The 235,972-nt window shown below is 42.2% G+C and overlaps 3 protein-coding genes and 2 pseudogenes across 9 annotated transcripts; 3 read left to right on the plus strand and 2 right to left on the minus strand.

The window, feature by feature from the left end:
* The first annotated feature begins 2,367 nt into the window (after window positions 1-2,367).
* ANKFY1 (ankyrin repeat and FYVE domain containing 1) lies at window positions 2,368-91,908 on the plus strand. 4 transcript variants are annotated; one of them, XM_069482115.1, is made up of 25 exons: window positions 2,368-2,414; window positions 23,863-24,055; window positions 28,886-29,004; window positions 45,479-45,614; window positions 50,019-50,142; window positions 51,337-51,486; window positions 52,797-52,962; window positions 59,410-59,614; window positions 61,788-61,856; window positions 62,062-62,261; window positions 66,169-66,266; window positions 69,756-69,984; window positions 71,249-71,347; window positions 71,614-71,767; window positions 72,500-72,671; window positions 73,222-73,340; window positions 74,031-74,187; window positions 74,932-75,132; window positions 76,651-76,827; window positions 80,175-80,322; window positions 80,790-80,880; window positions 81,498-81,622; window positions 83,369-83,515; window positions 84,987-85,077; window positions 85,739-91,908. In XM_069482115.1, the coding sequence occupies exons 1-25, from the start codon at window positions 2,405-2,407 to the stop codon at window positions 85,869-85,871; spliced, it is 3,513 nt and encodes a 1,170-aa protein (XP_069338216.1). In that variant the 5' UTR covers window positions 2,368-2,404; the 3' UTR covers window positions 85,872-91,908. The 4 variants fall into 4 exon arrangements, with proteins under 4 accessions (XP_069338216.1, XP_069338218.1, XP_069338219.1 ...); XM_069482117.1 differs by having other exon boundaries at window positions 72,503-72,671; XM_069482114.1 differs by lacking the exon at window positions 2,368-2,414 and adding an exon at window positions 2,497-2,747 and having other exon boundaries at window positions 72,503-72,671.
* On the plus strand, window positions 53,203-58,059 carry LOC138391942 (histone RNA hairpin-binding protein-like; annotated as a pseudogene).
* An 88-nt stretch (window positions 91,909-91,996) lies between the features above and the next one.
* CYB5D2 (cytochrome b5 domain containing 2) lies at window positions 91,997-103,601 on the minus strand. 2 transcript variants are annotated; one of them, XM_069483447.1, is made up of 4 exons: window positions 103,536-103,601; window positions 98,185-98,325; window positions 95,433-95,619; window positions 91,997-93,047 (listed from the first exon to the last, which is right to left on the minus strand). In XM_069483447.1, exons 2-4 carry the CDS (start codon window positions 98,237-98,239, stop codon window positions 92,831-92,833), a joined length of 459 nt encoding a protein of 152 aa, XP_069339548.1. In that variant the 5' UTR covers window positions 98,240-98,325; window positions 103,536-103,601; the 3' UTR covers window positions 91,997-92,830. The 2 variants fall into 2 exon arrangements, with proteins under 2 accessions (XP_069339548.1, XP_069339547.1); XM_069483446.1 differs by lacking the exon at window positions 103,536-103,601 and adding an exon at window positions 103,105-103,361.
* Window positions 103,602-103,879: 278 nt separating this feature from the next.
* On the plus strand, window positions 103,880-218,453 carry ZZEF1 (zinc finger ZZ-type and EF-hand domain containing 1). Of its 3 annotated transcripts, none has more exons than XM_069482120.1 (55): window positions 103,880-104,297; window positions 119,989-120,133; window positions 126,361-126,555; window positions 128,014-128,185; window positions 129,161-129,360; window positions 131,134-131,344; window positions 136,428-136,544; window positions 137,441-137,619; window positions 139,264-139,362; window positions 143,024-143,115; window positions 143,499-143,647; window positions 148,378-148,489; window positions 149,545-149,760; window positions 150,871-150,971; window positions 151,429-151,598; window positions 152,182-152,315; window positions 154,794-154,864; window positions 155,830-155,944; window positions 159,476-159,635; window positions 160,620-160,741; window positions 160,850-160,972; window positions 161,826-161,992; window positions 162,078-162,159; window positions 163,376-163,577; window positions 164,956-165,104; window positions 166,770-167,010; window positions 168,046-168,125; window positions 170,208-170,301; window positions 171,412-171,880; window positions 172,902-173,066; window positions 176,102-176,221; window positions 176,883-177,044; window positions 178,778-178,907; window positions 180,588-180,726; window positions 183,025-183,190; window positions 183,791-184,053; window positions 184,963-185,120; window positions 188,578-188,728; window positions 190,101-190,240; window positions 196,089-196,366; window positions 197,056-197,230; window positions 197,769-197,901; window positions 201,345-201,544; window positions 202,800-202,919; window positions 204,634-204,825; window positions 205,819-205,919; window positions 207,561-207,696; window positions 207,807-208,166; window positions 209,259-209,402; window positions 210,833-211,001; window positions 211,185-211,283; window positions 212,103-212,268; window positions 215,165-215,318; window positions 216,031-216,102; window positions 217,959-218,453. In XM_069482120.1, the coding sequence occupies exons 1-55, from the start codon at window positions 103,944-103,946 to the stop codon at window positions 218,037-218,039; spliced, it is 8,895 nt and encodes a 2,964-aa protein (XP_069338221.1). In that variant the 5' UTR covers window positions 103,880-103,943; the 3' UTR covers window positions 218,040-218,453. The 3 variants fall into 3 exon arrangements, with proteins under 3 accessions (XP_069338221.1, XP_069338220.1, XP_069338222.1); XM_069482119.1 differs by having other exon boundaries at window positions 184,963-185,108; XM_069482121.1 differs by having other exon boundaries at window positions 184,963-185,108; window positions 204,634-204,732.
* LOC138392665 (U4 spliceosomal RNA) lies at window positions 118,064-118,137 on the minus strand (annotated as a pseudogene).
* Window positions 218,454-235,972: the final 17,519 nt, after the last annotated feature.

Consider the following 235,972-nt stretch of genomic DNA (forward strand, 5'->3'; position numbering starts at 1 on the left):
TATCAAATCATTTCCAAGAGGAGTGCTTTCACTTCTCTGAAAAAGGGCTCTTTGAAGCTAGGTTGTGACAAAGAGGTAGTCAAGCCCTGACTTGATTAAATGCCTCAGGTTAATTCTAGTTTGACCACAGGCATCTAGTCCAAGCACATTCTGGAAGGGCACACATTTGTTTATTCCTGCATCTGTGACATCCAAAGGGGAGAGGGTCCCTGGTTTTCATCAGATTCTCAGAGGGGATCATGACCCTCCAAATCATTAGGAACCTTGAATTCTAGTCTAATTTCCTCATGAAACTGATGGGGGAAATTGAGATGCAGCATGAAGTTCGCAGGGACTTGCCCGTGATCCACACAGCAAGGCAGTTGCAGAGCCAAACCTGAACTCAGTTCTCCTGACTCCCAGTATAGCTAACGGTGGTTATACGTCATCGAACATGCTAAGTATCTGTTATACTCCAGAACCTGGGCTGGTGCTGCTGAGGCAAAGATAAATCACCTGATATAAAACCACGCATCAACTATGACAGTACTTCCCAACCACTTCTATGTCTTTTTTATGCTATAACCCAAGAAATATTTCTAGGAAATTCTAAGACAAACAGATGAGGCTGCTCGTGGCCAAAGGAGAATGGCTTGCCTGGCCACTCTGAAGGGCGCATAGGCTCACCATTTTGGCATACCTACACACCATTCTCCACAGACAGGGCAGACAGGGAAGCTTTGAGCTGTGGCACCTCCACTGAGCCTGGCAAGTGCTCTCCTGGCCATCTTTGTCTAAGTGCAGCTTGCTCAGCGGAGCTCCTCTAAGCACCTCCCTGCACATGTCTTCACACTTAGCCTCCCCCCATAACTGGAACCTCAGTTCCTGAGCACACAATTGTTCTTACACATTTCAATATCCTTTTCCTTCCCTCTCCCAGGTGTCTGTCAGCCAGAATCATCCCCTCTTCCTCAAAATTTTAACCCTTGACTCTTATGTTTCAGAGATCTAAAATCCAAATTCCTCCTCCATTCCACCTCACTACTCACTAGTGCTTATCCTTGACAGCACCTAAAACATTTTTGAATGCTCCCTCTTTTCAGTTCTGACACCCCCATCCTGTTCTCAGATCCTTCTTTCAACTGATCATCTCTTACTCCTGGCTGTCTTCCAGAGCCACCACTTCCCCTGCAGTCCTTCACTGTTGATGCATTCTTTTGATTCTCCTTTGAGTAAAAATCTTTTTTGAAGTATCTCATGCAATGCAGCTATGTTACTCTTTAGCCCTCCATTTTTCTATTACCTAACGAATCTTACAGTTTTCCCCACACTCATCAAAGATTTTATGGCTTATGGTGTTCCTTCCTTTCCTACCTTTAAATTCCAACATCTAATTTTCCAGGCTTCCCATTTTTACTTCCACTCTATTCCATAGCTCCATCCTGGACTATATCATCTCCTAGTGCTATTTCACTATGACCCCCAGTTTGCCACTTTGACCACAGCACTCTCACCACCATTGTTTGCATTGCACTGGTCTTTAATTATTACAGAAACCTGCAGTTTCATGACTCCTACATCAGGCCCTGGCCAGTCTGCATCCCATGTTTGATGATCTGAGCTGTAGTCTTTTAACACTCTCAGTTTCTTTCTGGCAATAAAATCCCAAGCCCTGGACAAATGCTGTAATTCAAATTCTCTGCTTCTGCAGCCAGGTGGCTGAGTTCCAGAAAAAAGTAACCCTGCACACATACATAGGACGCTTGAAAGCAGGTCCTCCAACCTCAGAGTCCTCTTCCAAATTTTCTTCACTCTTCTCTGGCCTCTTCTTGTTTAACAACCTCACCCAAAAAGTTGATCAACAAACAATCTCTCCCGTATCTCTTTCCCCTATACATCTATCTGCATGCATGTTCTTGTTTCCTAATGTTTTAGAATAACAGGTGATCTGCCTCTAGTCTAAATTTAATCCCTTCTGAGTTCTGTATCGCATGCAGAGCATCGCACCTCCTCAGGGACTTTGAACCATCCATCTATACCTGTTCCCTTTCCATTGGCTCTTTCCTCTCAGCCTCCCACATCTTTAAAAACCTCAAGACCAACAAAAACCTCACAGGCAAGCTTTTCCATAGAGTAGTCTGCATTCACCCCCTTTTCCGTGCCCTGCAAGGGCGTGGAATATGACCGTACTCAGTCAGTGCTTAATAAATCCTGATCCTTGAAAGTACCTGGTGAAAAGAAACCAGGCTCCCTGCTTTTCCCCGAGTCCAGCTGCCCCCTCCACTTTCATTCACCCCTTTCCTACCCTCGACTCCTCCCTTTGCCGCTCCTCCCATGACTCTCGCGAGACTTGGTGCCTCCGTTCCGCGCGGTCCCTAATGAGCGGCTCACTTCTCGCGAGACTGCAGACAGGGCCGGGCCAGACATGGCGGAAGGTAGGGTTTTTGTGGAGCCGCGCGGGAAGGCGCGGAGCTGTGGGGGCGCTGCTGGCCGGGGGAAGCAGCCTTGGGAGGGGACGGCCGGGCGTTGTCGCATGGGGCACAGCGGGTCTCGCGAGCCTTTCTTTCCAGCCTCTGGGCTCCACGGGCCAGGGTCCGGAGTGCTGTTCCTATGGCAACGCCCCTCCAGCGTCTTCGACCCCAAGGGACCACGGCGGGCTGCGGAGCCGGGTTGGAGGTCCCTTGCCCGGACGGCGTGCAGCCGCTGGGCCCCAGAGGGCGGCAGGGGAGACTCCTTTAATTACCAGTGGGGCCGGGGCCGTGGGGGAAGTAACCCTGTTCTTAGGAAATCGAAACTGCTGTCCTGGCACGTCCTGCATCCGGAAGGGGTACATACCTCGCCTGCGGAAGAGCTTGGGACTCTTTTCGGGATGAGGGATGAGGAAGAGCCAGCGCTGCAACTGGCCCACGCGCCAAATGGGCGCGCACTGTAGTCTCTGGGCTCCCCAGCAGCCCCAGCGTTCGGGTGGGCTGGGATTCTTTCCCCTGGTTTACAAATTAGGAGGGGAGGAAGGGGTTTGCGTGGGAAGGGGGTTGGCCAAGGTCACACTGCTCGCAAGAGGCGTGCTAAAACCAGACCTCTCTGTTCCTTTGCCTTCCAGTCCAGTTTTAACTCTCTTTTCTGGCCTTCTCTTTATGACATTGCAGGTAAAGGCAATTGCAGGTAAAGGAGGCAATCCAGTATCTGCCTCCTTAACGTAGCATTGTTATTTAAAAAGAATCCTTCATTGTCAAAGCCTTATTATTGTACAGGTGGAGGGAAAGAAGCCCCAAAGATGGGGAGTTACCTGCCAGGGACCATACAGTGACACTGCTGGACCTGACCAGTGTGCTTTTCCTTTTTACCCCGTTATTGGAGAAAAATACTCCTTGTTTGGCTTTTGTTTATTGAGTGATTGCAGTGTGCTTGGTCACCACCGGTCTTATTGATTTTGAGCTAAGCTTTGACTGAACCCATCATTTATTGAATCTTAGATGTGAACAGCACATGACAGTTTGTAGGCTTTTCTCATTTGGATTATTATTATTTTTATTTTATGTATTTATTTATTTATCTATTTTTTTTGAGACAGAGTCTCACTCTGTTGCCCCGGCTAGAGTGCCATGGCATCAGCCTAGCTCACAGCAACCTCAAACTCCTGGGCTCAAGCAATCCTCCTGCCCCAGCCTCCCGAGTATCTGGGACTACAGACATGCACCACCATGCCCGGCTAATTTTTTCTACACATTTGTAGTTGTCCAACTAATTTCTTACTATTTTTTTAGTAGAGACGGGGTCTCGCTCTTGCTCAGGCTGGTCTTGAACTCCTGAGCTCAAACAATCTGCCCACCTTGGCCTCCGAGAGTGCTAGGATTACAGACGTGAGCCACCCCGGCCTCTCATTTGGATTAGACTTCAGAATAACCTCGTGAAGGAGGAGGCCTGGCGTTTGTTATTTACCCTTTGTAGATAAAGGAATTAAGCTCAAGGTTATAGAGATAGCTGTGACTGCACCCAGTTTTTGTCTTTGCTTTTTCTACCGTGCATGCCCCTGGAGGGGGAAATTTCAGGTGAATATTGTCTGAAAACAGAAGAGGAAATAAAGGAACTGAAAGAAAGCTAAGGCATCCATCCCCTGCAGCTAGTTTTTGGGTAGATTACAGAACATTGTTTTACACAGTGGGCAGCCAAAGAAATGAAGCTGTTGCTCAGAGCGGAGAGGTGGGGTGGAAAGGTTCAGGGAGGACTCCTGTGAGGTAATGGGTAGTCCAGCACTTTTACACTAGGAGGGGAAGTTGAGGGGGTTTTTGGGAATACATTACCAAGGTTGAAAATGTGGAGGGTGGCTGAGTTTTCATTCAGCAGTTTTACTGAGCACCTGCGGTCAGGATCCAGCCATGAGGCGCTCATACAGGCTTAGGTCAGTATGTTGATAGTTATCCTGCAGGTGCCTTGAGATGTGTGTTAGGGTGGTCTTGAGAGACATCTTGCCAGTGGAGAATACACCTTAAACACAGAAACAAAATATTCTTTTGGGGTTAAATTGGCCAGGGGGGATAGATAGGTAAGAACATTGATGAGGTTCTGACTGTATAGTTTTTCTTTTACCTTTTTTGTGTTCCAATTTCCTGGCCTATGTTTGGACATAAGCTTTTTAGAAACAATGTTACAAAGTTTGAATGGAAGCATTCAGCCAAGTATTCTGGGCCAGTTAGCTTGTTAAACTGAAGGTGCTTGCTATGCAAAAGAAGGCAAGATTAGTTAGAAAATGTTTTGTGGGGTATTACTTGTTTCATGCTGCTTGTGCTTTAATCAGAATTGTCATGGCCGGGTGCAGTGGCTCACGCCTGTAATCCTAGCACTCTGGGAGGCCGAGGCGGGCGGATCGTTTGAGCTTAGGAGTTTGAGACCAGCCTGAGCAAGAGTGAGACCTCGTCTCTACCAGAAATAGAAAGAAATTATCTGGACAACTAAAAATATATAGAAAAAATTAGCCGGACATGGTGGCGCATGCCTGTAGTCCTAGCTACTTGGGAAGCTGAGGCAGTAGGATTGCTTGAGCCCAGGAGTTTGAGGTTGCTGTGAGCTAGGCTGACTCCACGGCACTTTAGCCGGGGCAACAGAGTGAGACTCTGTCTCAAAAAAAAAAAAAAAAAAGAATTGTCAGAGCTGGCTGCACTTGTTCTGAGATACTTATTTAAATATAAAATAGAAGTGTCTCACGCCTGTAATCCCAGCACTTTGGGAGGCTGAGATGGGAGGATCTCTTGAGGCCAGGAGTTTGAGGTTGCGGTGAGCTATAATGACACCATTGCACTCTAGCCTGGGTAACAGAGTGACATCCTATCTCAAAAAAAAAGAAGCCAAACAAAAACAAATAGCAAAAATATGTCATGTAATAATTGAATTATCCGTAAGCGCACTATATGGGACCTCCCTGATAATGGTTATTGTTTGGTGTGAGAGTGTGGGAAATCACGTCTAGGAATAGTAAATAAAACCTTGGGAGACTGAGTATACAGTAGCTTCTTATGTGGTGACTCGTTTAGAAAACAGCCTTCTTTGCTTCCATCAATCCATGGCTGTTGGTTTGGCCATGTATATTTAGTTAAAAGTCTGTCCTAAAATCAGTTTCCATTCTACATCTCTACTAATCCAAACTTCTTTGTAACTCAGGTGAACTGCTTCAAAAGCCTCCTGCATGGTCTTCCTGCTTTTACTTTTCTCTTTGATTTTGTTTTCCCACAGCCTACTTCGCAGTTTCTAGCATTCCCTTTAAAACAGTTGTAAATCAGATCATGTCTCTCCCACTCTTCTTAATACATCTTCTCCTCCATACCCAACTCTCATGGTTCTCCATGACCTTCAGGTCCCAAAAGATCGGTCTTCTGCTTAACACTGACCTTATCTCCTACTTCTCTTCTCATTCACTAGGCCCCTGCCACACTACCTTCCTTGCCTTTCTTTGTACATGCCCAGCCTACTTCTACTTTTGACCTAGAACAGTATTTCACTGTTTCTCCTCATGGCTGACCAACTTTTATTCACTCAGGAGTCTGTCAAGTTGTCACCTTATTAGAGAGTTTCTCTTGTTGGAATATAAACCCCAGGAGAGGAGGGACTTTTTCTGTTTCATTCGCTGCTGTATCTCTCAAACTAGAATCATGCCTAAGGTTGAAGGAATGTATGAATTTATTGAGCACCATTTCCCAGCCATAAAGAAAAGTTGCCTGGATACATCCCTAGCCTTTTGCCAAGTAAACTGGCCAGTCCAACTGTTACTATGCTCTGAATAACACAGTCTGCACAGAGCGACCCAACCTACTTTTCATTCAGCCCATTTTATTGTTTGCGATTAATGTGTAATACTTAAGAGCTCAGACTCTGCAGTTGGACCTGGGTTTGAATCCTAGTTTAAGCAGTGATCACAGGCAAGTCAATTAATTGCCCTCAGTCTCAAGTTTCCTCAACTTTAAAAGGGGGATAATCTGTATTTCACAGGTAGCTGTGAAGCTCAAAAAATGTAGTGCCTGAAGAATATTTTTAGCACAGTGCCTGACATTCTGATCCTGGCATGCAGTCAGTCTCCTCTTAAACTATTATCCCAGTCCCTTCCTCCATAAAATAAAAGTAGAAAAAAATGTAAATGGTTTATTAAACAGAAAATTTATCATAGGCTTTTATTAACTTGGTGGAATTTGGTCAGGAAAATATTTATTTTAATTCCTATTTTTTTAGAGACAGGGTCTTGCTCTGTCACCCAGGTTGGAGTGCACTGGCACCATTGTAGCTCACTATAACCTTGAACTACTGAGCTCAAGCAATCCTTCTACCTCAGACTCCTGAGTAGCTGGGACTACAGGCACGTGCCACCACACCAGGCTGATTTTTAAATTTTTTGTATTGATGAAGTCTCGCTCTTTTGCTCAGGCCAATCTCAAACTCCTGGCCTCAAGTGATCGTCTCTCCTTGGCCTCCCAAAGTGCAGGGATTACAGGCATGAGCCAGTGCACGTGGCCAGGAAAATACTTTTGGCAGTTCAAAGAAGGTGAAAATATTTCATATTCTGGACATTCACTGGCCAATACGGTAGCCACTAGCCACATGTGGCTACTTAAATTTCATTAAAGTTAAATAAAAATTTAGTTCCTAGTGGTGCTAGTCCCATTCAAAGTACTCAATGGCCATGTGGCTTAGTGGTTCCCTTAAGGGACATTACAGATTAATAGGACATTTCCATCATTGCCAAAAGTGTTGTTGGATAGTGTTGTTCCAGAAAATGCTTAATCACTGTAGGCTGATAAAAATAGGGAGAGAAAAAACTTTGCTCTTTCCTGTTTTGAAATTTATCTGTTTAGTGTTTCATTCATTCAACAAATGTCCCAGGCCATTGATAATTACATGTAGTCTGGAGTGTTCTCAAGCACTGTTCCTTTATATTCCTTTGTTTTCTCTACTTTTCCTTTCTTTCACTTCTTTCACCAACTGTAGTTGTTCGCTTTGTCCTTGGGGATTTTTTTTTCACCAAGAAACAGTTAAACCATACTAAAGTAAATGGGGATGTGTCAGTGTAGAGCTACTGGGTTGTACTAAGTTATGCAGAATTCAGTCACTGGCAAGGCAATTTGCTATAGGCGATTTGAGACGTTATTATGATTTACAATCATGCCAAACAAAATGAGAAATACTGTCCCCAAACTCCCTTGTTGAATCTGAGTAGGCCAAGGACCTATGGTATTGAACTCCACCTAGTAAGGCCCTGTAGGGAGGAGGAGGAGATAACCACTGGGTGGAGTGGAGGGAGAAGTAATTGGTGGTTTATCAAGAATAGCCAGCTTATTCATAGGGAGCTCTGAAGTCTAGGAGATTAAAAAAACACATGTGAATGAGATACTGTATTGTTAAGTGAAAGGTGAAAAATGCTTAGGAAGAGATTTTTTAGGGATGTGGTGGGAGTGTGTTTTGGGTGGTCAGGGAAAGTCTTTCTTGTAGGAAAAACTTTAAGCAGGACTTTGAAAAGTAGCCCTCTTTTGGACAAGAGGATATGAGAATAGGTCACTATTCTAGGCGAGAAGAATAGTGGAATATGGCCGGGCATGGTGACTCACGCTGTAATCCTGGCACTCTGGGAGGCTGAGACAGGAGGATTGTTTGAGCTCAGGAGTTCGAGACCTGCCTGAGCAAGAGCGAGAGCCCATCTCTACTAAAAACATAAAAAGAAATTAGCTGGACAACTAAAAATATATAGAAAAAATTAGCCAGGCATGGTGGCGCATACCTGTAGTCCCAGCTACTTGGGAGACTGAAGCAGGAGGATTGCTTGAGTCCAGGAGTTTGAGGTTGCTGTGAGCTAGGCTGACTCCACGGCACTCTAGCCGGGGCAACAGAGTGAGACTCTGTCTCAAAAAAATAAAAAAATAATAGTGGAATATGAGGTTGAGAGAGTATGTTAAATGCTAAATTATGAAGGGCATTGGTTAAACATTAGAATTTTATCGTTTGAGTCATTGGTTGATGCTGCTGAAAGGATATCAGCCAAAGTAGTTACATAACTGGAATTGTCTGAAGCTTGTTGAAATGGCTGCAGTGTAGAGGATGGGCTTGGGAGGAAAGAAGCCAGAGAAGAAGCTGTAGCAATTTATGGGGAGCCATTTGCTAAGGGGCACTGCGGCTGGTGAGGGTTGATGTGCAAGGACTATAGACGGTATAAAAGAGGACTTTTGAAATCTGTTTGAATGTGGGCGAGAGAGAGTGAGACAGAGAGAGAGAGAGAGATGTTAAAGGTGACTCAAGGATTCTAGATCTGGATGACTCAGACAAATGACTAGGTGCTAACAGGAAGAGGAGGAACAGATTTGAGAAGAAATACCTTGACCTCAGTTTTGGACATACTTTGCTATGCCCAATGTGCCTCTATGTGGTGTGTCTAAGTTGGAAGTGTTTCTTCTAGTCAAACAGGAATTTGGAATGGAAATTAGCTAGTTAGCTAATATTTGTTGAGCATCGCCTATGAAGCCAGCCCTATCAGTGCTATCCAGGGTGAAGTTTTGAGAGACATGTAAGTCGCTCAAATGACTCGAACACATATGCAGACAAACTTAACAGAGTTGAATTACATTAAAGAAAAATGTATTTCATCGTAGGTGCAAGCTACTATGCCAGGGTGACAAAATGAGCAAGACACCATCTTAGCCTTAGTGGAACTTGCAGAACAGAGTGGGGAAGGCAAAGTTTTTCAAATAAGCATGCATATCATGCTTTATAGTTTACTGAGTTTTCTCTTCTACATTGATGATTAATGGCACTACTGTCCAGCTAGACTCTTAACTCGATAACCTAGAAGTCTGCTCGGATTTCCCCCTGCTCTGCACTCAGTCATCAAATCCAGTGGATCCTGTACAGCTCGCACATCGGTTCTTTCCTCTCCTCTGTCAGTCCATTAGTTCATACTAGTAGTGTTAACCTAGAGAAACCTGCACAGTAGAATCATCTGGGGAGGTTTTAAAAACCCAAATTTATGTATCTGTCAGCCTCAAGGAAGATCAACATATCCCACAAAACATTTTTTTCAAACTGGATCAGTATTGAATAAAACATGGTTTTACTGAATCAGTTTTCTAAACGAATATGACAGTTATATATATGGGTTGAGTATCTTTAATCTGAAAATCCAAAATCCAAAATATTCCAAAATTTGAAATTTTTTGAGTGCCGACATGATGCTCAAAGGAAATGCTCAGTTGAAGCAATTTAGATTTTGGATTAGGGATGCTCAGTTGGTAAGTATAACGCAAATATTCCAAAATCCAAAAAATCCCGGAATCTGGCCCCAAGCATTTTGGATAAGGGATACACAACCTTTATAATGTTATCTTTCCTGCCATGGAAGTCCTCTGCGGTAAGTTTTGTCTGTGACCAGAGTAAAAGAATTTTTTAAAGGAAACTTTGGTTAAATAATGGCTTTTGCACTTTGTCAGAGCATTCAAGTTATGACAGTTACAATTGCTAGATCTTTTAAAGTATAGAAAGTCAAAATATGAAATATCTCTTAGTGCCATTATATTTTTAATATCTTAAGTTTTTTTGGTGCAAGGGAAGGTACAGAATATCAGGGGTATCTCTGACCCTTCCCTCCTTTGCATTGTCTTCCAGATGGTATAGCTATAGTCTTTTCTTTTCCTTTTCCATCTTGTTTGGAAGAGGGTACGGTGTGCACTTGAGTTCTCAGCCATAAATATATTTACTTTTTTTTCATTCTCCCATGAAACAAGTTTCCTGTGCTTTGTACTCCTGATTAATGAATATTCAGTAATCTCACTGAAAGAAAGATTTCATCTGTACTATCACATATTTAGAATAGTGGTAGTGGTAGTAATTCATCACCAGTGAGGAGCTTTTATAATCTGATGCCAACAAAGAAGATAGTATTTTCTGGGAAGGTGATACTTCGATGAAATATTGTATGTGGAAAATCCTAATATATGCCTGAAACGAAAAATTATTATAGTTCTTAGAGTGTTACCATAGCCTTTATAATCATTTCTCTTTTATCTAATGGACATAGTTAAAGCAGAGTAGGGAGAAAGTCATTTAGTCACTAAAGAATTATACAAAGAAAATTAATTCCCCACTAAAATTCTGGCTAGACTGTAAGAAGAACAGGAGTATAGAGAAAGGAAATGTCAGGGTACCCTGTTAATCTAAAAAGACTTAATACAATGTCAGTTAGAATTGGAGTAGACACACTACTAAATTGCACTTATAGATCAACACTCATGTGCACGCATGGTAGTAAAATTCAACGGAAATCAAGCCGGTGTCGGGGGAGGAGGGGATAGCGAAGTTCACACCTAACGGGTACAATGAACACTATATGGGAGATGGACAAACTTATAACTTTGACTCAAACTGTACAAAGGCAATTCATGTAACCAAAATGATTGTACTCCCGTAATATTCTGAAAATTAAAAAAAAAAAAAATCACATAATGACATATCTTAAAAAAAAAGTAGACAGAGGGGAGTAGAAAGCATTTAAGACACGGCATGGAAAGAACACATGTAATTCCTGGATTAATTAATGATTAGTTAATCTTTTTTGATGTCCTGACATTGGAGCTAAAATCAGGCGGCATAGTATTAATGGGATGGGCTCTGGTTTAAGATCCAAAATCTTGAGTCTTGTCTTTTGCTAATTTTGTGATTTTAGGCAATCCACTTAACCCCAGTGAATTTCAACAGTTAAGTTAATATACTGCTTTTTGGATATGGTTAGAATCTGAGAGAATGAATGTGAAGAACCTAAATGCCACAGGAGACATTAAAAAATATATTAATTCCCCCTTTCTCTCAAGACAGAATCTTGCTCATTTACCCCAGTTGAGGTGCAGTAGTGTGATCATAGCTCACTGCAGCCTCAAACTCCTAGACTCAGGTGATCTTCCTGCCTCAGCCTCCTAAGTAGCTAAGACTATGGGTGGTTACCACCATGCCTAGCCTCCCCTTTCTCTTTTATTGCAAAGTGGTATAGGAAACTGCATTTTATTTTACTCTATAAAATGATGTTTTCGATACTAATTCAACAAGAAGTTACTAGGGCATTAAAATCTTTTACTATACAGAATTTCTTGTTTGTAAGGATGGGTCTTTTAGTTTTGTGTGGCTGCTCTAACAAATTTCCACACGGTGGGTGGCTTAGAATAACAGAAATGTATTCTTATGATTCTGGAGGACAAGTCTGAGATCTGTATCACTGGGCTGAAATCAAGGTGTCAGTCGGGCCGTACTCCCTCTGGAGGCTCTAGGAGAGAATCTTTTTCTTGATTCTTCCAGCTTCTGGTGGCTGCTGACATTCCTTGGCTTGTGGCCATATCACTCGAATCTTCAAGGCCAGTATATTCAAATCTCTCTTTGTTTTGTGGTCACATGGCCTTCTCTGTGTCAAATCTCCCTCTTCTCCTTCTTATAAGGATACATGAACAGCCATGTGCTGCATAACATTTCAGTCAGTGCAGAGACCCCCTTTTTTGGTCATATCAAGTAACATTTCATAGGTTCCAGGGATTAGGATATGGATACCTTAGGCGGGTGGGGCATTTTTCAGCCTACCATGGTAGGCAGTGTCATCTAATTTGACATCTTAAGTTAAAAGATTTCTACATTTCCTTTGTGTGCAGTTTCTGAATGCTTGAAGACTATGCTGCACACTTCCCTTGAATTCCTTTGTGGTCAATCCCATTCCCCTGGCCACTGGCAACCACTACTCTGCAGTTTCCTGTGGAATCATACAATATGTAGTCTTGTGTCTGACTTCTTTCACTTAGCGTATTGCTTTTAAGATACATCCATATTGTTGCATGTATAAGTAGTCCATTCCTTTTTTTTTGTTTCCTGTGAGACAGGGTTTCACTCTGTCACCCAGGCTGGAGTGCAGTGGCATGGATATAGCTCACTGTAACCTTGGACTCCTGGGATCAAGAGATCCTTCTGCCTCAGTCTCCCAAGTACCTGGGACTACAAGCGCCTCACCATGGCTGGCTAAGTGTTTACATTTTTAGTGTAGAGATAGGTTCTTTTTGTGTTGTGCAGACTGGTCTCAAACTCTAGGCCTTGAACAACCCTCCTGCCTTAGCCTCCCAAAGTCCTGTGATTATAAATGTGAGCCACTGCGCCTGGCCTATAAGAAACTGTCAAACTGTTTTCCAGAGTGGCTGTGTTATTTTGCATTCCCACGAGCAATGTATGAGACTTCTATTTCTCCACATCTTTGCCAACCCTTTTTAATTTTAGCAATACTAGTGGGTGTTGTATTTCATTGTGGTTTGTGGTTTTAAGTTGCACCTTTTTAATGACTAATGATGTACATCTTTTCATATTATGTTATTTGCTATGCATTTATCTTCTGTGGTGAAGAATTCAAATTTTTTGTCCTTTTTTTATTGGGTTGTCTTATTGAATTGTAAGTTTTCATTATAATCTGACCACACGTCCTTTGTTGGATATATGTTTTGCAAAGGTTTTCTTCCAGTCTGTGGCTTGCTTTTTCATTTTCTTGTCTTTTTTTTTTATTTTTTTTAAATGAGATGGGGTCTCGCTGTATTACCCAGGCTGGAGTACAATGGTGTGATCATATCTCACTGCAGCCTCAAACTCCTGGGCTCAAATGATCTTCCCGCCTCAGCCTGGAGTAGCTAGAATTATAGGCATGAGCCACTTGCTTGGCTGTCTGTGTCTTTTGAAGAACAATTTTTCAAATTTGATAAAGTCCAGCCTACCCATTTTTTTTCTATAATTCATTCTTTTTTGTCCAGCTTAAGAAATCTTGGCTTAATCTGAGGCACTAAGATTTTTTTGTATGTTTTAGTCTAGAAGTTCTGTAGTTTTTAAAAAAAAAAAAAAAAAAAAAAGACAAGGTCTCGCCATTTTGCCCAGGCTGGAGTGCATTAGCTATTCACAGGTGCAATGATAGCATACCAGAGCTTCAAACTCCTGGGCTCAAGTGATCGTTCCACCTCATCCTCCTGAGTAGCTGGGACTATATGTGTGCAACAGCACCTGGCTCTAGAAGTTCTGTAGTTTTAACCCTTCCGTGTGATTTTGTGTTAATGTTTGTATATAATGAGGTATACTAGTTGGAATTTGCTTTTTCTCATATGAACAGCCAGTTGTGCTAGTGCATGGTCCTTTCCTCATTGAAGTGCCTTGATACCACTGTCAAATCATTTGGTTATATATGTGAAGGTCTATTTCTGGATTCTATTCTATTCCATTGTTTTGAATACCTATCTTGATGCCAGTATGATACTGTGTTAATTACTGTAGTTTTATAATAAGCCTTGAAATTGAATTATGTAAGTGCTATACCTTTCTTTTTCTTTTTTTTCCCCAAAGTTGTTTTGGCTATTTTAGGAACTTTTCATTCCCATATAAATTTTGAAATCATCTTTTCACGTTGTACAAAGAAAGTTTGCTGGGATTTTTATTAGGTTGGTGTTGAATCTATAGACCAATTTGGAGAGACTTGACATCTTAACAATATTGAGCCTTCCAATCCATGAATATAGCTCTCCATTTATTTAGGTTGTCTTTACTTTGTGTCAGCAGTGTATCATAGTTTTCATTGTGCGTGCATTGCACATTTTCTTAAATTTATCTCTCAGTATTTTATGTATTTGCTACACTATTATAAATGGATTACCATAGCCTGTACATTGATAACCTAGAGCTTTCAAGTCTGGATAACAAGTGAAATGGAAGTAAGAAGAGGAGTTTAATTTGAGGAAGATGTTAAGATTGATTTTAGACTTGTTGAGTTTGTAGTACCAGTGGGTCATTCTTTCAGCAGGAGCTGTTGAAGGAGAGATTTGAGGCCATTTACATAGCAGCGACAGTAGAGTATGGGCATGCATGAGACCACAGTCAAGGAAGAAAGTTAAGAGAAAGTTCAGTTCTCGGTCTGAACCTTGGAGGACCGTGTCCTTTTAGAGCTGTGGTCCTCAACCCCCAGAGCATGGTCTGGTAATGGGCCATGGCCTGTTAGGAACCTGGCCGCGGATCACTGCCTGAGCTCCACCTCCATCCCTCTCCTCTCCCCATTCTTTGGAAAAATTCTCTTCCATGAAACCAGTCCCTGGTGGCAAAAAGGTTGGGGACCACTGTTTTAGAGAGTGGGTAGTCAGAGTAGTAGACGAAGGATCCCTAAGAAAATAGGAAGAAAACTAGATTACGAAGTTAGGAAGCCAAAGCAAGACTTTCAGGAAGAATGGGCTGATTGAGAGTTAGATGCTGCAGAGAGGTTCAGGGGCTGGATGAATAAGGAAAATGTCATTGAATGGTGATTTTATCATTGTGACTGAAACCGTTTAGTAGAGTGGTTTGGGTAGAAGCCAAGTTTCAAAAGATTAGAGAGGTAAGGAAGAAAGTAGTAACTAAAGACTCCCTTCAGAAACTGGGGGAGAAGGAAAAGAGTGTGATAGACTAGGCAATCATGAGCGTAACTGGGAAGAGAAGTTTGTCTGGGGGGAAGATATTACTGTGAGCCTGGAGACAGGCATGTCTTAAAGGTGTAAGGGCTGTTTTAGTGGCATGGGGTTTGGTAAGGGGAAGTGAGAGGTTACAGAATTCTAGGCGTGTGGAACAGATTAACTGCCGTCTTCCCATCTCATTTGGTTCTGGGCATCATTTTCATGTCCTAATTCTTTAAAAATCACCTAGAACAAAGGAACAGGGTTAGTAAACTATGGCCTCTCAGTCAGATCTGACCTGAGACTTGTTGACTTGCTTTTGTACGGCTCTTGAGCTAAGAATATTATATATACAAACATTTATTAAAATATATAAATATTAACTATAATGTATATTTTAAATAGTATTTTTAAATGGTAGAAGAAAAATCAAAAGAATATATCATGATGTGAAAACTACATTCAATTCAGTTTTGAGTGTCTATAAATAAAGTTTTTTGGGGGAACACAGCAACACTTACTCATTTATGCCTTGTGTTAACAATGGCAAAGTCGAGTAGTGCCACAGAGACTGCATGGCTCATAAAGCCTAAAATATTTACTGTCTGGCCCTTTGCAGAAATTTTGCCAACTCCTAAAAGAAGGGTGATATAAAAATACATTGTTGGTCCTTTTCTGACCGTCCCATGTAACTGTCGAAGAGATGATTTGCTGATTAACTGTATTTTTTTTGTAGTAGACATTGGAATCTTTATTTTAGGCTATTCATGGTGAATGCAGATTTTTTTGTCTTAAGCGTCTTTGGTTAAGCCAAGACTGATGAACTGTCAGAAAGGATGCTTATTAAAATGTCTGACCTTAGACTGCTGATGAAGAGCAGATGGTTATTATTTGGAAAGAAACATGACAAAATTGTAATGGAAGTTGCTGACATTCTTCACGGATACTTAGCATATAGCTCTTTCATTGAAACTGTAGGTTTTATCTATTATTTGAATTTCTAGGCTTATTTTTCAAAGTTGGGGGGTGTGGGGAGAAGAAACCATACTTGAAAACTAGTCACTTTTTGATGAAGACAAATAAGTAGTAGTATATAGAGTAGCAGCAGCAGTAAACCATATTAAACCAGACACTGTGGTAACTTATTTAACCTATCTTAAGTCAATTTCTTTTTGGATAATACTCTTAAGATACTATTAATATTATTAGTCTCATTTTCCACAATGAGAAAATCGAGGCACAGAAAGGAGTAAGGTCACACTGCTAGTAAATGGGATCAGACCCAGTCAGCGAGGTTCCGGAGTACGTGCTCTGGACTGTCAATCTGCAAGTGGAATCCTGCAACACAGGACTATCCTGTGTTGTCTAAGAATTATAACAATAGCTAACATCTATCGACTGAGAGATGTAGTACTACAGGGCAGGTACTGTTCTAAGGTCATTATATGTATTAGCACTTTTAATGTTTACAACATCCTTACAGATCAAGAGAATGAGGCACGTAAGGTGTATCATAATTAGAAAGCAGTGGGGCCAAGATTTGATCCCAGTCAATCTAGTTCCAGAACCTGTGCAACTGCTATGCTATAGATTCTCTCTTCATTATTGTTCAGAATGCTAATTTTGTCCTTTTTCTTGTAAGAACTCTGCAGCTTGGTGGCACTTCAAGGATGCATTTGCATTGCTGTTTGCAAAGCAGACAGTATTCCCCACAGAATGATAATGTCTCAGTCATGGGCACTCTGTATACTATGAAACGATAAGGCAATCACAGTACCACTGTTATGTGCATATAAGTTGCTTGAGTGCATTTCTAATCCTTTGGGTTTCCCCCTACAAAAGGTACTGGGTGGGGAGGCATCTGTGATTTTGTGAGATCTCCAAATCATCCTAAAACCGCCCTGCTTTTATCTTGCCTCTTCTCTGCTCATTACCTTTGTCATTTATGTCTTGTGTCAGTGTCCAGGCAGCAACTGCAAATTTGTATCAGGAATTCTGTAGAGAGACTAGGGTTATTGCTGTAGATTTTGGAATTATATGTGTATAACTGATATCCAAGGAAACGTATAGGGTTTCCTTGAGAGAGCAGAGAGGGAGAAGACAGCAGAAACAGAACTTTTAGGATCTTCCCCATGTGAAGGGTCAGATAGAGGAATCAGGAACTTTCTATTCTTGAAGGCAAATGTCCTAATAATTGCCCGCCATCTACCTCCCGTTGGTTCTAGCTCACCTTAAGGTTTTCCACTGATCTTCTATTTGAATTTTTACCAGGGTTGCAATATGTTAGCACATAAATGAGTATCCAGACTCTTTATGACTATTAATTTTGTTCTTGCCCCCCCTCTGTTTGTGAGTTCTTTGTGGATACTACTGGATTCTACATTTGATACTGCTTCGATTGCTACATTATTTGTTTGGAAGAGGTGCAAGTTAGCCCTTTTAACTCTAGAAGGGGCATCTCCTAATCTACCAAAATGCTTAGTGCCCTAGTAGGTGCTTCATAAATACTTGCAGATTGATAGTTTAAGTGAAATGGAAATGCAGAGATATTTCCCAGCCAACTATAGGCATGCTGTGTTGTTATTCTTGAGGAGCAAAATACTTAAGTCAGCTAGAATATGATGTGATTGAAACCAAGGTTAGAAGGTTCAGTTTGCTTTGTAGAAGAAAAATCTCCAATCTACAGCTACAGGTTACCACTGTGAAAACTTGGAAGCTGTCCCTTAGCAGGTGGGATGCAATTCTGAAACTAACAGGTTGACCTAGCAAAATGAGGTATCCTTAGGCAATGGCAGGTGAGTAGTAGCAGGCATTTTTGTCAGTGAGCTCTTGGAGGACTGGGCTTGGCTTGGGCTTGTAATTATTTGTACTTCTCATAGGTAAATGTACAGTGCCTGTGTATTGTGTCTATTCAACACATGTGTTGACTGATATTAGTTTAAAAGGAGAATCTGACCTTTTTTTTTTTTTTTTTTTTTTTTACATTTTTGGGATCCAGTATGCTACAAACACTTAAAGGTTTTATTTAAATCTTTTGAAGTAAAACACCACTTTTCTGCTATGTTTTCTCTGTGCTAGCCTAAACCAGGCAGGTGGTCTTGCTTCATGCTCCATTTGCATCCCAGCCGAGTGCTTTCAGGTGTTATTGAATTGGCTTGTTTAATTGCCTGTCTTTTCTATCATCCTGCAACTTTTAAAAACATGTGCCAAGATGGTTTCTATTACCTTGACATTCGCACTTCGTAGGTGCTTAATTTTTTGATGAATGACTAGGTTATGCAGTTATCTTCTTCAGAGATAAAAATCTTTGAAGAACAAATCTATGAATGAACAAAAAAAAAAATGGCAATTCAGTTGGTATTTTATTTAAATGTAGTGTTCCCACAGCCTGTGTGCGACTTGGGGAGGTGTGTGCTGGAGGCTGAACTTCTTTTCCAGGGCAGTAATTCCCATACCTGGAGCTGTTTTAAAAATATGTATTTCCCAGCCCCACCCAGAGCTAGTGAATCTGGGTCCTCTCTCTAGGTAGTTCAAACTGCCTAAGTGATTCTCAGGCAGGCAGCCTGTGAACAGTGTCATAGAGCATGATCTGAGAGGCGAGAGTTGGGTAGGTTGCTGGTCGTGGGCTTGTCCCCTTTCTGGTCCTCTGATTCCTTATCTGGGAGTTGAACTAAAAGAGATGATTTTGAGGCCCCTGCCCATCCTAAAGTTTTGTGACATAACACTTACACTTGGGCATTAGAAAATAATTTTCCCTCATAATTCTAACTATTCACCATAATCTTAAAAATTTGGATAAATTACTTGCTTTATGCATGCACATAGATTTAAAATTCAAAATAATACCACAAGGCTTACAACAAAATAAGTTTTGTGTTACTTGCCCCACCCTTCAGCTCTGCTCCCCAAACTAAGTCTTTTCCACTCTTTTGTTTGTTTCTTCTCTATTTACCTTTAAGTGATCATGCTTATACTGCCATTTCTGATCCATTGTAGACATTAACTGACTTCTTACTGTGGTAGACTAGGAGTTGCCTCTTTGAGAGTTTTTTTTTTTAAGGTCAGCCTAACTTGAACCTCTTCCAAATGAATACTAGTGATGATTTTTACAGCATGTTAGACTTGGGACACACTATTTAAGGTAGCTCATTCAGTATTTTGCAGTTTTCCATTTCTGCTTTTACTTTTATTCATCACCTCATACTTCTGATAATGCCCTATTGATTTTCCATGACTTAATTGATCAATCTCAGTTCTTAGGTCAGTAAAACATTTAAATCCCATTCTGCTTTTCATGACTGAAAAAAAGTTGTGTAATCTGTTATAATAGTTTAAACTGTTTATCCAATAATTACATAACTGTGGAATGCAGAGAGGGTGGAGGAAGAGCTGGCAATTTTGAGTGCATGTGCCAGTCACAATAGTTAGCATTTAATTCTGACAACAGCATTATGAAATAGATTTTTCCCTTATTTTACAGATAAAGAAGGAAAGCTCAGAGAGGTGAACTTGTCCATGGTGCCGTAGCTAGTTACTAAAAGATTTGATTCCCCATCAATTTGACTCCAGAACCTACTACAGGTGTATATCAAATTTAAAAAAACTTTTTAATTAAACATAACATACATACAGAAAAGCACAATGCATTATCAAAGTGAAACATGTATGTAATCACCACTAAGTGAAAATGAAAAAGAAAGTTGCCATTATCAAAGAGGGTATCCTGTGTACTCTCCTGATGACCACTTTCCTGCTATTCCTCTAAAGGAATAATAAATGAAAATAACACTATCATGACTTTTGACACCATAGATTGATTTTGCTACAAGTTTTTGAAAGGAATTTTAGCCTTAATTGTATGTTCTTTTCCATTTTCTATTATCATACCTAGAAATTCACTGCTAGTTTTTTTTCAAAGAGGCTAATCACCTCCATTTCTCTCTATCCAGAAAAAAAGAGAGTGTAAATTTGGTACCATCACATGAATTTATTGCCATGTGTTAAATGCTCCCCCTTCAAGGTAAATAGTTGCAGTTTTTTGTCTCTTTAGTCTGAGTCACTGTGAATAACTCTTTAAGACCAGTGACCTCTGTATTTTTGTCACATCAGAATAAAAGCTTAGAGCTGATTCTACCCAAGGGGTTTGGTGTAATTGTAAATTCTACTTGCTGAGATTTAAAAAATATTACAGTAGGGTCATTGTAAGTACCGTTTTTGTTTAGCCAACACTTTTTAAAGCACCGTTTGATTTAAATATAATATTAGTAGGCCAATAATTAGAGTATTTTTTTTTTAAAGCTGTTATAGGAATTCTCATCTGATTTGTAACTTGTGAGCACAGTGATCACTTTAGCAGCTAAAAGCAAATTTTCATCCTGCAAGTGCTTTTCAAATCTCTCTTCCCAGGAATACTGACTTATATCTGAGACTTATATCCAGTTTTTGACTCCAGGCATTTATTTAATGTGGAGCCTCTAGAAGAAGAGAAAAAAAATTCCCTACTATATGCATGAAGAAGATGGTCTATGAGTATTTAAACAGATTTCTCTTTTTTTTTTGAGACAGTCTTACTCTGTTGCCCTGAGTAGTAGAGTGCCGTGGCATCAGCCTAGCTCACAGCAGCCTCAAACTCCTGGGCTCCAATGATCCTCCTCCCTCAGCCTCCTAAGTAGCTGGGACTACAGGTGCTCACCACCACGCCCAGCTAATTTTTCTATTTTTAGTAGAAACTGGATCTTGCTCTTGCTCAGGCTGGTCTTGAACTCATGAGCTCAAGTGATCCTCCCGCCTTGGCTTCCTAGAGTGCTAGGATTACAGGCATGAGCCACCATACCTGGCCTAAACAGATTTCCCTTTTTTTTTTTTTTTTGAGGCAGAGTCTCTGTTGCCTGGGCTAGAGTGCCGTGGCATCAGCCTCGCTCACAACAACCTCAAACTCCTGGGCTCAAGCAATCCTCCTGCCTCAGCCTCCCGAGTAGTTGGGACTACAGGCATGCGCCACCATGCCTGGCTAATTTTTTCTATATATATATTTTAGCTGTCCATGTAATTTCTTTCTATTTTTAGTTGAGACAGGGTCTCGCTCTTGCTCAGGCTGGTCTCGAACCCCTGACCTTGAGCGATCCACCTGCCTCAGCCTCTCAGAGTGCTAGGATTACAGTGTGAGCCACCGCGCCTGGCCTAAACAGATTTCTCTTAAAACACTTTTTCTCATCATGAAAGCAGGACATACTGGTTATAGATACCTGAAATATACAGAAAAGTACAAAGAAGAAAAGTCCTCTCTCAGTGAGACTTCCTGAAATTTTGTGGTATTCAGTTTGTCTTTTTACTCTTCTTATATGTGGATATTTATGAAATATAATGTTGGAATTATAAAATATATAGTTTTGCAGCTTGCTTTTTTCTGTTAAAAATATTCTTTGAATATGCATATTCAGCATTACATATTTCTTTGAAAAAAATTTATGGTTGCATAAGAACTTCAAGCCCATGTGCTACTTTAACCATTCTTGTGTTGATTTTGAACCAGTTTTTGATTATTTGTATGTTTATAAAGAATCAGCTATTGGGCAGCAGGTGGGGGAGAGATGAAGCTGAGAGGAAGGAAATCTTTTTTTAAAAGCTGGGTTTTACTTGTTTAGCTTAATTGATTAAATAGTGAGTACCTGTGTAACAGGCCCTGTGTCAGGCTCTGAGATGCTGACATGAATCCTTTCACATTGTAGGAGATCCAGTAAGATGAGTGAGAGCCTGAATTAAAGTCATGGTGGAGACTGGGGTACAGAAGATAAGAAGGATTCCCTGAAATGTTTAAGTGGGAAAATCAATAGTTTTTGCTGACAAAGTGTTAGGGTAGGGCCGAAAGTGTGTGAGTCAGTGTGAGATATCACATGTCTTGTTTGGATAACTGAGATGGATGGTAGTGTCATTTATAAGTATAGGAGTCACAGAAGGGAAGAGATTTACTTGAAGTTTTGTTTTGGGCATAGTGAGTCTGAGGTGCCTACGGGCTGCTAGGGAGAGCTGTCTGTTGGGAAGATGGGTAGATGAAGTGAATAAGAAAGATCTGGACTAGAGAGATGAATCTGTGGATCACTGGCACCTAGACTGTGGTATCAAGCACAGACCAGAGACCTTGTCAAATCTGCCTTGGGAGCACATACAGTTGAGAAGAGGGTCAGGATAGAACCCTGGGGAGTGGCAGTGGTCAAGAGTCGGGAGGCAGATGCAAGGAAACATGTGAAAGGGAGAGAGAACCAGAATTAGAGAGAAAGTTGTGGTTGCTGTGGCTGCTGAAATAAGAGAAGAAAAGAGGGATGGACAACAGTGTCATTCTGTGTCATAGAGGACCAGGAGGAGAACCACTGGCAAGAATCTATTGGATTTGGCAATTAGAAGGTCACGTGTGGTAGTTCGAGATGGAAGGGCAGAGGATGTCAGATGTGGTGTGGGCAGGGGGTTTTGCTTTAATAGCTAGAGACTTGAACAGGTTTATGTGCTGGGTACCCAGTTGAAAGACTGAAGTTGCTGGAGGAGGAAGGTTGATGATAAAGCAAAAGTCCTGAGGAGCAGGGGAGAGGGATGGAATTTGGAGCCTAGATGGAGGGATTAAACTTGGGTAGAGGGAGATACTTTCTCTGAGGAAGCATGGGGTAGGTGGGAATAGTTGCTGGCAGTAGCTCATTTTTCTCAGGTTGTTGGCTGGGAATGAAGCAGATTGGGTAGGAGATTGGCTTAAGGGCGATATCAAGATTTGAAATGTCTGTGGTGGGGATTAGGGGGAAAAGGGACCAAGGCCCAGAGGATGACTGGGCCTAGTGGATCACTGGCACCTAGATTGTGGTATCAGCCACAGACCAGAGACCTTGTCAAGTCTGCCTTGGGAGCACATACGGTTGAGAAGAGGGTCAAGGATAGAACCCTGGGGAGTGGCAGTGGTCAACAGTGGGGAGGCTGTGGATCCATAGTCAAACACCTTGATTTATAAAGGTGCCAGTTTGTGTGGTTGCATGAATTCCCCATCTCATTCTCTATCAAGACACCAGCGCCCAGGTAAAGGAGGAGAGAAATTTCATAGCTGGGGAAGCCTTCCCTGACCTCCTAAATTAAATTTCTTTTTCTTTCTTTCTTTTTTTTTGAGATGTGGTCTCACTCTGTCACCTGGGCAAGAGTACAGTGGCATCATAGCTCACTGCAAACTCAAGCTCCTGGGCTCAAGTGATCCCTCCCGCCTTGGCCTCCCAAAGTGCTAGGATTACAGGCATGAGCCACCACATCTGACCAATTAAATTTCCTTATAAGCTCTCAAAGCTCTGTTTTTCCCTTCTAGCACTCTAAAGTGGAATTGTAGTTTTGCATTTAATTGTTGCAATTGTTATAAGAAAAATTATTTGATTTGTGTTCATTTTTCCCAGGGACTAAAAGCTCTGAGGAAGATATGTCTGATTTTGCATTGCTTCTGTTGTACAGTGTGTTACCTAGTCGATACTTGGTAAATGTTTGTTGAATTTAATGAACCAACTATAGCAGTTCTCAACCTTTTTATCTGCCCCAGCACACCTGTGTAGTATGACTTGCTTCCAAAAAATCTTCTAGGTGATTTTGATAGCCTCTTCTCCTTGAAGACTCCTGCCTTTATGGCTAAAGATTTATAGGGCTGGTGCCTGTCAGCATCTTTATGTGTATCTCTTTGTTGTCAAATATTGCATATTGAGCTTCTGGGAGGAGAAATTCCCCCTATACCATGATGGTCTTCTTGGCCCAGTGACCAGCACCCTGAAACAAAGCCATTCTTGATCCTGTAGGACTGTCACTGAGATACAGTAGAAACATGTGGCTCTTCACTTTGGTAACTTTCCCGTCTGTAGGATAAGGGAATAGTGAATGCTGTCTACTCTACACCTACCATGATAATCTTGATTCTTTGTTTCCTTTACAGAGGAGGTGGCCAAGTTGGAGAAGCACTTGATGCTTCTCCGGCAAGAGTATGTCAAGCTGCAGAAGAAATTGGCAGAGACAGAGAAGAGATGCACTCTTTTGGCTGCACAAGCAAACAAGGAGAGCAGCAATGAGTCCTTCATCAGCCGCCTGCTGATGATCGTGGCAGACCTCTATGAGCAGGAGCAGTATAGGTGAGCTCCTGGACACAGGGCTGGTTTGGGGAAGCAAGCCCTTTTGCTTTATTCCTGGGCCATGTTACAACTGCTCTTTCTCGTTGGCTTTCTTCCCAAATTTATTTCCCTTTAATCAGGATATTAGCAAACCTTTATTCCCTAGAATATAAGCTCCTTGCGGCAAGATTTTTGTCTCTCTTGTTTACTGTTTATCTTAAGAGTGTCAGAGTCATGGTGATAGCATTGCTAATGCAGGCTGCAGTTGGCTTACATGTCTAGAATTTAAAGGGGAATGGTCACTTTATCTTGGAATGGTCAAAGGAAGAGTCTTAGAACTAGTGGGCAGTATAGCATGATGGTTGAGGTTGGACTCTGGAGCCTCTGTTAGAAGCTCAGCTGGCCACTTAACTAGCTATGTGGCGTGGATCTCTGTGACATGTCTCAGTTTCCTTATGTATACAGTGGGGCTACTACTACTACTTACCTGAGGGTTGTTTTGAGGATTAAATTAATAAATATTAATACATGTGAAGCCCTTTGAACAGTGCATGGCACATAGTAAGTGCCCAATTGTTAGCTGTTACTGAGTTTTGAGGTAGATGTCAAAGGATGGGATTTTTATTTATTTTTATTTATTTTTTTTTTTGAGACAGAATCTTGCTCTGTTGCCCAGGCTACAGTGCCATGGCATCAGCCTAGCTTACAGCAACCTCAAATTCCTGGGCCCAGTTGATCCTCCTGCCTCAGCCTCCGGGGTAGCTTGGACTATAGGCATGCACTACCATGCCTGGCTAATTTTTTTCTACTCTTAGTTGCCCAAGTACTTTCTTTCTATTTTTAGTAGGATGGGGTTTCTCTCTTGCTGAGGCTAGTCTCAAACTGCTGATCTCAAGCGATCCTCCTGCCTCGGCCTCCCATAGTGCTAGGATTACAGGCATGAGCCATCTATGCCTGGCCAAAGGGTGGGATTTAATAGGTAAAGACAGTGATATTATGAGTAGAGAAAAGTCTCAAAGATGAGAAAATGCAGAGGGCTTAGAGGACAGTGAGGGGGCCAGTTTTGGGTACATGTGCATGTAGGGGAGCAGCGGGAGAGGTGGAAAAGATAGAATGGATTGCCTTGGGATGCTGAGGTGAAGAGTCTGGACTTGATCCTCTAGGAAGTGCAGAGCAGAGTATTTTTGAGTTTTAGGACTCTCATAATCAAAGGGATGCTTTAGGAAGATTAACCTGGTAATGTCATATAGGTTAAATAGAAAAGAACAGAGAGAGTACCTGTGATGTTGTTGCATTTAATTCAGACCAGAAATTATAAGAGACTGAATTGGGATATGGTGGACATGGAAAAGAAACATAAATGTGAATATACACAGAAGGAAGGATTTGGGCTAATAGGGAGATGGATTCTTGGACTAGATAAGACTCAGTGAGATTTCCAAATAAATTATGACATTTAGAATACATCAATTCCTTCTAAAGTTTCAGGTAATTAAAATTTTTAAAAATACAAAAAAAAAAAAATCAAAATTCAGAACTACCATCTACCGTCTTAAGCATTTCTAAAAGAAAGAAACATCTAATACCGAAAGAAAGGAAATAAAGAACAGTAAAGGACAGTTCCATAAATTGAATAGATGTAGTTTCTTGTAAAATATAGTTAATGGTTTTTTTCCCCCCTCTTTTTCCATGGACAAGTGAAAACTTTGTTTCCTCCTGGCCCAGTGAAACCTGACTTATTTCTGTTACAGACACATCTCTCCTCCTCTATGAGGCTCTTCCTTGTTAGAACTCTCATCATTTACTTTCTCAATTACTTATCAATTGATAAGTAATTTTATTTTGCATTCATTTTGTAGTTTTTCTAGGAGACAGTGGGAATGAGACTGGGCAATTTCCTTTTCTGGTCACTTTTTACCAAGTCAGTTGAGGTATGATCTTAGGATACCAGTGGGTCTTTCTCTAGCTTCTAAAACCTGCCCTTTATCTAAAGAAGGTTGAAACCCTAGGTTATCTACAGTTGGGTATCAGGTGGGGAATAGAACCTTCACAGGGGACTGAGCCCTTGAGTTGGGGTACCTGAAATTGGGAAATCAATTTCTAAAGCAGACATCTTTTACTAAGATAGGAAAAAAAAAATATTATCCCGTAGCATGCATTTTGTTAAAGAATTTAAATAGTATTTTTATACACATCTCAGTAACTGGAGTGACTGACATGTAGGTTTTTAAATTTTTAAGTTGAGAAATGTGGAAGGAACTACTACATTTCCTTAAGTTCAGGAGAAGACTTTTGTCCCATAAGGTAGTTAAAAATGTTGGCTATATGTACTTTTTTGCTATATTCATTCTTTTATCAACTAAGCTTATAGTTTTTCTATTGAAGTGTTAAAGAAACTCTAATAAGAAAGTCTTTATTTATCCTCCTCTTCAGTAACAACATCCTGGTTTCCATTTTGAAATGAAGTTAAAAATAATTAGTAGGCCCTTAATTGTTTCTGCATAGAGTCCTCATGGACTTCATTTGTCAGATTTTCCATTTTTGATTTGTGTTTTTAAAAACTATAATTAGAAATTATTAACGAAATATCCTTGTCTCTATTTCTCTCTGGTATGTTGGACTACAAAAGGTAGAAAAAATTTTGACCTGACATTGGTGAATTTTCTAGAAACCCTTATTTTTATAATTTTGTGGTGAAAAGTTGGACATGTGCTGAAACAGTACAGTGAGAATCCATTTATTAGAATCTGATATTTATAAGTGTAGAGTTTAAAATTTATTTTTGCTTTGTAGATAGCTTCCTGTTTTCACTAAATTTTTAAAACTTTATCACAGGATGTGATTCGAGACAGTTTTATGTTCTGTTTTAAATAGAATGTTCTATTATTGATGAATAATCTATGGCAACAGTTGTTAATAATTTGAAATAATAAATAGTCTATTAATCTTGTTATCTAATGTAATTAGTTACAACTTGGTTGTTAATAGAACTGGAATGGTTGATCCTCTTAAGTGATTATTAAATGTGTTCTAGACAATACTTTTATGGGGTAAAATGTATCTGTATCAAGCATTATATAGAAACAGTGTTCTATTTGGGTCTCCTTTTAAGTGGATGGGTTAATTCCTGTAATAGTATTTTTTTCTTTTCTTTTTTTGTATAATAGTTTCTGTGTATTTAGTTTCTAATGGCTTTCCAACCTAATAAATAATTTTAAGGGAAATATGAAAATAAATAACATAAATACAAGCAGGATGATGATAATTAATGACTGGATTGCTGCCAGCATAGCCATATGGCACATGTGTCAGCCCAGTGGGTCATCTTGACGTTTTTGTTAACTGCCCAGATGCTCTCCTCCCTTAGCATTTGACATTTCAGAGTTAAACATAAATATCTTTTCAGGAAGCTCTTTTATATAATGGTATATCATAAATATAGAAACATGTTTTGAAAAGAGAGATTTCTGCCCATCCCATTTCTTTATAAATGGTTGAGTAAAAAAATGGTCAATATTAGGTCTGAATGTTTCTAGTGAAAACTGGAGTCCAGGTTTTGAGTTTCATATTCTTGACTGCTTTGTCAAAGCTAATTTGCTCATAGTTTTTCTGTTTAACCTTGCTTGAGCATTACTGTGGAGTGTAGCAGTACTGTAGTCTCAGAGCTGTCATCATAGTCTTTAAGCTTTCCATCTTTCTTTCCTTGCTGGTTTACCTCGATTTATTCTACATAAAATATTTTGTACTCTTTATATGAATATTAATCATCCTACTTGTAGGTTCACCACCATAAGAATCCCATTAGAAGATGTATTTAAAAGAATCCTATTAGAAGATGTATTTGAAAGCAGAGCAGTCCATGTGAATTAAAGCTAGAAGCTTAGAAATAGAAAAATTTCTAACAACGTATTAGTAATATGACCCATCAGAATTCATTGCTAGCATATAGAAATAATTTTGCCACAAATACTGGTGAAGATGTAGAGAAAGGGGAACCCTCATACACCGTTGGTGGGAATGTAAATTAGCGCAGCTACTCTGGAGAACAGTATAGAGGTTCCTCAGGAAACTAAAAATAGAATTATCATATGACCCAGCAGTCCCACTGCTGGATATACATTCAAAAGAAGGGAATTCAGTATTATCAGAAAGATATCTGCACTCCCATGTTTACTGCAACACTATTCACAATAGCCAAGATTTGGAATCAACCTAAATGTCCATCAACAGATGAATGGATAAAGAAATTGTGGTATATACGCACAATGCGATATAATATAGCCATAAAAAAAGAATGAACTCCTATCATTTACAACAACATGGATGGAACTGGAGAACATTATGTTAGGTAAAATAAGCCAAGCACAGAAAGACAAACCTCACATGTTCTCACTCATATGTGGGAACTAAATATTGAAAGCAATTGATCTTATGGAGTCAGAGAATAGAATGATAGATACTAGAGGCTAGGAAGGGTGGTAGGGAGGTGGGGATAAAGTGGAGATGATTAATGGGTGTGAAAATATAGTTAGATAATTAGATAGAATGAACAATATTTGGTAGCATAATAAAGTGACTATAATCAACAATAAGTTAGGTTATAGTTTAAAATAACTAAAAGAGTCAAATTGGAATGTTCCTAACACAGAGAAATAGTAAATGAACAAGGTGATGGGTACTCCAATTACCCTGATTTGATACAAAAAATGACATAATTTTGCTGTGAATTGTTTTCTTTTGCAGATACATGTTGATCAATCAATACTCATGTATTTATCAGCTTTGAATTCTGACTATACCTAGTATGATGACATTTTTCTTTTTATATGTGTGGCTATTTTTCTTCATCAGTGATCTGAAGATAAAGGTTGGGGGCAGGCACATCAGTGCTCACAAGTTTGTCCTGGCAGCCCGCAGTGACAGCTGGAGTCTGGCCAATTTGTCTTCCACTGAGGAGCTGGACCTGTCAGGTGAGCCTTTGACTGATCAGGGACACAAAACTGCCAGCAAAAGAACTCTTGGCAGAAGGTTATAGTGTGTCATTTTGAAATATTTGTGTTTTCATGAAAGTAGAATACTTTTCTTATCAATAGATGGTGACCATGACTTGTTAAATTATTAATGAATCAGTAGGTTGTACTTTGTGGATGCTTCTGTTTAATATCTGGCTAAAAAATGATAAATATTCAGTGTCTACAATGTTCTTACAACTTATATATAAATATTTTCCCATAAGCTCATTTCATATAACCATATGTTATAAATACAGATTTGTGTGCAGAAAATTTTTTTCCTCCAATCCAAGAAAAGGTCCTGCTGTCAAGTTACTTAAAATGTAATAATACATGTCAAAGTACTTTTTCTGGTCTATGTGAACTGAGAAGTAACAAGTTACTCTGAAGAATAACAATATTCTCTCTGAAACAGCAAAGGATGACCATTAGTCTTCAGAATTTTAATGGGTATGCATCAGTGTGTGATGGTAGATATGTTAATTTGTTTCACTGTGGTAACCATTTTACTACTTATGTATCTCATAACATGTATAATTTAAATATATGCAATAAAATTTAATTTTTAAAAAAATTTTAAGAGGTGCCTTGGGCTATTTAATGTTATTATTTGTTTTATGTTACATTATATTCTGTAGAATTTGGGTAGATATGGTGGTAGGTGGACGTAAGAACAATCATTTTCAAAAGTTGACCCTAAAATTGCATTTTCATTTAGTATGTGCCTAATTGCTGTTGAAAAAAAAAAGAGCAAAAAGCAAAGCTTCATATAATTCTGCCATTAATATTCATGAGAATCATAACATGGTGAGGAGAATAGGTATTAAAATGTGAGGTACAGTCATGTGTCTCTTAACGATGGGGATACACATTCTGACAAATGCATCCTTAGGCAGTTTCTTCAGTGTACAAACATCAGAGTGTACTTACCCAAATCTAGATGGTGTAGCCTACAATACTGCTATACAGTATTAAACATACAGTGAACCTGTACAGCATGTTATTATACTGAATACTATAGGCAATTGTAACATAATGGTAAGTATTTGTATATCTAAACATAGAAAAGGAACAGTAAAAATACGGTGTTGTAATCTTATGGGACCACCATTGTGTATGTGGTCTGTTGTTGACTGAAATGTTGTCATGTGGCTCATGACTGTATTTGCAGAAGTGATTGGCTGTATGAAAATTCTGCTGAATTATATCTTTGTTTAAAAGGTTCAGCACTTCAGAGGGTTCTGTTTTTTATGTGCAGTGCTGGGAACACAGAGATGATTATAACATGGTCCCTGCTATACAGAGCCCACACTCTGCTGGAGAAAACAGGCTATTAACAAATCATTTCAGACCAGGGCTATAAATACAGTCATATAATTGTCTTATATATATATAAGGTAGAGAAGAGACTAAGTTGGACTGATAAGGAAAGTTTCAGAGGTGGCTAACACCTGAGTAGTGTTGTAAAGGATAAGCATTTATCTCATGGATTTAGGAGAACACATGTCTCTCTCTTCGTGATAATTTCTAGGGTTTAACTTGAGGTCCATAACTAAAAGTTGTAAATACAGACACACATGTGCATATGCATGCATGCCTATAACTAAAACATCTGATCAGGTAACAGTCTTTATTGGAAGGGCACCAGTCCACATGATTGAAATCTCAGAGTTTTCTTTTTTTGTTTTGGTTTGATTTTTTTGAGACAGGGTCTTGTTCTGTTGCCCAAGCTAGAGTGCAGTGGTATCATAGTAGCTCACTGCAACCTCAAACTCCTGAGCTCAAGCTATCCTCCTGCCTCACTTCCTGAGTAGCTGGAACTACAGGCACCTGCCACCATGCCTGGCTAATTTTTGTATTGTTTGTAGAGTCAGGGTCTCACCATGTCGCCCAGGCTGGTCTCGAACTCCTGGCCTCAAGTGATCCTCCCGCCTTGCACTCCCAAAGTGCTGAGATTACAGGTGTGAACCACAGGGCCCAGACTTTTTTTTTTTTTTTTTTTAAGTATAATATTTTGAAGCCAAATGTCTTTGACCTCATATATAAAATTATTATGGATAGCTTTTTTTTTCTTTAAGCTCTGTAATCTTCAAGGATAGCTTTTAAAGCCTATTAGATCATGTGGTGTTCTTCCCAAAATGTATGATAAGATCTTGATTACATGAACAGATTGCTTAAAAAAACCAGAAGAAATATTAAATATATGGAAAACATTCAACTTTGTTAGAAAAATGTTAAGAATAAGCTTTAGATAGCTATATAATAAAAAATTAATGAGCCCAGTAGTTGTGAGGCCCTTGAAATTGGTACTCTTGCCCTTTGCCAGTGACATTGTAAGTGGGTATGACAGTTTTAGAAAGCAATTAGGCAGCTGTGAAATATTCTTACTTTTCTTTTTAACCTCATTATCTGACTTCTGGGATAACTGTCATAGGTAATTCAGGCAGCACTGATGTTCATCATAGTTTTATTTGTAACTGTGAAATAAAATGAATAAGAGTGGGGAAAAATAACATATGACTGCTTTCCAGAACAGACAAAAATATGTAACACAGAAAATTGCCTTAAGATATAAAAAGTCTAATTTAAACATTGAATTTAAAAGTTTGCTTTATACTGAACTTTTTTAGTACATCAAAACATTTCAGAGTGGCTTTAACTCAGTGCTATCTGGCCACAAAATTGCTTCACTCTAGTCACGAAGTTTTCTGAGTTTAAGAAATAGTAATGTCTTTAAATGTCCCTAGACCCTCCTCCAGTTGTAAATAATAAGCATGTTTTGATCCTATTGTAAAGTTTGCTTTCAGGAGTGATCCACTTCAAAGCAAATGGTTTTTGTGGCTTTGGTAGATCAGGTACCTACCAAGAAAGCTGATGACAGAACCTGTGGCATTATTACTTTTGTTTATGAAAGTTATTTTTGAAGTGTGTCATGGAGGAGAGGTCTAAGGTGGTGATGGCATATGTGGATCTTTGGTGTTTAATTGCTTGTTTTGCCTAGCAGTCCTGCTCATTGCCTGGGTGTATGTGTGATTGCCTAAATCTGGGGTTGTAGCAGCTGAAGCTGCCTGGGAAACTTATGTTATGTGATACCCGGAAGCACTAACACTGCATGCCTGGCCAACAATGTGAGGGAGATTGGAAATAGGCTCTTGTAAACAAGTGTATAAATAGCATTAAAGCTATGTTTTAAATGGTTGAACTTTTTTCCACACTAACAGACTTGATAAAATCATTTTCTGAATTTACTGGTGTTTTGTTTTTCAAAATTATTCCCTTTATATAACAAATGTTGAGTGGCAGGCACTGTTCAAGGTTCACTGATATAACAGTGAACAAAATTAAATTCTTGCTTGCATGGAACTTACATTCTTAGAAATACTGACTTTCTAAGCTCTATAATTTTCTTTTGAAGTTCTTGTCTAATTGATATTTCTTAAACTTCAAAACAAACACAACTTTAATTATGCTGTTAATTATTATAAGAATTTTAGCACCTGTTGATGAAATACAACAGGTATTATATACCAAGTGTTTAACAAGTATTTGGACATACAACTCTTATGTACCCATAAGAATTTTAAAAAAAATTTAATATTTGGATATATAAAACTTTTGCTAAATCATACCTCATTCAAAAAAGTAAAATGTTTTGTGCCTGATGTGATGCACTGATAAAGACATGATCACTCCTGTAGGATTCTTACCATAAATGCTAAACCTCAGTCTAATCATGAGAACACCTTCAACAAGCCCCAATTGACCACCCAGTGTTATCAAGTATGTCAAGGTCATGAAAGACAAGAGAGACTTAGGAACTATTGCAGATTAGGGAAGACTAAGGAGACAAAACACCTGAATGTAGTGTGGAATCCTTGATTGGATTCTGGACCATAAAAAGAGCAATATTGGTAAAATTGGCAAAATAGGGTCTTTAATTAGTTAATAGTATTGTTAATAGTATTGTATGTATTACCTAATTACCCAGTTTTTCTAATTGTACTATGGTTATGTAAGATGTTAACATTAGGGGAAGATGGGTAAAGAGTGTATGGGAACACTCTTGCAACTTTGCTGTATCTGAAATTATTTTAAACTATAAAGTAAAAGTACAGATTTACTTTTTATTTCTTATTAAGTGTCAGGATACATTTAAGTGTGTGAGGTGATATGTTAATTAGCTTGATTTAACCATTTTATAATGTATGCATATATAAAATATCACATACACTGTAAATATATGCAATTTTTATTTATCAACTATACCTTAATAAAAAAATAAAGAAAAAAGATCTAAGTTTATAAAGATTTGATTGATCAATGGAGAAGAGAAAGAAAATGACTATTAGGTCAACACAGTATAACAAATCTTGAGTCCTAGAGGAGAACACTATATTTACTTCTTTGTAAAGTAAAGCAGTTTGCTTAGGCGAAATGATTTGTTTATATTCTCTCTGTAGCACTTTACCAAAAGCAGCTAACACTATGAGAGGTTCTGGTGCATTAGAATGGCTATTTTGAAGCTAGAGTTTCTTTCATGGTTTCTCATGCAAAGATCTTATGGTTCTTTGGCACAAGAGCTTAGGGTATGAGTCATTCGGCTCTCCTGGAATATGTCCTGGGTAGTGTCAAACCATTCCAAAGAGCAGAAAATATCCTACTTTCCTCCTTAACGTTCTGGTTAGGAAAGCTGTGTACTGAAGCCCCACCTGGAGGGGTTGTGCTGTGTGCAGTGGAAAGAGCATAGTTTCCCAGACTCTGTGCTAAGGCATTCCAAGGTGCTTTAGCAAACTCACAGAAAACTATGTGATACTTCAAATTTTCAAGAGAAGCATGGTGATACTCCACATCTAATGGATACTATATGAACTACTAGCTCAGGGTTGTTCAGTTTCAATATTGGATCACTGTATGATCCCTTTGATGACATCCATGGTAGGTTTAAAATATGCTCACAAATTCTTTGATATTCTTCCCTTCCAGGGTGGATTCATATTACCCTCCTCTTAAGTATAGGCTTGTGGTAGAAGTGACAGCATGTTACTTCAGCATTGGGTTCATCAAAAGTATTGTGGCTTCCTCCTTGTTCTCTCTTGGATTGTTCACTTTGAGGGTATTGCTGCCACGTCGTGAGGACACTCAAACAGCCTTGTGGCCTTCTGCCCAACAGCTGAGTCCTGCTCCCAAAGATTCTCTTAGAAAAAAAAATCTTTTTTTTCTGTGGTTATATCCCTTTACTTAATCCTGATACTGCTTTCGTGTTTTTCTCACCGCTCTTTGGTTATGCTAAGTTTGTCTTTGTGTTGGCTTATTCGAGATTTGGTTTGGGTTGATGAATTGTTCTTTTAATTTTTATGTTTAGCCAATTCAATGATTATCTTTTGTCTCATTTTCTATTAAGTATAAGACAGACTTTTTTGTAGTATGAATCAGGCTGCATCACAGATATTTTGATAACTACTGTTTTCTTTGTGATTAATTTCTAAATAGTCTATTGTAATAATAGCAAATTTTTATATAGCAGTTACTATGTGGTGGTAGTGTTCTGAGTGTTTTACGTGTATTAACTCATTTATCTTTAGAACAACACCTTGAGGTGAGTACTGTTGTTTATTTCCATTTTAGAACAGCACAGCAATTTTAAATAACTTGGCAGGTCTCACAGCTAGTAAATGTCAGAGCTGGGGCTTGAACCCAGGCAGTTTGGCTGCAGAATCTGTGCCATTAACTGTAATGCTGTGCTGCCTGGGTTTCTTTTTCCTCTGTCTTTATTGCAGTATAATGGAAGTACAGTAAACTGTCCTCATTGAAAGTGTACAATTTGATTAGTTTTGACATACGAATACACCTGTGAAACCGTTACCACACTCAAGGTAACAGACATTTCCATCTCCCTGTTTCCTCATGTTACTTTGCAGTTCATCCCTTTTTCCATCTACATCTTCAAGCAATAACTGATCTGCTTTCAGGCATTATAGATTAGTTTGCATTTTCTAGGATTTATAAAAATGGAATCATAAAGCATATAGTGCGTTTCGTCTGGCTTCTTTTCACTTCTTTTACCATAAAGATTTTGAGATTCATCCAAAATCTCAGTATGTTGTGTGTTTTAATTATTCATTCCTTGTTATTGCTGAATAGTGTTCCATTGTATCAAAATATCACATTTTTTTTCATTTACCTATTGATGGACATTTGTGTTCTTTCTGGTTTTTGGCTATTAGAAATAAAATTACTATGTTCCGTTGGGTAAAGTCATTGTGTAGACGTATGTTTTTGTTTCTATTGGGTAAATATTGATATCTAGGAGGGACTGTTTAATGTTAGGAAACTACCAAACCATTTTCCCAAATGGATGTACCATTTTACATTCCCACCAACAGTGTATATGACAGTTTCAGTTGCTCCACATCCTTACTAACACTTAGTATGGTCAGGTTATTTTGTTTTTTCTTTATAATTTTAGCCATTCTAATGGATATAGAGTGTGTTGTGGTTTTATTTGCATTCCCCTGATAATGAATGATAATGAGCATTTTTATTGTGTTACTGATCATTTGTATATCTTTTATGAAGTATTTGTTCACATCTTTTGCCCTTTTAAATTTGGGTTGTGTGTCTTCTTGGTATTTAGTTTTAAGAGTTCTGCATATGATTTGGATACAAGTTATTTGTCTGAAAGCAAGCATCCTTGCCTTGTTCCTGATCTCAGGGAGAAACAATGAGATCTTTTATCATTATGTATATATTGTAGGTTTTTCATATATTAGGTCATTAAGTATGAAATGTCTGATTTCCTTAAGTACTAAGTTTCACAGTTGGTATCTCTGACATTTTCACTTTGACACTCCTTGTTTTATTTTTATTGTGAAGGTACATCCTCATTCTTTCAAATGCATAGCTTTTGGCTTGTGATTATCTTTCAAAAATTTTTTAGAGCAATTTTTGTGAAGCCACGAGTAAGTCAAAAATTCATATTATTTTTGAATATAAGTTCCTTCATGGAACCAGTGCAGCTCAGACAGCTCAAAATGTCAGTGAAGTATTTGGGAAGGATGTGGCTAATGAACGCATAGTATGTCGATGGTTCCAGAGGTTCTGTTCTGATGATTTTAATCTTGAAAATGAGCCATGTGGGTGACCTGAGACCAAGGTGAATAATGATGAGCTGAAAGCTATAGCGGAAGCCCATCCGTCTCAACCTATGCACAAATTAGCAGCAAGGTTTGACATTACTATTCCAACAGTATTGGACCATTTTAAACAAATCAGCAAGGTAAAGAAGCTGGATAGATGGGTATTGCATAAATTAAATGAGCATCAGAAGAGAAATTATCTCGAAGCTTGCCTTTCTTTGCTGTTACGACATAAAGGCAAACCATTTCTACACTCTTTTGTTACATGTGATGAAAAATAGATTCTTTTTGATAATCGCAAGTGTTCAGCACAATAGTTGGATAGAGAGGAAGTGCCGAAACACAGTCCAAAACGAATATTCACCAAAAAAAGCTAATGGTGTCTGTTTGGTGGTCCAGTGTTGGTTTTATCCACTACAGTTTCATGAAACCTGGTCAATCGTTTACAGCCGATGTCTACTGCAACCAATTCGACAAAATGATGAGGATGCTTGTGATTAAGCAGCTAAGATTGGTCAATAGGGACAGGCCAATCTTCTTGCAAGACAATGCTCAACCACATACTGCACAAGCAATGCTGCTCAAACTACAGAGGGTGGACTTGGAAACTCTTTGTCATCTACCGTATTCACCAGACTTTGTACCAACTGACTACCACTTCTTCCAGGCTTTGGACCACTTCTTGCAGGGAAAAATATTCAATTCTCACCAAGCTATGGAAAACGTGTTTTGTGATTTCATTGCCACTCGTTCCTCAGGCTTCTTTGCTGCTGACATAAAGAAGCTACCGATAAGATGGCAAAACTGTGTAGATAGTTTAGGTGCATATTTTGATTAATTGTACTGCTTCTTGTTTGAGATATAATAAACTATACTTTGGATTCAAAATCGGACATTTCATATTTAATGACCTAATATGTGCTTTATCAATTTGAATATTCCTAGTTTTTTCTGAGACAAGTTATATGAATTGGTTTTGAATTTTGCCACTTTCTTTTATATGTACTGAAATTATATAATTTTTCTTTTTTATGCTGTTAATATGATGAATTACAAATGTTAAACTAAGCTTATATTCCTGGGATAAAACTTGATCATTATGGATAATCCTTTTGCATATATATTGTTGGATCCTGTTTGCTAATATTTGGTTAAGGATTTTTATGTCAGTAGTCATGAGGGATATTGATATGTAATTTTCTTTTTTGTTGTAATGTCTCTGTCAGATTTTACTATTATATTAGGGTTATGCAGGCCTCATTTAATGAGTTTGATGGTGACTCCTCATTCTCTATTTTCTGGAAAGGTTTTCTAAGATTGGTGTTATTGTTTATTTCTTGAATGTTTGATAACATTCACCACTGAAATAATCTTGAGATTGGAGTTTGCTTTTTGGAAAGATTTCTGAAAACAAATTTCTTTCATAGATATAAGGCTATTCAGATTTTTTTTCTTCTGTGTCAGTTTTGGCAAGTTATATTTTTCAGAAACTTGTCCATTTCATCTGAGTTGTTGAATTAGTACAAAGTTGTTTGCAGTTTTCTCTTATTATCCTTTTAATATCTGTAGCAGTAACTCCTCTTTCATTTCTGGTATCGGTGATTTATGTTCCCTCTCTTCCCTGATTAGTCTAGTTAGGAGTTTCCCAATTTCATTATCTTTTCAAAGAATCAGCTTTTCCATTTATTTTTTTTAACTTACCTGTGACTTTATTTCTTTTTTATTTTAATAGATTTAGAGGTACAAGTTGAATTCTGATACATGTATGTATTGTGTAGTGATGGAGTCTGGGCTTTTGGTGTATCCATCACTTGAGTAGTGTACATTGTACCCCATAGGTAATTTTTCATCCCTCACCTGCTGTGACTTTATATTTAAAGTGTGTCCCTTCGGAGCTGCATATAGTAGGGTCTTGCTTTTTAATTGAAGTGTTTAAACCATTAATATTTAATGTGATTATTTTTATGATGAAGGCCATCATTTTTTTCACTATTTGTTCTTCCCCCCACCATGTTCTTTTTTTTTTTTTTTTTTTTTTGCCTTCTTTTGGATAATTTGAATATTTAGTATTCCATTTTAATTAATCTATTGACTTTCTGACTCTGTCTCTTTGCATTATTGTTTGGTGTTGATCTAGGGCAAGGTTCCTTAACCTCAGCACTGTTGACATTTTGGGTTTCTGTTTGTCATGGAAGCTTTCCTGTTTACTGTAGGCTATGTAGCAGTATCCCTGGCCTCTACCCACTGGATGCCACTATCCATCCCCCAGTTTTGACAAGGAAAAATATTTTCAAATATTTCCAGATATCTCCTGGGTGGCAAAATCAGCTCTGGTTGAGAACCATTACTGTAGGAATTTCTAACTGTTTATCAATTTATACACACATATCCCTAACCTTTTATAGTATATTTATAATCTGTCATCTGTAGTCTATTGAACTACATCATGTAAGTTGTAAAAACCATGTGCCATACAGGTCCCTTTAAGACCTCCATCACTGACCTTTATGTTATAGTTGTCATACACATTGTATCTACATGCATTGAAAATCTCACCAATGTTTTAGTTTTTGCTTTTTACAGTTGTATATACTTTAGCAGACTTAAGAGAATAAAAAGTCTTTGATATTTACTAAGATATTTCCATTTCTGCTGTTCTTCCATTCTTGAAGATCCAAATTTCCCTCTGGGGAAAATTTTCCTTCAGCCTAAAAAACTTCCTTTAGCATTTCCTATAGAGAAAGTCTACTGCTGACAGATTCTCTTCCTTTATCTGAGGATGTCTCTATTTTACCTTCATTTGTAAAAGATATTGTTGCTGGATGTAGAAACCTAGGTTAACAGTTCTTTCTTTTTTTTTCAGAACTTTAAAGATGTTATTCTACTGTGTCCTGGGTTCCATGGTTTCTGATAAGAAATCTGTGGTTGTTGGAATCTTTCCTCTGTATGTAATGTGTCATTTTTCTCTAGTTGCTTTTAAGATTTTTTCCTTCCTTAAAAAATTTTTTTTTAAATTGTGATAAAATGCACATAACATAAAATTTGCCACCTTAAACATTTTAAGTGTGGAGTTCAGTAGTGTTAAGTATATTCACATTGCTTTGCAATCATTCTGCAGAGCTATTTCATCTTACAAACTGTACCCATTAAACAATTCCCCATTCTCCCTGTCCCCAGCCTCTGACAATCATAGAAATTTCTATTTCTATGATTTTGACTACTTTAGATACCTCGTGTAAGTGGAATCATATGGCTTTGTCTTTTTGTGACTGGCTTATTTCACTTAGCATTATGTCCTCAAGGTTGATTCATATTGTAGCATGTGTTAGAATTTCCTTCCTTTTAAATGCTGAATATTCCATTGTGTCCATATACTACACTCATTTATCCATTAGGATCCATTATTATCCATCTGTCAACATTTGGGTTGCTTCCACATTTTGGCTATTGTGTGAAATGATGCTGCTATAAATATAAACATGGGTGTACAGCTCTCTGAGACTCTGCTTTCAATTCTTTTGGATACATACCCAGAAGTAGAATTGCTGGATCATATGGTAGTTTTATTTTTAAGTTTTTGAGGAACTGCCACACTGTTTTCTGTAGCTACTGCACCATTTTACTTTCCCACCAACAGTGCACAGGGTTCTTACTTCTCCACATCCTCACTGACACTTGTTATTTTCTGTTTTTTTGATAGTAGCCATCCTAACAGATGTGAGCTGATTAAGACTTTTTCTTTATGGCTCGTTTTCAGCAGTTTGATTATGTGTTTAGATACGATTTTCTTGTTTGGAGTTCACTAATCTTGAATCTATAAACTTAGCTCTTCACCAAATGAGAAAGTTCTTGAGCACCATTTTTTCAACTGTTGTTCTTCTCCAATCTCTTTCATCTCTCTTCTGGCACTCAAATGAAACATATGCTAGACCTTTTGTTACTATCCCACAGGTCTCCTTGAGTCAGTTTATCTGTCTCTTCAATCTTTTTTCCCCTCTGTCTTCAGTTTGGGTAACTTCTATTGATCTACAAGTTCACTAACTTTTCTGCTCCCCTTTCTTTCTGCTATTGAGCCCATTGATTGAGTTTTTATTACATATATAGTATTTTCCAGTTCTATAATTTCCATTTGTTCTTTTTTATAGTTTATCTGCTGAAAAAGTTACCTTTTCATTTCAAGTTTATTTTCCTTTAACTACTGGAGCATAGTTATACTTAAAGCTTTCAAGTCTTAGATAAATCCAACATCTGGCTCATCCCAGGGTTGGCATCTGTTGATTGATTGTCTTTTCCCTTGAGAAATGGTCACATTTTCCTGGTTCTTTTCTATGTCAAATAATTTTGGATTTTACCCTGGACATTGTCCTATGTTCTGTTATGCTATGTAGACTATGCGTCCTGTGTAAACTTCTGGAAAATGTTTAGTATCTTTAAATCCAGACTGCAAGTTCTGTTATACCTTCTGTGGGTAGATGTTTAATACTTTTCAGTTCTTAAAGCTGGATTGGGACTGTTCCTTGAGTGTGAGTGGCTTAGAGGTGAGCCTGACACTTGTGTGGGCTCATTTACAGAGTTAGGAGATTTCCTTCTCTCGCTCTCTTACTCAGGAATTCTCTCCTTTACTATTTGGTCCCCTGGGGCTCTTTTTCCTGGTTCATCTGGCCGGAAAGGAGTTTTTGCCATTGCCAGGGTCGCTGAGGCAGTTCTGCATCTTTACTGGAGGTCATCCTCAGGGCGATGCCATCAGAGAAGAAAAATTGGGGAAACTCATTCAGTGTGGTTGCTTCTTCAAGCTTTGCCTCCCTCCGCAGTTTACCTGCTTTTGTTTACTTTTCCAAATCCTCAGGTAGTTGTTTTTTTTGCTTTGTCCAGAGTTTTTGGCCATAATCGATTAAAATGAGATGGGTTGTTATGCTGCCATAACAGAAGTAGAACCACTGTGCTTTTATTTATTTTTGACTCAAGGATTATTTAGAAATGTGGTTTGGGGTTTAATTTTATTTCCAAGAGGTTATATTTTAGGGTACCTTCTTACGCTGATTGAAGAGGATGTTTTTATTAATAAAATATGCAGTCTACCAAGTTTTAATTTTATGAAACTAAAAGAGAGTTTAATTAAACCAGAGTTGTAGGAGGAGATTCAAAACACCTTTCTCAACTTTTGACAGATTAAATAGAGGATTTACAAAGCAAAATTAATTTACTCACTATGTTTCATTTAATGGTTAATTGCATACAGATAAGTTTATTCCTATTCTTTTCAAGTGTCTTTTAAAACTTTTATTTAAAATCAAAACAAATAAAAAAACCAGGCTGGGCGAGGTGGCTCACACCTATAATCCTAGCATTCTGGGAGGCCAAGGCAGGAGGATCGCTTGATCTCAAGAGTTCGAGACCAGCCTGAGCATGAGCGAAACCCCGTCTCTACTGAAAATAGAAAAAATTAGCTGGGTGAAGTGGCCCGCTCCTGTAGTCTCAACTACTGGGGAGGCTGAGGCAGAAGGATCACTTGAGCCCAGAAGTTTGAGATTGCTGTGAGCTAGGCTGACGCCATGGCACACTAGCCTAGGTGACAGAGAAAGACTCTGTCTCAAAACAAACAAACAAACAAACAACAACAAAAAGAACCAGGCCACATGGAAAATCTCAAGTTCTCCAAAGTGTGTTTACATGCATCCTGGACTGCAGTGAAACAAAGTCAGAAATTTGGGTGTTTTTCTTTTCATCCTTGAAGTCATAGATTTTCCTAGCTTGTGTGCTGGGCCTACTGATGAAAATGCCCTTTATAAAATCAATAAAGGGCCACAAAGTGGGAACTGTGGTAGGGGCCTGGACTCTGCAAAGGTATAGGCATAGTTAAAATGTATGTATAACCAGCCATTGTTCCCTAGCTTGCTTTCCTATAGTTGCTTACTACTAAGGAGTCATATAACTGATGGTCATAAAGACTCTTAGCTTTCTTCATTGCTCCCATAGATAACATCACCTTTGTGAAACCTAAGGCTAGTTTTAGAGATATCTTCCGGGCTCTGCATTCCAGTGGAATGACTGACCCACCCAGACCAGTGGCCCATACTGAGGAACTGACTTAACTGGTCTTGTGACCCCACCCAAGAACTGACTCAGCAAGGAAGACAATTTCTACACTCTTATGATTCCATCCTAAACCCAGCCAATCAGCAGACCTAGTTGCCTAGCCTTTTGCCCACCAAACCATCTTTAAAAACCCTTTCTCCCCAAATTCCCAGGGAAACAGATTTGAGAATTTCCTCCCATCTCCTTGCAGGGTTCATATAGTATTAAACTTTCTCTGCTTTAACCCGTGCTGTCTCAGTGTATTGGCTTCCCTTTGAACGGCCAGAAGTGAACCTGGATGGCTGTAACACTGAGGGGATGATTGCCTGTAGCAGCAGATATTCCATGCAGGACATGGAGGCCAACTGCTTTCTCTTCTGCGTCTACTCTTTTTAAAGAGAACTCCTGGTTTATGAGGTCATCTGACTTTTACAGCCACCTGCTTAAGTAGATTGGAAGCAAATAGGCCGGATGATTTGCGTGAAAGTACACAGTTGTAAGCACATACCCTCCCACTGTTCTGTGTCCACCCTTATACCACTGGCTGTTTAGTCTTAGTCTCAAAATGAATTTATTCTCAGTATATTTTGGAGATTAAGGGAAGAGTCAAGGCAGGAGTGGGAAAGCTTAGCAATCACTTGAGCCTTATTTTATTTGAAATATCGAGGCCTCCCAGGAAATCTCTGTGGATGGTGGCTTGAATTTTTTTTTTTTTTTAATTATTTAGGTTTTGGCTTATTACTTGCACAGGTCAAGTTTACTGGTTTGAATAATTGAGGGATAGTTATGAAAGGAAACCAGCTAAATTTTCAAACAGATTAAAGAAACTACTGTAGGGATGGTATTTGAGGGTGGTGGTATTGGGGGTTCTCTCATCAGGTAGACATAAGCTGTCTTTCAAAGATAAGACTGTATGAGAGTAATAGTATATGTTTTGGCACTTTCGGTAACTCTGATCTCGAACTCCTGACCTCAAGTGATCCTCCCACCTCGGCCTCCCAGAGTGCTAGGATTACAGGGGTGAGCCACCACGCCTCATTTTTGGTAACTCTGGACAAATCACATGGTCTACATCTTTTTTCTCATTAAGATGACTACTGAGGTACTAAATCCAATTTATAAAGTTTGCTTACAAATTCAGCCTGCTTCCAAGATCTACTCTCTATACCTTAAACAGCTTTAGTTGAAGTACCTCTCTCCTTAGGTAAACTGTTTAAATAAAACTAATTAGCTTTGTGTCTGATTTTAAAATGTTTTTTTCTCTCTTAAGATGATTTTAAAATGCAATTACTACCTTATCAAGTAAGAGAAAAAAAAAACGTTAACATAGTGACTACAGTACTATGTCTTTTTTTTCCTTTTAATATCTGATTGTTTTAGGAGATGATGGTGAATTAACCTGGTTGCAAGTAAATCATGGGTCTTCAGTTCCACTCAATTGGCATCACTCCCTTCAAACTCCTCTCCACTGTAGTTGAAAGAGGGAAGGTTAATCAGAGCTAATTTGTGTGTCCTAATTACTAAGTTAATATGGTGTTCCTGGTCCTTGTTGCACCTTTCCTAGATAATCAAGAATTGAGTATAATTTCTTAAGTAATAGCAAGCATTGAAGTCACATGGAGGACTTGTTAGGATGCAAATGCTGGGTCCCATTTCCAGAGTTTCTGATTCAGTAGGTCTGGGGTAGGCCTTAGAATCAGATTTTCAAACAAATTCCCAGATGATGCTGATTCTAGTATCACAGGCTCACCCTTTGAGAACCATTTGTGTTGAACATGATTTTAAGTGGTCCTCTGACCATCAGTCCCCTTATTCTGACTAATCAAGAGTTGATTCTAGTTGAAATAATAATTTAGATATTTTATACTATGATTTTCATCCCAAGCATTTCCCTAAGTTGCTCTGCATTCCTTATTTTAACTTAAAAAAATTATACAAGTAATGCATGTTCATTAAATAAACAGGAAAAATGTGCTAAAAGAAAAATGAGTTATGAATTCTACCTGGGTTGTAATTTTAGTGTATATGCTCCCAATTTCTCTATAGACACACAGAACTGTGTGGTATGTATGGGTATATGTATATATACTCACACACATATATATAATCCACAGATATCTTACAAAAATAAAATATTAGTCATGTATTTTTAGCGTGCTATATAGTAATTATATTTTTATGTTGAATATATATCTATATAGTTTTAATTGCTGCACATTTTTCCAGTGTGTTGGTATATTATAATTTATTTAATCACTTCTCCATTTTGACTCTTGTTCCAATTTTTCATTAATAATATTGTGCTGAATATCTTAATACATACCATATTTGCCCAGTTATTTTCTTAGGATGATGATTTACGTGTATAATTGCTATGTAAAATGTTATACACTTTTTAAAAGAAACTTTTGGCCCGGCGCGGTGGCTCATGCCTGTAATCCTAGCTCTCTGGGAGGCCGAGGTGGGCGGATCGTTTGAGCTCAGGAGTTCGAGACCAGCCTGAGCAAGAGCGAGACCCCATCTCTACTAAAAATAGAAAGAAATTATATGGACAGCTAAAAATCTATATAGAAAAAATTAGCTGGGCATGGTGGTGCATGCCTGTAGTCCCAGCTACTCGGGAGGCTGAGATAGGAGAATCGCTTGAGCCCAGGAGTTTGAGGTTGCTGTGAGCTAGGCTGACGCCACGGCACTCACTCTAGCCTGGGCAACAGAGTGAGACTCTGTCTCACAAAAAAAAAATAAATAAATAAAATAAAATAAAATAAACTTTTGCTAGTCTCAAAGACCAAAAAATATACTATAGTTTGGTTATTGGTAAGGTTTATTGGCTATTTTTATCTTTGTGAATTACCTATTTATATCCATTGCTCATTTTTGCATTGAGTGTCCAACTTTTCATTTTTATTTGTAAGATCTTTTTATTAGAATGTTAACTTTTTGTCATATGTTTCAAATATTTTCCCTAATTTATTTGACATATATTTAGTTGATTTCATTTCCCCCACAACTATCTCCTGTAAAACACTTTAACATTTTCTGGAGTCAGATGCTGCCGAGACTGCTTACTCACCATTTTTAGTGTCTGTATAATATTTCTTTGAGTTGAGTGTACGATAATTTACTTTATTAGCCTCAAATTTTTGGGGTCCCTTAAAAAAGCCTAATTATGTTATCTGGTGCTTTTTCAGTTTTTCTCTCTACTTTCTTTCTTTAATCAGATGCTAACCCTGAAGTGACAATGACAATGCTTCGCTGGATCTATACGGATGAGTTGGAGTTCAGAGAGGATGATGTGTTCCTGACTGAATTGATGAAACTAGCAAATCGGTTTCAGCTACAGCTCCTTAGGGAGAGGCAAGTCACAGCAGATATATTCAAGCACCTCAGATGGTGGTGGCTGAGCTTTAATTATGCCAAGCTCTGGGAAAACAGCTTCTTCTGCTAATGTAAATAACTTTTGCAAGGTGTTCTTTTAAAGGCAATGGTGGGGAGAGAATTTATCTCCCTTGCTTTGTGTTATCTTGTAAGCTAAATTTTGCTAAAGCTTTTCAATATTCTCTTTTCTTTCACTGGTCTATTACCTGAGATTACATATTTGTATAAACTGATAAATTGAGTATGAAATAATATGTTCCAGTGTCTAAACTCTCAACTTTCCCTCCCAGTCTGTTTCCTTTGACATTTTATTCTACTTTCTGATCTATCTAATCAAATGAAGTCCTTGGTCATATTCTCTGTGTTGGAAACACATTAATTAATGCCTAAATTAATATATGAGAGTATGGTTCAAATAAGTTTCATAGCTCTAAGTGTTTTGGAGATCTCACTTCATTTAAGTTACTGCTTTTTTAGGTTGCCAAGGAGATAGCATGCTGTGTTTTCTTATTTTGCATTTTCTCTGTTGCTCTTCCACGTTGGCATTTTAGAACAACAAAACGTTCACCAAATGATGTCCTGGAGCATCTTTCGGAGATACAGCTTTTGGTAGTCAGCTTGGTTGACGGAGTGTCTTTTTCAATCACTTAGTGATCTTTTGTATTCTCTTGATTACATAAAGGAATGGCTTTTCTCCCGGGTGAGTGAAGGGATGGTTTCAGCCATCAAACCACCCCTTGCTGTGTTGCCCTCAGAGAGCCAAAAGAGACTTTGCTACCTAGAGCTGCTTGCTGTTTTCACCATGGAGCCAATGGTTTTCCCCTGGGGTGGCTCACTGTACTTCACATGAATCAGTGGATAGGTTTCTCCTGTCTGTAATTGATGTGGGCTTGAGCGTATTTTAATATCTAAATCCAATAACTAAAAAAACTAAAAAACAACAGAAAACCAGGTCCAAGATCTGTAGGCACCTATAATATTAGGTTATTAGCAAAGCTAACTTCACAATTAACTCTTTCATTTGTTTGTTTTGGTGAGTTTTGGTGAGAGTGAAATGAGACTGATTTTAATTAGTTGGTGATTTATGTCTTTATTTTTTTCAGATTTCCTGAGCTTTCTCCAATTGATCTTGTCAAACTTGCTTATAAATTAAATTGCTTTGATAAAAATGCCCTGGAGTTGGTAGTTTAGATAATTGTAATCTGTGTAATGGATTCTTTAATTAAAGTGTTTGTTGTTTACTGACTGAGTAGGCTTCATAACTCTCAACATTACCAGATGCTCAATTTTGTGTTGTTGGATGTATTAAGTTGTTATCTGTCATGGCCTTCTTAAGAGCTGGGATGGAAGAGACCCAGGAGTGGATTCAAATGTTGGCTTTTAAAGGGTCACAGGGTGCCCACTGCTGTCTGCAGAAGAAATTACACATTTGAGATAGTAAGTGAAAGGGCTCTTGCAGATGTGTACAGTTCAGTATGAAGCAGGTGTTGCTCATTTTTGTAATGTAGGGATCTCGGTGTTTTTGGAATGCTATCACCAATTTGATGAAAAGGAAGTTTTTTTGGTAAGTATTATCAGGAAAATACTCTTTTAAAAAAGAATAATAATGTATACTAAAAAATGGCAGTTAAGAATTTTTTTTTTCCTGATTATAAAAGTATAATACATGTTCAGTGTATGGTATTTGGAAAATATAGAATGCTATAAAGAAAAAAATAAGTCATCTGTAATTCAACCACTCTTTACTTTTTGTTGTTTTTCCTTTCAGTAATATTCCATGTTTCTCAGCATATGCTGAAGATTGAGATGAAAACTAGATAGGAGTTTGTGGGACACTTACATAATATGTATGCTTGATTTTGTATTTTAAAAATTAGGTTTGTTGTTTTTATGCATCTGTATCCTTTTTGTACTCTAAGATTAAAAACATACATTAATAACAACAAAAAAAAATTCCCTACAGGGAAAAGTTAGTCTGTCTTGCTACTTTTCAAAGAGAAGATATGAGCCAGGAATCTAAATTTTTAAATAAGATTATATGTTCTTCAGTGGTGTAAATCATGTCAGTTACTATTTACAGGCTATCCAAATGGCAAATGGCACTTTGGGGATCCTAGAATTAGTGACAACGAAGTGTCTGCCAGTTTTAACAAAGATCTATCCTCATAAAACCTATTTGAGTCCCTTAGTGCAATGTCACTTAACAGAGCAAAGGAAAATGGGATTTCCCGATCCTCAGCATTCGTTGCTAAAAGTGCTTTGTAAAGTGCTCTACAAGAGTGAGTCATTATTCCCTGAGATCATACTGTGTATTAGGCTGCTTGGTGTAAGGATGTTAAGAAGGCAAGACCATGAGTATTTATCATTGTAAAAGTGGTCAGAAGAGGATTTTTTGTTCTGGAATGTTCTGATTTCATAGCTGAGTTCAGAGTGACTTTGTCAAACATTGCTGTGGTGTGGTATGAGTTTGAAGAAACCAATGGTTCAGAAAACTGAGGTTTAGAAATATGCTGTTATATGTAACTTACTGTTCTAATTTATTATTATAGTAACTTATTTAGATATTAGAACACCTGACGTAAAAAATGTCCTGGACAGATGCTTCTTTACACTAAGTTAGCTATGTTAGTTAAAAACAAAGCACCAGGTCTTTGTATAAAATAGGTGCCTGCATTTACTGCTAGATGAAGAAGGTGCTAAGATTGTATTCTTGCTCCTAGCCTAAGGTCTTATTTGTGAGGTTTTGAAAGTCTGTTCTTCATCCTTCCCAGCTCTTTCTTAGGACCTCATTCTTTCTTCTCCTGTCACTCACTCCCGTGGACTTTGTCCACTTCTGTTACCTAAAGCTCACCTGTTAAGTCTGGGAATTATCTGCTAGCTAGTTATTCTTATTTATAATAGGACTGAAATCCATTAATATCAGTTATTAAATTGCAATTTCCTTTTACACTTTTTCTGTTTTTCCTTACTAAAGGAATTTCAGGCCTTAGAGAAGGAGACGGCTAGGAGGGTGACTTCAGATCTATGGGCATGCCTATTATGTACGTCATGCTGTGCTAAGTATAACTAGTTTTCCTTCATCTTGAAAAACACACAGATTCCTCAAACCTCTGAAACAGAGCATTATCTTTATTTTCTAGAGATGGAGATGGGGCAGAGAGCTCAAGTAATTTGGTACCTAAAATTTAGTGGGTCTCAACTCAGGTCTTTCTCACCTCATAGTTCATTTTATTCTCGACACTACATTCTGCCTTTGTGATTAGAAAAGAGTTTTTGTGGGGGCTGTGCGACAGGGGAAGCAATGGTGGTTGTCTGGGAATACCCCTGACTCCACACAGGCTTCTGTGGCTGCCCTTGGGGTGAACCTGACATGCGGGGAGATGTGGAGGCAAGAGAGATGAAGGACCATGCTGTGGCCGTCCTTCCCCCATAGGCCTGGTTTTGTGGAAGACTCACTAAGGTCTCCGGGAATTCTGGGGTAGAGGCAGCACGGGTCTTTCCAATGCTGTATCTTCTAGGCTAGGATGTGGTGCCTGTTTTGTGTTACCGGAAGCCTGTATGTCTGCATGCGGCTCTCTCTTCCCTGATGTAGCTGCCGTTCTCTTATTAATGATTCTGAAAGAATCCTGTTGTTGATATAGTTGATATTCTCTTATTAATGATTCTGAAAGAGTCCTATTGTTGTTGTTACCTGGCTTTACGGGGAACATCCATTATAGCCAGTTTTTCTGTTTTGGTGTACTATGGTTTTATTGTTATAGCAGAAATAGGATTTTTGTGTGTGTGTGTATACGACGGTTTGACTCTTAATTGTTTCTGTGCATTGTAGATATTCTGGGTGGACTTTTAAAATACAGATTTATTGAGTTATAATTCACACACCATACAGATTCATCTTTTGGTAGGACTTTTAAAGGAGGTATTAATTTATTGAGGCATAGAGCCTCATATTTGAAACTATTTTTAAGCCACACTTTTTGCATAATAGAGTTGTGCTAGTGGGAACTACAGAGGTGTCTTGTACAATTAAATATCAAAGAACTAAACTGGATCCATTGTGATTCTACAATTACCTGTGTAGAATTCACCTGATCAGTGAATTTTATATCATTACTGTTAAGGCAATTGTGGTATTTTGGTTAGCAAATTTATTTGCAGGTTATTTTGATTCTGACCAGAACTGAGCAGTAAAATATCAGAATGAAATTCTGGTACTTTTAAAATATGGAAGCCCAGCTATATTTATTCATAACTACTTTGCTTAATCTGACGTCATCGTGTTATTGGACATAGCCAGCCAGTACACAGATTATTGCTTTGGTTTGTTCATTTATGAATATATTTGTCCTAATAACACTGCTCATAATTAATATTCTCTTGTAGATGTGAGAAGGGTGTTATGTCTCTGGTGAATGTCAGGAACTGTATTCGCTTCTACCAGACTGCAGAGGAACTGAATGCCAGCACACTGATGAACTACTGTGCAGAAATCATTGCAAGTCACTGGGTGAGTGAGAGGTTGAGGGGGTATGCACAAATCAGTCTCACTGGCAATCAGAAGACTTAGGCTTGGGCGGTGGTTTGATGGAAAGTTACCTCTCTGGCATCTAGTTTTCTCTTGTTACAAAATGTAGGAATAAGTAGTTGGATTAGATGATCTGTGAGACTGTTTTCAGTTCTGAAAGTCCGTTAGTTCTATGATTTCAGAGTGGAGGGGCAGAAGATAGCTCAGGTCCAGAAACAGGTTTGGAAGGAAGGGCACCCGCCTTAGCCCTCCATCTGTGGTGGCTGCAGCTAAGTCACGGGAGTAGGATGCCACTCTGGGGCCAGCAGGTCCTGTGGTCCTCAGTAGCACCATTTCAGAGCTTTCCCTTGCTTTCTCCAACAGGTGAAGATCATTATTAAATTTGAATTTTCCTTTCTTAGGTTGTTTTCCTTATACAGAACAGTTTTTACATTTCTTTGTTACATTGTTCGGCATTTTTGAAAAATCAGGGGTAGCGCTGTTTTATAAATTAGTTTCTGCAAATTATTTGATATTCAACAACATTGTAACAAGAGTCTTAGAGTTTCAGAAAAGGTGGCTAAAAGAACTGGATTTTAAAGAATTCAAACGGGATTGGTAAGCTTTCTGCTAAAGTAGGTAGAAATATAGAGATCTGCAATAATAGTGACCAAGTGTGACTCAATGGAGTGAATTGTTTATGGAAGTTCCAATTAATTCTGTAATTGTAGGGTTAAGGGGAAGAGGATTTTATTCGCACGTGGAGGGCTGCCTCATGGCTCAGCTCTTGTTAGAGGTCAGTGTTGTTTGTGTTTTGCATCTCGCTGAGAGGCGGAGTAGTGCTGTAGTGAAGAGTGCAGGCTTGGGAGGTAGACCTCCTGGTTCCCGATCTGGACTCAGCCGTTTACTCCCTGTCTTAACTTGTGCAAGTTATTTAACCTCTTTATGCTTTACGTTTTTCATTTGTAAAACGAGGTTGATAATAGTACCTCCCTCATAGGGTTTTTGTGAGGATTAAGTAAGTTGGGAAATGTTAGGCCTAAAAAGTAGGGCCTGACACATTCTAAGGGCTTAATAAATGAGTTGTTACTACTTTTTATCTGTTCTGCTTTTTATACTTTCAGGGGGCTTAATAAATGACAGTTGTTGTTATTACTTTGTATTTTTTCTGCTCTTTACTATGTTACTAATTCTTAGGATGATTTGCGAAAGGAGGACTTCAGTAGCATGAGTGCTCAGTTGCTATACAAAATGATCAAATCCAAGACGGAGTACCCGTTACATAAAGCCATCAAAGTGGAAAGAGAAGATGTGGTCTTCCTTTATCTGATTGAAATGGACTCACAGGTACTGTAGCTGCTTTTTCCATTTTCCATATCTTTTCCCAAAACTGTAATGCACTTGTTTTTCCTCTATAATGCTCCTTACTTCCTTAACCATCACTGGCATAGTCTTTATGTACATATTTCCACTAATAGTTTGTTCAAGGCAGTCTGGGGTTTTTTTTGCCATGCTTCTCAAAATTCTTCCAGCCTCAGCCTATTGCCTAATTTCAAAGCCACTTACATGTTTTTAGGCAGTTGTTACAGTAGTACCTACCTTCCAGGTGTCAAAATCTGTATTATTAGTTTTCTTTTACTGCTGTAATAAAGTGCCACAAACTTAGTGGCTTAAAACAACACATATTTGTTACCTGACAGTTTTGTAGGTTGGAAGTCCAGTACAGGCCTCACTGGACTAAAAGTGTTAGCAGGCTGTGCTCCTTTCCAGAAGCTCTCGAGGAGAATCCATTTTTTGCTCATTTGGGTTTTTGGTAGAATTCAATTTCTTGCAGTTATAGGATTGAGGCCCCTGTTTTCTTGCTGGCTGTCAGCTGAGGGCCATTCCCAGCTTCCAGATTCTAGAGGCCACATTCCTTAGCTGGTGGCCCCTGTGTTCATCCTCAGAGCCAGCAGTGGTGGGTCAGGTCCTTCTCATGTCTCTCCTCTCTGACCTACTCTTCTGCTCTCCTCTTTCACTTTTTAAGGACTCATGTGATTAGATAGATTGGGCCCTCCTGGGTAATCCAGGGTACTCTCTCATCTCAAGGTTCTTACCCTTAATCACATCTTCAAAGCGCCTTTTGCCGTGTAAGGTGACATATTCACAGGTTCTGGAGATTAGGACATGGACGTTTTTGGGGGGCTATTACTCTGCCTACCACACTGCCCTAAAAGAAATTCAGTTGCTCTTGACAGATGGGAGTGAAATATGTTTTATCCTCGTTATCCAACATGTGGGGAAACATTAAACTGCTAGGAGGAATTAGATAGTTATGCCATGGCCTTTCATGATAACTGTGAAGCTCTCTGAACCTCTGCTTTGGTACTTGTGCTCTTCAGCACTCTGTCTACGTTTCCCCCGGGGTCTTTACATTGTCTGCCATGTTGTTTACATTTGTTCTGTGCTCCCCATTAATTCTATGCTCCCTGAAAGCATGTGCCCCGAGGAGGCCTGATAGAAGTTTGTGAATGAAGTTGAATTTGTGGAGTAAGCAGTGTCATAGCCCTTAAATTTGACATTTGTATGAGGTGATATTTAAGGGTCAAGGTGGAAGACTTTAAAATAGGTTGTATTCTCTGCTGACTGGGTGCTAATTTACAAACTTATCTGTGTAGCTCCCTGGAAAGCTGAATGAAGTGGATCATAATGGAGATCTTGCATTAGATCTAGCCCTTTCACGACGACTAGAGAGTATTGCCACCACGCTGATTAGTCACAAAGCTGATGTGGACATGGTAGACAAGAATGGCTGGAGCTTGTTACATAAAGGAATCCAAAGAGGTAGGAAGAAGTGTATTTTAAATTTTTCTCTGCAGAAAATTTTATTTTTATCCAAGTAATTTTTGAAGACTCTCTGACTCTGTTCCAAGAATTCCCAAAGGCTTGAGTCTATATTTACAGGCTTCATGATTTAGAATTTGTGATCACTGGGTCAGAGGAAGAACTAAAGAGCTATTGCCTATGCTTTGTTAGTTGACTGTTCATAGTACCAACAGGACCCCAGGAAGAAAGGCTAAAAAGATGGTACTTTGGGCTGGGTGCGGTGGCTCACGCCTGTAATCCTAGCACTCTGAGAGGCTGAGGCGGGAGGATCACTTGAGGTCAGGAGTTGAGACCAGCCTCAGCAAGAGTGAGAGACCCCATCTGTACTACAAATAGAAAGAAATTAGCCAGACAACTAAAAAAATAGAAAAAATTAGCCGGGCATAGTGGCACATGCTTATAGTCCCAGCTACTGGGGAGGCTAAGCCAGGAGAATTGCTTGAGCCCAGGAATTTGAGGTTGCTGTGAGCTAGGCTGATGCCACGGCACTCTAGCCTGGGTGACAGAGGGAGACTCTGTCTCAAAAAAAAAAAAAAAAAAAAAGTTTGCTTGTCCAATAGATTACGCTCTAGGAATTGTGCTAGGAAGACTTTAATTTTGTATCCTAGCATGGATACAAGGAAGGTATGGAAACCACAAATGTTTACAGTATTCTTGGATTCAGGTTCGCAGACTAGACTTCTATCATGGCAAAGTGATAAAGTTTCATTTTGTTCTAGGAAAACTATTTGAAATTGTAGCTATATTTTGAGTATGTTGTTAGTGGTGGGAAAAACATGGAAAGGGTAGAATTGAAATCAAAACATTTTAATCGTAATGAATTAACTTTTCAAGGGGAAAAAACATACTAGTTTTTTGTTTTGTTTTTCCCATGACCTTATTAATTCATAAGTCCCAAATGGATCCTGGCTGACTCTGCTTGGCAATGATCGCTTTTGATGGAGTGAGAGTCTGTGTAGGGGTAGAGTTTCAGTGTGAAATGAAAGCATTCAAAAATGTCAAACCCTTAATTTATTAGAGGGATGGTTAACTTGATTGAACTACTTTGCCATGGCCACTCTTTTGTTGTTTACATTACAAAGACAGAATATACTGGTTTTACCACTTCTTAATCATGTATATTTTCCCTTCTGATTATGCATTCTTATACTGTTATTGCCTATGCTACAATTTTGCCTTTAACAAGTTGCTCGTAGTTGGTGGAATGTAGTTACTTCAAGATGTTGTCCTTTTCCAGCTGTGGCTTTGCCGTTTTTGGGCAGAGGTTTTAATATAAATATCCTTGTAAGCCATGTGTTAGGGTGTTGAGCTTGCTGGCTGGTAGAGAGGAAAATTTTGCTCATCACTGGGTAGGAAATCCTTAGAGTATGTTAGTGTCAACAGCAGACACATTTTTCCCAAGCACCATTCTGCACTGTGCAAAGCCTTCGGGTGCTTAGCCTTCGGGTGTGTGTTCAGTGGGGAAAATTCCACCACATAGGGAATTATTCTTTCCCACATTGTTTAGTGTCTGAGATGTTTATTTTGGAAACATACACTTGTTACCAAAAAAAAAAAAACAATCTGAGAATTATGTTTCTTTCCTCTCAGGGACTTCAGTTCTTATGTTTGATGAAAAAACATCTTTGATGAGTTATTAAATATTTTGGTGATTGCTTAGTTACAGGAATTGCCAAGAATTGGTGATACATTTTTATGCTTATTTTCAGATGATTTAATCTTCCACTCAGTTTATCGGTTGTTTGCAAGCATATGGATTATAGTGTGGATATAATAAACCCGGTTATTGCTGACTTGGAGAGTGTTGCATGATGTGGTGGACAGAGCACTGGCTGTGGAGCTTGGATGTAGCAAGGGTTGAATCCTGCCTCATCCGTTTACTCTGTGGCCTTGGACAGGTCACTTGACCACTCTGCTACTTTTCTTTATCTATAAAGTGGGAACCATTTCTGCTTTACTGGTTTGTTGGAGGAATGTGACACAGTGTTAGTGCATCTAGCGCAGTGTACCAGTTGAGTGGTAGGGTCAACCCAGCGGTTCTTACCTTGCCCTTGCATTGGAGGGTCGTAACCAGACCCAATTCCTGTAGAATTTTTTTTCACTTTTCTTCCTTCAACTTGAGCTGTCAGTGTGTTGACCTGCAGGAATGGTTAAATTGAGTAACGTACTTAAGTTTAATTGTTAACCTTATTTTAAGTTCATTAAAATATGAATGAAAGTCTTTAATAGGGGAGATTTAGGTGTAGGTCTGGGCACATGTTAGAATCTGTAAACAGAATAGTCGGTGATTATCTTAGTAACCAAGTGTACCAGTTAGTTTGTCTAAAGAATGAAATAGCCAGTGTCTGTGGGAAGTCCACAGGAGACACGTGTATGGCCAGAGGGATGCCATCTCCTTTGATTAGCCTGATCTGGGCAAGAATATGAATCCTTGCTTTTTAAAAGATCTAGTTCTTTCTATACTTTTTTACCTTAATAACCAACATCCATCAATGGATCTTTTCAATAGGATGCTCCAGTTCAGTTATTTGTAGTGAATTTGAAAAAGATGCCACCAACTAGAGCAACATGAAATACAGTTTGTATTAATGCAATGATGAAGGTTACTGGCTATTCCGTGAATAGAACTTTTGTCAGGAAGCTGCGTTGAAAGAAAAATTGTGTGTGGATTTTTTTTTTTGTTAACTTTTTTGTTGGTAATATTTTTATATGGACGGATTGTTATAGTAATGTCTCATTTACCTGGCAGCGTCAGTGAATGAAGTGATAAAGTGACTGAAACTTATAAATGCCAGTTTTTATTTTAACTGTTTTTGATGGAAATCTTTCTAAAATGTATTATACATTTTCTTATTGACAGAAACCTTATAAATGGTGCTTTTGACATTTTCTCTTCCTTCCCTTTATTCTGCTCTTTTGATGTAAATTGTTGTCTTTTTTTAGTTTATATACTCTCTGGGCCGACTTTCTTTTAATATGAAACTTAATCAATTTTCAGTTTCCAGTAACTTACAAATGGCTTTTTTGTGTGGGGTGTATTATATTTATGTACATATGTCTGTGTAATTATAAATAAAAATCCTTTATCTTTGGATCTCATTAATAAAGTATATCTAATCTGAAATCTGTAATTTTTTTAAAAGGACTTAAGATATAAAATGTTGTTTTTTTTTTTTATTATGCCTTGCACCTGAATCCAACCATTCATAGGTTTTCTTGTAGCTGTACTCTTATTTCTGTGTGGAGTATTGACCAGTTTATCTTCTGTATGTATAGTGTAATATACTTTTTAAATTAACCTATCTTGTTTTAGTTTTACTATATGTTTATTTCTTACTTTGGAATATATGTCAAGCTTAATGGTAATGAAACTCCCCACACACACACCGAGTATCTTGTATTTTAGACTTTTCATTAATGCTCTTTGTCCTAATAATTGTAAATTCTCTTTCCAATCTCAGAATGTAAGTGGCTTTCTCTAAGATATTTTGTTCTATTGCTAATGTATTTTTTTTAATATATGTATTCTCTCCTAGACTGAATCTATGTGGGGTTTGTTCATGCTACATATTAGGGCCCTGCTTTGTATATGTATTATGTAAATGGAGAGCAAAGGCCTGACTCAGCCTTGTTCCCAGTATGCATCTTACCTGTTGCTTTCAGTACTTTACCGACATCCTATTGTAAAGAAATCTATGCTTTGGCCCTTTGCACCTGATACTGGTACAGATTGTACCCTTCTTCACCTCCCATTTCTCACCCCACTCCCTGCCCCAAAATGGGAGCAAAAGTATGACAATATTTCAGGAGAGGGGGCTGGTTGGAGAAGTCTTAAGTTACCTGCAGTCATAATTGATTTGAATTAGAGCCAGCCTGTTTTGTGTAAGTCAGTGGTGGATACAGGAAAACAAAACAAAACAAAACAGACATGAGCCAGTCGAGCATCTGACAGGCCAGACAGTATCTGAGGCTGTCTAGCTGCTCTAATGCGAGAGCTCACATTCTCTAGCAAGATGGTCCTTTGGGACGTGTTGAAAACCAGATAATTTTGAAATTCCATGTTCACTGAGAACCAGATGAAACCCGTATATTCAATGAAAATAAGTATAGGAATACAGATAACAGATTGAGAGAGCTTTTTGCCACTCCTGAAACCCCATTTTAAGACATTCAGACTGGAATGCAGTTGAAGAAGATGAAATGCTATTGCAAGATATACAAGAAAACTTCTTATAAATAACTTTGTGAGAGAGAAAATCATCATCTAGACGTTGTGATTCAGCTGGGTACCATGCCTCATGCCTGTAATCCCAGCACTTTGGGAGACCAAGGTGGGAAGGATGGCTGAGTCCAGGAGTTAGAGACCAGCCTGAGCAACATAGTGAAACCCCGTCTCTATAGAAATTATTAAAAAAAAGTAGCAAGGCGTGGTGGTATACACCCCTTTCGTACCAGCTGCTTGGGAGGACACTTGAGCCTAGGAGTTGGAAGCTGCAGTAAACTATGATCAAGCCATTGCACTCCAGCGTGAGCGACAGAATGAATGAGACTCCATCTGTTAAATAAAAAAGAGGAAGAAGGTGTGATTCAAAGGTATCTGCATCCACAATTCAAACAGAATTAGAAACAGATCAAAGTGTCCTGATTCAAAGACAAAAGCAGATCAACTATGGAAAGAACACTATTGCCTATAATCAATATATTAATATTAAAGAAGTTCCAAGTCACCTTCAACAACCTGGCATTCATCCTAAGACCACCAACACATTTAAGAAGTACAGACAGTGATCATGGGACCAGCAAATCAAACTCTGGGAGGTTGTTCTGTATCTTGAGGATCCTCCCGCTAAAGAAGGATGTGATTTGCAAGAAATTCATCCTGTAGACCCTGGTGAAGTGGAAACCAAATCTGCAGAAAGTACCTCTGAATCTCAGATGAGCTCTTAGGATAACTTAGATGTGCCACCTGTCAGAGTTACACACATGTGGGCTGTTAAGTTGAGGATGAGGAAGCTGTTAACTGAACCCTTGAAAGACGTTCTGGGTATGAGCTAATTGGTGCCACCTGGAGGCCACTGAGAGAAACAGGTGCTCCCACCAGCTAGGTGCAGTACCTGAAACGTCTGCAGTGGTCCCCAACCTTTTTGGCACCAGGGACTGGTTTCATGGAAGACAGTTTTTCCACGTGGTGGGGGTGGGGGGTTGAAGTGGGAGGATGGTTTCAGGACGATTCAAGCACATTACATTTATTGTGCAGTCAGACCTGTCTGCTAATGATAATCTGTATTTGCAACTGCTCGCCAGTGCCAGCATCACTGCCTCAGCTCCACCTCAGATCACCAGGCATTAGAGTCTCATAAGGAGCAGGCAACCTGGATCTTTCGCATGTGCCCTTTATGGTAGGCTTTGTGGTCCTGTGAGAATCTAATGCCACTGCTGATCCGACAGGAAGGGAGCTCAGGCAGTGATGTGAGCTTTTTCACAAGTATTTTCAACATTAAATGGCCTCTAGTCAGATGTCTTAGTTCTGAATTTAAACATGTATTTGTGGAACCAATCTAGAGTCAGCTTCTCTTTACTGGTATATGAAAAAGTATTTTCACAAATGTATACCTTTAATATCTTAAACTTAATTCTTGGTATGTCAGGGTAATTTTTTTTCCTCATACAGAGCATGAATAGTTAAAGATGGTAAATTGAGCTAAAAGTAATGAATTTTATATAAGCTATTCAGTCTTAGTTTGATATTTGTAAATAGTCCTAGGTTAGACTCTTCTACCTATAATATTCTAAGAGTTAAGGCAATGGAAGAGATTTAGAAAAATATTTTGTGTTTATAACCAGTTTTTTTGCCATGTAAAATTTTGGTAAATACTAATGTGTACAGATTCTCTGTTCAAATATTTACCTATAAACTTCTTGTTAAGATGTTATATTTATACGTGATGAGATTGCAACACTAAAACTTTATAATGAATAAATCAAACATAGGCTTACTCTGAACAGGAAACTGTATACACGTGCAGCAGATTAGGGGTAAGTGTTGCTTAGGTCCAGGCTGTGGGGGAGGGAGATAAATTGTCTTGGGAGGAATCCTGGAAGGCCTTTGAAGGATAGAAGCCTAGTATTCTTAAACTGCAAAGAGATACAGAGGTGCGGGGGTAGGACAGATGATAACAGGCAATCAAAAATTGAACAAAGCCTTGTGAATTAGACCTTGTAACTATGGTCTGGATAATGAGTTTCCACTTACAGATGTCCCAAGAGGTTCCTTCAGCCACATCCGGTTGTCTCTCTTCTTTGTCTGCAGTTACTGACTGCTGCCTTTTGAGGAAGCACTGGCCAGAATAGCTTGCCCTGTGTGTTGTCATATGTTACTTTTTTTTTCTGTTATTTCTTTTCAAGGAGATCTCTTTGCTGCCACTTTCCTCATTAAGAATGGGGCCCTGGTCAATGCTGCTACATTGGGTGCCCAGGAGACACCATTGCACCTTGTGGCATTGTACAGTTCAAAGAAACATTCAGCAGATGTGATGTCTGAGATGGCACAGATTGCAGAGGCCCTCTTGCAGGCTGGTGCCAACCCCAACATGCAGGACAGCAAGGGCAGGTAAGTTGGGGAACAGATAGACTAAGGCACACCTTTGGCACTATTCCCAGAAGATTATTTTATGGTAGCACATACTTGATATACAGAGACTTAATATTCTTTACTTTGGCATTATTCAGTCTGAGTTTTATTGAAGTCACAAATGTTGATTTATAGTCGTAGTGTCACTACTAAGGCCAGAGGGAAAACATTTCCATTCTGGGTAGCTGAAGTGTTTACATTTCTAAGCAATTTCTGTCTTCTTCATATTGGAAGGAAAGAGAGTGGTCATCTAAACCAGCTTCTCCAAGAGAACCTTCTTCCAGCATTTCTTAGAGTTACTTGGACAGTTTGAAGAAGAGGAGCTCACTAACTCCATGCAATCTGTTTTACTAATATTCTGTGGGGTCTAATTGTTAGAAAATTCTCTATATTAAACCAAATTTTACCTTCTTTTATGTATTTGTTTTTTATTGATACATAATAAATGTACATATTTTCAGAGTCAATTATACCTTTTTGTAAATACTTCCACTTTAGATAGCTCTTTATCTGCACAGCTTGCTATCTTTTTTTTTTTTTTTTTTTTTTTTTTTTTGTGAGACAGGGTGTCGCTCTGTCACCTAGGCTAGAGTGCAGTGGCACAATTGTAGCTCACTTTAGTTTGAGCTCCTAGGCTAAAGCAATCCTTCTGCCTCAGCTTCCCAAGTAGCTAGGACTATAGGTGTGCCCAACCCATACCCCACCATGCCCACCTAATTATTTTATTTTTTTGTAGAGACAGTGTCTTGCTATGTTGGCCAGGTCTCAAACTCCTGGCCTCCAATGACCCTCCCACCTCAGCCTTCCAAAGTGCTGAGATTACAGGTGTGAGCCCTGGTGCCTGGCTTTGCTATCTTCTTTCATAGCACAGCCCTTCATACTTGTCAGTATTTATTGTGTTCCTTTTGCCCCTTCTCAGAAATATTTAGTTGAGGACTCCTTGTGGTTTAGAATCTAAGAAAAGGCTGCTTGTCTTTGGGACAGTGGCATGGGAGGCCCTGAAGGGCAGTTAAGCCACCTGAATCACCAACCATAGTTGGAACCCATGTGTCATCATAGCATATGCCTAATATTTTATGTCTTTGAAAACCCTCTCCAAAAACAAAAGATTTCTGGGAAGTTTGATTGTCAGAATAGGAAAATGTATTTGTGTGATAAGATGTATCTCTGTGAACTCTCAAAATCATGTGATAATTACCTTATCTGGCAAAATATTAATAATTGCATTCTTTTTCCCCCTTGTTGATTCTGTGATTTTTTTTTTTTTTCTTTTCTCCAACTTCAGTAAACTTGTGTCTGTCTGAGATAGATGCTGGCCTCAGGGGCCTTGTGCTCTGCAGAGGCAGTCTCGTTTAGGGCACTTCGGTGCTAGATAAACACAGTAAGGAGAGCTAAATGCCACTTTTATCAGTTCTTACTCTGAGTACGTTTAAGCATAACAGAAAATGATGAAGAAGAAGAAAGTTTCTTTTCAGAATTGGTGGAGGATAGGTAAGGGAAAATATGCATACCGATGGTAGAAACTCCTGTTTTCAAAAAAATTAGTATATTCAGTAAGGGATCATTATTGAATTGGAGAATATTTTAGGTCTGTTCCTTTTATTGATTCCTGTTGTTTTGGTCACTAAATAAATGCCAACATATAGGCAAATCCATTTTCATGTTTTGATACTTGGCCATGGTTGTGGAAAACTGTTCATTACAGAAATGTGGAGTTTGCCTGGCATGGTGGCTCATGCCTATAATCCCAGCACTTTGGGAGGCTGAGGCAGGAGGATTGCTTGAAGCCACGAAGGAGTTCAAGACCAGCCTGGGCAACATAGTGAGACCCCATTTCTACAAAAAAACAAAAAAATTAGCCAGGCGTAGTGGTATGCTCTTGTGGTCCCAGTTTCTCAGGAGGCTGAGGCAGGAGGATCACTTGAGCCCAGGAGTCTGAGGTTGCAGTGAGGTATAATGACACCACTGCATTTTAGCCTGGGCCATAGAGTGAGACCCTGTCTCAAAAAAATAAAATAAAAGTAAAAAGAATGAAATGTGGGATTTCTTGTAAATGGTGATTCTGCCTAGGATTCTATTTAATAGTTGCGTCCTGCTGTGAGTAGTCCTGAATTGGGCCCGTCCTGAATTGACACCTCTTTTTATGCTGCAGGACTCCTTTACACTTGTCCATCATGGCCAGGAACGAATATGTGTTCAACCAGCTGCTGCAGTGTAAACAGTACGTAGAAAGACATGGAGAAATGAAAAAGCAGTTGTGAGGGTGGGACTCTTTTAAAATGTCTTTTAATGTTATCAATTTTAATAAGTAAAAGTAAAATAAAAATTTGTAATTCAGAAAGTACAGAGAAAAAGAATGAAACTATTGGCAGTACCGAGTGTCTGAAGAAGATTGTGTTGCTGTTCGTATTACCTCCTTATTTCAGATTAGATTTAGAACTAAAAGACCATGAGGGCAGCACAGCTCTGTGGCTTGCAGTGCAGTATATCACTGTGTCTTCTGACCAGTCTGTGAACCCCTTCGAAGACCTGCCTGTGGTAAACGGGACTTCATTTGATGAAAACAGCTTTGCAGCTCGCCTCATTCAGCGTGGCAGCAACACTGATGCACCTGACACGATGACAGGTAGAGCGTGATAAATCCCTAAGGGGTGATGCTAAGTCTGGAGGCTCCACGAAAGACTATGTAATTGTTTTTGCCAAACATTTAGAAACTGAATGGCATACTGTCTTGTAAGAATTATTTCATACTTAATTTTAAATACAATAAAAACCTGGGTTGTAATTATTTTAAATCCTGTGCTTCAAAAAAAAATGTAGCCAGACATCAAGTTAAGTCCTTTAAGCTGAAACACTTACATTTATTTAATGCATTGATTATCAGATGTTTTGGACTCAGAATTCCTTTTACCCTCTTAACAATTCTATCCCAAAGAGCTTTTGTTTGGGTGGGTTATATCTTTGATATTTACCATATTAGAAATTAAAACTGAGAAATTGTTAGAAGATGTATTAATTTAATAGCAATAAACTATTATATGTTAATATATAACATATTTTATGAAAAATAACTTTCAAAACAAAATTTATTTAGAAGAGTAGCTGGTTTCTTATTTTTGCCTCTGTATTCAATATTTTGAGATATGTTGTTTTCGTTAAAGTATATAAAGAAAATATACCACACTTATGTAGTTGGAAAAGGGAACTATATTTTAGTAGCCTTTTCAGATAACTATGGATATATTTTAGTTGATACTACAGCAAGTAAAATTCATCAAGTGATAGTTTCTTTAAGGTTAGCTGCAATGTGAAACATGTATCAATAAACTTCAGTACTTTGTTATATTAAAATCTGTGGTCCATTTGTGCTTTGAATGGATCTTTTCTCAATGCATGATTTTGTAACATAATGACTCAATCATTTGGAGAATATTGGTTCACTGAGTTATACACATTTTTCACCTGAAAGCTCAAAATTTTATCACTTGGTACAAATTTTATCAATTGTTTTTCTTAAAAAGACAGGCTTGCTTTGTTCATTTTCAAAAACTGTCTACCAAATACATTTGGGTAACAATAGTATGTTAATCATTCTTTCAAGTAAAAATGCTGTTCCATGAGAAAAGCTGCTTAGTTAAGCTTATAGCTTAAACAGTGGCACAAGTGATTTTCCTCTGGTCAACATCATACCTAGGTATGCAGCAGAAGTAGCTTTATGTATACTTCTCATTTTGTCATGCAGAATTTTTTAAAGACATGTACTCCATGTTGAGATTTAACAAAATTACAGTCATGCAATGCTTACTGCCCAGGATGTGTTCTGAGAAATGCATCATTAGGCAATTTTGTCCTTATGCAAACATCATAGATTGTACTCACACAAACCTAGATGGTATAGCTTACTATGCACCTAGCTTATTGGATATAGCCTATTGCTCCTAGGCTGCAAACCTATACAGCATGTTATTATACTGAATATTGTAGGCAGCTGTAACATAATGGTAACTATTTCTATATTTAAACATAGAAAAAGGGCAGTAAAAATACAGTATTATAATCTTATGGGACAACCATCATATATGTGGTCCATTTGTTATGCAGCACATGACTGTAGTAATTTTTACTACTTCATCAAGGACCTTCCTAAGTGAAACTGGCTCTTATTTTTTATTTTAAATTAAAAAAAAAATTTTTTTTTTTGAGACAGGGTGTTGCTCTGTTGCTGGGGCTGGAGTGCAGTGGCATCATGATATTTCACTACAACCTCAAACTCCTGGGCTCACGTGATCCTCCTTCCTCAGCCTCCTGAGTAGCTGGGACTACAGGAGGACACCACTATGCTCAGCTAATTTGTTTTATTATTTTTTTTGTAGAAGTGGGGTCTCTCTTGCTCAGGCTGGTCTTGAACTCCTGGCCTCAAGTGACCCTCCTGTTTTGGCCTCCCAAATTTTTGTTTTTTTAACTGTGAGTGTATGGTGGTTAAGAATACAGTGACTACTAATACATTTTGATGCCACTGCATCGATTTGTGTTAAGGCTCTCCAGTTTGACTCATGATTACTTTTGCACTATCAGTGCAAATGTCAACACAGTGGTGGGAAAAAAATAAGTAGTATTATTATGAAAATAGTTTTGACCTTATAGACCCCCTGAAAGACTCTCAAGAACCCACAGGAATCCATAGACCATACCTTGAGAACACTTTTAATGTATTTCCTTGATCTTACTCAATAATATAAGGATATTTTAAGGAGAGGGATTCCATATAATTCAGTATCGAGTATTAGCAATGTATAAAGCATGGGTAGGTACCACTGACAAGGAGAGTTGACAAAGAAAAAAAAGGATGGATATGAAACAGCCCGTTCCCTAAAAAAGTTAATAATTAACTTTAAAGGTCAAATGAAATCACCAGTCTAAGTGACATAAAAGCTAAAGGTAGTAGTACTATAGGATAAAGGAGTACAGGAAGAACTAAGTATTTTAGAGTGAAGACTTCTGGAAATGAGATTATTACTAAATTGCTTTTAATTTACAAATATATGTTAGTTATTGGCTCTAATTTTATTGATTTCTAATTCAGTCTCAGAGTGTGGCATGCAAGAGATTTGTTCTTTGATATTAAGACTTGAATTTTAGATTCTTACAGAACTAGTTTTTATAAAAGTCTGACATGTACTTGAAAAGAACGTGCATTCTTTAATTGTAGGATGCAGTGTTAGTTTCTCTGTGCATTAAATCAGTCTTGTTTATTTTGCTGTTTAAATTTTACACATCCTTATTAACTTTTGACCTGCTTGATTTGTCAATTTCTGAGGGGTATATTAAAAATTTTCACCGATTATGGATTTGTCCATTTTTCTTGTTAGTTCTGTTAGTTTACATTATATATTTTCAGTTTTAATTGTTAAATACATACAGGCTCAGGATTGTTATTTTTTCCTGTTGTTCTTTTTCATTTTACATCTAATAATCTTAGCCCACTGGTTTTTAACAATTTAGTGATGTTTTAGCAGTCACTGTTTATCTTTGTTCTTGGGAGCTATGTAATGTAAGTCCTGTGTATGCTGGCATGACTGAAGAAGTGAAAATGAGACTCTTATTGGGAGTCTCTCGATTAGAATGGCCATCAACTAGGGGTGGAATCACTTTCTCTGAGGGAAAAGGAAAAAATGGTATGAAAGCAAAGTAGTGCTTTATCCCATTTCTTCACCTTGTTTTTGGTCCTGTTATTTTATTTGGATTTTCAAAAAGCATAGCTGTGGAACATGAGATTTTATGTTCATTTTTGGAAATGGATTCTAAAAGTCTGAGAAATACTATTCTAGGGCTAAAACCATTTTGAGAGAAAAAGAAGAAAAAAATTTTTTTCTTTCCAAAGTTTTATTTAGAAAAGAGTGACAATGCTAAGCAAAATATTTCTAAGCCAAGAACAAACATATTTAGGGCGCTAGGAATAAAACTGAAGTATTTAAGGGGTATTTTCTGGTAGAACTTAAGCTTACGATGTCTTAGAAATGGTCATCTAGCTCAGTGGTTCTCAGCCAGGGACAATTCTCCTCCAACCCCTGGGGCATTTGGGAATATCTATAGACATTTTTGATTGTCACAACAAGTTCAGGGTCCTACTGGCATCTGGTGGATAGAAGCCAGGATACTGCTAAACATTGTACAGTGTGCAGGACAGACCCCCACGACAAAGAATCATCCTGTCCTAAATGTCAGTGGCACCACTGTTGAGAAACCCTTCTCTGACCCAGCCCCAGGAAAGAGACATAACTTACCTCCTGTCCTGTGCAGTGGCTAGTGGGAAACCCAGGAAGAGTGGATATTCCGGCCCAGGGTCTTCTCTCGTCTCTGTGTCCCCATACAGAGAGTACACGTGTGGATATAAATGATACCTAAAAAATATCTAATCTGTGGTGTGGGCTCGCCAGTGGTAAGGTGGTGGGGAAGGGCAGGGTGTTGTGCCCTGTGGAACTTGACCTCATTTTTATGCAAACAGAAGAATGAATATGCCCATTTTCTTCTAGGAAATTGTTTACTACAGCGGGCAGCTGGAGCAGGAAATGAGGCAGCAGCTCTTTTCCTGGCAACCAATGGTGCCCACGTCAACCACAGAAACAAGTGGGTAAGTGTGACAGGGCAGCCAGGGGGAAATGGTTTTGGTCTGTGGGAAAAATGGCAGTGGCAGATGTGCAGGAACAAATGGAATAGACTCTTCCTTTCAACTTTTGTCAAAATAATACATGTACATGATTTAAAAACTAGAGTGAAACATATTCTTTTATGTATGCTTAAATATTGGTTGACTGATTCATTCAGCAACCATTTCCTAAGCATTTGTTGTATATAAAGCTCTGGACTCAGTACTATGGACTTTATAGTCTAATAGAGATTAGCAAACGTGCACATGTACACAAACCTATCATAGTAGCATCTTGATTCTTTATAACACTTCACATTTGCTGAGGTTAGCCGACATGAATGCTCGTTTATGAGTGTATATTGCAAGCTTACAAGGTAGAATGCACAGTGTTCTGGTTAAAAGCGTGGCCTTTGGGGTTGGATGTTGTTACTGGTTTACCAGCTTTCCCATTTCCTCCCTGTGTGGTCTCAGGCACATTACTTAATGGTTCTGAGCTTCAGGGTCCTCTTCTGTAAAATGGGGTTAATACTGATTTCATGAGGTGTGGTTAAGATGAAATGATTTATGTAAGTGTTTATTAGCATAATATCTGGGACATTAGATACTAAATGATAGTTATTTTTACTTTATTATTTTTAAACGAGGATGTGCTTATCTTTAAGATCACATTTATTTTACAACTACTTTGTGCTAGGAGCTTTAAGGACATTATTGTCCCTTTTAATTCTCACAATGGACCTGAAAGCAGCATGTAGTACTAGGATTGAAAAGACCGTCTCCACATCTATAAATTCCTCATTTCAGGGTAAAGGACCTTGAGGTTCAGAGAGGTTAAGTGGCTTATAAATACTGAAGCCAGTATTAAGACGCAGGTACTAGGATGTATAGTTGCACACTCTTTCAACAGCCCTAGGCAGGGAATCTGGTATCTGAGACATACTAATGTATCTTGGAAGCACAGGGGAGAGGGCAGTGCCATCCTTTCCACCGTTAAATCTGTTACTCTGTCTGCACACGGCCTGCTCTCCAGCTAGGATGATGGAATGTCCCTGTACTCACTAGAGGCTAGTTTCTTTTTTTGGGCTCTGCTTCTCATCCCCTCTGACCTTCTCAGTGACTTTCCTTCTACACTCATGTGTCTCTGTCTTTTTCTTTCTCCTGCATCATTAGTTTTGCCTACTGTTCATTTCTAAGAGCATAGAAACATGCTCTGTTATCCCCTAACTTTAAAAAATCCTCCCTTGATCACACGCTGTCTACCAGCTGTGTTTCTTCTCTGATACCCTTCATAGTAAAACTGGGTAAAACCTAAGATGTAGAATGTTGACTTGGAAGCAGGTGAGAGCCGCACTGGAGAAGGGCCTGGAATGCTGGTTTAGGTGTTTGGGCTTTATCCTATGGTAAGAGAAGATCCATAGAGGGGTTTGGGGCAGAAGAAGAAAGTGATCCAGAGTTGAGAAAGCTGCCTGGGATGGCTGGCATGGTAGGTGTGCCATTGAGTCTGGCTGAATCCGGGTCAGCATCATCTAGATAAGCAACAACCTGTCCTGACCTCTCACATTAGATTTGGATCCTTAAGGGACAGGTTTCAGAGGAACTGCAAAGTTACAGTCAACAGGACATGTATGCTTATGGAGCCCAGAAGCGAGGGCAAGGAAAGTATTAAAACTGTTGTCATGTACCCAGGAAAAGAAAGAGGGAACTAACCAGGAGAATGAACTGGTATGGAGGGAGTAAATTCCATTGCAATTGTTGAATTTCTTTCTAAACATTAAGGCAAGGATGTGTAGCAGGCAGTGGGAAAATTGGATGCAAAAACAGGGCTGGAGATGTGGGTTTGAGAGTCTCTTGCTTGTGGATAATGGTAGGAGCCATGGAAGTAGATAAGCACACCCAGTGAGAACGTGTAGGAAGAAGGGCTGGAGCAGTCCATAGCCCCGAGGAGGAGGATGGACTCTGGAGGGCTCTCGCCACAATTATAATCCCGCACTAGGGGGAAGGTGTGGAGTGGTAGGCTGCATCTGTAGGTCAAGGAGGAATAGCACTCAATCCTTTCCTGCTACTGTGGCAGGTCCCACACGTAATGTCTCAAGCTGGAAAATCAAGAGGTGACAGTAACAACATAGTAAAAATATGGAGATTTACACAAACCCAGCTGAAAGAGTTAAAGTAGTTCCCTCTGGGAGAGGAGAATTTTTTGAGGGAAAGGATGAGATTGAATCTTGGTGTTTTTTTGGCCGGGCGCGGTGGCTCACGCCTGTAATCCTAGCTCTCTGGGAGGCCGAGGTGGGCGGATCGTTTGAGCTCAGGAGTTCGAGACCAGCCTGAGCAAGAGCGAGACCCCATCTCTACTAAAAATAGAAAGAAATTATATGGACAGCTAAAAATATATACAGAAAAAATTAGCCGGGCATGGTGGTGCATGCCTGTAGTCCCAGCTATTCGGGAGGCTGAGACAGGAGGATCGCTTGAGCTCAGGAGTTTGAGGTTGCTGTGAGCTAGGCTGACGCCACGGCACTCACTCTAGCCTGGGCAACAGAGTGAGACTCTGTCTCAAAAAAAAAAAAAAAAAGAATCTTGGTGTTTTTCACAAGCCTTGTAGAGTTATTGACTCTTTAAATGATGATGATGTATAACTTTGATAAGAGCAGGGTACAGAGCACTGTTCCATTTGTTTCCATTTGTTTGTGTGAAGAAAATCCAGTGCGTGTATGCACACAAATACACATCTACACGTGAATACATGCATATGTATGTGTTTTCCTATGAATGTTCTGTCTCTGGAGAGACATGTGAAACTGGTAATAATGGTTCCTTTAGGAGAGGGTAATTGGGTGTTTGGGGCCAGGTATGAGAGGAGACTTTTTTTCACTGTATATTTTTGTACCTTTTGAATATTGAATCAAATACCTATAATACCAATTTAAAATGTTTTTAATTTTTAAAAGTGAAGTAAGAAGGTCTTGATCAAGATTTCAAGGTAAGATTGACAGGAGCAGGTCAAAGAAGCAAGGTATGCAAGTGGGGAGTTAAAGAGAAGTGAGGGTCCCACTGTTAATACCGCTTATCTCAGGGGCTGTGACTATTAGGCCCTCCCATTTTCTACAGTGTTTATTTTGGTGACACTTATAAGCTGTTGTCATTGTTTTGTCATTATAAGCGTGTATTGTTTTTATAATTAAAAAATAATTATAAAAACAAAGTGAAGGGTGGTTAAGGAGGTCATAGGAGGTGAAGAAGTTGGGAAACCAGGGTTTTTGGAAGGTGCTTGGGGAAAACATTGAAAAAACTAAGGGTGATGGCTCAGGAGAAAGAGGACAAAGGTCACAGAGTCAGCTGGTGACAGGATGAGCCAAGGGCTGTGACTGGCTCTGGGGACCCGAGTTTCAGCACTTCTGCAGTCATTCTTCCTTTGTGAAGGGAACTCTTACCCTGTAGGTGCTCAGATTTGGGCCATTTATTTCCATGCAGGGAGAAACCCCATTGCACACAGCTTGTCGGCATGGCCTGGCCAACCTCACCGCAGAGCTTCTGCAGCAAGGCGCCAACCCGAATCTGCAGACGGAAGAAGCTCTGCCTTTGCCGAAGGAGCCTGCGTCCCCACCTAGCTCAGCGGACAGTGTCTGGCTGCAGACACCACTGCACATGGCAATTGCCTATAATCACCCAGATGTGGTGTCTGTCATTCTGGAGCAGAAAGGTAGGTAGTTAGGAATACTGCCCATCAATTTGACTTGTGGACAGTAGTTTTGGGTAGTTAATTACAGAGTTGATGTTTCTTCTATTCTTTGCATAGCCAATTTCTTACCAAAAAAAAAATCCTTTCAGGTCAAACTAGATAAGCAATATAGTCTGGCTCTTGACTGTGTGTGTTTCCTTGTGTATGTTTTCAGGATGGGGCCGCCCATTTCACCTGTTAGGTTAAGGTGTTAGAGCCTTTGATTCTGCTGTCTCTTATTCTGGGGTGTATTTCCAGGACATTTCAGTGTAGGTCAAGCAGAGCTTTGCCTTGGCGAGAGCACTGTCTTTGAGAACTCTGCTGTGGCAGGTCCTCCGCGAGCTAGCTGGTCAGTCCTTCATCTCTCTCTGAGCCTCTCTGGCAGGTGACCTATGACAGAGGGGCCAGGGGAAGTCCCTGCAGTGAAGAAGGCCCATTTCCCGTAGAAAGTCCTTCTCAGGTTTACTCTTTCCTATCATGAAATTTGTTTTACTCTGGTCTCAATCCTTATAAGGCCAGCATTTAAAAAAATGTTTTTTTAACATATTTTATTTTATTTTTTTAGAGACAGGGTCTTGCTCTGTCACCCAGGCTGGAGTGCAGTAGCCCAATTCTAGTTCACCATGACCTTGAACTCCTGGGCTCAAGCAATCCTCCTGCCTTGGCCTCCCAAGTAGCTAGAACTACAGGCACGTACCACCATGCCTGGCTAATTTTTTTTTATTTTTTGTGGAGATTAGGTCTTCGTGTGTTGCCCAGGCTGGTCTTGAACTCTTGGCCTCAGCATTTTTCCTCCCTCAGCCTTCCAAAGTTCTAGGATTACAGGCATAAGCCACTGCACCTAGCAAGGCCAGCATTTTTTAGCATTGTGCTTCTGGAGGGAAGTGGGGTTTTAGGTAGACTGTGCCTAGAAGTTTTAAGACTGTAGGAATTGTGTATTAGGAAAACATTGTCAGGGCGTTGTTTTAACCCTCTTTTTAGTAATCAAGTAATTAATGCGTATTTCCATAGTACAGTCTCATTTTCCTTATGTGAAGAGTCATTGTTTTAAGCTTTAAAAAGATTCATTTTACCCATAAGCTTTGCTCTAAAATATATTTCTGGGCTTCCACTCCCCACAAAAAGATTTATCTGTTCTCGTGTAGCCAGTCAGTTTGAAACTGAGTTTTTATTCTCTTGAGTGCTTTAAATGTGATCCACGGGATAGTGAAATCAAGTGTTCTTTTCCTTTTTAAAAAAAAATTAGCCAATGCTCTTCATGCCACCAACAACTTGCAAATTATTCCGGACTTCAGCCTCAAAGATTCCCGAGACCAGACTGTGTTGGGCCTGGCACTGTGGACTGGTAAGGCTAGTTGACATGTGCAGACAAACAGATGTCAGAAAGGAAAGTGGGTGGGGGCTGGGGGGAGGGAGAAAAGTGGGGCTAATCATTTGGTTGTAAAATAAGCTTTCTGTTTGTGTTAAGCCTGTAATATTCAGTGGAAAACTGCTGGCTTTGAGAAGTTGAGGGTATGTTTGAGAAGAAGAGGGTATGTTTATTGTAGTAAGATATTGAGGAAGTGGGAAAAGCTGAGCACGCATTAAAATCAGGGCTTGTCTGTTTTGCAGGCATGCACACAATCGCAGCCCAACTGCTGGGCTCCGGGGCTTCCATCAATGATACCATGTCAGACGGGCAGACCTTGCTGCACATGGCCATACAGCGGCAGGATAGCAAGAGTGCGCTCTTTCTTCTGGAGCATCAGGCCGATATAAATGTCAGGTAGGATGAAACGGCACTCTCCACTGTAACACCAGGTCACACTTAGATATTTCAAAAGCACAGCTTTGCTTTTAGAAAAAAAAGTTTTTTTAATTAAATAAAGGAAGGGAAACAATGGCTCTAAGAAAGTACAAACGCAGTGTTTTAACTGAATGCAATTAGGCGACTCGTGATGGAGAAGGGGAACTGTGCTTTGCTCTTGTTTGAACCGTTCAGGACCAGCGCACAATATTGCACAAAGCTCATTATAAAGGACAATCCAAAATCAATTTTTAACTAGGAATTTCTGCTATAATGAAGACCATGCCAACAAATGAGCTACCAACAAAGCTTCGGGGGGGAAAAGACACAGAGTCAAATTTTTATTATGATTGTATTTTCAAAAGAACTTAACCTTTGTCTCCAAGTGACCGATTGGGGGAAAGAAGTGTTTTGTCAAGCGGGTAGTTGGGGAAGCATTTAATTAAGATGCTTTTAAAAGCAACTGTATTCCTATAAAAGTTCAACACGTTGGAATGTTGGTCAGTTACTGTCCAAGTACAAAAGGGTGACATAGCTATATTTTCTAAAAAGGCAGAGGGACAGACAGTATTGACAGATTTATTTCCCTGAGAAAACACTAGTGAATGTGAATGAAGGAATACAGTTGGTTCTGGGCTCTGGAAGGTCCAGGGGGCACGTTTCATCCTTTAGCTCCAGTTACAAACGTTGGTTCTGGCGTGTGTGTCCTAGCAGGACTCAGGACGGGGAGACAGCCCTTCAGCTGGCCATCAGAAATCAGCTTCCACTGGTGGTTGACGCCATATGCACCCGAGGAGCCGACATGTCCGTGCCAGATGAGAAGGGAAACCCCCCACTGTGGCTGGCATTGGCAAACAATTTGGAGGACATCGCATCCACTCTGGTGAGACAATCACGACTTTCGCCTCTGTTTATAGGTGGGGATATTTTGTGTCAGAGATGGATTTGGTGGCTACATAGCAATCACAGGAACAAGAGATCTGACAAGTAATAAATTGGGTCAAGGACAAGCAGTTGAAAGTCATGTTAAGGAAACTTGCAGTTCAGCATGATCTTGGCCAGCACTTTTGTTTTTAGGCTGACTTTACCAAGAAAACTACCAAGAAGCAAGAGAGTGGAGGCATTTCCTGAGGAGACTTCTCCTGGGGTGGGTTAATTTGATAATGGGCTGCCCTCACCATCACCATAGTGATAAATTCCAAAATTTCAGATTTATCTACAACAGACCCCAAAAGTGTAGGTAAATCTGGAAATTCTCATTTAGGTCTCTGAAGGCCTGCAATGTGACATTAAGGCATTTTGCACCTTGAGGTGCAGTTGTTATTGAGCTTGCCTGTTAATGGATCTAATGATATACATAGAGCTCAGACTTGGTAACAAAAATGTCTGCCTTTGTTCAACAGTGTTGGAGAATAACCTGTGTTTTTCTGCAGGTCAGACACGGTTGCGATGCCACATGCTGGGGCCCAGGACCTAGTGGATGCCTTCAGACACTCCTGCACAGAGCCATTGATGAAAACAATGAGGCTACTGCCTGCTTCCTTATTCGCAGGTCTGAGAAGCCTCAGTATCTCTTGAAATCTTATTCAGCTTATTGCAAACTGGCTTTTTTCTTATTTTAATCCACCTACACTCTTGACATGCCTGTCACTGGCTTGACTTTCATAATTAAAACTATCAGAGGGTCACTGTTCTTGTCATTTCAAGTCAGACAAGGGCCAGGCTCACTTGTGTGGGGAGGAGCTTACATGCCTGGATCAAGGAATCTAAAAGCTGAGCCAGCATCCTGCGTTGGGAGCTGTATGGGCTCCTGTAATCATGTCAGACCAGTTCACACCATGAAGCCAGAGGGCTGCGGTGGAGGAGACCAGATGTCCCCTTCAGGGCCCCACGAAGATGCGTGGGCCATTACAGGCTCCACAGCCTTCTCCGTGTGTGGAATATGTGGAGCCAGGGCTGTTCAGGAAACCTTTAGAGCAGTGATTCTCAAACTTTAAATGTGTGCACATCCCCTGGGGAGCTTTGAAAAATTCTGATGCCCAGGTTGCCCCCAAGACCAATTGCAGAAGAGTCTATAGGAGTGGGACCCAGACTCAATATTTGAGGCTGAGGACCTAGATAGCAGATCCTGGCAGCAGCAGCTTTTTTGTTGGATTGGATGAAGCTGCTGCTATAGATTTATCAGCATGCTTATAGGCCAGGTGGAAGCATGGCCTTCCTTCTATTTCCCCGTTCCTTTCAGTGGCTGTGATGTGAATAGTCCCAGACAACCAGGTGCTAATGGAGAAGGAGAGGAAGAGGCTAGAGACGGGCAGACCCCTTTGCATTTGGCGGCCTCTTGGGGGCTGGAAGAGACAGTACAGTGTCTTCTGGAGTTTGGTGCCAATGTAAACGCACAGGTACGTGGTTTCTCTTTTCCAGGGAAATAGGTGGTCGCCCCAGAATTATGGAAATCTCTTCTTATGTCAAGGGACCTTGGAGATTCCCTGGTCCCAGTTCTCTGCTTTACCATGAATAGGGCTGTGCTAGGCCAGATAAAGTGATTTTCTCTGAGTCATACAGCCTGCCTTGTAATTTTAATGATTTCAGGTTAAGACTTTTCTTTTGTGTGCCTTTGTCTTTACTACAGCATGAGGAAGATTTGTTTTATCTATTTTTCTTTGCTCCTATTCCCCCTTAGTTATAGATGCCCATTGAGAGTTTGGTTTAGTCCCAAACTGAGTACTGTATTTAGGAAAATGTTCCAGTAGCTCAACTGAACACCCCTGAGTTACGTTCCTTCATGCTTTTCAATGTTCTAGCCCATGAAGGCTCACATACCGTGCCCTACAAGATAAGGAGTGGCATAACTTACAGCTGTGGTTGACTGCAGATGTTCTAAAACAAGCATTTGACTGCAGGTGTTCAAAACAAATGTGTTTATTGTGGACCCACTGTCACCACGGGGTCACTGGAGAGTAGTGTAACGGGGAGTGGCTTTCAGCCATGTCTATGTTTGGCCTGTTTAAAAGCTGAGTCAAACACAGGGTGGTAGTACTGATTCTCATAACCAAAATTTGATTTAAAAGTTATCCCCCTTCATATTTTTCTTACGTTTTATTATCTTTCAATTGGACATTGAAATCTGTGCCTTGTCCCCATAGGATGCAGAAGGAAGAACACCCATCCACGTGGCCATCAGCAACCAGCATGGTGTCATCATTCAGTTGTTGATTTCTCACCCTGATATCCACTTGAATGTACGAGACAGACAAGGGCTGACCCCGTTCGCCTGTGCCATGACTTACAAGAACAACAAGGCAGCCGAGGCCATCCTAAAACGAGAGTCCGGGGCTGCCGAACAGGTGGGCGACCCCCACCCAGTGTTCTCCACGTTGCCCTGTGCACAGTAGAGCCTATTACATGGAGACTTAACATCTTCTATATAGAGACATTTGTTTGAAATTATACTCCTTTTCTTAAAATTTGGCTATTCAGATGCCATGCCAGTGCAGGGTTAGCTTTGGCTGCTCTGCTATGTGTCAGCCCTGGTGGTGCCATGCTTATGGGAGTGGAGGTAACTGGGCTGTACAGTGGGAACTGGGCTCACTCTCTGCTTTTGCTTGGTGAATTGCCCTAGTAATGAATGTCTTTAAAAGATTTTAAATGAACTTGAGGAGCTTCTGTTGTGATGTTGGGGCAACTTTCTGAATATTTGAGAGGAGTTAAGTTGTTATTCAGCTTAGCAGGCTTGGTTGTCCTGTTCTTTGTGGTTCTTTACCAGCTGCTAAATCTGCATGGTGAATTGTTGATTGGCAACTGGGTGGGAAACAACAGTAACAAGTGATCCGAGGTGGGAGCAGGGATGGGTAGTCAAGTCAGTCTTGGTGAAACTTGACTCTCCAGCCAGCACTTACAATACTGCTAAGATTTATAAATAGACCTTTATTAAGGTGAAATGGAAAGTTGAGACCTGAGTGAAATGAAATCCTAGCATGATTGAAGATTACTGCTTGGTATTTCAGGCTTCTGCACATAAACTATCTTCAGCATTTTTGTAAGTGTGACTAGATTGTATAGGTTTTAACCTCACACATGTTCAGTTAGTGCAAAATGTTCATGAATGGAGATTGTCATCTCACATTTCCTCTCTAGCTAGTATGAAACTCTTCTGTTGATCAAAGCTCTTTGCAGATACTTTGCTTGTTACACTGGCACATACTGTGGACACGTGTGAGGTAATGTGTGTAGCATTGGCGTCTCCCTTACTTGCACCCAAGCACTCACGCTAATGGCAGCTCTTACAACTACAGTATTTTGCACAGTTTGATTGCAGTGAGCTCTGTCTGCTTTACGTTAGTAAAGAAAAGTCAGTGACTTGCCATTGGCTGCCCGCCCCCTTGTGTATTATCTTGTAGCTTAGTAAAAGAGGAAACTGCACATTTCTGAAACCTTTGTTTGATTGCTTGTTTTAGCCAAAGCAAAGAGATTCCCAAGGCTAATCTCCACCTTGCCTCTCCCTGAGCATCCCAGTATTTTGGTACCTTCCTTTCCCTGCCCTGCAAGTTGTCTCTCTTGGCTTTTCTGCATCCAGTTCCCACTACAGGAGGATGCCAGGGCAGCTTGGATCAGTGTAGGGGTTGCCTTCCCCTGACCACGTGGATGTGACCGTGCATATATGGTCATGGGCACAATCGCAGAGTGGGTCTGTTGCGTGGACAGGTGGGGGGCAGCATTTACTGTTGGTTCTTCGGAAGGAGTTTCCTGGAACCACAGGAAGGTCTACGTCATGACTTCTCCAGTGGTCAGTGCAGCCTGCAGATGCTCAGGGGACACTCTTAAAAGGGTGCCCACTCATATTTTGGTCCCACTTGTTGCTGTAGGTGGATAACAAGGGTCGGAATTTTCTTCACGTGGCAGTTCAGAACTCCGACATTGAAAGTGTCCTGTTCCTGATCAGCGTCCAGGCTAATGTGAACTCCAGAGTCCAGGATGCTTCCAAGTTGACCCCTTTGCACCTCGCTGTCCAAGCGGGCTCAGAGATGATTGTCCGCAATTTGGTAAGTGACCCAGAAACATTATTGCATGTAACATGTGGACACAGCATGTTGTAGAGTATGTGCAGAATCTCTCATCACTAGTGTTTGGCCAGGTATTGTGAAAGGCAGTGTGAATCTGGGGAGCTAGGCCAGTACGCTCAGGAAGACAGGCGAGTCAAGGAGCTGCGTGTCTATGTGCCCAGTAGGCTGTGTGGGCTGCAGGGTCAGGCAGGTGCCAGAGTGGGGCCCTGAAGGAAGGCAGGATTTGGGTTGCAGAGGCAGGGTGGGAGCACAGAGGGAGTGGAGCTCCACGTATGATGCCTCCCTGCTCTCTGTCAGGCATTCAACTGGGACTTTTTTTTATTATTAAAAAAAAAGGGCGGCCGAGAGCATCCTTCAGGAACGCCCCAGGGTGTGCCCATTGGCAGGCTGCCCCTCCCTTCGGACCTGTGCAGGGCGCTGATGGTGGTGACAATTGGGACTTTCAAATGAACTATCTGTTAATTCTCAAAACCACAGAGGGTGTATGAAATTTACATGTTATAAAGGGAGAGATTTAGGCTCAGAAGGGCTTTTTTCTTCCCCCAAGCCTATCAGGTGGTAGTGTGGGATTTCAGTCTTTTCTGTTTGGCTCCAAATCCTGCTTTTTCCAGTACAACATAATGCCACCCAGGGAGGGGAAGGTCTGAGAAAAGATGTGGGGACTGATAAGTGCATGTGGCATGTTTTATGTCGGAAAGTTTGGTTGAAATCTGAGTAGAGAGTTGTAGATGTGGTTGGAGAGGCAGGCAGAGACCAGATAGTGGGGCGTCAAATTTCAAACCAAGAACTGTGGGCAGCCTTTATCTTTTAGGCAATGGAGAAACCACTGCATGTGCTTGAGCTGAGAGAACATGGCCAAGAGCTGAGACAGGGCTCCTTATCACCTGGCCTGCTCCTCCAAGCTGGCCTGCTCCTCCAAGCTGGCTGTCACTGGTGCCTTCCGTCAGCCCTGGGCGCACACTGCAGACCTGGCCACCAGGGTGCTCGACCAGTCCCTGGTGCCCTGGTGATTTTGTTCTTGATAAACACTTTTTTTTAAAAAAGATCTTTTTTACCTTTTTTTGTAGAGACAAGGTCTCAGCTGTGTTGCTCACGCTAGTCTCAAACTCTGGCCTCAAGTGATCCTCCTGCTTCAGCCTCCCAAAGTGTTGGGATTATAGGCACGAGCCACAGTGCCCACCCTGAAAAACACTTTTTAGAAAAACCTTTATGGCTTGGTGTGTGTTTGAGCTGAGAGAGCATTTAAAGAAGATGCCTTCCAGCCTAAGCAAGAGTGAGACCCCATATCTACTAAAAATAGAAAAATTAGCTGGGTGTTGTGGTGTGCACCTGTAGTCCCAGCTACTCGGGAGACTGAGGCAGGAGGATCGCTTGAGCCCAGGAGTCTGAGGTTGTAGTGAGCTACGGTGATGCCACTGCACTCTACCCAGGGTGACATAGTGAGACTCTGTCTTAAAAAAAAAAAAAAGATGCCTTGGGGCTGAGGCATACGGATGTGGGAGCGATCACCAGTGAAGACAGCTAGGGAGGCAGTGGCAATGAGGGATGGCATGGAGAAGGACTGAGGAGGTGGGTCCGATGGTGCCAGGCACAGACTGGTCATGGGACAAGCAGCCAAGGCGGGGAGAAGGGCCTTAGAGTTGCAGAGAATCCAGCCTCATGTTCATCAGTCTTTCTGCTTCCTGAGAGCCTAGGGAGGTTTGAGGTCATTTATCAAGTTCATGCTCCTGCCTTACTAAGGCCTGATCTCACAGGTGATAGAAGTGCCTAGAAACAGCTGGTCTTGCAAACAATGTCCATGTGTTCCTTCCTCTTTGAATTGGTGCAGCATAATGTTAGAATCTGTTCACACTGAAACAGTGCCTTACCCACGTCTCTCCTTCCCCCTAGTTAGCCAGCATGGGGGTTAGCTACGATCCCTAGAACAGCACTAGTGACCATGACTATCCCTCTGTGCTATCTCCTGTCTGGTGTGTCCCATATCCACTCATGACATGTCTTATCTATGAGTAATTTGGCTGGGTGCGCAGAGTTCTGGGGAGGCTGGGACTTGGAAGCTAGGGTCAGAACCAGAGCAGCTCACCAGTGCTTGGATTCCCCCAGAGGCAGCTGCCTGTGCACACAGATGGAGGGACCAGGGGTAGCCTCAAGCCTCAGGAGAGGCAAACCGGCTGTGACTACACTACAGAGTATTTTCTGTTAACAGCAGCTGTCTTTGGAACTATCTGAAAGGGGACAATGAATGAACTTCAAATACTAAATGACTAAACAAGATATTATTTAAAGGTCCTTCCTGCCTTTGATTCTGTATTTCTTTGTGTTTTTTTCTTTTAAAAAATAGTGTAAAAATAGTACGTGCTCATTGTGGAAAAACTTAAAGCACATAAGGATATAAAACAGATAGTATTTCCCTTTCATTCCCAACTCTCCTCTCAGTTTGGTATATATGCTTTTAAACGCCTTCAGAGTGTGTGTGTGTGTTTGTGTGCGTGTGTGTGTATGTGTAACATGGCTCTTTCTCTGTCTCCAAATGGAATCATATTATCTTCTAACTTGCAGGGTTTTTTAAAACTTATCATTGACATCTTTCCATATTAATCCATAAATATTTATCATCTTAAAGGCTACCTGTTCTATTATTTGTATATATCATAATTTTTATACACAAACCCTTTTTGCCATCAGATTTTACTATTACAAGCAGTGGACGTCCTTACATAGTACAGTGAACATCACTACAGTCCTGTGCAGTTTTCAAATGCTAAAATTTTAGAAGGAGAATTTCTGTGTCCCAAGGAATGTCTGTTTAACTTTTTTTTTTCCAAGACAAGGTCTCAATCTGTTGCCTGGGTTAGAGTGCAGTGACATCATCATAGCTCACTGCAACCTTAAACTCCTGGGCTAAAGCGATCCTCCTGCCTTGGCCTCCCAAGTAGCTGGGACTACAGACGCATGCCATGATACCTGGCTGATTTTTGTATTTTTTGTTGAGACAGAGTCTCACCATATTGTGCAGGCTGGTCTCAAATTGCTGACCTCAAGAGGTCCTCCCACCTCAGCTTCCCATAGTGCTAGGATTACAGACACGAGCCACCACACCTGGCCTTGTTTATTTGTTTAACATTTTGATAGATAGTTGCCGGTTTGTCCTTGGCACAGGTTTTGCTGGTTTCTGCTCACCAAGAGTGTGTGTGAGGCCCTCATGCTAGCTTTGTCATTAGGGCAAACTGTCAGTCTCTGTGGATATTGGAAGATAGACAGGTTTGCCCCCATAAGTGGGACCCTGATTGTGGTAGAGAGGCTGCTCATATAACCAACTTCAACAGCTTCTTGCAGGAGCCAAAGTGAATGAATTAACCAAGCATCGCCAGACTGCCCTCCATCTCGCTGCCCAGCAGGACCTGCCCACCATCTGCTCAGTCCTCCTGGAGAATGGAGTGGACTTCGCTGCTGTGGATGAGAATGGAAATAATGGTAATTCCTGGTCATTCCTCTGTGTACAGTGCTGAGTGCCTCGAGCAATCCCCTCATTCTAGGTGGAAGTGCACTGCGTCCTTGGGCCTGTTCCCCCTTGGGGAGCTTGGCTTTTACAGGAGCAGAGCTGTGACAGAAAGTGCTTTAGGCAGGGCGTCCAACCTGCTGCTGATTAGGCCTGGGGTAGCCTCCCCATCTGATTGGTAGTGCTGGAAGCCTAAAGTGGCTTTTTGGGAAATTATTCGATCTCACCTTTGGATAACTACTGAAACAGAAGGCAGAGGCTCATGAGATTGCATTTGTACTCCTTGTTGGGGGGCGGTGAAGACCGGAAAGGGTGGCTTGGTGTGTGGCCAGTCGCCGCTGTGGCTGGGTCCCATTTGCAGAGAGGTTTGCGAGGGTGAGGAGAAGTTGAGATTTTCTGTGCGTGCCCCGGGGCTTGCACAGTAAGAGGATTTACTCCCCAGCTCTTCATCTCGCTGTCATGCATGGTCGGCTCAACAACATCCGGGTTCTCCTGACAGAGTGCACGGTGGACGCGGAAGCTTTTAATCTGAGGTGAGTGTGTGTGGTCCTAAGCAGGGACCAGGGCTCCACGGCACCTGGCCTGCCACTTAGAGCTAGTGGTCACTGGTACCTCCCGTCGTCCCTCAGGTGTACACTGCAGAACTGGCTACCGAGGCACTTGTACAATTTTTTGTCCCCTGGTATTTTTGTTTTTATAAAAACTCCTTTTTAGGTTGGGCATGGTGGCTCACACCTGTAATCCTAGCACATTGGGAGGCCAAGGCAGAAGATTGCTTGAGGCCAGGGGTTTGAGATCAGCCTGAGCAAGAATGAGACCCCGTCTCTCTAAAAAGTAGAAAAATTAGCTGGGCATGGTGGCGCCTGCCTGTAGTCCCAGCTACTCGAGAGGCTGAGGCAGGAGGATCGCTTGAGCCCAGGAGTTTGAGGTTGCTGTGAGCTATGATGACACCACTGCAGTCTAGCCTGGGCAACAGAGTGAGCCCCTGTCTCAAAACAAAAACCCAAAAAACTACTTTTTAGAAAAACTTTTGTGACCTGTTATGTATTATTTAGGTTATGCAGGATTGCAGAGTTTAGAAAATTCCATTTCTTTTGTGTGTGATGGCCGTAGCAGGTACATAGCTAACTTTTCCGATTTGCTTTATCAGAGGTCAGTCACCACTGCATATTTTGGGACAGTATGGCAAAGAGAATGCAGCGGCCATCTTTGATCTCTTCTTAGAGTGCATGCCCGAGTATCCTCTAGATAAACCAGATGCAGAAGGCAACACAGGTATGTAATAAGGCGTTTGTATGTCCTATCTTTCTTACACACCTTGCTTTCTGGAAAAACAAAAGCCCGGGCACGCATGTCATTATCGGAGGGCATTCAGCTCAAGCCATTTTGGCTGGGCTCTCTTGACCATCTGCCACAAATCCCTGTGATGTAATTTGGAGTGTCATTTAGGCATAATCACATCTGAAGTATATCTAGTGCTCTAAAGTCATACCCGTGTCCAAACAGTCTGCCCACTTGTTTTTATTTCCCTTTTATCTGGTCAACTATGGCCCTACCCAAGCTCCTAAATTCCTGCAGAGATATAAAATATAAGCACCTTCAGAAGGAGGAAATGTGCTACAGTATCTGTTGACATGCTTTGAAAAAGTGGCAGATTATATACAGATACATGGGACACCTTCTTATCAAGAGGATTAATAAATAGCCCTCTCTTGTGGTTTGCTGTAGCTACCCACTAACACTGTGTTCATTTGTGTAGCTTTCAGAGCTTTTCGATGTATTTTTGCATTCATTTTCTTGTTGAAGTCTCACAGCAATCCCATAAGGTAAGCAGAGTATATAGATGTAGCCCCATTTTTCAAGTAAGGAAACAAAGACTGAAGAAAAACCAGAACGAAAACCAGATCTCTCATCCCCACCCAGAGCTCTCTGAGCACCTCTGTTGCTGCTGCGTTCCCGTTCATGCGCCCTTATGGCGGGGAGCTTCTGTGGCCTCTGGCAGAAATGCAGTCACCACCGGGGACTCTGAACCTTAGCTTGGGAACATCTATTTTGTCACCGGTTCTTAGCCTTGGGAAGAGGTCTTGGCCTTGATACATGAATGTGTTTTTTAAGCTGGCAGCGATGGGTCTGAGTTTCAGAGGAGTCAGGCCCTGGGGGTGAGCCGCCGGACCTACCGTATACTCACTGGGGGTCACTGCCAGGAGCAGGTGAGCAGGCAGGCACAGAGGGGCTTCATGTCTCGGCTTCTGATTTACAGAGACCTGGGTTCACATGCCTCACTGTGTCCTGTCCTAGCGGTGACTAGGTAAATTTTCTACCCCCTCTACACCTGTTTCCTCATTCAATAATGAAAATAATAACCCTCATCTTATTGGATCATTGTGAGAGTTAAATGAAAGAATTTACATACATTGTCTGGTAATGGTCAGTGAAGAGGAGCTTCTGTTAGCTGTAATTGTTGGTCAGGAAGGCCAGCAGGATGGCCTGCCAGAGCCTGGGTTCCACTGGGTCTGCCCCTGCAGAGAGGAGAGGCTCCATGGGGCAGAAGAACTTTCTAGGGTATATTCCCCACGCTGATTTTTTTTTCTTCATGTGTATACAACTCACAGGTCTTTAGATGCAGTTACATTGTGTGAAAAGATCTTTGTCCTCTGTGGAAAAACCATTGTTTCACGCCAGAGGAAGGCAATTGAGACAACAGTATATTTTCCTTCAGTATCGGATGCCTACCTACCTGTATGACCTCACTTCCCTTGTGCCAAAGCTCTGCATGGGAAAGACTCTGTCTCCGGAACCGTAGCTACTCCAGAACCCTTGGCTTGTGGCCAGATCCTTTATTGGAAGGGGCTGCCAATCCTCCAGAGGTCTTATCTGGGGCCCCTGTGTGTCTGTGGGGACTTTCCAAACAAACGTTCTGTCAGCAGTCTGTCCTGCCCTCGGCCATCCTCTGCCCACCCTTTGGCAGTGCCAGGCTGGGGCCAGGTGGGAAGTAGCCCTACCTGTGTTTCTGTTTTCCAGTGCTGCTCTTAGCATACATGAAAGGGAACGCCAACTTGTGCCGCGCCATCGTCCGCTCTGGGGCTCGCCTTGGGGTGAATAATAACCAAGGCATCAACATTTTCAACTACCAGGTTGCCACCAAGCAACTTCTGTTTAGACTATTAGGTGAGTGGCCTACTCTTTGCTCTTTCCATGTAAGCATTGTTACAGTGTGGATTATCGAGATGTATTTGTGATCTTTAAATCTTACAATGGCTTACCGTACTGTCTGAACCAGTAGCTTCCCAGGCACCATACGGGACCGTTTCTATGAATGGGATGAAGGGCTTTGGACCAGTTTGGGAGGGTCACAGTTAGCAGTCTCTTTTCAAAATGCCCCACCTTGGAGCCCCTGTCAGATTCCTACTTGCCCTGAATCTTCCAGAAATCCACAAGCTCCAGGCAAGTCACCTTCCCCTGTCTCCTGGCTGTTAGGCCGATTCACATTCCCTATAGTCGTCAAAATGGCCTTCCGCACTGACTCTTCCTTCTCTGTGTTCCTTTTCGGAGAGAAGCACTTCACTCTTCCTAATTTCACAGTTGTGAGTCTGTATTCTTCCCCGCTGGGGTGGCAGAAAGAGTGAGAATGCCTCGCGTGCCCGCGTGTGCCTGTGCTGTGGCATCACCCCCGGTGGAGACAGGCAGAGAAACAAGCTCAAAAACACTTGGTAGCTGTGTGATCTCGGTGTAGGTAGCTTGCCCAAGGCCACAGAGCTGGTTTGTGGCGTCTAGTCTAATTTTCCCTATGCCATGCACTTGTTTGGCCTTTCTATTTAATTTTTTTTTCTTTTTTATAATTTTTTCAATACATAATGAGGTCTAAGGTCAGCCTTTTAAGAGCTCAGCACTGGTGAGTCACAGTGCTGGTGTGTAGAAGGTGCTCGGAAGTGACTGATTCGTGTGCTGCTCCCTCCCCGTGAGCTCGGTCTGCTTCTCCATGTGGCGCTGTCAGAACAGTGCCTGGAAGAGTCAGGGTTGAGTAAATAAATCCTGGTGCTTGTTGTTCTCATCTACACTGATAACTCCCAATCTAAATGTGAAGACTGAACTCTATAGAAAAGAGTTTTAGTTCTTTCTTGTAGGTCTGTTCTCTACCGGTGATCTCACCACAGACTCAGGCCCTCCATCGAGAAGCCTTTGTCTCATTCCTGCTCCCTGCCGCCTTCTCATGTCCCACACTTCTGTTCAGTCGCCAGATCTGACAGATTCTGCCTCCTCAACATCCCTTGTCTTGGTCCATCCTCTGTGTTCCCCTGACCATTGGCCCCGGCCAGCATTTCTAGCTGTGTGGTCTCTGCTCCCTCCCCACCATCCCTCACCCTCCCCAGCCCTCCCTGAGTGCCTGGATTTCCCCCCCAGACACTGCACTGGTTCACAACCTTCACACTATTTCCTTTCCCCCCAGTCTGTCTGGCAAATACCGATTCTCCATGGTCTTGTCTGTGAAGCTTTTCCTGAGCCAGTTAGAATATATTGCTCCTTCATCCTCATGTCACGCTGCGGCGTGTTGCTGTATTGACTGGTCTGTTAAGCTCCGAGTTACGCCTGGCACAGTCGCTGTTGGACAGGAACTAGTCTGACCCTGTGTGTGTTACAGATATGCTGTCTAAGGAGCCTCCGTGGTGCGACGGCTCCAACTGCTACGAGTGCACTGCCAAGTTTGGAGTCACAACTCGCAAACATCACTGGTGAGACCCCCATCAGCACTTGCCAGAGGAGGGAGGGCACTTCTGCTCATGATATGGCTTCTCCCCTTTTCCATGATAAGCCATGAGCCTGCCAGGGCCCTGCAGTCTTCCGGGCAAACCTTGACCAAATGGAGGGTGAAAGGGGTGAAGTGACAGGACTGAGCACACCCAAGGGTCCTGCTGAGGAACAGACATGCAGGACGCACACAGACTGGTGGCTGTCCTGGTGGAAGCTGAGGGCGCACGGGTCCGAGGCAGCCCGTTAGGCCTTGTGTCATCTTCCCTGAGTCTCCTGCTTGCAGCAAAGCTGAGACGAGTTACCACTGCCCTCAGTGTGCCCGAGTATAGGCTGCTCTGCCAAGAACCAAGGAGCTGTGCCTGTTAAAGCAAGACAGTTCTTTTGCTAGTGCTGAGCTGCTCCTGATCTTTTAAAAAGAAAAGGCCTTCAGTGTCACTTTAATTATTGGCTAGAATTTTGTTTTAATGGACTAAAAGTTATACGTGAATTATTGTAACTTGGCTGGCAGGCGGCAGAGTTGACCATAGAGTACTAGTCACGGGCTGGCCCTGCAGGCCAAGGGCACTGTTGTGGCTGTACTCACGGCCCGGGAGCACCTGCGCTTTAGTATTCCTCTCATCCTTCCTTTCTTTGCTTCCACAGTCGTCACTGCGGACGTCTTCTTTGCCATAAATGCTCGACCAAGGAGATTCCTATTATAAAGTTTGATCTGAACAAGCCTGTGCGAGTTTGCAACATTTGCTTTGATGTACTGACTCTGGGTGGGGTCTCTTAGTGAGCCCCCAGGAGGGTCCAGGCCACGTCCCCAGTCACCTCCCCAGCAGCTGCTCTGCTCACCAGCCTGCCCCCACCCAGAGCAGGAGCTGGCGGTCGTCTTCCTGCAATAGACTGGAACAGTTAAGGACCATGATGTGATAGATCCCATTTCAAATGATTCCATATGATTGTGTGTGTCAGACTGTGATCGAGTTCACTAGATGTCTCACTGGAACAGGCCATTTAGCCTGAGTGGTAAATGTGATTAGGAATTAGACCCCATTCTGCTAACAACACACAAGGACACTTTGAGAACCATTTTCCCGTCCAGTAGTTGAGTGTCCATCTCAGAGCATTCATGAAGTCTTCCTGCCTGGGCTGACTTACGAAGCAGAGCCTCGCAGTAGGAAGCTGGCTGCGTAACGAGAGCCGGCTTTACTCTAGGGGAAGTGGCTATGTACTTTCCTGCACAGTGTTTTCATAAAGATAATAGGATCCTCTTGCCCTGAAGTCTTTTTTTTTTTTTTTTTTTTTTTAAGCTAAGCTGTATTTTTAGTGAGCTACCCCTTTTAAAAAGGTGAAATCTTTCTAAACAGGGTTCAAAGATGAGAGCTGAAAAATCGTGGCCTTAACAACTGAAAGCTTTACCAGTGTTCATGCTACTGAGGTGTCAGGAGTGCAGTTTGGCAGCTTGACACCTCCTAGCAGCCGTCTCATTCTCTCGTCTTGCTGCGTCCTGTCTGTAGAGTCCTCAGTCACTCTGCCGCTAGAGAGCGGTGGAGAAAATGCACTTTTATTGTGCTGCACTTTTTATATAGCTGCATTATTGGTGATTCCAATTTAAAAATCCATATTCAAAAATACCCTCACACATCCTTGCACCAGTGATTCTAATGATCAGCTATGACTGGACCTCAGCTCACACTAATCTTAAAGGAAAAACTACAGAGTGTCTTTCATAGCAAGCGAGTCGTTCCTGCCATCTGCTAAGAGGGGGAATCAGTAAGGCTGCAGCCCCCGGGGCCTCTCCAGCCTCAGGACGGCAGGTCCTATGTCCTTGACACGAATGCTTCTTGCTGAAACCTTTTCCTAGTCATGCTGTGAGTGCCGTTGGCCCCATTTCTGTGTAGCTTGCCCTACCCCACAGGGGCAGACAGCCGGAGGCCCTGGCCAAGTGAGTGCTGCCCCGTCCTGGAAGGCTCTGGCCTGTGTGCTGAATGAGGCCGCCAGATCTCAGGGGGCCGTAGTCGCTGCTGGGACACATACTAACCTTGAGGTGTTAAACGTCTTTTCTTTTTGAAGGTTTGGCCAGTTTTTTAAAAATGCACATTTAAAGAGAAACTTTTACCACTGCTTTTTAAAAAACAACTCTGAGATGAACAATATGTGTTACACAGTTATACTCAGAGATTAACAATCTCAATCATAACATACTGATTTTTCCAAACATTTTAATAACCACTACATTTTTTGCATTAATGAAGTATGGATATATGTGTAAAAGGGACTAAATATTTTTTTTACAACATCCTGTTTTTTTGTTTGTTTCTTTTTTGGATAGTGGTATGTCCTCTCTGTTGCTGTAGGGTTATACATTCTACTGCCTACATATGTGTAAAATGAGCTGATAAACCGGAGTGCTACTTTTTTTTTTTAAATATTTCTGTGATTTATAAGATATATATGCTTCTATGTTAATATGAGCTTGTGCACAATGTTTAAAAGAAAAACTTAATTAGAAGAGTTCTTCTGTCCCCTAGTCTGTGACATATTTCATATAGAATTTTTATAGAAAAATCCAACTAGTCTTGGCAAACATTTGACCATGTGAGGCATGTGGTCAGTTTCCATTTTCTATTGCCTGAAAAGGGCCACAAGGAAGCAGGGCTTAGTTAGGTAGCTTGGTTCTTTAATTAGAAAGTAAGATAATCATGGTTCAGTATGAATTGAGGTGGTCGGTACATAGATGCTTGTTCTTTTAACGTTCATAGTGGAGAGGGGAGGACGGGAATTCAATCAGGGATGAGGCTGATTGTGCTACCCTTGCCTACCGTACCAATTTCAATCACAGTCTTACCTGTAATTGCTCCTAAAATCTCAAGATCATGCTTAAAATATGTTGATTGAAGCTTCTGTTTCTTCACAGAGTCCAGGGATAACAGTGGTACTGACCAGCCACAGATTGGGGGTACATTTTTTTAGTTCTACATTGGCTTCAGGGTGCATTCGTGTAGATACAGAAAAAGCATCTTTCCAATCTTAGGAAATCTCCCTGACCACGCTGATGTTCCCTGGGCTGCACTCAACAGGTTCTTTGAGTGGTAGCCGCCCTAGCAGGACTCCCACACACACTGCCCTGGCCAGGGCGAGGCATGCTCTGAGTCCCTTTTGCGCTCTCCATGCTGTCAAGACTTGACTACAAAACTGCCTAGCTGTTCTTGTTAAATTTTAATCTATAGTTTAAGTACTAGTAGGAAAAACTTAATTTTATTCATTCAGAAAGTTGCCAATTGTGAATGAGTAGAGCAGGAGGAATAAACTTTACTGAAACATAATTTGCTGCATCAGTCAACCTTGCTATGCTGAATTAGCTTTTTTAACTGCCTCTTACTCATCACCAGATTTATCATTATACAATGTATTCTCAACAGTCTTCTTTTTTGCTTTTAAGATGAAGGTACAAACCATGTGCTATATATATTATAAATTGAATGGCTTAAACTAATTTGCTGTGATCCTCTAACACAGAAATTTCCCACAAACTTAAGTGCCTACACTTAGGACTTTTTAACTTTCAGTTGTCTCTCTAGAGGTGTCTCACTGAATGATGTATTAGAACACGTGTTCCATTTAGAGTTTTGTGCCTGTGCGCTGTCAACCCTAATTACGAATTTAGTCGAGGCTGGATTAGATTGCTCAGTTCACCTGCCACATTCTCTCCAAGGAGTGGGGTCCACGTGACCCGTAGTCCTCTACCTCAGAGCCCCGAGTCATTTCTGACCACCCCGTTCCGCTTCCTCAGTCTTCTCCCTGAATGGAGCGTGGAGCGCAGTGCGCATGTGGTCTCACCACTCTCCCCAGTTCATGCCCCGGCCTGCTGCACTGAACCATTACGGCACTAATCTTGTCTGTAGGCATGGAGAGGAGGGAAGGTCTTGGGAGAGGGGAGAGCCTTGAACTTCATCTAAGTTTCCTTTATCTGGAGAAAAAGAACACTTCTGAGCGGTGTAATACTTAGACCTGAGAGGCAAACTAACTTCCCAAGTGACAGCAGCATGAACAAGCGAATGTAATGCTTTCATGACAGACACGCTTGCTTCCCTCAGGACGAGCCCCCGAAGAACTACCTGCAGCGCCGAGGCTTCCCACTCCCAGGCGGGAGAGGAGGAGGCAGAGGGGAAACAACTTGCCAAAGGGATTTGGAAGCCACATTCTCACTTTGTGGAAGTAACTTAGTGAAGAGCTAACAGTTTGACAAGACATCAACTAAACACTTAAAATTCCCAGAAGTTATAGATGCCTTAAAGACTTTCTTTGGAAGATCATTACCTGTACAGTTCCCTTTTTGTGTGGCATAAATAATATATTAACCTGTTACAACTGATGACATTGGTTTTTTGCAGCTAGGGAGTCGAGTTGGGACTGCTCAACTTAATGACTTGCCCTTGTTTGGCAGATGTGTGAGCTGGCTGTCACCGGGACATTCCTGTGTGATACCAAGGGGAAGGGCAGTAGCTGGGCAGAGACTGCAGGCACACATTTGGGTTGGTCACCTTGGCTTCCAGACCATTTGCGGTGGTGCTCAGTGTGGGGTGATGGCATCATATAGGACCATGGCGCTTATCGGCATTGTTTCTTTGGAGTCCGTGTAATGGAATGTATTTTTCAGATACTGATATTTGCATTTTCTGTAACAGTTCCTTATAATAAAATGAAGTAAAATTGTGCATTTAAAGTGGAAACTTTAATAAGACATTTGTAGTTACTTCTAATGCAGAGGTACTGATAAGCATTAAAAACAAACAGATTAAAAAACTCCTGACGTGTGAATACATTTCTTTAACAGCTACCCTCTAGGAAAGTTTGAATTCCGACATTTTTCAGAAATATACTGTTGACAGCAGCCAAAAAAGTGGCTGTTTTAGGCAAACTGAGTAGCTGCCTGGACTTCCTGTGCTCTTGGCAACATGTGTGATCCCAGGTGCACCAGCTCGGTCACCTGGCCCCACTCAGGTTCTCCAGAGGGGCAGGAATTGCCCCCCGACTCCATTTTTCAGGAGCAACTCAAGGGGATCCACTCGCGAGCTTCCTGCTGGCCGAGGTTTGAAGTGAGGACTGGCACTGTGGGCTTTAGGGAATACTAAAGAAAGTTTAGGGTCTTGCAAATCAAAATCTAATGATCCATAAAGTCCCTGTACAAATCATACAAATCTAGCAGCTCACTTGGCCCTCACGCTTTCTTGAACTAACATACTCTTTTTCTTTACCTGGCTTCCATGTGTGGGGGATGATTGGAGGGAGCGCAGTTAGACTCCTGCAGTGACCCAAGTGCGAAATGACGGCCTAAACCAGGAGTGCTGGGAACAGACGAGAGGGAACAGAGAGGAGAGAATGAAAGAGGTAGAAAGGCCAGGATCTGGAGATGGGCTGGGGGAACAGGAAGGGGTCGTGGATTGCTAGGATTCTCCCTTGGTGCACTCAGTGTAGATGGTCGTGCCATTCACTCGGAGAACTGGAAGAAACACAGGAGGGAAGATGGAGACTGAGTGCCAGAAACGGAGAGCGTGAGGTGCCTACAGAAATGCTCTGGAGAGCCGCTGGCAGTAGAGACGCAGGGGTGGCAGCCAAAGTGGCAGCTGAATGTGGAGTGAGAAGAGCTAATGGGGAGGGGTTCACGGCAGCGAGGGGGCTTTCAAGGAGACTGAGAAGGGGTGGCCGGAGGGAGAAAAGGGAAAGCAGAACGAAGCCCAGTGGAGGTTTCATGAAAGACGTCATGGTCGGCAGGTCAGCGCCACGGAGACAACAAGGTAGGTAAGAATCGAGTGTGGCCGCGGGAGTTGCCGATACAGAATCCGCCCTGCTGTGGAGGAGAGACGGCCGCTGACTGCTGCACAGCGACGGGGGGCCGGAACCCCAGCCGGCGAGCCTAAGCTGTTTTTTCCGAAGGCCTGGTGGGGGGGCAAGTAGACATGGCAGCTACAGACCACTGGGGTGGAGGGAGAGTGTTTTACTGACGATGTGCGAGAAGTGAGCTGCCTACTGCACACTGAGGGGGAAGAGCCAGCACGCAGGGAGAGGTTACAGGTATAGGAGGGACAGGTGAGGAAGATCCTGGTGTGGCAAAAGAAGCTGCCAGCCAGAGCCCGGCTGTCGGGGACAGCGGTGGCCACAGGGCAGGGAGCCGTCAGTCCGCCAGTGAAGGGGAGGCAGCCTCCATGTTCCAGTTGGTGAATCTGGAAAGCTCTTTAGTGAGATTAATGATGGCGAGAGAAAGGAGGAAGGACAGAGAATGTTCAGAGTAAGTGTTGAGGAGAGTGGGAAAGGGAGTTCAGGTGAAGGCTCAAAGGAGAAGCCAAGGCCCTGTGGTCGCACCAGCCTTCGCTTCATTGTGAAGTGGGAACTCTCCTTCCTGTCATCTACTTAACAAGTTAAGAAGTCAAGAGGTAATGAGCTGGGTATTGTGGCTCACACCTGAGGATCCCTTCAGCCCAGGGGTTTAAGACCAGCCTGGGCAACAGCAAGACCTGTTTCAAAAAAACCTTGCTGTTATGCTAACCAGTTACCTCCTTAGAGCTGCGGAACTACCTTGTACTCAAAATGCAGACTTCTCCATTTGAGAACACACCACGGCCGGGCACGGTGCCTCACGCCTGTAATCCATCCTAGCACTCTGGGAGGCCGGGGTGGGCAGATCGTTTGAGCTCAGGAGTTCGAGACCAGCCTGAGCAAGAGCAAGACCCCGTCTCTACTAAAAAAATAGAAAGAAATTAGCTGGACAACTAAAAATATATACAGAAAAAATTAGCCGGGGATGGTGGCGCATGCCTGTAGTCCCAGCTACTTGGGAGGCTGAGGCAGTAGGATCCCTTGAGCCCAGGAGTTTGAGGTTGCTGTGAGCTAGGCTGACGCCACGGCACTCACTCTAGCCTGGGCAACAGAGTGAGACTCTGTCTCACCAAAAAAAAAAAAAAAGGAAAACACACCACACCTGATTTTAAATGTTTAAAGGAAAGAAAGTCTTTGCTTTAAATTGTTGCTTTGCTGAGACACGTGGATTTGCTGCATCCATATAAGCAAAAGCTTTTCATTTCCAGGATGAGCCTATCCTGTTTCATGATCACTTCTCATTGTACCAGACCTGGAAGCAACTCAGTGGGCCTTTGGTTGTAATTTCAAGTTTGCCTTAAGGTGGAGGCCTTACTTACAGGAAAAGTCATAAAAGTCAGGGGTCACAAGTTTAGCTCCAGAGTTATACTGATGCTGCTAATTTATACGGCTTTTAGGGATGAGTCTGCTTGTTTCTGCGAGGAGTAGTGAGGGAAGGATGCAGCGCCTTTGCCCGTGCTCCACATGCCCTGACAGGGTTGGCGTTACGGGCAGGGCCCAGGCTGGCAGCAGATCCAGGCAGCCTGGGAGTCCATGGGAAGGCAGCTGTTGGAGCTCAGAGACTTTTTTCTTGTTGAGCCAGTTATTTTGAGTTGGTCATAGCTGTGCCCGTTAACATCTGAGGGCTCCGAAGGAAGATGGCAAGTAGATACGGGGCAATAGTGGTAAAAACAGGCTGCCCAGCACTGGGCAGGTTGCAAGCTCTCCCTCCATCTCCAGACGGTGAGCCCATGGTGAAGGGGCGTGAGCCACATTCGCAGAGCATGGCTGGAGTCCTTCTAGACCCTCCTGTTTCATGCCAGGAGCCAACCTAGGGCCTATTCGGGTTCTAGGCAGGCCTTTTTGTGTGTCATCAACATGTAGCGCACCAGCTTAGAGTGGGAAGGAGCAGGTGATGGCTAGAGGTGGGCAGCCTGTGTATTCCTCCAAGCTGGGGTGATCCAAGTCCCCTCGATTTCTGTGCGGGGCACTGTCTGGCATGTGGTCACTAGGGGGGCCGGTTGTTCTCACACACACGCAGTGGGGCTCCTTGGCACCCGGCTTATACAGCTTCCTGGGGACACCAATCCAGTCTCTGCTCACACCTCCACTAAGGATAGAAGGAAAGAGGACTTCTTAAAAGCGTGAGCTCATTGAGTCTCTCCCTGAAGGCGGGAGTAGGAAGCAGTGAGCCAGGCCTTACACGAAGTATAAGCATTCTTCTTCCTATTTGGTATTTCCCACGGCAGCGGCCTGCAGCGTTCAGCCCCCGGGCCTTGGTGCTCTGTCCTGCCTTCCTCCAGCTTCCCCCGCACGGCACCAGCACCGCCTTCCTCAGGCCAAGGGAAGAGTCCGTGGTTCCCTTCATTGTGCTCCTGGGCCCTGCCCTGGCCCTTTCTGGGAGCAGCACCACTTCCCTGCATTGTGCTAACGGTTTTGAAGGGCTCCCCCGCTGGCCTGTGAGCTTCTCAGGAGCAGTGTCTGGGTCTGATTCCCTTCTCCCTTCCCCACGACATCCTGGCACAGGGGCATGTCTTGATCTTAGGGTCTGGGGCACTGGAGGGGGGCTGGGCAATTGAGGTAACTACTCCTTTAGGGCCCATCGGGCCTTGGCCAGCTGGGTCGGCCTTCTCTGGGAGGCACAGGGTGTAGCTGCAAGCTGTCCTGTCCCCTACACGGGTCCAATCCTTGATGTCACCAGGCTTTAGAGATACAGGATTTGGCTCTGGCCCAACACAGCCTGAGCAACCTCCTATCCTAGGCAGAGGGACCTAACTCATTCTAGGGTACTGAGTTCAGTCTCTCATGGACTCACAGGCCTTGCAAAAGGAGAATGAGGTTCTTAGAATCGATACCTCGTATACGTTCCGGTGCCTAGGACCAGGATCACCTGGTGTCAGAGAAACTGCCACTCAGTTAGAAACCATCCCACTTCTAGCTGACCAAGGATAAGGCACCAAAATGCCTCCCTCTTCCATCCCACCATCCACCCCATCATCAGAGATCCTTACTCCACCCCTGCCCCTGCCTTTAAAGCTCAGTCCTCCTGTCTAATGGGAGATAGATACACACGCACACACACACACACAAAACAACACACTGGGCTGAGGCAGAGGGACAGGGCCCCTAAGTTCATTGGGGGTGGGTGTGAAAGGGCTTTGTGGGGAAGACAGGGCAACAACTCAGTCGTGCAAGCAAGAGGGTTCATCAGCATGGAGGGCTGCGAGGGAGGGAGGGGGAGGCAGGCTGGCCCAGGGAGCAAAGTTAAGCAACTGCGTGCACACAGGCCGCCTGGTTCCCTCCTGCAGAGCACCAGGCACTAGGGCCGCCTGCACTCGGGCTTGTGTCCCAGGAAGGTTCACCCGTGTCCTAGCTCCTCCCCATGAGGTGGACAGGCCAGGTTCTCACAGCCCTCTTTCTTGAGACACAGTGACACTGCAAAAGCTGTGTCTCCTCAAAACTGGCGGCCAGGAAGGAAGGAGCTTTCCTTCCTGCTATTTTTGCCCCTTCTCCCCTGAATTAAGGCAGAAGAAATGTGTGCGAGATGCGGTAGCTGGGCCTGGAGAAAGCTGGTGTTCTGTTTGCTCTCGTCCACACAACAAATCAGCCTCACGGAGAGCAACGAGGTCAGCCTCTCCCTGTGGAAGAGGGTGGCTGTGTACAGCGCTTAGGGACATGGCCCTTCTCTTAGCGACAGTGGAGACTTCCCTGTCCCTCCTCAGTGAGAGCTGAGCTCTCACCTTGAGGCCCTGGAGGCTGAGAGGTTGGCCCAGCGTTGGGGGGTTTGTCTAGTTTCTGGTTTCCTTTTTCCCCTTACCAGAGCTAAAGGAGGTTCGAGGGACTCAAGCTGAAGTGTGAGTCCAGACTGGCCTGATGATGAAAGCAGGAAAACAGTCTCCAGCTTCCCAAACCAACCTGGAATAATCCCCGTGGCACCATGTCCAAGCTGGCTCACCCTACTTCACTCCGACAGGAAAGGACTTTTCTATCAGCCTGAACTTCCTGGAATTACTCAGAATTTGCGGGGTTTTTAAGACAGCACACGAGGGCAGCATCACTCACTGTGTGTCCCCTCACCCCTCCTCCCCCAGTAGGCAGGGATGGCTTGCGCTGACAAACAGGAAACTGAGGCCACGGACGGCTGAACAGGCCAAAGCAAGCAACAAACGGGACTTGTGCCTTCTCGTTCCCAGGCCAGGGTTTCCTCAGCAGGGTCTCTCGGGAATTTGGGGGAAGGGGGAAAAAGATGCCCAGGACTCAACCCTAATAATTCTCATTCACTTTTCTAGAGTTCTCACCATCACTAAGTTTTAAAATGCCCCAGGAGATTGAACATGCAGCCCAAGTTCAGAATCATTATCTATCACAGAGTATTTTTGAGAAAGTGCCTCTGGGTTACAATCAATTCTTGGCTTCACTGAATAATGCAGATTCAATGAGCTAGAAGTTCGATTTGGGACAGAGGTGGGAAGGAGCAGAAGGGAAGCCTGCTTACCTCTCTTGGGAGCACCAGAACCGGCTGCCCCTGGTTGAGCTCCACTCAGCATTGCACGGTGGAAACTTCTGCTTCTCTTTCAGTTCCTGTTTATTTGCCTCCAAGCCTTTGCTGATCATGGCTTCTACCTGCATCAGTTCTGGGGTAGGCAGTCCATCCGCTCGGTAGAACCTTCCTATCACCCTCCCTGTGGTGACAGGAACATGGATGTCAGAGTGACAGTTGGAGTGAGGCATGAACAGATGCTTAGCTTCTTAAGAAGTTGTAGTAAAGCTCAAGTTCTAGGGCTTCTGACCTCAGGGCCCTACACTAGTCTGCCGGTGCTCATTTATTAAGAATTCGTATTGGAGGGACTTTTGGTGCCTTCGATCCCAACCTCTCTGACCATCTTATAAGACCCCAGGTAGTAGCTGCTATCCCTGTTTTAGCTTAAGGGTCCTCCAGTATGGAAACTTCCAGACAGCGCTTCCCTGAGAATAGAGCCACGTGTGATTCATTTATCAATGCTGCACAGTGCTTAGGGCACACAGTAGGTATTCAATAAATGTATGATGAATGAATGGCTTATTGGCTAACATGTTTATGGCTTAATTCTTCCTAACATCAGATTATTCTGTCTTACATAACTATAAAGAAGTCATTTATTGAGCATTTACTTAGTGTCATGCTAGCACTTTACCATTATTTTTTAATCCTTGTAACAACCTATGAGAGAAAAATCATTGTTGCCATATTCATAGGAAAGAGACTGGGAAGGTAAACAACTTAGGGAAGCCTATTAAGCTTGTAAGTTAACTGGCTCCAAGCCCATCCTCTCCCCTCTACCACTCTCCTCTGGCTCAGTCGTTTGGTGGACACAAGTGAATGGAAACTGCTTTTCCTTTAAAATGCCCGTCAGAATTTTTAAAATTCTAAGCTATGGCAGCAGCCAGCACGTGGTCCATCAGCCTATAGGCCAGAGGCAAAAAGGGATCAGTTCTTAGGTGCAGGGACCTAGTGTACCCAAGTCCTGAGGTACAAAGGGCCTTCACAGGCAGCACCTGCCACAGGGCAAGAGAAGCTGAAGAAAGCTTTTCTGGGAGGTTTGACCAAGTAGGAGGTAGCAGTGTATACCTGCCCCCAGCCGTGTGGGTCCAGCCTCTGCCATCCCTAAGACATTCAGTGTGTCCAACATTCAGTTCATGCTCTTAAGTTCAACTCTCTCCCCAGCTTTCCCGAATCTATGTCACCTCTGGCCTCTGTTATCTAGATTGGGAGTCTGGGAGCTCTCCGACTCCTCCTCCACATCCATGTGCACACCGCCCTTCATTCACGTCTAACCCAACAGCGAATCGCGTCAGCCCTACCTCCAAGAAAGACCTTGATTGTTCATTCCTCTCCATGTCCATGGCTACCACCCCAATCCAAACTACGGACTACAACAGCAGCCCAACTGGTTTCTCTGCTTCAGCTCACACCTTCTTACAGTTTTCTCCACAACGCTGCAGTGATCTTTTTAAGACATGAATTGTATCATGTCACTTCTATGCCTGATTTAAAACCCTCCAATGGCTTCCTAAAGTATCCGGATAAAATGAAAGCTTCTTATCAGGTCCTCTAAGGCCCTATAACCACTTAACTTGTGTTTGCTCTTAACCCCTTATCAAGCCACTTCCTCCCCCATTCGCTATAGGCCCCCGCACATTGGCTTCCTTTCCATTTCTTGACCACGCCTCGCTGCTCCCCACCTTAGCCACTGCTCTTCCCTCTGCCTGGAATACTCTTTCTCGGGTCTCAGTACGGCTACCTCCTTCTCACCTGCCAGGTCTTCACTTAACTGTCATCTCCTCCAGGAAGCTTCCCCTGACCACCTGCCCTAGGCTGCCACGCACCCCCAAGCATGCCTCACGCCACAGTTTCCGTCACAGCCCCGTCTAGAGTTGTCTGATCTGTTCTCTTGTTTATGACGTGTCTCCCTCCACTGTGAGGCCCAGCGTTCACAACAGCTTAGCACAGAGCATTCATTTTAAATACCTGTTAGATGAATAAAGGAAGGGATCCGGGCCCTAGTCACAGGCCTGTGGTAGATGAGCTGGCCTGGCACAGAATTTTCCGCTATAGGAGGGCTCTGCATAAGTCTGCCTTGGTGAGTTTTAGACATGAGACCCAAAGAGAGGACAGTCGTAGTAGAGGCAACAGAGAGAGAGTTCTAGAAGCTGTGTCATGAGGTCATCACTGACTGGTGGTGTCATGTATCACAAGTAGCAAGCACTTGGGCCCTACACAGTGGCTTTAACAAATGTTTGATTAGCGTAACTACCACCTGGGACACTGTTCACTCAGGATGTCTGTCTCCTCAGAAGACAAAATAAAAGGGAATTTTTCAAAATAGCACACAGATTTAGGTTTTCAGCCTGCTGGGCTGAGTGCTGATGCCAGATGCCTGGAACGTGGTGAGACAGTGAAGCTGCCCTCCTGGAGCCGGTTGGTCAAGGATGGTGTAGGCAACCAGTGGCTTTGGTACAACCAAGGCCAAAGCAAGTGGCTTAGCAGTCCTCTCCCAAGATTAAGGGGCAGGGACACAAGTGCCCCATTCATCTCCTTCTGAGGCTCACTGCTACACTAACCACCAGAGTTTAAAAAATCTGAAAAAAATCCATGGCTATTTTTCAGATTTTAACCTTGAGCTGAATGGCTAAAGAATCCCAGCCCCTTAAAAAAAACTGCAAGTCAACCAAATGAAATCTATGGGAACGACCTGTGGACTACCTACCGACAAATACATAATTCTTCTCATAGAATGAAAGCCAGGTGTGAAGTGTCAGCATCTCAGAGAATGACAAGTCAGATACGTCATCCACAAGGCCTGCTTCAGAGTAGTCCCCAGTCACAAACGCTCTGGATGCATCTCGGCCTGCAGGAGAGAAGTTTCCATCAGATTATGCTGTAAATCACCGACACTGTACCAACTCAAGAATCTATTTTCTGAGAAAAATCTCCTAACAACCCCTACTCTCCCATCCCCAGGGAAATGTCATCCCCACTCCTTGGTGGCAGAAGCTCCTGGTCCTTGGACACACATCTCTTCAGCATTTGTCACATTCTTTCATTTACCTTCTACAACAGTTAACACAGCTGACCACTTCCTTTGGCTTCCATGACACTACGTTCCTGGTTTTCCGCCTACCTCTGTAGCTCCTCGTGGTCTACTAGCCTAATGGGTCAATTACTGTCCACACCTCTGCTCCATCCACACCCCCTCACTTGACAATCTTCCTCATCCCTGTGGTTTCAAATCCCACCTACATGCCAAAGACAGTGAAATCTGTATCTTTAGCTCAGACTTCTCCTCAGCATCAGACCTATGTATCCAACTGTCTATTCAACATCACTTAGATCACATCACTTAAACACATCACAAGTTCAAAATGTCTACCCTAAACTAATAATGGTCATTAGCACCCTCATCCCCCAGAAACTTTACTCTACTATTCCCTATCTTAATAAATGTCAACCAGTTGCTCAATCCAGAATTGCAGTTCTTGCCACTTCCTTCATACCTCGCATCCAGTCAGTCTCCAAGTCCTACCTTTCCTTCCTAAATAGCTCTTCTATCAGTCTGCCTGCCTCCACCTACCACTCAGCAAGCCCAGGCTGCCATCCTCTCTCATCTGAACTACTACAGGAGATCTACCCTAGTAGATCTTCCCACATTCATTCTTGCCCCACTAATCTATTCTCCATGTAACACTTAACTGATATCTTAAACACAAATTGATCATGTCATTTCCCTGCCAGAAAGTCCTCAGTGGCTTCCCTTTGCCTTATGGTAATGTTAGAATTCCTTAACATGTCATTCAGTGCCCTGCACCAGCTGCCACCAACCTTGTCTTGCCACTTTCTCCATTGTTCACTACACTGCCTTCCTCTCTCTCCTCCTTCCTGACTAGATTAGGGTCTCTGGTAATACCAGTACTTTTTCCTCTTAGCACTTGTCACAAAAATAATTCATTAATTGTTTGTGTGATATCTATTGAATGTCTACTAGTAAGTTTTATCACGGAAGAGAACACTATTTACTCTTGCTGGAATCATTTACTATTGATTCCCCAGTATCTGGTACAGTGCCTGATCCTTTAGTAAATTCCCAATAAATATCAGCTGAATGAAATGAATACATTTACAGCCAGTTTATTCTAGCCAATTTATTTTTCAACAAGAGTGCCAAGACAATTCAACGATGGAAAGAAAAATCTTTTCAAACAATGGTGCTGGGACAACTGAATAGCTGAATTGGACCCCTACCTCACACCATACACAAAAATTAACTCAAAAATAGATCAATGACCTATTTGGAGTAGACTGTAAGTACCGGTTGAGCATCCCTGATCCGAAAATCCAAAATCCAAAATGCTCCAATAAGCATTTCCTTTGAGCATCATGTTGGCGCTCAAAAAGATTCAGATTTTGGGCCGGGCGCGGTGGCTCACGCCTGTAATCCTAGCACTTTGGGAGGCCGAGGTGGGCGGATCGTTTGAGCTCAGAAGTTCGAGACCAGCCTGAGCAAGAGCGAGACCCCATCTCTACTAAAAATAGAAAGAAATTATATGGACAGCTAAAAATATATATAGAAAAAATTAGCCGGGCATGGTGGTGCATGCCTGTAGTCCCAGCTACTCGGGAGGCTGAGACAGGAGGATCGCTTGAGCTCAGGAGTTTGAGGTTGCTGTGAGCTAGGCTGACGCCACGGCACTCACTCTAGCCTGGGCAACAGAGTGAGCCTCTGTCTCAAAAAAAAAAAAAAAAAAAAAAAAAGATTCAGATTTTGGCACATTTTGGACTTCAAATTTTCAAATTAGGGATACTCAACCTGTATCACTTCAAATACATTAATAAGTTTTGTTGAGGATATGGAGAAATTGGAACTCTAATACATTACTGGTGGGAACGTACAACTTTAGAAAACAATTTGGCACACTGGGCCTGGTGACTCTTGCCTGTAGGCCCAGCACTTTGGGAGACCAAGGCATCGCTTGAGCCCAGAAGTTTAAGGCTGCAGTGAGCTATGATCACACCACTGCACTCCACCCTAGGCAACAGAGTGAGACCTTGTCTCTAAAAAAAGAAAGGAAAAACAAACAAACAAACAATTTGGCAGTTTCCTCAAAAGTTAAACATAATGTTACTGTATGGCCCAGGAATTCCACTCCTAGGTATATACCCAAGAGAACTGAAAACATGTTTACTCAAAAACATATACACAGATATTCATAGCAGCATTATTTATTAAAGACAAAAAGTGGGGAAAAACCCAAAGTCCATCAACCCATAAATAGATAAAATGTGGTGTAGCTATACAATGGAGTATTATTCAGCCATAAAAAGGAATAAAATACTGATACATGCTGATACATCATAGATGAACGTTGAAAACATTATGCTAAGTGAAAGAAGCCAGACACAAAAGGTCGAGTGTATGATTCTGTTTATATGAAATGCCCAGAATAGGCAAATCTACAGAAACAGAAACTAGTGGTTGCCAAGGACTAGAGGGAGGAGAGAATTGGAAGTGATTTGGAGTTTCTTTTTGGAGTTATGAAAATGTTCTGGAACTAGATAGTGGAGACGTTTCCACAAATTTCTGACTGTATTAAAAGCCACTGAAATGTAAAAAAGGACAGATTTTATGTGTATTATACCTCAATAAAAAATAATACTATTGACTGAATTAATGAGTAAATGAACACATCTGCTTCCCTACTAGACTGTGTGGGCAGAGGGGTGTATGTTGTAGACATCTCTGATTCCTTAGCACCTGACACAAGGTAGGACACATGGCAGTGGTCAACAGATGCTCAGTGCAGTAGAGCACACTGCAAAAGATAAACCACCCCAGAAATGGAAGGTATTATGCCCACACTTGTGCAAACATGTGTGACAGCTGCATCAGCATGTGGCAGGACAGTGTACCAAAAAGTGCCGTCAACTGACAGGTACGAAAGTCCTTGCTTTCAGTCCCAGCTCCATTACTAACTCACAGTGTAGCCCTGGGTAAGTCCCTGCCCCTGCTGGACTGTTTCAGGAGCTTGGCAGGACCAACTGGGCTTAATTCCTTTTCTCCGAATGCTTCTATTTCTGAAGTTCTCCCTGGAGAGAGGAAGTGCCTTGTACTGAAGTGCCAGAGGCAGCTTCCCAATTTCCCTAAGAAAATGACAAGTGGAAGAAAATGTTTATTTAATATCAGCCTAGTCACTGGCCTCAGGCCTGCCCTGTATTTTTTTTTTCCTTTTTATATCTGGGAGGTGGTCAGTCTCTGGGGCTAGCAAGGCAACATCTCTAAAAGTACTAGGGTGGTGGTCCTCGTCCATGTCCTCTCAGTACTTAGTTGTGAGGGCTTTAGGCAAATCATACTCTTCTGTACCCTCAGCTATAAAATGGGGACAATAGAACAAGCTTAATTTGACAAATGTTCTTTGAGGCGTAACATACGATAGCTTTGTTCTAAGTACTGAAGGACGGAAAAGGTGACTGGACTCCTTTCCTGTGCTCTAACCTCATCTTTTTTCGGAAAGACAGACAGGTAGGTACATCTGTACTAGAAGCAAGAACAAGTCAAACCAAATGTACTATTTTTTAGGAGTAACTTGGGGGTACAGTGGAGGAAGAAAGGTTACTTCAGATTGGGGCATAATGAAGGGATGGTTGGAATTAGCAGGGTAACTGTGAGGGCAGGGACAGGGTCTCATTCATTTCTGTGCCCTGAGAAACCCACAGGAGTCTGGTACCCCAGGCTTCTGATGGTGGCTAATGGGTAACTAACAACAGGCAGGAGACATGTTTCTCCAAGTTAGTGAAAGGGGCGGCCTTGCAAAAATAACAGGAAAATACCTAATCCCACAATTTCTCCCCTCACAGTTAAAGATCAATCCTGAATTCTCTCACTAACAGATACCCTGCAGGAGTTCTGTTTTGCACAACTGCTGAAAACAGCTGAATGGACAGAAAAGAGATGTAAATCTCTCTCTTTCAAAATTGTTTTTTGAGAACCTGCTTTTAGGGTTCCTGCGTAAACAGCAGGAGAACGAGCTCAAGGCCTCGACCATATCTCGAGGACAGAGTCACATCTCCTGTGATAATCCCTTCTCCCAAGAAAAGGTAGGAAACCAAGTCTTGAACTTTGACATCCTGCTGCCGCTTTTGTTATCAACTGACAGCCATCACTTTTTTCTGTCTTGTTCCCCGCTTAAAATCAGCAAGCCACTTGGCCTGACAGCTGGCATTCCCATCTTTCTTTGGGATGCCAGGCCATCTCCCTGCTCTCCCCCCCCCCTTTCCCTCTTTTTCCTCTAGGAAGATAAAATAAATTTTACTTTTATATATCTTAGTCTCTTAGTGAGAAACCTTTCTCCATCCGCGCCGTGAGCACCTACTAGGTTTTCGACCTTAACAACAGGTTAGGCAGAACTGTGGGGAACGATGGGGAGGGTGGAGGTAGACAACAATTGGCCATAGTCCCGCCCGAGCCACAGAGAACAGAAGGATGGTGCAGCTGAGTCCCACCTGCCGCGCTGGTCTGATGAGTGTGGGGTGGTCTGGGAGAGCAGACGAATGAATGAATGAATGGATGAACGACTCAGAGGCGGTTACCAGCCCGCGCTAGCGGAGGAAAAGGTGAGCGCAACCTCGCTGATACCTGCGAAGCCGCTATAGTGGGCCCCAGGCTCGTAGTGCCTCCGGCCGGAGGACACATCGTAGACGCGGCCGAGCAACGCCAAGTAGAGGCCCGGGTCTCCAGGGCCGCCGCGGTAGCGGGCCAGCTCCTCAGGTACGAAAAGGCGAAAGCCAGCGCGGGGACCCCACCAGCCCATCAGCCGCGCTACCATCACCGCAGCTGCAGCTACAGCCAGCCCCCGCAAGAGCCCCCGGCCGCCCAGCCTCAGCATTTAGACAGCGCCGCCACGCTTCCGAAGTTGCCGCTTCTCTGTCCACAACTAAGATGGGGGAGACGCCGACCGTGACGTCACCAGCATCTCTCTCTCTCTCTCTCTCTCCCTCTATCTTTCTGTCTCTCTCTTTCTCTCTTTGGCGAAAAGCTGACTCTCTGACTCCCACTCTTTCTCTTACTTTTTCAGCATAGCTTGTGAACGCGACGGGATGCCGAGAGCGTGGATAGGCAGCGAAGACCCTCTTGGCTTGTAGGTTGTCTGCCCCCAACAAAGATGGCGATAAAGGAGGCTGCGGGATGACGTAGACGTCGTGGCAGACGCGCCCTCTCGGAAAGCAAAGTTCCTCCTTTTGCTGCCGAGGTCCTCGCCTAGCTGTCGTGAGCTGGGAGAGTCCGCTTGACGGCGCCTTTCCGACAACGGTGCTCACTTGACGGCCAGGAAGCCGGAAGCCGCCGCCGCCGCCGCCGCTGCCGCCGTCGTCTCCTCCCCGTCCCCGCCCGCCGGGTGCTGTCGGAGGTTGACAGGTCGAGGCGGGGAGGCGGCGGCGGCGGCGGCGGCAGAGTCCGGCGCCCAAGACAGAGACCCCATGGGGAACGTAACGAGTCACAGTAGTGAAGACGAAGCGGCAGCCACCGGGGGCGAAGGCTGGGGTCCGCATCAGGACTGGGCCGCGGACTCGGGGACGACCCCCGGCCCGGGCCTCCCGGCCCCGGCGCTACCGCCCGCCGCAGCGTTGCTGGAACCCGCCAGGCTGCGAGAGGCTGCGGCTGCGTTGCGGCCCACACCACCCTGCGAGTCCCTGGTGTCGAGGCACCACGGCGCACTGTTGCGCTGGCTGGAAGAGCGGCTGGGCCGAGGCGAAGAGTCCGTCACCCTGGAGCAGTTCCGGGAGCTGCTGGAGGCTCGCGGCGCCGGCTGCTCGGGCGAGCAGTTCGAGGAGGTCAGGGCCGGCTGGTGTCTGCGGGAGCGGGTCAGGGCGGTGGCCCCCAAGGGCGTGAAGAGATGAACGATTGCTTTGGAGAGGCCAGGCAGAAACCCATAGGATCTGCAGGTTCTTGGGATGGGAGCTTGGGGTTGCTGGACCCATGTGGGGCGCTTCCAGCCTGTTCAGTTCACTCTGGGAGTTTGCTCCGTCTCTTTCTAACCTTTATTACAGCGTGGGAAAGCCCAGACTAGGCCGTCCTTTCTCTGAGGAGCTGGACAAGCCCAAGTATATCTCTTCATGTTGCTGTAGTGCAAACGTTTGTGCAGTTGACTGACGCTGGATCAGCTGCTCTCTGGAACTTCCTCATCAGGCTCCAGAGTAGTTTAAGAGAGAGGAGATGTAAGGATCAAGGGAGTGGCAGTGAAAACCATTGTGTTTTATGGGCCTGTGCAGCTTTTTGCAGAGCACCTTCCAAATCCATTGTGGGAGCCAAATGTGGAAGAACAATAACATATACTGGAAAGACTCACATTCTAAAAGTCATTCTCATCACGCAAAAACTAGCTTTTTCAAAATTCACATTTGTTTTTAGATCTTTAAAGAACCACATATTAGACTCATTTAAACCCTCATAGGACCTAAAACTGTTAGCAAATACCAGATTTCTTGTAAATATTTCTGATTATTCAGTTGGTGCATAATCACCATAATCTCTACTAAGTCATTAACAGAGCAAATTGATTTGACAATGAAGTATTTTCCTTGGAAGGGATCTTAGGAATTATGTGTACTGAACCCTTCTTTTAGAGCTAAGAAGACTGATCCAGGGTCACCCAGTGAATCAGTCTTTGGTAAAACTGAGACTGTCACCCAAATCTCTTGATTTTTCTTTTAGATATCCCACTACTTCCTTCCTGGGATCTTATTTCTTTAACTCCACGATATTATGACATAAAGGTGCTTAATTTGTGAAACTGAGTAAGCCATGTAGAATCTTCAGTGTCAGTGAAGGGCAAGCACATGAAGCAATAGACCAGCAGGTACTTGTAATGCTACTAAAAGGTTTTGTTCACTTTACAACTGGAGGCTTTTAAAATATTTTGAGAATGTTTTCCTGTATGTGGCCAGAATTCAAATAATGTAGTTTGTATGTTTTTTATGGTTTTCTTTAAAAAATACGATTATGGTATCCTGGCCCTTAAAAATATGGGTCATTTTAGTGAAAGGTCTCCATTTTTTTAGATTCCAAGAGTACACATAATACTTTCACTCTAGTACCTACATGTATTGTGAAAATATGAAGTGGTACTAGAAAGAGTCATGGAGAGCCATGTAGAATTTTTCAGGGAATTGACACGTTTCAGATTTGTCCAAAGGCAAATGGAGAGAAACAGTGTTTACATTGTGAGAGTGTCTGACAGGAATAGAACTTTAGGTGGAGTTTATAGTAGTTCCTTAGTATAAGGCCAAGAGATCCTCGAGGTGTGGTCCAGAAATCACTCATGAGCTGTGGCATTATTCATTTGCTCACTGAGCAAATATTCACTGGGCATATACTGAGTGCCAGTCACTTGGATGACAGTAGACAAAGCAGATACTTGCTCTTAAAGAGTATGTAGTATAGTGGAAGAGATGGATATTAACCCATTAGTTATAGGTGTGGTGAGTGTTATCCAAGGAAAAGTATAAAGAATAAATAGAGGCCGGGCGCGGTGGCTCACGCCTGTAATCCTAGCACTCTGGGAGGCCGAGGTGGGAGGATCATTTGAGCTCAGGAGTTCGAGACCAGCCTGAGCAAGAGCGAGACCCCATCTCTACTAAAAATAGAAAGAAATTATATGGACAGCTAAAAATATATATAGAAAAAATTAGCTGGGCATGGTGGTGCATGCCTGTAGTCCCAGCTACTCGGGAGGCTGAGACAGGAGGATCGCTTGAGCTCAGGAGTTTGAGGTTGCTGTGAGCTAGGCTGACGCCACGGCACTCACTCTAGCCTGGGCAACAGAGTGAGACTCTGTCTCAAAAAAAAAAAAAAAAAAAAGAATAAATAGTAAGTGTGTTTAATAGCTAGAGACTCAAGGAAGACCTACCTGAGAAAGTAACATTTCAGCCCAGATTTGAAGGGTGAAGGCAGACAAGGAGCAGAGTTTGTAACAGTGTTTCAGGCAGAGGAAATTGTATCCACAAAAGTCCAAAGTCCTGAAAATGGATAATCTGGAAATATAGTATATTAGGGTTAGACAACACTGTTTCAAGGGACAGAAAATCAGTGTATCAGTGGTTTAAACAAAAAAAAATTGTGAAAAAGTCCAGGTAGGCAGCCCCAGGTTGATAGGCAGTTTCACAATCATCAAGGACCTGGCTTCTTCCATCTTATTCATCATCCTTCACAGGCACCTTCCACTCAGTGATAATTGACTCCTCCTGCTGTCACTTGTCACATTCCAACAAGCAGGAAAAGGGAAGGAGAAGGCATGTCGCTTCTCTAGGGGCATAGCTTCCATCCCATTGGCCCAAATTTGGTCACATGACCACACTTAGCTGCAAGGGAGCCTGAGAAAGATCCTTATTTCATGGCCATATATTCAGCTAAAGATCAGAATTTAATTACAGAGGAGGAGAGCAAATATTGGGTTACATTTAGCAGTCTTTGACTCACATGGCCAGATCAGAGAATGCTGTGAGTGAGGCCAAAGTTTAAAAACCTGATTGTGATAAACTTGCAGTGGTTGCCTTGTCTGTAAGTAAGGGGTAATTGTATTAGGACTATACAAAGAAAATAAGTATTAACCATGGATTTGATTCTGTGCTTTAAAAATAAGTGTGTCCTTAGACTTAAATAAGTACATCTGTGTATATTTACACAGTTCTATATCTAAGCTTCTGAAAATGTATTGTGATACTTTCATACAAGTTTATGGGTTTTTGTGAAATAATAAAATCTCTATGATAGCAGCTAAAATGATAGGTTATTTCCCTTCATTCATTTTTATAAGAGCTAGCATGATAGAGCACATTATCACTGGTGTGTGTGATTTATAATGCTAAGAGTTTCCAAGTATTACATGTTTGTTCTTTGCCTCCTACTTTGCATTGCCATCCATATCCACCCAGCTGTCTTGTTTTTGCATTCCTGTGACCTTAGTTGCTTGAGGAAGTGTTATAAAGAAGTTTTTAGAGTTGGACCATGGACCAAAGTCTGAAACATTATCATTTTATAGTACAACACACCTTTTCTCATAGTAGGTGTGGTCCAGGGAAGACTCCAGTTTGCTGACTGGAAACAATATCTGATTTACTCCTATGTAGAAGAGAAATAGAATCAAAATTAAGTTTTTATTTGACATCAGTGATTAGAGATTAGATATTTATGCTCTTAATATGGTACACTTCTAGAAAATCATGTAGACTCTAGGGTAGAAAACAGTGCTGAGCACAGGATGATAGCAGATGACTTTCAGGTGAGATTTAATATGGGTAGGTCTTATTAATTTGCCATTTTAGCTTTGGTGCGTACTCTATGAAATTCATGGGATTGTAAGCTCTGAGGGAAGGGCTGTTTTGATTCTATTCATCATTTTAGCACAGTCTGGATCGTTGCCAGCGCTCACTGTTTCCCCTTAGTGCCCTTAGTGTGATTTAGCAGATTGAACAGGGTGCAGTCCTCACATTCCAACCTTGTATTTCATATTCAGTCTGTAACCTTTTAACAATAAGGTATTTCTTGACATTAGTGGGAACAGCTAAATATAGTTTTAGTGAAAACTTTCAAAGGTTCTTAGTCACTATTGGGTTTACAGAAAATTTGGAGAAAAGCCCAAATGCTCACATTGGTATCATTATGTCAAAAGTATTAATCAACTAATTTAAAATGGCTTTGAGCCCAAGAACTGTGCAAATAGAAATATGCAGATGTAATTTTCTGCCCTTTTAAGACATAGAGTGTGAGAGATGTGTATGTGCACCATAAAGTCGCAGCAGACTACAAGCATTGCTTACCCTCAGCTCCTAGCTGTCAACTCCGCACTGCCTTGAGGGACCAAATGCGTATTCCCCTGAATGGGTTGTGGCCCACAGGCCAGCCTGTCTCACACTCTTACCTCATCTACCTCTGCCCCCTTGCAGGAGCCCTGTGCTGGCCTTGACCTGTGTGTGGCCCTTGCTTCTCTCAGTTCTTTAGGATTCCCCACGATGGCACCATCACCTGGTCAGCCCTAAGCTTTCCTGTGATTCAGATGGCTTCTCTATAATGGTGTTTTAAGCTGTACACCTGAGGCTCCTGTTTTCTGTTCTGTATAGGTCATTTGGCACTTAGAGCAGACTGTCTAGCCTTGTTCTGCAGGTAGGCTGTGAGGCCCCTCAGCCACCTGCCTGCACCATTACTGCACGCAGGACACCTTTGGAAAGTGGTGGCGGTTGAGAGTGATGAGGCAGTGCAGAAGAGAAAGATCCTGGGGGAATTGGAGGTTATTTTGAACTTGTGTGCTTTGCTGTGGGGGAGAGGATAGTGTTTGCTTCTTTGGAGAAGTTCATGATCCAAGAGAGCTAGGGAGGAAAAACCACAGCTCCATTTAGCCTTTCTGTGATTTCCAAAGTACACTTTGTCATGATACTGCCTTGCTTTAGAAACTTCAGTGGCTCCCCATTTTCTTCAGAATCATATTCAAATACTGGACTAACATTTAGGTCCTTATACCTTTCACCCCTGTTTCCCAGCACTCTTGAGCCAGCTAGGGCGTTTTACCATTCCTCATATATATGGGGATTTTGTCCTTTGCTCCCTTTGTCCCTGCCATTAGCCCTTGCTCTGTCCTAAGCCCTCGCCACTTTCTAGGACCACAGAGAAGCACTTGACAGTAGCATGGAGTTTGAGAAAGGCTCCACCAAACCAAGGCTTGAGAGCCTGGGAGAATTTGCCTGGCAGAGGAAGAAAGGAATATTCCAGTTGAAAAGCACAGCATGTGCAAATATATTGAGGTGAGAAGACAGCTTGACAAATTTTGGGAATGATATTCTTTTGGCACTTGGCCTAGAGTCCTAGCTGGCTAGGACCTTGGTAATTATTATATGAAACCTGCCCCATCCTTTCCCCATAAAGGTATCCCTTCCATAGCATCCTGGACAGATGTGCAGTTAGCCTGTTAATGGTATCAGTGAGTTGGCTGCTTTATGAGTCTGCCCCGTCTTCTTTAGACTGTTCATCTTTAGACCGAGCTTGAGAATTTGGCCTTGGGCCAACCTGTCTGTGGGCAAATTCTGGATCCCCCATTCTCAAGCCAGGTGACCTTTATCACCTTACGTGACTCCATCCTTAGTTGCCTTACCTGTAAAATGAGCATAATAATAGTATCTACCTTATATAATTGGTGTGAGGATTAAATGAGTTAGTTCAGCACCTAGAACAGTGCCTGACACAGGCTAAATGCTCAATAAATGTTGTAATTGGTGGTGGTATTTTTCCCTATTGTTGTAGTTCAGCTCCAGGATCGTTTACTCCAGCGTCTTTGTGACAGCCCTTCAAATAGTTTATTCAGACAAGGAATGTGAGATAAGCTTACAGATGAGTAAACTGAGGCCTGAAATGGCTAGGTGACCCGCCCAGTCGACCAGTGGCAGAACTGGGATCAGATCCAGATTTTTTTTACTTCTGATGGAATGTGTTTCTCTCAAGTTGAACCAGTGTGCAGCCTTCTTATTTAAACCAGTGTGTTGCATTTTTCTGGTCTAAGCCCTGAATTCTGGTCCATGATGATTTGGGTATCCATTTTCATGTGTGCAATGTGGTCTTAATCCCAGTAGTGGTTAAGGAGGTTAAACAGAAATGGATGAGGGGTCGGTCATGGTGGCTCACGCCTGTAATCCTAGCACTCTTGGAGGCCGAGGTGGGAGGATCGCTTGAGCCCGGAGTTTGAGACCAGCCTGAGCAAGAGTGAGACCCTGTCTCTACTAAAAATAGAAAAATTAGTCAGGCATGGTGGTGCATACCTGTAATCCCAGCTACTCAGAAGGCTGAGGCAGGAGGATCACTGGAGCCCAGGAGTTTGAGGTTGCAGTGAGCTATGATGACACCACTGCACTTTAGCCAGGGTGACAGAGCAAGACTCTGTCTCAAAAAAAAAAAAAAAAAAAAAGGATGAAAGTTTGAGCCCTGCCTCATGCTGCCCTCAGGCCAAGGCAGATGGATGGAAATCTGCACTCAGCCAGCCTCCTTTTCTGTCTCTTGTCTGCATGGTAGGTAGATCAATACAGCTTTCTGACTAGGTTGTAATAACATTTCTTTGCAGTTTTCTAGGCAGTGTCTTGTTCGTGATCCTTTGGGTCCTTACAACAAGCTATGGGGAAGGAAGGTTGAGCAGGGTGAGGAATTAAGACGTAGGGAGGCCAAGAGTCTTGTCCAGGTCTCACAGAGAGTTAGTGGCAAATCTGGCACCATACTCTAATCCAGGTTTCCTCTCTTAGTCTGGCACTGTTGTACTTTTTCTCTCCCACGTGGTGCCTAACATAGTGCCTGCACTTGGGGGCTGCCTGAATAGTTATCATGTGGATGACAGGGCTTATAGTAGGAGAGTGTTACAGGAAGAGGCCTGAATCAGGGGAGGAAGTGGAAAGGTATGGCAGATGAGGTTGCCATCTGCATGGAGATGGATGTTGTCTTCATGGAAATAGGGGGTATTGCTCTGTTTTTAGAGAGGCAAAGGGAGACTTACTCTACTTTGCACTATTAGACTGTACCTAGAGTTTCCTCGAGTTTTGGGCCCCACATTCCAAGGCCACTGTGCCTTTACTGGGTTGGAAATCTATTCAGTGAGTCTTAACCTGCTTTTTTAAAAAAATTTTTTTTAAGAGATCTTGCTTTCCTCAAGAAAGCAACTCTTTTTTATTTAGAAAGACTAACCACTTCCATTTGTCAGTATTTTCAGCTTTAAGAAAAATAGTTTAAAAAACATCAAAGTGTACAGTCAATAGTAACTGCTATTCAACAGTTCTGAACAGGCAGAAAATGTAGACTTTCCTTTTACAGAAAATTTAACGTGCAGGTTAAAAAATGAAACATAATAGAATGGGATAGAAAATATCAGAGTACATTGTATCTGATGAGAGAAAGTATTGCATCATTTCATGAAACTTTTATATCAATTATATGTGTACTGAGTCATGCTGCAAAATGTATTCCTTATAGTGGAGCAGCAAATAAAACTTGAGAAGCACTGCTCTGAGGTTTATTGGCAAACTGGAGGGTCCCAATGTGGACAGTCAGGATGGGAATGAGACTAAGACCATACCAAATGGAGAACTGATTGAAGGAATGGAGGAGGGTTTGGGGGAAACTCGGAGGACCTGATCACTGTTATCATTGATCTGCAGACTGTCCTGGGGCAGAGGGAGCAGATGTGTTCTGAGTGGCTCTTTTCCATTCATCATAGGGAAGAGAGTTACTGCTGTCAGAACTGTTCAGAGGAGATTAGCTTCCCCTCACTGAGGTGGCTGACCACTTGCAGAGACACTGCAGAGGGGTTCGGGCAGCCCAGAGGCACATATGGGACGAGATTTGTAGGTCCACTCCAATATGAGAGCTTATATAGATCTGGGATGATCAGTCTCCCTCTGTCGTTAATATTCTCCAGTGATCTCATGGTGCCCTTACTGTAATGTCTGAGCTCCTCAACTTGGTCTGCCAGGCTCTGTCTGTTCTGACCTCTATCCATCTCTTCATCACCCACCCCTGCTTCCTTTCCAGTCATACCAGGCAGGTTCTAGTTCTCACAATCTGCCATGCACTCTTCCTACACTCTGTCTTCTCTACCTGGGATGGCCTCCCCCTCTCTGTATGCTTTCATACTTCTCATTGCCCATTAAAGCTCAGCTGAAGGGTTGGTTCTCTGGGCCATTTTCCCTGTATGTCCCTCCCGCTCCTAGACGTCTGGTCTCTGGAGTGTCTGTTGGCCCGTGGCATAATGGTTGATAGTGTGGGGTCCAGAACCAGACCAGGATTCATATCCAGCCTCCACCACTTGCCAGTACTAGCCCTGTGGCTTTGTACAAAATACTTAACCTCTCTGTTCCTCACTAGTAAAAAGACAATACCTACTGTTAGGGTTGTTGTGGAAAATATGAGTTGATCTGTGTGAATTGCTTAGAACTCTGGTGCTCAATAAATATTAGCTATTATAGTAATTTATGCTGTTGCTTCTATTATCATAATTATTACACCTATTACATTGCTGCTGTCGGTTTACAGGTCTGTCTTCTAGGCTGCGAGGTTTTTGGAGGGCAAGATGAACATATGCCCTGTCTATCTTTATATCCACAGAGCTGAGCACAGGGTCACGTGTCTACATAATGGCCGCTTATCAGTTAGTGTTGAATAAGCGCATGAATGAACTGGCTGCTGTGAAGTCCTGTGAAACAAGCTAGATGGAACGTGTTAGACCGTTAAGCCTGAACATTTTTTAAGGACAGTTTCTGAGTGTTAGGAAATTACATATTTATTTGGTAAAGCTGTTAGCAAAGCTGTTGCGATTGTTTTTTTTCTTAGCCAAAATGTGTTTTTTTCCCCTCTGTTTGAAAATTCCTTTTATCATATTCATTAACTACTGACAGATAACAGAATCCATTAAAAATAACAAAAATGTCACTATTTGTAGTGCCTTTCTTAAATAGACTTTTTATTAACAACACAAGGCAGGAGAGGTGTGGGAAGTTGCAGGCCACATAGCACTTGGAGGTGCAGGTAGCACTTCAAGTGCGGAAGCTTTGGTGGAAGCAGGACTTGAGTGCTGCCTGGAGATTTAGAGAGAATGAGTCTGTCTTCTAGGGTTGATGCGAGTTAACCTAGGCAGAAGGCGCTGAGAGCAAGTTTTATAGGTGAAGGAAAGTGATGGAGGTAAGAGAAGTTTTGATGACGGGGTCTCCAGACTGCAAAGAACCGAGGGGTTATCTGGCCAAAGGAAGGAGAGTGGAGTTGTGGTAAAGAACATGAACTCTGGAGCCTTGGATTCAAATACTGTGGGACCCTGGGCAAGTTACCTGACCTCCCTGTACAACAATAAAATGGGGGAGTTAATAGTAAGTACTATCACTGTTATGAGGAATAAGTGATATTATACAAATAAAATGCTTTGCATAGTACGTGGAATTTATCAGTGCTCAAATATTAATTCAGAGTTTCCCAATCCATATGTCATTCCCAACTGAATGGATTATAGCTGTGCTAATCCCCTCAGAGCTTGAGTCATACAAATGTTATTATTTTCTCAGTATGCTAAATGTGATAAAGTTGGGAAGTAGCTACCATCTGGTATGGTGATATTCACACCGTGAGACCTCAGGGCAGATAGAAACTGTGCTCTGTGCCACCTCCCTCCTCATCCTCCCTCCTCATCCTCCCTCCTCATCCATTGGCTCCACCTTTTCTATTTCGGTTGAACTTAAAGTTCCCCTTTATTATAAATTCCCTTTTATTACAAAATTTAAAAATTCCCCTTTATTATAACAATAGCAACATTTATAGATTGCAGAAGATTAAAAATGAATATAAGCAAAAATAAAAAAATACAAAACATCATATTACCACTGTTAACATCTTAATATTTATTTGAGGTCTTTTTTATGCATATACATATATATTCTTTAAACCAACATGGGAAGTGCATATATGCTTTTTCTTCAAACGAACATGAGATCATTTTCTAATATTCTTTTATAATCTACTGTTTTCAGTTAGTGATCTTCACCTTTCCATGTCAATACGTTTCTATTTAATCTGATACCCAGGCCAATTCAGATTTACTCAGTTGTCCCAGAAATCTTTTATGGTTGGTATGTTAGTCTGTTTATATTGTTATAAAGGAATACCTGAGTCTGGGTAATTGATAAAAGAGGTAATTTGTAGAGAGTAGAGGTTCTGCAGGCTGTACAATAAGCATGGTGCCAGCATCTGCTTCTGGTGAGGGCTTCAGGCTGCTCCCACTCATGGTAGAAAGGGAAGGGGGGGAAGGGGAGCCGGTGTGTGCAGAGATCAAATGGCAAGAGAGGAAGCGAGAGAGAGGGAAGGGAGGTGCCAGACTCCTTTTATTTAACAATAACCAGCTCTCATGGGAACTAATGAGTGAGAACTCACTGCACCAAGTCATTCATGAGGGATCATCCCCATGACCCAAACACCTCCGATTAGGCCCTACCTCCAAGATTGAGAATTAAATTTCAACATGAGGTTTGAGGGACAAACACCTAAACTATAGCAGTTCTTTTTTTTTTTTTTTTTTTTTGAGACAGAGTCTCGCTCTGTTGCCCAGGCTAGAGCGCTGTGGCATCAGCCTAGCTCACAGCAACCTCAAACTCTTGGGCTAAACCAATCCTCCTGCCTCAGCCTCTCAAGTAGCTGGGACTACAGGTGTGCACCACTCTGCCCAGCTAATTTTTTCTCTTTTTAGTAGAGAAGGGGTCTTGCTCTTGCTCAGACTGGTCTTGAACTCCTGAGCTCAAAGCCATTCTCCTGTCTCGGCCTCCCAGAATGCCAGGATTACAGGTGTGAGCCACCGCACCTGGCCTATAGCAGTTCATATGTCCCTATGTTTTACCTCCTTATCAATTACCTAGACTCAGGTATTCCTTTATAACAATATAAACAGACTAACATACCAACCATAAAAGATTTCTGGGATAACTGAATAAATCTGAATATGGCCTGAGTATCAGATTAAACAGAAATGTATTGACATGAAAAGGTGAAGATCATTAACTGGAAACAGTAGATTTGTACATATGTCCAGTGTGTGTAGCATTTTATTTTGAGGGGAGGAAGTATTACACTAAACAAATTTTTAAGCTATTCATCCAATCCATCCCATGCTTGAAGAGTATACTCTAAAAATTTTGGTATTTATTTTTATCAGTTATACGTGTACATACTATAGAGTCCATGAGACTTGAACAAAGTACAGTGGTCCACTACTTTCCTACCTCAGCGTCTCACTCCCTAAGAACAATTACTTTTCAACTCTTTAGCTGGTTCTTGGGTATTCACCTCTATATCACCAAATAATATGTTTATATTACTCTTTTGTGATTTTTCAGTTTTAGGCTCTATCAGTTTTATTCCCACCATAAAAAATGAGACTTTAGTTGTCTTTCACCTTCCCATCCTTGCCCATACCACACATCTCCTGTCCTCCCGCTAGAATTAGCAATTTTGTTTAGATAGTCCTTTGTAAATTCTTTACATAGCTGAGCGATGTAGAATCCCATGATTACTTTTACTTTCTCATACATCTTTTTATTTTCTCTGGAGTTAACAATTGAACTGGTACTTTTATTTTCCTCAAAGCCTTCTGATTTGCTTTAATCTGGACTTGTTATTCTCTAGGTCTGCTGTGCAGGTGCCACCTTAGAATCTCTGTCTTCCTGGGGATTCACTTTCTCCCTTGCTTGGATCCCATTCCTCCCCTTTCTTAGCATGTTCCTTCATTCTGGTGGCCACATCCTCTGGTAGCCTTCTGAAAAAGGGAGGATTAAGTTTTACAGTTTATTTTTTGAGAACCTCGAGTATATAAGAATGTCTTTGTTCTGCTCTCTGAGTTGATGGACTTCTGGGTTAGAAAAGAGTCCCCCGCCCCCGAACCCCAGCATGTTGGAGACACTGCTCCCATTTCCTTCTGGCTTCCAGTGTGACTGCTGAGCGAGTCCCATTCTGATTCTTGACCTTTTACATGGAAATGTTCCTTCTCCCTGAAAGTAGGAACTTCTCTTCCTCCCCCCCACCAGTATTACAAAATTTTCATTATGATGCACTTTTATCCATTGTGTGGGAGATTCAGCCCCTTCAGTCTCAAAACTTATGTCCTTCAGTTTGGGGAAAATATCTTGAATCATAACAATTGTGATTTCCTCCTTTACATTATCTGTGTTCCTTTGTTCTAGAACTCATGTCATTTGGATGTTGGACCTCCTGGACAGGTCTCCTGATTTTCCTTCTCTTTTGTCTCCCAGTTTCCATCATTTTGTCTTTTTGCCCTACTTTCTAGGCACTTGAGGCAACTTTATGTTCCATCCTTTCGATTGAGATTTTCATTTTGTTGTGATATTTTAGTTTTTAAGAGATTTTTAAAAATTTTCTCAATATCTTGTTTTTAGTAATAGTATCCTGTTCTTTCATGGTTACAATATCTTTTTTTATATATTAGATACTGGTAGTGGTGGTTGCACAACTGTGAATATACTAAGACCCGCGGAATTGTACTTAAAAGGGTGAATTTTATGGTATATGAATAATATACCTCATCAAAACTGGTATTAAAAATATCTTTTAAGCCAGAGACTTTGGCTTATGTCGTAATTCTAGCACTTTGGGAAGCTGAGGCAGGAGGATCACATGAGGCTGGGAGTTTGAGACTGGCCTGAGCAACATGGTGAGATCCCCATCTTTCAAAAAAAAATAGAAAAATTGGCCTGGCATGGTGGTGCATGCCTGTAGCCCCAGCTACTTGGGAGGCTGAGCAGGAGGATCACTTGAACCCAGGAGTTTGAGATTGCAGTGAATGATGACACTACTGTTTTGTAGCCTGGGCAGCAGAGCAAGACCCTGTCTCAAAAAGAAAGAAAGACTTTCCTCAAATGTCTAGTGGTCCTGGGCTGTCCATCCTCTCATTGAAGAATGGGGGACTAAAAAGCTGGAGGCTCTATATGTCTGGCTTGTTGACAATAAGATGAATTGGCTGGGCCTTTTCATTGGGAGATGCATCCCCGGTGTCAGTGTTTATAAGTATATTCCCTTGGGTTGTCAGGTTCCCAGAGAAGACTCTTCACTCACCTGCATAGCAGGGTATGAGACTGGCTGCCAGCATTCTAGGAGCCCTGGGGAAAGTTGAGCGTTAAATATTTAGCAAGGAAGCATAAATCCCCCCATTTTCAGTGTGGTCTTCATACTTTCAGCTGTGGCTGGTATTTCCTAGACCACAGACTCTCCTCTCCGTACGTTCTCTCTAGAGAATCAACCCCCAGGCTTTTGCCAAGATTGAGGAGGAGAGTATGAATTTTTTTAACGGAAAATTTTAAACATAGTAAGAGGTAAGAGTAGAATGAGCTCCCATGTACCTATTAGCCAGTTTCAACAATTACCAACGCAAGGCCAATTTTATATGATCTAAATCCTGCCTATTTTCTTATTCCCCAATTCAAATTATTTTGAAGCAAATCTTGACATCGTATCATTTCATCCGTAAATATTTTATTATGTATCTCTGTAAAAAAGAATTTTTTTTTTTTTTGAGATAGGGTCTTGCTCTGTTGCCCAGGCTAGAGTGCAGTCGTGTGATCATAGCTCACTGCAGCCTCCAACTCCTGGGCTTAAGCAATCTTCTTGCTTCAGCTTCCAAAGTAGCTGGGATTACAGGTGCATGCCACTACGCCTGGCTAATTTTTCTGTTTTTAGTAGAGACAGGGTCTCGCTTTTGCTCAGACTGGTCTCAAACTCCTGGGCTCAAGAGATCCTCCTGCCTCGGCCTCCCAAGGTGCTAGGATTACAGGCGTGAGACACCACACCCAACCAAAAAGAACTCTTTAAAAAACATGTGCAATACTAATGTCGCCCTTTTCCCCTCAAAAACAAAACAAGAAACCCAGTGACTCCTCAAGATCAGCATTTATCGAGTCAGTTCTAAATGCTTTTTAAAACAGACTTTTCACCAATTACTTCCCCTTAGCAGTATCTGTGGCTGCCAACTCCCAAGTCTTTTGGAGCCCTGCAGTATAAAGCAGCTTGCTTCTCAGCTTTGTCCACTCCCAGCTTAGTTTCAATTAGCAATAATCACACCTCGGATAAACCTCATTGGCTACTATATTGCCAGTGCGCAAAGCTACACTCCCAGTTTAGGATTTCACTTTCTTGGGTTAACCGACTCAGTACTACTTGTCCATCTGCTTCCCAGCTTCCAAAATTTTATAGTTGTTGCATAATCCTATATTCTCTTTGTCCTTGTTTTTAAAAAACATACAACAAATCCCCTTATAATACTGTCTTAGTGGGATTTGGGGAGGGAACAGAGGTAAATGCATGTGTTCAGTATGACTTCTTTGAACACTCCTGATGGCCGGTTGTGTGGCTGTTGCTCTGAAGCCTGGAGGGTTATGGTAGGCATTCCTTCCTGGAGCCTCCTAGCCCGACTTTATACTCCACTGACAACAGACAAATCCATCTTTTTGATGAGCGTTTCCCTCTAATTTCTACCTAATGACCTTAATTTTAACTGCTGCTTCCCTCCTTCTCATTGCAGCCTGTCAGATATTTAAAGAGAAGGACTCTGTTACTGCCAGTCCTCTTTTCTCTGCACTGAAGATCCCATGGCCCTTCAGCTGTCCCCCACAGGGCACAGTCTCTAGTCTTCCCTCCATCATCGTCCTCTCCTTTGATCTCTTCTGTTCACTTTCTTTTGGTGTGTAGCTTCAAAACTAAACTCAGCTTTCCTGACTGAGTCTGGTCAGAGAAGAACAAGATACCTCCTCTCCTTTTGAACATTATACCTTAATTAGTGTAGTCTTTGATCCTGTTAACTTTTTGGAAGTCTTGTCAGGTTGAACAGAGGCAAAAGAATGCTGCGATGTTTCCCATACTGCTGCTAAGCTCTCTGTCCCTCATATTGCATTTATGCCCATGGTTTTTGGATCCATGTACAGAAGTTTGCATTTGTTCCTACTAAACACCGCATTGTTCAGAAGTCTGTGATGGAAATAGGCATATTTGAGCCAGTCATGAAACCTCACTGGGATAGTTCCATATTTCATGGAGGAGAGAAATAAGGAAAAGACGCAGTAGTCTTAGGGAAAAGAGAGAATTACTTGGAAAGGAGGCCAGGAGACTCCTGAAGTATTTCCTGGCGAGGGAGGTCTCTGAGTGAGTGTCTCAGCAGGAGGACGGAAGCCATTGATGAGGGAGGGATTGCAGTCTGGGAGCAGGGGCAGCTAGGGTCAGGGACGCCTGAGGTTGCAGATTAGAAAGGAGACGGGAACACTGTTTGCCCTGCTAATGTGCTTTCACTGTATGGGCTTTGTTCAAATGTTACTTAACCCTTGCAATAGCCTGTGAGCTCGGCAGTGTTTGCTCCCTCTTTCAGCTCAAGAAGCTGAGGCTTATGGAGGTAAAGAAACTTAGGTGAGATCACACAGCTGATTAGTGACAGCAGGGTTCAAACCAAATTCCATGCTGTACCAGGCTCCCCAGATGGCCCAACATGGGCAAGGGGCAAGTTAGATTATGGTTAAAGATTAGTGAAAACAAGGCTGTGAGGCAGATAAACCAAATTAGCTCTGTGTCCAAAGAGTGTTTAAAAGAAAAAGCCCAGCTGAACCTGAGGTGCTACTCTGAGCCCGTTTTTTTCTAATTCTTGCTTTGTATTTTGGCACTTCGCACCCACTTGAAAAATTTGCAGTGGTGGCTTTCTTCTGAAATTATTTGGAAGGAGGAGCGATTACTGTCTTGGAAGAGAGATGAGATGATAAAAGTGTTTATACATTTGTACTTGTATATATACAGCCTATAAAGCACAGTGCGTTATTATCCTGAATTTATTTATTCTTTGAATGATATATGTGAACTCTTCTCTCTGCAACCAAAAAGAAAAAGAAAAGAAAAGAAAAATCACTGGTCTTAAGAATTGTAAAAAAAAAAATTATTTGGAACAGCCCTGATTTCCTCTCATCTCTTATCTTGTAGGCCTTTGCCCAGTTTGATGCAGAGGGTGATGGTACAGTCGATGCTGAGAACATGTTGGAGACCCTCAAGAATTCCAGTGGAGCTAATCTTCAGGGGGAGCTGAGCCACATCATCAGACAACTACAAGCCTGTTCTCTGGTTCCAGGTAAGGTTCTCATCTGTGTGCCATGCGCTCAACAGTGCTCTCTTAGAAACAAAATGAACTTTGCTGTACTAGAGATTGAGATTAAGTAAGCTTCCTGGTACCATGAAGTAAACTCCCCCAACAGTATTCATTGGATACATAGTCTGAATTAGCATTCAGTGTAATCGTCTCTTTCATTCCCTAATACAGTAATGGCCGAGCAGTTCTACTGTTTTTGTGAACCTTTGTTATGAGGCTACCTTTGTTAGTAGATCTATTTATTTATTCTTTTACTTGGTTAGTTAGTTAGACAGACAGACAGACAGAGTCTTGCTCTGTTGCCCAGGCTAGGGTGCCGTGGCATTAGCCTAGCTCATAGCAACCTCAAACTCCTGGGTTCAAGCAATCCTCCTGCCTCAGCCTCCCAAGTAGCTGAGACTACAGGCATGCATCACTATGCCTGGCTAATTTTTTTCTATTTTTAGTTGCCCAGCTCCTTTTTTCTATATTTAGTAGAGACAGGGTCTCACTTTTGCGGAGGCTGGTCTTGAACCCCTGGTCTCAAACGATCCTCCCGCTTTGGCCTCCCAGAGTGGTAAGATTACAAGTGTGAGCCACTGCCAGTGGATCTCTTTAATTTGCTCTGTTAAGAAGCCTTCAGTGACCGTATTGTATGTTATCTTAGCATCCTGTGGTTTCTTTTATACAACATATTACCATTGTAATTGATTAACTGATTACTCAATTACTTGTTAAAGTCTGTCTTGACTCCTCTACTATGAGCTCCATGAGGGCAGAGATATTCTTATTTTTGCTGTGTCCTTACATTTGGCATCTTTTTTTTTGGCACATGGGAAGCACTTTTTTTTTTTTTAAGAAAGCTATTACAGTAGTCCTCCCTTATCTGTGGGGAATATGTTCTAAGACCTCCAGTGGATGCCTGCAACCACGGATAGTACTGAACCAAAAATACACTATGTTGTTTATGCATATATAGCTATGATAAAGTTTAATTTATAAGTTAGGCACAGTAAGAGATTAACAATAACTGATAATAAAATAGAACAATTATAACAGCATACTATAATAAAAGTTGTATGAATGTGGTGTCTCTCTCTAAATATCTTGTTGTACTGTACTCATCTATTTTTAGACCACAGTTGACCTCGGGTAACTGAGACCATGGATAAGGGAGGACTGCTATACTTTGAAATCTAAGTAGGAATAAAGATAGCTTAAAATTAAGCAATGTTTCTTCTATGTTGTACATATGAAAAAACTTGGCCTAAGTTTTTGTATTATTTCCTTCAGGAGCTCAGACTTATGTAAAGACAGAATCATAATAAAATTACGCTTTTTTTTTCCAATGAGAATTGTGTTTGAAAGAGAAAAAACTCACATCATCTTTTTAGTCTCAGTTCATGTTACCTAAGAACTTCCCCTGCTTTGTGCACTTGTCATAATACTTAGAGTTGCTAGGGCAGCAACAGAGGCAAAATAGTTTTGATAAACGCATAAATGTATATCTGATTGCTCCAGCTAACTGCTGAGTGCTGTGTTGAACTAGGGAAGGATGGTTTCTGTATCTTAATGAAGAATGTGTATTTCTATTCTTCCTCAAGTTGTCTTTAATTAAGTAATTTTTATAGAGCATTATAGGTAGCATGTATATGTTAACTTTTTCCTAGTCTCATGGCAATCAAAACTATACTTTGGATTGTGTTTACCTAATTTATATCTTAGCATTTATGTATTGCCCCTGCCTTTGCATTATCAGCATGTGAATGGCATCGGGAGCTTTATTTGGACACATCAAAGAGATTTTGGGAGAGGAAAGGAAACGGGTGGATAACCAGAGAATCCATCCACAGATAATACTTAGTGCACTTTTGTGCTGGGAAGCTCTGGTGAGAGGGGAGATTAGGTTGAGAAAAAGCCAGAGTCCAAATCCCAAGGCACTTACATAGCAGGCTAATGACTTAGGACTTTCTGTTCAAAATTTGCCATCAACACCCAACTTAAAAGAATTCTATTATCAGTCTTAGGATGAACCTTTGTAAGCTGAGGTCATCTCAGTGGTGGAATTTGAGAGATGGCACCTTTACTGAATTCATTAAACTGAATTCATTTACCTAATGTTAAATGAATTTACCGAATGTTTCAGACTATGAAAGCACTTTTCTCATTACAAGAACCAGTCTATTTTTTGACATAGGTTCTAAGTAGAGCAAATCACTGCAGCAGTGTCATAAATATGCGGCTTGGTTATTACTGTGGAGCCTGCTAAGAAAAAACTGTGAAAGGAGGGGGAAGAGATTGCATAGACTTTTTTTTTTTTTGACCCTCGCCCCTCGCGCCCCCTACCATCCCACCCCGTGCATAGACTTTTGAGTCTTTGGAAATTAGATGTCTCCAGAGTTTAGGTAGAGGGTGTGGCTAAAATGGACTGCCTTGAGTGCAGAATTTCTTCTCAGCCTCATGTTTTATCTTAAAAATCAATGCAGAGTTTCATTCTGTTCTAATGTATCTATTTGTTTTACTATTAAAAACAACTTCCTCTAGGGACTTCTGGAGTGTTGATCTGGGTGGTGCTTATACAAGAGTGTTTAGTTTGTGAAAATTCATTGAGCGATGCAATTATAATATATGTACTTTTTGTTATGTATGTCATGATTCATTAGGTAGTTTTTAATTTTTTTACTTTTAATTTTTAATTATGGATACATAATACATGTATATCTTTATAGGGTACATGTGATATTTTGGTAGAAGCATACAATGTGAATTAATCAAATCATGGTAATTGGAGTATCCATCACCTCAGGCATTTAACATTTCTTTGTGTTAGGGACATTCAAATTCTACTCTTTTAGTTATTTTAAAGTATACCCTAACTTATTGTTGATTACAGTCACTTTGTTGTGCTATGAAATATTATTCACTTTAACTAACTATATTTTTGCATCCATTAACCATCCCCACTTTATCTCCCCGTTGTGTTACCTTTCCTAGCCTTTGGTAACTGTCATTCTACTCTCTGTCTCCTTGAGATCAATTATTTTCAATATTTAGCTCCCACACATGAGTGAGAACATGCATGCCTTTCTGTGCTTGGCTTATTTCACTTAACCTAATGTTCTCCAGTTCCATCTTTGTTGTAAATGGCAGGATTGCATTCTTTTTTGTGGCTGTATGATATTCCATTGTGTATATATGCCACAATTTCTTTATGCATTCATCTTTTGATGGACACTTAGGTCGATTCCATGTCTTGGCTATTGTGAATAGTGTTGCAGTAAAGGTGGGAGAGCAGATGTCTGCTCAATACACTAAATTCCCATCCTTGGATATATACCCAGCATTGGGTTTGCTGGGTCATATGGTAGTTCTATTTTCAGTTTTTTGAGGACCCTCCATACTGTTTTCCATAGAAGTTGCACTAATTTACATTCCCAAACAACAGTGTACAAAGTTTCCCTTTCTCCACGTCCTCACCAGCATTCATTATTGCCTGTGTTTTTGATAAAAGCCATTTTAATTGGGGTGAGATGATATCTCATTGTAGTTTTGATTTGCATTTCTCTGATAACTGATAATGTTGAACAATTTTTCATATATCTGTTGGCCATTTGCATGTCTTTTTCTGAGAAATGTCTATTCAGATGTTTTGCCCATTTTTTAATCAGATTTGATTTTTTTTCCTATTGAGTTGTTGGAGATTTTTATATATTCTAGTTATGAATCCCTTGTCAGATGGGTAGCTTGCAAATATTTTCTACCATTCTGTGGGTTTTCTCTTCACTTTGTTGATTGTTCCCTTTGTTGTGCAGAAGCTTTTTAGCTTGACGTGATCCCATTTGTCCAATTTTGCTTTGGTTGCCGTGCTTTGGTGGTAATACTGAAGAAGTCCTTGCCCAGACCAATGTCCTGAAGCATTTCCCCAATGTTTTCTTTTAGTAATTTCATAGTTTCAGATCTTAGATTTAAGTTTTTAATCCATTTTTATTTTATTTTTATACATGGTGAGAGATAAGGGTCAGGTTTCATTCTTCTGCATGTGGTTATCCAGTTTTCCCAGCACCATTTATTGAAGAGACTGTCCTTTCCTCCACTGTACGTTCTTGTCACCTTTGTTAAAGATAAGTTCACTATAGATGTATGGATTTATTTCTGGGTTCTCTATTCTGTCCCATTGGTCTATGTGTCTGTTTTTATGGCAGTACCATGCTGTTTTGGTTACTACAACTCTGTAGTATAATTTGAAGTCAGGTAATGTGATTCCTCCAGTTTTATTCTTTTTCCTTAGGATGACTTTGACTATTCTAGGTCTTTTTTGATTCCATATAAATTTTAGGATTATTTTTTCTATTTCAGTGAAGAATGTCATTGGTATTTTGATGGGATTGCGTTGAATCTGTAGATTGCTTTGGGTAGCATGGACATTTTAATAATATTGATTTTTCTGATCCAAGAGATGGAATATCTTTCCATTTTTTGGTGTCCTCTTCAACTTCTTTTATCAATGTCTTACAGTTTTCAGTATAGTGATCTTTCACTTCTTTGGTGTTAAGTTTATTCCTAGATATTTTATTTTATTTGTGGCTATTTTAAATGGGATTACTTTCTTGGTTTCTTTTTCTATTGTTTACTGTTGGCATATAGAAATGCTGCTAATTTTTATATGTTGATTTTGTATCCTGCAACTTTACTGAATTTATCAGTTCTAATAGTTTTTTGGTGAAGTCTTTAGGTTTCTCTAGATATAAGATATCATCTGCAAACAACATAATTTGACTTCTTCGTTTCCGATTTGGATGGCCTTTATTTCCTTCTCTTGTCTGATTGCTCTAGCTAGAACTTCCAGTATTGTGTTGAGTGATAGTGGTGAGAATGGGCATCCTTGTTGTGTTCTAGATCTTAGAGGAAAGGCTTTCAGTTTTTCCCCATTCAGTATGATACTAGCTGTGGGTCTGTCTCATATGGCTTTTATCATGTTGAGGTAGGTTCCTTCTATACCCAATTTTTTGAGAGTTTTTTAATCATGAAGGGATATTGAATTTTATCGAATGCTTTTTCAGCATCAGTTGAAATGATCATATCGTTTTTGTCCTTCGTTCTGTTGATATGATGTATCACATTGATTAACATGCATATGTTGAACCATCCTTGCATCCCTGGGATGAATCCCAGTTGATCATGATAAATAATCTTTTTAATGTGTTGTTGAATTCGGTTTGCTAGTATCATTAGGTAGTTTTTTAATAAATCTCCCCAAATCTCCAAATCTGAGCTCCAGGAAAAACTATCATGTTTATCCTCTCTTCACTTAACCATAGCACTTCTGGATTGTGGGCATCTTGGTTCAAGGCATATTAACATAGGCTATGAGGAACCTTGAACGGATTTTAAACAGGGGTAGACGTGGTCTGTTTTGTGTTTTGGTAAGATTACCTGGGTTAATGCTATGTGGGAGCCACTTAGGACATCTGGATAGGTGTATGAGCAGGAGATGTTGTGACCAGAGCCTGGGTGGTAGCCAGAGGGATGGGCAGGTGGGGCAGAGTCCAGAGGAGTCACCTGGGGGAGAAAGAACTGGAAGGGTGGAAGGAGCACTTGGGGGGAGTGTGGGGAAGAGTTCCTGGTCCTGTCCCTTTTTTGTTGACATCTTAGTGTATCACCTGAGCCTCATTTTCTTCAGTTGTCAAATGAGGATACCCGTACCTTCTGTGTATAACCCCCTCATCTTGTTGTGAGGACCAAATGAGATGATGTATGTGGAAGCACCTTATAAATTGGAAAATGGTGTTGGAAATTGTGGTAATGGGAGGGGTTGTCTTGTCATTATCATTGTCTTACATAGCTTAGTGTAAAATTAGTTATACTTTTACTATCTAATGCAATAAACTTTATTCCTGGCCTATATTCTATGTGTAAAACTTCTTTAAAAACTTCTAATTAGTTATTTAAGTGCTTATTAGTTTCTGAAGTTTGGACTGAAACAAATAATCACTATTCTAAGTCTTCTAAACTTCTGTTCAACTGAAGTGAAATAAATTCTTAGACTGAGATTGCTACTGGTTCATTTCTTTAAACTTACTTAGATTTTTAAGTGATTAAAGCTGAAAATATCAGTCAAGATTGTTAATGGCTGCTTTTAATTCAGCCAATTTGGATAACGCCACCAGGCAGAGGATGTGGAAACTATTGTGGCTACCCTAAAAGACCAACAATGGATTTTGTCTATTTAGGTTTTATAGACATATTTTCAGAATCGAAGGAGGGCCTCGGTGTTCACGCGTCCATGATCCTGCGCTTCCTGCATCGCAAGCGGATCTCTAGCACGGTGATACCCTACCCGATGTTGGAGCACTGCAATAACATGTGCACCATGAGGTCTTCTGTTCTGAAGGAGTCTCTGGATCAACTAGTACAGAAAGAAAAAGGTGTGTGTTTGAGGGGTTCTTCTGAAAATACCTGTCATCATTTCTTCTAAATGTAGTGTTTATTAATAGAATGAGCCAATCCTTTTCTTTGCCTTTATTTCTGACAATATAGTAACCAGTTTGTAGCTTAAGAATGTGATCTTTCCCGTCCTTCCCTCCCTTCTTTACACAACTGGTTTCTCATCTTTCACTTTTCTATTCAGGTGTGACTTTAGGGATGCCTTTCCTCTCCCCACCTTCTGGTCAATATCACTTTTGCAGGTTTAATGGTCTAAATAGCACTATTGTTAGTTGAGGTTGTAGCGTTATTTATTTACTTACATTTTGTAGGTCTTGTTTGCTTCCTTATTCTTAGCACCTGGAACTCTGCCTGTCACATAGTAGGAACTCAATGAGTATTTGTTGAATAAATGAGGGAAGCCACTACAGGCTCAATTATGGCAACAGAAGTTGATGATGTGTATAGACAGGTCTGTGAAACATAGTTGAGTCCAGAAATAGACCCAAGTATATATGGGACTATATTACCAGATAAAGTCAGTGTTACAATAGAAAGGTGGATTGTCAACAAGTAGGGTTAGGGCATCTGGTTAGCCGTTTGGATAAAAAATAAAACTAGAGTCTTAACACATTCCATTCACTAAAATAAATTTCAGTGATGGATCAAACATTTCAACTGAAAAAAAAATGCTAAGAATAATAGAAGAAAATAGTTCCACTTTGTAAAATATAGGACCACCTTTGTAAGCAAGGCATGAAACCTAGAATCTATAAAAGAAAAGATTAGTAAATTAGACTGTATGAAAATATAAAGTTCTTCACAGCAAAAAATATCATAAGCAGAGTCAAAAGACAAAGGATATTCTAGGGAACAAAAATATACTTTGTAACATATTAATGACTCAATTGACTGACTATATTTTTTAGTAACTCTGCCCTTGGGCAATTACTTAACTCTCTGTTCCTTAGTTTTCTCATTTCTAAAATGAATTAGTACATAGAGAATGAATAGAAAAGTACCTAGCTCACAATTAACATTCAAGAAAATGTTAGCTATTATATGTATTTGTATATATACATTAGATAATGTATATTAAATATATGAATTGATAAGAAGACTAGTGACCCAGAAGAAAACAGAAGAGGGTAGGACCAGACCATACTCAGAAACACAAGTGGTTAAAAATCTTCACTCATAATTAAAGAAATGTAAAACTATAAAACATCATTTTCTTCCCTTGGCATAGTTTTGCAAATATATCAGTAATTTAAATATTGCACCATAATGAGATGCTAGGGCAATCCTTGGCCAGTGTGTTCTTTGGAAGGAGATTTTAAGGAGCATTATAATGTCTCTAGAGCCAAAGTGCCAGACATACTTCTGTTAAATATTTTAAATGACCCTTTTTTTCCCCTTTGCAAAAGAGATGTCATATGATAAACTGGTTTCCCCTGCAGAAAGCCCTGGAGATTTAACTAGAAGCCCAGAGATGGATAAACTCAAGTCGGTAGCAAAGTGCTATGCTTATATAGAAACATCCTCCAACCCTACAGACGTCGACAAGATGACAAATGGAGAAACGTCATCCTATTGGCAGTCAGATGGCAGTGCCCGCTCACACTGGATTCGGTGGGTGCTAGAATGCTTTTTTTATTTTTTAAAATGTTGGAATGTTTTCTACTTTTTTTCTTATCATAAGTAGCCATCTGTGAAACTGCTTTAAGAATCAAGTAAAAGGAATCCTGTAAAATCATGTAACCTGGTTCATATATTCATAAACATAGATAATTTCTTGATGTTTTAAAGGAGGAAATAGCATTTGACTAATATTTTATAGTACTGATTTTTAGATGTTTTTCAATAGTTTCTTAGAAAAATTAGTATCATAAGGGGCAAGTACTTTTTTTTATATCACATGTGATTATATTTTGTTTTTTGCCTTTTTCCTTATTTTAAAAATTTTTTCCACTTTTTCTGAGATTTGGCAGAAAAAGATCCTTTCTGTACATTTTTAAAATCCATTGTATGCAGCTGAGTTGGTTAGTTTAGGAGATGGAATGGGGTGGTCAGGAATCCTGGAATGGAATTGATAACGGTAAACTGTAGTATTTCTAGATGTTCTGAAACTGCTATCAAAACTTTCACCTGTCCCCTGAGAAAATGGACTAATTCCAGTTGGTAGAAATAGAAATAATTGTCTTGTTTTCTCTTAGAGGGCACATTTGACCTTTAGCCATATAATTTATAGGTGAGGCAATATACTCAGTTCTTTGCATGAAGTTTATAATTTGCTTTTTGCCAGGAAGAGGGATTTTGTTAGAATGTTCATACAGTTATTTCCTGCCTGTACCAATGGCTTAAAAAGAATGGTAATATTAATCTTGAAATGAAAGGTTTTTTAGAAGCGTGGGAAGGTCATGAGGACTTTGAAACTCATAGCCAGCATTTCAAGTTAGTAGTTGTTAGGAAAATTAGTCTTTGAGGATATCAAATTTGATATTTGATATCAAATTATCAAGGAAGATCTTTGAGATGGGACTTGTGGACCTTGTCAGTTCTTGACCCATATAAACTTTTGTAGTTGCTGTTCTCTGTGTTTTCCAGTTTAAAAATGAAGCCAGATGTTGTGCTCAGGCACCTGTCCATTGCAGTGGCTGCCACTGACCAGAGCTACATGCCGCAACAGGTGACAGTAGCTGTGGGGAGGAATGCCGGCGATCTTCAGGAAGTCCGAGATGTGCACATCCCCAGCAATGTCACTGGCTATGTGACACTACTGGAAAATGCCAACATCAGTCAGCCCTGTGAGTCAAACAGAACTGAGGGAATGGGAAAGGGAGGAAGGGAAGTAATGTTTTTTAGCAGGAGGACCTCTGAAGTGGAGAAGCTGTTAGTTTTCTTTCGAGATTTGATTTATTTCTGAGGATATACACAAAAGTAGTCATTATATCATCTATAAAGTGTTTTTAAAAATTGCAGGAAAACTTTTTTTAGTTAAAAATATTTTATTCCTGGCCGGGCGCGGTGGCTCACGCCTGTAATCCTAGCACTCTGGGAGGCCGAGGCGGGTGGATTGCTCAAGGTCAGGAGTTCGAGACCAGCCTGAGCGAGACCCCGTCTCTACTAAAAATAGAAAGACATTATATGGACACCTAAAAATCTATATAGAAAAAAATTAGCCGGGCATAGTGGCGCATGCCTGTAGTCCCAGCTACTCGGGAGGCTGAGGCAGTAGGATCGCTTAAGCCCAGGAGTTTGAGGTTGCTGTGAGCTAAGCTGACGCCACGGCACTCACTCTAGCCTGGGCAACAAAGTGAGACTCTGTCTCAACAAAAAAAAAAAAAAAAAAAAAAAAAAAAAAAAAAAAAAATATTTTATTCCTTTTTTTAATTGAAAAATCAGAAAAATGTAGATGAACAAAAATACTCAAAATCCTACTACCCTGGGATTTTCACTGTGACTGCATTGGTGTGGATCCTTCCAGACCTTTTCTTGTGTTTGTGTATTTGTGTGTGTGTGTGTGTGTGTGTGTGTGGTTTACTTTATGTACATACATACACACATATACACAATTTTTTTTCTAAAAACTAGAGTTGTATGTATATTTTTTTATATACATCTATACATATCTTTTTACAAGAATGGTGATAGTCTATGCATGTTCTTTTATAATTTTTTTAGTGTGTTATCATATCATGTATTCATCAACACCTTTATTTAGTGTTGTAACAATATGCCTTAATTTTAACCTACCCCTTATTCTTGGACATTTGGCTTGTTTCCAGTTTTATACTATTGTAACCTTGCTTCACACATAGAATTTTGGAAATAATCACAATTCTGTGATTTCTTTCCAGGCTTATTTCATTCAGGGAGCCGGAATGCTTCATGTTTTGTCTCATTTCTTCTAATGCTTTCCTGGGCCAAAAGAAGTGTTCTTACTTTGCTCAAAGGAACTGAGGCCTAGGGAGGTAGAGTCTTTGTGTCTCACCCCTAGGCAAAGTAGTTAAGCTTGCGGAGTAGAAGCTTCCTGTCTCATACTGTGCTGGTCTTTTCTCTAAGTTATGTCCTTTCTAACTTCTCACCTCTTCCTCTCTGACCCAAATAAGAAACTGTGACTTTTCTTAAAAGTGAATCATGTCTATGTCATCTACTTGGACTTGATTCTTAAAAAGAAATACAACTGCTTATGATCCAGCTACTGTTGTGTAACTGAATCCAAATTTCAGAACCCTAGGGAGAATTCTAGAAATGGTCTTACCATGTATTCAATCAGGATTGTTAAAATGCTAACTTTCAAGACTCATTGAGTTCATAAGAAGTTTTATGATGTAAAGACTTAAGCCACCCTTAATTTTATACATTATTCTTATGATTTCTTAGATTTGTCAATGCTTTTTGACAAGTTTATCATATGCAAGTTCCATTGCACACATTATTTATTTCTGTCATCAAAGTGTATCTTTAGAATTTTCTTTTCAAAATGTCAGTTACTATTTTGCTTTTAGTTGGGAGCCTAGCATTTGCTGAACTAAAGAAGTTAATCCAATACTGAATTTGTTGTTTGTGCTTGACAGATGTCCAGATTAACGTAAAACGTTGTCTTAGCGATGGATGTGACACTAGAATACATGGTCTGAGGGCTGTTGGCTTTCAGAGAGTTAAGAAGGCTGGAGTCTCAGTCTCAGATGCTTCCGCAATATGGTATTGGTCTCTGCTGACATCTCTGGTGACGGCATCTATGGAGACAAATCCTGCCTTCGTCCAGACAGTGCTGCACAATACTCAGTAAGTCATTCTCCCTATTTCCCAGCCCCGTCAAGATGCACTCATTCTTCTCTGATCCTTTAGGGAGTGTCACTGAGCAGCCTTCTATCATCGATCATCATGGCTGGGTCACCAGCTCTGCACTGGGTGCCTTAGTGTTTCCTGTTTGTGCCCTTCTCTCCATGCTGCTTCTCTCTTGCGCTGATGTTCTGACTTCACAGACTTTGCAGAAGTGCCCATTCCACCCTCCTGCTCCTTTCACCCAGCTCCTCCAAAGTCCTCCTTCATCAGCTCACTAAGCGGCCCAGTCTTGTGAGAAGGTCACTCATGCTGCGCCTGTTTCTTATCCATTGAGGAAAAGTTGCTCATGTTTGTATAGGACTTTATATTGGATAAAGCATTTTCAGATGCTTTCTGTTGTTTTACCTGCTGACACTGAAATATACCTGTGAAAATTATTTCAATTTTATAGATGAGGATATTGTGATCTTCCCTGAGGTCACACAACCAGTTAATGATGGATCACTTTAAATCTAGGTATTTTGGATTCCCAATTTGAGGGCTCTTCCCAGTAATGAGTAAAATATTTTCAAGGATACTAAGCTAATTTATTTTGAAATGTAGAGCACCTTTGAAAATTTTCTCTTAAAAAACAGGGCAAAAAGGCCAGGTGGTGGCCGGGCGCGGTGGCTCACGCCTGTAATCCTAGCACTCTGGGAGGCCGAGGCGGGTGGATTGCTCAAGGTCAGGAGTTCGAGACCAGCCTGAGCGAGACCCCGTCTCTACTAAAAATAGAAAGACATTATATGGACAACTAAAAATCTATATAGACAAAATTAGCCGGGCATAGTGGCGCATGCCTGTAGTCCCAGCTACTCGGGAGGCTGAGGCAGTAGGATCGCTTAAGCCGAGGAGTCTGAGGTTGCTGTGAGCTAAGCTGACGCCACGGCACTCACTCTAGCCTTGGCAACAAAAGTGAGACGCTGTCTCAACAAAAAAAAAAAAAAAAAAAAAAAAAAAAAAAAAAAAAAGGCCAGGTGGTAACATGAGACAAAAACAACCAATTTTAGTAGCATTGAAATATTAGTAACGTGTGGTTTCAGTAACTAATAATAGGCACCATTAGTGTAGGCTATCAAAGTATCAGCCAAAGAGATTGCTAATATTTTGTTCTCTAGACATCTTTTGAGATTTGTTAACACTATCAAATAAAACTGTTTAGCAAATAACACTGCCACAATGTTAGATCTAAAGGGTAATAGTTGGCCATACCCCTTTCTTTCTTCCTGTTTTTTTTTTTTTTTTTTTTTTTTTTTTTTTTGTTGAGACAGAGTCTCACTTTGTTGCCCAGGCTAGAGTGAGTGCCGTGGCGTCAGCCTAGCTCACAGCAACCTCAAACTCCTGGGCTCAAGCGATCCTACTGCCTCAGCCTCCCGAGTAGCTGGGACTACAGGCATGCGCCACTATGCCCGGCTAATTTTTTCTATATAGATTTTTTTAGGTGTCCATATAATGTCTTTCTATTTTTAGTAGAGACGGGGTCTCGCTCAGGCTGGTCTCGAACTCCTGACCTTGAGCAATCCACCCGCCTCGGCCTCCCAGAGTGCTAGGATTACAGGCGTGAGCCACCGCGCCCGGCCTCTTCCTGTTTTAAAATGTGTTTTTAGTAAATCATTTCAAACTTAGAGAAACATTGCAAGTATAATACAAAGCATTTTTATCCTTTCCTCAGTCATTTGAGAGTAACTTTCCAACCCGATGACCCATTGCCCCTGCATTAGTATTTCCTACAAACAAGAACATTCTCGGCTGGGCATGGTGGCTCATGCCTGTAATCCTAGCACTCTGGGAGGCCAAAGCAGGAAGATCGCTTGAGGTCAGGAGTTCAAGACCAGCCTCAGCAAGAGCGAGACCCTGTCTCTACTAAAAATAGAAAGAAATCAGCCAGACAACTGAAAAGAGAAAAATTTAGCCAGGCGTGGTGGCGCATGCCTGTAATCCCAGCTACTCAGGAGGCTGAGGCAGGAGGATCACTTGAGCCCAGGAGTTCGAGGTTGCTGTGAGCTAGGCTGACGCCACGGCACTCTAGCCCAGGCAACAGAGAGAGACTCTGTCTCAAAGAAAATCCAAAAATTCTCTGATAACCATCAAAATCAAGAAGTTAACATCATTGTATGTTGCTACCATCTAATCCTCAGACCTTGTTTCAGTTTTGCAAGTTGTCTGTCCCATCATGTCCTTTACAGCAAAAGGATCCAGTGAAATATTTTGCATTTCATTGTCATATCTCTTTAGTTTTCTTCAGTCTGGAACAATTTCCCAGTCTTTCCTTAACTTTTATGACCTTGATACTTTAGAAAATTATAGGTCATTTATTTTGCAAGTGTTTGTGGATTCTGGTTTATTTGCTGTTTCATCACGAATAGATTTAGGTTTTGTATCTTTAGCAGGAATATCATGGAAGTGATGCTGTGTTCTCATCGTATGCCACTGGGTAGCACACAACTTCAGATTGTCCTATTTCTAGTGTTAGTGATATTAACTTTGATCACTTGATTACAGTGTTGACTGCCAGACTTTTCTATTATAAAATAATTCTTTTTCCCTTTGTAATTAATAAGTATTTTGTGAGGAGGTACTTTGAGACTATGTAAATATCCCATTTTACATCAAGCTTTCCATTTATATTAGTAAGGACTTGTGGATTCCACTTTTATTCACTAGGTTATTATCAACCACAGTTTTGATGCTCAAATTGTCCCAGATTTGGCTGGTGGCAGTCCCTTTAGTCTGGCTCATGTGTCCTTTGGACACATCCTCCTCATTCTTGGAATGCTTCCTTATCTTCTGGCACCACAAGATATTCCAGGGTTATCTTGAGCATTTCCTGCCTTAGTCCTGGAATAAGCCATTTTTCTAAGGAGTCAGGGTCCCTTTTAGTGGAGAATTATATTTAGAAACCAAACTCGTTGCTCTCAGGGTATTGCTTCCCAGGCCCTCTTAGTGGACACAGCTAGGAAGTATATGTTTGTACAGAAATAATACATACACACGTATATGTCCATTTATACCTATATTTATTTCAGTATCTGTAATACTATGAACTATGAGTTTACACTGATACATCCAATTCTAATCCAGAACTACATAGTTCATTAGTTTTCTCCTTTTCTGTGTTTGTAACTCCCCTCTCTGATAGTGAGAGACCTGGCTCCTGTCATCCTCAACATAGGTACTTATTTACTCAATCCCCTTCTGTAACCAGTCTCCCACTGCCCCTGCCCTTGGACGGACACCCTCCCCATCCTACTCCTATTCCAACATCTTTTGCAGGGCTGCCCCTGTGACTGCCCTCGCACAGATGCCCTTCTTATTCTCCTCGAGTTCCTATACCCTGTGCCAGGCCACACTTCTTGCCATAGTTGGCGCCTGCATTCCATACCGAGCTGTCCCTTTGTACAGATACCTTTCTTACCATGCTCCAGGCTCAGATGCCCCACTATAGGCCACCATGTCCTTATCCCCCAGATACACATGAATGCCTGCCTTGCATAGCCCCACTGTACGGACTGGATTTTCAGGAAGAGGAAGAGCTTTCAATCCCATTTTCTTTTTCTGGAAATGTGCCAAGTTGTTAAAGAATGGATGTATTTTAAAGTTTATATCCCTACTCAGTTGTACTAGTTCATCTGCAATGATATTTTCATACACTCCTGACTTTTTAATATCAGTGATCTAAAACTATTCTAAAATGAAAGATTTATTAGAAAAAAGATAAATGAGGAAAAGTAGGTAAGAAAATTAATATTTTGGGTTGGCTGGGCACAGTGGCTCACGCCTATAATCTCAGCACTTTGGGAGACTGAGGCAGGAGGATCACTTGAGGCTAGGAGTTCAAGGCCAGCCTACATAACATAGTGAGACCCTGTCTCTACAAAAAATTTTAAAATTACCTGGGTGTGGTAGCGTACGCCTGTAATCGCCACTACTCAGGAGGCGAGGTGGGAGGACCACTTGAGCCCAGGAGGTGGAGGCCATAGTGGGCTATGATTGTGCCACTGCACTCCAGCCTAGGTGACAGAGCAAGACCCTGTCTCTAAAAAAATAAAAAATATTTCGAGACAGAAGTGTTTACTTATATCAGTGGAAATAAATTCAGTAAATGATCCATGCTACTCCTGTGATCATACCTCTTCTATCAGCTGTGTCTGAGCATAGCCACCATGCTGGTACAGCCCAAAGATGGCTCATTAAGTAGACAGGAAAAGATACTAGAGCAGTGTAGAAGCTGACACAGTGTTAGCTTTGCCATCTTGTCTCTATTTTGAAATGTAGAAATTAAATTGTTTCAGGGATTCTTGTTACTGATATCATAATGTGACTATCAGTTGTAGAAATTTGAGTTATTTTTTGATACATTCATGGCATACTTTCAAGTTTTTCATGGTACACCCACTCACCTACCATAGTCTCTGGTACACAGTAGGACTCAGTAATGATTTGTTTCATAAATGATTTAGATGACAGCTAGTCCAGAGGCAGTAAATCTAAGAGGATTCAGAAAGATAAATGTAAGAGGAGACAAGAAAAGAGAAACATTAAAACAGACATTAGGGTGGAAAGGCCAAGTAATGCGATAGGAAGGGAGAAAGTGATGGGTGCTGATCTGTTTAGGAGAAAACAAAATTCATGACACATCTTTAGATACCACAGATCTTAAGATCCTACATATAAAATAAATTTTCTGCTGAGCCACAAGTTCTCTGCCTCTGGGGTCAGTTTTTCTCAGAACTCCAGGATTTTCTGTAGAGTATATATGCCTTTTGCTCACATTACTTAAAATGAAGGCTGGATTCCCGAGAATTGAATACGTTTTTATTCAACAGGGCAAAATGGAACTCCTAAAAGAAAGAAAAAAATGTGAAACTCTGTTAAACTACCCAGGAGTGTGACTCGGGAAAAGGGGCTGGCTTATATTGTGTACCAGCTTCTCTATGGGACCGTTACCTGTTTGTGAGGGATTAGCCAACACAAGCTTTAACAGTTTATTTTTTGTCTAATATTAGGCCTGGTTTTGTTCTGATTTCACATTTCACTCTTCTAGGAAGGCACTGCAGCACATGCCTCCACTTTCCCTTTCACCAGGATCTACAGATTTCTCCACTTTCCTGTCTCCCAACGTGCTGGAAGAAGTGGACAGTTTCCTCATAAGGATAACTAGGTAAAATCAAGGTTGATGAGGTGAACTTTCTATGGGGGATGGAGGTATATGTGTCTCTTCAGTCTTGTTTTTGAAAAATATGTTAATCTTTTTAAGATCACCACTAAAAATGGCTCATTTTTAGCTGCTGAGGAGAAAGTGACAATAGTTTAGCCATAAACTCCATTATCCAGAACTATCACCTGACCTCAAGAATTGGGGGACGTGGAAGGAATAGTCTTCCAATTTTGCTATCAAAGTCCAAAATGCAAAGCCTCCCCGTTGACTCCTGTCCCCAACCTGTGGCCCTTATTTAGAACCTGCCCACCTTCACACACAGGTCTGGTAAACTTGATTATCTGTAGAATTGGGAAAGGGCACCTGGATAGCTTGATAAAAGGGGACCATTTAGTGTGGGGACACTCAGTTCTGCCTCAGTGAGCCCTAACCAGTCTCTGAGCCAATTTTAAAAGTTTAGTGTACTTTTAGACAATGTAAAAAGTTTCAGTGTAATGTGTTTAAATTAAAGGCAGAGAAGAGTGATATGGATTAGATCTAAAATAAAATTTTGGTGCTTCAAGGCATAAACCCTCAACTCTCTTGCCAAGCCAGCCATTACCCAGGGCTTCTTAATAGCAGAGGCCTATTGCAGCAGCTCAGTTATTTTTGACTTATTAGTATTATTTAGTATTTAAAGATTAAAGGTTATAGAACTGAGGATTTAATTTCCTGGTCCTCTGTGTTGATTTAGTTTTTCCTTAGGTTATCTTAAGGATTTTGGAAAAGTATTTCTGTTAAACTTATAGAGAGCATATGGTATGTTAACATTACTTATGATAATCCATTACATGGGGTTTGAGCTACTTGTATTTTCTCATGTTTTTAAGAATTAAAAAGTTTCTGCTCTTTCGTTATAGCTGCTGTTCTACCCCAGAGGTAGAACTGACTCTTCTGGCATTTGCACTAGCAAGAGGAAGTGTTACCAAAGTGATGAGCTCTCTGTGTACCATCACTGACCACTTGGACACACAGTATGATGCCTCATCCCTCATCTCGTCCATGGCATCAGTCAGACAGAACCTGCTTCTCAAATACGGTAAGTGACCCGGGTGTGATGGAAATGCCGGCAGTGGACAAATCATGAAGCCATCCTCACCCTGTGACCTCCTGGCATCTTCTTGTGTTTTAGGGGAGTTTATGGACTGGGTGGTTGTAGTAATTCCATGATTCCTGGATGGACATATCCTCTGAGTATCAGACTTTGGGGTTGGTAGGAAGAAGAGGGATGTTGGTTCATTTATGGCAGTATGAGCAAAAGAGGATACCTGAGTATCTGCAAGGCTGCACTCCCAAGATTTACTGGCATGATCATGCAGGTTTGGTGGCCATTTTTGGTGAAGTCCAGGAGTGTCTCATTGTGTAGGCCAAGGGAGTAGGAGTGTCTCACTGTTGACCAAGAGAGTTGGGATGGGACCCAGGATGGGGCTTTCTAATCCTTCTCAACACAGGAGCCTGTAAACGTACTCCCAGATGACTGCATTTGGCATATGAGGAGCAGCTTACTGGCCATCCTGACCTCTAGTAGTTTCTGTCCACTACGTACAGTATTACATCCATCTGCTTCAGGATAGAGGCATTGCTGTGATATTTCTGCCTTGCTATTTGTATCTTTGTTTTAATATGACTTAGCAACTTATTTTATGTTTAATTTTTAAAGTCAGACATTTGATGTCTTGTAAATCCAGTTTCCCCCCCCAAATTTGGAAAGGTCTTTTTTTGGAGGGGTGAGAGACCCAGATGGGAGGGGTAGATAGTGCCTGGAAGCTGAAGTGTTCTTCAGAAAAGTTTGTGATTCAAGTTAGTGGTTGTTTGGGCAGGGGAGGAATGCATAGGGGGAATGTACATTACTAGTAATGTTCTAGTTCTGAGTTATGTCATAGACTAATGGGCATTCATTTTATTATTAAAACAAAAGGAAAAAGTTTTCAGATCATCACAGCAAAAGTGTATCTTTATAATTCTTGAAACTTTGAAAATTATTCTGGAGATGTTTTAAAGAAACAAGACCTAAAACATTATTTATGTATTTAAATGCAATGCAATAAAGTTAAGTATTGGCTCCACAACAGTATCTTAGGAATCCCCCTCTGAAACATGTTAAATCTGTGGTATTAATCTATATCTTATAATGTGCTTTGTTTCCAAACAGTGATTGTTCTAGAGACCTCTCCCTGGAATCACTCAGGGACATAAGCTCTCCTCTGTCTCTTTCAGGAAAGCACAGAGGGATGATGTTAACGTTTGTCTAATATTACTGTTCTTTTTTAGCTTTTAACACATCTACTGCCATGTGAGTTGTATTTAACTCAAGCTAGTTTTGAGCCCAAGGCCTTGTGAAGCAAAACCCTGCAGTTGGTTCATGAAAATCATACTTGTTGTTGTTCTTATTGTTATAATTAACATTGACATTTTAATTCTAAAAATGTGGATTGCATTGCATATAACTCGCACACAGAAAACAATAAAAAATAACAAATTAGAAAGGATCATTTTGTTTTAATGAAACACCATGGCCCCAGGGAACAATTTTTTTTCCAGTATGGCAGTCAGTGTGTTAAATGGGTACATTAGTCAGTGGTCTGGGTGGCCACAGGTACTCCATTTCCACTAACAGGTATACTCGTTTCCATTTTTTTCATAGCACTAGCTTAAGGCTCACTCTCTCTTTTTCTCTGATCAGGTAAACCTCTCCAGTTGACTCTTCAGGCATGTGATGTCAAAGGGAAAGAAGATAAGTCAGGACCTGAAAACCTCCTTGTGGAACCATGGACAAGAGACGGTGCGTGGTGGGTCCATCCGTTTCTAGTGTGCTCAGTAGACAGCTGCGTGAAATCACACTGTGGCCTTTGAAATTTCCAGGGTGTGCAGTCTTCACTGAGGTCGTTTTTCAGTTGGCAGTGGTTCCCGAACAATTTGTGTGGTTTAGTTGTAATCTTTCTAGCTGTCAATGACCTGTAACAACTTACACGTATTTGAGATCGTGAAGGCCCTTTACAGTTTTGAAAAGCAAGGACTTCTCCTCTTGGAATATAAAAAGTGACTGTTTTTATTGGTTTTTAAGTTTAGAATGTCTTTCTCTTGTGCCATCTTCAAGTATTAAGAAACTCAGTGGATCAGTAGCACCTCACTGCTGAAAACATAATTTAAGAAGACGGATATTTCTCCCAAGATAGCTGATCTCGCATTTGAAGTGTCTGGGAGGAAGCCTCACTCATGCCCTAGTGCTGATGTGCCCTTCTGCTTTGCTGTGGGCTCTTTTCCTCATCCAGGGGGGTTTGTGAATGTCTTCCTCGTCCATCTTACTGGCCACCTGGTTAGTGTCCTGCATGTGTCCCTTTTCTACTCAGTATCCTGCTCTGAATCTTGCTGATCACTAAAGGAGGTGAAATGTTCCAGCAGTTATCAAACATAGAAAGCGGTTGGCCCTTTTGCTTAGGATTTGGTTTCCCCTGGGCTTTCCTCACAGCAGCACCGTCCTCGTACATTCTCAGCAGTCGCCTCTTATCTATCCAGTTTCCTGTATTCATTCTTAGCACCAATGAAGGAAAGACCCCTGGGGAAACCTGCTTTTCCCAGTTGCACCTCCTCTCCTTGGTGGTCCTCTGATGCAGTAGACTCTTGAACAGGATGGTTTTCCTACAGCCTTCCCTGGGCAACTCAGCCTTTGCAGAGAAGTTTCCTTCATTGCATCCATCTCCTGCCACACTGAAGGTCACAACAGGCTGCTGAGTCACCTGCCATCCAGAGTGGGTGGGCTTGGGAGGAAGTGGTGGCAGCTCTCGGCTCTGTTTTCCTTCCCCTACCCAGGAAAGCCAAGACCACTCTGCCAGGGGCCCTCTGTATTTGTCCTTCACTTTCTGAAGACTTGGAATTTTTGTCTCTGGAGCTTATAAGGCAGAATCTTTCTGACACCAGGATGTGGATTTTTAACACCGTTGTGTGTCTAAAAGCACCACAGGCTTTTCTGTAGCTATTAGGAGCATGTCAGTCCTGTGCTGGTCTCATTTGAAGACTTTGTTACTCTCTGTATTTTTTGCCTGCCCAGCTCTCCTTCCTGCCTTCCACTCCACTTAGATGACTGTATTTTTAAAATCTAGCTTTAGTTTGTGGATTTGTTATTTTTGTTGTGGTTCTGAGAAGCACAGAGGTAGAATGTGAGTGTGGGGAGGAACATTCAGTTCCTTCTGGTCACTCCTTTCACAGCTGTCACTGTCCATTTCTTGGAACTCAGGTTAGGTGTTGATCTCTCTTGCTCCGTTACAAACAGTGAGCCTGAAGAGACAGACAGGAGGAAAGAACTCACAGAACTGTTGGACCTTGAGGGTGATCTTTTTTCTTCCCATGACAGGGTAAAAGCTCTTTTCATGGGTACACGTCAAGTTCTCCAACTGCAGGGAGGTGCCAGGGGGACAAGCGCCCACATAATGCCCGGAGAACTCGAATGCAGACACTCTGGAGGGCCAACATTCCTGGTAGCCACTGTTACTTGATCGGGCATTTTAAAGGAATACTGGGTGCTGCCGATAAATCTAAAGTGGTAGATTTATTAAATCCTTTAAATCCTTGATTGGTTTTTTTCCCCTGTCATTTTAAGAGAATAAATTTGGCAAGTTAGGGGCCAGGTATCAAAAGAGTTGTAGATTTACAATATCACAATTAAATATGCAAGCTGGTTTCTTACCAAGAAAAGGAAGCTCAAAAGTTTTATTTATTTTTTAAGATTTTTTTGTTTTGCATTTTTGAAAAACAGTAAATATATTTGATGACAATGTTATTTAAAAAGAGTCTCAAAAAAAGAGTCTGGGCCAGGCACAGTGGCTCATGCCTGTAATCCTAGCACTTTGGAAGGCCAAGGTGGGAGGACTGCTTGAGGCCAGGAGTTCTAGACTGGCATGGGCAACATAGTGATACTCTGTCTCTACCAAAAAAAAAAAAAAAAAAAATTAACTGGGTGTGTTGGTGCACCCCTGTAGTCCCAACTACTCAGGAGGCTGAGGTAGGAGGATCGCTTGAGCCCAGGAGTTAGAGGTTGTACCACTGCACTCCAGCCTAAGTGACAGAGCCAGGACGCTGTCTCTAAATAGATAGATTGATTGTCTGATTCTTTTGACTTAAATTATTGTGTCAGCTGCTTTGAGACTAATTAAAATTGCTGATTTATCATTTAACTTCTAGGCAGTATTTCAGCCTTTACAATAGACTCCTTTAAATAGAGGCATCCTTAAAATTGTATACACAATTACTATGTAGAATAGAACTAGATCATACAATAGCTTCTGTCTATAAATTAGTAAAAGTTCCTTTGTATTTAATTTTCTTAGTTTTGGTAACAAGTTTTGTATATTGTCTTATGAAAATTCAACTTCATAAATTTTTGTTTTATTGAACTCAATAGTAATGAAATGGAAACCATGAAATTGGTTCTAGTCTTTTCATTTTGATAGACATAGTGGTTAAGAACAATTCAGAGTCCCAGAAAAAAATAGTAATTTAATGCTGGCTTGAGCATATGCATGAGTTACATCATTTACAGAAATTCAAAAGAAAAAAAAAAAAAAAAAGAAATTCAAAAGAGAAAGACACCTTGGGTCTAGCGGAATACCTTTTTGTGAGTTGTTAAAGGATAATTAACAACAAGAAAAGTAAATCACATCTCTCATTCAAATATAAATGAACACATCAGATTTTTGTTTCACTCATTCATTAATTAACAAGGGACCCAGTAAGAGTAAACAGTTCAAAGGAGAATTCATAAAATACACGTAGACCAATAGGAATGCTGAAATTAATTTACAAGTAGATAAAATATTTGTCAGTATCCATAAGGAATAATCAGCTACATTTCCACAGAATGGCCAAGAATCGTGTGCATTACTACCAGTATTCTACAACTTACAGGATTCTAAAATAGTTTATAGGCAATAAAAGGTGGAGACAACCCAGTTTTTATTTTGTCCATTTGAAAGTCTTTCATAATTTTTCTTGATAGAGTATTCTAGAAACTCGCTATTCCCTTTCTCAACCTCTAAGCCTGTTTGTCTTTATCAGCCTAGTCGACCATCAGTCATGGTTAGACATGGCTCAGGAAGGTGATCGATTGTCCTGTCTTTTGTCTCTTCGAATTAAAGTCACAATGTTTATAAACATTCATTTCCTTATTGTTACCTCAGGCAGGACTGCCGAGAAGGGTGAGAGAATGTGCCCTGGCCAGTGTGCTGCTTACCTAGGGGTTTATCAGTGCAGTTGCATCTGTCCAAAGGGCACATTTTTCTGATTTTCATGAAGGTACCTGATAGATCAGTTGCCCCCTGCCTCAAAGGGTATGGTTTGTTTTTGTTTATCTTAGTTCTATAAGATTATAGCTTATAGTTCTATAAGATTATTTTATAGGGTTACAAAAATGAGTCAGTCATCCTAACTTTAGTTTTTCCTTTTCTCAGGTTTTCTTACAGAGACTGGAAAAACCAGAGCAAGTACTATTTTTTCTACAGGAACTGAATCTGCCTTCCAAGTTACACAGATCAGAATTATGGTAATTCTCAACCTACCTTCTTTAAGCAATGTTACTACCCTTTTTTAAAAAAAAATAGTAATAATATTGTATTCAGAGGTCCCTGTCATTGGTTTTTCATTGAACATTTAATGGTTATTTACTCTTTGTTAGGCCTGTAGCAGAAGGCAGGGACACAAAGATATGTGAATTATTAAGTCTGTGGTATAAATACAAGGATTGAGAAAGTTAAGGAACATTTCTTGGGAAGCCCCTTACTTTTCCAAGACTTAATTTACTTGAAATATTGTTTCATTGGTTTGATTTTGCTTTATGCTATTTGAATATAACCATATTTTTTGGAAACAAAATAACCACAGAACTTAGGCCCCTTTGACATACTTTGTCCTGATTTCTGTTTGTAGGTTCGACGTGGTGGCATTGGTGCCCAGTGTGGGTTGGTATTTGCCTATAATTCATCTTCTGATAAATTTCATGCAGAAGAACACTTCAAAAGGTTTGAAAAATATGACAAATGGAAGCTTCAAGAGTTCAGGCAATTTGTAAAAAGCAGGTAAGGAGCAGAACAAAAAATCTTTGTAGTTAATAAGAATATATCCATTCTCTTCTTGATGAATTGTGCTTCCTTGTCTTTATAGAAAAGGTGCCACTAAGTGGCCATAAACATTCATTGCTTTCTAGCAGCATATTGAAGATGTGTGTGTTAATTTATTCATAACCTGTTACTTGGTCCCCTCTGTGACCAGGGATGCACATCTTCAAAATGGCTGGGTAATGATACGTTATATTACATGCCTGAATTGTGGGCAACCCCAGGTCTGCAGTCCTACCCAGCCACTGGGAAATTTATCCCTGCCCCAACCCCCCTGCTACCATTCCTGCTTTTATCAAAAATATTTATTAAGCACCTACTATGTGCCAGGCCCGATGCTAGGCACTGAAGATACTGTAATGAGGCAATTGGCATATCCCTGCTTTATAGAGCTTACTGTTTAGCTCAGAAGACAGACGATAAAACCTGCAGTGGCCACAGCGTTATGAATGCTATGTAGGAGAGAGGGCGCTGTGGGAGCACACGGCAGATCATCTCACCTGATCAGGGAAGACGTCCTGGAGCAAGTGTTGTTATGTTGGGTTTTTTTTTTTTTCTTTCTTTCTTCTTTCCTCTGTGCCTGTTATGTTGTTTATGAAGGGTAAGTTAGAGTTGACTAACCATTTGAAGAAATGGAAGAAAGTGTCCAAGCACTGAGGAGGCAGGTACGAGGGTCCAGAAGTGAAGTACGGCACATCCAAGGAACTGACAAGTCCCGTGTTGCCGAGGTGTACTGTGAGGTAGTGAGTGGTGAGAAATGAAGCTGGAGAGCTGGGCAAGGGCCAGATCATTAAGGGTCTTTTTGCCTCTGTCTCAGGGTCGAGACTACCCTTAAGCATCGTGTGGGGGAATGGGGAGCAGGGAGTGGGGTGGAGTATGTTGTTGAGGAGTTTCAAGGTGAGCAAGGAGATCAAATGCGTGTTTTAGAAGTACTACTCTGGATCATGCCATGTGTAGCATGGATTAGAGGAGAGCAAGGCTAGAGGCAGGTGGGATGGGAGGAGGTTGTCACTGTCACCTAGGAAGCCAGAGGGTTAGCGATCTTGACTAGAGCAGCAGCAGCAGTGATGGAGAGGTGTGGACTGACTACCTTCTAAGTAGCAGGCAGAGGCAACAGGCTCTGGGGACTGACTGAATGTAGAGCAGGAGACGGAACAAGCTTGGGCAGCAGTGAGTGGCTTTGGCTTGGGCAGGTGGGGAAACCGGTAGTGCCTTTCCCTGGGATAGAAAATAGCCCAGGGAAAAACAGGTTTATGGGGAAGATGATGAACTCAGTTTTGGTCCTGTTGAATTTGAAGTTCTAGGAAGCCTTTGGAATGTCCAGTACCAGGTGGATGAACAGATCAGGAGCCTGGAAGACAAGTCTGTGCTGAAGGTGCAGATATGACAGATATTTAAATGATAATTTAAAATGTGGAAATAGGAGAGATCATTCTGGAAGAGTGTGTGCACTGGGAAGAGAACAGAACTTAGATCAATATGATGAGAGGCATCAGCACTTAAGGGGCAATGGAAAAAACCAGGGCTGTGTCCTCATGAAGCCAAGGGAAAATGATGTTTAAAGAAGTAGGGAATGGGCAGCAGTGTCAGGTGTCAGAAGTTAGTAAGGCAAAGTCTAGAAGTGGATCTATTGTATGTAGCCACAGAAGTCACTGGTGGCGTTGCCTCCCTTATTGCTGCTAGGGAGTTACAACTCGTGGAGCTGAACCCAAGACCTGCCGTTTATGCTCCTGCAGATGGCAGGGAATGGAGTGCTGAAGTTATGGAAGCCTGTAAATGTCATCCAGGACAGCACCACTTAAGCTTTAATATGCATGTGAATCACCGTGTGAAAATGCAGATTCTGATTCAGTAGTTCCGGGTGGGGCCAGGACTTTTATTTCTGACAGTCTCCCAGGTGACTCTGATGCTGCTAGAATTCCTTTGGCAGCATCCTTGACAAATGGTCATTCCGCCTCTCTAGAATACTCTTGACAATGGAAAACTCACTGCATATGAAAGCGCTTCAGTAATTAGAATATGTTCACTTGAAATCTACATTTGTAATTTCTACTGTGTGGTCTTCATTTTAGCCCTCTAAATGAATTGGAACAAATGTCTCTCCTAAAATCTCCCTTCCATTACACATATGTCTTTTTATTTTATTTTTTAAAAAAATTTTTTATAGAGATGGGGTCTTGTTATGTTGCCTCATATGGTCTCAAACTCCTTGCCTCAAGTAATCCTCCCATTTTGGCCTCCCAAAGTGCTGGGATTGTAGGCATGAGACACTGTGCCTGGCCCATATATGCCTTTTTCTTTTCATTTCTTTCTTTTTTTTCTTTTAAGAGGCTAGGAGTCTTGCTCTGTCACCCATGCTAGAGTACAGTGGTGTAATCATAGCTCACTGTCACCTTGAAGTACTGGGCTCAAGCAATCCTCCCATCTCAGTCTCCCAAGTAGCTGGGACTATAGGCACATGCCACCATGCTTGGCTAACTTTTTTTCTATTTTGTTGTAAAGACAGTGTTACTATGTTGCCCAGGCTGGTCTCGAAGTCCTGGCCTCAAGTAATCCTCTCACCTTGGCCTCCCAAAGTGCTAGCATTATAGGTGTGAGCTGCTGCACCTGGCCCGATATATGCCTTTTTAAAGGCTGCTTTTCTTTTTTAATAATAGCCAGAGATGACACTTGATTTTAGGCAGCCATGTTCTACTCTTGGGACATATTAAAATAGATCTTTTCCCTTAAACCTGCTATTACACAAGGTCCTTCACATCTTATGCAGGATGATTTTTTTTTTTAACCTAAAAACAGGCCTATTCATTACTCCCTTAATGATTTTAGCTCTTTGTTCCAGCCTGAACTAATCTTAAATCCTGATTTAGTTGACCTACATATTGTCAGTCCCTCTCCAGTTTGGAAATCAAAACATTAATGTACATGCATCTATCTTCTTGCCTTTTCTTTTTTTGTCACATGCCTGTGTTCAGGCATAGGGCAGTCAGCACGCTCCAGGTCAGCTGTTTGGTACTATGCATACTTAAGAAAACTAGTATTCAACTCTCCTTTCCCCATCCTGCCTACTATGTAGCGGAGTCTGGTGAATAAGGTTGTTGCTTTCTGTTCTCTGACACATGGTCAGCTGTCTGTATCTCAAAGATTTCCTCAACAACTCCTCAAGAATAGATTAAAAAAAGTCCTCCAACATACACTATTTTTTCTTTTTTTTTTTTTTATTTGAGACAGAGTCTCGCTCTGTTGCCCAGGCTAGAGTACCGTGGCGTCAAGCTCACAGCAGCCTCAAACTCCTGGGCTTAAGCAATCCTTCTGCCTCAGCCTCCCGAGTAGCTGGGACTACAGGCATGCGCCACCATGCCCGGCTAATTTTTCTATATATATATATATTTTTTTTTAGCTATCCATATAATTTCTTTCTATTTTTAGTAGAGACAGGGTCTCGCTCTTGCTCAGGCTGGTCTCGAACTCCTGACCTTGAGCGATCCTCCCGCCTCGGCCTCCCAGAGTGCTAGGATTACAGGCGTGAGCCACCACACCCAGCCGTGTTTATCTTATCCATACAGAATACTCGTGTGTTGCTAACTTGGTAGCTGTATCACAGACTAAATAGTGTACAGTTTTAAGAATGTTATTTGAGAAGACTACCCTTTTTCTCCTTCTCAGTTATTTAATTCCTGGAAAGGAAGTAGCATTTAAGTAACAAGTTTTTAAAAGAAAGTGGCATACAGTTGTGTTTCCTCAGTCTCAAGGCTGGAGTGCTTTTCCAGGAGGACTTCTTAAGAAACAGAAAAGAATACTGAGGACTATGAAGGCTGGGGTTTTTGTTTTTTGGAGCTCCAGGGTCTGAAAGCTCCCAGGCTTTTACTCTTCATTTGTTGCAAGAGGCCAAAGCCTCAGGTTGGTCGTATACATATTAGCCAGACCTAGGGAAAGAAAATGGAACATGCCTCTCCTTTGTTTCTTTTCTTTTTCTTCCTTTTCTTTCTTTCTGGTTTTTTTTTTGTTTGTTTGTTTGTTTGTTTGTTTTGTTTTTTAAACAGAGTCTTGCTCTGTTGCCCAGGCTAGAGTGCAGTGGCATCATCATAGTTCACTGCAACCTCAAACTTCTGGGCTCAAGTGATCCTCCTGCCTCAGCCTCCTGAGTAGCTGGGACTACAGGTGTGCAATACCATGCCTGGCTGATTTTTCTATTTTTAGTAGAGACAGGGTCTCACTCTTGCTCAGGCTGGTCTTGAATTTCTGACCTCAAGCAATCCTCCCACTCTCAGCCTCCCAAAGTGCTAGGATTACAGGTGTGAGCCACAGCATCCTGCCTATCTCCTTTGTTACCTTACAGAAGCACACACCACCTGTTGCATGGTACTTCGCTCCTGAGTATCGCATCTAAGATGCCTGACTTCATCTCTCATTCTTCAATTGAGGCAATTATCTAGAGAAGCAAACTTTCTCCTTAGTTCCCAGATTATATTTGGGGCTGATATAGTTCCTAATTCACAGATGAGGAGGCTGAGAAATGGAGAGGAAAACACCACTAACTCCCTCATATGTTCAGAGGGATACCAGGTGCCAGCTCTCGATTGTTAATAGGCTATAAATACAAGTTAAATGCCACTGAGATGATGCCTTTTTTATTGGACTCTTGAGAAGTTTAGAAATAGGAAAATGTTTTGTGATTACCCTTGTATTTACAGGATTGGTTGCTCGCCTGATGACCTTGGAGAGGATGATCCTATTGGCTGGTTTGAGCTGGAAGAAGAGTGGGATGAAGCAGATGTCAAGTTGCAACAGTGCAGAGTTGCCAAAGTAAGCATTAGTGAGTTGTGACCTCGTGTGTTCGCCCACTCCCCTCCTTCTATTCTGTACACATTTACTGAATGGCAGTTGTGTACCAGCCCTGTGCCAACACTGGAACCCTAGAGGTGCATCGGCCTTCAAGAAGTTCATAGTCTGTGGGAGAGACAGATGTGTAGACACTGATGTGGGCTGTGATCAAGGGAGATACAGGAGCTGTCGGAGCCCAGAGAAAAATAGCTAACCCATCCTGGAATTCACTAGGGAAGGCATCCAAGGAAAGGTGGCGTGATGCCAAGTGTTGGAGGTTGATTAAGTCATCATCTTTTAACCAGGCTAAGATGTGTGGAGAGGGTGTCTCAGGCCGAGAGAACAGTGAGCACACAGGCATAAGTGCAAGCGAGTTGTGTTTCTGTAGCGATGAAAGAAGCAGTGATTATCTGGCTACTTAATTTTTTTCTAAACCTCAAATGTAAATCTTAGACTTTGGCTTAAATAACAGAATTAAGAACTATCTTTAGGGCATATACATAGTAGGTGCTCAGTAAATATTTAAGCAGTCAAATAGTGTATTCTGAAAGGCCCTCAACAAAGGAGATTTCGCTGTAAGAAGCAGACAGTTTGTGTAGAAGTTTGACTTTGAAATGGCCTTAGCTTCGAGTAGACCAGACTGTTTTCCCAGGTTCCAGCACATAGGCTGCATAATCACTCAGGGGCTTTGAGATGATTCCTGAGAGCATTGACTGTTTTCATCATGTATCTGATTTGTGTTTCAAAATGACTGCCACAGAGGAAATTTACCTCTCTTATCCCGTTTTTGTATTGATGAGGGAGTAATGATGCCATTTCCCTTATTGTGATTGTTACCAAACCTGACTTTATGCAGCACTTGTATTGTCTTTTTCTTCTTTTTGTCATAGATACTGGACTTACATTTTGTGTCTCCAGTGCTAAGCATAATGGTACCTAATAAATTATTAAAATCATAGGAAGATCTTCCCAGAAAGGCCTTTTTCTCCGTTTTATCACTATTTAGGGATTCTGAATCCTTCTCTTGTCCTTCCTAGTATTTGATGGTGAAGTTCCTCTGCACCCGTCAGGAGTCAGCAGAGCGCTTGGGAGTGCAAGGCTTGAGCATCAGTGGCTACCTCCGGCCTGCAAGAGCAGAGGCAGAGCAGAGCACCATCTGTGTCCACTGCAGAAAGGATGCAGAGGAGCGTGTCTGTGGGGCCACGCTGCTTCTCAGGACCCTTCAGTTCATCCAGCAGCTCGCCCATGACCTGGTAGGGTCTCCTCAGTTGTTAGACCACATTTCTTTAGGAAAAGTGAATGACAGTGTTAAGGGAAATGTATGCCAGCTGATGAAACCTGGCCCTGCTGAAGCCATGTAGTGTGGATGAATATGGCAGGCATCATGCTGCTGTGAGGACCTTAAAAGGCTGAGGACAGTGAGGTGTTGGGCATTTATGGCATCAGTCAGTGAAGGATTAAATGGCTTATGGCCATGATGTGAGGCTTCCTGGAATAGACCTCCAGACACATCCTAAAGATCCCTGGCCATGGTTGCTGGGAGGAAACAAACAAAGCAAGTTCATGGGATTTATATCTTCTGTAAGTCCCAGGAGAATTATTCCTGAAGTCTATGAATTCTAGTTATTTACTAAAAGTATTAAAATAATGTCAGGATTTAAAATCATCTTTGTTTTTGATACTGACTTTTACAATCACTAATAAAACATAGTGATGACTCACTCAAAGGAAGATTCTTACAGCCTTCCCCATAGCCTCAGGAGGCCAGTGGAGCCCTCTCAGTGTGGTCTGGAACAGTTTCCTCTCTTGACTTTTATTCTGCTTCAGGGCACATTCAGAGACTGGTGACTCAGTTTACACACAGCTTGCTTGGTCTTCGTTATTTAAGCCCTCCTATCACAACAGCAAAGAGCAGATTAGAGGGAGATGTCTAGGAGTAGCAGGAGCATTTACAGTAGAATTGGCACCTTCCAGCCCAGGTGTGGGGAGGGGTCAAACATTACTGCAGTACAGTCCTGGACAGTCATCACCATCCAATAGAGACTGACTTATGTCCCCAGTACTGTTGTGAAGTCAGGAGCCTTCATGGATGTGTGTGTGTGTGGGTGGGGGGAGTTACCTGTATATATATGTTTATGTACATATGTACATATATGCATGCACACATATTTTAGGAAATTTCAAGCCAAAAATAGATGTTGATAAACTTTTTATTATAGGAGTTAAGAGTAAGCATTAGTAATATGGAATTTCACCCATGTAGAGCCACCCTGTCCCTTAATAATAAGAGGTAAATGAGCCATTACATTATTTCTCTAAATGCATTTTTTAATTTTATTTTTTCTGGTCTTTATAACTTTTAGGTGCAGCAGAAGGAAAGTGGCCTAAAATATAAATCTTTTCTGGACTTCGCGGGTCTTGATTTGCAGATCTTCTGGAATTTTTACAGTAAATTAAAGCAAAAGTAGGTCAGAATTTGTTATAAGGTGATAATCATATAAACAAAACTGAAAACACTGAGTTTTGCTATTCTAAATTTTTTACTTCCTACTAGTATATATGCTGATTTGAAATATTTGGTTATTATTCAAAATAATACCTCACATTTCTATGAAATACTTAATTTCTGTAAAATACTCAATTTAGTGATAAGCAGCTCAAGTATTATAGTACCTCCTCATTTTACAGATGAGGAAATAGGACCAGAATTGAGTTTTCTTCCCCACAATGGACAGAGTTAGATGGGAACTGTGTTTTCAGGCTCCTAGTACAATATTCTTTCTGTTCCACTCTTCTTCCTCTCAGTTGGCATCTTTTCAAGGAGCCGGGTGCCTTGAGGAAGGTCCTGTGTAGACAGCTGTCTGGCTTTGGAGGGTAAAAGCAACCTGTCCTTTTGCTGGCTGATATTTGTCTTTCTGTAGCCCAAGGGAAGAATGCGTCTGTGCCCAAACCCTGCTTCTGCAGCTCCTCCAGAGCTGCTTCTCGGTGCTGCAGGGAGATGCACTGGCTGCTTCAGAGGAGGAAAAGGCTCCAACCCAGAGCCCCAAAGGAGCAGAGGCTGCCAAGGAGCTCTACACACACTTATGCGATGGTAGGGATTTGGGTTTTTTCCTTTAATGCGACCTTCTGCTGGTAGCCCACAGGGCCTCTTGCTGTGGAGAAGAGGGGTCCTGTGATCGTGCAAGCCAGAAAAGGATTGCCGCTGTGGGCAATGAGTGTTTCTTTTGATGCTCTTTTGCATTCCTAGCTTGCATTCAGGATTTGTTTCATCATCAACTGACTTCATTTCTTCCTGGTTTCAGATATACTACTGTGTTATATTGAGAATAATTACTGTCATACTATTGAGCCTTAATGTCAGCTAAGACACTGGGATGAGGCCAATAGATTGAGGGAGAGAGACTGCAGTGATAAATTAATGACGAAACACACGTGACCATCTGAAGTTATTTTTAAGTCTTTGCCAAATTGTGTCTCAAAAGAATAGGGAAGTAATGCAATAAAAACTGGTATTTAAACAGTGTTTGTTCTAGTTAAATGTAAGCCAACAATAATTTACTTACACTGCCTACAAAGTGGAGAGTAGTGAGTTTATAGGCTAGTTATAGCAGATATGTGTTGTAAGTGAATAGATGGACTCTGTTAAAGCTGATTCGATTGTTCATTTTTATCAGTGGTAGATAGGGTGGATGGAGACTCTGTGCCCATGGAGATACTAAAGCAAGAAGTCAGGAATACCCTTCTCAATGGGGCTGCCATCTTCTTTCCTGATCGACAGACCCGGCGAAACCATCTCTTCACTATGATGGCAAGTATTCACCGAAAGTCTGGATTCCATTTCTGAGGACTATGAGGATGAAATTTATTAGTCTTTGTTTTCTAGGAATATACTGTCAGTTTCAATTTCCTGAATGTTTGTTACTACTATATGCAGAGCTTTGTGTGGGACACGAATATCTAAGGACATGGCAGTGTACTCAAGGTGGGGATGACAGATAATCCCAATCAGTGTTTCATAACAAAGTGACAGTGTAGCCTCCTTCATCTTTATGACTTGCCTACAATTAAATTTTCTTTTTAACATTAGAGCTTTTTATTATAGGAAAACTTAAAATGAATGCAAAAGTAGACTAAATAGTACAGTGAATCTCCCCACCCCCCAAATGTACCCTTTACCTAGCTTCAACAGTTATAAACCCAGGCTAATCTGGTTTCATCTATAATATACCTCACCTGCTCATCCCTCCTTCCCCCATGCCAAGCATTATTTCAAAGTAAATCCCTGATGTATTTTATTGGTAAATGTTTCAGTATGTATCTGTAAAGGAAAGACAACCAAATTTTAATCCTCAGCTGGTTCTTTTCACCCCCCTAGACCTCTTCTCCATGTTACTCAGACATTAGTACTGAGGGTGAAAATGCTTTTGGTATTTATAAGCATTATGTTACCAAATGGAATATTCTGTACAAAGATCCACGTTTCTCATTCTGAAAGAAGGATTTCTATATGAAAATGAGCATGATACATGAAAAAAAATTAATGATAATTTGAAACAAAACAAAAACTTCTCTTTCTGGGCCACACCCAAAACATTTAGTTAAGGGAACTTTAGAGGTTCTTGTGTTACAACGAAAGTAAAACATAGAGAAACCTAAGTAAATTAAGGTAATAAATTAGTTAAGAGTGTACAAGGAAGCAAAATTATAGGCTGATCTTGCTTATGAACATAGTTAGAAAAATCCTAATGAAATGTTAACTAGTCCAACAATATATAAACAAAATTATAATCAAGTTGGATTTATCCTGGAACTGCAATGATGGATTAGCATTTGAAATCAGAGAGGAAAAAAAATTATATCGCTAAATGCAGAAAAATTTTTAATAAGATTAAATTCTGATAGTACTTAAAACAACAAAACCATTAGCAAGCTCAAAATGGAAGGAAACTCCCTTAATCTGGTGGAGGGCATGTACCCCAAACCTACAATAAACGTATTTGATGGTGGGTCACTAGAAGCATTCCTTTCAAAATCGGGAACAAGACAAGGATGCTCACTGTCACTGCTTCTCTTCGATACTGTATTTGAGGGCCTAGCCAGTGCTATAGGACAAGGAAGAGAAATTTTAAAAATAACAGTTGAAAAGAATAAAACAAATAACAATTATCTGCAGATGATATGATTTCAGATATTTTTATTGGCTGCGTAGACAAGCAATAAATAGAATTACTAAAAAGAATTTGACAAAGAAAACTAGATGACATTTTAAAAAGGCATTTCTATATGCAACAACCAGTTAACAAACACACATTAGAAGTGCTCAGTGGGATGCATAAAGGTCTACAGAAATAAAGGAGAGAACAAAAGAAGCATAAAATGTGGTCCCTGATGGCAAAGGGCTACAGACACGCGGCACAAGGAAAAAATGATTTCACCTGCAACAAGCATTTAGAGGAGAATTATGTTGAGGCTGAATGATTGAGGAAGGTTTCAGAGAGGAGGAAGGATCTTTGTATTCCAGCTGTATATAAAATTTGCATGTCAGCTTGGGGAATCACTTCTCACATTGTGAGTTACAAAACCTTTGACAGCATCAGGTGACCTGATGCACTGGACTATGGGTGGGGCTCTGTCCTACTTGTTTGCTGCAAGCATTTGCCAGGTAGCTGAGCATGTGTCCCACACAGGAAAATAGAGGGCTTATGACTTCTTGAATGACATTGCTGTCCATAAGCAGAGCATCCCAGTCACTCTTCTTTTTACCATCCCTCCTGACATCAGTGACAAGAGTTATTTTCCCTTCTCATGCTGATGAGTTGAGCAGGACTGCCAGCCTTTTACAGTGCTAAGTAGTCTTTCTCCATCGAGATGTGATTCCTGTAACTGTCACCATAGACTGTAAACCTACAGGATCAAGGGAAAGCTTTGATCCCCTTTGTTCAAAAACAGAAGGTTCACCAGAAATGTACTCTGACCCTGCCTTTTGCTCTGGGGATGGCATGCGCAGGGATGAAAAGCATACATCTTTTGGAGGTCATTTGCCTAAGCAGGAAAGCTTGAAGATGTTAACTTGGCAGTAAATGAAGTACACCTGCCGTCTTCTGTTGAGATGGTTGGTTCTGCCCCCTCATAGCACTAGACCAGGTTTTAGTTGGGCACTAGGAGGTGGTCTGCTGACCTTGGCTTTCCTCATACTTGGGAACAGTGGGTGGTGGTATTTCACCCTGCTCTAATACGTCTCTGGAACATCATGGAGTAGATTTTCTGAATGTTTCTGGTTTTTTAGAAAAATGTCACCGAGCAGGAGCACAAGCAGTCCCTGCAGCTCACGTTCCGTTCACTGTGCACATATTTTAGGTAAGTTTATTATATTCCTTTCACTTGTCAAATACTTCAGATCTTTGCGAAGTTGTTTTCTTTAGGTGTCCCTTCCTTTTGTGTGTTTTTGGAGTAGTACTTTCCTCTGCTCAGCTAGAAAGCTACGTTTCTGTAGTTAGTCATCACTAGGCACAGGAGTGACCAAAACAGTGGTAAAATAATAATCTTGTTGACAGCTAACCCAAGTCCCAGTCATTATAAGACAATTTAGAGTTGAACTCATTGAGAATCTCTTTGAACAATTCAGTTTCTAAGGGAAAGCCAAATGAGTTTGGGGTCCTATACTCAAGTCTACAAACCCAGCCACATTAAAACGAACTGCAGAAGCACGAATGGTAGTTTGTAGAAGGAAATTTTCTGGGAGGGAAGAACTTGGAGATTGTTATGTGTTTTGACTACCAAAGAAGCTAATGGGCCTGTAGGCTGCATCACTGGAGGTATAAACTCTTGAAGGAGGGAGGGAACTGATAGCCCAAGCAACTGCCTGCAAGTCAGACTTGACCTGGTGTGGATACCAGACTCAGGAGTCTGTCTGTATAAAATGCGTTCAGAATTGAGAAGCAATGACGATCAAAAAGCCTGGGGCTGTCATGTGAAGAACATTTGAAGACACAGGGAATGTTTAGCCTGGATTATCAAATTAACAGTCATGAGATTAGGAGTATTTCATATTGGTGTCCAGTGTGATTCATTCATCCAATTTATACCCCAGGATTTCTTCTAAGAGCTGGAGGATTTGAGTCTGTGCCTGTGGAAGGACATGTGGACAAACAGTGACATGGTCTCAGTTGGGACCATGGCCTGTCTTCCTGACCCAAACTCCTCCCATCCTATAGGACTGACACTGAAATCTTTCTGGATTCCTTTTTGGAACCTTTTAAGATAGAAAGCATGAAAATCCCTTTCCTGAAGACAGGTGTCATGACTAGTTTGTGTCCTTTCAGTGATAAGGATCCAGGCGGCCTTCTCCTTTTACCTGAGAAAAACGACCTGGCCGACATGAACATCAGCGAAGTCCTGGCCGTCATGAACACTCTCCTCTCTGTTGCTGCTCGAGAGGTATCTGATGGCTGCCTCCCTGTTGTCTTCATGCTTTTAGGAGCACATGATACAGCAGTCACTTGTGATTTCCCTTTCAGCCTCACTTACAGTATGAACGTCCTCCATCACTTGATCATTACAGGTGAACACAAAGGTGTCCCAGCTGGCCCCTGCGAATGAGTGAGGGAACTCTTCCCAGTTCTTGGTAGTTAGCAAGGAATAAAACACAGGTGCTCGCTAAGGCTTCCTGTGAAGAAAGAGGAATGGATTCGTACCAAGTCTCCTTGCAGTGTCAGTCAGTGAGCCCCGCACGTAGTGATGTGTTAGTGTGTGAATTTTGTGGAAAACAACCTCGACTTTTTTTTAAAGAAGATTTCTTAGCCATTTCACAAACTAATCAAATCTGAAAATATAGTCTTTTTCCTGTGCTAATGGTATTTTTTAAATTTTGTGGGGATTTTTTTTGTTTTTTTTTTTTAAACATGAAGTATTTTGTTTCTCAAAATGTAGTTCATGCTCCAGCTGGATCAGAGTCACCTGGCATGTTTGACAGAAATTTGGATTTCTAGGTCCCACCCCAAGCTGTTGCTTTAGAATCTCTGGGGACAGGACTTGAAAATCTGCCTTTTTACCAAGCACCTCAAGAGATTCTGAAGCAACAGCACCTCTGTACTAGGGGACCAAGATCCACCTCTTTGGATTAAATATGGGAACCAGAGAGTTAGAGGAGATTTTATCGTAGGACAATCCAAACCACACCCTTGAGATAACTAATGGTATGTGGACTTTAAGATATCTTGTCTTGTGGCTGAACTTAGGGTCTTTAAATCTCTTACATTTTTGCTAGTGCTTTACTGATTTCAAGTTGCTGTTAAAGCCATGATTTCATTCATTCCCAGCTGCATGGAGTGAACGGCCAGTCAGTAATTATTCCCCCAATTCACCTATAGCGACGTTAGAGAGCTAGTAGTGTGACTGGGTTATCGTTAGCCAGGGTCACACTGAGGCGGACCACTGTTTAGACTAGTGTTAATTTAAATCCAGGGTTGGGATTGCTCCAAGATGCCTCTATTTTTTAAGGTAGCATTGACTTTATAAGACTTAACTTTATTTTTGATCAATGCTCTATTTTCTGCTGTCACTTTCTCTTGCTTTCTGGCTTATTTCCAGACTCTTCTGCCCATCCCTGAGTCTTTCTTAAAGATCTCACTCCAGTCTACTGCTCATCAATGTTTGCTCTCTGCCCCATTTAGCCACGGCTCATTCTTATCTCTGTCTTTATTTCTGCCATTTCCCACTTTCCCTTTCTTGTTCTCAGACCTCTGAAGCCTTAACTGAGCTCTTGCCCTCACCAATCTTTCTGCTATCGTCACATCATCAGTGCCACTGAGCAGAAAACTTCAGTGTTCTCAACTGGTTTTCATAGGTGTTAATTCTGCCTCCTGTGTGAGGAGTTGGTGGGTGCTAGAGCCAGGACTGAAACCTGAGCCAGTCGGCTCCGAGTCTTGTCCTCTTTCCACTAGGTCAGACTTACTGTAAGATGTGTAATGAGATAGCATTGGTCCAAGAGAATTTCCCATAATTGTTTATCATTTAGAGATCAAATGTGTGTCCTTTCTTCCCTGTTATTTACCTGTGATACAAAGGAAGTTAGAGATGTCATGGAACCTCCTTGCCAGAGATCACTGCAGCCATTTACATATTTCTCTGACTTATCTTTCAGTGAAAACATTTATGGTTATACTAAAGAGGTGGGGTTAGAGCAGGACAAAAATTTAAAGGTGGCCTAAAATGTGCCTAGTCTGAAAATGTTCTCATAACTCTGTTAATTCAACAAATATCCACTGAACGCCTGCAGTGTTTGAGGCCCTGTGCTAGGCACAGGACATACAGTGATAAAGTCTTGAAGAGCAAACATATAATCAGGATGTTTATCAGTGCAAACAATGCAGCAAGGGCTGTCAAAGAAGTGAGCACAGGGTCCTGTGGGGTACAGAAGAGCATACCTACCGCGGTCCGGTGGAGGGGGCAGTGGAGCTGGGGAAAGGCTTTCTGGAGAAGGTGGTGCTGGAGCTTCATTGGAGACCGTGAATAGGGTTTAACCAAGCAAAGAAGAGGAAGGAGGCATTCCAGGTGGAGGCAGAAACATGTGCAGAAGGCCAGTGACAAGATGGGGAGGAGCAGATATTTGAACAGGAGAATGATAATTGAGAAACTTTGAACGTGCTGAATTCATGGTTCTGGTAGGATTTCAGGTGATGAGGTCTGGTCGCACACTCAGGAGATAAGTCAGTGTTGGAGATTTTGCGATCAGTGACAAATGGGTGATAGTTGAAGCCATGACCGTAGATGGCAACACATCACCATGCAGGGGCATCTTGAGAGATATCTACAGAGGGGCAGCCAGAGTGGCAGGAAGAAATTCAGGGGAGACAGAAGCTGAGGAAGGAGAGGGTTTTCAGAGGGACAGTGGTTAGCAGAGTGGTCTGAGGTCAAGTGGAGAGACTTTGCCCTCTAGGAGGTAAATGGCTTTGAGGAGTGGTGTCAACAGAAGCAATATAATGGGAATGGGGAGAAAAGCAAAACCAGACCAGATGTGGACAACTTTTTAAATGAGATATACATACAAAGAGTATGCGTGGACGGACAGCTTGAAGAAACAACTGTCTGTTGTAAGGACTAGACGTCAGCAATATCTTTGAAGTCCAGTCCCGCAACACCACATGCCCTGTTATGGCACACCCTCCTCCTTCCTCGCCGGACATCGCCACCACTCTGAAGTTTGTAGTCATCATTCCTTTGTTTATTCTTTCTAGTTATCCCTACACAGCATGTCTGTTTTGCCTGGCTTTGACCTTTAATGGAAGGTCAAACAAACATCCTGGAATCATACGGTATACAATCTTCTGTGACTTTTTTTTTTTTCACTTGGCAGTGTTTTGAGATTCATTCATGGTGATGTATGTGCTGCAGTTTATTTTTACTGGTGCAAAATATTCCCTGTACGAACATTGCACAATTTATCCATTTTATTTTGAAGGGATAGTTGGGTTGGTTCTAGTTTAGTGTTATATTATGAACATACCTAGTGTGGTTCTTACATGCAAGAGTTTATCTCTAGAGGTCAGGTGACTCTTCAAAGAGACTCCTGAGAACAAAGATGATGGTTAGAGAGCCACAGAGGGAGGAAGAATTATTTTTTTAAGGTGGGAGAGATTTGATTGAAGGTTCAGGGGAAGGAGCCAGAAAGAGGAGATTTGAAGAGGTGAAAGAAGAGATACCAGTTGGGTAAGGTTCCCAGGGTGGCAGAAGGAGATGTCCTGTGAAGTGAAAACCATTTGTAAAGCTTCTGAAAAGCTGGAGGACAAGAGAGGAGTTTTCATAATACCGTCTTTCTTGGTCACTTCTGGGTTGAACGCTCTTTCATGACTGTTCCCGTATCCATAGTATTTTTTTGCTGGTGACAGCTGATCCCTTAGAGAATGCCCTTGGCTATGTTCTGTGAATGGCCTTCCAGTGAACACTTTCTGTATGTCTCCTCCCTTGTAGTGTGAGCTGTTGATGCTCAGTGGGGCCCAAGGGGAGGCTGGCTCTGTGCTGTTCTCGCTGTTCTGGTCCGTCCAAGGCAGCCTGCTCTCCTGGTGCTACCTGCAACTGAAGAGCACGGATTCTTCAGCCAAAGATCTTGCCGTGGACCTTATTGAAAAATGTGAGTTTCAATGTAAAATCCATGAAGACAGATAGGTGTTTGGGTTTGACGCTGTGTGTATTCTCTTCTGTAGTAACTCATGCATCGGGTGTGCATATGGCTTTCTTTTCTTTATTACAATTCAGATCTTTGATTTGTTTTTGTCTTCTTAAAATGGAATTATATAGCATGTCTTTTTGCCCAAGGTTTCCTGTTTTAACATGGTAGTATGTCTAAGTATGTTTATTGTACAATTATATCATTTCACAGCCTAAACATTGCCTCTGCATTCATACAGCACTCTTAGATAATGTTTTCACTTTTCAGGAGTGAGAGCCTATCATCCCTGTTTTAATCAAGACATCTGGGCAGGGGGAAGGGCAATATACGTAACCTAAACTTTTGTACCCCCATAATATGCTGAAATAAAAAAAAAAGACATCTAAAAATGGAAGTCTTGAACTTTTAAAATCTAAGGTATATGAGCACTGCTGTGATTCAGATTCATGTTCTATAAATCACAGAAAATTATGTGAAACCCAGCAGATTCTGAGAAATTTTATGTGGAAAATTCAGTTCCATCAAACTCGGTCTCAGAAGCTGTGACAAAAATGCTTCCAGTATTGGGTCCTGCCACGTAGAGGTTGGCCTCTCGGGTTGGCACACTTGATGCATGGGCCCATTGTAAACAAAGGAAAAGGAGAGGCTGACAACTGGGTCGATGAGTCATGTTACTTCACCTGTAAAAGTGATATCTCCCCATCATCTAAAAGTAGCAAAGACAAAACATCACTCACTTTAAAAGCAGCCTTTCCTGAAATTTGCACTGTTTCTCCCAGCCAGAGGAATGTGTTTGGATGGTGCTTTATGGTTTCATGGTCTTTACAGTCTTGTGGAATCCCCTCCACAGCTTCTCTGGCTCTGCTCACCTTTGCCCTGGGTGATAACTAAGCAAGTAATGTTTCTACCATATAAAATATTCATATTTTCTTTATGTTTTGGTAGATGTGGGACAGTTTCTGGCAAGCATGAGAGTGATTTTGGAATCCCTTCTGTCGCAGTATAGTGGCAAAACCATTGTAGAAAGATTGTGTAATTCAGTGTTTTCAATGGCAGCTCGTCAACTGGTAAGAAAAAATGGCAGCTATTTGTAATGAGCGGGGAGGGGACTGGGGATACGCACGCCCAGGCAGAGTCTCGGGTGGACGCTAAACTTCCTGTCCATCTTCCTTTAGGTCATCTTCCTGCTGGACTTCTGCACTTTAGACATTTCACACTGCACACTCTTGAGAGAGTTTAGTGCCTTAACAGAACTGCTAAAGAAGCTCTGCAGCGACCCCGAAGGAGGGCTGAATAAGGTAACTCGAGTTGGCACTTGAGCCTGCTTTGTATCCTCTCTTACGAGCGGTGTGACCATGCTTGCTGAAGCACACCACCGCCTGCAGAGCTACACAAATAAATCGCCTCTAGAAGACCCCCGTTATTTTATCAGAGGCTTTGCCAACAAGGATAAATGCTAGTCCACATTGATCTGGCATGGTCAGCATAAGGAGGAGATGCAGAAAAGAAGCCATATATAGATTAATCTCATCCTTTATTATCTTACGAAGTTATATAAAAAACCATGTAAGTGAATAACCAGATTGAAGTCCAGAGAAGAAAATGTATGTTGAAAGGCAAATTAGGAGGTTTGGTATTTCAAAGAATTTTCTCTTACTTAATTTTGTAGTACACAAAGTTTTTTTATTATCTTGTTTGAGTTTTACAATAATCCTTTGGCAGTAGAAAGGGCATATATATTTCATAGGTAAAAAAGTAAAAACTCAAAAAAAAAAAAAAAAGAAGGAAGAATGGGCTCAGATTTTCCAGGGACCCAAGTCGCAATGTGAGGTCTTCAAACTCCTAACTCAGTGATTTTTCCACTGGAAATTCATGTTAGTAATGATTTGTAAAAAAAAAAAAAAAAAAAATAGCACTGTTATAGTTAAAAGCTGGTTACAAAGTTCCTACTGTGTAATAAAAGCACATGTCTACTCTGCTGAATGGTGGATGCATGTGGTCTGTTGGCAGAGATGGGAACCTCAGGTGACGGTTTGTTTAGGGCTGTCAAAGCCCATCGGCCTGGAGCACCGAGAGAGAAACAGTCTCCTGCATATGGCTGGGTGTTGAGTGATGAGAACCTTTTCTCCCCCAACTCATTTGTTTGCATAGGTGGATGTTGAGACCTGGCAACAGGAGCAGCCTGTGGTATTACACACATGGACTAAGGAATCTACTCACAACTATGAAAATAATTGCCATGAGGTATCTGTCTTTGTTAGCCCAGGGGCAACCTATTTTGAGGTGGAATTTGATGAGAGGTGTGAAACTGAAAAAAGGTGAGCCTCCCATGTTCTTTTTTTCCCCAAGCAATAATGGAACAAAAATGAAAGAAGGAAAGTAATAGAGGTTATGCCTTCGCAGGTATGACTATCTGGAATTTACCGATGCTAGAGGTGGGAAAACACGCTATGACACAAAAGTTGGCACTGATAAGTGGCCTAAGGTGAGTGGTATTCCCGGAAAGAGATGAAATACTTGTGCACCAAGTCTTCTCCTTCTGTCAGCCTCAGGGAGCAATGGCGGTATGGTCCTTGAAGGGAAGCATTTATGTAATACTTTTGTCAAAAGAAGGGCTTATATCAGAGTTCAAACTACAACCTGTCACCTGTTTTGTATAAAAATTTTTTGGAACGTACAGGCATGATTATTATTTGTTTAAATATTATTTATAGCCGCTGTGGCACTCAGTGGCAGAGTTGAGTAGACACAACAGAGACTACATGGCCCAAAAATTTGAAAATATTTACTATCTGGTTCTTTTTCTTTTTTTTTTTTTTGGAGACAGAGTCTGTCACCCGGGCCAGAGTGCAGTGGCACCATCATGGCTCACTGCAGCCTCACACTCCAGGGCTCAAATGATTCTGTGCCTCAATCTCCCGAGTAGCTGGAACTATAGGTGCATGCCACCATGCCTGGCTAATTTTTTCAATTTTTTGAAGAGACAGAGTCTTGGTCTCACTCAGGCTGGTTTCAAACTCCTGACTTCAAGCGATCCTCTCACCTCGGCTTCCCAGAGTGCCAGGATTACAGGTGTGAGCCACCTCGCCTGCCTGGCCCTATCTGGTTCTTTATAGGAAAAGTTTTCCAACCACTAGTTTGTATCAACGTTGTCCAGAGTAAATGGGGAGCTTTCATCCTTAGCAAGAAAGGGCTAATGGAGTCAGGAGGATGGCTCAGACCATGGTGGTAAAAGCCAGGAGGCCACCTCACAGTTAGATCTGCTTCATCTCCCGGGCTGGAGGTTAAGTGCTGCCTCAGACTGTTGACCTTCTCTCTGCTGTCAGTAGTCTAGGTTGGGAGGAAAGGAATGAGCAGGTATGACCACTGGCTGAGCGGGTAGTGGGCAGATGCTCATCCAAGGTTTAGAAAGCTGAGTAGCAGTTTTTTGCCAATCCTGCTTCTTCATGAGGTACAGTTATGAATTTTCTGTTTCAGTTACCCCTTCGTACTTTTCTCCTCTAGTAGTTTTGGACTTGTGGAAATTGAGACCAGTTTTATCCTTTTTTTTTTTTCTTTTTTTTTTTTTCTTTATTTGTTTTTTCTTAGTTCCGGTCCCCCCGCCCCATTTTAAATTTGGATGTTGAGACTTTTGAAGAGCTTGCTTATTGCTAAAACGCTGCCTCCTCCAACCTGTTTGACCACATGACTTCTGTCTCTAGAAAGTGACCTTTAAAGCTGGTCCTCGGCTGCAGTTCCTCTTTCACTCTGACAGCAGTAACAACGAGTGGGGCTACAAATTCACTGTCACTGCCTATGGCCTGCCTGACGTTGCCGTGTCTTGGGGATTGGATTTACAACTCCTTGTCTCCCGGCTGATGGGACGCCTCGCCTCCCAGTGCATGGCTCTCAAGTCCGCGCGTCGTAAGTCCACAGCCCTGTTCCTTCCTTCTTCTCCCAACCATGTTGAAGGGCGAGGTGCACGCTCTCTCTCTTGTAGGCCGTCTCCATGTAATGGCAGAGCAAGGTGTTGATAATACTCCCTTTCAGTTTCCCTTAAACCAAACTAGATAAAATGTCTACTTGACACCATTGTCATGAAGCTTCTTGACTCCGCTTTGGAGCACATCACAAAGGATGCTGTGGATTTCCTCTGTCTGTGGAGGAAAAGGAGGGAGAGGGAGCTGTTTTTTAGTAGCATAATCAGTTTTTTGTAAGTCGAGTTAGGTATAATCCAACCAGAAGGCAGAAGTATAGAGTAAGTTAATTGTGTATCTTTTAAATATGTGAATATTTATGTAAGTGTATGTAGAGATGTGAATATGGATTTCATCTTGAAGTGATCTGTTCGATTTAGTTACTAAATTCTTCTAAGGAACAAGAATTATAGAATAAAACTTTCTAATGTATTTTATTTCTATATCATTTCTTGAGTTTTTCTCATTGTAAAAGTAAAATATCATAGAAAAGTTACATAATGGAGAAAAACCAAAGGAAAATAGAATAAATATTATTAACATTTTTATTTATTTCCACCTAGTCTTTTTTTCTATGCTTATTTTAAATATATATATGATGGATATTTAATGATTATATTTTACAAAATTAATATTTACAAATTGTGAATGTTTTCCATAATTAAATATTCTTTTTTTTTTTTTTTTTTTTTTTTTTTTTTTTTTTTTGTTGAGACAGAGTCTCACTTTGTTGCCCAGGCTAGAGTGAGTGCCGTGGCGTCAGCTTAGCTCACAGCAACCTCAGACTCCTGGGCTTAAGCGATCCTACTGCCTCAGCCTCCCGAGTAGCTGGGACTACAGGCATGCGCCACTATGCCCGGCTAATTTTTTCTATATAGATTTTTTTAGTTGTCCATATAATGTCTTTCTATTTTTTAGTAGAGACGGGGTCTCGCTCAGGCTGGTCTCGAACTCCTGACCTTGAGCAATCCACCCGCCTCGGCCTCCCAGAGTGCTAGGATTACAGGCGTGAGCCACCGCGCCCGGCCATTAAATATTCTTAAATGGCCTCTGTTATACTCTAGAGGTGGTTTGCATTCAGTTTTCAGGTTACTAAACAAATTAGTCTTTTCAAAGGTACCTTGTAACTAAAGAATAGCAGCATTTCAGGATTTATTAGTTTAGGTTAATCTGTGGTATGTGTTTATAAAGTATCACAATTATATTTTGGTAAATGTGGGAGAATTTCCTCCAAGTTTTTTTTTTAATCTTTTCTTTGCCAGTTTAAAGATTCTCAGTGTATTAAGGAAAAAATAGAACTTTTATGAGCCTTCTTCTCTTTCCAGAGTTGGGAAGTAACATGACAGTACCTCAGGCAAAAATGGCATTAGTCCTAAACTCCCCTTTGTGGAAACCTGTCTTCAGACACCAGATTCGTCCAGAGTTGGAATTAGAAGCAAGCTGGCCCACTAAGCCCCACCAGGATAGTAAGGAGGTATTTACTCTTCTATTCTCTTTATATTTGGAGTGGAAACTGTTTACCAATATTAATTACATTAAGTTGTAAATATTTGTGTTGATACCTTGTCATCCCCATTAAGCAGTTAGCTCCTTGAGGACAGAAACTATCCCTCCTGAATTTGTTATCTCCACTGTGTACTACAGGGGCTAGTGCGCAATGGGTATTCAAAAATATTGAATGAATGGCTCTTCAGCAAAATGTAGGAGGTGCTCAGTAAATCTCTCTTGATGGAGTTATCAAGCAAACAAACTGAGTATATTTCTAGTGCCTGCTGAGTCAAACCTTAGAGTAAATGATTTGTGCTATACCTTTTGTTCACTATAGAGGTGTAGCACATTATTTAGATGTATAGTATTTTAAAAACTAAACAAGTCTTCCCTCTGTCTCTATTTTTCATTTCTACTTCCCTCTATTTCTGTTCTACTACTTCCTCTCCCCCCACCCACCACCGCCTCCCTCAACCCCACCCCAGGTTATTCAGTAGTTAACTGCTGAATCCAGTGGTTCTTCCTCAGTTTCTCTTCTTCTTTTGCATCTAACTGTTCCATCTGCCTTCTTTACTGACCTTTCTTTACTCCTCCTTCTCTAAAGGGTAGGCTTTATTCAGGCTTCCTCCTCTTCCCCACACCCCACCGAGACTTCATCCTCTCTACTCTCGTCCACTGTCACATCTGTGGGAGTAGTTCCTAAGTATCAGTTTCCAGCTCTGGTTCTTCTCCCAGGCTTCAGTTACCTATCTCCATCTTCCTGTTAGGTATTTCCATTTCGGCATCCTTCCTGACTCCCGTTAACTCAGCAATGTAAAACCGAATGTCTTCCCGACTGCTTACTTCTGTGATTGTTGTTGTCGCTTCCCCAGGCCTTCGGCCACTGCTCCCTAGCATTCCCTTTGTCCCCACCTTGTCCTCGTCCTGCCTGTCCACTCAGCTGCACGCCCTATGGATTCTTCCTTGTGATGTTCATCTCTGTCCTTTCCTCTGTCTCCTCCTTTATCCAGGCCCTCATCTCGCACCTGCATTATGACGCTGGTACCTACCAAGTTTTTTTTTAATCACTGCATTATCTTGTCATTCCACTGCCAAGCACCATTAATGGCTCCCCATTGCCCACAGGGTGAAGTCTAACTCCTCAGTGTGACAGTCAAGGCTCTCTGCAGTGTCCTTTCACCTTAACTATCTGACTCTAGTTCCCACCACTCCCCAGCTGAGACTTCAGGCCAGGTCAGTCTCCCCACTGACTCGTAACCTCTGCTAATGGTTATGTTCCTCAGGGCCGAACCTGCCCGTCCTTCAGGATCCAGCCCAAAGCCCATGTCCTCCAGGAGGCTTTACTTAATTACTTTAACCCACCAGGATCTCTCTTCTTTGAATTCTTTGCACTGGGTATCCCTTCTAGGCATTTGGCACTTGATAATCTTTTGCTTTATGGTAGTGCTAGTTTTAATGCTTTTAATGTTTTATGTTTACCCTTTTTTTTTTTTTAACCCATATATCTGTCTCGTCTTCCTAAAATAGATTTAAACTTCCTGAGAGTATGCACCATGTTTTATACTTCTGCTTTGGCCTAGTAGTTGCTCAGTAAATTTTATTTTTTGAATGAATGTGTTAAACATGATGGGTTTTGCTTGTCTGTTTCCAGGTTAAGAACATTCCTGACGATCCCTGCTGCCATTTTCTTCTTGATTTTGCCCAGTCACAGCCTGCTCAGAACTTCTGTGGGCCATATTCAGAACTTTGCAAAGGATTCATACAGGCATGTAGAAAACAGGCCCCAAAGACAGATATAGTTGCTGGTTCCACTATTGATCAAGCTGTGAACGCCACCTTTGCTGCTCTGGTGTATCGCACTCCAGATTTATATGAGAAGCTGCAAAAATATGGTAACTTATATTACAGGGAATGTTTTTGATCTGAAGGCTAATTGCTAAGTTTTAAGAAAGCCTATCTTAAGTGAAAATTTTAAAATATAAACACATTTCTACAACTGTAAACATCATCCTGTTAGTCCTATTTTGCCAATCAAAAGATTCATGGACAATTCATACTTAATAGATTGTAATGTGTGGCAGGCAAGTAGCCTTGAGTTTCAGAATTAGCAGACAATTAGTGATTATCCACAATTCTCAAGGAAAACTGCCAAGAAATTTGATGGAAAGAAATCTTAACTTGGGTCCCAATGCAAAAACTTAGAAGTTGTGCAGCTTCAGGTTAATCAGACAACCTTTCTGCACCTCATTTTCCTTATCTGTAAAATCAGTTTAAAGTTGATTAGCTCTAACAGTCTAAGAAATTCCAGTTAAAACCACAGATGTTTAAGTTATTGAGTGTGCTAATAATCCAGGAGGAAAATGTAGGTATTAATTCTTTTTTTTTTTTTTTTTTTTGAGAATGAATCTCACTCTATGCGACCCAAGTCGAGTGCAGTGGCATGATCATAGCTCACTGCAACCTCAAACTCCTGGGCTCAAGTGATCCTCCTGCCTCAGCCTCCTGAGTAGCTGGGACTATAGATGTACACTATCATACCTGGTTTTTTTTGTTTTTTTTTTAAGAGATGGGGTCTCACTATGTTGCCTAGGCTGTTCTCAAACTCCCAGCCTCAAGCAATCCTCCTGCCTCAGCCTCCCATAGTGTTAGGATTACAGATGTGAGCCATGGCCCCTGGCCTTTACTCACTTTTAATAGTATTTCTACTTTAGAAATTATTAGTTTGAAGTAACACAGTGAACCCATAGAGGTATTTGTGGCTTAAATGGTGATTTTTTTCCCCCATGCCTCTTACCACCCCCAATGTGTGAGTGTCAGGAGGACTTTTTCTGTACTTTAGCAGATTTAGACGGAGATACTTTATGCTTAATATTACAGTCATGAATTGTGTTACCTGAATGTAATCTCTTCATCTCTCCTTTCCCCAGTAAATAGTGGAGGCAAGATAGCCCTGAGTGAAGAGTTTGCACAAGTGTATTCCTTGGCAGATGGGATTCGAATATGGATGGTAAGATTTTCCTTTGCTTGTGGTTTTAATACATTGTAGGTTTCCCCAGCATGATTTCACGGAATTAAGATAAATAGTTCTCTTCTCAAGAATATAACTTTAGAGTTTTTTAAAAGTAAAGTTCAATGACATGAATAGATATAAAATAATTTAGAAACCTTGAAATCATAATTTGGTGAGAGTTGAAAATGTTCACAATAAACAGGTTTCAGTTGAGCTCTGCTTCAGTAACTGCAAAGGCCACTCCATGGAACTTACACCAGGATAAAAAGCTTGTTTCAGATTCTGGGTGTCCATTGACAGTTTTAGGTGGAGGGGAGGTCTCTCAGTTATTTACTTTAGAAACATGGTTCTGCATCACTGTTTATGACAACACTGACCTGGAAGAACCAAATGTTCATCAGTAGGAGAATGGACAAAAAAAATCATAAGTTACTATATAATACTATATTACAATGAAAGTGAATGACTAGAGCTACATGTATGAGCATGGAGGACTCTCACAAACTTGATCAGAAAAAGCAAGTTGCAGAAGAATGCATAAGCACAATATTACTTATATGAAGTTTAAACACAAACCGGTCTACATGTTATGTACATAAATATGTACTGAAATTATACAAATGCATGGAAATGATAAACACCAAATTCAGAAGAATTTTTTGCATTTCTTGGTCATAGAGATGAGTACCTATATATTAGTATTATTCTTTATATATTTACAAGCATCTCAAATATTGTATAGTAATTGAGGGAAAAATCTTTAAATAACAGGATAGAGGATGGATAATGAAATTGAAAGTAGAAGACTAATTGCAGTAGTTAGATGAGGATGGCATCTGCAAGAGAGGAGGTAAAATAATCTGTGGACTTTGTGATTGATATGATTGGTGAGCAGCAAGGAGGAATACAGGACAGCTCCCAGGTTCCTGGTTTAGGTGAGCTGATGGATGGATAGGATTGACCAGGGTAGGAAAAGGGTCTTGGATCTGGGAGTAGGGAAGTAAGTTCAGTTTGGGACATGTTGAGTATAAAGACATCTAGGTTATGAGACATCTGGCTGGAGAGTTTAGTAAATGAAAGAATCTAAAGAGCTGATGCTTCACATAAATGTCAAGACAGAGACAGGGATAATGTCAAATCATTTGTAATAGTTTATTTTTTTTAAATATGAGTTTATACAGGAACAGATAGCTTTGGACAGAATTCATAGTGACTAGAACATAGTTGGTACCCGATATAGACTGGGTAGATAACTACCAAGATGAACAGAATCTTTCAAAAGAAACTAAGACATCATCATCAAAATGGTGGGAGGAGAATCTGAAGAGTGTGTTGACAGAGGAACCAAGGCAGTAGTAGATGTTGAAAGAAAAAGAGTGTCTGATAAAGTGAACTATCACGGACAGTTCAAGTAACAAAGGTTTGGCAATTGACAAGGCATGTTGTAGATTATGCTTCTAGTTTAGGACAGACTGCAGACAGGTAGACAAGCGGCCAACCTTCTCTTCAAGACCTTGGCCTCATATGCATCACATGTGACCTTCTACCTGGGCTGTCAGCGTTGTGGCCCCTGCTGTGACCATTGCCTGGGCTGGTACTAAGAGAGCACCATTCTCTCCCTGGAAGTGTCAGCATCACTTAAAGGTGTCCCCTTATTCAGGGTAGAATAGATATCAAATTTTGGTCCAACCTCTGCAGCAAACTGGGTGTGTGACCCTAACAAGACTTTTCATTTTTCTAGATCTTAGCTTCTTTATCTGTGCTAGGTGGGCTTTAGATAAAGTCCCATCTAACACCATTGTTCTAGAAATTTTTAAATAATAAAGTCATGGTTACAAACCCCTCCCAAATAACGCAGAAGAGAAAGTAGTTCTGCCGATAACACCTTTAGATAGCTTCAAAGCCTAGATGACTTCCAGAACAAACAAAAACAGCTCAGTCCTGTGTCCTCAACTGCTGAATAGTAGCTACAAAGTACTCTGTGATCTCAACACTCTGTGCTTTTGAAGTAGTTTTCTGTGGCTGCCCTTGCCAGCCAGCCTGGACAGCATAATTAATGTGGCTCAAATCCTCCCCCAGTTAGAGATGAAGCAGAAGTCCCTGATGAGTCTGGGGAATGAAGCAGAAGAAAAACGTGGTTCCGAAGCTGCTGAGGCCAGCCCTGAGAGCCTGGGTGAGTGTGCTGATGCCAGCTGTCATCACGGGGCCTTCTGTTTTCATTTCAGAGCCTAGAAAACCAGTGAACTGCCTTGTAGATTAACTTAGTTGAGGCTGTGTTGACCTAGGGAAAGTAATACAGGTGCTAAATGTAGTTTTCAAGGATGTATCACAAATAGAGAAAATGCTAGAGAGGAGTAAGTGTTCGTTGATAGGCTCCAAATGGAGCACCTTTCTAATTATTTCTCTCAGGAGTCACTGTGTACTGTTTGAGCTACATCTTGTTATGTTTTTAAAGTGTGCTCACATTGAAATTTCATGGTGAAATTAAAGAACTATAACACTATGATTTCTGAAATGATATCTTGATTATGTTATTTTTAAAACTTTTTTTTTTTTTGAGACAGAGTCTCGCTCTGTTGTTCAGGCTGGAGTGCAGTGGCATGATCGTAGTTCACCATGACCTTGAATTTCTGGACTCAAGCAATCCTCCTGCCTCAGCCTCCAGAGTAGTTGGGACTGCAGATGTGTGCCACCAGGCCCAGCTGAATTTTTTTTATTTTTATTTTTTTAGAAACAAGGTCTTGCCATTTTGCCCACACTGGTCTTGAACTCTTGGCCTCGAGCAATCCTCTTGCCCTGGCCTCCCAAACTGCTGGGATTACAGTTGTGAGCCACTGTGTCCAGCAAAACTTTTCTTTTCTTTTTTTTTTAGAAATATACTGAAGTTTTTATAGATGAAATAGTGTGGTGCTGGGATCTGCATGGAGATAGTCCAGGAAGTGTGGGGAGTTGGTAGGAGTGAAACAAGCTTGGCCCTGAGCTGATAATTACTGAAAGCTGGGTGATGGGTCCATGGAGGGGTCTTTATACCCCTCTTTCTATATGTTTGAAAATGTCCATAGTAAAACTTTTATTCACATGTGCTGATAAGTCCTGGCGACATCTTGATTTATGAGATAAAATTTGATTCTGTTCTGTCAGTAGATGTGTATATCACTGTATTAAGGAAGGTGTTTCTTGCCCTAAACTGTGAAGTTTTAAATAGATTATTTTCTCTCCTAAAGTAGGCAGTAAATTTACTTTTGATTTTTTTATTTGTTTTTTGTGTTTATTTTGTTTTTAGCAAAAGAGTGTATTCAGAAGAGTCTTCTGTTACTAAAATTTCTGCCTACGGGCATAAGTTCAAAAGAAAGCTGTGACAGATTGGTGACTGCTGATGAAACTGATCATCTCCAGCCACTGGACAGGCGCCAGAGGACAAGCTCTGTGGTGGAAGAACATTTCCAAGCCTCAGCATCTACCACTGAAGTGGCACCCTCTGCCACGGGAGACCGGAGTCCTGGCTTGGATGTCCAACCGAAGCTGCTGCCCAGCAGTGGCCTTCCTGCTGCTGAAGTGTCCTCTGGCACAACGGAAGAGCCCCTGTCACCTTCCACACCCAGCCGGCGGCCTCCCTTCACTCGAGGGCGACTTCGGCTGCTCTCCTTCCGATCCATGGAGGAGGCCAGACCTGTGCCCACAGTCAAAGAGAAATACCCTGTGCTGAAGGACGTCATGGACTTCATTAAGGATCAGTCACTCTCGCACGAGAGGTGAGCCAGTCATTACCTTCCCAGGACTTTCTCTTTTCAAGCCGTAGGTTCCCAGTCTAGTCAAAGGCTTGGAGTTCATGTTAAAAATGAGCAGTAATATTTAGGATAGATACAGACCTGTCTTATAATATTCAAGAAAAAAAATCGTGATTTTTTTTTTTTTTTTTCCTTTAAAGAAGTATTTTATTTTATTTTATTTTTGAGACAGAGTCTCACTCTATTGCCTGGGCTAGAGTGCCATGGTGTCAGCCTAGCTCACAGCAACCTCAGACTCCTGGGCTCAAGCAATCCTCCTGCCTCAGCCTCCGAAGTAGCTGGGACTACAGGCATGCGCCACCATGCCTGGCTAATTTTTCTATATATATTTTTAGTTGTTTGGCTAATTTCTTTCTATTTTTAGTAGAGATGGGGTCTCGCTCTTGCTCAGGCTGGTCTCGAACTCCTGACTTGGGCGATCCACCCACCTCGGCCTCCCAGAGTGCTAGGATTACAGGCGTGAGCCACTGCGCCCGGCCAAGAAGTATTTTTTTACTTAAGATTTGTACATTATACTGTATGTAAAGTATATATCAATAATGTACTGTGAGAATAACAAAAGGAAGCATTTATTTTGGTAGCTGCCACTTAAAAATTTATCTTAACACTGGGAAAAATTTAAGACGATATTTTCTGACAAAATTATTGTTCATGGGCCTACATCTTTGGAAGTATTGCATGTTTTAAATTAGTGTGAAATTTCCTGTCCTAAGAATTAAGAAGATATCAAAGTTCCTTTTCAATTAATTAATTTAAAAAATGGTTTGTTGGACTTATGGACAGTTGGTGTCAACTGATTTGTAATAAATCAATTTACTGAAAATAGTAAACAGGTGTTGCTATTCTTCCTACATGGTATTTCTAATGCCTCACAATAGCATTTCCTTTTTATTAATACGGCATGAGAACTTGGGTGGAGGGTATATTTTCTTTCTGCCCCCACGCCGGAGTTTTCTGGGGTTTCTGACTTGAGTTCTGTCTCCAGTGTTGTAAAGGTTCTTTCCTTGAGAAAAGCCCAAGCCCAGAGCATCCTCGAAGTCCTGAGGATAATTCAGTATTGTGCAGAGTCCCTCGGACAGCCTCACTGCTTCCATCCGCCTTTTATACTTTTCCTGTTGGAACTGTTGACCTGCCAGAAAGATTTTTCCAAGTAAGTGCAAATGACAAGTCTGTAAGGAAAACAAACAGAGATCGTTTTAAAGGAATCCTAGTTGTCTTCTATAATTAATAACTCCATCATTTCCATGTAGGATACACATTTACATTTTTGGTTAATTCATTCTCTCATCCCAAGGAGAAATGAGTTATATCCTTTTAGTAAGTAAGTACCAGGAACGTGTTTATTCCTCCTGATGAGTTTATCAGCTTTATTTTACTAGACAGTGAGAATTGTGTTCTCCATATAACCATACTCATCATTTGCTCCTGGAAGCTGTGAGCTAAACGTTTGCTCATTGATGGTAATGACATTAATCTAAGAACTCACAAAGTCGTTCTAACATTCACTCAGTAAATATTTTTTGAGTGTTTCCTATGCTAGGCACTGTCCTAGGTGTTACTTATACAGCTGTGGACAAGGCAGACAAGATCCTAATGGAGCTTTTATTCTATTGAGGAGAGAGAGACAATTTTAAAAAATGAAAAAAATGTCAGGTAGTGATACTGTTACATGGTGATTTAGTACAGAGTGGCCTAGTTTGGATGGTCAGGAAAGGCAGGCTGAAGAGATGACATGTAAACCAGGAGATGAAGATCAGGGGGAAGAGCAATAAAGGCAGAAGGAACCATGCAAAGGTTCCAGGGTGGGGAATGAGCCCGAGGCACAGAAAGCCAGTGTGGCTGAGCGGGAAGGGAGAATGGAGGGGACGAGGTCAGAAAGGTAGACAGGAGCCTTATCACCGTAAGATATTTGGATTTTATACTGAGCTGTAGATGGGAAACCACTAGAGATTTTTGAGCCCAGGAGGAGCACACTTTGATTTATATTTGTAAAAGATGCCTCTGGCTACTATGTGAAAAATGGGGGAAATGAGAAAAGCAGTTAGGAGACTATTGCAGTAGTCCAGGCAAGAGATGGTGATGGTTTGAACCAGGCAGTAGTACTAGAGATGGAGAGAAAAGGACGAGATTCAGGTATATTTTGGAGGTAGTATTGTCAGGACTTACTGATAGATTAGATGTAGAGGGTAAATGAAAGAAAGGGATCATGGCAAAAGAAACTCCTAGGATTTTTGGAGTTTCTGCTTGAGCAGATGGGTGAATGGTGATGCATGTGACTGAGGGAAAGAGTGTGGAAGAAACAGATTGGGGTGAAAATTAGAAGTTTTGTTTTGGCCATGTTAAGTTTGAGCTGCTTTTTTGACATCCAAGTAAAGATATCAAGAAAACAGAGATCACAGTCTAAAGTTCTGGAAAGAAGTTAGGACTATGGATAGAATTTGGATGCCATCAGCATATAGATGGTATTTAAAGGCATGAGACTTCCTAGAAAGAGTGCAGAGATGGACAAGAAGGGCTGAGCCATGGTCAAGCAGAGAAAGAAGAGCGATCTAGGAAAGGAGACTAAGGAGTGGCCATTGAGGTAGATCAAACCCCAGGGGATGGTGCTGTCATAGGAGCCAAGAGAAGAATGTATCTCAGAAGGTAAGAATGGTCGGTTATGTCAAATACTTATATGAGAGTTTGAGGAAAAAAACACACTAGATTTGGCAACAGTCTTTCTGGAGCCATGGGGCCAAAAGCCCAGTTGGGCTGGGTTGAGAAGAGAATGGGGGTGATAAAATGGAGTGAGCACAGACAATTATTTCAAGAAATTTGGCCTTATAGGGGAGCAGAGAAATGAGGCAGTAATTGGAGAGGGATGTAGGGTCAACTGAGGGTTTTTAAGAGATACTAGAGTACTTTTGTGTGCTGGTGGGAATGAATCAGTAATGAGGAAAAGCTTAATGCAGGAAGAGAGGGACAATTTGCAGTAGCAGTCACGTAAGCCAAGAAGTTGGCCTTTGACAGAACCAGGGAGGCACCATCTGTGGTAGCAGGAGGCAATAGTATCAGTAGAGATGCAAGTTGGTTGGTAGATTTAGTGGTGCAAAGATGAGGGGATGCCTATGTGATCACTTCTATTTTTTTAAATAAAATATAGGGATAGTCGTCAGTGAAAAAATAAAGGTTGAAAAGGAGGTGGTAGCAATTTAAGGGGAAGCAGGAAGGTTTTAGAGAGTAATGAAAGTTGAGAAAGTCCACTAGTTTGCCTGACAATTTTGAGTGCTTATTTGAGAATTATGGTTGTGAATTTAAAGTGGTACCAGTCAGCTTGGTTGTGTGGTGTTTCCTCCAGCAACATTCGGCTGTTTTGATAGATGTATAAAATTTCTCAGGCAAGCACATGGAGGAAGAAAGAGGTGAGGGAGTTGGTGTTTGCCAAGGTGTGATTGTTGGCCATGGAATCTAAGCCGAGAAGGGAGCAAAGAGAAAGCGTGTCGGGAGTAGCGGGTGGTGAATGGGTGGCAGTGTCCTGGGCTGGGGCTCACTGGTGTGGAAGAAAAGGCTGTGGGAGTCCTACAGTGGGTGAGCAGGAGGAAAGCTGGGGCAGGGTAGGATGCTCTGAAGTCAGTCTTCAGAGGTGACATCATCATGTGAAGACATACTCAAGGAAATGACCATCCCACTGGGATGGCTAAGGGCATGGAAGAGAAGATTATTAGAGGTGAAGATGGCAGAGAATTGAGAGAAAAAGGAATGGAGGCATCATTCCCAGAGATGTTGAGGTCACCAAAGTGGCAAGAATCAAGGTAGAAATGACACTGAGCTTGGTGCTAAAGTCATCAGTGAAGAGAGGCAGAGGGATGGGCATGATTGTGTGCAGAGGATTAAAAGAGGCAATTTGTGAATAATATTTAACACAGTGTCTGGCATTCAAGTAGTGGTGGGAAGGAGGGTTTTTTTGTTCACAAAGAAAGATAAATAACTGTCACTGTATACTTCTGCTGCGTAGCTTTCTTGACTTAGTCAAATGGATTCACTTGCTATTTTGTCCATTACTTTCTGAAGTTATTATATTTGTATTAAGTTCCTGTGCTGCTTTATTCAGTGTGCTGCTACTTGGCTCTTTTTCATGTAAGGAATAACGATTATTTAAGTAAAAGATGTTCTGGCAATTGAGTCGTTGATTTCATCTGTTTCTAGTTATTTTGGACACTTGGAAGGCTGCGGTGCTGAGCTGCACAAAGAAATTCGAGCTGCTTACTATCAACTTGTTCTGTTTTTGGTCAAAGCAGTTAAAGGATTTAGTAGCATAAATGACAGGTACTGGATAACTTTATAATTTCTAAAGAAAAAATATATTTTTTCTGATTATAAGAGAAATACATGTTCAATGTTAAAAATATAGAAAAGCCCAAAGAATGAAATAAAAACAACCTCTAATCTTGCCCTCCAGAGCTAATCGCTAATGTTAGCTTAGTATATTTTCTCCCAATCTTTTTTCCATCTGGTGTGGATGGGTCTGGGTTTAAGAATGTTATTTTCAGTTTTGGATGTATTATATATCATGTGCAGTTTTAAAACTTAGATAAAGCCATTTTCCAGCCTCCTCCTTAGTAAGTGGTTTAGGTATAAGCCTTAAATCAAATCGTTCTTCTGTAAAATGAAATAGCATAACATTGGCTAGTTTGGGGCTGGCCTTGATCTTGCTGTTTATCAGAAAGTGATTTTTACTACTTAGTCCTTTACCATAAGATGCCTCTGTGGTAGTCCTGGCAGGGTGGAAACCTTACATTACACCTTCCAGAGTTCTTTTGCTTAAGCTTCGAAGAATGTTTTTATGGAGTATGAGAAATTTGAAAGAAACCCAAACCCAATGTGGAGTTCCCTTCTGCTTTTCAATTCAAACAAAGCAGGTCACTGACTTGCATTGTTTGTTGTTTCTGGGCAGCTTTGATAACTGTCGTGTTCATGGCCTCTTTAGGTCCTTGCTGCCTGCCTTATCCTGTGTTCAGACGGCGCTGCTTCATCTGTTGGATATGGGCTGGGAACCTGGTGATCTTGCCTTCTTTGTTGATATCCAGTTACCAGAGCTCCTCATGAAAATGTCACAAGAAAACATAAGTGTCCATGACAGTGTGATCAGGTAAGAACACAGTCCTGCACTGTGCAGTTCTGAAATACAGGGATCCTAGTGTCGGGGGTAAGAGCACAGACTCTTGGGGTCAGACTGTCTGTGTAATGTCCTGGCTTTGCCACATACTAGCTGGGTCACCATGGACAAGCTAGTTAACCCCTGTGTGCCTCAGTTTCCTCATCTTTAGAGCTGGACATAATAGTGGTACCTGCCTCTGAGGCTTGTGATGAAGAATACATGAGTTATATCTTTAAGTGTTTGGAACAGTGTCTGGCAAGTAGCGGTGCTGTGTAAACTGGTGTTGGTCATGGTGCTATTGTGAACTCTGAGCACGAGGATCCTCTGCATCTTTTGGAGATCGTAGTATAGCTTGTTGAACTGGAGAATTCTTTTGTACATTTTTTGTTACATGTATATGTGATATTAGCCACTATAACCTCTTGCACATTTTAAGGACTTAAATTCTAAGAAAAAATAGTACGCAAAATTTTTTTTTGCTTTCCAGTTTTTATTTTTAAGAGACAGGTTCTCATTATGTTGCCCAGGCTGGCTTCCAACTCTGGGCTTCAGCGATCCTCCTGCCACAGCCTCCCAAGTAGCTGGGACTGCAGGTGTGCGCCACTACTCCGGGCTTCTTTCCAGTTTTGACCAGTGTTTCTCCACTGTGTTCAAGTCCACTTACCCCTCAGCCACTCATGTGTGTAGAAGAGAAAGGAGAAGAGAATGGGAGAAGAAAAGAAAGTGTTAAGAGAATTGGAAGGAAATACATAAAAGAGTCAACACTGGGATAATTTTTACTCTCTCAGAAGAGATATTCTGGGAAAGGGGGACAGAATTAAAGCTGTCTCCTTGTTAACTAAGCTCAGCCATCGCCCTGCTGTCAGAGGTGTCTGTTGGCAGAGAGACGGGACATAGCCCCGGGGGTTATCAGCATGCTGGTTCATTAGCTGTCGGCCTGCTCCTTGTCTCAAGTTTTGTTTGCCCCTGCACAATGCAGCCTTTGGGGTTGGAACCACATCCTTCACACCAGACCCTACAGCACCTAGTCCAAAGCTGAGTAGGCCTGAAATCATTTTGTTGGAATGCATGCATGAATAAATGTGTATTTGTTGCCTGGTAAATATTTTGTATTTGCTATCAAGCAAATCCTTTTGTGTTTAAAATTCTGGTTGCTAAAATAAACTCTAAACCAAAATTATGGAAATTTATAATGTAGCATCTAACAGGATCCCATGAGGTTATCTATCTGAAACTTTATTTGAAATGAGGAAACTGAGGACCAGGGCCCAGTCGCGGGTCAAGGTCTTCCAGCAGCTGGTGGTAGAGCTGAAGTGACAGGGTCTCCTGACTCCCTTCTCCAGCTGATTCCACTGGGAATTACTAAGCATGTCCAAATCAAACTTCTTTTCTTTAAAAAATCATTTTATTTGGCCCCAGTGCCTGGCACATAGTAGGTTCACAACAAATGATTATTGAATGGAATTATGCCACGTGTGCACAACCTTTCAAGCTCTAATTCCTTGCCTATTGTATTCTGCTATGGAAAGGGCTTCTCCCTTTTCATTGGTATATGTCTATCAAATGCCTGACAAATCCTGGGCTTGGAAAAGCAATTGACCTTTTCTTCTCAGAAATTTAAAAATGCCCAATCTAGTAGATCCACAGGACACAGAGTCTGCTAACCAGTGCCTTCCTTGGTTTTGGGAGAGGCGTGCTTTTCACTCTTTATGTCCTTCTTTCAGCCAATGGAGTGAAGAAGATGAGCTTGCTGATGCCAAGCAGAACTCAGAATGGATGGATGAGTGTCAGGATGGCATGTTTGAGGCCTGGTATGAAAAAATAGCCCAGGAAGATCCAGAGAAGCAGAGGAAAGTAAGACCTCTCAACTAGAGTAATCTGAAGTGATGTGCTAGTTTGGAGAGGAGAGTTTGCCTGGGGGGAGTGCTGGCAGGCTGTCTCCTGAGAGGGCTGCAGGTGGCATTCAGTACCCTCGTGTCTGGTCTTTAGCCTGAGGGCTCTGAGTCCTGGTCTGACCTGTGAGAAAGATTCACAGGAAAATTGGCTCGTGAGACTGATGTACAGTATTAGGTGTCGTTTATTAATTTACAGAGAGAAACAGAATTGCTGGAGGGCCTGGGCTCTAGTGTCCTTGGGGCAGCACATTCTCTTCCTGTAGGCAAGCCACGTGAGAAGCCACATTTCAATCAGAACATGGCCTGGTGAGCGTGGAGCAGCCCTATGTATGTGGCGTCAGAGTTACATGATTCACACGTGTAAAGGCATCAGGCTCAGGTGGCCTGCCATGTCCGTCTCCACGTTAGGTGTTACGTTTGTCACTACCACATGTGCTAGGCATCTGCTGCCTCAGATTCATTTTCTAGGTATTGAGTGCCTACTGTGTGCCAGCCACTTTGCTCATACTGGCACCTCTGTGGTGCTTGGATGGAACGTGCCCACTGGGTCTTTGTGGCTTTTCCTCTCATGTATGTTAATATCTCTTTGGGGAGCCATTCTCTGGTTCTAAGGTGACCTGGCATGTTTGCTGTGGTCCACTATTATGTGGTGACTTAACTGGTTTAGTTCCCTCATTTCTAGGCCCTAAGTATCAGCTATACTGTAGCCCCCAAGTGCTTCCCAGTAAAATAATTTGATCATGAAACAGTACCCTTGGTAACTCCCCAGAAAGTTTCCCTTTAAGTGCCAAGAGCAGTGCTCCTGTGGCAGTGTTGCCTGTGTCTGCCAGCTCTCCCACCGTCCAGCCCAGCACCCACGCCAGGAATGTGGGTATTCTTGACCCTTCCCTTTTACTCACCCGTATCCAGCCAGACACCAGGGTTCCTTCCTTCTGCCTCCTTAACACCTCTCACATCTGCCCACCTTTCCCATCCCGCCTACTGCTCAGCTCCAGCCCTGTCCCAGTCTCCCTGAATCTAGCCTTGCCCCCTTAAATCCATTCTTTCCTCAGCAACCAGGGGAGCTTTTAGAATGTGCAAATCTGAGCACATTACTCTTCTACTTAAAAACAGTCAGTAACTCCTTAGACTAGCATTCGAGGCCCTTGTGGTTTAACCTTTAACACATTATCTCCCCTCACTACTGTGTTCTATATACTGAATTGTTGCCAATTTCATAAACCCTTGTCTTTCTTGCCCCCATTTGCCTCCTGTAGAACTTGCTATTCCTTCTATCTGACATGCCCATCACCCTTACCTCCACCCAGCTAATACCTGTTTGTGCCTTGGGTCTCAGCTGGGAAATTATCTCCTTTGGAAAATCTTCCTTGACCTTCCTACCCCCCACTGGCAGCCGTAGTCCTCTGCGTTCTTTGAGCCTCCTAAATTTGTCTGTCAAAGCACTTATCATGCTGTATGGTCATCACCTGTTTGCTTGAGGGAATTCCCAACTAGACACTGAGCTTATTCATTTTGAAATCCTAAAACTTAGTACAATACCTAGAACATCTTAAGTACCTGTTGAATGAAGGAATTGATTAATGAACAGCTGCCATATTAGAAAGTCTGTTGGTTAATTGTGTTTATTTCGGCCTTACAGATGCACATGTTTATTGCTCGTTACTGTGACCTGTTAAATGTGGACATCTCTTGTGATGGGTGTGATGAGATTGCGCCCTGGCATCGCTACCGGTGTCTGCAGTGTAGTGACATGGATCTCTGTAAAACTTGCTTCCTAGGTAAATTTCATGGACTGAGTATGCCATATCCAAAAGTAATAAAGCAATAATCGTTTCTGTTTTCTGTGATCTTGTCAAAATTTTTTTAGGTTTTTGTTGTTGTTATTTTTGTTTTTTAGAGACAGGGTCCCCAGGCTGGAGTGCAGTGGTGCAATCATAGCTCACTGCAACCATGAACTCCTGGGCTCAAGCGATCCTCCCACCTCAGCCTCCTGAGTAGCTAGGACTACAGGCACATACCATCTAATGCCCAGCTAATTTTTTTTGTAGAGACAGGATGTCACTGTGTTGCTCAGGCTGGTCTCAAAGTCCTGGGCTTAAGCGATCCTCTCACCTTAGCCTCCTAAAGTGCTGGAATTACAGGCATGAGTGCCTGGCCCTGGTCATTTTTTTAAAACTCTCATTGTACTAAATAAAAATACTTCCCAGTGGTATTCTCTGATTCATTGGCAAACGTAGGCCTTATCACACAACTGAATGATAAGCTCTCGTTATCTGACATCCTTCCATCTGCCATCGTGCTGGGTGTAGGTACTTGATAAACACTCAGGATCAAGGAATGCACATTCAGTGGAGTTTCCAGGAAATAGTTATTGCTTCTGAATCATGCAGTGTTGACAAGTAGTGAAATATACACACACACAAAAGCAAGCCTCAAAAATCCTTTCATGCTCTTGACTAGTAGGTGCTGAGGCAAAGCAGATCAGCAGTACTGCACAGTTGAATGCTCTTTGTGTGCATGGCCCAGCAGTAAAAGACATAGCCCCTGCCCTGGGAACATAGCCCCTGCTGTAGCCCAGCAGGGAGATTGGACAGATCCAAAGAATATCTATTTCGGTATAAATAGTATATGTGCTGCATTATAAATGAATGGTACAGATTATTTCTGGAAAAGTTTTTTTTCTTTTGAGACAGGGTCTCGCACTGTCACCCAGGCTGGAGTGCAGGACCATATCTGGCCTAGAAAAGTTTAGAAATAGTAGCAGCATTGCTGCAGGGAAGGCTTGTGAAGGAGGTGGGATGAGAATTGGTCTTTAAAAAAAGTTAGAACTGGATGATAAAAGGAAACATTGGAGACAGTGCCACCATCAAAGGCAGAGCAAGCCCAGAGACAAAGGAGTGAGCAACTATAGTGAGTTTAGGTAGACAAGCTTGACTGTCTTTCCAACTAAGTGATGGATTAGGACAAGTGAGGCCCAGATTTTGGGACCCTGATATACTAGAATGAGGAATTTGAATAGTCTACAGACAGTAGGGAAGGTTTTCCAAGCAGAGTATTAACATGAGAGCTATGCTAGAGGAAGGTGGTTTTGTCTGTATAAGTGTTTCTTTTAGGAAATCAGTCTTAGGGCCAGGCATGGTGGCTCACATCTGTAATCCTAGCACCTTGGGATGCCAAGGTGGGAGGATCAGTTGAGATCAGGAGTTCGAGACCAACCTGGGCAATATAGTGATACCCTGTCTTTACAAAAAAAAATTAGCTAGGCACGGTAGCCTGTGCCTATAGTCCCAGCTACTTGGGAGGCTGCGGCAGGAGGATTGCTTGAGCCAAGGAGTTCGAGGCTGCTGTGAGCTGTGATTGTGCCACTACCCTCCAGCCTGGGTGACAGAGCGAGACCCTATCTCAAAACAAAACAGAAAGAAATCAGTCACATTAGTCACAAGGGCGTTAGAGCCTGGATTGGGTTCATGGCAATGGGAACAGAAGTGGGTCAGATGTGAGGAGTGTTAAGTAGGATCTGTGACAGGGCTCGGAGACCTACTGGACTTAGAGTGAGAAGGAGACCAGAACAGCCAGTCTCTCTCATGACAGTCATTCTCACTCACTGGGTCTGGGGTTTACAAAATCCTTTTTCATCTATGATTCTAGAGTGTAAAAGGAAATGCAAAAACCTAATTACCTCTCAGAGCTTGTTAACAGCAATACATCAACAGCTGCTTAGTATTTGTCAGAGGAGGGGTTCATGGGAGATGTGGGGGTCCAAACTGAGATGTGGACTTGTTTCCACCAAACGGCATTTGTGGTGGGAACTGGTAATGTATTTGATCAGACTGTTGCACTGGAAAAAGGGGGTCAATTTACCACCCTCTTGCTGAGAAATTCTGTGCCAAGAATATCATTCATATTCCCAGAGCCACCTGGGCAAAGCGCTCTGGTCTCCAGAGGATGCCTGTGTCCCCTGCCTTCCTGACCAGTAAACTAGTAGTGGCCTTGGTGCTGGGATTGGTTTGGGTTTGGAATCTAGCCCTTCTAGGAGCCCTCTGCCCTCCATGTCACACTGCTGTTCTTTTCCCCAGGTGGTGTAAAGCCTGAGGGCCACGGAGATGACCATGAAATGGTCAATATGGAGTTTACCTGTGACCACTGCCAGGGTTTGATCATAGGCCGGAGGATGAATTGCAATGTGTGTGACGACTTTGATCTTTGCTATGGATGCTACGCAGCAAAGAAATATTCCTATGGGTATGTCTCAGGTGACTGTAGTCAGAAAGCCTTTGCTTTGTGTTCCTTCACTTGAAAAGGGGACTTCTATAAAAAAAAATTTTCTGTTATAAAAAAAATTTGAACATACTCGAAAGTAGAGAGACTAATATGATGAACCCCCATGTACCCATTATCCAGATTCAGCAATTAGGGAGATTTTGTTACGCATAGTTTATTCATTTTTTTTCTTTGTTAAAATATTTTAAAGCAAATTCCAGACCTTATGTCATTTCCTTTCTACCTACTTCATATCCATCTCTAAAAGTTATTGGCATTTTTTCACATTACTAAAATGCTATTACCACACCTTGCAAAATCCCAATAAGGCATTCTTACTTAACCTGGTGTCCACAGACAGTCTTCTGGGGTTGTGAAATCCCGAAATGGGATGTCCAATGCTCGTATGTGTTCATTTTTGTGGGGCAGAGGGGCCAATACTTCTCTTTACATTTTCAATAACCACACCCTAGAGTTGCCTGATGCCAAGTTGTGACCGAGCACATGCTCCCCCGAGGCCCTGTGCTCCTTTTTGGAGCCTCACAGAGGCTTGTGAGCCTTAATTACATCTTGCCTTCGCAGCCATTTGCCTACCCACAGCATCACGGCCCACCCAATGGTGACCATCCGGATCAGCGACCGGCAGAGGCTCATCCAGCCCTACATCCACAACTACTCCTGGCTGCTCTTCGCTGCCCTGGCCCTCTACAGCGCCCACCTGGCCAGCGCGGAGGACGTGGACGGGGAGAAGCTGGATCCCCAGGCCCGCGGCAGTGCCGCCACCCTGCGGAGCCAGTGCATGCAGCTGGTCGGGGACTGTCTGATGAAGGCTCACCAGGGAAAAGGTGACTGTTCCCCACGCACAGAAACCGAAACCAGCCCTCAGCTGCTGGTGTAGGAAAAGCCTCAGCAAAAGCAAAATACTGTGCTCGGCTTAGAGGCAACAAAATCCAGTTTTCCACAAGAGGGGCTCACCCTGGCGAGGAACTTAATTTTAAGTTCTCAGATACATTTGAGAGAAATGTTGGCATTAAAGTGGCATTTAATTTCTCTCAAATAATTTACATGAAGATGTAAAAATATTAACTAAAACCCTCTATGTCTGTGGATGGAGTATTTAGTATTTGAATCTACCAAAATTTGCCAAAGAAATCTAGACTTTTTTTTAAACCTAGAATGCAAATCTGCTTCCACACAACTGTATTTTAGATGAGAGCTGTTTACAGGTAAAATAGTTTAACAAAATGTCTAGATGAATCTCACTTTACTGAGGAGTGCTAGGAAGAAAATGACTTGAATGTTAAACCTTGAAGACATTTAAATTTCTCTCAAATAATGGACTCTCTATTCTACTTCACATGAGGGAATCAGACCTGTATCAGATAGCAGGTGGGTAATGCCAGTGCTTCAGAACGCTTTCGTTATCCACTTGCCAGTGGGAATTTAGAAATCTAGTTGTGTGGAGCTACTATAAAGTTATAGTGTTTATGATTTTCTAAAACACCCTGTTGTATGTTTTGTCTTTGTTGTTAATAAAGTAGAGGTATCCCTTGCTATTCAAGCTTTCACCCTCTGAGATCAGGAGCTGAATAGATTCAGATAGCCGGGGATGTTTGTATTCAATACTCTAGGATTTGGTTTGTGTAGAACTCAGTCATCTGTTTCTATATAGTGGCAAAGTAGTTTATGGCATTTGCTGGAAGTAACCTTTGTTATCAAACTTTTAATTGTTCTCTGATTTGCTTCCCATATAGGTCTGAAAGCTCTAGCTCTGCTTGGTATATTGCCAGATGGTGACTCCACCCCAGAAGATCAGGCCCTGCCAGGCACTGTGCCCACCCGAACATCAGAGGAGCAGCTGGAGAAGAAAGCAGCCCAGGATGCTGAGGCGCTGTCAGAGGTGGGCCCTTTTGTGCACTAAATAACAGTTCCTCACTACACGGAATCACAGGCTGAGCTCCAGGAGAGCCGTGCACACGAGGCAGCATAGCAGGGACTCTCAGCCCAGACTGCTGGGTCCAGATCTCTGCTCTGTCAGGCCTTGGGCGTGTTACAACAGTCTCTTTGCTTCAGTTTTCTCACCTGTAAAATGGAGATGATGATAATACCTGTAACAAGGTTGTTGTGAGCAGTTACATACATTACACACTTTGAGCTATTAATAATATATGTAAAGTGTTTAGAACAGTGTTCATAGTAAGCTCCATGTTATTGTTATCTATTCCCATTACCACCTCCTGGTAGTTTTTGTAAGATTATGTTTTGAACAAGATTATGCACCCAGAGAAATTAATTCCTAGCCCATGGTGAACACTGTATATGTATAGCTATTTTTATATTCAGTCAACAAATAGGTGATACTAAAAGCTTACTGTTTACAAAGTAGACACAGTAATTTACATATAGGTACTTAAACAGAAAAGCCTTTCTGGATCCAAGTGTGAACTGTGTACTGACACTAAAGGTTGTTTCACGGAACAGCATAGCATTGCTTCTGTGGTGCTGCCTCCAGAGCTTGAGATTATGCTGTAAATGCCCCTGACTTCGCCTCAGGAGCCGAGGATGTTGCTGTCCTCTGGCCGTGTCGGGTTACTAGCAGGGATTCCCCCATCTGGTGGTGGTTGTTCACCGGGATGCCCTGTGTTCTGTGTAGAGGAACACAAAACCAAAAATGGCTGGCAGAAACATGAAAACGTATAATTGTCTTCATTCAGCCAGAGAGCCAGCAGAAGATAGGCCACATAAACACCAAGCCTGTGTTTGAACTGTTGACATTTTTGACAACAAAACCCCTTCTTCAAGCAGCACTTTAACCTCCCACAGATTATAGTGTGGGCAGAGAGAACATTATCAACAGAGACAGGATAAATCAGCAGCCTTCACCTTCAAGCCCGGGAATATTTGTATCTTCTTGTGAGCTCTCAGCATCTTGTAACTTGCCACCCGTGAGCACTGTGCTCCCCCAGTTATCTGTTTTGTCACTTATGTATATCAGAATGGACTTGAGTTTTTGGTGGGGTTTTTTTTATTCAATAGATTAAAATCTATTACATTTTATTTTAATTTTGATGCTCAAATTGTTTGGCCAATGGAAACTCCTTCTAGCTGGCTTTTGTGTCCTTTTGATATGTTGCCATTATTCTTTGAACACTTCCTTAATTTTTGATACAGAAAGATGTTTCAGTCTTGACTTAGGCTTTCCCTGCCTGGGAACTGTATGGGACTTTTTCCAGAGGTCCCAGGGCATTATTCTTATTCTTGTGCTGTCCCCACCTTTTGGGTACCCTCCTGCCAGCAGCTGGGCACACCAGGGTATCCTGCCTCTGGCTCGGTCTCTTAGTCTTCTGGCAAAGCCACAGTTTTCAGCACTGTCCCCACAACAGAACCTGAGTGTTGCCACTATGATGGCCCTAAGGACCGTATCCCATTGGGGCCCTGAGTACAAATCACTGTTTTGAGCTCTAACGTGCTTCCAGCCAATCCCAGGGCCCTATTAAGGGTATCTACCCTTCCCTCCCTCCAATGACTAGAGATACTTTTTGTTTTTTTGTTTTGAGGTTCTTTTTGAGACAGTCTTGCTCTGTCACCCTGGGTAGAGTGCATCATAGCTCACTGCAACCTCAAACTCCTGGGCTTAAGCAGTCCTCTTCCCTCAGATTCCCAAGTATCGGGGACTATAGGCACACGCCACAACACCCAGCTAATTTTTCTATTTTAGTGGAGACAGAGTCTTGTTCTTGCTCAGGCTGATCTTGAACTCCTGAGCTCAAGTGATCCTCCTGCCTTGGCCTCCCAGAGTGCTGGGATTATAGGCGTGAGACACAGTACCTGGCCAAGATGCTTTTTTTTTTAAACAACTGAGAAACCAGCCTCAGTCAGAGGCATCATTTGGAGGATTCTCTCCGCACTTGCACTAGGGTGCAACTACAGTGGCCTTTTATAGTCCTATGATAACAGGAAAGAAAATAAAGACGAAAATTATTTGCCAGAACTTTGGAATTATGTTGCCTTCCCAAAGTGCCACATGGTACAGGGAGTACGGTGTGAGGTCTTTTCAGAGAGTACAATTTTAACAAGGCAAGTAGCTCTCCCAGTCTCAGGACCCTCTTAGGACAGTCTTACAACCACCTTTTTTCTCAGAAGGAGGTTGAGGGTAGGATTGATGCTGAGGTCACAGTATCCAGAGAGAGGAGGATAAGTTAGCTGCCCCTGGGAGATGGCAGTGCCTTCTCCTGAGTGTTTGGTGTTGCCTGGCACTCCACCTTTGGCTCCGAAGAATAAAGTCAAGTTTGGCCTTCCCAGACTTGGAGCTGGGGTACCTCCACCATGCACAGAAGACTTCTCACATTGCCTAGATTCCACATGTAAGCCTGTACAACAACAGTGTAAAGCACCCTGAGGGCCCTGGGAGTGCAGGTGATCACTGGGGACTCTGGGTGACTTCTCAGGAAATATAGGCTGAAAGCTGTCATCTTGCCCATCTGGGCAGCTCACCACCAGACTCCTGGTCCCAGAAAAGTCTCTCAGCTCCAGTGAGAGCCCCCTTAACAAGTCTCATTGGCAAAATGGGATTCTTAAAAGGGCGTCAAATGTGTGCTTGTTCAATTTGTTAAAATAGAGAACAACTAGAAAAGAATGCTAGAGAGTGGTAGAGAGGGTGTGAGTGTGTAGGTTTAGGACTAGTGTCTGGTTTTCTTTGATTAAATGATATCTGTGATTGGTTTTATGAATACCTACCATGTTAAAAAAAGCATATTCTATAGAAAACTGAGAGGAAAGGTACATGGCCCACAACTCTGTCCCACAGCCTACAGAATGCCAATTTCTAAATCAGTAAAATAGTTCTGTCTATGGCAGTGAAAACAATATCATATTTCTAGGCTTTAGATTTGATGTAGTTATATCTTCATAATATTAAAGATATTAGATATGAAGAATTTTCTAGTTATTCTATAAATAAAGATTTGTTTTTTCTACTGAAAGGAAAAAAGTACATCAAAGGTATTTGCCATAGCATACTAGAAGGAAATTCACAGCTTTGTCTTTTTCCCAGGGGAAGAACTTTCCATCCTGGGTATCTGACAGCTAAATAGAATGTATTAGAGGTTTGTAATAGAGCCATTGCTCATGTGACTGCAGGCTGTGACAGAGGGCCATTTGGAAGACAGGTGGATATGAGGCAATGGTTACTATCGTCACTGGAGTATAGATTCATTATAAGAAATGAAAGGCATTCTCTAATGGAATTCAAGTTTTTTAGTCTATGAAGATGGCTTGGCTAATGATAAAAAATTGTATTGTAGTATTAATGGAGTAAGCTTTGTTATAAGAAACTTAATTCTTTTACACTCCTTTTTTTTTTTTTTTAGAGAAAGAAAGCTGTTCATGAGGAAGTCAGACCTTTAGATTATAAACAAAGAGACAAGGCAGATGAAGGCATATCGTTAATGAAGGATCCTTCATGCCAGACCCAAATTTCAGGTTCACTGGCAGATGCTAGCCCACCTACAGAACTTCCAGGTAAAGATCTCTTCCATCTTAAAATTCACACATGCCCATCCCTGAGCTGTTGCACACAATTCGAAATTGACTAGCAACCAAGGCTATGTGGTTTCTGAGTTCTGTTCAGATGGTGCTGCTAACGCTTTGAAAGTCATCGTTCCTTCACGTTGACTGTTTCACACCTCATGTGTTCCCTGTATTCACAAGTGCCTTCTATGTGCCAAGCACTGTGTTAGACTTGGGGATGAAACAGGGACTGAATCAGACAGACAGACACATAGTTCCTGCCCTCATGGAGCCCACAATCTAGGAGGGTTTAAGACAAAAGTGCAGGTAACTGTAATTTGAGGTGGAATGTTATTCTGCCCAGAAAAGAGGTATAAGTGGGTATGAACAGTGATCGGTATCTCTCTGAAGCAGACTGAATCCTTGTAAAGCCTCATGGAGGAAGAGATTTAGGGGACCTTGAATGTGCTAGGGTCTGCAGTGGGGGCAGGCATTCAGGGCAGAAAGAACAACATGCGCAAAGATTCCAAAGTGGAGAAGTCCCTCCTGGCAGGTGTGTAGGGATGGAGCAGAGCACTGGAAGGTGAAACAGGAGAGGTGCTGTGGGACTCTGCTTCCTGAAAAGTTTGGGCCTCTCAGCGTGGCGGGGAATAGCAGCCCCAAGATCAGAGCTGAGTCTTAGGTAGATTGAGGAACGGTGCCATGCAGGTGCTGTGGGCTAAAGCCAGCCTCAGCTTCCTCCTATGGCAGCCCAGGGCAGCGGAATCTTTCCCGTCTGCCCACTCTGTGCCGGAGGCAGGAATGAACGCCTAGCATTCTGCCCTGTCTGTGGGGCCAGCTCTCACAAGGGGCTGGTGCTCATCTCTGCAGCGCCTATGCTTCTAAGTTCCAGGCGACAGGCTGTCACTCCATGTCTGTCCAGATCATTGAAATCTACTGGAGTCTGATTCCCCTGAGGACCAGCATCCTGGTTCATAGGCAGTTTAGTCATTCATCAGATGTTCATTAAGTACCTGCCACACTCTAGAAACATTTCTAGATGTCCGAGATACATCACTGAAAGAAACAAAAACCTGAAGGAAAGACAGACAGTAAGCAATAAATAGAAATGATACAGTATGTGAAAAGATGATGAAATGCTGTGAGCGCAACAGAGCAGGGGCAGGGGCCTGGGGGAGAGGTGGGGGAGCGGCTGTCTATTTAAACAGGGGTCAGGGAGGCCTCCTGGAGAAGGGAACAGCTGAGCGCAGACATGCTTAGCAACAGGCCTCTGAAGTCCCAGGCTTATTCTGTAGCAGCACGGGGACAGTGCAGTGGTTTACTTGTCTGTTTGGACATGCAGAAAACGAGGCAAAATTCCAAAGTTTGATGTTTTACCGCTCAGATGCTGAGAATTCAGAAGCGTCATCTCAGAAGCCAATAGAGGAAAAGGCAGTTACTGCAAGCCCCGAGCAAGTGTTTGCTGAGTGTTCCCAGAAGAGGATTTTGGGTTTACTAGCAGCCATGTTACCTCCCTTAAAGTCGGTAAGGGCAGTTTCTTAAAAGAGGGTAGTATGTGTAGGAAAAAAATTTGGAAAGCCATGTACTAAAACAAACTGTTAATGGCAGTCATCTCTGCATCTGTAAGGGTGGGATTATAAGTTATAATTATTTTCTTTGACCTTCTCTATGTTTTATAAGTATATGTAATGACTTACTATTTTTAATTATTATAATCATCTTTTTCCACCTTTTTATTTTGAAAAGTTTAAAACTCCTAGAAAACTTGAAAGAACCATAAATAAAGATCTTCTCCTAGATTCACCAATTATTAATATTTTGCTTTATCTCTGTCTTATTTATATATCTATTTATATTTTTTTCCTGAACTTTTGAAAATAAGGTGAAATCATCATTGATGGTTCACCCTCAAGACTTCAGCATGTGTCTCTCCTTAAAGAACATTCTCCTATACAACCACAGTGTCATTATCATACTTAAAAAATTTGACATTGATAGAATAATTTTATAGCCTAAACACAGATTTTCCCGATTATTTCCAAAATGTGCCTTACACCTTTTTTTTTTTTTTTTTAAATCAGGCTCCACTTAAGAATTGCATGGCATTTAGATGTCATGCTGATTTAGTCTCCCCTAATCTATTTCCCTTGCCTTTTTTTCCAGCGTTCATAACACTGACATCTTTAAAGACTCTGGACAGTTTAGATATGTCTTCACTATTTTTCTTACAATTTTATGAACTATTCCTGTATGCATATTTTTTCCATATGAACTTTAGTGTCATTTTTATCAACTTAAAGAAAGATCCTGTTAGCATTTTCACTGGGCTGGCACTGAATTTATATGTTAATTTAGGAATAGCTGACATCTTTACAATAGTTTCCTATTTTTTTCAGTTAACAGAGAGGAATCAGAGACAGAGCTGGCAGGCTGCTGAAACAGAACTTCTCAAGTTGGCAGGACTTTGGGGAAGGGGAGATGTCCCCAGGACCTAAGATTTGATCCTCAGGCCTCTGGGTCCAAGGACTTTTTATTAGCAGTTTGCCTGGAGATGCTGAGACTCAGAGTCAACTTTTGCAGGGGAGTTGAGGCTGATTTATAAATCAGTCACAATTCACAGGGGCATGTGTCTGGCAGGAAAATCAATATGCATTCCCTCTTGGTATGTAAATCTACCTGGAAGACCACACTGTAACTCAGAAGGTTGTCTGGTGCACATGGAATTAGGATGAAAAGAGCAGGATATCTTGAAGATGTGTTCCCATCCAGCTGGATGAATCGGCCTCACCCAGCATGTCTGTCTGAAAGGCATGCGCTGCTGAAATCAGCACCCTCAGGCTTGGACAGCGCAGTAGCATTCTGGTCTCTGCCTTCCCTGCCCAACCGCAGGAGACTTTGAGCAGGCACAGCAGCCTAAGCCTTTCTTCTGTCCCATTCGCCGTGACTGATTTCCGCTTGCTTCAGTTGCCTCGGTGTTACTTAGAGCTGCATCTTTCCCACATCTCACTGGACAGCACATTGAGAACCCATCTCTTGGGGTGGGGTGCTTCTACAATTGGCTATTAGCCTTTTTATGTTGATTTTGCCAGTTTCACTATAAGAGTGACTTTCTCTTGACTTGGTCTCAGCTTTGTTGTAACCATTTGTCTTCCGAGCAGTCAGCTGACTTCTAAGGAGATAACTGCTCTGTGCCAGTCAACTGTCCCCCACTCTAGCCCTGCTCCAATACACATTTTTTCCCTGCCTCTTCCCAAATTCTCTTTTCTTCTTTTCTAATCATTTATGAAGTCTGTATCATATTTCTTATCTAATCGTGGTTGTAGTTAAATTTTTGCCTTCTTATTTCAACCTATATTTCTTTCTTAAGTAACAGTGTTACCTTTTCACCTTTTCTCCCAAAGGAGATGAGACCTTTTATTTCTTTACAAGATGAGATGCTTTTATTTCCCCCATCATATCCCAAGTGTTCAAATTATATGTAATTTTAGCTTTGCATGGTTGGTTGGTTGGTTGGTTTGGGGTTTGTTGTTGTATTGTTTAGATTTTATCTCTCTTACATTACTTTCTTTAGAGTTTATGAACCACATTGTTGTAATTAGTTATTCATAGTTACTGTTTTGATGCACATTATTGTTGGTTACTATTTCTTCCTCCTGAATTATTTGTTCTAATTCACTTTTTGTTTTGCTAAAATACTTCCTCAAATACTTTCTTAGGAAAGGCTGCATGTCTTTCTTTTCTTCTCCCCTATGAGGATAGTTTAGGTATAGAATTATAGGGCATAGACCTTTTCCTTCAGAACTCTATGAATATTGTCGCATGGTCTTCTGCCATCTAGCGTTACTGATGAGAAGTCCAATATTAAAATGATACAAACTAACTGTGTACTCCTTTTGTGTCTGGCTGCTTTTGCTCAATATTATGTTTGTAAGATACATCCATGTTACCGTGATTAGTTTCCCTTATTCATTCTCCTTGTTATTTAGAGTCCCATTATATGAATATACTATAATTTTAAAGTTCATTTTACTGTTGTTGGGCATTTGAATAAGTTCTGATTTGGAGCTACTCCACATGGTGCCGTGAGCATGCGCGTACATGTCTTCCAGTGAACACACCAATGCAGGCCAGGTGGTTTTCCTCAACATTTGTATCAGTTTACACTCCCACACAGCATGCGAAAGTGTCATTTGCTCCATCGCCTCTCTAATTTTGAAACAATTACAAACTCACATAAAAGTTGGAGGTGTAGTACAACTAATTTTTTGTCTAAGTTGCCAAGTTGATGCCATATTACCCCTAAATACATTAGTGTTTTCTAGAAACAGGGAGATTCTCCTGTGCCACTAGAGAGCAACCAAAGTCAGAAAAATTAACACTGATACATTGCTACCCTCTAACCCTTCGTTCCCACTGAAGTTTCACCAGTTGCTCCAAAAATGTCTTTTATAGCAAAAGGATCAGAATTAACGTGTAGCATTTTGATGTCTTCTGTCTTTAGTCTCCTCTAATCTTAAACAGTATGTCAGTCTTTCTTAACTCTCATGACCTTGACACTTTTGAAGATTATAGGCCAGCTGTTTTGTAGAATGTCCTCCTCTTTAGGTTTGTCCGATGTTTCCTCATGATAAGATTCAGGTTTTGCATCCTGGGCAGAAATATCACAGACGTGATGCTGCATGCTCACTGCAGCCTGTCAGGAACACGGTTTTGACTTATTTCATTACTGATCTTCCTCACTTCCATCACTTAAGTAAGAGGCGTCAGCCAGCCTTCTCCATTGTAATCTTTTCCCCTTTGTTATTAGGAAATATTTAGTGGGGAGAGTCTTTGAAACTATGTAAATATCCTGTGTCTCCTCAAACTATTAATTTATTCATTTATTTAGCATCAGTTAGAGTCCATTATTCTAATTACTTATTATGATGCTTAAATTGTTCTGGATTTGGCCGATGGGAGCCCATTCAGTCTGACTTCCATGTTCTTTTGACATTTCCCATTTTTTGAACGTCTCCTTCTTTGGGGGCACAAGATGTTTTAGGCACTTTTTGAATTTTCCCCTAGCCCTGGACTCAGCCATTTCTCTAAGGTGACCTGGTTCCATGTGGTAGAGAATGGTATTTAGAAACCAAGATTTAAGCACTAGAGAGGTTCATTGCTAACAGGGTATCACTGCTCCCAAGCATTCTCAGCAAAGAAAGCTAGGGGGTACGTGCATGCACACACGTGTGTGTGTGTGTGTGTGTGCTTTATCTATTTCTTTCATATTTATAGCAGTGGTTTTCAAACTGGAGACTATTCACTTTGGCTAATTGTCAATGCCTGGAGACATGTGTGGTTGTCACAACTTGGGGGTTGCTACTGAAATCTAGTGGGATAGAGGCCAGGGATGCTGCTAAACATCTTAAAATGCACAGGCACCACCCTCTCCCCCACTATACACACACAGACGACAATTATCAGACCCAAATATCAATAGCACTGAGGTTGAGAAACCCTGATTTGGAGAGAGAGAGAATGAATAATGAATTCATGAATCCCTCTAATTCCCATCTAAAACCACAAAACTTATTATAGTTTTATCCTTTTTTGTATTTGTAACTGCAGTCTCCTTTTTGTATTTGTAACTGCAGTAACTGAGTGAGACTCTTGGATCCCATTATCCTTCATATAAGTACTTACTTGATCGATCTCCCATTTCTGCTGCCACTCTTCTTTCCAGGGTGTCTTCCTGTCCCTGTCTGCACTCTGGAAAGCCCACATGGTCCTGCCCCTACATGGATACCTCTCACCACACTTGGGTCTGTCTGTCTGTGCCAGGGTGCCCCCTTGCCTTGAGGCCACCCTCACCCTCAGCAGGCTGCTACTCAGTGGCAACACTCTCCTTATGCTGCTTGGACTCTGATCGCCCATGCCAGGCTGAACTCCCCACACGGATGCCCTCACCTCTCCACCTGGGCTCAGACGCCTACACCAGGCTGCCCTTCCTCACTGATGCCCTCCTCACCCCACTCCCGGCATGGATGCCTTTCTCACCCAACCTGTGCTCTCACACCCTGCCAGGCCACCCCCTCAGAGCGATACCTTCTAAGAATCTTTTTTTTTAAAGGCAGAGTCTTGCTCTGTCTCCCTGGCTAGAGTGCAGTGTCAGCCCTAGCTCACTGCAACCCCAAACTCCTAGGCTCAAGTGATCCTCCTGCCTCAACCTCCCAAGTAGCTGGCACTACAAACACATACCCCTGCACCTGGCTAATTTTTTCTGTTTTTAGTAGATACAGGATCTCGCTCTTTCTCGCGCTGGTCTCGAACTCCTGAGCTTAAGTGATCCTCCTCCCTCGGCCTCCCAGAGTGCTAGGATTACAGGCGTGAGCCACTGTGTCTGGCTGAGAATCATGTTTTATTTCCAAGAACTTTTTGTTCTTTGATCGCTTTGTTTTCATATTATGCATATAGTGGCCTCTTGAATCACACTGAGGATAATAACTCAAACATTGTAAAAGTTTTCTTCAGTTTTGTGTATTTTTTGCAATGGAAATAACAGGTGGTATAAGTATAAAAATGTATGTTCTAGGCTGTTTATCTAAATAGTGATTATAATAAAGAAGAATTGGAAACAAACTAAGTTACAGGATAGTATTTAAACAAAGAAAATAGGCCAGGCACGGTGGCTCATGCCTGTAATCCCAGTACTTTGGAAAGCTGAGGTGGGAGGATCACTTGAGGCTAGGAGTTTGAGACCAGCCAGAGCAATATAATGAGACCCTGTCTCTACAAAAAAAAAAAAATTTTAAATTAGCCAGCCATACCCTGTAGTCCCAGCTACTCAGGAGGCTGAGGTGGGAGGATTGCTTGGGCCCGGGAGTTGGAGGCTGCCACGAGCTGGGATCATGCACTGTACTCCAGCCTGGACAACAGAATGAGACACTGTCTTTAAAAACAATAAAAATAAAAAATAATAATAAAGAAAAATAACTTTATTTAAAATTTATGTATGTAAATATACATAGAAGAAAAGTTGAAAGATTATTCATAAAACTTTTACCAGTTATCTCCTGGGGGGATTATGGGGAGCTTTAACTTTCCTATATTTCCGAATTATTTGAATTCTTTTACAACGGACATATCGGGGTTGGAAGGGACCAACATGGTAAGTTTATTTTTCAGGGTAAAGAAATATTAGAAGTAGGATTGTAAGATCATACCTAAGAATGTTTATTTTACAAGTAATTTTACCTATGGCATTTATGAAAGCCACTGCATAATTCCATTGGCACTAGGCCAGTTGTAAATAAGACACAAGGGGGATGGAGTGTTCAGCTGGTGTGGTTACGTGGATTTTGTACTCAACTGATTTCTCTCCCTCTCTTGGCAGGGTCCCACAGTCCCCCTGATAGACCTGGAGCATGTCCTCCCACTGATGTTTCAGGTTGTCATCTCAAACGCAGGCCACCTGAATGAGACCTACCACCTCACCTTGGGTCTTCTCGGCCAGTTAATCCTTCGTCTTTTACCAGCAGAGGTAGATGCTGCGGTGATCAAGGTCCTCTCGGCCAAACATAACCTGTTTGCTGCCGGGGACAGTTCCGTTGTGCCAGACGGCTGGAAGACCACCCACCTGCTCTTCAGCCTGGGAGCTGTGTGTCTGGACAGGTAACCCCCAGCCTCTTCCACTCCACCCCACCTTCATTTCTTAAAGTCCAAGGTCTGGCTGTTAATTAATTTAAGTGTTACAGTGCTGTTGTCTGAGCATCTTTTGTGAGAATAGAATTGGGTTTATTAGTAATGCTGTGGCAACCCACATTATAACAATGCTTAAAACCTACATTAAAATAGCTGAGCAGTCTCAACACTGTCTGCTGATATATATTCTGATTTGTTTTTGCCTGAGAGCAGTAAGTGTAGGCCTTGGGGTTGAAGAAAATAAATCTTTTCATTATAAAAGTAGCATTACCACAATACAAAATTGCAAAAACAGAAATGAAGAAAAAAAAATCACCCTGACTTGGCCCATATTAATACCTCTGCTGCTATTTTGCTGTATTTCCTTCTAAGCTTTTTTTTTTCTGTGTGTGAATGTGAGTGTGCGTGTGCACACACATGCATGGGCGACTTTTCATGGAGATTTTTGAGAACATAGTTGTAGACTGAGTATGTAAGTAAGTGACGTCTTGATTTTGTTTATTGCTCACTGTTTTATGAACAGCCTTATTCTGGTGGTTTTTAAGCTGATTGATGAATGGCTCTTTGCATGTCTCTGGGTCTGCCTGGAGTGTAGCGAGCTCTGATGAGTTGAGCTTGGAGCCCTGTGCATTGGCCTTAATGGAGCTCTTGCCTTCCAGCCGGGTGGGCTTGGACTGGGCGTGCTCCATGGCAGAGATCCTGCGGTCACTCAACAGTGCCCCACTGTGGCGTGATGTCATTGCCACCTTCACAGACCACTGTATCAAGCAGCTGCCTTTCCAGCTCAAGCACACCAACATCTTCACCCTGCTCGTGCTGGTCGGCTTCCCCCAGGTACCACACTCAGAAGGCCTGGCCACCCCTTCCCGTCTTCAGCGTGCGCATCCAAGTCTCTCTGGCATACATGTATATGTATCTCTTTGGATGTTTTTTTTCTTGGGTTGTGTAACTTGATTTCACAGTATTGGTATATTTTCAAGATTACGGGGTGATTTGTTCAACTTGCATTTTTAACAGTTTAGCCATTTGATTCATTTTATTAGTCAATAATTGGCTTTGAATAATACGTAACTAATATATTAAATTACAAAGAACTTTAAGAACAATTGTCTTTCAGTTTGGCATTCATCTTGATCTTATTTCTAATGTTCATGTCTCTCAACTGATTGGGACAAAGGGGACTGTAAAACATGGCTTCATCCAGCAGGGACTTTAACCAATTCTGTGCCAGGCCCTTTGGACCTAGAAATGAGAAGAACCCTTTCCTTGAGTGCTGGCTGAAGTCAGAGGCACAAGCAAAAGGGGCTGTTAAGTGCTCTTTCCTGTCTCGATGTGCTGTTGAGTTGCCTTCTCTGTCTCTATCATGTCCCAGGTCCTCTGTGTGGGAACCCGCTGTGTTTATATGGATAATGCCAATGAGCCCCATAATGTGATCATCCTGAAGCACTTTACTGAGAAGAACAGAGCTGTGATCGTTGATGTCAAAACTCGGAAAAGGAAAACAGGTCCCAAGCATAATAATTTTTTCTAAGAATGAAAGAAAATTGTCTAATCCCTATGTACCCTAAAATCAATGAAGATACCTTGGTTCTTGCCCAGCATGTGATTTTTAAAAACACAAACTTCTTTTTCCTCATCTCTGGAATGATGTGGTTAATTGAATTGGGATAATTTTGAAGGCCCCTTTCTATGCTGTTGTTTTATGTATATGGCTCTGTGTTTTTTGGTTAGCCAGATATTTACTTTCTGAACATTTATTTCTCCATATGCTGGTGTCATTTGTTTTCTAATGGGTAATTTAAACATTATGGAGTCAGGCGACTACATGAAGTCACATGACTACACTTAAAATAATTGTATTGGCATTCATGTAACTTTCCATTTTGTTTCATCAATAGAACACTGAAAATACTACATTTTAAGTGCCCTTTTGACTTAATTTACCAAACCCTAAACAATCTGGAGTATCTAACCATTATGTTCCCAGTTCTGCTCCTGAAGCAATCTGCTGTCTCACTCAGCTTCAGCATTAGGCAGTGTCTGTGCTGTTTTTGTATATGGAATAAGGTAAATGTCTAGGTTCCTTCTTTTTTTTGTTTTGCACATGAACATCCAGTTGTTTCAGGACCATTTATTGAACAGACCATCCTTTCAGTCCTATTAAGATTATTGCAACTTGTTTTATTGTCCCTAAAATTGGGTCTGTTTTCATGAAGGTTCCATGTGCACTTGAAGAGAACGCAGACACTATGTTGTTGGTGGAGTATCTGATAGATGTTATTTAGGTCAAATCAATAGATAGTGTTACTTAAGTCTTCTATGCCCTTACTCATGTTCTGTTCTGCTTGTTCTAACAATTACTGAGAGAGGACTGTTTAAGTTTCTAACTGTAATTGTATGTTTATTTCTCTTTTCATTATGAAATACCCCTTTTTATCCCAGATAACATTCCGTATTCTGAAATCTACTTTAATATTTATATAGCCTCTCCTGCTTTTTTAAAATTAGCATTTGCATGATATAGTCATCCCTCAGCGTCTTCAGGGGATTGGTTCCAGGACCCCCCATGGATACCAAAATCCACAGATGTTCAAGTCCCTTATAGTTGGCCCTCCATATCTGTGGGTTTTGCATACACAGATTCAATCAACCTTGGATCAAAAATATAGTCAGCCCTCTGTATCCATGGGTTCCACATATTTTTTCATCTTTTCACCTGTATCTACACCTTTAACCTACCTGTATCTTTACATTTATAGTGGATTTCTTGTAGATTAGCACATAGTAGGTTCCTTTTTTAAAATCCAATCTGATAGTCTCTGCCTTTTTAGACCATTTACATTTAATGCAGTTATCAAGATGGTTGAATTTAAATCTTATGTCTTCTTGTTTGGTTTCTGTTTGTCTTCATCTGTTCTTTGTTCCTTTTTTCCTCTTCTCCCTTTTTTGGATTGAGTTTTTTGTTTTGTTTTGCTTAATGATTCTATTTAATTTATTTCTACTATTGACTTTTTAACTATCTCTCTTTTTTCGGGGGGGGTTGCTCTTGGGTTTACAATAGTCTACTTTCAAATAATTTCTTAGTGGTTCCTCTAGGATTTATACTATAAACCTTTAACTCATCATAATCTACCTTCAGATAATATTATACCACTTCAAATATAGTGTGGAAACATCACAATGTTTATTTTTATTCTCCAACCCCATTCTTTGTGCTGCTATTACCACACATTTTACTTCTACGTGATATAAATCCCACAATACATTATTATTTTGCTTTAAAAAGTGAGGATTTTTAAAGAGTTTTAAAAATGAGAAAAAAAATTGCTTTTATATTTAGCCACATTATTTTCCCTTTCTGATGTTCTTCATTCCTTTGTATAGATTCAGTTTTCCACCTGGTATCATTTTTTAGGGGTGGGGGAGTCTGAAAAAATTCTCTTAGCATTTCTTGTAGTATAAGTTGGCTGCTACAAAATCTCTGTTTGTCTGGGAGATGTTTATTTTTACTTCATCTTTGAAAGATAATTTTGCTGGTTAAAAACTTGTAGGCTAAGAATTTTTTTCTTTGATTACTTTAAAGACGATCCATTTGTCTTCTGGCTTATATAGATTCTGGCATGAAGTCTATTGTCATTCTTATCTTTGTTATTTTTTTGTGACATGTCTCTTTTCTCTGGCTGCTTTTTTAGCAATTTGATTATGGTGTGCCCTGGCATGATTTTCTTTGTGTTTCTTCTGCTTGGGGGTTCATTGAGCTCCTTGGGTTTATAATGCTCATCACATTTGGAAAAATTTTGACCATTATGTTTTCAAATATCCCCCACAACCAGGACACTTCCACTCTCAGGCTAGTGGGAATACAAAATAGTTCCAGCTCTGTGTGAGCTCCAGGAATTGTTCTGCCTGCTGCTCTTTGGTAGTTCTTTCTCCTGCCATTAGATAGCTTCCTCTCACATATGTGCAAATCAGTACTGAGGCAATGGCTCATGAGGAAGCTTCTCTGGATCTCTGGAAAGCTCTTCCCCACCCACGTCTCTGTCTCTGCATCTCGAGTCTCTGTGATATTCTGCCCTGTAAATTCTCTAGCTGCCTTGATTTCCCTGAACTCTCACCTCTGTCTCTTCAATTCACTGAGGCTACTGGATTCTGCTTAGATTTCTGTTCCCTGCTCTGCAGCCTAGAAATTGTCTCCAGATACTTGGTGTTTAATATTAGAGGGCTGACCTAATTTATATCTATTCTCTCAAGGATCATAGTCCTGTACTACCCATTGCCCAGTATCTGCAAACCATTGTTTCATATTTTTTTTGGTGTTCTGGTTAAGGTAGAAGGGTAAATCCAATCTCTCTAACTCCATGTTGTTTGGAAGTAGAAATCTCATGTGTACAAATTTTTTTTTTTTCTTTTTTGGAGACAGAATCTCACTCTATTATTCAGTCTGGAGTGCAGTGGTGCAATCATAGCTCAAGGCAGCGTCAAACTCCTGGGCTCAAGTGATCCTCCCTCCTCATCCTCCCAAGTAGTGAGGACTATAGGCATGCGCCACCACACTGGCTAATTTTTTAATTTTTTTATAGAGACAGGGTCTCGCTATGTTTCCCAGGCTGGTCTCAAACTCCTGGCATCAAGTGATCCTCCTGCGTCAGCCTCCTAAAGTCACATGCATTATTTTTGAGAACTTTGTTAACACCTTTGGAGGCAACCTGCTTGTGCACAGTAGTAGGAATGTGATTTGTCCCTCTCAGTTGCTTGGTGGACAGTTGGCCATAACTATTTTTATACTTACTTGCAAGCTGGCCTTAATGGCTAAAATGGAGCCTGGGAGTTTTGTGTTTCTGCAGTTCTTACTTTAGGAAGGCACATTACCGTGGAAGAAACTTAGCTGCAGGAAACATTAACTGTACTTTTTGTGCTTTTTCTCTTCCTGCCTGACGTCATTCTTTAGTGAAGGACTACCAGCTGGTCCAGAAGGGAGGAGGACAAGAAGGCAGTGATTCTCAGGCCCAGCTCAGCCAATACTCCCAGCACTTCGCCCTCATTGCCAGTCACCTTCTGCAAACCAGCATGGACAGCCATTGTCCTGAAGCAGTGGAAGCAACTTGGGTCCTGTCCCTGGCCCTCAAAGGATTATATAAGACATTAAAGGTAATGATGAGCTTCTTCCATTTGATAATGAATCTGGTCCTCACTTCCCTCTCTGAACAACAGCTCCTTTGCATCACTGCGGGGGATGAAGGGAAAAATAAAAGAGGCTGGAATCCTATGGGATCTTTGAGCAGTAGGTTTGGCAGTGGGAGGAGGTAGACAAGTTGAAGAGTGGGGTGATATTTGGTGTGAAGATGAGAAGCCTTAACTTAGGGAACTTCTTCCGATGCCTCAGAGGCATTGATTGGAAGGAAGGATCTTTTAAAGAGGTGCCTTTCAGCTCACTTCTATGATCATTTTCCCAACAGAGCTATGAAAGAAGGAGCTCAGCTGAAAAGTTTGTGAGTTCCTTGGCTTTGAAGGGTGTTCAGTGGCAACACTGGTGGGGAAGTCATGGAGGGGACTCAAGCACCACAGAGGACTGGACTAAGTGGCGTTTCAGCTCAGGTCCAGCCATGAGAGTCTGTGTTGTAAGACTGAGACCATTCCTCTGCTGTGTCTTTAGTTCATGGCATTTATCATAATGCACTGTTATTTCAATTGTTTACATTATACTGGGAAAGGAAAAATAAACTCCCTGAGGGCAAGAATCATTTCTGTCTTTGAATACTTCAAACAGTAAATATTTGTTGAGCACCAAGGACCAGATGGAACTGAGTATGTAGTAGTGAACTAGAAAGAAGGTCTCTGCTTTCATGGAGCTACGGTCTAACAGATAGAGAGATGGCACAGAGCCTGCAAGGAAACTGCCCTGCATCAGCAAAAGCCTTTCTGAAGAGGTGAAATTTGATAGATAAGGAGTCAGTCTTGGGAAAATTGGGCAGAGCATTCCATGCAGAGAGAATAGTAAGCTCCAGGCCTCAAAAGTGGAGCAGGCACAGTTGTCAGGGAGCAGAAAGGACAACCTTAAGGGCTGCAAGTAGGACAAAAGAGGGGGGTGAGGCCAGAGAGGCCGGCAGGGAGCCCTAGAGGACTTTGCAGCCTTGATTAGGGTCTTAGATTTTAGTCTAAAGGGCATTGGGAAGCTTTGGAAGGTAGAGAACAGGGAGTGACATAAAATATGCTTCAGAAATACTTGTTGAGTGAATGACCAGACAGTGGATTCAGTATTTCATTCTGCCTACTGACTCTGGATTTTCACTAGGTCAGCTTGGGCCACCAGCTGAGACCAGGCTCTGAGAAAGGCTAGCTTCCCCTAGCCGACCCTTACCTTCACTCTGAGGCAGTCACGTATCATTCTTTTTTTGCTTGGCAGGCTCACAATTTTGAAGAGACCCATGCTACCTTCCTTCAGACTGATTTGCTGAAGTTGCTGGTGAAAAAGTGTAGCAAAGGGACCGGCTTCAGTAAAACGTGGCTCCTCCGGGACCTGGAAGTAAGAGACGGGGGTGGCTCCTGCTACTGCTGCCTGATGCAGATTTACTGGCCTGGGAGTTAGAAGCATCAGCTAGTTCCACCTGGTTCTGCCCTGTGCACTCATTTCGTACGGTGTTTAAAATCGTCCCTTGCTTCTGACTTCCCCTTTGGAACTAGAGATTATGACACTGTCCTCCCTTGTCAGGGAAAATGAATTTGGTGTTTGTTCAGAGAACATTAGAAGAGAAGTATGTTATGGAAACACATGCTTGGCCGTTACATCATGGTAATAAAGTGTACCTTGAATTATTGTTTCCCTTTAAAGTTCTTTTGATCTAAAATCAGCTTCTAAATTTGTCTTTCCTTATGTTTATCTTATGGAGGATTTTAGTTGATAATTTTAATTTTATTACTATTCCCCCTAGACCTTAGATCTTTCTTAGCAGAATTACAGTGGTTCCCTGTGGACTTTCTGTGCCAAATGCTAGCTTCAGGCCGAGAAAAGGCTGCTGCTGCGTGGGAGGGGGTGAGTGGCCACTCCCAGTCATGCAGAGACCTGAACTCGAAGACACAGCCCTCAGCTCCCAGGAGAGGATTTGGTTAGGTTTAAGGAAGATATGCTGAAACTTATTAATGAATAACCAGAAGACTATGTGAACTGTTATTCTTAGGGAATATTTTAAATTAAAATTTTTTTATTTAATAATAGAACCACATTGCAGGAAACTTAAAAAAATAAAAAAATAAATAAAAAAAAAAAGAGTTATACATAAGAAAAAAAAAAAAAGATATGAAAGAAAGAAAAACTCCGTATTTTATACCCAAAGATAGCTACCATTAGCATTTTGTCTATTTCCTTCTTCTAATTTTTTTCCTATACTTCTGTAGTACATACATATATTTAGATTACATGGTGAGCATAGGATTCAAGTAAATTCAGGCCATATGATGGGCATTTTTCTAAGTTTCTGTATAGTTTTCATAACTACCATTTTTGATGGCTACATATTGATACATGAAGGTGACTTTCAGTTTTTTGCCATTATTAATGCTTCACTGACCATATTATGAATATAATTTTTTATATAATTTATTCCTAACAGATAAGTTACTGGGTTAAAATATAAACATTATTATAGCTCTATACATTTGACCAAAACAAGTTTTAAAAAGGACGATAAGAGTTTACACCATCAGTGGAAAAGTTAATAAACACAAAAGTCTGCATAGTATTTAGCATTTCTTTGATTACAAAATATAATTGAACATGTTTTCCTGTTTCTTCACTATTAATAATTTTGCATTCTTTACGTGAATTCTCATTGTCAAATATTTTCTACTCTTACGTAGTTAAAGAACTGTGCAAGGCCGGGCATGGTGGCTCACGCCTGCAATCCTAGCACTCTGGGAGGCCAAGGCGGCAGGATTGCTTGAGTCCAGGAGTTTGAGACCAGCCTAAGCAAGAGTGAGACCTGGTCTCTACTAAAAATAGAAAAAACTAGCCAGGCATGGTGGCACACGCCTGTAGTCCCAGCTACTTGGGAGGCTAAGGCAGGAGAGTCGTTTGAGCCCAGGAGTTTGAGCTTGCTGTGAGCTAGGCTGACGCCACAGTACTCTAGCCCGGGCAACAGAGCAAGACTCTGTCTCAAAAAAAAGAGAAAGGAAAAGAACTGTGCAATCTTCTCACCCACTATATGCTCATATCTGCCCTGTCTGATTTTCTTTCTGTGTAGATTTTGTCCATCATGCTGTATTCCTCAAAAAAGGAGATCACCACTTTGGCCGAGCACGAAGACCTCGAGCTGGACGAGCGAGGGGACCCAGAGGAAGAGGTAGAGCGGCCAGTCAGCAGCCCTGGTGACCCGGAGCAGAAAAAGCTAGACCCTCTCGAGGGCCTGGACGAGCCCACCAGAATATGTTTCTTGGTGTGTTCTTGGGCCATCTTGTAGATTGGGCAAGAGCTTCCGGGGAATGGATTCTCTTTGGCTTAGGCTGTGTTTTAGCCTAAACATGAAAATACTTCAGTCTGATGTTCTGAGAATTTGCTTTCTGAAGATCCAGTCTGTATTGTATAGAATTCATCCAGAAGAACAAAAAAGCCCCAAAGTAGTAGTTCTTAACATTTTTGGGTCACTGACCCAAAAGCTTTAGAACCACTCTCCCATAATATAAACATTCGAATATTTGTTTAAAATTTTGTGTAAATTTCCAGGGTTTACTAAAGCCCTAAGACCCACCCATAAGCTTTTAAATGATGGTCCCCTCCTCATAATTTCTCAGAAATAATCTCTTACCTTCCCTGTGTAATCCACTCTTCTCAGAATGATGTGAAAAAGGTTGAGGGCATGGACTTCAAAAGTTGTAACTACAGTGAGCTATGGTAATACCACAGTATTCCAGCCTGGGCAACAGAGCAAGACCTCATCTCTAAAAATAAATAAATAAATAAATTTTTTAAAGGAAAAAAAAAAAGTTGTAACTAGATGAAGAGTAAACAGAATGTGGAATAGAGTATCAGAAAAGCAAGTACCATTAAAAAAAAATTCAAAAGAAAATACAGTGCCAAAGTATGTCCTAGTTGTCAAACTTGAGCATAAGACAGCTACAGAGAAGCCAGCAGTGGACACAATGTGGTGAATAAGTACTGACTATTAACATTGACTTTTTGGCATTATATTTCTTTTGGTGTTTCAGTGTTTTATAGTTTCCTTTGAAGTTATAATAGTAATGCAGATTTTACAGTCCATGTTTTAGTGCTTATAATTTTATATGCCTTTTTAAAGTACTTACATAATGTTCTTCAGTTACAACCTGTGGGTGGCTTTTGAAACATCGTCGCATCACCTTGGAGTTCAGTTTATCAGCGATGTGTTGAAGCACTTTTAATCCTTTCTCTCCTGCTTCCTCCCCGTGTTCAGATGGCCCACGATGCCCTCAACGCCCCTCTGCACATTCTCCGCGCCATATACGAACTGCAGATGAAAAGGACCGATTCTTTCTTCCTGGAGGTTCAGAAGAGGTGAGGGACATTGAGGTGCTGCTGAAACATGGTGAGGGAGAGGACAAGAGAGGTGGTTGGACCTGTACGTCCTGTCAGTGGGATCTGGATCAAACCCTGACAGGCCAGGAAGCAGTTTTTAGTCCTTTGTAAAGTGATATGGAAGGTGACCTGGGCTACGCAGCGTGGATCGTCTTCCAAGTGTGCCTATAGGTTTCTTTGTAAAAAGTTGATGTTTGCCGTCGACCTCTGAGAGTAAACTCATTTTACGGATGCAGACATTGAGGCAGGCGCCAGGATGTGTCATTCCCATGAGCAGGCAGCACAGAGCAGGCGCCTCTACTCAAGATGTTGTTTTGTTTATGTTTTTGTTTTTTCACTAGTGTAAGTTATTGTCATTTTTTTCCCTAAAGGATGATTATAAAATTAACAATTTTCCCTTTCTCTTGACCAGGAGGTTCAGAGCTAGTTCTTTGGCCCAGCCCTTCAGTTTGTGTAGAACTTTACAAATCTGTAATCTGATCTCCTCCCACATCCTGGTTTTGACTTCTTATTCTAATTTATAGTGAATTCTTACTTAATTTTTCATTTATTCATTATTTCATGTTTCTATTTTACCATATGTATTTCTTACATGTTGCCTCAAATCCTTTGCAAGATGAAGCAAGGTTGCATTATTTAGAATATAGTCTAAGCTGCTGTAACCAAAAAAACAGAAATAGGACGGATCAAGGCAGATAGAATTTGTTGTGGGTTTTTTTTTTTTTTTTTTTTGAGACAGAGTCTCACTCTGTTGCCCGGGCTAGAGTGAGTGCCGTGGCGTCAGCCTAGCTCACAGCAACCTCAAACTCCTGGGCTCAAGCGATCCTCCTGCCTCAGCCTCCCGAGTAGCTGGGACTACAGGCATGCGCCACCATGCCCGGCTAATTTTTTGTATATATATATTTTAGTTGTCCATATAATTTCTTTCTATTTTTAGTAGAGACGGGGTCTCACTCTTGCTCAGGCTGGTCTCGAACTCCTGACCTCGAGTGATCCACCCGCCTCGGCCTCCCAGAGTGCTAGGATTACAGGCGTGAGCCACCGCGCCCGGCCAGAATTTGTTTTTCTCTCACATAACAGTCCAGAGGTAGACAGCAGTCCAGGGTGGGTGGGCATTTATGCTCCACAAAGTAACCCAGCAATCACAGGGGTGTTATTCTCAACTGTGTAGTGAAAGCTAGCTCACTCACACCACCCCTGGATTCCAGCCCAAACGAAAGGGCAAGTAGAGAAAGAAGGGGCATCCTACCTCACTCACCAGCCATTAGCAAGAACCTAGTCGCGTTGTTACATCTAGCTGCTAGTGGGGCTGAGAACCATGTCATAGCTGGGTGACTATGTCTCTTGCTAAAACTGTGTAGAGAACTTTGTTTCTAAAAGAGAAGGGGAGAATGGATTCTGGGAAACAGTTTGCATCCACTGCCACAGAGCATACATACATATCTACGTGCATGAATAAATGAGTGTTGGGAATCCAGTTTGCAAAATACAGAAAGTGATAATGTAATTGCATAGCAACAAAAAAATAGCTCTAATCAACATTTCTGACAAGTTTAATTGCAAGTTAAACTCTTGCCTTTCTAAACATTTTGTGCCCAATTTTGTGCTGCTTTTCTTCAGGTTTGATGGAGATGAGCTCACCACGGATGAAAGGATACGGTCCCTGGCTCAGAGGTGGCAGCCCAGTAAGAGTCTGAGGCTGGAAGAGCAGAGCGTCAAAGCTGTGGATACAGACATGATTATCTTGCCGTGCTTGGTATGTCACCCCACCTTGGCACCAAAGTGTCTGCACTCCCACTCCTACCCCTGCCCCCCACCCCCAAGCAAGAAGGCCAGGCCTTTGCAGTAGTGGTCTTGGGTTTGCAGTCCCGGCCTGCACGCTGCGACCAAGCCACTGCTGAATCGAACCCCGTGACCCAGAAGCTGATCTCCAGCACGGAGAGTGAACTGCAGCAGAGCTACGCCAGGCAGCGCCGTAGCAAGAGTGCCGCCCTCCTGCACAAGGAGCTGAACTGCAAGAGTAAGAGAGCTGTCCGGGACTACCTCTTCCGCGTGAATGAGGCCACAGCCGTCCTGTACGCCCGCCATGTGCTCGCATCCCTGCTCGCCGAGTGGCCCGGGCATGTGCCAGTGAGCGAGGACATCCTGGAGCTCAGTGGCCCTGCCCATATGACCTACATTTTGGATATGTTCATGCAGCTGGAAGAAAAGCACCAGTGGGAGAAGGTAGTTAAGTAGACCGAGCTCGCACCCACCCTCCAGGCTTCTCCTCTGACCCCAGGGTGTTTGAACAAGCTTCCCCTAGTGCGTGCGTCCTGGAGTGAGGTTACCTGTGTGGCCGTCCAGCTCCCTGACAGGTGTGAGTGCAACAGAGGTAGGGCCACTGCATCCTCTCCCAAGGATTGGCCCAGAGCTGAGCCCACAGCCTGGCACAGACTTGATACTCAGAGAGTATTTGAAATCAAATCTTTAACTTATTCTTTTAAAATAGTGTTGGGTTAGCAAACTTTCATAGGGCTAGAAGCTTCTCTTCTATCTCCTGCTGCATAGAAGCAGAGGACCTGGTGTAGCAGAAAACATCATAATGAAGAGCTTAAGAGCCCTGGGCATGATTCCCAGCTGAGCCAGAAGTCACCCTCTTCCAACTTTCCAAGTGCAGAAATCTCGAGGCACATTCAGTACCTGCTTCTTCACCCTATACCCCTCCACTCTCGTCCACCCTCATACACACATGCAGTCCAGGAAGCAGTTAATCTTCCCTCTAAGCCTTTGCCTATCTAAGAACACCACCAGTTTCTAGGTCCTGAAATCCTTTCGCAGCCTCACAGCCCTAGAGGTGCTGGCAGGTTTGCTTTGGCCATATTTATCTTCTGGAAGGGGCAAAAGAGAGCCATTGTGCCCCTACTGGCCCCTCCCACAGACATGTCCTCTCCCACTCCTACCCCCTGGAGCTCCCAACTCTGCACCTCACCCGGGTATTGACCACACTGTGCTGTAATTATTGACCTACAGGTCAAGCCACCTGCTGGGCTGGGAACTCTTCAGGGACCAGGGCCATCTCTGGTTGATCCTGTTCGTTCTTGCAGACCTCCCTGAAGCAGGGTCCTTCTGAAAGGACTGCAGGGTCCTCACTGACAGCAAGGGCCTGATGAAGTGAGAGGTGGCTGGTAGGGTGGGTCTTGGGGTGGGGTCACAGAGGCTTGTTCTGGGTCCTGGATGATGCCAGCACCTTTGGGTGTGTCTTAGGTTGAAGCAGACTCTCCCTTCCTCCTGATGCCACTGCCAGGCCCTGACCTTACCCGCCTTGTGTCCCACCAGATCCTGCAGAAGGTGCTCCAGGGCTGCCGAGAGAACATGCTGGGGACCATGGCCCTGGCTGCCTGCCAGTTCATGGAGGAGCCTGGAATGGAGGTGCAAGTGAGGGAATCGAAACACCCGTATAACAACAACACCAACTTTGAGGTAAGGCCCGAGTCAACAGGCCCCACAGGGCTTACTGAGTAGCGAAGACCTCAGCAGCTCCCTCAGCAGCCCCCTCAGCAGCCCGCCCCGCCAGTCCCGGCCAGGAGTGCCTCTGCACACTGCGCTGCCGTCCCCCGGAAGCCAGGGGTTCTGTACAACCAGGTCTCTCTTCTCCTGGCCTCTCTTGTTTTGATAGGATAAAATGGGCCAGCTGGCTCTCGCGGAGAGTTTACTTTTCCTACAGCAGGCTCCTGAGGGAGTCCGTGGCTGCACAGCGAGGCAGTGGGTCTGAGTGTGGGTCTGGGCTCCACCCTCGCCCTGCTGTCTCTCCTGATGACTGGCCACAACTCGGAGACTCCAGCCCCTTTTTAAAAATTACCCAGAACTGAAAAGCCTCATCTTTTCCATCCTCTTTGTATCTGGACAGAGAGAAGTAGGGTTTAGATGAGGCCCCAGTGGGGCAGCCTGCATTATCTCATTGACTTAATGCCATGTGCATTTCTTTAGTCCTGTTAAAAATGTTAGAGCTGGCCAGGCATCAGCTTCTGGGTGGAAGGTGCCCTACGGCCCCAGTGGTGGATGACAGAAACCAGTTTGGAACTTGGTTGTTAGAAAACTGAGATTTTGTTTTGCAGAAATATAAACCCCTAACTCTCTTCCTTCCAAGCCTCTCCTCTACCCATGTTCCTGGGCTCTGTTCCCTGCCCCTTGGCTCCACACAGACACATGTGGTCCCACCAGGTTCTACCCCAGAGAAGATCATGTCATCCCTCTACCGCCCCCAGGCTCTGGCATTCCTGTTGCTGCTGCTTTCTGACCCCTGCTTTTGCCTGGTCCCAGCCCAGCCTGGCACCACTCCCGCCCTAGGAGTGGTGCTTCTGCGGTACCAGCCTGACCAAGGCTTACTCTGCTTCAGACCTTTCCAGGGCTCCCCCTGTTGTCCAGACAGAGTCTCAGCACCTCGTTGTACTGCTCAAGGCCTTCAGGGTCTGTCCCTGCCAACTTCTCCAGGGCCTTGTCTCGCCCGTGCCCACTTCCCAAGCATGTGCCCATGTGGCACGACACACCAAGCTCCCTGCTGTTCCCTGAACACATCCAAGACCTTTCCAGCGCTGCTCCTGTGCCTGAGATGCACCCCGTGTGCTCACACCTGCCTCTCCCCAGCCTCTTGACCCCCCCTTTCTCCTGACGGACTCTTCTTGTCCTGTTCATTCTTCACAGCACCTGAACACCTCTGAGTAGGACCTTTTTGCCTGCCCCGCACTATATTTGCATGCTCCTCTCCCCAGCTACGCTGCACTGCGGGCGCTGGAGGGCAGGACCGTGGCTCACTCATTCTCACACCCCACAGTCAGGACTTGGCATAGGGCAGCCCACAGGAAATATCCAGTGCACGGTAACGATGGAAGTGTCCTGCTTCCCTTCCCCAGGATAAAGTTCACATTCCTGGTGCCATCTACCTCTCGATCAAATTCGATTCTCAGTGCAACACAGAGGAAGGCTGTGACGAGTTAGCTATGTCCAGCAGCAGTGACTTTCAGCAGGATCGACACAATTTCAGCGGATCTCAACAGAAATGGAAAGATTTTGAGCTTCCAGGTAGTAAAAAAAAATACTTGGTTATATCAACTCTTCATTTGAAGTGTTTAAATTTAATATTGAGTAGGGAAGTTATATTGGCAGATTTTAAAACAGGTTTAATACATCTCATCTGAGATACCTCAGTTGCCCTTCCCTGTCGCTCCAGTTTCCTGATCTGTTTCTGATTCTTGTGTGGCCCAGGAGACACCCTGTATTACCGCTTCACCTCCGACATGAGCAACACCGAGTGGGGCTACAAATTCACTGTGACGGCCGGACACCTGGGGCGCTTCCAGACAGGTGTGTGCTCTGGTCTTTGTGTCGGAAGATCTGCCTGCCAGGGACACGCCATGGCTGCAGGTGCCCTTATGTCCCTGGTTGTTGTTAAAATCAAAGCAGGTGCTTTCCCTCCGACTCCCACATATATGTCTCACGAAACCCCTACCCGTCACTCTTGAACGTGACATTGCTGGCTAGTTGTAAACTAGAACGGCCAGACCTAAGAGCTATTCTGTCAGGGCCTGACAAAGATGCTTGTTCTCTTAGAGTTTACCAGGGCATTTTGCAAAAAGGAGGAACTGAGTATGTTGCTCCTGTGCTATTTTTACAAAAGGCTTAATTTCCACCAAAATTTAAATGATCACAATGATTTCATCCTATTTTTTAAAATTTGAGCAGTTTATAAAATAATATAATTCTTTTTTTTTTCTTTTTTTTTTTTGAGACAGAGTCTCTCTCTGTTGCCCAGGCTAGAGTGAGTGCCGTGGCATCAGCCTAGCTCACAGCAACCTCAAACTCCTGAGCTCAAGGGATCCTCCTATCTCAGCCTCCCGAGTAGCTGGGACTACAGGCATGCACCACCATGCCTGGCTAATTTTTTCTATATATATTTTTAGCTGTCCATATAATTTCTTTCTATTTTTAGTAGAGATGGGGTCTCGCTCTTGCTCAGGTTGGTCTCGAACTCCTGAGCTCAAACGATCCACCCACCTCGGCCTCCCAGGGTGCTAGGATTACAGGCGTGAGCCACCGCGCCCGGCCTAAAATAATATAATTCTTAATGTAAGCACTTGTTAGACTTTATTTTTAAAATATTTGTGTTTTGGGGGGGTTGGCCAGGATTCGAGATTTTGAAGCAGATGTTGTCAGAAGAAAGGGTTGTGCCTCACCTCCCGCTGGCAAAAATCTGGGAATGGCTGGTGGGCGTGGCCTGTCGCCAGACCGGCCACCAGCGACTAAAAGCCATCCACTTACTGCTGAGGATTGTGCGGTGCTGCACCCACAGGTGAGCTGCCTCCTGGATGTGCGTCCTCTGTCAGGCCCAGGTGTTGCCCACTCTGTCGCTTGCCTCTTCACTCTCTTGATGTTGTCCTTGATGAAAAGGCATTTGTGATTTTAATGTCTTCCAGTTCATCCATTATTTCCTTCCTGCTAGTGCTTTTGGTGTCCTATGTAAGAAATTTTTGCCTTACTCAGAGGTCATGAAGATATTTCCTATGTTTTAGAAGCTTCATTGTTTTTTCTTTTATGCTTAGATGTATAATCCACCCGGAGTGAATTTTAGTGTATGATACGAGGTGGAGGGGTCAAGTTATTAATAGTTTTGTTCCATATGGATCTCCACTTGACTCCAGAGAACACTCTGCACACAGGTGACTCTCACCACACTGCAGTGCCACCATGTCACGGAGCAGGTGCCCATGTATGGATGGATCTTTTTCTGGTCTCCTTTTTTCCTTTGGTCTTGGTTACAAGACCAAATCACAGTGTGATACAATGTGTCTGTAGCACACTGTTTAAACTAGCTTTATAATAGGTTTACATCTCCAGTAGTATAAATCCTTCAGCCTAGTTCCTTGTCTCCAAGATTGTCTTGGGTATTTTTGACCCTGGATGTCCATAGACATTTTAGAATTAGTCTGTTAATTTCTGCACATGCATGTGCATGCACACACACACACGCACACACACGAGCGCATGCACACACACACATGCACGTGCGCGAGCGCATGCACACACACACATGCACGTGCGCGAGCGCATGCACACACACACGCACGCACACGAGCGCATGTGCACGCACACACTGGCATTCACTCTTTCACATTTGCTCTCATCTAATGGGATTTTGATCGACTCTGTAGATCAACTTGAGGAAAATCAAGATCTTTAGAACACCGAGTCCTCTAATCCACAACCATTATATATTCCTCTATTGTTTAAGTCTTAGTAATATTTTATAGTTTTCTATGTAGAGGACTTGTACAACATTTTGTTAGATTTATTACTAGGTATTTAATGTTTTTGATGCTATAATTGATATTTTAAAATTTTTCTGTTTTTACTGATACATAATTAATTTTTGTGCCCTTGTATCCAGTGACCTTGCTAAATTTGTTAATTCTAAGACTATCTATGTAGACTATTCAGTGCACAGTCATGTCATCTGTAAATAATGAGTTTTCTTTCTCTCAGTCCTTAGAAACTGCTTGTTTTTGCCTTTTGCACTAACCAGACCTCCAATACAATGTTGAATAGAAGTGGGAATTGTAGACGTAATTGCCTTATTCCTCATCTCAGAGGGAAGGTGGTAGTGATGGTGCCGGACACGTCATCCATACACTCAGCCCTCACCCTCCTTGCTCAGACCCCCACCTGTAGGAGTTCCTTGTTCCTCTTCCCTGCATTTTTAAGGCACACAGACACACAGAATGCTAGCCAGAGTGGAGTGGTGATGTTTGAAGTTGTCTTCTCACGTAATACAGAGATATCATTAAAAAAGTAAAGGCCTCACCAAGTCAGGGAAGACAAAGTGATGGTGGGAGGTGCAGGTGTCCAGGGGAGAAAGGGGGAGAGCTGGGCATGACTGCTGTTACCCACGTGTCCTCAGCCCCACGTGGGCTTAGCTCTGTTCGCTTGAGCGTGGCTTCTAGTAAGAGCTGCCTGTTTGAGCGATGTGTGTGAAACACGCAACCTCTCCGTGGTCTTCTGGCTGCAGCACAGAGAATTCCTGCACAGTCTGCTGGCCGTCACCTATTTTTCTTCCAGTGGGGACACTCCTGCAGCCCTCTGCCCAAGCCTGGAGGGAACTCCCAGCGTAACTTGCCACACTTGGCTGTTTCATGAGCGCTCCGTGTAGAGTTACGGGGAGTGCTGGCCTGAGAGCTTGGCCCAGAGGCCAGACTGGAGGGGCAGCCCCCAGGGAAGGGACGGCCACAGGCGTCCTCTCAGCCACTTGGCCATGCAGGTGCTTTTTACTTTACATTGTAAAATGTGTTTTCCCAAAAACCCAGCTATAAAGCTGTCTGAATTTTCCCATTTATTTACTTTATGAAGATTTATTCCTCTGGGGGAAACAGAGTGGCTTCAAAATAACAATTAAATGCACACAATTCTTTTTCAAATCATAAGAGAAAAAGCAAATTAAAGAGAAGCAGCAAACCTAACATTATATTAATATTATTTATTTCAAAACCTTTCTCCTCTGAAGGATGTTGAATCAGAATTAAAGCATAGCCTCTCTCAGTAAAAACAAAAACCAAAAAAACACCTCCGTTCATTTTTTCAACAGGCTTCTGTTTTACTTTAGGAAAAGATTTCTGCCTGAGCAACCTTACAAGCATATTTCTTGTGTTTCATAAGCCAAGCCTAAGGTCATAATAATGGTTGAATTCGTTGTCTTTTAAATAGCTCTTTTTTCCTGATTAGAAAAGCAGTGAGTGTTGTAGGAAATCTAGAAAGCTGATAGGGACAACTCCTGACAACAGCTGTTGCTATGTTTGTTTACTGTTGTGTTTAATATGCATAAACACAATATTGTGTATGTGGGTTTTTCTTTTTAAATTTTATTTTGTATATGTACTTTTATGTCTTATTTTTTTCCCCGCTTAACATTTATCTTGAGATCCACTGTCACTGGCAGGTCTTTAAAGATGCACAGTAATTCCCGCAAGCAAACTTCAGGGTCTCCTGTTCCCTTGGAGTTTCGCTTTGAAGTTTAGGTTGTACCCCTTGCCTTCTTTGCTGTTGGTGACTCCTTGTGGCTGCTTGGGAGGAGGGTAGGTGGGACTATTTTATAATCACTGTAGCAGCTGGTGGGGGGGAGGGTCTGAGCTGCAGTACCCTGTCTGACCGGGCATGGTGCTCAGTAAACCGATGCCCTCCCGGGGCTCTTCCCGCAGTGACCTTTGTGACCTTGCGCTGTTGAAGCCCCTCTGGCAGCTCTTTACCCACATGGAGTACGGTCTGTTCGAGGACGTGACGCAGCCCGGCATCCTCCTCCCCCTGCACCGCGCCCTCACTGAGCTCTTCTTCGTCGCTGAGAACCGCGCCCAGGTGAGGGCCCTGCCCTGCCTCTCTCCCTGAGGTTGGGGCCGGGAGCACGGTGCCTCCATGAGTTTTCTTTCCCTCCACTACCCGGGGCAGGACTCAGGTCCCAGCCCTTCCCAAGCCTGAGTGAGCGTGAGGACCAGGGTCTCGGCAGGCGGCTCGGGAAGGCAGGCCTGGCCGGGAGTCTGGGCCCTCGCCTCTCCCCAGCGCTGGGAAGCCCTCGAGTCAGCTCCCAGATTGCTTATTTTGTCAGGCCCAGAGCCAAAGGGGGTTAAGGCTGCCTGGGATCAATCCTTGACAACAGTGAGTTTTGGAAAATAAAACGATGGGTTCTTTCTTCTTCCTCCTCTTTTTTTCTCCCCTCAGCACAATAGACTCATTGAATGTGAGAAATGAAAGGGCCTTTCAGAGTTCATTAGCTTACGCCCCTCATTTCATACATGAGGAAACTGGCCTGAGCAGGGGGGTCCCCCACTGGTCCCCCGTGAGTCGGTCAAGGCAGAGCCAGCCCCGGAGCCCACATTGGGCTTCTGCCGGGCAGGCTCCTTCCCGGGCCGTCGAGCGAGGCAGTGCCACGAGGTGCCTGGCTGAGTGAGCGGTGTCCACCCACTCGAGGGTTCTGCTTTCGTGCATGGGTGTCCCCTGGGTGGTCTGTTAAAGCTGCGCTGGGCATCTGGCCCTGCCACTGTTGCTCACAGAGCCCGTGCTCTCTCCACAGGAGCTCGGCTTGCTGCAGGACTACCTGCTGGCCTTAACCACCGACGACCACCTCCTCCGCTGCGCAGCACAGGTACTCTCCTCGCCCCGCAGAGCTGGCCCCCTGGGGCCGGCGCTTCCCCACCATCTCACCACCGCCAGGACAGTGTTGGCGCATTGCGTCTGCTACAGAATCCACCAGAGTTTACACGGAGCTCGGTGCTCAGAGCAGGCGAGCCCCATTTATCAGTGTCGTTCATGTTAAACTGCGGGGTCAGAAGACACTAGCAAGAATTTGTGTCTTTAAAACCAAAACAGCCAATACCTTAAATTTAGTTTGGCCGATGCCTGAAGTTTCCATAGAGTTAAATTTCGGATATTTTTGGATGTGAGCTGCTTTCCCAGTAGGAGAAGTCCTCCTCTGACAGCTGTTTGGTCTCAGGACCCTTCGCACGTTTAAATTATCAAAGATCCCAGAAAGTTTTTGGTTCTGTGTGTTTTATACATCAGTATATGCCTTTAGAAATTAAGTTAGGTTTTAAATTTAGAAATTAAAACCAAAAGTTTAAACATTCATTTGAAAAAATAGTAGCAAACCCATTTCATGTTAACATGAATAACATAACATGTTTTACGAAAAACAACTCTTACTTTTCAAAAGAAAATAATTACTGCGAGGGGCGGCACTGTGTTCCGTTTTTGCAGATGGCTTTAATGTCTGGCTTGATAGGAGGCAGCTGGGTTCTCACAGCTCCGTCTGCAGTCGGTCTGTTGAGTTATCACACGTTAGCCTCTGGGAAACGCCACTGCGTGCTCATGAGAGAACGAAAGTGGAAAGTGAACCTGGCCCGCCCCTGAAAGGGTCTCTGGAGTCCCCAGGCCCAGGCCGCGCTTTGAGAACCTTGGACTCACAGACTCCTGGAGTGCCGTAGAGCGCACGGTCCAACCCCCACGGTGGACGGGGGACACGGAGGCTCACAGGGTCATACTTGGGTGGGCGTCCAGCTGGGACTCAGAGCTCTGCCTGAGTCCAGCACTCTGTTTCCCCAGAGTGTTCTCTGAGCATACTCCTGTTCAGGTGTGCTCAGAGGAGCATCCTGAAACATGCAGGAAGAAAGCGTCTTCTGTGCTGATACAGGGGTTGGAGCGTGTGCTTAGGTGTGGGGATCCGCACAGCAAATACCGAAGCATTTGTGTGAATTCTCCTGAGACCCGTAGGCAGAGTAAAACTCCCTTCCTGCCTAACAGCTACCTACCAACATTCTCTGGTTTCATGACATCATATAGCGACCCATTAATATTTGACCATTCTGGCCCCGAAAGCTCAGCATGGCAGCTGTGCTATGAGCCTGTCCCTCTTGCCTGCCTGTGTCCCATCTCTGCTGCCTCGTCACCCTCATTCTGACCCTCCCGCAGCCCATCTAGTTTACCGGACCAGTGTTCTGACTTTTCTCCCTGCCTGCCACCTCTCCTCCTGCGTCCACCTCCACTTTCCTGTCACCTGGAGCATGGAGGCCCCACTCGACCTGGCCTCAGGGAACCGGCGTTCCCAGTACCTTCCCTGCACTGTTTCTGGGCTCCCCCAGCACTGGCTGTTGTTTCTTGAGTGCGCCGTGACCTTCTTCTGCACCTCTGTGCTGTTTTTCCCCAGAGAGCTCTCCCAGACCCCGGCAGACAGTGTACTCCGAGCCCTCTGCCACCTCAGCACGGTGACTGCCCCTCTGGGGCAATGGCAATTTCTACCTTACACTTGGAGCTTTCTTGTGATCATGGTAGCTTTTTGTCTCGCGCCCTAGCCTGCCTGCCTCCGGGGGAGGGAACCACATCCGCTCATCTCAGGGCCCCCATCCCCACAGCCTCCGTGCTCGGCCGAGGGTCTGGGTCAGCGGCACTTAGTGACCGAGCAGGTGAGTGGCTCTCGACACTAGCGACTACTCTCTCCCTCTGCAGGCTCTGCAGAACATTGCTGCCATCAGCCTGGCCATCAACTACCCAAACAAGGCAACCCGCCTCTGGAATGTCGAGTGTTAGCCCTTGGTGTGGCGCGCATGGGACTAGCTAATCTGTCCACAGGGATTTTAGAGCAGACATCTAACTTCATTCAGGAAAACTCCTGTGGCGTCAGTGCCCAGCTCTCCCCGAGCTCACTTCCACTCCAGGTAGGATGCCAAGCAAGCCACGTCGCCACAAACCCCCTGTGCACAGGCTAGACACGTGCACATGCCGTAGCACGTGAAAAGAAGCAAAGCAGTGCGGAATGGCTCAGAAAGGACAGGCCGGGGGCCCTTGGGAAGGTTGTCCAGAGACCAGCCTTCTCCAGGGTCTGTCCCTGCGGAAGCCGCAGGCCCAGGAAGACTTGGAAGCAGCCTCTCTGGAAAGGTTTCTGTCTCGCTGAGCTGGAACTGCTTGCACCGCTGGATGAAGGCACAGGCCGCCACAGCCACGTTTCTCAGCAAGACCTCCGGCGGCAGTGGCCTGGCTTGGGCGCTCCTCTTTGCTTTGGCCTCCTCTGACTGGTGACCCAGACCACAGCGAAACTGGCGAGGGCCCCTCCCGGCCAGCTCTGACCCGCCATTCCAGAGAACTCCTCGGTGAGAACAAGTGCCCTTGGGAACAGCCGGCAGGCCGCCCTGCGCGTCTGCTCATGCATCAGCTTCCAGCATATCTGCATTTTTTTTTAGTTTTTGTTTTAACATATTTCAGTTTCCACTTCATGTTTTTAGAACAGAACCACATTGACTCCCTTGAGAGGGCCTCAGGGGAATGACCAAGGGACTGGTCATTCGAGGGACAAACTGGTTTGTGTGAAAGTAGCAGAACCTAAGGAATACTCTTTAGCCTCTGTACCTAAAGACTTGAAGCATTCTCACAGGAGATCTTAGAAGATATTTTAAGAGTTTGAAAAAAAAAAAGGAAAACCCATATGATTTTATTTCTGCTTGATAGTCATGGTAATCCGTCACATCCGCCTCTGGGACTCCGCGTGGTTATTTGGCTGTCACTTGTCTAGCAATAACTACATCAGTTCTAGTGGATGCTGTTTTACATTTTTCTTTTTATGGTTTTAGTCTTGCCCTGAAGTGCTGATTATCACTCGCTCCCCAGGGCCATACTTTGGAGCGTGAAGCTGGGTTGGCATGTGAGCCGTGTACCAGCCTCAGTGGGACTTGTGGGAACGGAGAATGCCTTTAAGGATGGGTGTCTGGGCCAGAAGCACGTCCTACCACACAGGGCCAAACTCAAGGAGGGGTCGTCACCGCCAAGGCCAAAGCTGACCAGGTCAGCATTGCCATGGCCCAGCCTGCCCCTTGGCCTCTCAAGACCTCTCGGCAGGGTCTGCAGGGGTCTGTGTTGGAAGAGCCCGCCTCTGCAGGTCTGGGAGCATCTTTTGCAAGCGTGCTTTTGCCTTCTGCATCAGGAGGCCACGACTTTTGCAGCCCTAGAGTAGGTTCTCAGCCAAGCCCTGGGGTGCAGGCGGAACCGTCTTGCAGCGGGAGGGGGTGCGAGTCCTGAACCTCGGTGGCCTAGAGCCACACCCTGATGTCAGGGGCCCTGGCCTGCTTCCCCTAGTGCTGGGATGTGAGGAGGCAGGTGCTGCGGCTCAGGGAAACCCCCTTTCCCATCTTCTGCTCTTTGCCAAACCAAGCGTGCTTTGCAAGCTGCCTGTGCCCCCAGAGAAGGCCCCACGTCCCTGCCACTCACACCCACGTGGGGCTCACAGTGAGGAGTTTCCCGAGAGGGGACTTGCAGAGAACAAGTCTTGGTGCTGGGGAAAGAGGCGCCACTGCGGGCTCAGACCCACTGACAGACGGTCTGGAAAGTAGGCGAGGAGATGGTACCACCCGCGCCCCTCCACACCCCCGACCGACTCTGAGTACAGTGGGGCAGACGGGCAGGGCAGGGGTCGCTCCTCGTGGCAGCGGCCGCCAGCTCTACGCCCCACTCCCCTCCAGGAAGATCAGTTGTAAATAAACCCTGGGCTCTTCACAGCTTCTCTCCACACGCCGCCCTCGCCATTCTGGTCTCTGCACTTCAGTTTGTGTAGAACGAGTCTAAGTTTTCCCTCACCCACCCTGCCGCGCCTTTCTGGCAGGGCCCCGCCACCTCTGCTTCCGGCCGGGGTGGCGCTGCCAAGCCAGGCCCAGCCCCTCTCCCGGTCCCCACCTGGGAGCAGCAGTGTCCCAAAGGATTTCCATAGAGACCCTTCTTAGGAGGCAGGACTGCCTGGAATGAGACGCAGCCGGCAGGAACAAAGGTGTCGTGGAAACATGTGCCTAATCTATAAAGAAATCCTGTTCCAAATCGTATATATTGTACAGACAGACACTGTTCCTAATGAGAGGAGTGACGTATTTTCATCACCGTTTTTAATTTGTTTTCTTACGGGTTTACGATTTCGAATTTTTCTTATTTGGTTGAAAGAAAGAATTTTGATTATATCCGCTGAGTGAGTTCAGCCTGTAAAAAGGATGTTAAGTTGTGAGTAAAATACGCAAATGAAGAGAAATATATTGTACAAATTCTATATAAAAAAGTACAATTGTGTGTGGACTGTTTTTCCTCCTCCTTCCCCTCCTGCTGTTTCTCTCGCGGAGATTATACGTGGCGTTTCTAGCAGGCCCAAACTGATGGAATTGCAGAATCTACAGGCCTCAGGGTTCTCCAGCCCCATGGTCTGAGCGGATCATCCTCTTACCGTTCCGCCACCAGCCTGGCTGCAGCCCCCAACAGGGGACTTGCCCTCCCCTCTGCACAGCTATCCAGAGGTTCGCACACACAAACGGTGTCCCCTAGGTCACCTCTCCAGCCAGACAGCCCCAGTCCCACCCGCCCAGCCTCGGCCTGTCCTGTAGCTCACAGGACGCTGCCGAGAGGAAGAGACAGGGCTCGGGCCATAGGGCTTACTGCCCTCCAGGGACTGGTTTCCTTCGTGTCACCTCTGGCCCCGGCTTCTGACTAAACTCTGGCCTAGTGTGCACCGGTCCCTGGGTCTCCTTTCTCCTTCCTCAGTCTCCCTCCCTCATGTCTCTGGTTTGCCACCTGCTGCTCTGCCCCCTTCTCAGACAGCTCCTGGGGCCGGGGGCTATCAGGCAGATCGGAGAAGAGCGCCTTCTTGCCGGGAGTTGGGCTTAGCGAACTTCTTGCCGGGAGCTGGGCTTAGCGAACTTCGGAGGCCCGTTTGTTCCAGCCCCACAGTCTGACTCGCCCCCTGAAGCCCCAGCTCCCTTTTGAGGAGCCTCAGCCAGGGGCCTGGACCCAGCCCCGCCCTTCGCATCCCTGAGGCTAGAGGTGCACCCGGTTCGGCATGGCACTCAGCAGAACCAGGTGCTCCCAAGACCTGTGCATCCCCAGCGTCCCCTGAGGGCCTGGTGCTGATACGTTTGCTCTCCCCACCTCCCCTTGTCGCCTGAGCGCACTGGGGCTTGACTCTGAAAAGCAGGTCTATCTGTCCCAGCCCTGCCCGGCTTAGCTAGGAAGCAGGAGCAGAGGTGCGGAAGGTCACTGCGGAGACTCAGCCAGCACTTACTGACTAATGCAGGCTCACAGAGGTGCCAGGCAGGGTGGACCCAAGCTGCTTAGAACTGAAGGGAAGCGTGGAGTTCAACCAGCTGAGCCGCCTCATTTGATAAAGAAGCTGTGAGAGGTCAGCTAGGAATTGCACTGGAAGCCGTGGAGAGCTGGGCCGGCTCCGGCACCGTATCCGTGCCGTTCATCCACTCGGCACACGCACCCAGCAGAACCAGCGTGGCAGGGCTTCAGGGAGGCCGCACGGCTAACACCCCAGGCTCTCAGTTTGCAGCCAAATCTAAACGTGGCCCTGTGCGCCTGTGGTGGACCCTGTCCCTTACCTAACTGCCATTCCTACCCACTCCCCCTCCTTCCCTGCTGACAAAATCCAATGTTCTGCAGGTGGAGACTGGAGAATACTTCAGTCTCAGGAAAGGTAGGACTTTCTACCAGCTCAGGAGGAGAGTCACGATGGATCGAAGCCCCTCCTGGCAATCTCATTTCTGCTTGAGCAACACTTTCCCAGCCCCTCTTGTGAAGCCTGCCCAGCGGCTCTGGGGGAGGACCTTGTCCCTGCTCCTCCCCGCTTCCTTTGTGCTCAGAGCACGGCGCTTCAGGCTCCCACCCAGTCTTGCCACCACCAGGTAAAAAGCAGAAGCTGAGAAGCCAACACCCTGGGGCTGTCGGCACAGAAAGATGGGAGTCTGACCCCTAATGACATCGTTTGAGTCCCTGATGGAGCCCTAGAACTACCTACCTGCAGACGTGAGAGGGAGAGAATGCTTGTGGTGGGAGGTCTCTCACTTGCAGCTGAGAGCATTTCTGACCCAAATGTATGCAACAGTTTGGCTGCGGTAGGTTGGAATAATGTCATAGCTCTCTGTCTCATCATATTAATGTGAACAGCATATGGAAAGGAAATAGGTAAAAATTCCTGAAATATGCCAGGTGGGGTGGTGCATGCCTGTGGTCCCAGCTACTCAGGAGGCTGAGGTGGGAGGATGGTTGGAGGCCACAAGGTCAAGACCAGCCTGGGCAACATAGTAAGACCCTGTCTCTTAAAAAAAATAATAAAATTTCGGAAGTGAAAGGCCTCGGATAGCGTCCAGTCAAGCCGCAGATGGCATCAAGCTGTGCACATTAGCAAATCATTCTTCTTTCTAGGGATTTTGCATACGGGGCTTTGCTCGTGCCCAAAAAGTTTCCAGACTTTCAATTTGGGGGCACCGTCCCAGGATTTGTTGAGATTTCTTCAGTTGCAAGTTAAACTCACTCCAAACTAACTTAGTTTAAAAGGAGAATTTATCGACTTACAAAACTGAAAAGCCCAAGGGTTGCATCTGGCTCTAGGCAAAGCTGAATTCCAGGCGCTCGAGGATGTCAGGTCAGTCTGTCTATCGCTCCCTGCCCTCCATCCCCCCCACCCCCGTCCCCCTTCCCTGCTTCCCCGGGGGCTGTCACTGAGGAGGTGACTGTGAAAGTACCAGGAGCTGGTTCTCCACCGCTGACCACCACCGATCCCCCAGGGGACAGAGCCTCTCACTGTCGCATCATGTGAGCCTTCCCTAAGCTGTTAACCCGTGTCTTCTAGCCGTGATTTAACTTACCATTCAAAAAGCTACTTGGGAGACCCATGAGTTTGCAGGTTGTCAAACTGATGAGCAACGCCGCCTCCACAACGACGGGCAAAAGCTGCACCTGGGACGTCCCACGCAGCCACTGCGAGTCACGTCAGCCTGTCCGCTCGGCCACTCCGCGACTCAGCACGATGACCCACACGTGGCGGGCAGCGTATCCGCTAGTGAGCACAGAAATTCACAGCAGACCTGGAGACAGACATCTGAAACAACCAATTTAAAAACAAAAAAGGTTAAACGGAAAAGAATGAGCACAAGTCTGTAAAGCAGACGCAAACAGAAAACCAAGATCGTTTAGTACTGGGCAATATATTAATAATCCAAGACAAAATTCAACTAGACTAAAAAATATTTCATGTGTCAATATTGCTGTGGCTAAAAAGTATAATTTGCAGTAAAAAATATACTACTTTTCTGTACCAAATCCCACAAGAAATTATATTAATATCAAGGAAAAATGACTGGAAATTTGTGGATAATTAGGCAAACTCACTAGCAAGGGGAGACAGTATCTTTCTCAGTTACTAACGTGTTATTTGCAAAAAATGAGCAACACTAGAGTGACTGAGAACACAGGGGTGAGGAAGGCTTCATAGCAAACCCCTGCGCCTGCCGGGGACAGCGGAGGGGGGGCGGAATCTGCTGTCCCTGAGGGCCCCCTTCTTGGGATGGAGGCCTCAGGGGTCCCAGGGGCCATGCCATGCTGGCTTAAGGACCCACACTCCCTTTGCCCTGCAGGCTGGGTATGGACACAACCTTCTCCTAACTCCCACAGCACAGCCGAGGCCAGGCGGGGCTGGGACGCCCACCCAGGCTTGTCTGATGATCAAGGCAGAACAAGCAGGAGTCACAGCACAGCCGAATTTTCAGCCAGCCTCTGGCCAGCTCCTGACATACATAGTCAGGGGCTCCCCACTGGGGAGCACGGGTGGCCCTTCAGGACTCAGAAGGGGACGGAACTGCCTTTCCGTCTGTCTAAAGTACCTCACCCCAGCCCCGTCCGAGTCCCACTGTCTCTCTCCAGGTCTTCCCAGACTGGTGAACAGTGGTTGTGTCCAGTTGCCTCAGGCACACCCTCCACCCAAGCTGGCTTCCTGGCACCGCCAGGGCAACTAAACCGTCAGCCACCATCTCTCTGCACAAGTCTCCTGGCCGTTACTAACACTGATCTAGCCTTAGGTATAGTAAGTGTGCACGTCTGTCAGTGCTGTGTGTGAACATGCGTACTTTGCACCACACAGAGAAGGCCCTCTTTCCAGTGCCCATGGGAGATTCATAAAAATGCCTCCTGTTTCAGCCCCCACTGTATTAGATGTGCTAGACATTACATCTCTTTCCATGTACTCTTTTTTTTTTTTTGAGACATAGTCTGGCTCTGTCACCCTGGCTAGAGTGCAGTGGCTCATCATAGTGCACTGCAACCTCAAACTCCTGGTCTTAAGTGATCCTCCTGTCTCAGCCTCTCAAGTAGCTGGGACTGCAGGTGTGCACCACGATACCCGGCTAGATACCTGGCTAATTTTTCTATTTTCAGTAGAGACGGGGTCTCACTGTTGCTCAGGCTAGTCTCGAACTCCTGACCTCAAACGATCCTCCTGCCTCAGCCTCCAGAGTGCCTGGATTACACGTGTGAGCCACCGCACCCAGCCCTCATATACTCTTTTAAGAGGAACTGACCCCCTTCCTACCCCAGCTGGAGGGGTGAGAAAATACCCAGCCCTCACAACTGCATGGGTGATTAGGCCAGGAGTGAACACCAAGCTAGGGCAATCAGAGCTTTTCAGAAACTTGGATTTTAGGGTGCAAAGACTGTGGCAAATCCTGGATCTAAAGAGTTGTGTAACTTGGGGCTTGTGGTCACGTTGAGCCACGTTCACGCAAAGGAAGCTAGTCCATAGGGTAGATACTGGAGCAGACGAGAGAGAGAAGTATAGGAAGAGGTTCCCAGCCCTGGAGTAGCTGCCTGCTGCTGCCTTGTCCCGGATGTCCAGCTACATACAGTTCACGCATCTCACTTCAGTGACAGTCTCCCTTTTTACTTGAGAGAATGTGAGTGGGTTTCTCAGTAAATGTTTTTAAAACAGAAACTGGGTGATGGAAATGTTCTTAAATTAGATGGTAGTGTCATGGCGAAGGCTGCACAACATAGTGAATATACTAAAAACCACTGAGTTATGTTTTACTTTTAAAGGGTGAATTTCATGTTACTTGAATTGTATCTCAATAAAAAATTTGAAAGCAGAAATTACACACCATAAAATCAGACATTATTAATAAAGGGTTTAGAAATCTAACCGTCAGAACAAGGAGATGGAAGGGAAGAAAACTACCCTAGATCATTCTTTGATCAAAAAAGAATTCAAAAAGAAGTGTGCAATTACACACTATTTTGAAATTAATGACAGTGAGAAAATATAAAAATCGTGTGTTGTAAGGGAGGGATCAAAGCTTTATTCAAGGAAAATCATAACAAAGTGCATGTTTATTAAAGCAAAATTTTAAAAATATATATCAAGAAGTTAGAAGTTAGAAAATAAGATAAACCAAGGTAAGGTAACAGAAAGAAATGAATGAAAAATTTTAAATAGATGTATGAATTAGAAAAAAGAAAAAAAGCAAAGTGGATAAATGTGGGTCTTAGATGTGTTGGTCACAATGCTGACAAGTTCATCATCCTTTCTAAAATGGCCGTCCTGTCTCTGTCTCTGCTGGAGAAGGAGACCCCGGGCTGTTCCTTAAGCAGGGAGAGCATCTGACAGGAGCTTGAATGAAACCTTGACCAAGGGACGCTCGTGGACAGCCAGGCACAAAGGGCTCTGCCAACAGGGGCAATGGCAATTAGTATGACAGTAGAGCTTGAAGCCATAAAAGAGAGAGGGACAACTTTGACTGTGCAATAGTTAGAATGGTTAGAACTATTACAAAGAGGGTATAGGGGAGCTCGCTTCTTAGCACGTTGGATTGTAACTGAAAAACAAAACGATAAAGGTTGATTCCTCCCTCACACTGTACATTAGTATACATTCCAGAGAAAGAAATACAACTGACTAAAAAACACATGAAAGGATGTGCAGTCCCACTTTTAATTAAAGAAATGTAAATCAAAACAATTTTTTATCCATGAGGTTGGCAAAAACTAGAAAATTCTACCATGTCCAGACCTTCTCTCACATTGGTGGTGGGTGTGCAAACTGGTCAGCCTTTCTGGAGGACAGCTGAGCAGGATCTATCCAAATGCTGAATGCATTTACCCTTAACCTAGTAATTTCACATCCAGGAATTTATTCTGCAGAAACCTTAGGACACTTGCAGAAACTTGTATCACAATGTTCACCACAGCTTGTGTGTTAGAGCAAAAAACAAAACCAAAATATCCACCCGTAGAAGATTGGATGAGTAGGCTACAAAGAGTTCCATTTCCAGCATGACAACATGAGGAGCTCCACAGACCCATTTCCCAGCAAAACTGGTAAAAATTATTTTAACACACACACACACACACACACACACACTTCAACTTTGGAAATGGTTGTAAGGACATACATAAGTGGAGAAATACTTATTCAATAAAACCTACTAAAATTCAGTAAGAATAGCAAAAATATATAGAGAATATCAATAAGTGTAGGCATGTGTTCCTTTAAAAAGAACATACAGGGCCAGGCACGGTGGCTCATGCCTGTAATCCTAGCACTCTGGGAGGCCGAGGCGGGAGGATCGCTCGAGGTCAGGAGTTTGAAAAAGAACATACATGCTGAGAAATGCATTAGTAGGTGATTTCTTCATGTGAACATCTGGAGTGTGCTTACACAAACCTACATGGTATAGCCTGTTGTCCCTAGGCTACAAACCTATACAGCATGTTTCTGTACTTAATACTGTAGGAAATTATAAAACAGTGGTATTTGTGTATCTAAACATAGAAAAGGTACAACAAAAACATGGTATTATAGCCTTATGGGACCACCATCATATATGCAGTCTGTTGTTAACCGAAACATTATATGTAGCACTTGACTATGTATAGAAACTTTTTTTTTAAGAGCCAAATGGAAATTCTAGAGTTAGTAAGCACTATAGCTGAAATGAAAAAATCACTAGAGGGGCCCAAAAGATTTGAACTGGCGGAAGAGAGAATTAGCAGAATTGAAGATAAATCAATAGAGATTATACAGTCTGAAGAACAGAGAGAAAAAAAGAATAAAAGAAAATGAAAAGAGCCTCAGACAAATGTGGGACACCATGAGGTGCACCAATATATGTGAAATGAGAGTACCAGAAATAGAGAGAGAGAGAAATGGGAAGAAAAAATATACATGGAAATGATGGCTGAAAACTTCCCAAATTTATCAACGAGCAATCTACACATCCAGAAAGATCAATGAACTGCAATTAGGATAAGCACAAAGAGATCCACAAGAGAAACATTACAATAAAAATGCTGACTACCAAAAACAAGGAGAAAATATTGAAAGCAGCAAGAGAAAAATGACTTTTTATAAGTTAACTGCAATAGGATTAACAGCTGGCCTATCAGAAATGATCGAGATCAAAAGTCAGCAGGATAACATATTCAAAACACTCAAAGAAAAAAAACTATCAACCAAGAATCTTATGTCCAACAAAACTACCTTTCAAAAATGAAGGCAAAATAAAGACATTCCCAGATAAATAAAAACTGAGTGCGTGTGTTCCTTGCAGACCTGCCTTACAAGAAATACTAAAGGAAGTTCTTCAGGCTGAAAGCAGGTGACCCCAGATGGCAATTTGGATCCACATGAAAAAACAAAGAGCGCTGGTAAAGGTAATTATGCAACTATAAACGACAGTATAAATGCAATTTTCTCCTTCTTTTAATGGATTTGAAAAGCAATTATAGGCCGGGCACAGTGGCTCATTTCTGTAATCCCAGCACTCTGAGAGGCCAAGGAGGGAGGATTGCTTGAGGCCAGGAGTTTGAGATGAGCCTGAGCAACATAAAAAGGCTCCATCTCTATAAAAAATGGAAAAAATTTGCCAGGCTCGGTGGCACCCATCTGTAGTCCCTGCTACGCAGGAGGCTGAGGCAGAAGGATCCCTTGAGCCCAAGAGTTTGAGGCTACAGCGAGCTATGATTGCACCACCACACTCCAGCCAGGGTGATAGAGCAAGACCCCATCTCTTAAGAAAAAAAAAAGCAAGTGTATAAAACAATACGTATATAATGTGTTGTTGGGCCTATTACATATAGAAATGTAATATATTTCCCAACAGCAAGATAAGGGAGGTGGGTGGGAGCAAAGGTGTACGGGGCTATAGAAATGACTCCAGAAGGTAACTCAAATCCACAGGAACAAATAAAGAGAACTAGAAATGATAAGAAGATTAATGTAACAAAAGCTATAAAAATATATTTGCTCTCCTCTCAGCTTCTGTGAAAACCATAAAAGTGTATAAAGTAATAATTACAATAATTTACTGTTGGATTTGTAACAATTATAGATGTAATATGTACGATAATGCCACAAAAAGGGGGGGAAGGGGAAACACTATACAGGAGTAATGTTTCTATATCTCATTGGAATTAAAGTTAGTATAGGCCGGGCAAGGTGGCTCACGCCTGTAATCCTAGCACTCTGGGAGGCCGAGGTGGGCGGATCGTTTGAGCTCAGGAGTTCGAGACCAGCCTGAGCAAGAGCAAGACCCCATCTCTACTAAAAATAGAAAGAAATTATATGGACAGCTAAAAATTTATATAGAAAAAATTAGCCGGGCATGGTGGCTCATGCCTGTAGTCCCAGCTACTCGGGAGGCTGAGACAGGAGGATTGCTTGAGCTCAGGAGTTTGAGGTTGCTGTGAGCTAGGCTGACGCCACGGCACTCACTCTAGCCTGGGCAACAGAGTGAGACTCTGTCTCAAAAAAAAAAAAAAGTTAGTATAAATCTGAAGCTGATTTTGATAAATTAAGGTGTATATGGTAAGCCTAGATCAACAACTAAGGAAATATTGCCCCCAAAATTGAAAAAAATTATTATAAAAATGTAAATACTATATTAGAAAATATTCACTTAATGCAAAAGAAAGCAATGAAGGAGGAACAGAGGAACAAAAAAGATGTGACATATAGAAAACAAAAAGTATTTGCATGTACCAGTAAGAACTGGAAAAAAAAAAAAAAAGTAAAATGGCAGACCTAAATCCAACTATATCAATAATAACATTACATGTGACTGGATTAAATAATCCAATCAAATGAGATTATCACACTGAATAAAAGACAAGATCCTACTATATACTGTCCACAAAAGGAATAGTTTAGATTTAAAAGCACAAATAGATTAAAATTAAAAGGATATAAAAAGAAATATTATGCAAACAGCCATCACAAGAAAGCTGGAGTAGCTGGCTATACTAATATTAAACAAAATAGATTTTAAAACAAGCAATACATCTAGAGATAAAGAGGGACATTTTAGAATGATAAAAGTGTCAATCCATCAGGAAAATATAACAACTATAAATATATATGGACCTAATAACAGAGCACCAAAATACATGAAGCAAAAACTGACAGACAACTCAACAATAATGCTTGGAGACTTCAAGACCTCATTTTCAGTAGTGGATGGAACTAGGCAGGAGAGCAATGAGGAAACTGAAGACTTGATCAACACTATAAACTAACTTGACCTAACAAAAACCTATGGAACATTCCACCCAATAATGGCAGAATACATATTTTCTCAAGTGTGCATGGAACATTCTCCAGAACAGACCACATGCTAGGCAATAAGCAAACCTCAATAAATTTTAAAGGATAAAAATAATACAAAATATGTTCTCCAACCAGAATAAAATGAAATTAGAAATCAGTTATTAATACTATTCTGTTGATAGAAATTTGGGAAACTCACAAATATATGGAAATTAAAATACACAGTCCTAAATAACCAATGTGTTGAAGAAGAAGCCAAAAGGAAAATTAGAGAATACTTTGAGATGAACAAAAATGAAGACACAAAATACCAAAACTTATGGGATACAACTAAAGTAATGCTTAGAGGGAAATTTATAGTTTAAATGTCTACATTAAAAGAATGATCTCAAATCAATAACCTAATCTTCCATCTTAAGACAATGGTAAAAGAAGAGAGAATTAAGCCTAAAGGAATCAGAATAAATATTAGACTGGAAATTAATGAACTAGAGAGAAAAAACACAGAGAAAAATCAATAAACTCAAATGCTGATTCTTTGAAGAGACAAAATTAAAAACCCTTTAGCTAGATTGACTAAGAAAATATAAGAGAAGATTCCCATTACTGGAATCAGAAATGAAAGAAGGGGCATTACTATCAATCTTACAGAAATAAAAAAATTATAAAGGAATACTATGAACAATTATATACCCACAAACTAGATAACTTAGATGAAATGGACAAATTCCTAGAAAGATATAAACTACCAAAACTGACTCAAGAAGAAATAGAAAATCTCAATAGATCTATAATAAGTAAAGAGATTGAATTAGTAATCAAAACACTACCCACAAAGAAAAGTCCAGGACAAGATGATTCTAGTAGGGAACTCTAACAAACATTTAAAGAATAATTAATACCAATTCTTTACAAACTCTTCAAAAAATAAAAGAGAAGGGAAGACTTCCCAACTCATTCTGTAAGGCCAGTATTATACTGACACCAAAACCAAGTGAAGACATCAGAAGAAAAGGAAACTATGGGTTAATAACTCTTACGAATATGGATGCAAAAATTCTCAACAAAATACTAGCAAACCATATCCACATCATATAAAAAGAATTCCACACCATGACCAAGTAGGATTTAGCACAGGAATGCAAGGTTGATTTAACATCAAAAAGTTAATTAACATAATACATCATATCATAGAAAAAAAAAAAACTACATGATCATTTCAAAAGATGCAGGAAAAGGCCACGCATGGTGGTTCACACCTGTAACCCTAGCACTTGGGGAGGCCAGGAATTTGAAACCAGCCTGAGCAACATAGTGAGACACTGTCTCTATAAAAATAAAAAAAATAGGCGTGGTGGTGCATGCCTGTAGTCCCAGCTACTTGGGAGGCTGAGGCAGGAGGATCACTTGAGCCCAGCAGTTGGAGGTTGCAGTGAGCTACGATGATGCCACTGCACTCTAGCCCAGGGAATAGAGTAAGACCTTGTCTCAGAAAAAAAAAAAAAAAAAAAAGCAGAAAAAGCATTTGACAAAATCTAAAACCCTTGCATGATAAAAACAGTCAATGAAGTAGGAATACATGGCAACCTCCTCAACCTGATAAAGGTCATCTAGGAAAAACTCACTAATATCATACTGACTGGTGAAAGGAGGCTTTCTTCCTCAGCAGGAATAGTACAAGGGTGTCCACTCTCACCACTTCTACTTAACATTGTACAGGAGACTATAGCTAGGACAACTAGGCAAGAAAAAGAAGTAAACGGCATCCAGTTCAGAAAGAAAAAAGTAAAACTATCTCTACTTGCAGATGACATGACCTTGTGTATGTAAAATCCTAAGGCATCCACTAAAAAACTACTAAAACTGATAGAGGAGTTCAGCAAGATTTCAGAATATAATATTAATAGCAAAAATCAATTGTATTTTTACACATGTGCAATAGAGTCCAAAACTGAAATTAAGAAAATAATTCCATTAATAATAACACCAAAAAGAATAAAATACTTAGGAATAAATTTATCAAAAGAAGTGTAGAACTTACAGTATGAAAATCACAAAACATTGTTAAAACATTGTCAAAAGAAGCTAAAGAAGATCTGCTGGGGCTTGGATGTGGTTTGTCTCAGGCAAAACTCATGTTGAAATTTAATTGCCAATGTAATAGTGTTGGAATCTTGAAGAGGTGGGGTGTAATGGGAGGCGTGTGGGCTTCCAGTTCTCCACTCCCTTAGGTGGCTTGGTGCTGTTCTCGTAGTAGTGAGTTCTCCCTCCATTAGTTCTCATGGGAATGTGAGAGTGGGTTGTTATAAAGCGAGGAAGCCCCTCAGGATTTGCCCTTCACACGCGTTTGCTTCCCCTTTGACCTTTTGCCATGTTATGATGCAGCAGGAAAACCCTCACGGATGCTGAGCAGATGCGGACGCCATGCTTCTTGAACCTCTCAGTCTGCAGAACCTTGAGCTAAATAAACCTCTTTTCTTTATAAATGACTCAGATACTCTGTTATAGCAACACAAAGCAGACTAAGACAAGATCTAAAGAAATGAAAAAATATCCCATATTCGTGGAGCAGAAGACTTATTTTTGTTATGATGGTAATACCCTCCAGTTTGGTCTACAGAGGGAAACACACTGGCCTACAAATTAAATGGTTTATTACAACAGACATGTATCATTTCAAGTTTCTGTGAGTCAGGAATCCAGACTGTGTTCCTGTGGCTCGAGGTCTCTCATGAGCTTGCGATCATCTCGAGACTGGAGCTAGAGGACCTGTTCGTTCGCGTGGCTGTTGGCAGGCTCCAGTGCCTCACGGGCTGTGGGCTGAGGACCTCAGTGCCTCGCATGACACTTGTGCTTCTCCATAAATGGGCTCCCAGCATGGCAGCTTACCTCCCCCCGCACAAGTGAGCCAAGAGCAAACGCACCCAGGTCGGAAGCCACAGTCTTTTTATAACCCAATCTCAGAAGGAACATCCCATCACTTCTGCTTTATTGTTTGTTATCTGCAAGTCAGTAAGTCCCACCCACACTCAAGGAGAGGGGGTTACACCAGGGCTTGAATTCCAAGAGGCAGGGGTGACGGGGGCCATCGTGGATGCTGCCCCACAGTGCCCGTTGTTCTCTGTCCTCACAGCACGGAGCACGGTGTGCACATATACTGACATGAATGCGGCCTCGGTGTCAGCATCTCCCCATTAAACTGTGAGCGCCATGGTGGCAGAGACAGTGTCTGTTTTGTTCATCACTGTGCGCCGAAATTAGAGCACAGGGCCTGACACTACAGGCACTCACCAAATATTACTTGTGTCAATTAGTTGGGAATAATAAATATCTTTTGCTTTTAGAGAACCTCTCTCTGTTTGTTATTTAGGTTAGCAGCTGAATGTCAGACATAGGAAATGTCTGACAAGGTAGGGAGGAAAGTGTGGAGTGTGATTTTGGAGGACTAGGCAAGGCATAGAGAGGAGGGAGACTCGTCTATCCCCCCTCCCTCCGTACCCTTTGAATTCTTATCCAAAAGCAAATGTTCTTTTCACAATCAAAATTTTTAATAAAATATATGGTCCATAAAATCATAAATGCAGAGACAAATGACAAACTGGAAAAATATTTACAACATATACAACAAAAGGTGGTTTTCTGTAATTCATAAGAAGTCCTTATCAATCAATAAAATAAATCAACCCCCAAGAGAAAAATGGGCAAGAGCCAGAAATGAACAATTCCCAAAAGAAAAAGTACAAATGACCAATAAGCAAATGACAAATGTTCACCTGCACGAGTAATCAAAGAAATGCAAGAAGGAAAAGGAGGAGGAGGAGGAGGAGGAGGAGGAAGAAGAGAACGAGACACACATATTCACCTACCAGACTGGCAAGGCTGAAAAAGAATGACGGAGCCGAGCGTGGGTGTGTGTGGATCACCCGTCTCGGCTGTGCTGGTAGTGAGGGAGCCTGAGGCTCTGGGCCCCCTCCTGGGAGTGGTGTTGGCAACGCAGTCAGAGCCTTGGAGTAGCGAGCCCTTTGCCGCTGCTGTTCCGCTTGCAGAGACTGATCTGTAGAATCATTGCCAACACCCCAACATGTGCCCTTTGCAGCACTGGAGACCATGAAAGCATCCATGCTAGAGAATTTATGAAATGTGATTAAATGCTATGCAAGTGATTAAAATAATATTGCACATGTGTATTTATTGACATGTAAAAATATTTGCCACATAGGCTGGGCGGGGTGGCTCACGCCTGTAATCCTAGCACTCTGGGAGGCCGAGGCGGGAGGATTGGTTGAGGTCTGGAGTCTGAGACCAGCCTGAGCAAGAGTGAGACCCTGTCTCTACTAAAAATAGAAAAAAATAGCTGGATGTGGTGGCACATGCCTGCAGTCCCAGCTACTCGGGAGGCTGAGGCAGGAGGATCAATTGCTTGAGCCCAGGAGTTTGAGGTTGCTGTGAGCTACGATGACGCCACTGCACTCAACCCGGGGCAACAGAGTGAGGAGACTCTGTCTCAAAACAAAACAAAAAAATAAATAATTCACCACATATAATTAAGTGGAACAAACAAGTTATAAATAATGTCGACAATCCCACTTATGTAAGAAAATACATACTTTTGCCTATAGAGAAAAGACTGACAAAATTTGCAGTTATGGGAAATTTTATCTCTTTTTACTTATCTGTTTTTGAAGTTTTTCTACAATAAATGTGTAATACTTGTATAGTAAAAAGGGAAAATAAAGTGGGTTTGTTTTTTTTTTTTAACTTTCTATTGTGAGAGTTGGCTTTTTCAAGTTTTGTTTTTAAATTTGTCATAGGGTTTGGCTTTCTGGGCTCCAGGCTGGAACATGTGGCAGGTTTCCTGCTTGGGGAATTGTGTTTTTCCAGGTTGCCTGAGAGGCGCTGGGAGTTTGGAACAAACAGGAGCTGCCCACTTCTCATGGAGCCCTGGCCCTGGGCAGCCCACTGGGCCTGGGTCGCCACACAGCCCTGAACACAGAGACCCCACTCACCAGCTGGCTGTTGTGGCCAGGCCTCATGCCCCCTCCACTCTGAACAAAGCATCCAGGCCTATGTATTTAATTCTACCTGGATTTACAGGAGCACTGTAATGCGAGCTTCTATTGTTCTTGCCATTTTCCCTGTCCTGTGTAAATTTTCCTCTCCCTGTGTCTCATTCTGTAGGAGTAGGTGTGTGACTCGGGGCTGGCCACTCAGAGCTTTCCATTCCCTTGCTACAGTGATTGGCCCATGCTTGGGCATGTGACCTATGTTAACCCAATGAAACTCAGCCCTGGGACTTTTGCTGCAATCATGGAGAAAGAGAAGTTTCTCTCCTGGGGTTGTTAGGAGAAGACAACATCAGCCCGGAGCTGCTGATTGGGCTTCCAGAGCCTGTCAAGAGCCTATCTAAGAATAAAGACCACTCATGTTTTGTCTCCTGGTACAGCCAACCTGAGGCCAGCTATGCTGGACTTTTCAGTCACATGAGCCGAGAGTTTGCCATGTTTGCTCAACTACTCTGAGTTAGGTTTCTGTCACTTACAACCAAAGGAGACCTAACTAATTCAGTGACCTAGGAGCCAGGTGCTGCGTGAGGCCCAGAGATGTGGTGGTTACCTGGAAGACCAATGTCTGCCTTGCAGAGTCCACAGCCCAGAAAACTCCAGCTTCCTCCTGACCTTGCCTGTGACCTCCCCAGCAGGCCCGCCCAGCAAGCCAGCCCTCTGAGTGCTTCCATCTGTAGAGTCCCTGCAGAGTTTGTAAACTCTCCCACACAAGTCCCTCACTGGCAGAATAGAAGGAAGTTGAACTCACTTTCTCCCAAAGTGCTTGGCTTCAGGTTCCAAACTTCTTAATGTCTCCCATTGTAGCTTAAATTTTGTGTAAATTTTGCATTCTCTACTATTATGATTCAACATTTAAGGAATGTTTTCTTAGTGTGGTGGCATGTGCCTGTAGTCCCAACTACTCTGGGGTAGGGTGGGAGGATGGTTGAGCCCAGGAGTTCTAGGCTGCAGTAAGCTATGCTTGCACCTGTGAATAGCCACTGCACTCCAGCCTGGGCAGCATAGAGACCCTGTCTGCAGGAAAAAAAAAGAAGAAAAATGTTTTCTCCAAAAAATCTTTG

This window comes from Eulemur rufifrons, chromosome 9, assembly GCF_041146395.1.
Source record: "Eulemur rufifrons isolate Redbay chromosome 9, OSU_ERuf_1, whole genome shotgun sequence".
NCBI classification, from domain to species: domain Eukaryota; kingdom Metazoa; phylum Chordata; class Mammalia; order Primates; family Lemuridae; genus Eulemur; species Eulemur rufifrons.

Coding starts and splice junctions, on each gene's coding strand:
- ANKFY1 (XM_069482114.1), top strand. CDS start 2,513: ATGGGGCACAGCGGGTCTCGCGAGCCTTTCTTTCCAGCCTCTGGGCTC. Junction 2,748..23,862: donor GGGCCGGGGCCGTGGGGGAA/GTAACCCTGTTC, acceptor TTTCCTTTACAG/AGGAGGTGGCCAAGTTGGAG. Junction 72,672..73,221: donor AGGACATCGCATCCACTCTG/GTGAGACAATCA, acceptor GTTTTTCTGCAG/GTCAGACACGGTTGCGATGC.
- CYB5D2 (XM_069483446.1), bottom strand. CDS start 103,354: ATGCTGAGGCTGGGCGGCCGGGGGCTCTTGCGGGGGCTGGCTGTAGCT. Junction 98,326..103,104: donor CCACTATAGCGGCTTCGCAG/GTATCAGCGAGG, acceptor TCTCTCCTGCAG/GCCGAGATGCATCCAGAGCG. Junction 95,620..98,184: donor GAAGAATTATGTATTTGTCG/GTAGGTAGTCCA, acceptor CTGTCACCACAG/GGAGGGTGATAGGAAGGTTC.
- ZZEF1 (XM_069482120.1), top strand. CDS start 103,944: ATGGGGAACGTAACGAGTCACAGTAGTGAAGACGAAGCGGCAGCCACC. Junction 154,865..155,829: donor TCACTGTGCACATATTTTAG/GTAAGTTTATTA, acceptor GTGTCCTTTCAG/TGATAAGGATCCAGGCGGCC. Junction 168,126..170,207: donor ATGGGATTCGAATATGGATG/GTAAGATTTTCC, acceptor ATCCTCCCCCAG/TTAGAGATGAAGCAGAAGTC.